Source organism: Saccopteryx bilineata, chromosome 1 (assembly GCF_036850765.1).
Source record: "Saccopteryx bilineata isolate mSacBil1 chromosome 1, mSacBil1_pri_phased_curated, whole genome shotgun sequence".
Classification (NCBI taxonomy): Eukaryota; Metazoa; Chordata; class Mammalia; order Chiroptera; family Emballonuridae; genus Saccopteryx; species Saccopteryx bilineata.
Window position 1 is genome coordinate 257,739,316 of NC_089490.1, and position 229,960 is coordinate 257,969,275.

General features: G+C 38.8%; 1 protein-coding gene, 1 non-coding gene and 1 pseudogene across 2 annotated transcripts; 1 reads left to right on the top strand and 2 right to left on the bottom strand.

Annotated features, from left to right (window-relative positions):
* Positions 1-23,821: 23,821 nt before the first annotated feature.
* Positions 23,822-166,965, bottom strand: FCHO2 (FCH and mu domain containing endocytic adaptor 2). The gene is made up of 26 exons (XM_066241450.1): positions 166,720-166,965; positions 143,625-143,716; positions 124,285-124,359; positions 120,147-120,288; positions 119,902-120,054; positions 108,583-108,687; positions 101,953-102,051; positions 99,813-99,909; positions 75,019-75,063; positions 71,979-72,051; positions 66,929-66,953; positions 59,006-59,066; positions 58,092-58,264; positions 56,231-56,242; positions 55,835-55,859; positions 53,959-54,001; positions 51,268-51,359; positions 46,930-47,033; positions 41,597-41,726; positions 37,899-38,010; positions 34,032-34,187; positions 33,531-33,663; positions 30,572-30,771; positions 29,153-29,217; positions 25,177-25,341; positions 23,822-24,897 (listed from the first exon to the last, which is right to left on the bottom strand). Exons 1-26 carry the CDS (start codon positions 166,948-166,950, stop codon positions 24,875-24,877), a joined length of 2,631 nt encoding a protein of 876 aa, XP_066097547.1. The 5' UTR covers positions 166,951-166,965; the 3' UTR covers positions 23,822-24,874.
* On the top strand, positions 83,489-83,592 carry LOC136321616 (U6 spliceosomal RNA). The gene has a single exon (XR_010728762.1). It is a non-coding gene; the product is annotated as a U6 spliceosomal RNA (small nuclear RNA).
* LOC136321051 (Golgi SNAP receptor complex member 1-like) lies at positions 112,332-118,871 on the bottom strand (annotated as a pseudogene).
* Positions 166,966-229,960: the final 62,995 nt, after the last annotated feature.

Sequence of the window (229,960 nt, forward strand, 5' to 3'; positions counted from 1 at the left end):
GATCAAAACAAGAATTGGGCTCCTCATATTGTGTTTCATAGTTGTCAGGAAATGCTTCGTGACTGGACAAAAGGAAAATGCAAAGGAATGCCTTTTGGTATTCCCATGGTTTGGCGTGAGGACCACAGCAGTGAACTGTTATTTCTATCTGATCCATACAAAGGGCATCAGCAAGAAAAAATGGCATATGATCTCATATCCTAATATTCCTTTAGCAATACGACCTATCCCACACTCTGAGACACTCCCTGTTCGTTTTCAATGGTTTTATTTCTTCTAAGGACGAAGAAAGTGAACATGGTAATCAAGTGTATTTTGATAAGATGCATGAGGAAATTGTTGTAGAATCTGAAGGGTATTCTTCTGATGCCAAGCAGTCATTAACCAATCAGCAGTTTAGCCAACCCGAATTGAATGACTTAGTAAAAATGACATAAAAATTGTCCTCGACTTTCTGAAGTATGAGGAACATAACTGGATCATTTGTATGGATCTTAAAATGGTAAATTTCCTGCTAGGACAACAGAGAGGTTTCACGAAGTATTCTTGCTTTCTGTGTTTGTGGGACAGCCAAGCTCGGGAGAAACACTGAACACAGAAGGAGTGTCCAAAACGTAAAACTCTGGAAGTAGGGATGCAAAATATTGTGAATGAACCTGTAGTTAATCAAGACAGGATCATTTTCCCCTCACTTCACATCAAACTTGGCTTAATGAAGCAGTTTGTTCAGGCTTTGAATAGAGAAAGTGAATGCTTTCAACATATTATTTCTGCTTTTCCTGCCTTATCTTTCAAGAAGATAAAAGCAGGTGTATTCAATGGACCTCAAATTCAAACCCTCATACATGATGAAGAATTTACCAGGAAGATGAATAAGGAGGAGAAAGCAGCATGGCAGTCTTTTGTGGCAGTTACAAAGAACTTCCTTGGCAACAAAAAAGCAGAAAACTATGAACTTCTGGTTCAAAGGATGCTGTTGGCTTTCCACGACATTGAATGTAACATGAGCATAAGATTCATTTCCTGAAAAGTCACCTTGATAAGTTTCCTAAAAATCTTGGAGCTGTTAGTGATGAACAGACTATTGCTGGAGCATCAAATGAGATTGTCCTCAACAAGTACACAAACGCAAGAGGTACAAATGCAAATTTTTGCCTGAATAGAATTTAAGTAAGTTTTGCGCAAATTTTATGATTAAAATAAATGTTTTAATATGTTCTATTTCAAAATTGTAGACAAATTCTCATGCAATCATATCTTTTAGTGTATTAGTGTGTTTACTGCATTATATAAATTATAGTTTTACAAAGATGATGCCCAAGAAGACATTCTACTTCATTATGTTAAACTAAATGTCAAAAATTTTACAAGATGAAAACCTAAAATCTTGAATTGCAAAAAAACTGTAGCTTACAGAGAAAAACTAATGTCAGATTTGAGGTCAGCACACTCAAATTAGGTAAGAACAAGTGCTTTTGTGGATGCAACAAAAATTTTGTTACCCGGTGTTATAATATATTTACCATTTTCAGTGAGTTTTATATTGCCACCTATGTTTTTATGTTAATTAGCATACTTTTATTTCCAGTCAAAGAATTCCTTTTAGCATTTCTTGTAAGGCAGTTCTAGTGGTGATAAATTCCCTCAGGCTGTGTTTGCTCAGGAAAGTGTTCATGACTTCTTCATTTTTTCACTAAGTATAGTCATCTTGGTTGACATTTGTTTTTGTTTTTCAATGTTTTATATATGTCACCACATTCTCTTCTGGACTAAAAAGTTTCTGAGAAACTTTTATACTCTTAAGGGAATTCTCTTGTATATATCTTCTGTCTTTTATCATAGTGCTTTAACATTCTTTTTTGCCTTTGGCTTTTGACAATTTCATTATACTGTGTCCCAGTGTACGACCTATTTGGGGTCCTTTGGGCCTCTTGGATCTGGATGTCTTTCTCTCCCCCAGGACACTTTTCAGTTATTATTTCTTTAAGTGCACTTTCTGTCCCTTTCTCTTTCTTTTCTTCTGGAATTCCCATATGCATACTGCTTATTTTCATTGTGTTCCATAAGTTCCATGGGTTTCTTTGCTCTTTTTCTTTTTGCTCCTCTGACTGGCTAATTTCAATTGTCCTACATTCCAGGCTACTGAGTTTTTCTTCTGTATGGTCAAGTCTGGTTTGGAAGTGTTCTATTGAATTCCTCAGTTCAGTTACTGTATTTTTCAGCTCTATAATTTCTGGGGTTTTTTTTCCCCCCAATGGTTTCTATTTCTTTGTTGGACTTCTTGTTATATGTTGTTTTCCTAATTTTAGTTTTCTGTATGTTCTTTTAGTTCACTAAACCTTAAGAGGATTATTATGAATCATTTGGCAGTTCTTACTAGATCTCCATTTCTTTAAGATCAGTTATTAGAGCTTTATCAGTTTCCTTTGGTAGTGTCATATATACCTGATTTTTCACTATCTTTGATTTCTTATGTTGATATCTGTGAATTTGAGTATGTGATCTCCTCTTCCAAACTTTGCAGGTTCTTTTTGGCAGAGGCAGTTTTTCATCAGTCAGCTCAGTCTGTGTTTCTGGATATGTCTGCTTATAACATCCTTGGGCAAGTGGAGCCTGCTATTAGTCCGTTTTGGGGTGAGGAAACTGTTTGAACTCTGATGTTGGAGGTGGGTATGTGTGTGCCACTGGCTAAGAACAGCTGGACAAAACTGCTGGCTTGATTTCCTGCCCAAGCGAGGCTGTAGGATGGGCTATAGGATGGGCTTGACAGTTACCTGTATTCTCTGATTAGGCTTACTAAACATTTGGGACTGGGTATACTACTCCAGTAGGTGGAGCTGTGAATTAGCTTCCTTGCCTGGCCTGGGCAGCAAGATAAGACCCAGAGACTTCATGGGTTCAGTTAAGTTGTGCTTCGGGGCCTAAATTACACAAGAGTGTGCATTAAATATCCTGTCAGGTGGGGCCACCAGTTTTGCTCTGAAGACATGAAAAGCTGTGGGGTGTGCTTTCTAAGTTCCAAAACTGTAAGCAAGGCTGTTGGATAGACTACACAGTTTCCCATGTGCTCTGGTTCCCTGGTCAGGCAGGCTGAAGGCTGTATTCAGCAATAAAAGGACTATGAATTAGTTTCTCTGCTCACACACAGCAGGGAAAAGCAGCTCAAAGACCACTAATGCTCTGTTTGTAGTTTTGACTCAAGCCAACCTGTGTCCCAAGTTGCCTGGCCAAAAAGGGTTTCTGGCTTTGCTCACGGAGGGGCAATCAGTTCTGTCTGTGTTCCTCTCAGCTGCAGAGCTGCTGGGTTACAAAGCTTCCAGGTGTTTTCACACCAGGTTATATGTCTGGTTCCTGCCTGGCAGGACTGTTTTAGGTAACTCCCACATTTTTCCCCAAACAGGCTTTCTGGTTGGGTGGGGCCAGGATCCACATCTGCAGTGGGTGGCACTATGGCTCAGCTCTTCTTCCTGGGTGTAGATCTGGTAGAATTCCTTATTTGGGGGAGACAAGTTAGACCTACACCCTGCCAAATTCCCCTGTCAGGCTTTGCCACCAACCTGGCTCTGCAGATGAGCAAGCTTTGGGATTTACTACTTGTTTTTCGGTAGGAACTTGGTCTGTCAGGACCAAAGTACTGGTTCTTAGAAGCCTCTCCCCACTTCTCTGTCTCAATTGACTCCCAATGGTTGAGCCCCATATATTACCCTGTGATACCCATGGGGTAAAACCAGAGTAGGGGCTCCCATGAAAAAACCCACAGTGCTGGGTGGGGGCACTGAATGTCACCCCTGAGCTCTCTTTCCACTGGAGGAACCATAAGCCCAGGGGATACCATTCAGAGTGGTGCTGCACCAGCCAGAAGGGGCAGTGCAAGCAGCGTGTAGTTGCTCCTCTCATCCTTCTGAGGCCATCTGTCTTGGTCTCTGTGGTAGAGGGGATGCCTCATCCTTTCTTCTTTGTTCTAGGATTCTCTTAGTGATGCTTAGTCCATTAGTAGTTGTTAGTTGTTCTGGGGAGGAGGAGCAAAGTCAGGAATGACCTGTGTTGCCCTCTTGGTGATGTCACTTCCTTTTTGTTATTTCTTAAATAATCATTCAAGTAAAACCTCTGAAAGTGGCGGGAGGCCTCCTAATAATGCAATAGTGAGAATAAATATACCAATTAAGATGTTTTATTTCATATATAGGAAAAGTATTGTGGTATGTGGATTATATATAATTGTAGCAAGTGTTATGATATAATTTTTATAAATTTATATAGAAAAATTATAATTATTATAGCTGTTATTCAACCTATGTGAGAATTGATGAATAAGCTATCCTTTTTTTATAGCTAAATTTGATTGAGCCCTCCCCATTCTCCTATTATAATAAAATAGCTGTTATCAGTAGCCAATTTTGACTAAGAAATTTGATATATAATTGATAGTGGTACAAGTTTCTGTCATATTGTTTAAATTAAGCTAGATGTTAGTGGAATACCTTGTGTAACTTTGGATATTCAAAGGTAGAATGGGAAAAGTTCAAGTTTTATGATGAGGGCAATTGTCATAAAAATTTTTGTAATTGTTCACTGGCCAGGATATATTAGATTAATAATAATAGCCATTATTAAAAGTATAGATCTGGTGGCTTGTATAAAATAATATACTGCTCAAAAAATTAGGGGATATTTAAAAATAAATATGAAACTATAAAATATCCCCTAGTTTTTGTGAGCAGTATATTTAGTGAATGCTTCCATACTTATAGGTTGAATTCTTTTTAATTAAGCATGGAATAATAGCTAATATATTTATTGCAAAGCTGCTTCAGATTATTAATCACTGTGAGCTTAATATAACAATCATATTTCCTGAAATGATAGTAAAAATAATATTTATTTGTACAGGAAGATAATCCAATATTTTTGGGATATGGGCCTGACAGCTTATTTAATTGACCTTACTATAGAGTAAGGTATAATGTGATACCACAGATTTAAAACAAATTTTAGTAATAGGTTCAATCCCTATAATTCTAGAAATAAGAGGAGGCCCTAGCTGGGTAACTGAGGTGGTTATATCATGGTCCCCATGCACCAAGGTTGTGGGTTCAATCCCGGGTTAGGATACATATAAGAATCAACCAATTGAATGCATAAATAAGTGGAAGAAGTTGATTCTTTCTCGTACTCTCAGAAAAATCAGTAAAAAAATTAGAAATAAGAGTATTTAAACATCTATACTTTCTCTATCAAAGTAACTCTTTTTAGACATATTTTTTATGTCAGTGGTGAGATAACTGGTATAATAAATGATACATGTCATATGCAAAGGGCTAGTGTTAATGGCAAGAAATTTTTTCATAAATTATGTGTAAATTGGTCATATTAGAATCATGGACAAGGGCCTGACTTATGGTGGCACAGTGAATACAATGTTGATCTGGAACATTGAGGTTGCTGGTTCATAACCCTGGGCTTTCCTGGTCAAGGCACATATGGGAGTTGATGTTTCCTGCTCCTCCCCCCTCCTCTCTCTGTCTCTGTCTCTGTCTGTCTCTCTCTCTCTCTCTCTCCTCTCTATAAAATAAATAAATAAAACCTAAAAACATAAAGATAAAAATAAATCATGGTCAGGATGCTTAAATTTATAAGAAAGAGTTTTGGTTATAAAATATAGTTCTAGTGTACAAAGGTTATAAAATGCTCTTAAGAATAAAACTAGTAGTAATAGTAATACTACTACTACTGCTACTAATAAACAGCATATTCTACTAGGGTTAATGGGCCTGCAGCATACACAATGTGGAAGCCACAAATGAGTTCTTATTGGAGCTCAGTTGGTTTCTGCTAAGTTTGAGATAAATCATATTATGGCTAGGGATCAAGATGAAAAAATTAGTCATAAGTATTCCCGAATGGTGGTTAGTGTTGAGAGTATAATGATGCATTTATGAAGAGAATTGATAATAGAATGATTGCTATTATTCACATAAAATTGTGCTACTGCTTGTAGAGCCCCAATTAATGCATATTTTTTTATTCTGACATTAAAAATATTTTTATGTTACAGTTTTTGAGTTATGCTTTTTAGAATTTGTAAAAAAAGAGGGGTTAAAAAATTAAAAAATGACAAAAAAGTTATCTTTTTATATATAAATAGATACATTATTAGTAAGATTTAGTAAATTCAGCAGGTCCTGCTGCAAATGTGTTATGTTTTTTCTTTCTTGTGTTTATGAGAAACATGAGCCTGATGTGTCCTAGTGATTTCTTCAATGTTTGGGCATATATTTGAAAGGCAAACTCTCATTTTCTCATCAATACATTGAAGAATTCCTCTCTTTTTACTCTTGTGTTGAGGGTAGAAAATCCTAATTCACATAAATAGGTAGGATGTTAAAAATGGTAATAAAATGTTCAAAGCTTTTTAGATATTGCCACATATTCTTCTTTTATAGAAATCCAAAAGGCTTCGCCTGAGCAGGCGGTGGCGCAGTGGATAGAGCATCAGACTGGGACATGGAGGAGCCAGGCTCGAAACCCCGAGGTCGCCAGCCTGAGCACAGGCCCCAAGGTCACTGGCCTGAGCAAGGGGCCACTTGGTCTGCTGTAGCCCCATGGTCAAGGCACACATGAGAAAGCAATCAATGAACAACTAAGGTGTCACTATGAAAAACTGATTGATGCTTCTCATCTCTCTCTGTTCCTGTCTGCCTGTCCCCATCTATCCCTCTCTTTGACTCTCTGTCTGTCTCTGAAGAAAGAAAGAAAGAAAGAAAGAAAGAAAGAAAGAAAGAAAGAAAGAAAGAAAGAAAGAAAGAAAGAAAGAAAGAAATCCAAAAGGCTTCAGGAGACAATTCCTTATGTTTAATCATCAATCCAAAACCCTCACCATACATATCATCTTAACTTTACACCAAAGAAAGGGAACATGGGGGGGGGGGGTAGTGTAAACAATCCAGCACCACAACTGAACAGCCTTTTGCAACCTAATCAGACAAGTGAGGTGGGGGGTTGGGCAGACTCAGCTTACAGCCAATTCCCCACACCTCTTTCCCCCCAAAATCTAAACTCCAAAAACCCTGTTGGTTTTTTGGTCCCTAACAGGCACATATTTCTCTGGAATACCATAGGGCACATCTGGAAATCTTCAAGGGCGCACCAGTGCACCCTGGCGCACACTTTGAGAACCACTGAATTAAGTTCTAGTTAACAGGGGTCGGGAACCTATGGCTTGTGAGCCAGATGTGGCTCTTTTGATGGCTGCATCTGGCTCGCAGACAAATCTTGAATAAAAAAAATAACGTTAAAAATATAAAACATTCTCATGTATTACAATCCATTCATTTCCTACCACTCATGTTCATGGTTGTGGGTGGCTGGAGCCAATCACAGCTGTCCTCTGGGACATCACCAAATTTTTATTGGATACAACATACACGGGTTGTTGTATGGCTCTCATGAAATTACATTTTAAAATATGTGGCATTCATGGCTCTCTCAGCCAAAAAGTTTCCTGACCCCTGCTCTAGTATGTCTTTGATTTATGCTGTTACCAAATCAGAGACCTGGGATTCAGTCAAGTCTCTTTTCTTAGCAAGGCAATCTATTGGTCCCCATAGCTTGTCATTTTTACCTTTTCGACATATCTAAAATTGTCTTAGTCTACTCCAATTCCATTGTTACTTAACTAAATGACATTATTTACTGCTTTAGATTATTTAAACAGTCTACTAACTGGTCTTTCCACCTCTTAATTTTAGTGAGTATCTTTAATTTACCCTTCACCCAGAATGATTTTACAGCTCCAATATGATCATGTCATTACCTTATTTAAAACTTTTTTTCTTTTTCTTTTTTTTAAAATTTATTTAGAAAATTAACTTTAACAGGGTGACATTGATCAATAAAGAGTAGATAGGTTTCAGGTGAACATTTCTATAGCATTTGAATGGTTGATTATATTGTATAATCATCACCCAAAGTCAAATCATTTTTCATCAACTTATATTTGTCCCTTGAACCATTTGCCCCATACTCTCCCCCTCCCCATTCACTCAAGACCCCTTCACCCTCCCCCACATTCCCTTCCCCTTGGTAACCACTTCTCTTTTATCTATGTCCATAAGTCTCAGTTTTATATCCCACCTATGTGTGAAATCATACAGTTCCCAGCTTTTTCTGATTTACTGTTTCGGTATAATGTTCTCAAGGTCCATCCATGTTGTCATAAATGATACTATGTCATCATTTCTTATGGCTGGGTAGTATTCCATCACATATATGTACCATATCTTTATCCAATCCTATACTGAGGGACACTTCTGTTGTTTCCATGTCGTGGCCACTGTGAATAATGCTGCAACAAACGTAGGGGTGCATGTGTCTTTACATACCAATGTTTTTCAAGTTTTTGGGTAGATACCAAGTAGAGAGATTGCTGAATTCATATGGTAATTCTATTGTTAATTTTTTGAGGAACCACTATAATTTATTCCATAATGGTTGTCCTAATTTCCATTCCCACCAGCAATGAATGATAGTTCCCTATTCTCCACAGCCTCTCCAACATTTGTTTCCTGTCTTGTTGGTAATAGCCAATCTAACAGGTTTGAGGTGATATCTCATTGTAGCTTTGATTTTTATTTCTTGAATAGCTAGTGAAGATGAGCATCTTTTAATATATCTATTGGCCATTAGTATGTCTTCTTGGGAGAAGTGTCTGTTCAGGTCCTCTCCCCACCTTTTTTATTCATTTTAATGGGGTGACATTGATCAATCAGGGTACATAGGTTCAGAGAAAACATCTCCAGGTTATTTTGACATTTGATTATGTTGCATACCCATTACCCAAAGTCGTATAGTCTTCCGTCACCTACGATCTGGTTTTCTTTGTAACCACCACACTCATCTATTGAAGGGCTTTTTGGTTGTTTCCAAGTCTTGGCCACTGTGAACAATGCTGCAATGAACATGGGGCTGCATGTGTCTTTACATACCCGTGTTTTTGAGTTATGGGAGTATATTCCCGGTAGAGGGATTGCTGAGTCATATGGTAGTTCTATTTTTAATTTTTTGAAGAACCACCATACTTTCTTCCATAGTGGTTGTACTACTTTACAATCCCACCAACAGTGGATGAGGGTTCCTTTTTCTCCACAGCTTCTTCAACATTTGTTATTACCTGTCTTGTTGATAATAGCTAATCTAACAGGTATGAAGTGGTACTCATTGTAGTTTTGATTTGCATTTCTCTAATAGCTAATGAAGAGCATTTTTTCATATATCTGTTGGCCATTTGTATTTCTTCCGGGGAGAAGTGTCTGTTCATGTCCTCATCCCATTTTTTTATTGAATTGTTTGCTTGTTTGTTGTTGAGTTTTATGAGTTCTTTGTATATTTTGGATATTAGGCCCTTATCTGTGCTGTTGTTTGAAAATATCATCTCCCATTTAGTTGGCTGTCTGTTTTGTTGTCAGTTTCTTTTGCTGTGCAAAAGCTTCTTAGTTTGATGTAGTCCATTTATTTATCTTTGCCTTCACTTCCCTTGCCTTTGGAGTCAAATTCATAAAGTACTCTTTGTAACCAAGGTCCATGAGTTTAGTACCTATCTTTTCTTCTATGTAATTTATTGTTTCAGGTCTTATATTTAGGTCTTTGATCCATTTTGAATTAATTTTAGTACAAGGGGACAAACTGTAGTGGAGTTTCATTCTTTTGCATGTGGTTTTCCCAGCACCATTTATTGAAGAGGCTTTCTTTTCTCCATTGTGTGTTGTTGGCCCCTTTATCAAAAATTATTTGACCATATACATATGGTTTTATTTCTGGGCTTTCTATTCTGTTCCATTGGTCTGAGTGTCTATTTTTCTGCCAATACCATGCTGTTTTGATTATTGTGGCTCTAGAATATAATTTGAAATCATGTATTGTAATGCCCCCAGCTTCGTTCTTTTTCCTTAGGATTGCTCTGGCTATTCGGGGCTTTTATAGTTCCATATAAACCTGATGATTTTTTGTTCCATTTCTTTAAAAAAATGACATTGGAATTTTGATGGGAATTGCATTAAATTTGTATATCGCTTTGGGTAATATAGTCATTTTGACTATATTTATTCTTCCTATTTAAGAACAAGGAATATTTTTCCATTTCATTATATCTTTTCCGATTTCCCTTAACAATGCTTTGTAGTTTTCATTATATAGGTCCTTTACATTCTTTGTTATGTTTATTCCTAGGTATTTTTTGTTGTTATTGCAACCATGAAGGGGATTGTTTTTTTGAGCTCGTTTTCTGATGTTTTATTGTTGGCATATAGGAAGGCAATGGACTTCTGTATACTAATTTTGTATCCTGCGACCTTACTGTATTGGTTTATTGTTTCTAGTGGTCCTTTTGTGGAGTCTTTGGGGTTTTCAATGTACAGGATCATATCATCTGCAAAAAGTGAAACCTTTACTTCTTCTTTCCCAATATGAATGCCTTTTATTTCTTTCTCTTGTCTGATTGCTCTGGCTAGAACTTCCAGCACTACGTTGAATAAGAGTGGAGAGAGTGGACAACCTTGTCTTGTTCCTGATTTTAGGGGGAAAGTCCTCAGTTTTATGCCATTTAATATGATGTTAGCTGATGGTTTATCATAGACGGCCTTTATTATGTTGAGATATTTTCCTTCTATACCCATTTTGTTGTGTTTTAAACATAAAATGATGTATTTTATTGAATGCCTTTTCTGCATCTATCGATAAGATCATATGGCTTTTGTTCTTTGTTTTGTTGATATGGTGTATTATGTTAACCGTTTTATGTATGTTGAACCATCCTTGTGATTCTATGATGAATTCCACTTGATTATGATGAGTTATTTTTTTAATGTGTTGTATTCGATTTGCTAGTATTTTGTTTAGTGTTTTAGCATCTATATGCATTAGAGATATTGGTCTGTAGTTTTCTTTTTTGTGTTGTCCTTGCCAGGTTTTGGTATGAGGGTTATGTTGGCCTCATAAAATGTGTTTGGCAGTATTACTTCTTCAATTTTTGGAAGACTTTGAGTAGAATAGGAACCAAATCTTCTTTGAATGTTTGATAGAATTCACTAGTATAGCCATCTGGTCCTGGACTGTTATTTTTTTGGGGATGGGGGGTTAATAGTTTTTTCTATTTCCTCCCTGCTTATGGGTCTGTTTAGGCTTTCTGCTTTTTCATGACTCAGTCTAGGAAGGTTGTATTGTTCTAGGGATTTATCCATTTCTTTATATTGTTAAATTTGGTGGCATATAGTTTTTCATAGTATTCTACAATAATTCTTTGTATATCTATGATATCTGTGGTAATTTCTCCTCTTTCATTTTGGATTTTGTTTATATGAGTCCTTTCTCTTTTTTCCTTGGTGAGTCTTGCTAAGAGTTTGTGAATTTTGTTGATCTTTTCAAAGAATTAGCTCCTTGTTTTATTAATTTTTTCTATAGTTTTTCTGTTTTCTATTTCGTTTATTTCTGCTTTGATTTTTATTATTTCCTTTCTTCTGCTGGTTTTGGGTTGTCTTTGTTCTTTTTCTAGTTCCTTAAAATGTGAAGTTAAGTGGTTTACTTGGGCTCTCTCTTGTTTTTCATATAGGCCTGTAGTGATATGAACTTCCCTCTTATTACTGCTTTTGCTGCATCCCAGAAATTCTGATATGTTGTATTGTTATTTTTGTTTGCCTGTATATATCTTTTGATCTCTGCGCTTATCTCTTCTTTGACCCACTCATTTTTTTAAAAGTATGTTGTTTAGGTTCCACATTTTTGTGAGTTTACCTTTTTTGCAGTTGAATTCTAGTTCCAAGGCTTTATGACCAGAAAATATGCTTGGTATAATTTCAATCTTTCTGAATTTATTTTTGTGGCCCAACATATGGTCAATTCTTGAGAATGTTCCATGTACACTAGAGAAAAATGTATACTCTGGCACTTTGGGATAGATGTCTATCATATCCAGTTGTTCTAGTGATTCATTTAAGGCCAATATTTCTTTATTGATTTCTGTTTGGATGAACAATCTAGAGCTGTTAGCGGTGTATTGAGGTCTCCAAGTATGATTGTATTTTTGTTGGTTTTTATTTTTAGGTCAGTCAGTAGCTGTCTTATATCTATATTTTGGTGCTCCTTGGTTTGGTGCATATATATTAAGAAGTTTTATGTCTTCTTGATTCAATGTTCCTTTTATCATTATGAAATGACCATTTTTGTCTCTGATTACCTTTGCTGTCTTGTAGTTCGCATTGTTAAATATGAGTATTGCTACACCTGCTTTTTTTTGGATGTTATTTGCTTGGAGTATTGTTTTCCAACCTTTCACTTTGAATTTGTTTTTATCCTTGTAGCTTAGATGTGCTTCTTGTAGGTAGCATACAGTTGGATTTTCTTTTTTAATCCATTCTGCTACTGTGTCTTTTTATTGGTGAATTCAATCAACTTACGTTTAATGTAATTATTGATATTTGAGGGTTTCCTATTGCCATTTTATATATTGCTTTCTGATAGTTTTGTATCTTGTTTGGTTCTTCTCTTTTATTTCCCTATCATTTGTTTTTGTTTGGTTGTAATCCATACTTTTTTTCTCTATAACTTCTTTTTTCAAGCCATGTGCTTCTGTGTTGGATTTTCAGGGGTGGTTACCATTAAGTAATGGAAAGTATACCTATCATGTTCATTGTAGTACATTATCTCATGAATGCTTCTGCATTCCATCTTCCTTTGCTACTGTTAATCTTTGTCTCTCCCCTTTTGTTTCTTTGTCACAGATTGATCTTTTTATTGCAATCTTGATGGAGCTCTTACTTGTTTTGTTTTGTTCTTTGTGTCTCGTCGGAAAACCCCCTTTAGTATTTCCTGAAGTGGGGTTTTTCTGGTGATAAATTCCCTCATCTTTTCTGTGAATGTTTTTATTTCTCTGTTGTATTTTAAGGATAGTTTTGATGGATATAGTATTCTTGGCTGGAAGTTTCTCTCAGAACTTTAAATATTGGGTTCCACTCTCTTCTAGCTTGTAGAGTTTCTGCTGAGAAATCTGTTGATAATCTAATGGGCCTTCCTTTATATGTTGTATTCTTCTTTTCCCTGGCTGCCTTGAGAATTTTTTCTTTGTCATTGGTTTGTGCCAATTTCATTATATGCCTTGGAGTAGGTTTGTTAGGGTTAAGATAACTCGGTGTTCTGTTTGCTTCTTGAATTCGAGGCTTTTGTTCTTTCCACAAGCTTGGGAAGTTCTGATCTATTATTTGTTTGAATATGTTCTCCATTCCATTTTCTCTCTCTTCTCCTGATATACCCATTATTCTTATGTTGCTCTTTCTGATGGAGTCAGACAATTCCTGTAGGGCTATCTCATTTTTAAATTCATGAGTCTCTCTCCTCTTCTCTCTATAGTACCCCTAGTTGCCTGTGTTCTATGTCACTAATTCTCTCCTCTATCTGACCTTTTCTATTGGCTAAGCTTGTTACCTCATTTTTCAGTTCATGAATTGAATCTTTCATCTCTGATTTGTTTTTATAGTTTCAGTTTCCTTGGTGAAGTACTCTTTCTGTTCATTACATTGTTTTTTGAGCTCCCTAAATTGCCTTTCTGTGCTTTCTTGTATATCCCTGAGTATTTTTAGGACTTCAATTTTAAATTCTGTCATTTAACTCCAGGGTTTCTAAGCTACTGAAATTTTTTTCTATAGATTTTTCCTCATCTATCTGAGCTACATCACTGTCTTTTGTATCCATGATATTCGATTTCTTTTTCTTTAATGGCATTTCAGAGTGATGTTGTTAATAACACTAATAAGAATTGATAAAAAAGGTTTTTTTGAGAAAATGCAGTGAAAAACTGAAAATTCTATTGTTAAGTGGAAAAAAATATGTAGAACGAAGGGCCTGTGTTGGGGGAGAGTGACAAAGAGGCAAAATGCGAGGCAAGAAGCCACAAAATGCCACAAGCAAAAAATATGGATCAAGAATAAAATAATTTGTTTATAAATGATGGTCAAATGAGAGAAAGTGTAAGAGAAAAGAAAAACAATACAGTGAAAAATTAAAATTCTATTGTATTAAATGGCACAAAAACTATAGAATGGAGAGCCGGAGTTGGGGGAAATGCTAGAGATAAAAAGCAAAGTAAAAAGCACACAAAATGCCACAAAGAAAAAAATTTGAATCCAGAATAAAATAATTTGTGGGTGAGATTCAAATGAGAGAAAAAGTGAAAGAGAAAAGAAGAAACAGAAAAAGAGAGAAAAAAATTGAGTTAAGTTTTTTGGAATGTAACACTCAGGAAAAAAAAAGAATGGAAAATGTAACACCTATGGGTAATAACGTTCAAAATGAAAAGAAAAGAATAAAATGGAAAGAGGATAAAATGACCAAGGTGTAAGGAAAAATAAATAAAAGTTACAAGAAAAAATGGAAAAAGTTATAGACTGTGGATTTTTCCTGGTGTTGAGAAGTTATCTTCTTCCTTTTTCTTTCTTCTCTTTTTGGCCGGTGGCACTGTACCCCAGGTTCTGCTCCTGTGGCACTCTTAGGCAGAGATTTGTTGTTGTGTCACTATGGTGATGACATAAACTAGGCCTCAGTCCCATTGGTAGGCGGGGCTTGTTAGCATTTGCAGTCTCCAACAATGGGAGAGTCCATTTTCCCAGAGCTTCTCCCCAACTCTCTCCTTCCTGAACCAGCTGTCGGGGACCCAGCTGTGAAGTTGCCCCAGCCACTGCCTGGAGAGCAAGAGACTCTAAGAGCTGCCCCCTTTTATCCCCACTCAACACAGCATTCTGGGTAAGGCTTTGCCAGCCAGAGCTGCCAGTGTAATCAGGCAAGGCTGGGAGCAGACTGCCTTTCAGGAGTCTTTCTTTTTTTTTTTTAATATTTTTTTTATTTATTCATTTTAGAGAGGAGAGAGAGAGAGAGGGAGGAAGGGGGAGGAGCAGGAAGCATCAACTCCCATATGTGCCTTGACCAGGCAAGCCCAGGGATTCAAACTGGCGACCTCAGTGTTTCCAGATCGATGCTTTATCCACTGAGCCACCACAGGTCAGGCAGGACCTTTCTATTGGCCTCTGGGCATGTCTACTATGCCTCAGCACTCCACAGGTCTGCTCTCTAAAGGCTGTCTGCAAGCTGCCAGCGCGCCCTTCTCCCCCACCACTTCAGCAGTTCTCTTCCCCAGGAGTGTGCTTTTTTTTCTTTTTTAAATTATTTTTATTTATTCATTCATTTTAGAGGAGACAGAGAGAGAGAGAGAGAGAGAGAGAGAGAGAGAGAGAGAAGGGGGGAAGGAGCAGGAAGCATCAACTCCCATATGTGCCTTGACCAGGCAAGCCCAGGATCCTGAACCGGCAACCTCAGCATTCCAGATCGAAGCTTGATCCACTGCACCACCACAGGTCAGGCAGGAGTGTGCTTTGTTAGCCTGTATGGCTGGCGGAAGTGCCGCACCCAGACAGGTCCGGGTGTAGGGAAGTCGGCTTTCGTGCACTTCCTGTGCGCTTTGTTTAGAAAGCTAGGATTATTCAGAAACTCTAGTCATAGCCCACGCAGAGGGTCACTACTGACAGTCTCCAACCCAGCCCTTCCATCCGGGAATGTGGGCACCCATGCCTGAAGCGCCAGGTGGATCCACTCACACACTGCCCACGCTCCCCAACTGGGATACCAGGAGTAAACAAGGCAACTGCTCACCCACTTCTGTCGGGGTCTGCCGCTGGCGTTAGCTCCACATGGGTAGAGCCGCAGGCATACTCTGTCCTAGGCTTGAAAGTCTCTGCCCTAGCCCAGCTTTTTCCATGCCCCCAGTCCTCACTTTCTCAGGTCAGTGAGAAAAGCAGAATACTCCATTCTCCATCTTATTTCCTTCAGAGTGGGTTATATATTCAGCCACCTTTTTGCCCAATTGTATCTTTGTTTGACGTGTCTTTCAGATGCTCCTGAGATTGTTTTTCTGTCTCTAGTTGTTGAATTTGTTGAAGTTTCGGGGAGAGGTATCAGGAGCACTCCTACGGTGCCATTTCTCTGACGTCACTCAGTGCATATTTTGAAGACTCAATTTTACCAAAAACATAGTACACCTGGCTTTATGCTTGACTAATGGATATGGTATGAGTAATGGAATTCATAGTTAGGGCCAAAATGAGGGCTAGGCTTGGTTCAATAATATGTATATTTGATGTTAATGGTTGCAATGGGTTTTTAAACGGCATCAACAGTAAGTAGGAGCAGGCCATGAGGTCCAACAATGTTTGGTCCTTAATGAAGGTGAATATACCCTAGTATACTTTTCATTTGATTAGTGTAAGGAATGCTTCAATAAGTAAAATGGGAGTAATTAATAAAAGGTTAATTATAAACATACTGTTGAGAAGGTGAACTTCCAATTATAAAAGCTTAAGTTTGATGCTATTACCAAGCTCTGATACCCTAACAAATCCTGTTCAGAATTGACATAGGTAAATTCCATTAAGATTGTATCATCTATTAATTTGAAGGTGCTTTTGTAAAGTACCCTATTTCTCTTGTTCTTTCATATTAGGAGAAATAGGAAATAGGAACTGACCGGGATACTATAGTCTCAATTCAGATCTTATAGGACTTTAAACATTGAACAAATGAACCATTAATAAAGTTACACCACTTGGGGTGTCCTGATCCAACATCAAGGTCATAAACTCTTGTTGTTGATATGAACTCTAGAATAGGATTGCTCTGTTATCCCTAGGGTATCTTATTAGGCTTTGTTGAAGAGGATGGTAGAAAGGCTGTATTAACAAGGACTGGTGAGGTTTATTGGGGTTTATCCATGATAGAACAGGCTCCTTTAGGGGTATATAAAGCACCATCAAGCCCTTGGAGTTTCAGATATTTGCTAGTAGTACTCTGGTGAATAATTTTGCTATATTATTTGGATTTAGGACTAAGCATAGTTGGGTATCTAACCCTAGTTGGAGTCTTAGCTCATGTAAGCAGGTATAAGAGTGACTTTCATAATTTATTATTTTTAGCTGTAGCTTTTTAAAGCTTAATTAAAACTTTGTTTAAAAAATATCTTTAACATACTATGCCAAAAGTCTTAATTGATTAATCATATGCCTGTGATGCTGGCACAAAGTATTTCAACCCAATGAAGTTTAGTCAAACTTTAGTTCATGGCTTAATTTTTGTCACTGCTGTTCTGGTAGAAGTGTGGTTAAGCAAGGCATTATGAGCTACTTGTTAGCGTGCTTGATGCCTGTTCCTTTTAATCATTGATCTAGAGGCCATTCCCATTGGGATACAGATGTGTAACTTTATTAAGAATTAACAGAAGGGTTGGACCAAACCTGTGTTTATGGAATTAGTAAACTCATTTAGGCATTTCAGTGTCTTGCTTTATTTTAGAATAGTCTAAGGGGCTCCTTGTCCACTAAAGTATTTTGAATTTAACTAGCATGCTAGTATTAGTGGAAATATTTTCAACTACTGGGGAGTAAGTTTTCCTAGTCCATAGATTAGAAACTTAAAGAGTTTTGGCATTTGAAATTTTTATTTAGTAAAGGATATTTGTTGAAATATGCCTTAGTTTAATTCATGATTTAGACATTACAGAATGCAGTAAGTAGGCTTTTATGTACTGTTATATTTTAATCTTGTTTTGGAGATTTGCCAAGATTGTTAATGAATACATACAGTTTTAAGGTCCACAGGAATTTTGCTGTTAATTTTTATTTGATAAACATGTGTAGTGTACAGTAGTCCCCCTTATCTGTGACTTTGCTTTCCATGGTTTATTACCTGTGGTCAACTGGTCTGAAAATATTAATGGAAAGTTACAGAAATAAATAATTTTTAAGTTTTACACTGTGCACCATTCTGAGTAGCATGACGAAATCTTGCATGATCCCACTCCATCCCATCCAGGACATGAATCATCTCTTTGTTCAGCATAGCCAGCCACATGATATAAACTACTCACCTTTAGTCACAGTAGCCATCTCAATGATCAGATCAACTGTAACAGTATCATAGTGCTTTGTTTGGTATTTTAATAAGGGTTCCAAAGCCATTCAATAACCTTTTTTTTACAGTATAGTTATAATTGTTGTTAATCTCTTGCAGTGCCTAATTTATAAACTTTATCATGGGTATAAATGTACAGGAAAAAACATAGTTTATATAGAGTTCAGTACTATCTGATTTTTAGGTGTCCACTGGGGCTCTTGGGCCATATCCCCCACAGATAAGGGGGGACTACTATACATGCAAAATTCTTATATATCCTATAAGCATTGACTAAATAACACCCTTTGGTTACTGTTGGTAAATTGTGTTCAATATAAGCCCAACTAAGAGGTTGCCTGTGTTAAGGTCTCAGATGGCTATAGCTGAGTCATAGCTTCTCCCCAATTTAAAAATAACAAATGTATGACAGTTCAGCTATATGTGAGCATGGGCTGATTTGTCTATCAAGATGTCTTATCTACAAGAAAAGCGTGGGTGATTTTAGGTGAGATGGTCCTGAAGTAAGAACCAGATGACTGATATAGTTCAGTTCTAGAAAAATCCCGTACTATGGGTCTGGAGTGAGAATAGGGGCAGATTTGTAGATGTGTTGCTGGTTTTCCATAGCTTGGTGATTAAGGACAGTTGTCAGTTGTGATAAGCATAGTGACTAGTGCTGATATGACTTAGTAGAATATAATAATATTATAATCAGTAATATTATGTCCTATGTAAGGGGATCAAATATATGTATGATGAAAGGAGACTAAACTTAGGGTGATGAGTATATAATGCAATATACAGATATATTGTACATTTGAAACGTATATAATCTTAACCAATGTCACTCCAAATAAATTTATTTACTTATTTATTTTAGAGAGGTGGGGGAGAAAGAGAAAGAGAAAGGCAGGGGGGAGGAGCAAGAAGCATCATCTCCCATATGTGCCTTGACCAGGCAAGCCCAGGGTTTCGAACCAGCGACTTCAATGTTACAGGTTGATGCTTTATCCACTGCATCATCACAGATCAGGCTATCACCCCACTAAATTTTTAAACATACTGACCCATAGAATTGTGAGAAAATAAGTAGTTGTTAAGCCACACAAAAACAATGTCTTATGTAAAATCAATTATATCTATTAGTTTATGAATGTGTAAGAGAATTCTGTGTACAATAACATTATAATGTGCTATTGTTTGATGTGCTTGCTTAAATGCATGGGGTAGTTAATATATGGTTACATATAATATGTCTTGTACAATCAAACATGTAGGTACCAAAATTGTAAGGGATAGGTAATTTAATGCATGAAGTACATAGCAATAGAATAGTCTAGAATTTGTTTTTAATACTGAAATAGCATGTGACCAAGTTTCACTGTTCATGTGTAACTTTCAGGGAAGAGCTGAAAGTAGAATTGCAGCTTTGATTGCTGATGGTGGCTAGAGCTTCTTCCTTGATGACCTAGGGAGGTTTTATACCTTTTATGGTTTATAAGACCAGAGTAATAAATATACTGTTAAGATTCTTCATTTTAGAAGATTGTTTTCAATTAAGCTTGTGTCATTAGTACAAGAAGAAAATATAAGACTGATGCTAGTTAGCCAATGATGATAAAAGGATGTTCAACTGGTTGTCCTCCAACTCAGGTTAATGTCAGTAGGTCTGCTACTAGTAGGCAGAATAAGCATTAGATGAGGGTAAGAATATTACACTTTGCAGTTTTGATGTAAAAGATACTGCAATAATTGCTAGAATTAAAATAGAGCTAATAAGCTACTTAATTTGGGGGGGGGATAGATATGATTGCATATGCAAATAGGAAGTAACATTCTGGCTTAATGGGTGGAAGAGTATTAAGAGGTTTGCTGTGTGCAACTGTCTGGATCTCCTTGAGAATAAGATTAGTCTAGTCTAGCTAGGACTAGAATTAAAAATAAAAGTCCTAAAATATTGATTGTATAGAAGGGGTGAAACGGAATTTTGTCTGTTAGATGAAATTCCTGATGGGTTGATTGTATTTTTATAAAGAAATAGGTGAATAACTAGGGCTGAAATAACAAATGGGAGGATGAAATGAAGGTGAAGAATCAGGTGAGTATAGCTTTGTCAAGTGAGAATCCTCAGATCCAAAGACAAGTGTCAATGTAGAGAATGGCTGAGAGATTTGTGATAACTGTTGCTCCTCAGAAAAGCCTATAAATGCTATCGCTATTACTGTAAGATGATTCCAAGGCTTCATGTTTCTAGAGAGGTATAAGACCCATAATATAGGCATAGTCCTAAGTGAATGAATAAGGACTATAAATGCTTCATTGATGTGTAGGTATCAAATAATTCATTTGTATTGTAGTTCATGTCTCAGCAGTTGTGGGTCATGAAGGAAGTGTTTATTGCATCTGATGTATAAATGTATTTGTACAATCAAGAATTTTTTTTTTTTTTTTTTTTTTTTGTATTTTTCTGAAGCTGGAAACGGGGAGAGACAGACAGACTCCCACATGCGCCCGACCGGGATCCACCCGGCATGCCCACCAGGGGCCACGCTCTGCCCACCAGGGGGCGATTCTCTGCCCCTCCAGGGCATTGCTCTGTTGCTACCAGAGCCACTCTAGCACCTGGGGCAGAGGCCAAGGTGCCATCCCCAGCGCCCGGGCCATCTTTCCTCCAATGGAGCCTCAGCTGAGGGAGGGGAAGAGAGAGACAGAGAGGAAGGAGAGGGGAAGGGGTTGAGAAGCAGATGGGCGCTTCTCCTGTGTGCCCTGGCCGGGAATCGAACCCGGGACTTCTGCACGCCAGGCCGACGCTCTACCACTGAGCCAACCGGCCAGGGCCTCAAGAAGATTCTTAAAAGGGAACCAAAGTTTCATCATGATGAAATATTTAATGGGGCTGGTAATCAATGAATGAGTTATTAACAATGCTAATTAGTGGGTGGGATTTACAGATGTCGGTCAATATTCTTATAGTTGAAATACAATTCTTTTTTATGTCATAATTAGTTATGGTTAAATTCCATGTGAGAATGATGGCATATATTGTATTTAACTATGTAGTTAAGCTTTGTAGGTTTTCTTCATGACCTTCATTTATGTATTTATAGTGTAAGTTTAGGGTTGGCTTAAGAATTGGTTGAGGTATTATAGTCAATTTTGGTAGATCTTTTTTTAGGTTTAATAGGTTTTAAATTTATGTGGGGGGGAATGTTGGTAGTTTTTGGTTATACAACAACTATGACTACTGAGGATTATCCTAAATTTTGAGTTTCTAATATAACTGTCTTTGGACTATTTTGTTCAGGGTTGTTGATTGAGGCTATGGTAGTTTTATACATATTGAAGCATGATGAGGTGAAGACTTTATTTATTTATTTATTTATTTATTATTTTTTTTTTGCATTTTTCTGAAGCTGGAAACAGGGAGAGATAGACAGACTCCCGCATGCGCCCGACTGGGATCCGCCCGACTGGGATCCACCCGGCACGCCCACCAGGGGGCGAATCTCTGCCCACCAGGGGGCGATGCTCTGCCCATCCTGGGCGTCGCCATGTTGCGACCCTCCTGGGTGTCGCCATGTTGCCACCAGAGCCACTCTAGCGCCTGGGGCAGAGGCCACAGAGCCATCCCTAGCGCCCAGGCCATCTTTGCTCCAATAGAGCCTTGGCTGCGGGAGGGGAAGAGAGAGACAGAGAGGAAGGCGCGGCGGAGGGGTGGAGAAGCAAATGGGCCCTGGCCGGGAATCGAACCCGGTAGGTGAAGACTTTAAATGTAATGGATTAAGCTGAGTGATTTATGACACTGGAGATTCTGGCACTGTTACTGAGGAGGCTACAGGGGGAGCTGCATTATTTTACTACAGAATGCAACTGATGGCAGTCACTAGATTGATCATTGCTTATTGGTATCCTGGTTGTATGAGAAGTTACTTGTGGAAATTAAATAAGAATAGGCTTAAGGCTAATGAAACAAAGAAAAAAATATAGTTAGGTCTCTGGGTCAGATTAGTGTTGAGATTTTTTGTTTGAAAATGGGAAATGGATTTTGATAATACATTTCCTACTCAAATTAAGTCTAATAATAATGATGCTCATTTTTGGCTTGCTAAAAAGTTAACAAATGGTGCAGGCTACTGTATAATATTTTGTGTAATATGGTTAAGTGCAAGGGCCAGAATAAAACCTGAAACAGTTGTAGCAAGGGCTGCTAATTTTAGGTAATAAGCATAGATCTGAATACCCATCCACATGGTGATAAAGTTCAAAACCACTACTCCTTCCTTACCTCGCTTTCATTGTCCTAACATCTATGACATGGCTATTACTATCAATAGGAATACAAAATCAAAGATAAATTATATATTACATGTTTATTAATGGGACAATTTTTATGTAAAATTTACATTTTATGAAAAAATTAAAAATATTTACAAAATTTTGTAAGATAGATTTGTATTGTTCTAATTACAACTCAAAGTAGTAAATAACAATTCTTAAAAACTCACATTTGTTAGAGTTCTGTGTTTACAAATTCTTGGTTAAAGAGATAGCTACCAAGTTTATCACTATACATAAGCAAGAACCAGCTTGCTAAACATCTCCTGTTGAAAATCTACTGGTGTTTTTCACACCATTAGTGGGGTTTTGAATGAAAAACAAAACAAAACAAAAAAAAACTATATAAACTCATATGGCTTCAAAATTGTAACCTGCACCCAATACAAATTTATGTATTAGGTGCAGAAGTTTAACCATTTCACTAATTTGTACATTTTTAGGTAATACTTGATTTAAAACAAACATTGTAAGTATAATGGTGTCTGAATTCCAATAATAAAATATTTACTGCTCAATAAAAGCAGTTTGACTGCAAAGCAGTTACAGTTAAGATTCCATTAAGTGACTGCAAAACTGGCATTTAAAAGAGCACAATATGAGTTAGAATTTCTAATTTTGTTCACTGTTAAGATGAACATTTTAGCAAATTGTCTTTTAGCACTGTCTTATGTATTACTTTAGTCAAATCTAAATTTAGAAATGGGCTAACACTGAATATATTAAAAAGCACATACTGTGTTATATATACTGCTCACAAAAATTAGGGGATATTTCAAAATGAATATGAAGTGATAAAAATAAGCATTTGATTGTTTTTTTATTAAACAAGAACATCAGAAAAGCAAATGACAAGTTAAAGAGTTGTTCAATTATGCAAATGAGATGCAACTTTTCTTTCATTGGTGAAAATGCACTATACAAAAGACTGAAAGTATTGGAGTGTCAGCACTTTCCCTGATCCCCTAATTTTTGTGAGCAGTGTATATTGCTGAGTAGATTGTCTGCTGTATTTAGTATAGCCAAGATGTTTCATAGATGTCTAGTAGTAGGAGTTTTATTTTCTGTAAAGCTTAACAGAATAATTAGTGGTTTTATATAAATTATATATAACACAATTTATTTCTATGCAAAATGCAAGACACTGGTATTTATCTTTATAAATAAAATTTCCATTTGTAAATTATGAAACTTTGTCCAAAATATTTAATTCCTTCAATTAATCAGGATTTACTATAAAGTTAGGTTATTAGTAGTTTATTTAAGAAATGCTTAACCCAATCCATCACCATAAATTGGTAATCTTTCCAATCGTTGAAATGAAAAAAATGGCAGATTTCTCTAAAGCCAAAACTAATATATTCTAAAATGTATTCCTCACAAAATACTACAAAATTCATGCTCACAACTCATTCAGTAAATAAATGTATAAATTTCCAAGTGGAAGGAAATATTAAATTTGAGTTAAAATACCAGTTACCAATTCACCATTACAGTTTTTCAGAAGTTGTTTTAAGATTTACATACTTTTGAGGAGGCTAAGGTAGAATATCTGAAGGTACTTTTCCCCCTGTAAACATAAGCCATTAGGTAGCTATTTCTCCTTCTAGTGGCTACAGTGTTTTAGTAAAGTAAGCCAGGGTTCTTAAGTGGAAATTATCCTTTAGTTATTCTAAACTCCCGTCCCAATCCCAGCCAAATTTATCTACAAAAATTGCAATTAACTTGTAAAAATGCTTGACCACTGTAAGATTCTGAACAGAAGATCCAGATCGTGGGGGGAAAAAAAAGTGAGGCACGTTTATGAGCACAAAGTGGATAGGCACATTTCTGGTTTTTGTTATTGTTTTAAAAGGCACACATTATGCAATCCATATAAAAATAAATTAAATCTACAGCATTAATTCATCAAAACAATTACAACTTCTATAAAGTTAACTAACTGCAGAAGTAAACTTCTCTGCTGTCTTTTGCAAGCTTATTTTAAAACACATTGCACTTGAGGATTAAAAAAATCATATAAAACACCATTTACAATTACATGTTTATAAAAATCATATGATAAATTTTTTGCATACAACTCGGACTCTGGTCTGATTACTTTATGGCACAAAACTCAATCTGATTGAGTGTTCTAAATTAACATTATCCAAAATGTAGAATTCACCTTATGTTTATAACCTTTCAATATCAAACTTAAAAAATTTCAAAACTATATGAGACTCTAAAAATTTATGGAAAGCTAAATTACTTTGTGCTTGCTCTCCTGAAATTTTAGGCCTGATATTACACTATACCTCCCCTTTTATTTTCAATATAGACACTGAATCAATGTGCTTCCTGAATATTGCAGTTTATCATTTACAGCATTGAAAATCATTTTGGCGCTATTTCTTTTGATGACTCACTTCAAAGGTGCAATTTAATATTTACAGTCAGCTCTCACATATGTCTAAGTTTTAAAAACATAATACAAGTTAGAATGATGTTTGGAAAGAACAGATAATGCAGAATGGCAGGTATGTACTACTCCCTTGAGCCAACCACTTTGTTAGGTCCATCAACAATCTGCCAGGTATCGTCCTGAAAAACAGCAAGTAGAACTTTGCAATTATAATTTCCAATGAACTTAAACATTTTCACTGTGGTAACAGATACAGAACCCCAGTTCCCATCTGCCATTTACAATACATTAGAATCAGATCACAGCTGTTGAGCTATATTGACCATGGGTATTCTTTCCCAGGTATATCTCTACCTGGCACCTTATACCAAATGTCAAAGAAAAAACTTCCATGCCTTTAGATTAGAATACAAATGTTTCCCCATGTGCATGAAAAAACTTGACATCTCCCAACTTACCAGTGGCAAACCGCTTCTTTACCAAAGAAAGCCTATAGCCAGTGCCTACAAGTTCAATATCCATTCCTGAGAGGGTACTTCCCTCGCTGAGGAATTGCACTGCAAGTGTTGTGGGTTTACTGGGTCCTTCTGAAAGATCAAATTTTGCTCTGAGGGACCCAGAACCTACAAAGAAAAGAATAAAGAATTTACACAGGGTAACATACATTACATACCAAAAAAATCAAATGAGCACAAGAGCTAACAATCCTCTGTCAAATTCATGACATGTACAATAAACGAATCACAGTCCTGTCTCCAAGTCAGACTTTATTCAGTAAATAATCTTAATCCATGCTTCTCTTCGACTTAATACAAATATCAGAGATGTTTACTGCTGAGATTCTTAATGCTATATGCATGCTGAAGTGAGTCAGAAGAGAAGGAAGTCAGTGAGGCAGTTGAGAGGGAAGCCCTAGGCCCTGGCCGGTTGGCTCAGAGGTAAAGCATTGGCCTAGCGTGTGGAAGTCCTGGGTTAGATTCCTGGTCAGGGTACACAGGAGAAGCAACCACCTGTTTCTCCACCACTCCTTTTCCTCCTTCTCCCCCCCCCCCCACAGCCATGGCTCATTCAAGTAAGTTGGCCCCAGGCACTAAGCATGGCAGCATGGCATTGCCTCAGGCGCTAAAATAGCTCAGTTGCCAGCAACTGAGCAAAGGCCACATATGGATAGAGCATTGCCTCATGGGGTGCTTGCTGGGTGGATCCCAGTCGAGGCGCATGCTGAGTCTTTCTCTCTGTCTCCCCACTTCTCAATAATAAAACATAAAAAAAATTAGAGAGGGGAGTGAGTGAGAGAGAGGGAAGAGGAATGAGTAGAAATGAAGTCAAAAGAAATGACTCTCTGGCCGGTTGGCTCAGTGGTAGAGTGTCGGCCTGGTGTGCAGGAGTCCTGGGTTCGATTCCCGGCCAGGGCACACAGGAGAGGCGCCCATCTGCTTCTCCACCACTCCCCCTCTCCTTCTTCTCTATCTCTCTCTTCCCCTCCCTCAGCCAAGGCTCCATTGGAGCAAAGTTGGCCCGGGCACTGAGGATGGCTCTGTGGCCTCTGCCTCAGGCGCTAGAATGGCTCTGGTTGCAACAGAGCAACGCCCCAGATGGGCAGAGCATTGCCCCCTGGTAGGCATGCCAGGTGGATCCTGGTCGGGTGCATGTGGGAATCTGTCTGACTGCCTCCCCGTTTCCAACTTCAGAAAAATACAAAAAAGGAAAATGACTGCTGTGTATCATCATATCATGGGGTGGGAGTGAGAACAAAGTAAAAACAGCGAGAGAGCTCTAGCAACACTACTATTTTCTATTCACCTCTCTTCTTAAAATTTAACTGGTCTAAGATCATGCAAATTAGATATTTTAAGGTGTTTTATTCTAGATATAACCATTTTTTCAACATACTTCATGCCTAACAACATGGCAGAAACAGTATACCAAATAATTATGTTGAATACAATAAATCCTGTAAAAGAGCTCTCAGGAGCCATGGGACACAAAAGTACCTAAAATGGTAGTGGGGAAGAACATGTGTATTTCAGGCAGAGGGAACTACAGTGACAGAGATGGGAGAGCAGAAAGAGCATGATGTATTTAAGGAAACTACTTCTATACCAGAAGAGTGGAAGAACAGGAGGGGAATGGAAGATGAGACTAGAACGGTAGCAAGGAACAAGCTCTAAATATCTTTACATAAGAAATAACCACGAGGAGTCACCAAGGTAAGGAAGACAAAATCATTTCAAATTAATGTTTTAGAAGGGGAGAGAGGAGCAAGATGCAAAGTAAGGAAGCCAAATGAAAGTCAGTAAAGTAGTCTAGGACTCTAGGTGAAAGAAAAAGGGGATCTGAACTAGGCTAAGGGAAAGGAAAGAAAGGAATGCATTTGAAAGATATTTAGGAGCTGGAAACAAGAGGTAACAAAGGAGTTTACTGGGAGGTTACCAGGTTTCTGGTTGGGGAAAGTGAGCAGAATTGATAGGTAACAGGAGTGATAATTTCTGATTCCTTGCACAGAAACTGAAAATTACAGAGAAAAATCTTGAAGAAGATACTGTAACACTGACCTACCCTATACTATTGTTGTCAATAGGGGAGACGACTTGCTGCCTCATTGAAATTTCTTTTTCCCATTGTTTGGGGCGGGGAGAGTGAGCATCAACTCATTGTTTCATTTAGTTCCATCTAGTTGTGCACTCATTGCTGCTCCTACGTGTGCTGATCAGGGATCAAACCCATGACCCTGGTGCACATGAACGACATTTTTCCCCTGCACCACCCAGCCAGGGCCTGCTGCCTAATTCTTAACCACTGTCCAAGACCTCCTTAAACTTTTAAAATTCTTGATTTGTACTTCAATTCTGTGAAAGTTCCACCACAGGCCAAGAGCAGCTACCTTGGCAATAAACTTGAGTATTATTTCCTGTTCCTCTTCTGGGCATAAAGCCAGAATAAACACAGATTTCTATTTTATGGTATTCTAATTTGGATATTTCTTTTTAAAGGCTGAATAACCAAATCAAAACCACATTTATAAAGTTTTTCTATTTCCTCACGTAGACACCCTGATACCTGAATAATAGAGGGAAACTGTATGGCCAGTAGCCGCGGCTGACATGGCCATTCACATGCAGGTTCTCCTTGAACTGGTGTGCCATTCCTTTATTAAAATGTCGCACCAGCTGAAGAGCAAACACACAGAGAAAACACTTCCCCTTCACTCATTCAGAGCTCCCAAAGCCCTGACACATTCTCTGGTTTCACAACCAGGAGAATCTTCTCCGGTTTCTCCTAGAATCAAAGGTCCCACCCCTCTGGTGTGTATATAATATATATATATACACACACACACACCACATCATCTTTATCCACTGAAGGATACTTAGAGTTTGTTTACATGCCTTAGGTACTAAAAATAATGCTGAAGTGAACATAGAGTACACACATATATCTTTACAAATAAATGCTTTCAAGTTTTTGAGGTAAATACCTAGAAGAGGGATTGCTGGGTCATATGGTAGCTCTGTTAATGTAAGGAACCTCCATACTGTTTTCCACAATGGCTGCACCAGTTTACATTCCTACCAGCAGTATATGAAGGTTCCTTTTTCTCCACAACCTCTCTAACACTTACAATTTCTTGTCTTATTGATATTAGCCACTCTAATAGGTGGGAGGTAGTATTTCATTGTGGTTTTGATTTGAATTCTCCTTATAGCTATGAAGGTGAGCATCTTTTCATACATCTGTTGGCCACTTGCATTCTTCTTTGGAAAAGTGTTCAGGTCCTCTGCCTATATTTTAATTGGAATGCTTGTTCTTTGTTGTTGTCGCTCAATTGTGTGAGTTTTTGGATATTAGCCAATTATGAGAGGTACTGTCTGCAAATATCATCTCCCATTCAGCTGGCTGCCTTTCTGTTTTGTTGATGGTTTCTTTTGCAGTGCAGAAACTTTTTAGTTTGATATAATCCCATTCCTTTATTTTTGCTTTTACTTTGCAAGGGGGCTTTTTAAAGCCTGAAAGCTTTTACATGAATTCCTGGGAGGCCAGGAGGACTCCATTAACAGTGAGCAAAAGAATGTGTTATATCATTAGTTACCGAGTTACTTAGCGGGTAACTTCTTCAAATTGACTTTATTAAGTATTTTCTCTTAATGTTACCATGTGAACATAAGAAGCATTTACTTAATATTTATGAAGTTACAAAACAAATTTTATTTCTTACAGAGAAAGCATATTCAACCTAAAAGGGAAAGAATGCATTCTGAATCTCAACTGGTTATTTAAGATACTAACTTCCACCTAGTGGTCAATTCTAGAACTGACGGCATGCAATTTCAGGGGCAAACTTTCCATAAACATGCCTTAAAACATCCATTTTCAGTGACCTCACATTTAATAATAATAATTTTTAAAAAGCAAGCAAAGAAAGCATACACTTACCTCCATTTTCTGATTTTTCTGAAATACCAGACAGTTTCCAAAAGGCCTTCATCTGGTCCGCATTCCTATAATAAAAAATACCTTCAGATTAAGTAGCTAGTATTAAGCCTTATACATGGAGAGCACTCAATAAATAAATGTATTTTAAATATCTCACTAAAACAACTACAGTACTAAATTTACTTTCAATAGTCTCAGCTGGTGAAAATATTTGATATGATGTTACAGTCTTCTCTAGCCACATCGCAGTTCACTTCTCGCGGTCTCACTGTATCGTGGATTTTTAAATTGTATATATCTAATTTTGTATTGTGGACTTTTGCTGTATCGCAGGATTTTGCAGTATATAGGTTTTTGGAGTTTTTTATTTTATTGTTTTAGTTTTTTATTTAAATTCATTGTGTTTACAAATGTATCACCCCTCCCCTGTGTTCCCCTCAACATCCCCTTGCCCCACTCCCCATAACTCCCTCCCCCTTCCCTCCAGGATTTTCTTTTCTGTTCTCTATAATGCTGTTACCAGTATATAGGTATTTTTATATATTTATTATTTTAATTATTTTTGCAGTAAAATAAGCAAAACAAGTGTGTGAAAGGTTAATAACAGTGGGAAAGGTTTATAAGAGTGTGAGGAGGGTTTATAAAGCCTTAAAATATATATAAATAATAAAATAAATATAAGGTCACTACTTCATGGATTATCACCTATCGCTGTGGGTTATCCCCACGACAGACGAGGGACCACTGTATATCTTTCTCAATTAATGGAATTTTTACCAAATTCTGTAATTCTTCTCATTTCTACTAGTCAGAGAAAGAAAAACTGAATGTGTAGGTGGTCCAGTTTCTTCATACTCAAGAAAAACATATTTCAACCTGAAACCTATGTAATTTTATTATCCACTGTCACCCCACTAAATTCAATTAAAAATAATAAAATAAAAATTAAGAAAAACATACTTTTATTAAATAGTGTGGCAAACATAAAGCATAAAGTCTATAGTAATAAGAATGGAGGACAGGAGGTAGTTAAAAGATGAGAGTAATTAATACTACTAACCACTAATCATATGTCCCTATAGAGATTTCAGATGCTATATTTAACCTTGTAAAATACTATAATTATGATGATCTTTATTTTTTAAATAAAAACAAATAAGTTTAAAGAGGGTAAGCAATCTGCCTAAGGGTAAAGTTGTCTCAAATCATTAAAGTCTGGGTGGTGACAGCAAAACTAGCTTTGTTTATTTCGGGTTGAGGCTAGCATGGCTTGACTAGTAAAATGAACATCATTTTTATAGCACTATTTCTATGGGAAAATTCACTAGAGCTTTCAAACATATAACTTTCATAACTTAGGTTCTAGAAGTTGGAGGTTAAAATCAATTTAGCAGGAATTCAGAAATTTACTTAATTTACCATATTGCAGGAGGAAGGGACTGCATGTTTGTGACTCCTCCATCTACTGGTACCACCACTTGTATGTTGGAAAGCACACTTGGTGCCACCATAGCTTCTGGGTTATATTTATAATCCACTCTAAGATCTGTGGTGCCAGCACTACATTTCCAATATGTTGCGAGATTTAGAGGAGTGGACTGAATACCATTTGATGACACCTTTAAAGAGAAAACAATTATTTGGCTTAAAACGTAAACAAATCATATTAATGACATGTAAGGTTGAACACAGGAGTTCACAGAATCAAAAACAAATGAGGGAGCCATCCGTTGCTAGAGAAAGCAGAAATAAGAGTCACTCTCAGAATCTGAACCTGGAATCATCTACATCAAAATTTCCTTGGTGCTTGCTTAAAATGCACAGTCCCCTGACTCCAAATGCAAAAAATCTGATTTAACAGTTTAGGTACAGAGCCCAGAAAACAGCCATGTTATCAAGTGATTCTTATCTAATATTTGAATACCTTTCAACATTTAACAGAATTCTAAGATTCTTTATGAATTATAAGAATTTAGATTTAAAATAGAAGAATAGATCACTATAAAGTTCTGGCAAGCCTGGAATTAGAAGACCTCCAACTTCAAATGTCTAATTTTAATCCCATGACCCACAATAAATGGTACCTTTTTTTTTTTTTTTTTTTTTTTAATATTTTTCTGAAGTTGGAAACGGGGAGCAGTCAGACAGACTCCCGCATGCACCCGACCAGGATCCAGCCGGCATGCCCACCAGGGGGCGATGCTCTGCCCATCTGGGGCGTTGCTCTGTTGCAACCAGGGCCATTCTAGCGCCTGAGGCAGAGGCCATGGAGCCATCCTCAGTACCCGGGCCAACTTTGCTCCAATGGAGCTTTGGCTGCAGGAGGGGGAGAGACAGAGAGGAAGGAGAGGGGGAGGGGTGGAGAAGCAGATGGGCGCCTCTCCTGTGTGCCCTGGCTGGGAATCGAACCCGGGACTCCTGCAGGCCAGGCCGATGCTCTACCACTGAGCAAACTGGCCAGGGCCCAATTCTAATTCTTTAGTTCTTTGAAATGACTCCCTTTCAAGGATACTTTGATCACCCTGTTTGAATTTACATTGAAAATGCAACTTTCCATATCTTACTCTGCACAAGTTTTTCTTTTTTCATACCACTTATTTTCTAACACACAATATTATTTACTTATTATTTTATGTCTATCTCCTCTTTCAACTCCCAGCAATCAGCAATCACAGAATAAAAATGTCTATTGAATGAATGATAAATGAATATTTGGTATAAACTTTAAGCCAACTTAAATGGCTGCAGAACTTGGCAGCAACACTTTTTTACTCTTTAGGTATTTATTTCCTAGAAACATAAACCATTTTAATAAAATTACCCTATTAAAAATTCAAACAATACAAAAGTACTATATATGCAATTCGAAACTTAACCCTTAGCATTCTTACTCCTGTTAGCATTTAAATATTGATTCTGTTAAGGGTTTACTTTAAATATTTTATATACAATTTTATTTTTGTGTCAAATATCTCACTCTCTTCTTGCATGGCTTCTGGATTTTGTGCCATTCTTAAAAAGATCTTCCACACTTCAAGATTAAAAATGGTAATAAATAGATATTATACATGTACCCACAAATACACATATATTCACCCACCCAGAATTTATTTTAGTATCTTGAGGATTTCATTTATCATTAAACTTTTGATTCTTATAGATTTTATTTTGGTTAAAAGTTAGAAACTTAATTTTTACCCAACTCTGGACTGCTGCCTCAATACCATTTATAGAAAAATTCATCATTTCCACGTTGCCTTGAAATGCTACTTTGTCATATAAACAATCTGCCCTTTACTCTTAGATCTATTTCTGGGTACTCTAATTTGTTCAATTCATCGGCCACTACTGTTATTCCCGCTGCAAACTTTTATAATGTCACCTTATAATAATGTCCTCCTTAAAACTAAAACATTACTCCACGTTACTGTTTGAACCAATGCTTTTCAACCACTGGTCCACCAGAAATTTCATGCAAGTCCATGAAAGTGTTAACCTTGTTGGACTGCAGGATAAATGTCAACCGCAGAGCAGCAGTTGAAAACCACTGGTTGAAAACATTTCTTACACCTTACTCTTCTAAACATTATTCTTCCAGAGAACTTGAAAATGATTGTCAAGTCTCCCAACACAGATACATAAAAAGCTCTACTGGGATTCTGATCAGGATAATACTAAATTTCTAAGTTAATTTAGAAAGTTAAACTTTTTTACAACATGAGTATTCCTATAAGTGAATAAAGCATTCCTTCCTAACTACACTAAAGCCAGTAGAGACTGTATTATGTTTAGCCCTGATTGGTTATTTTTATTGTGAATATTTTGATCTATTAGTTTTCCTGATTGCTTTGAAAACTATTAATTTTTATATTAATAGTTTCACTAAATTCTCCTACATCAGATAGTTTTTCAGTTGATTTGCTTGAATTTTCCAGGAATATAATGGTATCTGTAAGTACTAATAATTTTGGTTCCTCCTTTTCAATATTTATTACCATTTATTTTATTCTCTTGGCTAATTATACTAACACATCCAGGAAAATCTTGTATGTTAAAAGAAAAAATGGTTGTCTTTGCCATTCCTGACTTTGATTGATTTAAGTGTTTTAAATCAAGACTGATGCTGCTGGTCTTTCCAAGTTAAGGATGCATCCATGTATTTATATTTATCCAATATTTTAATCAGAAATAGATGGTGAATTTGATCAAACTGGTCAAAATCTCCATAGGCTTAGATAACAGATTTTCGGATTCGGAAACATCTTTGCATTCCTGGAATGAATTTCATTTGGCCATGACATATTATTCATTTAATGATCTGCAATATTCTGTTTTTCAGTAGTTTAAATTTAGGAATTTTCAATGAAGGGACACTCACCTGATACTTTAATACATCTACATTATAATACGAAGAAGCTGGATTTTGCTCTGATAGTTTCTTGAGGTAGACAGTAACAGCTTGCATGTTCATCCAAAAATCTTTTGTGTTAGAATCACACTGCGATGGATCACTGCATGTATAAGAAATATTTTTATTATTTTATTTGAGTTATCTTTTATCTTTAATAATAATTTGAGTAATAATTTGGAGACTTGGGAAAAGCTAGTAGGAAGGAACCAAAAAGGTAGGATGAGAGAAAGCTAAAGTTAGGGGACAACGAATAAAACATAGCAGAAGCTTGCCTGATGATAAGATGGCCAGTAGAGAAGGATTTAACAATGTAATAACTACCACCACCATCAAAAACAAAAAAAAACAGCAGATGGCTGTTCAATCATTATAATTTAAATCAAAGACAATACCCAAATTATTTATTGCTTCAAGAAGGGAAAAATTTCATATAAAGAAGTTTCACCTTTAAAACAAAAGTACACAAACCTGAACACAAGTTGTGCATTTGGAAGAATTTGCTCTACTCTGTTGATATTTTTCACTCTAAAGCATAGCACAGCTGGAGATGGATTGCTAGTGAAGACTTTAATAATTCCACTTGGAAATGATATTGTCATGTCACCAGTGATCTTCACAATGCATCTGAAATTGGGGATTTTGAAAATTTTAAATAGTTTAAGGTGCTTGAATCTCCACTTAAAAACATATTTGGTTTAAAAAGGACTTTATAAATATTTATTATAATAATAAAATTATTTTTTTCAGTTTATTTAAAAAATGATCCTATATGAAATGGCATACTCAACACAAATTCAGGCACACTGATAACAGTCCTCTACTTGTTTACCAAAACCATCCCCTGGCTGTCTTGGAAGGTAACATTATCCCTCCATTGTAGCTATTTTTTCCCTCCAAACTCCACAAAGCACTGGGCTTCAGGGTGGAAGTCAGTGGTAAATGTCTTCCTTATTCCTAATACCTCTTCCAACTCTATATTCTTCTTCCTTCCTATAAACCACCAGCTTCTTTTGAAACTCATACCACTGAACTATACTACTCACCTCATTCTTTTCAAGTCATCTTTAACACTCCCCTTTCATTTTCTGAAAAATTTTAGCACTTGGCCTATTGTAAGGAGTAATAGTACAGAAACAGACCATAATAATTCTTAGTGACATCAATATCTACACAGATAATCCTTTCAATATTGTAATCATCTAGTTCTTTAGCCCCTCACCTCTAATGACCCTGTCTTTCTGGCCACCTCAACTATGCTGCAGCTACTCCATTATCTCAATTTCAGACTCCCCATTTACCTAATCACCACTTCCTTTGTTTCCAACTCATTCTGTCTAGTACTGCATTTCCAACAATTCTCCAACATCATTAAAACCTCCACAATGTTATTCCTACCACCTTTTTCACTAATTTTCATTCATTCCTTCCCATCTCATTTCCTCACTCCTTATCTTGGAATTTCCTGGTCTATTATTACACACACTTGTATGCATACGTCCTCCCTTGCTTCTTTTTCACTTGAGTTATACACACTGCTTAGCAAAACACAGTCTTGGCTAAATTTGGCTCCTCACCCCTATTTATAGCGCTGAACATGACCGGAGAAAAGGCCTAGGCCCCCTTACTGTTACCTGACAATTCCACTACATTCCCTACCTCTTCTCATACCTTCACCTTTTCCCTCAAATTTGTAATATTTCGTCCCTGTACTCACAGCCATTTTAAATTTTACTGAAAAAATAAAATCAGAAAGGAACCTTCTCATATTCTCACCACAGAATTCCTAATGTACCTAACTGTGTATCCATACCTTCTGCTTCCCCTCCTGTTTCAACTGATGATCAGTCTATGCACCTAAGGCCAATCCTATCACTTCTGCACTGAAGCTGCCTCTTCTCTTACACACCCAAGGGCTTCACTCTTGCATTCATCCCTCTCTTTCCTGACAATTCAGTTTTTCCTATAAATACTGGATCTTTCCCATCACCATACAGGCATGCTAAAGTAAATATAGCCTTAAAAACACTAAAATCAATAGAAATCCTCCTTTTGATTCTACCATCTCTCTTCTGCAACTACTCCATTTTTCTGCTCCACTTAGAGTAAAATATCCTGAAAGAGTTATCTCCTCTTGCTCTCCAACTACAGTGGTCTATTCTTTGCATCATGTCCTGCTCCTGAACTTCCTCCAAGCAGGTTTTCATCTCCACCACTCTGCTGAAATTGTTCTTGTGAAGGTCACCAATGACTTCCAAATTGTCAATGGTCAATGTTTCTTGACCTGTCAGTGGCATCAGATACAGTTTCACGAACCTCCCTTCATGAAAGGGTTTATTCACTTAGTTTCTGGGACACTGGTTCTTTCCTCACCTCTCTTCTTGCATGCTATCTCAAACTCCTTTACTGGATCATTCTTGTCTTTCTGTTTTCTAAACACTGGAGGGGACCAAGATTTCATCAAATATCTTTTCTCCTCTCTAAGGCCCCTGGCTTTAAGTATTATATATAAATTAACGACAACTAGATATTTTATCTCTAACATGAATTCCAGAATCATGCATTCAACTCTCAACTCAGTATCTCCATTAAGCTGTCTTAGTAAGCACTTCTAACTTAACAGTCTACTCACTACTCACTAAATCTTGACAACTCTGTTTCCAAAACCTATTCAGAATCTTATTACTACTCACCATCTTATCTGCTAACACCCATAAAGAAGCCGCCTCCATCTCTCAGACTTCTGTGGTTAACTTTCTCTTTGTATCTACTCTGGCTCCTTCCAGTTTATTCTCTGTATAGCAGCCACACTGCTCCTTCAAAAACATAGGTAACCTATCACTCCTCTGCTCAAAAGCCTCCACTGGCTTTCCTCCTCACTCAAAATAAATTCCAAATTCCTTAAGGTCTATAATGCCCAACTTGAACTGGTCCCTCTATGGATTTATCTTTACTCTCCTCTTTGCTAACTTATACTCACTGACATCCTTCTGTTTCTTAAATATGCCAAGCATACTTCTCCCTCAGTCTCTTACACTCACTAGACTGCTCTTCCCTCAGATATCTGCATGATTTACTCTTCAATGTCTTTCAAACATCTGTTTAAAAGCTTTTCTTTGATCATTCTATCTAAACTAATAGCTCTCTATTGTAATTCTTCTTCACTTTGGTTTATTCTTCTTCATATAGTATATCAATACCCCTAATTTTTCGTGTACAACATTATTCATTTCATATACATTCAGTCATCAAATATTTATTTTTATTTTTTTATTATTATTTTTTTTGTATTTTTCTGAAGCCGGAAACGGGGAGAGACAGTCAGACAGACTCCCGCATGCGCCTGACCGGGATCCACCCGGCACGCCCACCAGGGGCGACGCTCTGCCCACCAGGGGGCGATGCTCTGCCCCTCCGGGGCGTCGCTCTGCCGCGACCAGAGCCACTCTAGCGCCTGGGGCAGAGGCCAAGGAGCCATCCCCAGCGCCCGGGCCATCTTTGCTCCAATGGAGCCTTGGCTGCGGGAGGGGAAGAGAGAGAGAGAGAGGAAGGCGCGGCGGGGGGTGGAGAAGCAAATGGGCGCTTCTCCTGTGTGCCCTGGCCGGGAATCGAACCCGGGTCCTCCGCACGCTAGGCCGACGCTCTACTGCTGAGCCAACCGGCCAGGGCCCAGTCATCAAATATTTAAGTGCTTACTATGTGTAAGACTGTTTATAAGTGCTGAGGATATTTTAGTAAACAGAGTTCTTCTCTTGTGAGCTTGCATTATTGTGACAGGAAACTAATAATCAAAGAAACTGTTTCTCTCATAATGTAGACTTAGAATAGTCTTACACATAGTAGGCACTCAAATATTTGATGAATAAATGTATGGTGAATGAATAATATTGCATAAAACGTAGGGGTGGTCATTCATCTAAGTATCATTTTCTTAAAAGAAGGTTACACCAATCCTGCAAGAGGTTCGGATGTTAAATATACATTCTAGGTCTCTTTTGCAAATGTCAGACTTTCACAAAAGATATACATTAGGCCAAGGTTCAGAGTTCTATCCCCATCTAAAACAACATCCTGCTCTACAGATATATTACACAACAGATGTGCTATATTGGTCATAAAGCCTGGACAAAAATGTAAATAAAATGGAAAAAAACATCACTACTGCTGATTAGTGATTTCTGAATTTGAAAAACAATCTTTAAATGACTATATTTGATAGCAAAAAACAGATAAACAAATAGAAAACCCTAAATTATACAGAAACAAATATAATTTTTAAGATTTACCGCCAAGCCCCTCCACCCCCAACAAACACGTTTGTAGCTTTTTAAAACTAACTTGGTGGGATCTGCTCCTTTAAAGTAGGCATTAACAGATTCTGTAAGGGCGACTGCCACAGGTAAGGTGTCCTGATTTCCAAGGCTGACAGGACTGGGACCTCGTGACACACCTAGAATACAATTCATTTGTTAAATCCTACCAAAAAACATTTATTAAATACCAGGACAAGTATATTCATAATGTTAACCTGTCACAAATGGCTCTATTACTGGTTTCAATGATGTCGTAAGTAACATCTGGAGGTTAAAAATATAGCATAAAATAATACAAAGGACAACAAATTCCGGAAAACATGTCACAATGAATTTTTTTTTAATATAATGACAGAAGGACTGGGTTAAGAAATGTCAGAAGGAAAAGGCCCTTCACCTTAAGACCTAAAGTTACTAAAATACGGCTTCAAAATCATTCAGATACTTAATTCTTTCAGGTTCTATCAATCACATAGCTCATGGCATTAAAGTGAATTTCCATATTTATTATATTATTTTACTTCTTCTTTCTCTAATAGTTGTATTACATTTCCATATTGCCTTGTCTCAATTAATGTAATATTGTTTTAGAACATTCCTGACATAAAGTTCATTCAGATACTTTTAGAGTAAAGTCATAATAAAGCATAGTGTTTTAAAAGCATACTAAAATGTAGACAAAGTTAAATCTGCATTTTTTTTTAATGTAAACTAAGTATCTGGTTTACCTTCACAACAGAAAAATCCCTCACAATAGTGAATTCCTTTTTTTCACAGATGTCCTCTTCCCATTCATGCCTTCATTTAATATGTAATATATGATGTAATTGTAAAAATAAGTCAATAGAATAATTATTCATTCTTATTTAAAACATGAATAACCTAGGCCAACATATAGCTGTGAAACTTGAATGTATGCTTTAGTTATATAAATGTTGCACCATACTCACAGCCATCAGTTATTTTCTTTCCAGAGGGGATTACCTACACTGAGTTACTTTTGATAAACCTCAAGGATTAATTAATTTGATAAAAATCAGTACTGGCTTTATCTGTCTCACAACTAAACCTGAGATGCTACAAATAGTAAGAAAGATCTTTTCTTTTCTTAGCTTTACAGGACAGGAAGATTTTGTGGTATCTGAGAATTTGAAGAAATTTTGACTTAGTTCTTCATAGTTAGAAAAATAGCTGAGTGATTAAAAATACATGGAAATAGGTACTGCTGCTTCTACACCATTAGGAAAAGTAAACCCCCACCAAAACAAGACAACTTAAAATTTCAGATAAAATTAAAAGCCCAATAATATAAAAATTTATTCACAAAATTACAACAGCTCTTTTACTGGCTACTAATACATGCCAAACACTGCTGAGGAGGCATGACAGATTGGTACCTTAACTGACATATTTTTCTGCTTCTTTCATAATCACTTTCTCTGGCTTTAGAGTTATATTTGGGGATTTGGTATCAATGGATCCTGTATAGCAACTGGACATAATTAGTACAAAATTGAGATATATAGTTAAACATCAGAGTTATTCTTGACTTCTTAGATGCCATACATTGCTGGAAAAGGAAAATTTAGATAACAAAGAATTTTAGATACACTTTAGGATCATTTGTTAACACATACATTTGCTTTTGATACAATACCTTGTGTAGTCTCACAGTGCTTTTCAATTTCAGACAGTGTCCCAATCAAATTATCATCTTCTATCATATTTAAATAAAACAAAATATTGCAGGAAAAAATACTTTCAAGAAACAATAAGAATCATAAATTGACAATGAAACAAAGAGCTGAGCAGGCATCATAATAAAGAAGCAGAATTTATTTAAAGAAATTTTGCTGTATAAAATCCACACAGATCCTGCCTGCACTATCAGCTCCTGTGGTTCTATTGCCCACACTGGCTCAAACTAAAAACTTATATCCCAACTCAATCAAAAAGTTTCCATCCCAAACAAAAAACCTTCTGAATAATCTAGAGATAACAGAAAAGAACTGTAGCTAATTTTAGTTTAGCTCACCTGCCTGATTTCTAATAGGACCCATCTATGTATTTTATAACTAAAATGTAGATTCTACAGAAATAAATTAACAAAATAATATATACAAAAAAAAATAAGAATTGCTGTTATTGCAAGCAAAGAGACAAACTTATCAGATATACTGTGTTTACATAAAGTTAAAAGATGAGAAAATGCTATGTGTACAAAGGTATATAAAGTACGATGGTACTATCATATTCGTACATGTAAAAATCCAATCATTTTCTATCTCATTTTCACCTATATTACTTATGCCATTTTACAATGGCCAGAGACACGACATGCATTCCTCCTGTGTGAGTTTTGACAAATCAAATTAGATATAATTAAATCAGCTTAATTAGGACTGTGATTCTCAAACTCAGCATGCATCAGAATTACATGGAAGACCTATTCAAGGACTGCTAGCCCCACTCTCAGCATTTTGGATTTAAAAGGTAATAATAGTTCTAAGTTTCCAGGTGATGCAAACAGATGCTGCAGGTCCAAAGACCACATTTTGAGAATGAGAATTATGTCCCGTTATTACAAATCAGTGATGTACATTATCAAGGATAAATCCATTATTACTTAGAAGCAGCAGCAACGGGACAGTTATAATTTTGATGAGAAGTTGTTGCTCCCAAAACCCAGCTGCCTTATTTAAGTGGCTTTGTGATTTGTTTATTGTAGTGACAGTGAGAAAGGTAGTAAGAATTCGCAGAAATATACGGATAAAGGTGATGACAGAAAAAATTCTTGAGCAAAAATCTAAATGTAATACTGAAATATAATACTGAATTTGTTCAGTAAGGTTTAGGTTTATATAGCTTTGCCCTAATAACTTTTAAATCTTCATAATTTTAATTCTTGTAGAAAATAATCCATTGCAAGAATAAAACCCCTTTTGGGACCCGGGTTTGATTCCCGGCCAGGGCACATAGGAGAAGCGCCCATTTGCTTCTCCACCCTCCCCTCCTTCCTCTCTGTCTCTCTCTACCCCTCCCGCAGCCAAGGCTCTATTGGAGCAAAGATGGCCCGGGCGCTGGGGATGGCTCCTTGGCCTCTGCCCCAGGCGCTAGAGTGGCTCTGGTCGCAGCAGAGCGACGCCTGGAGGGGGAGAGCATCGCCCCCTGGTGGGCAGAGCTTCACCCCTGGTGGGTGTGCCGGGTGAATCCCGGTCAGGCGCATGCGGGAGTCTGTCTGACTGTCCCTGTTTCCAGCTTCAGAAAAATACAAAAAAAAAAAAAAAAAAAAGAATAAAACCCCTTTTATCGTTGAATAGTTTTTAAAAGACAAACTTAAGAATGCAAATATCAGTTCACAGTAGTTGCCTTCAACTACATATTCATATTGGTCAGTAGTTTATAAATTTGATGCATTCTTTCTTTTCAGTTTATATTCAATGTTATGTTGTATTAGTTTCAGATAAATTTGATGCATTTTTAACAGTGCTGACTGTGGTTAAAATTCTCCTATTTAGATAATATAAACTGAGAATAAGAAAAATGTGGAAAAAGAAAAATATGGCTCGTTTGATAATGCCAAGTGTGTTTCCAGAAAATATAAATTTCTAATGTTAAATTTGTCACCAGCCCATTAAACAAACAAACGAATAAAAAAAAACCCTTCAGCCTGATCACACTTTGGATGCTAACTTTCATATGTAATCAATTATAATTCCTCACCTATTGTTGGAGTATTGGCAGCACTTAACGAAGCAGAAGATGAGATAGAAGAAGAACTTTCCGCCCGGGCTAAAGGAGCAGCAGGAGGCGGGCTGGTATTGGAAGTTGCAGGTGGGCTGAATGGCCTGGGCTTAAAAACAAAAAGTTATTTATCAAAATGTCAAAGCAATTCCTCCATTATCAGAAAAAATTATTATTATTAGATATCAGAGAAGTTTCATTTTAATATATTAAACCAAATTTATTATGTATTTCTTATAACTCAAAATTAGAGATACCATAGATCAAATAATTTTTGAGAATAAAAGCTGAAAAGGCTATTTTAAAATAATGCTGTCAAGAGAATCTTTGTACATAAAACATATTCCGTATTTCAAAAAGTATGCTTAAGATAGATTCTCAGAAGTTAAATGATTAATTTAAACTATGAAGTCTTTTCACACTGCCAAACTGCTTCCCAAGAGTTGACTTTACCCTATTGCTTATAAATACAAGAAAATATTTCCCTGCACTCTTGTCAGCAATGAATGGATTGGCCTTAGAAGAAGGAAAATATAATTTTAGTTTTAGCTAATTTTATAGATAACAATAAAATTGGCATGTTCCCTTTTACGAGCTGTATGCATTAGCTTTCAGATTTAGTTTTGGGAGGACTTAGTATGATCTGAGCTTTCACTAACCATTTATTTTATTTGCTGCAAATATTTTCTCCCTAAATATTGGTTGCCCTTTACTTGTGGTTTTACAAATCTTCACATTTTCTTTTATAATTTGTTTTAATGCTTTCTCATTGAGAAAGTTAATGCCATATAGCGGCTTGAGAAAATCTTAATTCTACTATGTTCCCACTTTTCTAGTTTAACATAAAAACAAATATAAAAAATAATTCCAATTCATTTCTCTTTTACCTTGGTGAATGAATTTTTTCCTTCCAAATTCCTAATTGTTCCAACAATACATTAGCAATACTTCCTGAGGTGTTTCACTTTGTAAAATAAGGCATACTAGCCTAATTAAAAATAACCTTTTCCTGGCTGACCAGGTGGTGGTGCAGTGGATAGAACATCGGACTGGGATGCAAAGGACCCAGGTTCGAGACCCCGAGGTCGCCAGCTTGAGCGCGAGCTCATCTGGTTTGAGCAAGGCGCACCAGCTTGGACCCAAGGTCGCTGGCTCAAGCAAGGGGTTACTCGGTCTGCTGTAGCCCCACAGTCAAGGCACATATGACAGGGCAATCAATGAACAACTAAGGTGTGGCAACAAAGGGATAATGATTGATGCTTCTCATCTCTCCGTTCCTGTCTGTCCCTATCTATCCTTCTCTCTGACTCTCTCTCTCTGTCTCTGTAAAAACAACAACAACAAAAAAAACCCTTTTCCTGTTAATAAAAGAATTAAACAAATACAATATTGATTTAATGCCTACTATGTGTCAGGCCCATGGGTTAGGTCAGTGGTCGGCAAACCACAGCTCGCAAGCCACATGTGGCTCTTTGGCCCCTTGAGTGTGGCTCTTCCACAAAACACCACATGCAGGCTGCTACCTGGATAAGGAATATACCTACCTATATAGTTTAAGTTTAAAAAATCTGGCTCTCAAAAGAAATTTCAATCATTGTACTGTTGATATCTGGCTCTGTTGACTAATGAGTTTGCTGATTACTGGGTTAGGTAAACATTCATACACTAAAATTAGTCAACTCTTCATTGCATAAATATAAAGATATAAACTTTTATGGAAACTTGAAAGTACTGTCCCAAAGTGTTTTACAATTACTAACCCCCCCCCTCCCATTTAACTATTTTTAAACTGTTAATTCCAGAGAATGGCTTTTTGATGACTCATTATTACAAAAAAATAGGTTGAAAACTAGAGCAAGAGTAAAAAATGTGTACGTATTCAGATAGGGGCAGTGCAAGATATGAGGCCAAGCAAATATTAAATTCAACAGCTAATTTGAAACTAACAAACTTGGAAAATCTTGAAATCAACTATTATGGAGACATTTCTCCCATGGCCTTACGACCAATATAATGGGGCTGCTTTTTTACAGTCTACAATTTAGAATGAGTCTTTTACAATTTTTTAGGAAAATGCAAAAATAGCTCTTTTCTCAAGTGGTTTACTCTTGTTATAGAAAGCCACTGTCTAATACAGTAGCTACTAGCATTGGAAATGTGGCAAGTATTAACTTGAGATGAGTTGTAACTATTAAACAGTGGATTTTGAAAATTTTACACACAAAAAATGTAAGCTCAATAGTTTTTATGTTGATTACATGTTAAACTGATATTTTTTATATATAAAAATAAATTGTACTTCATTGTGTTATTACTTTTTTATGTGGCTACTAGAACATTTAAAATTATATACATCACTTGTATTATATTTCTACTGGACATCACAAAATAGTGGTTCTCAAACACTAGCATGCATCAGAATCACTTCAAGGGCTCGTTAAAACACAGGTGCCGTGCCACTCCCCAGAGTTTCTGATTTGTCTGGGGTGAAGCAAGAGAATGGAATTTCCACCAAGTTCTCAAGAGATGCTAATGCTGCTGGTCTTGCAACCATACTTTGAGAACCACTGCTCTAGATCAACGAGGGGTTCTCTGAAGAGGTGCGGGGAAGGTGTAGTTATAGACCTTCTGACAAAAGTGCACATACAAGCATGCAAGAAACAGGGCACTCCAATGTACAGCTGAAGAGAATTCAAATCAGCATAACCTTTCTGGTGAACAAGAGAAAAATAATCATCAAGAGTCTTAGAAATGCTCATATCATTTAGTTCATGGATTTCAATTTTAAAATTTTTACTAGGGAAATAATGTCTGCAAAGAAGTAAACATAAGAATATACATTAAGACATTGTTTATAACGGAAACTTGGAAATAAACTAAATGTCAAATAAAGATTTCTACACATTTTTGCAAATTTAGTGTTGGCAATAGTGCAAAAGATAGAGCATTTATTCTATGCACTAATTCAAATGGTTTCCCTTAAAAAGTAGTGTTTAGAAAGCACTAAAGGCAAGAGCAGCGAGTGAAGGGTGATGTGAAGGATTCACTATAAAAGTCCCACTTTTACTTATTTAAAGACTTAAAAACAAGCTTATTTGACAAAGAATTCTACCACTTTAAAGAAGTTTGAAAACTATGGAATAATTCATGATATAGAAAGACATTCCCAAAATATATTCAAGAATAAAAAATATATAAGACCTTATATTTAAAAAATATACATATACCATTTCATAGTAACTAAGTTATTGAGCAATTACTTGCACTTAAAAATATTCTAATTTAAGTATCAAAACAAGCTATTATCATTATACCCATTTTACCCCTAAAAAAACTGAGATTTCATATAAATACCCTACTTATTGTTGCTCAGATAATTTGTGGCTAATAAACTTGTGCTTTTAACAACTGTATTTTACTACTTCTGAATAAATAAGTATTTATGCATTCAAATAATAACGAAAGGATCCCTGGATGGTTGGCTCAGTGATAGACCATCAGCCCAGTGTGTGGATGTTCTGGGTTCGATTTCTGGTCAGGGCATACAGGAAAAGCGCCCGTCTGTTACTCTACCCTTCCCCCTCTTGCTTCTCTCTCTTCTCCCCTCCTGCAGCCATAGCTCAATTGGAGTGAGTTGGCCCTAGGTGCTAAGGATGGCTCCCCTCCACCTCAGGCACTTAAAAAAAAAAAAAAAAATGGCTCTCACTGCAACGGAGCAAGGGCCCCATATGGGCAGAGCATCACCCCTTTGTGGGCTTGCTGGGTGGATCCGGTCAGGGCACATGGTCAGGGTCTGTATCTGCCTCCTCTCCCCTCACAAAAGAATGTAAAAGAAAGAAAAAGGAAGGAAAGAAGGAAAGAAGGAAGGCAAGGAGGCAGGCAGGGAGGGAGGGAGGGAGGAAGAAAATATATAAAATCTCAACTGCTTAATCTTTGATAAAATACAGAAGGAATTTTTATGGTCTGTGTTTTATCTATTTCCCAAATTTTATAACATGATCATATACTGCTTTTGTAATCAGGAAAATATCCATGTTATTAAGATGTAATAATTTTTATATTACTTAAATAATAACCATTTCCTTAGCAGCTGGTATAACTTCTAATTCTGTTCATTGGGATGGAGGTGAAAGAAAGATGTCACCATTTCAACATTTAGTGCTCAAGCCTTTTCATTTGGTAAGGAAACATTTTCTCACTTGTTTCACTTGACCAGTATTATGCACAGTATTAAGAATATGAAATCGGCTATGACATAGTCATAAAGTACACAGAGTAAATATGGCTGGTGAGGGGGAAGGGCGAATACAATGTGATTTGTGCACTAAGAGAAATAAAAGCAATGTATATAGGAATGGGAAAGAGAATCATTAAATCCTCTGGGAGAGGAGTAGGGATCAAAGATGCTTTACCTAGGTGGTGATATTTAACAAAGTCTTAAAGAAAACTGAGGGGCATTTCAGATAGAGGGGGCATAATTAGACATGAGTGTATAAACAAGCAAATGTCTGGGGAACAGTGGAAGTTTCAAGTGGCTGAAACCCAGGCTACAAAGAGGAGAAAGCTGGAGAGTTGGTCTGATAATGCAGCTAAAACATTCAGTCACGTGAATTATTGGCGAACCACAAGATATGCATTATCAGAGGGAAAAGATTAAGCTTGACTTTCAGAAATTCAATTCTCGCAATTAAACTGGCAATTAGTGTAAAAGATAAAAACAAAGCAGAATAGATCAGAGGTAAAAAAGAAAAACCGGTTTGAGAGAGCCTCACTCTGAATAGAACCCCTAAAATTATTTTCATTATTTGACAACTTTTGAAGACCAATGCTTTTTTCTTTTGTACAGCAATATGTACTTAATACGTACAAGTTAATGAAGTGATGTGAATTAAGTTTCCTTATACACAAAATAAAGAAAGCTGAACTGGATGCCCTCTAGGGCTCTCCCGGTGGTATACTTCTAAGGCCTAAGAAGGATTTCTTCCTTAATATTTGACTTTAAGCAGAATTATATAAAAGTTGCTTCTCAACTGTGAAACAATGGGTACCAAACAGTATTTTTATAATGTCCCAACTTTCTCAGGAAATCTTTTTCCTCCTGAACAACGTCTTGTTCCACAGGTGTGATAATGAAGTACAATGGAAGAGTGAAGGAAGTGTTATTTGAGGAAAGCTTTTCTATACTTAGAAGCCTGAGTAGATAATTCCAAGCATTTGACTGTAAAGGTGCATATAGAAAGATATCATTTGCATGTTAAGTCAAGACAGTTTTAATTTTAAAAAAGAAAGAAAAGAAACAGCTGAGTACATACTATTTCATTAATCCCACTGAGTTTGCCTGAAGTGAGCTTTGGTCTGGAAGCGGGCCTGGGAGGCGGGACGATGGTGCCCACAGAGAGAGGAGTCGCAGGCCTGGCTGGTGGGGGAAAAAGATAATTTGAAGAAAATCATTGGTATGTAGCAATCCTACATAAAGACATTGTTATAGAGGAACTGTCAGAATTCACAGTTCATTTTTTAAGAATTTAAAAAATATATAATTACAGATATTTGGTGAAATACTGGGACCCTATCAATCAAATATGCCTTTTTTTGAGGCTACCAATATTATTCCTGGAAAGTCATTAAATTTTCAATAAAACTGACACATGTAAATTGTATTACTGTTTCAATTATTTATACATTTCATTTATAAAATTAAAGCTGATAAATTAAATCTGGCTGTTGTAAACAAAATATTTAGGGCCTAAGGTCTCCAGTTTTTTGACCATACACCTACTTTACAGACAGCAGTGCAAGATCAAGCCTTTGAAACACTTTCAAAATAGAAACATGAACTCTAAATGAAACTTACCTTAATTAAAACTGTAATTTGACTTTTAAATTGAACTACACCGTAACATTTTTTGTGATAGAAGTATTAAAATTATCTTTACTAAAAAAATTTCCATAAATCACTAATTTATTTTTTGGTAAGTGTTGGAAAGAAATCACTTAACTTTCCCTAAATCCTATATAAATTTAGTGTTCACTGTTATTCAATGTCAGTTGCAGATTTTGCCATTTTATAAATCAGAAGTGCTAACCTTAGTATTTTTAATTAAAAATAACTTATCATGGTAGATATTAATGAGTGGACTTCAAGTGTACATCATCAAAAGTCACATAATTCAGAGACTGAAGAATATTACTATGGATGGGAAAAATATATTTCAGTAACTTTAATAAGTTTACAGATGTGTAAAGATAAAATATATAAATGGGCCGAAGTATATGCAAGGGGAAACAAAACATAAGGCTGAGGACCCTTGGTCAGCGATGGAGGAATGAAGGCATAAAAAGGAAGTCACACAAGAGTGAAAGTAAATGTCACGGGGGTTATGAATGAAGGGATAAAAGAGGTAAGCATCTTTTAGATTGCTTGAAGAAAGTAGTAGAAAGCTGGTAAGAAACAGAGTTTTGTTTTGAAGGCTGCTGCCTTTTTCCAGTCAGCAGTTCCTTCATGCTGCACTCCTCCTGTAAGCTATACACAAGAAATGTGCACCAACCTGAGGACCATCTCTTCTCCCTGTGCGTTTACTTTACAGATGTTTATTATCATGAAACAAGCGCTGACCAACACTCAAATTATTTCAAACTTGTGAGAGCCTAACATAATAGACATTTACACCTGAAACTTCATTATTAATCAATCTAGTGGCCTGTCCAAATGGCATTTAGACTAACTCAAAACCAAGCCTACTTAGAAGTGTTAAGTTCAGCTCCTTCAAATAATTGAGAAACTGCTAATTGAGGAAAGATAATAAAACTTATTAATACAACTGTTTATAAATGAATCTACTAATTATAAATTAACAATAAATTTATATATCTATACCAATTAAGCACTGCTTTAAGATTATAATTATTTATAAGATAACTGTCTTAATTGTGGGTTTTTTTGGTAATAGTGTGGTGATGTTGATGGTGGAGCTCACTTATAAGAATTGTCCATTAGATGTAGTTTATGAAGAAATAAGAAGTGGCCTGTAAACTATAAAAACATAGGAGACAAGAGCTAATCCACACCTGTCCTCTGACAATGCCTAAGGAAAATAGGGCATGTTTCCCACGCCATTTTTTTTTTTTTAGCGACAGCGACAGAGGGTCAGATAGTGACAGACAGACAGAAAGGGAGAGAAATGAGAAGCATCAAGTCTTCATTGCAGCACCTTAGTTGTTCATTGATTGCTTTCTCATATGTGCCTTGACTGGGGACTACAGCAGACCGAGTGACCCTTGCTCAAGCCAGCGACCATGGGCTCAAGCCAGCAACCATGGGGTCATGTCTATGATCCCCCACTCAAGTCAGTGCCCCCATGCTCAAGCTGGTGAGCCTGTGCTCAAGCCAGATGAGCCCGTGCTCAAGCTGGCAACCTCAGAGTTTTGAACCTGGGTCCTCTGCATTCCAGGCCAACACTCTATATACTGCACCACCACCTGTTCGAGCTCCCATACCATTTTTTATCTGAACAAAGAAAGATACTATTCTAGATTCAAGAAGCAATAATGACAATGCAGAAGAAAAATTTTGTCAGTAATTTTTCAGGGCATATGATATTATGGCAAAGGTCATTTTGTCCTCAAAGAAGCAGCTGTTGGAAGATCTCTCATTTAAACATCAAGAAACCCAAAGGTACTTTCAGCTTTCCAATGCAATCTCTAGAATGCTGTCTGAACTCCACTGAGATATGAATTTCATCAATAAAGAAAATCCACTGACTGTAACCATGAAGCGAAAGGAAATTTATTTGTGCTTTCTGGTGGTGCTATTAATTACTGTGTAACAATAATGATCTCTTTCAACATCGCTAATATTCTTTGAAGGGCAAAATAATTTATGACATTTTTCAGATTATATAAGAAGGTTAAAAATGCATACCACAGTGAATTTTAAAACTAGTGAAAGGTTAATAAATGTTTTACCATGTTCTACTTACTAAACACCAAATGACCACTGAATGAAAATACATAACTTTTTACCTGAAATTAGAAGTGATATAGGCAAAACATTCTTTAGACAGGTAGCAAGAGAAAAGAGAGCATTTTTTAAAATAAAGAGACTGTGCTGAAGAAAATAGTGAGAAGCAAAGGACAGTTACAAATATAACTAAAAACTCTGCAATACCAATGTGAAAATTTTTTATGAAAGACTTGAAAAAATAATTCATAAAAGAATATTAACAAAATTGAAAGACACTGCTTAGGACTCTCTTTATTCTAAATAAAAAACACCCTTCTGACACTCTTATTAAACAAACAAAAAGACCTAACAATAACTTAGGTTTTTCCTGTACAATTTTACTTTCCTTACACAACCTATTATTAAGGTTATTTTTATAAAACTAATTAGTAGTAAACACCCATTGAAAAAGGCTATAATAATATTTCAGAATATGTTCAATTATCCATTGACTATTTCTTGCTATTTTACAAGTATTAGGTACAGATCACTTTCCCTTCTAAATTATAAGTTGTTTCAGGTTAAGGTTGCCTAAAATACAATTAAAATTTCTTTTAAAAATATTAGTTTGTAAACAATCCAATTTTACATACTTTTATTTTATTATTTATAGTAAAATGTTTCAATAAGGCTTACTGTTCTGTTAATATGCTAGAGTACAAAAGATTTTAGAATAAGATGCACGTTTATTTCTATGCGTCATCATTTCCCAGTTATATGATCTTAGAGAAGTTCCTGATCATTGCTGAGGTTTGCATTTTTCATTTATAAAATTGGGATAATAAAAAGAGCTTCCAGCAGCAGTTAATAAGGATAAATTTAATAATGGGCATAGCTCCTAGCAGAGTGACATAGCAGGAACTTGATCAAGTTCTTGCTCCACCTTTCTAGCACTCCCTTCATCTCCAATACTGTAAGTATGGCATTTCTAAAATACAAGAGATAGCCGAAGATCTACTTAAAGTGATTTTATTTTCTTGCTTTAAACAAGCAGCAGTTTTATTAAATGTTTAAACAAGCATGCATTTTTGATGCCTGCTTGGCAAATGAAATTTTAGATTTTGAGGGGAAAAAAACAACATATTCTTGCCAAAACAAAAAGTACTCAAGTCCATTCAGACATTGCTTGGGAAGTGCTAAAACCTTTCTGGAAAGTAGTTTGGCAATAAGTATCAATGAGAGTATCTTGTGACTCATAAATCTTATATTAATCAATTAGTATAAGGGCATTATGAGACAACTGCACAAAATTTGTTATATTCATAAATGTTCATAATATTGGAAAACTGAATGCAACTTCGGTGTCCATCAAGAAAACACTGGTTACATTAATGCACACCTATACAGTTGAATTTTCTCTAAAAACAGTAAGATTATTTGAGCATCAATACAGGAGTGATGCCTAGAAATATATAATGAAAAAGAAAACTTGTTGAGGTTTGATAAATTTTTATTGTTTAAGTCAGAGGGTCTTTAAGTTAACAAAGCCATTATAAAATCACTTTTATCTGGTAATATGATCAGAGGACAAGTTAAATTTTCTAATCATTAAGTATAACAAGAAGTAATGAATAAATCAATTAGGAAAAATAACTACTGAATTCTTCATTTTAAAATATATAAATATATGCATGTTACATATATTTACCTGATGATGATGATGAAGTTAATGAAGCTGAAGATGAATCAAGAGATGGTCCAAACAGAGGGTCCCAAGCAAGTAAATCACTGGTCCCTTTCCTATTATATTTTAAAAATAAAGATTTTAATAAAGGAATATTTTATTAGTATAAAATCTAGTTACTTATTATTTCACAAAATTATAATAGCTCAACATTTATATAAAAAAAATTGGATGTTCTGCCAATGGAATATGTGAAGAAACTTAACAAATTTAATAAACCAATATCTGTTAACTTTTATAAGCAGAATTTACAATAACACTGTGTGAAGGAGGTGGGGAGAGTATTAGGAGATTAATCCCCATTGGTCACACTTTGTTATACTCTTAACAATCTCAGGGTCTGTCAGAATGGAAATGATTTAAACTTTACAAATGTGAAAATGCAGTACAGAGTTTCGAAATGAGCTGCCTAAGGACACACAGCTATTTAATTCTACAACATCAGGTCTTAAGTGACATGAAATCAAATAGAAATTTTATAAAGTCATACTTATTTTCAAAGAAAAAGGGTAAAAGATTTTTTAAAAAGTACTTAAATGTACACAGGTAAGCCTAACAACTTGATATAAACTTCAAAGATCTGATCACTGCAGTAGATCATGTAAGGGCAGGGGGTTTCTCCCTGGGGAATCCACCGCTTGGGCCACTAAGCCAGTCTGGTGAAACATCTGTCACACATGCCTTTTTATGAGACATACCCAAGACTACGGACAAAAATCATTAAGGGGATCAATATTCTGATTTCACAACAACAACAACAAAAAACCCCTCAACATGTCGCATAACCAAAAATTTTCCTCCACTGACCCCTTGGAATCCACTGTACTGATTACTCTCTGGATTCAACTCCTGGCTCTTTAATAGAAACTTTTATATGAATATAAAATCTAGACTACTGAAGTACCTGATCTTAGCTACCAACTCTTTAAGTTATTTTTTCCAGCTTTATTGAGGTATTATTGATAATTAAAAAGTATATGTATTTAAGGTATAAAAAAGAGATTAATACCCATTAAAACAATATTTTAATGTCTCCAAGTGCTATTATTTTTAAAAATATACTTTTTCAAAATATTAGAACACGGGTCCATGATATAGCCTTGTAAAAAATGTTACAATGATCTATAGGCACATATCTAGTATCTCAATATGCACCTACATGGACACATACTGCATCTTGCATGATAAAGCCTAGAATCACTACTGCAAAACTGATTCCTAAAGACAAAGTTTTAAAACACTATAAAACTTATCTTTAGATTTGATAAATCAATTAAATACGAACACTAAGCTCAATCAGTGCCTAGCTTAAAAAGCATCAAATAATTTTAAACTATCCATTTATTATTTAATTATCCATTAATTAAACCTACTTTTACTCATTAAAACACTACTCAGAAAACATTAAAATAAAATATTCTTATTGATAGACACAGAGAAAACGGAACCATGCAACACTGACTTAAAATATTTAACAGCTGGCAGCATGCCTTCTAGACCTCTCCTTTTTTAAGTTGAGACACTTCCTTATTTTGAAGCTCATGTAATATATAATCTATTTTACAAGGTCACAGCCAAAATTGAAGGGAAAAAGTGAGAAAATTTCCACAAGAATAACATGTCTATGTATAAACTTGGCATATTATCATTCATTTAGAAACAGCAAGGCCATCAAGGCCAAATAAAGTTGAATGAATTTTTTAAAAATACTATCATAAAAATATTGTCAAATGAGAAATAATTTAAAAAAACTTCACATGGCACCTGACAGTTTAAGAAACATAGGATAATTCACACCTTACTGGAAATGAAACTGCAGAGATAATATTGATAAATTTCTAGAAACCAAGACAAGGGATACTTAAAATTTAAAGGTAGTAGGGAGGGAAGAATAAAAAGGTAGACAAAAAAGGATTTTTAGGGCAAACTACTCTATATAATATCATAACAATAAACATATTATTAATCCATTTGTCAAAATTCACAGGATATATAATACCAAGACTAAGCCCTGGTGTAAACCACGGACTCTGAGTGATAATGACATGTCAATTATCACACATATGTAGGTTCATCAATTATAACAATGGAGCTACTCTGGTGGGGAAGGCTGAGCATATGTGGGGGCCGGGGTATATACAAAAACTCTGTACCTTAAGCCCTGGCCGGTTGGCTCAGCGGTAGAGCTTCGGCCTGGCGTGCGGGGGACCTGGGTTCGATTCCCGGCCAGGGCACATGGGAGAAGCGCCCATTTGCTTCTCCACCCCCCACCCCCTCCTTCCTCTCTGTCTCTCTCTTCCCCTCCCGCAGCCAAGGCTCCACTGGAGCAAAGATGGCCCAGGCACTGGGGATGGCTCCTTGGCCTCTGCCCCAGGCACTAGAGTGGCTCTGGTCGCGGCAGAGCGATGCCCCGGAGGGGCAGAGCATCGCCCCCTGGTGGGCAGAGCTCGCCCCTGGTGGGCGTGCCGGGTGGATCCCGGTCGGGCGCATGCGGGAGTCTGTCTCTCCCCGTTTCCAGCTTCAGAAAAATACAAAAAAAAACAAAAAAAAACAAAAAACAAACAAACAAAAACTCTGTACCTTCCACTCAATTTTGCTGTGAACTTAGACTTGCTCCAGAAATAATTTTTAAAGAAATTTAAACATGGGACTTACTCATTGGATACAGCAGATGGTTTCGATTTTGTTAACTCTTCACCTAATTAAAAATTATCTCATTACTGTAAACAACTTAAAAATTCTGGAACTAATAACAAATATAAACAGTTGTGAAGGAAAATAGGTCTTTAATGTTTTCTATTGTGAAGAATATTAAAATAATAGCTGAATTTCTGCTACATCTTTATTTCTTCAATCAAGTTTGGTGAGAAATGACAAATCAACTAACCTCTCATTTATTAAAATAAAATGGCTGTTCAAAAAAGAAAAATATGAGCTGCAAATTTACAAATTGAAACAAATGCCTAAATACTTATGTAAATATAACTCAAAAATTTTAGTTGATGAATCATAAAAGCTTTTTTCAAATTCTAAGAATATTATCAGTCATTATATTGATCAAAAGTAGTTACCAACTCTTGAAGGACACCCTATTTTAAAAAACTGAAATTTGTATTACAACCTAGAGCAATAGTCCCTGTAAGATAGTCTGTTTTGCTACCTTTACATTTGTAAGATGCATCATTTCATAAGCAACTAGTAAACAGAGGAAAGGCAACAGTAATGCAAAAGTCATGCTGGTTCATAAGCAATTTTCCCTGCACCTCATCAATATTTTGCATGAACAAACAATAGCTAAGGAATACAAAACACATCAACATGGGTAACTACAACAAACTAAAGGAACACCACATTACATATGATGCTCGTTCATATCACATTCTCCCATTTGGCTTCAGCATTTGTTTCCCTCAAAGTTCTTATTGTGCTGTTCTTCATCTTTCTGCATTTTGTCCTGTCTCCATAAGTTGATATCCCTCTGTTATCATTTTATGCATATCCCCTATTGTAGAGCTAGTCACCATTTCTTTTTTTAAAGTAAAATCCTACTTTTTACTTGGTATTTATTATAAATTTAATAGGTCTTTTTAACAGAGCTAGAATTTTTATTAGGATTAATGCTGAAGTCTTTAAGCATCATATTTATAGAATTGTGTAGCTTTTGAGTGGAGGGCCTCAGTTCTTTTCCTCACAACCTGTTACTTTTATGCATACTTCTGCACAAGAATTAGCACCCCCAAAATGTTTTAATATAATCAAATTGCTATATTAAAAATCATATAATATGACTTAACAATGGATAAAATTAAAGACTAATCATCTTATAAATGCCTTCCAACTAATTAGGCAGTTATGCCAATTAAACAGTTTAACATTGTTTTTAAAAAATGTGTTAAATGATTTGTGAAAGAGAAGAAGTGGGTCATGAGAGAGTGGGAGGGAGGAGAAAGGGGTAGGGTAAGAGAGGGAGAGAGAGAGGGAGAGTGAAGAATTGAGGAAGAGAAAGAATGAAGGGAGAGGGAGAGAAGCACCAGCTCATATACTGCACACAAAAATTAGGGGATATTTCAAAAATGAATATGAAGCTATAAAATATCCCCTAATTTTTGTGTGCAGTGTAGTTTCATTTAGTTGTTCCATTTAGTGGTGCATTTATTGATTGCTTCTTGTATGTGCCCTGATCAGGGGTCGAACCTACAACCTCCAGTGTGCTGGGTTGATGCTTTTATCCACTGAGCAACCCAGCCAGGGCATCAGTTTAACAATTTTAATCAAAAGCTATTCTTTGCTTTGCTGATTTCTAAACCATGTTATAGTCAGGTATTAAAGTTTAGGCATGTCTCAAAGGTAAAAAAAAAATAATATAAATGATTTGTCTTCTGTTATAAAATAGTAAGTATCCTTTTAGTCTGTTGTTAAGGCTCATGATGAGAAAAACTTTCTATAACTACATATTTAAGACTGTAAGCTCATCGAGTTGCCTGATAAATTTTAATAGAAATAAAACAACAAACTTAATTGTTAAACTTACTAGACAAATTCTGATTCATCTGCACCTAAAACAGAAATGCAAAAACTAAGTGCCATTAAATAAATAATTTAATTTGGTAATGAAATATTTTGTAAAATGTTAATACTGGAAACCTAAATCTTAAGTTTTTAGTATATCTGCTCAATTGTAAACTGTAGTTACATAAAAAGATATACAGAAAAAACTTTCAGTAGTTTTTGTTTTATAGTAAAAATACATGTACTTTAAAAATTCAATAAAATTTTAAAATATTAAACTATTAAATATCAAAAGCAACTTACTATGACTTGCTAATTTTAAAAACACAAATATTTTGAAAATCAATGTTCAAGCATTACAATTCTTTTTTTAAGTCAATAGATATCAATAGATACAAATATAAAATCTTGCACTTACTGGGCTGTGTCTCTAGTAGTACATGGAAAGAAAAAAAAAACGACATGTTTATTTTAGAATTTAAAATATCATATTTTCCAGCTCTAATAATGCCTATTCCTTTCTGAACCATACCTAAAATCTATGTACCATAAAACACATACACTGCTGGGAGGGTGAGGGTCAGAGAATACTTAAGTTGGATAAGCAAATTAGGCAACAAACTATACTCACAATATCCTCTTTTCTTACCCAATATCAACAATTAAAAATTTCATAATTATTTATTTTGAGAATGAAATTGATACATGTTCACTGTTTTTTTAAATGAAGTATGAAAGAGAAAATTTAAAACCACCCAGAGATAGACAATAAACATTTTGATGTGTATTCTTCTTTAAGGCTTTTATTTACTTACATATATATTTTTTAAATTAGTTCTGCTTAGACAATAAAAATGTTTAATGGTTTCACAACTTTCTACTTCATATATATATAATTTAATGTTAGCATTAGTCTTAATTTTTACTAGTAATGGTAGAATAAAACCTCACTTCAGAAATCTTTTTGGTAGAAAAAAATAGTTCTAAAATTGAATTCTAAAAGTGAGTGACTGTGACAAAAAACTTTTACCCAAACAAATACAATATAGACTAGTGATTTTTAACCACTGATACATGGACTGGTCTACCAGAAATTTCATGTGGGTCTGCGAAAGAGTTAACCATCCTGATGCTGTATGAAGACTACAGACCCAATGATCTTAGTCAAATTTGCTTATGCTAAGGGTGATCTGTGCCTTAGGAGTCCTCGAAATAATTCTATTTTCACTGGTCCCCAAGTATAAAAAGGTTGAAAACCACAGATATAGACTACAGATATAGAATACGTAATTACTTAACAATACGAAGTGGTAAGAACTTTTATTCTCTATTATCAAGGAGAATGGGTTTAATATCAGTTATAAACATGTACAAATATACTACACATCATTCTAAGACATGCTCTTTACCCATAGTTAAACAGTTTTGAATTTAGAGTATGACATCAATGGAAAGATGTATTATAATTTTTTTCTCCTCCGAAAAGTATTAAATATGGTATCTTAGAACTGAAAAATTAATCACTATAACAAAGAAGTCTTAATTTTTCTTTACTTCTATGAAAAATATAGAAAAACAAATGTTATAGTAATAGACAAAAAATGCAAAGACATCATTAACTCTTTAAATTCATTTTTGTAGAATTCCATTCTACATCAAGTTCACAAAACATGGACAAGAAAATGTTTAAAATTCGATGAGAAAAAGATTAATACTGTCAGTTCATAAAATTCTGCCTGATCCATACAGCACTATTTATAAAATACAACAAATGCAGAAATAGTGTATTTTCTCCATTTTTGCTTCCTTTGTATTAACTTTCTTTCTTTTTTCTTTTCTTTTATTTTTTTTTAAGATTTTATTTATTTATTATAGAGAAGGGAGGTGGGGGAGGAGCAGGAAGCATCAACTCCCATATGTGCCTTGACCAGGCAAGCCCAGGGTTTTGAACCGGCGACCTCAGCGTTTCCAGGTTGATGCTTTATCCACTGCGCCACCACAGGTCAGGCTGTATTAACTTTCAAAAGAAAGCAAAACTAAGCCAAACTATCAAGTTCATCTGACTGTATAAAAATTATAAACTATATACCTCAATAAAGCTGAATAAAAAAATATATATATAAATTAAATATTTCCTTACCCAACATAATTAACTATTGCTAAGTAATGTTTTACTTTCTATTATTCTTAAAATTAAACAGATGTAGGTAGACGAGGTATTTAAAAAAAAGACTTCTATATAAGAAGTACAATATAAGCTTATTCATTTTCTTACTTACAGATATTGCTGGAGAGAGCGTTATATTTCCTATAGATACTTTTAATTCATCCAAGGAAGCCATTGCATGATGTGAGTTATTTGGATGCATAGGTTTGATTTCTATTCGATACTTCTTTGGTTCTTCATCTTCAGAATCAGAATCACTAGACGAGTAGAAATGATTCTCTTTGGTATGTGAGTTACCAGTTAAAAAAAAAATTGTAATTGCCTTAATGCATAACCAGTTTTTCAGGCATTTATAAAAAGTAACAAAAACATTTAAGAAATAAGATGTACTTTAACAGAAACATAACTGCTGAATTTTGTTAACAAAAACATGTCAAATAAAGACTATAGAGTCATTTTATTATAATTAATTAAAAAATTTGAAACATAATTTTACTAACCAATATCACCTCAATAAATTCAATATAAATTTTTAAATGTGGAAACAAGTAACATTATTTAACAGTGTTTACATGCCAACACAATCCATAAGAATATTCAGGCCCTGATGGGTTGGCTCAGTGGAAAATGTGTTGACCTGACATGCAGATGTCCCTGGTTCGATCCTCAGTCAAGTCACACAGAAGAAGCGATCATTCGCTTCTCTTCCCCTCCCTCTCCCCTCCTCTCTCTCTTCCCCTCTTGCAGCCAGTGGCACGACTGGTTTGAGCATCAGCCCTGGGCACTGAGCTCAACTGGTGCAAGCATCAGCTTCAGGTGCTGAGGACAGCTCAGTTGATTTGAGCATCGCCCCCAGACGGTCCCTGTCAAGGTTCACATGGGAGTCTGTTTCTTTATCTCCTTTCACAGGACGGACGGAAGGAAGGAAGGAAGGGAGGGAGGGAGGGAGGGAGGGAGGGAAAGAAAAGAAAAGAAAAAAAAAGAGAAAAGAAAAGAAAGGAAAAGAACCTCCAGATAATAAAAGGATATCATTCTGATTTGCTTCTGGTTTTATACTATAGCCTTCTTCATCTACGTCAGGAATGTTCTATGGAAGAAGAAAAAAAAATTTACTGTCATTATGGCTCCAACTATAAAAATATTATTAGAGATTAACAAATAGCCTCAACTATTAACTGAGGGGCTATATGTATATCAATACAATTTATCAAATGTGAACAGGTTAACCAAATTCTTATATTGTGAAGAATTTATATATTTTAGTTAATTAGCCTCAAATGTCGGAATTAGCAAAGCAATGCAAAATGAAACATGAGGAATGCCAAAAGGAATAGAATTGGTGTTCTGGTAAAAATGCCAGCTGTTCCATCGATAACCAAATTTTTGCCCCAATTTTCTAAGAAATAAAGGCATAAAAACACAAGACTGTGTTTCTGGGGGAAGTAAGGTGAAATCAGAGGACTGATAGTTTAAGTAAATATATATATGACAGAAATAAAAAAACTACCAAGAATATTGAAACTATACTAAAATACTAATCTCTTACTCATGAGACTAGTAACATTCAAAAGCCTGAAAATACCCTCTGTGGCAAAGCTGAGGAAATTCCTCTTATGCTCCACTGGTATAAATACAAAATACTGCAGGTTCTCAAATAGGTAGTTTTGTTATAACATTTACTAGATGTCATAGGAACTTAACTCTTCTTTATATAAATTAGCTTATGATAAAGTTGGTTTAGTTATACATAGTTTCACTTAAAAATCCTAGAACCGATCAAGAATGTTGAGTAGTACACCTACAGAGAGAAAACTTAACAATATCTAACAAAAATACATGTTCACTTCTCCACCCAGAAATTCTACTTCAAGGAATTTACCCCAAAGATACATCACCAGCAATTTAAAAATATATTATATCCACACAACAAAATTACTTATCAAGGATGATCTAAAACTCACATATACAAAACAGAGTAGTATACAGCTATTTAAAAAAGAAAAAGAGGAAGGTTTCTATGATCTGGTATGAACTGACTTCCAGGAAATACTGCTAACTAAAGAAAAAAAGTACAAAAGAACATAAATAGTATAATATCTTTTATGTAAGAAAAAAAAGTTAACAATGTGTATCTGCTTATCTATGAAAAAAACAACACTGGAAGGAGTAATCAAAACACAAAGTTGGCCATCTACAATGCACAGCAATGGGGTAGAAGAAATACAGAAGGGAGGGAGAAACACTTCTATAAGTATGCTCTTGTAATTAGGTAAGAGAATATTTCTACTTTCAGAAAAATATATTCACATCCATGAACTCATGCAGAAATGTAGGCAGAATGCAAATATTAAAACAAATGTAGTAAAAAGTTAAGGATATAAAGTGGTTTTTGCTCTATTTTAGTCTTGTATTTTTTGTAAATTAGAAGCCATTTCAAAATAAATTTTTAAACTGAAAAAAAAGAAAAAAAAAAAAAAAAGAAAATGATTGCCAAAAATAGCCAGACTATCAGTTGTACTGTAATAGGCAGTCAATATCCTTATACAGGTAAAGTTTTCCATTCATCCTCCAATCACTTGCTGAAGCTCAGCAAGAGGAATATAAAGGCCTGCTAATCTCAGTTAGGCACAGCTCAAGGTCAAGGAGAACTAAAAGTAGAATTTACAGCACTATAGCTTCTAAGCTGAATAAATATTCTGATGTAGCCAGGCTGAATTAAGAGCCTAGAAGTAAAAACTCAAATATAGGGTAAAGGGCAGATTACATAGATAAAAATATGACTAGTGATATATTAGAACCCTAGAAATAGAACACGTTTTTTGACTCCTACATATTGCTTGCTAATATGCAAATAACACTTTAAAATAACTTTTAAAATAAACTTTGCCAAATATGGAATTATTAGAAATCAGAATAGGCATTGGCCAGTTGGCTCATAAATAGTGTTGGCCAGCCTGCAGGTGTCCCAGGTTTGAACCAAGGTAAGGGCACACATGAGAAGCAACCATCTGCTTCTCTCCCCCTCCCTCTCCTGCTCTCTCAATTGTGGCTCGATTGGTCCAAGCATCAGCCCTGGTTGCTGCAGATAGCTCGGTTGGTCCAAGCACTGGCCTCAGGTGCTGAGAACAGCTCAGCTGATTCGAGCATCAGCCCCAGACGGAGGTTGCCATGTGGATCCCAGTCAGTCTATCTCTCCTCCTCTCACTTAAAAAAAAATCAGAATAAAACTTTTTTTTCAAAATACTTTATTCCTATTCCCAGTACCGTAGAAACATACTAGATATTTAATTTCCTAGAGATTGTACCTGGGATTTTCTGACACTATTTTCAAGTTTGTTTAAAATACGCTATTATGGTATGATGTCACATTAAAAAAAAATACTGAGCTGCTTTCTCTAGGACTGAGTAAGCTGCTTTTGGATCAACTTCCTGCAGATTACAGGTATAAAATCTGGTTAAAATATATAAATAATTACATAAAGGTACTAGAGAGTGACCAAGACTAACCCTTTAAAAAGCTCTACAAAGTGATATGGCCTGATCAAGCAGTAGCACAGTAGATAGAGCGTTGGCTTAGGACACTGAGGACCCAGGTTCAAAACCCCAAGGTCACTAGCTTGAGCACGGGCTAATCTGGTTTGAGCACAGAATCACTGACATGACCCCATGGTCACTGGCTTGAGCAAGGGGTCACTAGCTCAGCTGAAGACCCCCTCCCCCAGTCAAGGCACATAAGAGAAAACAACCAATGAATAACCTAGGTGTCACAACTATGAGTCGATGCTTCTCATCTCCTTCCTTCACACCCTGCTAGAAAAAAAGTTAAAAAAGCTATACAAAGCAATATGCTCAAAAACTATAAATAGATCAAAGTGAAATTTTAAAAAGGTTCAAATAAACCACAGGAAGGAAGGAAAAAGAAAACAAAATGGAAATGAACAAACAGAAAATAAAAAACAACAGGCTTAAATCCTGACATATCAATCAATAATCACATTAAATATAAATAATCCAAATATAACAAAAGACAGAGACTAGGAGAATGGATTAAACACATGACCCAACTATATGCTATCTATAAGAAACTCACTTCAAGCCCTGGCCGGTTGGCTCAGTGGTAGAGCGTCGGCCTGGTGTGAGAGAGTCCCAGGTTTGATTCCCGGCCAGGGCACACAGGAGAAGAGCCCATCTGCTTCTCCACCCCTCCCCTTCTCCTTCCTCTCTGTCTCTCTCTTCCCCTCCAGCAGCCAAGGCTCCACTGGAGCAAGGTTGGCCTGGGCACTGAGGATGGCTCTGTAGCCTCTGCCTCAGGCGCTAGAATGGCTCTGGTTGCAGCAGAGCAAAGCCCCAGATGGGCAGAGCATCACCCCTTGGTGGGCATGCCCGGTGGATCCCAGTCGGGCGCATGTGGGAGTCTGTCTGACTGCCTCCCTGTTTCCAACTTCAGAAAAATACAAAAAATACAAAAAAAAACAACTCACTTCAAATATAATAATATAGGTAGGTTGAAAGTAAAAGAATGAAAAAATATACCATGCAAACAGTAATTAAGAAAAAAGAGTGTTTTGCTATTAAGCAAAACAGACTTCAGAAAGAAAATTATCAGGATCAGAGAGGTACATTATATCCACACAAAAACCTACATATGTCCGTTCAAAGCATCTTATTTCGAATAGCCAAAAATTGTAAACAATTAAATGTCCCACAATAGGTCAATGGTTAAACTTTGGTATATATCTATACCACAGTGTACTATTCAGCAATAAAAAGGAATGAACTATTCAAACACACAATCTGGATTAATCTCCAGAGACTTGTGCTGAGTGAAAAAGAAATCTCAAAAGGTTACATGATAATTCCACTTAAATAACATGTATAACTTTCATAACATTTTGTAACTTTCAAATGACGTAATTATAAAAATGGAGAACAGATCTGTGGTTGCCAGAGGTTAAGGAAAAGGTGAGGATGGAGGGAAAGTGGCTGTAATAGGGCAATCAACATGAAAGATCCTGTAGATAACGGAATGTTCTGTTTTGCTATATTAGTGTCAATATCCTAGTTGCGACACTGTACTGTAGTTTTGTAAGATGTTACCATCAGGAGAAGCACGGTGAAAGGTACACAGGACTGCTCTGTACTTATTATCTTTGCAATTTTCTGTAAATTAATAATTCAAAATAAAAAGGTTTCTTGGAAAAAAGCAATGATTCCCAGTGTACTAGGTTTTCAATGCTAGAACTATTCATAGAAACTTAATAAAAACTTAACCTGTTACACCTTGGTCCATTCAACCCATAATTTCTATATTAAGCAAAGCACTAAGTAGTCAAAAACAGTATGAAGAACAGTTTGTTTCACCTATCAGTCTAAAAGGCAGTTTTGGTGGATTCTGGAAAGCAGTAGTGATTCAAAAAAAAATTTACTGCTCACAAAAATTAGGGGATATTTCAAAATGAAAACTAAGCGATAAAATATCCCCTAATTTTTGTGAGCAGTGTATATTAGGACACAATTCACAAGTCAATTGAATATTTCTCAGTATCTCTGTCTGGAATGGGAGAATTAGCCAAAACCAAAAGAAAAGAGCAATTCACACTTCCTTGGGAAACTTTCAAACTACAGAGGACCTCTAAATAAAATTTTAAATTAAATAGACATTAAAAGAAAGAAAAAACTTCCCTACCAAGGTTGCCTATTGATATTTTTATAAGTAATCAGTAAGACTAGCCATAAATAAAAGGAACCAACAAAAAATGAAAGCCTTTTTTCCCTGCTTATCTCCACTGTAACCCTTCTCCCCACAACTAAGTGTCTTGTAACTCATTCTCTGTTAAAAAGAGAACACATGTACAGTAGTCCGCACCCATCCTTGGGGGATACATTCCAAGGCCCCCAGTGCGTGCCTTAAACCAGTGGTCCCCAACCCCCGGGCCATGGACTAGCACCGGTCCGTGGGCCATTTGGTACCAGTCCGCAGAGAAAGAATAAATAACTTACATTATTTCCGTTTTATTTATATTTAAGTCTGAATGATGTTTTATTTTTTTAAAATGACCAGATTCCCTCTGTTACATCTGTCCAAGACTCACTCTTGATGCTTGTCTCAGTCACGTGATACATTTATCCGTCCCACCCTAAAGGCCGGTCCGTGAAAATATTTTCTGACATTAAACCAGTCCGTGGCCCCAAAAAAGGTGGGGACCACTGCCTTAAACCGCAGATAGTACTAAGCACTATATATACACATATCTATGATAAAGTCAAATTTATAAATCAGGCAAAGTAAGAGAGCAACAACAATAACAGAACAATTATACCAATATACTCCAATAAAAGTTATGTGAATGTGGCATTAAGTAAATAAGTATTACCTGAACACAAGCACACCAATACCATGAGAGTCAAACTGATAAACAAGATGGCTACAAACTGATTACAACCAAGACTGTAGGATGGGCAGTGTATACAACACGGATATGCTTGACAAAGGGATGATTCGCATCCTGAGTGAAAAGGGGGCAGGACAGTGTGAGATTTCATCACACTACTCAGAATGGTATACAATTTTAAAACTTATTGTTTATTTCTGGAACTTTCCATTAGTTTCTGACTGCAATTGACCACATTAACTGAAACAGCAGAAAGCAAAACCATGGATGGGGAGGAACAACTGTACCCACACATCTCTATTTTTAAAATTGCAATTACTTAGAAGTTCATATTTGCTTTTATTTACTAAGCTCTTTCCATGTCAGCAGACACAGAGCAACGTAACTAATATCAGTTACTTCATCAAGTGAATGTTTATAATTTATTTAACCAACTGCATCTTGACAGATGCTTTAGTGTTTCCAGTTTTTTCTAATATAAACAATCTTTACCTCTCTCTCCTCCCCTCCCTCTATATATGCATGTATCTTGATGTATCACATATAAATTTGTGAAAGTCGTAACAGTAAACCCCTGGCATAGGATTGCAATGTCAAAATGAATATGCATTTCTTATTTGGAAAGATACTGTCAAACTATCCACAAGACAGACTGTACCAATTTATATTCAGTATGAAACTAATATTTTGAACATTTCTTACATTTATTCACCATTTTTATTTCTTCATATTTAATTCCATTTTCCTACAAGGTACTTGCTTACCTTTTATGCTGATCTATATAAAAACTGTACAATGGAGATTAATTAGTCCCTTGTTACATGTCTTGCAAATATACTCTGCCAATTTACCTTTAGTTATTCAAATCCTTCTATAGTGTATTTTTTCTAATTTTATAAGTTTTTTATTTCTACATAGACAAATTTATAAATCATTTTTATATGGCAGAAGAATTTTGTGTCTTCTTTAAAAGCCCTTTTATAATTCCAGATAATTACTGACTAAAGTTCAAAATTGATTAATTTGATCATTACAGAACAGTTATCAATGAGCTGAGAGAGTTAAAAATGTTTTATTTTTAAGCCTGACCAGCAGTGGTGCAGTGGAAAAAGCACTGACCCAGAACGCTGAGGTCACTGGTTCGAAACCCTTATGTCACTGGCTCTGACCATGGGCTCATCATAGTAGAGTCACTGGCTTAAGCAAAGGAATCGTCTATATAATCCCAAAGCTCACCAGCTTGAGCCCAAAGGTCTCTGGCATGAAAAGCCCAAGGTTGCTGGCTTGAGCTAAAGGCAGTGCACTGGCACCGCCACAGTCAAGACACGTACAAGAAGCTCAATGTACAACTAAAGGGAAAGCAACTATGAGATAAGGCTTCTCACTCTCTCTCCCTTCCTGTCTCTCTTGCTCACTTTCTCAAAATAATAAAAAACTTTTTAAAATAATAAATGGAGATATATAAAATATAAATATTAAAGGATTTTATGCAATGTTGCAATAAAACAAATGTTATATATAATTTAGAAATAAGATGCACGAGTACCAAAAATAAATGTGAAACACATCTGCTGCGTCCATTCATCAATAAACCAAGGGATCAAAACAGGCAAGAGATAAGGTAGATGTTTTTAATCCAATAAAACACTCTGATGCTTCCTAGAGCTCATTAAGAGTCTATTTCATTATTTTCACTATAAAATGATTAACATCATTGTTTTCGTTTAAAGCTGAAATATGAAACAAAAAATTAGTTTTATCTTAAGTAATTCAAAACACAATGAATGTTTCACAAAATATCTAGTTCTTTCTTTTGGTACACCAATATGCTGTAAAAAATCAAAATTTTTTGGGCCAAAAGAACAGTTATGCAAGCAAAAACAACAAGCAAAGGAGATGGACAGCCTGACTCGACTCTACTTATCAACCTGACCAGTGTTGAAGGAGAAATTTGAAAAATGTGTCTGTTTATATACTACGTATATGCCATTTGATAAATTCTCTCTTCTACTGTAACCACAGGCAGCTCCATTTGATACTGTCTTTAATTATATATAAAGAAATACATTTAATTAAGAAATAAAACAAATTTTCTTTACAACAAAATAAAAGGCACAGAAAAGTACTAACTACGATTATTTTTTCTAAAATGACAAGCTCTTAAATAAAACTTAAATACATGAACAGATAAAGTATTACTTTTAATAGATCTAAGAATCAATCAGTAAGAGCACCACATTTTAAAATAAAGTATGCAGATTTGAGATCTGACATATTACCCAAGAAAAAGTATGCTATGGCACCATTCCAATTTTACAAGTAAAATGTCCACTTTTCCTATTAAATACAAGTTAGTTAAAAACACCTTCTATTTAATAGACGAGTATCTGCTAATATAAAGCTAAAAATGCATCTGTAAATAATTTTAACTGTGAATTTATAATAAGATTAGTATTTTTCTTAGAAAGATTATAAACTACTCAACCTAAATCTGCTCAGTATTTCCTAATTAAAACAGCTAATTTAAATTGTTTATATCAAAGTAAAATCTACTTACAAGTGAATCTGCATCCGGGCATTCCCTATTAAAACAAACAAAGTATTAGAAATAGTTAACTATTAGAACTGTCTGATATAATACTATATTGAATGTATTTACCCTGATATTTAAACATAACTTTTAAACTCTACAAAAATACTTAGAGAAATCATTTCATAAAGATTAAAATATAGCAAATGATTTTAAAATCCAAAACAAGGCATTCCTATGCCCATAACACATAACAAAATAAAACAAGTAATTTTAAAACTACTTTCAAAAGTAGTTATTTTCAGCCCTGGCTGGTTGGCTCAGTGGATAGAGATGTTGGCCCAGCATGCAGGAGGTCCGGGGTTTGATCCCTGGTCAGGGAATACATGAGAAGCGACCATCTGCTTGTGTTCCCCTCCCATCTCCCCATTCTCCCTCTTTTCCCCTCTCGCAGCCGATGGCGTGACTAGCCTGAGCATAGGCCCAATACAGGGTTGCCAGGTAGATCCCAGTCTGGGAGCATGTGGGAGTCTATTTTAATTTCCCCTCCTCTCACTTAAAAAAAGAAAAAAAGAAGTACTTCTTTTCCATGAACATACACATGGGTCATATCAAGGAAGCTATCAGTCCTACAGGGATTCCTAGTGACTTTTAATTCTCCAGGAAGAAAAAGTGTTAAAAAAAAAAAGTTTTCTTCAAAGAATAAAGCCTAACTTTTAAAAAGTCTGTATTTATCTTTATGGATAAATAATGGTAAATAAACATCATTTTAAAATAAATTTTAAAACTTTGTCTAAAGTCTATACTTTCAAAATTGAAGTTTTAAAGTACAGTACTTCCTATAACTAGTTTATATAAAAGTGAAAACTACTTTTCTCCAAATTTGTTAAATGAGTAGTTAGACTTTCACTTCAAATAGCTTTCCAATCTAATGTAGTATGTAGTTCAGACCTGGTATTTTATCATTTAACTGATAAACATTTTATAATTCAATCGATAATTTTGGATATAAATTAATAAAAACTATTATTTTAAATGTAAAACCAAAATATAAAAACCCACCCTTTCAATTAACCAAAAATGTAAAGTTAAAGACTTTGATACCCTGAGGAATAAAGTTAGAAGAACTGTGTTTATATTTTAAAACAAATTCACAAACAAAAATTAAAGTATATATTTAAAAGGCAGTTGGATGAACTGAATATTCGTTGGCTTGAGACAGATAATGCACATAATATCAAAATGTGCTACTTTAACAAACTGAAAATACAGGCATTGCATATACCTTAAGAGCCAAAAGAACAATAAAAGCATTAAATTAATATATAGGATAAATGAGTAATCTCTACTTGAAGACTAAATACAAACCAGAAAAATCTACAATCTGAATTTTGTAACAGGTAGATAAAATGAAATAGACTAAATAAAAAAAGAGAGAAATGACCCTTATCTTAATCCAGTTGAAGCACCAGAGACAGGGAAACGCAAATCCCACGTCTTTATATCTACTTTAAAATTATAAATTTTGAAAAACAGCTTTGTTATTGTTGGTAGATGAGGAAAACCTATGTAAACTCTGAGAAAATGTTCCACTAGAAAAGGCACTGTAATAATAAATTTAATCCCTCTATCAAATCAATTAAGGTGTTAGTACTTTTCAACTTTCTACCTTTTTTTATTTAAAACATACAGTTTAAATATACTGCTCACAAAAATTAGGGGATATTTCAAAATGAATATAAAGCAATAAAAAAAGAAGCATTTGATTTTTATTTATTAAACAAGAACATCAGAAAAGCAAACAAGTAAAAGAAAGTTGTGCAATTATGCAAATAAGATGCAAAACCAACTTTTATTTCATTGGTGAAAATGCACTATACAAAAGGCTGAAAGTACTGGAGTATCTTTCCCTAATCCCCTAATTTTTGTGAGCAGTGTATAAAAGCAAAGGTAAAAATTCTAAACAGTTTATTCTCTGGCTTTAAGCCAGAACTCTTTAGTCTCGGTTACAGCACTCATCTGCTTGCCTTCATAGTGGACTCAGACTTGCAGATGAAGCCCCAGGAAGAGCATACTCCGTGCAGGATCCCTCTTCCACAATTACTGGCATTTCAAAAGCCTTCAGGCTATGAACAAAAGTTTGCCAAGAGCCTTGGAAATTTTAAGCAAAGTGAATTCTAACTTTTTTTCTCCCAGGAAGGATTGAAAGAAGGCAATCATGGTGCAATGGTTAAAGAATAATTTTCTGCCCTACCATTCTAATTGATAAAAAATACTCCAATATCCAAATGGCCTAATGATCATATTGGAAAATTACTCATCATGAAATATTATTTAAAAACACAGATATACAAAAATATTATAAGCTCCCTGAATGAACTGCTGTGAAAACATTTAATTTATGGCCATTACTTTTTAAAATATAGTCACTAACAAATGAACTACCTGCATTAAAAATTTACTTATAAATCAATTGTTTAGACTTCAAAATGTATATTTAATGTTATACAGAGATTAGGTTCCATCCCCTTAGCAAAATACACCTTTCATAAATGTTCAAAAAAGAAGAGATGGTAACTATAGATAAAAATTACTTCACAACTGGCCTTAATTTGTTAACCAAATACCAATTGGGGAGGGAGAAAGAAACTGACATTTAGAATGGTAGAAATTCTGAGACACTCAGATAAGAAGAATATAACTAGGAAATAGGCAAAAGCAGCCAGAGCACAAATTGTTTTCTTGTTTACAAATAAGAGTGCCCATCAAAACATTACATTTCATAAGAACTCAGATTGTTAGAGAAGTAAGGATTTTAAATTTTCAGCCAATGTTACAGAGTCAACAAATCACTTAAGGCTTTTAATTAGTGTCTCTTTGATCTAAATGGGTTGAGTAATTACAAAAAGATTTCTTTAATTCCAGTTTGTCTCTGGTTAATCATAGCTCAATGTTTCTCAACCCCAGATGCATATTAGCAACCTCAGATGTATATAAGTACATAGGTTGCTTAAAACCAAACAAAATGAAACAAAAACTATGCTGGGCCCTCTTGCCCAAGAATCTGGTTTAATTACTCTGAGATGAGGCCTAACATAGATCTACTTAATTTCCCAGGGAATTCTAATATATAATCAAAGTAGAAAACTTCACTTAGCTAACACTAGTTGACTTTTTTTTTTTTTGTATTTTTCTGAAGTTGGAAATGGGGAGCAGTCAGACAGACTCCCGCATGCACCCAACCGGGATCCACCTGGCATGCCCACCAGGGGGTGATGCTCTGCCCATCTGGGGCGTTGCTCTGTTGCAACCAGAGCCATTCTAGTGCCTGAGGCAGAGGCCATAGAGCCATCCTCAGCACCCGGGCCAACTTTGCTTCAGTGGAGCCCTGGCTGCGGGAGGGGAAGAGAGAGACAGAGAGGAAGGAGAGGGGGAGGGGTGGAGAAGCAGATGGGCGCTTCTCCTGTGTGCCCTGGTCAGGAATCGAACCCAGGACTCCTGGACGCCAGGCCGACGCTCTACCACTGAGCCAAACGGCCAGGGCCACTAGTTGAAATTCTTTCTTTTTTTTTTTTTTAATTTTATTTATTCATTTTAGAGAGGAGAGAGAGAAGGAGAGAGAGAGAGAGAGAGAGAGACAGGGGGAGGAGCAGGAAGCATCAACTCCCATATGTGCCTTGACCAGGCAAACCCAGGGTTTCGAACCAGCGACCTCAGCATTTCCAGGTCGACGCTTTATCCACTGCTCCACCACAGGTCAGGCCTGAAATTCTTATATGCTAAATTATATGTTCTTTGCATACTAATTTCTTATTTTTAAAATAGGTAAACAGAAAAAATGATGACTAGTTTAAAACATGCTAGGGGCTTTTTCCCCCTCCCAAATTTAACATTTTCTATTTATGCATACAGATGGTCCCCACTTACAATGGTCTGACTTAATGATACTCTTCAACTGATAATACTACAGTGTACAGATGCTCCTTGATTCACAATGAGGTTATATCTTAACAAATCCACTGTAAGTTAAAATTTTGTAAATTAAAAATGTATTTAATACAAGAGCCTGTAGAACATCATAGCTTCTTTGGCCTAGCTTACTTTAAATGTGCTTAGAACAATTACATCAGCTTATAGTTGGGCAATTATCTTGAGTTTTATCTCAAGAGTATCTGCCCTCCTCTTCTCACCAGGAGACACAGATGGGCTTTTTGTAGATATGATGGGATGCAAAAAACACAAAACACAATATCCAAAAATACTAGCAACAGTCCACTGTAGAATATTAGCTGTTTAACCTTATCCTTGCAGGGCTGACTGGGAGCTACAGCTGGGCTGCCAGTGCCAAAAGTCATACGAGAGTATCATACGGCACATCCCTAGCTAGGGAAAAAATCAAAATTCAAAACTCAAAGTACAGTTTCTACTGAATGCATATCACTTTCACATCATTGTAAAGTTGAAAAATCTTAAGTTGAACGATTGTTAAGTCAGGGACCATCTGTACTGTGTTGTCAGTATTTTTGGATATTGTGTTCTGAGCACATTTAAAGTAGCATGATTAAGCCTAAGTTACGACATTTGGTAGGTGTATTAAAAGCATCTTTGACTCAGGAGATTTTCAGTTACAACAGGATTATCAGGGTGTAACCCCATTATAAATTGATTAGCATCTGTACATATCATGACTGCCTTGTCCCTATATGCTTAGAATTGTCTAGAAGGATTTACATCACACTGTTGGCTGTGGGTTTTTCTTAGGCCTCAAGACTTGAAAGAATTTTTCATTTTCTCTGCATTTTAATTTTTTTTAAATATACCCATAATTTTATAAAATAAGAGCATCTTTAAAGTTTCAATTTTAAGATACTAAAGTTTTCATCTTGAAATTTTAAAATAATAAAAGTGAATACTTTTAACTAAAATCAGAGGAGCTGGCACATGTATTTTAAAAAGTTCTATTTTTCACCCCTAAGACATATAATTTGACTTGTTTCTGAAAGACTTTCAAGTTCAAAACAATAAGCTTACTTATTTATAACAACAAAAGGATTTTGATAATATTTAATATACTTACACAGACTCTGCATCCTTTTCCTTTTTAATTATTCCTGGCAAACCAAAAGTCTTTCTTTTCCTTGGTTTTATACCTTAAAGAAATGTATATTAAAAATTGCATATTGTTATAGAAACATAATTGTTCTTGATATATTAAATTTATGAATACATCTTGTATCTTGACACATAATTTGCTCATAACTGTCAGTACTAAATTTGGATGAAGGATATGTTTCTATTGCTAAACCCAAATATTTAAAACAAGGTTATAGTCTATTTAGACTTATGTTAATATAATATAGCCTATTATTCACCAAAAGGTTATAGAACAGTCACTTGATCAATGAAATTCTCTTTTCAAAGTATTTCCTAAGTCACATCAGGCAAAATAAGCATTTTCAGATATCTTAAAATTTTCAAGAAAGTACATTATTCACTATATTAAATTTTATTATAAATACAAGTGAAATCATGTTTGTTTTTACAGTGTCACAAAATATAAATGTGTTGTTTAAATTTAAAAAATTCATTAATACTTTAACTGGAAAGCTTTTTTTTTTTTTTCATTTTTCTTAAGCTGGAAACAGGGAGAGACAGACTCCCGCATGCGCCCGACCGGGATCCACCCGGCACGCCCACCATGGGGCCACGCTCTGCCCACCAGGGGGCGATGCTCTGCCCATCCTGGGCGTCGCCATGTTGCGACCAGAGCCACTCTAGCGCCTGAGGCAGAGGCCACAGAGCCATCCCCAGCGCCCGGGCCATCCTTGCTCCAATGGAGCCTTGGCTGCGGGAGGGGAAGAGAGAGACAGAGAGGAAAGCGCGGCGGAGGGGTGGAGAAGCAAATGGGCGCTTCTCCTGTGTGCCCTGGCAGGGAATCGAACCCGGGTCCTCCGCACGCTAGGCCGAAGCTCTACCGCTGAGCCAACCGGCCAGGGCCTTAACTGGAAAACTTTTAATATGGCGTCCATTTATCTCTAACATAAACAATGTTATAAGTGGATACTACCGTAAATTAAGAACAAATATTTTTGTTTTGCCTAATATGGCAGTTATTCCTCTTCTTGCGTGACAAATTAATTTTGAAAAGTCAGTCATGCTTTTAAATTGTTGATGAAATTCAGCACTTAAAGCTTAGCTGCTTATTACTCTTTGAGATCTACAGCACTCCTAAGCTAACTTTTCATCTTATAGATGAAGAAACTCAACGGTATTTTTTGTTCTTGTTTTTTTTTTTAAGTCAGTGTTATATCGCTAGTAAACACTATAGCCAGGATTAGAATTCAGGTCTTAGAATAATGTACTTGCTTTCAAGCAAAACAAACTCCCTAAACCATACATTTGTATAGTGTGTTATATTTTAAAAATCAAATACAGTTTTATCTTCATAGACTATTATTTACTATCCACATTTTAGAATAAAGAAAGCTGAAGTACAAATAATTTATTTTATTTTTTTTTTTAATAAATTTTTATTAATGGTAATGGGATGACATTAATAAATCAGGGTACATATATTCAAAGAAAACATGTCTAGGTTATTTTGTCATCAAATTATGTTGCAAACCCCTCGCCCAAAGTCAGATTGTCCTCCGTCACCCTCTATCTAGTTCTCTGTGCCCCTCCCCCTCCCCCTAACTCTCTCCCTCCCTCCCTCCCATGTCCTCCCTCCCCCCCCACCCTTGGTAACCACCACACTCTTGTCCATGTCTCTTAGTCTCATTTTTAAAAGTACAAATAATTTAAATAATTATTGCTCTCAAACAGCTAGTAATTATAAGCAGTCTAGGTCCCGGAGCTCCTGAATGCTCCAAAATAATGACTTTACCATTGACAGCAAACCATTTCTCCAAATTCTTATACAGGTTTTAGAAAAAATGGAACTTTGCTTTCAAATTATTTCTAGTAGCTCACAAAGTAAGTTATATAAAAAACATGACAAGAATAGCAGGCATTCTTTTGGGTTTCATTCTATGAAAAACATCAATTTAAATAAATAAGAGTATAAACCCTTTCTCAAGTCAAATTATCACCCATTCTGAATTATAATAATATTAACATTAATGTGCTCTGACTGGTAGTGGCACAGTGGACAGAGCATCAAACTGGGATGCTGAGGTACCAGGTTCTCTTATGGCCTGAGTGCAGGCGCAACAGCTTGAGCATAGGACCAACATGATACCATAGTCACTGGCTTGAGACCAAAGGTCATGCCTTGAGTGAGGGGTCACTGGCTCACTGGCTCAGCTTGAGCCAATCATCCCCACACCCTGATCAAGGCACATATGAGAAGCAACCAATGAACAACTAAAAGTGATGCAAGGAGTTGATGTTTCTCATCTCTCTCCCTTCCTGTCTCCCTCACCCTGTTTTGCTTTCTAAAAAATCAGAACAAAAAAAACATTAATGCATAATCTCATTAATTACCAAAACATTACCTACTACAGAACAAGCACTATACAGTACATTAATGTGCAGTGATGAGTTTCATATTTATGACATTAGAATGTTTAAAAATGGATGTCAATGTAGAATGCAGGCTGACATTGGCTGGAGGTTTAGGGGGGATTAAGCAAAAGAGAAAAAAAGAAAGAAAACTCACAGACATGAACAACAGTGTGGTGACAATCAGGGGTAGGAGGTGCAGGGTGGTGGCAGGGGGTATAGGGGGATAAATGGTAATGGATGGAGACTTGGCTTGGTGTACAGATGATATGTTGTAGAACTGTGCACCTGAAACCTATATAATTGTGTCATCCCAATAAATACAATACTTTTTTTAAATAGGTGTCAATGGAGAAAATTTCAATGTATATTTGAAAGCAAATATATGTGATATTTAATCTTATAATATATATATTCTAACTACGAATAATCCTTTCAGCTAACCTACTGTTTATTACGTAAAGATTAGTATCTGCAGGCCTTCAAATCACATTCAGATTTTTTATATCCTTCCACAGACATGCTGACACTAATGCATAGCAGCTCCTCATCATGTCTCCAACAAACAGAAGATATTAGATAGTTTCCACATATATTAGAACTAGTGAACTTACCTTCAACTGCACTAGCAGGGTCACATTCTTCAAATTCAATAAGGCCTAAAAAATATATATGTATAAATATATATAAACAACTGCTAGTTAAAAATGAAACTAATAGAAAACAATCAGCTCAAATTCCATTACAGTAAAGTTGGCTATCAAACAACATGAGTTTAAACTGTAGGTCCACTTACATGAGGATTTTCTTCTTCAATAAATACTTGTATGTTTTTGATCCACAGGTGGGAATTCAGATACTGAGGACCAAATTATTGCATTGATCTACACCATTTTATATAGGGGACTTGAGCATCTGTAGATTTTGGTTTCCTGTGGGTCTAGTAACCAATCCCTCCATGGATATCAAGAGACAACTTAAGTTTCTAGATAGTCAAGTTATATACAGATCTTCAATTGTGTGAGGGTCAGAACTCCTAACTCCCACATTGTTCAAAGGTCAACTGTACCTTTTTAAATGTTCTGAAATATATTCTAGTGTTATCTGATAGTTATTAAAAAATCAGGAATAACTTTAAAAAACGGAGACCAGCCTATTATTATGATCACAACATTTATATGATACTATAGAATTGGAGACAGAAAAACCTAACATGTAGTTTTTGCTTTCAAGAAGCTTGCAGTATAGTTGACAGAAAACAAACATAGTAATAGGCAATTGCTGAATCCTTGGTTGTGCTCACGGGAAAGACAAGAGGCCAAGATAGTAAAAACTACTAGAATGTAAGCTTGGGACCATGTCTGTCTCCCTCTCACCACTGGGAGATGGAAAATAATAGGTTTTCTATATATATTTACTAAACAAATTAATTACATATTAACTAAGTGGTCATGCTGTGATTACAACCCAAATCTCTAACTCAAATATTGTCAACCAGTGAGCCGCAACATACTGGTGTGCACAAGAATTTTTAAACATTGTAACACCTGACTATTTAGTCAGAGGCACTGACCTCTTTTTCCTTAGATTGTCAAATAAAAAAATGACAACAGCCAACACAACAACAGCTGTCCAGTGTGAATGAATCAAAATTATACCGACTTTTTTGTTAGACTGGCAAAAAATATCTTTTTTGGTGTGCTGCAAAATGTAATAATTAGTTTATTGTGTCAAGAGATGGAAAAGGTTTGAAAATCACTATTCCAACTGTACAACAGGTCAAGGAATTAATTAAACTATTGTTTGCAGGCAATGGGAAGAGTTTTCACATGAGAATGTGATACACACACATCCCTGCAAAGTGCTTTTATAAGAAAATTAATATAGCACTTGCACAAGGAATAAATTGTAGAAAGGAAGATGATAAAATAAAACTCAGGAAAAAACTAAAATAACCCTGAAATAACAGGTCTGCTGAGACTATCCTTAAATGCCATAAAATATGGTGTCTTTCATGTATGTAAAAACACCTAATTATCTGAGTAGTAAAGAAAAGTAGCAAAACCATGACTTATTCTATTGAACTATGCCTGGCCGTGATGATTGGATCAATGGTAGAGCGTTGGTCTGGCATATGGATATGCTAGGTTCGATTTACAGTCAGGGCACACAGGATAAGCAACCATCTACTTCTCCACCCTTGCCCCACTCCTTCTCTCACTCTCTCTTTCTCTCTCCCTCCCACAGCTGTGGCTCAACCGGTTAGAGCGAGTTGGCCTTGTGAACTGAGGAAAGTTCCATGGCCTCCACCTCAGGTGCTAAAAAGACGGCTGGGTTACTGAGTAACAGAGCAATGGCCCCAGATGGGCAGAGCATCACCCCCTAGTGGGCTTGCTGGGTGGATCCTGGTTGGGACATATATAGGAGTTTGTCTTTCTGCCTCCCCTCCTGTCAGTAAAAAAAAGAAAAAGAAAAAAAAGAAATATACCCAAAGCTATATAATAGACTAAAAAATGTATCTTCCATTAAATTACCATTTTAGCTATTTTATAATATATATAGTTATACAAGTCCAGCATTGTTATGAAACAATTTTTAATTTATTAATGGTAATCAGTACAACCTGGCATATCAAGAAATTTAAAAATGGAGCTTGGGCTTCCAGTCAAGATGGCACTTAGGTAAATGTGCTACTTGAATCCTCCCACAACATCAAAATTACAACTAAACTACAGAACAACCATCATTCAGAACCACTTAAAATCTAGCTGAATAAAGGAAAGCCACATACAGAATGGTAGGGTAGGAGGGACAAAGACAGGGACTGGGCTGGTTCCACACCAACAAACGTGGTAGATAAAAATTGTGAGAAATATCTCAGATGCAGAGGCCTGAGGGATCCCAGCCCCACCACAGGCACCCCAGCCCAGGATTTCAGTGCCAAAAAGAGACGTCCCTATAACTTTTGGCTGTAAAAACCAGCAGAGATTGAGGCTTAGGGAGACAGAGGGCTGCTGCAGTCACAGGCAGTTCCTATAAAAGGCCAGTGCCTGAACTACTCTGACTCACTTCCCTCCGAGTTCCAGCACCAGGGCAGGAACTTGAAAAGAACAAAACTATACAGGGAGGAAATAAATTGCCAGCATCAAGACAAGACCTGGAGGGACTGGAGCGGGAAGGATTAGGGATGCAGCTTTTTCCCCAGACAGAAGCTCTGGCACAAGCCATTATTTCTTTTCTGAGCCCTACCCCCACAGAGCCAGAAGGGGAGACACAGGCACCATATCTTAGTCTCATCCACCTGGCTGATACTGTTAACCCCATCCTGGTGATTCCCTGAGACCTGCCTCACTCAATAGTTTTTTTCAGTGGCTTTTTTATAGGAATGGCCTGTCCTGGCTCAGGCTTCAGATTTTCCTAAAATCTCTCAAGCAGCATCTGGCCTCGGCCTGCCTCATAGCTCTAAGTGGACCCAGACCTGGTACTAGCAGCAGCCAATCTTGGTTCACAGCTTGGCCTTGCTTGGCACCTGCAAGCCCAGCACAAGTAGCAGCTACCTGCAGTTCACTTTGTACCTCATGCCATCAGAGGTACATCTGATGGCCTCATGTACCATCAGAACATGAGTTGTGACTGATCTGGACCTGCACCTTCTAGGAAGCGCCAGAGCCAGTGTACCCAGTCGACAGCTTCAGAGCAGATCCAAATCACTACCACAAGCAACACACTAAAGGGGTGAACTTGGTGAGCACCAAAGCTCTGCTGAAATAATTCCTGCTCTGTGAAGTAGACCCTGCAGGGTTGGTCCTCCACGGCTGTCAGTGGTTGCAGCCAGTCCTTTCAGCTGATTGGTCAGGGGTAAATCCCTCCTACTGATGTGCCAATAGCAATCAAGGCTCTACTAAAACAGGAGTGTGTACACAGCACACACAGGGGAGAGTGGGGGTGGGGTGCACCTTGACTACCCAGCTTAGATGATCTACAAAGCTGTGCCAATGGACCCTTCAAAACACCTACTAAATTAGGCCATCCTATCAAGCCCGGGAGACATAGTAGCTCTACCTAATATATAGAAACAAACACAGAAGGTTGCCAAACATGTCCTAAACGAAAGAACAGAACAAAAATCCAGGGAAAAAAACTAAACAAAATGGAGACAAGCAATCTACTAGATGCAGAGATCAAAACACTTGTTATAAGGATCTCAATGAACTTAGGAAGAAAATCAACAGCATAAAAAAGGACCAGTCAGAAATGCAGGATACACTAATTGAAATAAAGAATAAATTACAGAGAATCAACAGTAGAGTAGATGAAGCTGAGAATCAAATCAGCAATTTAGAATATAAGGAAGCAAAAAACATCCAATCAGAACAGCAAAATGAAAAAAAAAATCCAAAAAAACTGAGAATAGTGTAGGAGACTCTGTGACAACTTTAAGCATACCAACATTGGCATCATGGCAGTGCAGGAAGAAGAACAGAGAGAGAAAGAAATTGAAAACATATTTGGAAAAATAATGACAGAAAACCTCCCTAACTTGGTGAAGGAAATAGTTATACAGGGCCAGGAAGCACAGACAGTCTCAAACAAGATGAACCCAAAGAGGTTCACATCAAGATAAATCACAGCCTGACCAGGCAGTGGGGTAGTGGATAGAACATCAGACTGGGACACAGAGGAACCAGATTTGAAGCCCCGAGGTTGCTGCCTTGAGCATGGGTTCATCCGGCTTGAGTGCGGGGTCGCTGGTTGAGCATGGGATCATAGACATGACCCCACTGTTGCTGGCTTGAGTCCAACGGTTGTTGGCTTGGAGCCCAAGGTCACTGGCTTGAGCAAGGGGTCACTAGCGCTGCTGTAGCTGCTCCACAGTCAAGGAACATATGAGAAAGCAATCAATGAAAAACTTAAGGAGACTAAGGAGCTGCAATGAAGAATTGATGCTTCTCATCTCTCTCCCTTCCTGTATGTCTATCCCTGTCTGTCCCTCTCCTCTGTCTCTCTCTCTCTGTCTCTGTCTCTGTCACACACAAAAAAGACACATCATAATTAAAATGCAAATAGTGAAAGACAAAGAGAGACTCTTAAAAGCAGCAAGAAAAAGGTAGTTATCTACAAGAAAACTCCCATAAGGTTACCAGCTGATTTCTCAACAGAAACTTTGCAGTCCAGAGGGAGTGGCAAGAAATATTTAGTGTTGAAAAGCAAGGACCTACAACCAAGATTACTCTACCCAGCAAAGCTATCATTTAGATTCAAAGAACAGATAAAGAGCTTCCCAGACAAGAAAAAGCTAAAGGAGTTCACCACCACCAAACCATTATTACATGAAATGTTAAAGGGTTTTCTTTAAGAAAAAGAAAAAATAAAAGATTAAAAATATGAACAACAAAATATGGCAATAAATACATATCTATCAACTGAATCTAAAAAAAAAAAAAGAAAAGCAGAACAGAAACAAGACTCATAGGTACAGAAGAGATACATTTTGATGGTTGCCACTTGGGAGGGGAGTTGGGAAGATGGGTGAAAAAGGTGAAAGGATTAAGAACAAAATTGGGCCAGACCAGGTGGAGGCACAGCAGATAGAGAATCAACTTGGGATGCTGAAGACCCATGTTCAAAACCCCAAGGTTGCTGCCTTGAACATATGAGAAAGCATCCAGTTTGAGCATGAGCTTACCAGCTTAAGTGTGGAATCATTGACATGATCCCATGGTTGCTGGCTTGATTATAAAGGTTGCTCGCTTGCGAAAGGAGAAACTGGCTTAGCTGTAGTCCCCTGGTCAAGGCACTTATGAGAAGCAATCAATAAACAACTAAAGTGATGTAACTAGGAGTTTTTTTTTTATTATTGATTTTAATTTGTTGTGTGTACACAGTTACAAGTGTTCCCCCGAATATATCTCCCTCCCTCCTCTCCCCCACCCTTTGCTCCTTCCCCCCACTGCCTTCCACTCTTCCCTCCATGATTTACTATCCTGCCCTCTATCTCTGTGTGTTATGTGTATATACTTTCACTAATGTCTTTCCTTTCTTTGATCCCCTCCTCTCATCCCCTTTCCCTCTGACCACTCCCCCCCCCACCCCCGGACTCTTTGCCCTCTTCTCTGCCTCTCCTGTTCCTCAGTTCACATTGTTCATTGGATTTCTCAAATGAGTGAGGTCATATGATATTTTTCTTTCTCTGCCTGGCTTATTTCGCTTAGCATAATAGACTCCAACTCCATCCATGTTGTTGCAAAGGGTCAGTTTTCCTTCTTTTTCACAGCCACACAGTATTCCATTGTGTATATGTACCACTGCTTTTTAATCCACTTGTCCACTGACAGACACTTGGCTGTTTCCAGATCTTGGCTATTGTAAACAATGCTGCAATAAACATGGGGGTGCACTTCTTCTTTTGAATCAGTGATTTGTTATTTTTAGGTTATATTCCTACAAGTGGGATAGCTGGGTCAAAGGGCAGTTCCATTTTTAATTTTTTGAAGAATCTCCATACTGCTTTCCAAAGTGGCTGCACCAATCTGCACTCCCAAGAGCAGTGCAGGAGGGTTCCCTTTTCTCCACACCCTCACCAGCACTTATTGTGTGTTGTTAATGAGTGCCATTCTGACAGGTGTGAGGTGGTATCTCATTGTGGTTTTAATTTGCATTTCTCTAATGATTAATGATGTTGAACATTTTTCATATGCCCATTGGCCATCAGTATGTTCTCTTTGGAGAAGTGTTTACTCAGTTCTTTTGCCCAACTTTTGATTGGATTATTTCCCTGGTGTTGAGTTTTACAAGTTCTTTATACATTTTGGTTATTAGCCCCTTACTGGACGTGTTGGCGAATATGTCCTCCCATTGTGTGGCTTGTCTTTTGATTTTGTTCATGTTGTCTTTTGCTGTGCAAAAGCTTTTTATTATGATATAGTCCCATTTGTTCATCTTGTCCTTATTTCACTTACCCTCAGCCTCTGCTGGTTGCTCAGATATTAATTCTCCTTAACAAGTTGGGCTGCTTAAAAGACTTAATTTCCCTGATGAGCCCAGCAGGGAACTTCTGTGTTTAGGACTGGGTAGTGGGCATATCTTGCTCTTTGGCCCCAGTTGAAACTCTATCCAGGCCTTTTTTTTCTTTTCTTTTCTTTTCTTTATCTGTATGGTAAGTCCACAGGAATGCAGTGGGTGTGACCTCTGAGGACCAGAAGATGTGGTCTGCCCAGTTACTCTCCAAGGGGTGGGGCATGTTCTCCATATCAGAAGGGGGAGGTGTAGCTCAGGTGTCCCCAGAAACCTGAGTCACTGCTCCTCCCCTTTACTTCCTCCTTCCTGAATGGCTTTTTATGCTGATAGGAGCTGGAGAGTTTTTGAAGGTGGGTCAACTGGCCTTAAGCTAGGCCTGTGCTGGAGAGAGGGAGTGCCCCTCCCTCTGCATATGGCCACATCACTATTGGAGAATGACTCAGCACAGGTATTCTTCTCCTCGTCGTTTGTGTTCCTGTGCCTCCATCCCCCCACTCTCCTCACGCAAGACCAGTCCTCTCAGGTCTCCTTGTCTCCAGAACCCCAAGTAAGTAGCTGTGAGTGAGCTTTTCTGCGCTGGCCCCTTAAGGCTGCAACTTCTTTGCAAGCTATTGCCCACAGACAGAAATCCCACTCTTCTCCCCAATCAATGCTGTCAGGCTGTCTCCTCCAGTCCCTGGGTCTCTAGGTTGAGGCTCGGGACCTGGAACTGAGAATCCCCGCCTCTCAGGGTCTCTCTCCCCACAATGAGAATCCCTCTGGACCCTCAACAACCCCTTGCTCCTGAAAGCGGGGGAGCCCCCACCACATCCTACCACTCTCAGTGTGGTTTCTTCTGTGCTCCTTGGTTTTCGAGTCCTGTTCTTTTAGTTCAAGTTTGTTTTTTCATGATGATTGTTCTTAAATTAATTTGTAATCCAGTTTAGTCCCAGGAGGTAGCAGTTTGTATGTATGCCTACTCCACTGCCATCTTGAAATCTATACAACTATGAGTTTATGCCTATCTCTCTTCCTTCCTGTCTCTCTCTCTCTCTCTCTCAAAATCTTTCTTTTGAGAGAGAGAGAGAGAAAGAAAGGAAACCATTGACTAATAAGAAAGATTTCTCTATAACTAGGAGCATTTAGAAATATTGGTTAAAATGTCCAATCTATGATTTAATTCTTCAGTTCCAGTTTTAAATAGAGTAGATTAACATTTAGTCATAAGCAGACTAAAACAGTCATAAGAGTTGATAAAGTCCTAGTAAATTAATTAGCAATACCTTCCTTACTAGAGGATCTTATGATATAAATTTGTCAAATCTGTCTGACTGTCTCTCCCTGTTTCCAGCTTCAGAAAAATACAAAAAAAATACAAAAAAAAAAGTTAAATTTGTCAAATCAGAAAATGGCCTAATTAAAATTTTAAGGACTGTAAGTCCACTCTCTGCAAAGCTGGAGGCTAAGATTTCATTAAACAAAGGGGTAATGCACTTGTTCTTAAATTCCTTTAAACGCCTATGTTAATGGTTAACAAACAAATGAGGGACTACATTAAACTAAGAAGTTTCTGCACAGCAAAAGAAATTGTCAACAAAACAAATAGCCAACTAAGTGGGAGATATTTTCAAACAATAGCTCAGATAAGGGGCTAATATCCAAAATATATAAAGAACTCATAAAACTCAGCAACAAACAAACAAACAATCCAATAAAAAAAATGGGAAAAGGACATGAACAGACACTTCTCCCAAGAAGAAATACAAATGGCCAACAGATATATGAAAAAATGCTTATCTTCACGAGCTATTCGAGAAATACAAATAAAAACTACAATGAGATACCATCTCACTTCTGTTAGATTAGCTATTATCAACAAGATAGGTAATAACTAGTACTGGAAAGGCTATGGAGAAAAAAAAAAACCTCATTCACTGTTGGTGGGAATGTAAATTAGTGCAACCATTATAGAAGAAAGTACGATGGTTCCTCAAAAATTTAAGAAAAGAATTAACATATGACACAGCAATTCCTCTACTGGGTATATACCCCCAAAACTCGAAAACATGGATACATAAAGACACATGTGTGCTCACTTCGGCAGCACATATACTAAAATTGGAACGATACAGAGATTAGCATGGCCCCTGCACAAGGATGACACACAAATTCGTGAAGCGTTCCATATTAAAATTAAAAAAAAAAAGACACATGTACCCCCATGATCATTGCAGCATTGTTCACTGTGGCCAAGACATGGAACCAACCAAAATGTCCTTCAATAGAGAATTAGATAAAGATATGATACATATATATGATGGAATACTACTCAGCCATAAGAAATGATGACATAGTACCATTTACGACAACATGGATGGACCTTGGTAACATTATACTGAGAGAAATAAGTAAATCAGAAAAAGCTAAGAACTGTATGATTCTGTACATAGGTAGGATACAAAATTGAGACTCATGGACATAGATAAAAGTGCAGTGGTTACAAGGGGGAAGGGAGGGATAAAAAAAGGATGGGGGGTAGGGTTAAGGGGAGGGGCTTAAAGAGAAACAGAAGGTTTGATTTGACTAGGGTGAGAGAAGATGATTTGACTTTGGGTGATGGGTATACAGCATAATCGATTGTACTGGGGAACAATTTTTTTTTTTTTCATTTTCTGTTGCATAAGGTTTTAGAACTGTTTCTATATATTTCTGTAATTGCTGATTCCAAATCTGAAATCCGTTTTTTGGTGCATATTCTAGTTCTTATGCAATTTTAATTTGTTTTTGTTACAGTTAATGGCATGCATTGGTTTTGACTCTTGGATTGAACATAACCACAAGGCAATTAATGTTTTATAAACATCACTCTTACATAATTGTAGTTGTTTCTAAATGTAAAAAATTATTATCTGATAAAAACACCCTCTTATTTTGTAAACGATTGAATCATGGCTTCTTTGAGTAGGCGTAAATGTAAGAACCTTCTGTTATATATGTGGCTGTTACACACTTCAACATCAAAGGCGCAATATTTCATCATTTGTGATACGTGCATATATTGCCTATTTTCACGTTCCCCTTGGTGATCAAGAGAAGAATTGGGCTCCTCATATTGTGTGTCATAATCGTGAGGAAATGCTTCGTGACCGGACAAAAGGAAAACGCAAAGGAATGCCTTTTGGTATTCTCATGGTTTGGTGTGAACCTAAGGACCACAGCAGTGACTGCTATTTCTGTCTGATCCATACAAAAAGCTTCGGCAAGAAAAAATGGCATATGATCGCATATCCTAATATTCCTTCAGTAATATGACCTATCCCACACTCTGAGACAGTTTTCAATGGTTTTATTTCTTCTAAGAACGAAGAAAATGAACATGGTGATCAAGTGTATTTTGATAAGATGCATGAGGAAATGGTTGTAGAATCTAAAGGGTCTTCTTCTGATGCCAGTCATTAACCCCTCAGCAGTTTAGCCAACCCCAATTGAATGACTTAGTAAGAATGACATAAAAATTGTCCTTGACTTTCTGAAGTATGTATAAGGAGCATAACTGGATCATTTGTGTGGACCTTAAAATGGTAAATTTCCTGCTAGGACTACAGAGAGGTTTCATGAAGTATCCTTGCTTTCTGTGTTTGTGGGATAGCCAAACTCAAGAGAAACATTGGACACTGAAGGAGTGGCCGAAACGTGAAGCTCTGGAAGTAGGGATGCAAAATATTGTGAATGAACCTGTAGTTATTCGAGACAGGATCATTTTTCCTCCACTTCACATCAAACTTGGCTTAATGAAGCAGTTTGTTCAGGCTTTGAATAGAGAAAGTGAATGCTTTCAACATATTATTTCTGCTTCTCCTGCCTTGTCTTTCGAGAAGATAAAAGCAGGTGTATTCGATGGGCCTCAAATTCAAACCCTCATACATAATGAAGAATTTGCCAGGAAGATGAATAAGGAGGAGAAAGCAGCATGGCAGTCTTTTGTGGCAGTTACAAAGAACTTCCTTAGCAACAGAAAAGCAGAAAACTATGAACTTTGGTTCAAAGGATGCTGTTGGCTTTCCGCGACATTGGATGTAACATGAGCATAAGATTCACTTCCTTAACAGTCACCTTGATAAGTTTCCCAAAAATCTTGGAGCTGTTAGTGATGAGCAGACTATTGCTGGAGCATCGAATGAGATTGTCCTCAACAAGTACACAAACGGAAGAGGTACAAACGCAAATTTTTGCCTGAATGGAATTTAAATAAGTTTTGCGCAAATTTTATGATTAAAATAAGTGTTTTAATATGTTCCATTTTGAAATTTTAGACAAAGTCTGATGCAATCATATCTTTTAGTGTATTAGTGTATTTACTGCATTATATATATTATATTTTCACAAAGATGATGCCCAAGACATTCTACTTCATTATGTTAAACTAAATGTTGAAAACTTTACAAGATGAAAATCTAAAATCTTGAATTGCAAAAAACTGTAGCTTACAGAGAAAAACTAATGTCAGATTTGAGATCAGCACACTCAAATTAGAAAAGAACAAGTGCTTTTGTGGACGCAACAAAAATTTTGTTCCCCGGTGTTGTCCAAATGATGTGGAGATGTTTTCTCTAAATCTATGTATTCTGGTTGACCAATGTCACCCTGTTAAATTTAATTGTCTAAATAAATAAATAAACAAACAAATAAACAAATGAGAACAGAAAGACCTATGAAGGTAAAATTTTAGTTGGTGCGTCTAATAATTAGCAACTTTTTACTTGGTGTAAATATTATAAAAAATAAAAATCGATACCTAAATTACCAACAATTTATTATGTATTATGAACTTTATCACTCACTAGTAAAGCTTGAGAAAATATAACCACCTGTCAAGTCTGAGAATTTACCAAAATAGGAAAAATACCCCCCAAAAAACAGAAATGTGTTTAATCAAAACGTCTCCTTTATAATAATAAAGCATATAATTTGTGTCCAGTAACCATTTATAGAATCTCTAATACTTAGGCTATGGGCTTATAATAGAGAGAAAAAGAAAACATGAATGCCAAACAAATTTCATTATTTGCAAATATGTAAAGGATATCTAGAAAGATGTACATTACATTAGCAAATATGGTATATGTTATTTAACATTTTCAGATACCTTCATATATGTGAAAATAGTAAAGACATTCCTTTAACTCTATAAAAATTAACCCCTTTAAACAAAATTCTACGTTTTTTCACAAAACCTTTTTCCTATACCAGACACATCTTGATGGCTTTCCTCTTTATCTTTTCTAAACATCCCTTTAAAATCCATTTGAAATATGAAAATATCTAATAAAAATAAACTATTCAAAATGATATTTTTAAGTATAAAATGCCAAATCCTTCCAAATTGTAAAATACGTTTAAAAATTTTTAAACTACTATCCACACATAAGCATTTCTATAAAAGATCAGAATACTAAGTTTGTGGAATAATAAAACTAAATGTATCATTTAAAAATACAATAGGCCTGACCTGTGGTGGTGCAGTGGATAAAGCATCGACCTGGAAATGCTGAGGTCGCTGGTTCAAAACCCTGGGCTTGCCTGGTCAAAGCACATATGGGAGTTGATGCTTCCAGCTCCTCCCCCCTTCTCTCTCTCTGTTTCTCTCCCTCTCTCTCTCCTCTCTAAAAATGAATAAATAAAATTAAAAAATATATATATCTATAAAAAAGAAGCATCGATTTTAAAAAAATTTAAAAAAAATTAAAAATACAATAAATCATGCTTGAAAAAGATTTTCTTTTCAAATGCATATGCTCCACATACTGCTTCACATGGCAAAGCTTTGCATGCCTGGCTCAGTGCCAGCTGACAGCTCGACTGGAAACCAATGCATACTCTGACCCTCTCTTGCAGCATGTCACTTCTGAACTGTTTCACAAGTAAAAAGTTTATTCAGCATCTCCTCAAATACTCTCAAATACTGCAAATACTGTCTGCTGCCCATCATTCTGCTATTTAATTATCAGACACGTTACTTTTCTTGACAGTACCAAAGCCAGAGTAAGCATCAGAAAGAACAGTTTCCTACAACTGGAATTTCAACTCTTAGGCTCAATTAATTCTGTTGTCAAAATAAGTAACTGCTCTTAACACTTAAGAATTTATGCTAGGCCACCAGGGCAATTTAATTTGTATAAAAGCAAATAAGACCATTTGGGCTCTGTCTTCTGATACTCCATTACACATTATCTAAAAATGACATCATGAGTTCAATTAAAGGCAGAAAAAATTAAAGGCAGACCTCCAAGCAGTCAACGATTTAAGCAAAAATAATTCTTACATATGATGCTTTAATCATCAGGTAGGAATGCATTATTGCCATAAAAAAAAAAGTCAACAACCTAAAAAATTCATCCTAATCTAATTTGAATCAAATCTTTTAAGAAAAGTTATAGGAGGAAAAACTATTTATTTAACAGTAATTTTTAATCAACACAAATATTTTGTGAAATGATGTCAAGTACTAAAAACATGAAATATTTAATTAATAATTCCCATTGTTTTGAAATTAGTTCTAAATCTCAGACCACCAATAGGGCAAATCTGCAGCCTGTCTAGTTAAAAACTAGCCTCAAAGCTCAATAATAAATATGGGCTACACAAATCAAGCATATTCCTGCAAGTGCCCAAATAAAACCACAGAACACTTGGTTCTAATTAGAAGCCAAAGCAAAACATACAAACATGCCCAGGCCTCAAAATCTAACAAAAAAAGAATGATAGTGAAAGGGATAGGGAACGGGGAGGAGGAGGAGGAAAGAAAGGAAAGAAAGATGCATGTGCTCATAGTAATGAGAGTCAATGACAAATTCTCGAGCTTGCTCCCGGGTCTGTGGAACGCAACACAACCACATTCCTACATGCCTAGGATAATGAACCAGGCACACTGACATGGAAAAGAGCATCAAATTCCAGCTTCTGGTGAAATGCAAAGAGCATGGAGGCTCACATGCTTGCTGGCTGATTACCTTTAACTAGTTACCTAATCTTTCAGAACACAAGTAAATCATCATTTTTATAAATTATATGAGGAATAATAATAATAATACCTTTTGCAGTATTTCTTTCTCTCTACACATACCTATACACACACACACACACACACACAGAGTTTTTTCCTTTTTTCTCTTGTCAAATCAATTTACAAGTTTAAACATCAATGCCACTTCACTTCAAGAGTACTTATTTAATAAAAGGGCATGTAGAAAATATGCCTCAATCCAGTGGTTCCAAATCCCAACTCCTAGTTGAAACTTCTAGTGCAATGTCTCACACAACAGAGTCACCAGGAGAGCTTGTTCAACCAAACTGCTGAACTCCACCCCCAGAGTGTCCTATTCAGAAGGTCTCAGTTGGTGTAGAGGAATATATCAATATATTTTTAACAAATTCCCAGGTAATACCCATGGTCCTAGGATCACACTTTGAAAACTACAGACCCTAGGGAACCCCTGGGTTCATTACCAAGACATTCAGTAAGTCTAGATGAGTGCTACTCCAATTTTACTATGCATACAAACTGCCTGAGAATCTTATTAAAATGCAGATTCTGACTCAGTAGGCCTGGGTTAGGGTTTGAGATTCTACATTTATAATAAGCTCCCGGTTCTCAACAATGGCTGTACATTATAAGCAGACGAGGAATTTAAAAATACAGTGGTGCCCTGGCCGGTTGGCTCAGTGGTAGAGCACTGGCCTGGTGTGCTCAAGTCCTGGGTTCGATTCCGGACCAGGGCACACAGGAGAAGCGCCCATCTGCTTCTCCACCCCTCCCCCTCTCCTTCCTCTCTGTCTCTCTCTTCCCCTTCCGCAGCCCAGGCTCCATTGGAGCAAAGTTGGCCCAGGTGCTGAGGACAGCTCCATGGCCTCTGACTCAGGCGCTAGAATGGCTCTGGATGCAACAGAGCGACACCCCAGATGGGCAGAGTATCGCCCCCTGGTGGGCGTGCCAGGTGGATCCCAGTCGGGCGCATGCGGGAGTCTGTCTGACTGCCTCCCCGTTTCCAACTTCAGAAAAATACAAAAAAAAATAAAATAAAAAAATACAGTGGTACCAAGGACCCACCCTAGACAAAAGAAATCTTTATTTCTGAGATACTGCACTGTCTGTACATTTTTTTTTAAAGAAAGGGAAGAGAAATGGAAAGGAAAAAAAAAATCTATAAGTGATTCTCACATGTACCCAAGGCTTGAGAACCAATGATGACGCAAACTTAGAATCCATGGTCTTAAAACAAAGAAAAAGAATTTTAACATGGAATTTCAGTCACTGTAAAACCTTCCAAATTTTCATCTAGTTCTCCAAACACAGAATCTTAGCATTGAAATATAATCTCCCACATCCAAAATCTGACAATGCTTCCAAACCCACAGACTGAGTCATGTTTTCACCCTCTATGATCCTGATAACCCTGGGCAACTATACCCAGCTCACTATAATCTCTTTTCTCTGGTAACTTCCTCCTTCTCCACAAGTAGTGCAGAAGCCATGTTTATTACACTGCATGACCTCGTCAGAACTGACTGGACTAGAAAGATTACTTGACTCGCGACTACACTTGAACGATTTTTTCTCCCAGAAATCTGGAAAGGGACAAAAACCTGGGTTACTTCTGAGCTGTGGCTGCAATTAAGAAAAAGTAAAGCCTGACCAGGCGGTGGCGCAGTGGATAGAGCGTCGGACTGGGATGCGGAGGTACCCAGGTTCGAGACTCCGAGGTCGCGCGCGGGCTCATCTGGCTTGAGCAAGGAGCTCGCCAGCTTGGACCCAAGGTCGCTGGCTCTAGCAGGGGGTTACTCGGTCTGCTGAGGGCCCGCGGTCGAGGCACATGTGAGAGAGCGGTCAATGAACAACTAAGAAGTCGCAGCGCGCAACGAGAAACTGATGGTTGATGCTTCTCATCTCTCTCTGTTCCTGTCTGTCTGTCCCTGTCTATCTCTGCCTCTGTAAAAAAAAAAAAAAAAAAAAAAAAGAAAAAGTAAAGTCCTAGGAAATTATTGGGAGGTCACCTTATGTCATGTGCCTGGGAAAGCAAAAGAAGCCATTCTGCAAAGAAAAAAATTAAGCCATAGGAATGCAGGTATCAAATAAAGGAAAAATTATACCTAATTTGCCTACAGATTTGGGTTTCTTTCTGCGGCCTGGGTACATTCCAGATTTTGGATCCTTGGGATATATCAGTTTCTTTCTAACAAATTTCCTTCTTAGTTCAAATTGGCTTGAGTTAGTTCCTTTTACATACTGCAAAAAGAACTAAAACTCTGTCCTTGTTATTATGCACATGTAAAAATTATAATCAGCTTACTGTACTTTTTTCTATTTTGTTGCCAGTGTTTATACATTTAATATTTTAATGACTATTTCAAAATAGAGTACTAAGCTTTCCTTAAATAAAGCCTGCAAAAAAGTTTACTCTATTTCACAATCTAGGATTATTATTATAAGGATCAGCTACTGTGCTGTGGTATGACTGCAGTATGTAGCTGGTGCAGAATATCATAAGAAATGGTTTCTGAACCCAAGAAGAATACCAGAATCAGCTGTTTAAGAAAGCTTATGGCCTGACCAGGCAGTGGCGCAGTGGATAGAGTGTCGGAATGGGATGTGGAAGACCCAGGTTCGAAACCCCAAGATCGCCAGCTTGAGCACAAGCTCATCTGGTTTGAGCAAGGCTCACCAGCTTGAGTCCAAGGTTGCTGGCTTAAGCAAGGGGTCACTTGGACTGCTGTAGCTCCCCGGTCAAGGCACATATGAGAAATCAATCAATGAACAACTAAGGAACTTGCAACGAAGAATTGATGTTTCTCATTTCTCTCCCTTCCTATCTGTCTGTCCCTATCTGTCCCTCTCTCTGACATTGTCTCTGTCACACACACACACACACACACACACACAAAGATTATGTACTGTTATGAGCTACACAGTTCTACTGTATTTTATCTGCTACTATACTACACAAGAAATGTACTCTCTAACAAGGGGTAGGCAAACATTTCCTGTAAAGAGTCAGATAGTAACTATTCTAGATTCTGTGGGCCATAAGGTCTGTCACAACTACTAACCTCTGCTGTTTTATGTAGTGTGAAAGCAGCCACAGACAATACAGAAACAAGTGTGAAAGTGTACAAAATATCTCTTATGAACATTCAAATCTGATTTTTGTAATTTTCATGTATCACAAAATACTACTCTTCTTTTGATGTTTTCCCCCTACTCATTTAAACATGTAAACCCATTCTTTGTAGATCTCACAATAATAAGCAGAGCTGTATTTGGCTCAATGACCATAGTTTGTCAACTCTTGCTCCAAAAGATGTAAAAGAGAATCATTATCAGATGGCACATACATTCCACTGGGCAGACTTCTATGCCTCTACCCTAGGTGATAAGGATACAATAGATGGAAGTGTCCTATTTCCTTTGAGGGCTCTCTTCTTGCTCGTTTGTGCTAATCTGCATTATTCTCTCCTGTAATCACTATGCATTCTTCTATGCTCTTTCTCTGATCATTGCCTCTTGCTATCTAATACAAAATAAAACAAAACAGCAACAACAACAACAAAAAACCCAACAAGAAATCGCAGCATATCTGGTGTGATGTATGGGTTTTTGGCTCTTCTTAGGTATTTTTTTTTCTTTTGTTTTTTAAAGCTGGAAACGGGGACAGTCAGACAGACTCCCGCATGCCCCTGACCGGGATCCACCCTGCACGCCCACCAGGGGCGAAGCTCTGCCCACCAAGGGGCGATGCTCTGCCCCTGCGGGGCGTCACTCTGCCGCGATCAGAGCCACTCTAGCGCCTGGGGCAGAGGCCAAGGAGCCATCCCCAGTGCCCGGGCCATCTTTGCTCCAATGGAGGCTCAGCTGCGGGAGGGCAAGAGAGAGACAGAGAGGAAGGGGGGGGTGAAGCAAATGGGCGCTTCTCCTGTGTGCCCTGGCCGGGAATCGAACTTGGGTCCCCCGCACACCAGGCTGACACTCTACCACTGAGCAAGCCGGCCAGGGCCTTCTTAGGTATTTTTTATTTTGCTTTTTACACAAGGGTTTCTGCTTCTTTGATTATAAAATAATTTTTTGTGTGTGGGGTTAGTGGTAAGAGGCTCTATTTATAGGTTTGATATTATTCCAAACCCTTGATAGCTCTGAAAAGATGATCATTAGATTTTTTAAAAATTATTTGCTTTACCCTACACTTTAAAATAATATACTTAATATCCAAATATCTAAACTAGTCGATTAGTTTTATGTAAGCAGTCTGACCACAGTAATTTGTTCCCTTTTCCTTTGTGGCTTATTGTTTTTTATAGCTTCCTTTCTCAGGCTTTTCCTATTTGTATGTTAATCTCTGGTTTTCCAAAAATGGAAGCTATGAACCTATATTGCAATATACTGAAATTACAGATAAGCTTTTCAACAATCTTTTGTTTAAACATTATACACTGGCCTTGCAACTTTTCATTTTTTTAGATTACTCATCCTTTTATTTCTTATAAATAAAACTTGCTTAACATTTTAATGAATTATAAACAGCACACAGTATAATTAGCAGAATGACTATAAAACAAGAATGTCCTTTGACAACTAAAATATATGAGAATAGGTAGAAATACTAGGATAATTTTATTAAAACATGAAAAAATATTCAGAATTAGAAAACACCTGTTTATTCATGACCCTTTCAGACCACTGACGCTTTGATATTTCAAGCATCCAATTACAGTGACTCAAATTCCAGAAGAGCCAGCCAGTACTTAAAAAGTAACGTCAAAAACAGTATGAAGATCCTCAAAAATTTTAAAATAGAACCACCATATGACCCAGCAATTCTACTTCTGGGTATTTATATGAAAGTAATGAAATCACTATCTTAAAAAGTTACCGTATTTCCCCATGTAGAAGACGTACTTTTTGAAAAATATAGGGTCTAAAAACTGGGTGCATCTTATACAGTGGTGGTAGTTTTTTTACTTGCATTTCCCGCTTTTTCACACTTGTCTTTGCGCTCATTGTTTCGCACTTGTCACAGGTATATTATGGTAGATTACGTTTTGCCATATTCTGCTCATAAAGATTTTCGAACAGTGCTGAATTCAAGTTAAAAGTGATCTTATTTGCAAAAGTGAGTGGAAATCGTGCTGCTGAACAAAAGTGTGGTCCTCCTCCAACTGAGAAATCAATCCGAGACTGACTATGGGAAGAAGAAACCCTACTGAAAAGGCCACAGCAAAAGAAGGCTGTGAGAGGCAAGTCAGCAAAATGGACTGATTTAGAGAGGGAATTGAAGATATGGATTTAAGAGCGAAGGGCAATTGGAATTTCTGTGTCCAGAAAGATGGTTTAGCATGAGGCAAGAAGAATTGCTGATGAAAAAGAAGTTACTGATTTCAAAGGAGGACACAACTGGTGCTTCAGGTTCATGAAACGGAATGGATGAAGCATACGTACATGCACCAGACTTGCCCAAAAGATGCCTGAAAGCTATGAGCAAAAGGTCCTTGAATTTCACCATTTTGTCATTCAATGTCGGAAGACACATCAGTTTGAGTTGGGACAGACTGTGTATATGGATGAAGTTCCCCTTCAATTTGATGTCCCAAGTAACAGAACTATTGATAAGAAGGAGGTGAAAACTGTAACTGTGACAGAACCAAGCCTCCTATGCTGATTTTCAAATGCAAAACAATGCCTTAAGAAGACATTCCTTGAGGAGTGATTGTCCACATTCATGACAAGGGTTGGATGGGTCAGGATGGGATGAAGATCTGGTTTGAGAATTGGAGAAGACCAGGTGGGCTCTTATGCAAACCTGCCCTATTGGTGCTTGATCAGTTTAGGGCACACATAACAAAAAACACAAAGAAGATTGCTGCAGAGCAGAAAACAAAATTGCTGTCATACGTGGAGGCTTGACATCCCAGCTCCAACCACTTGATGTCAGCATTAACAAACCTTTCAAAGTTACCATGAGAGAAGAATGGAACCAATGGATGAAGTCTTCTGGGGACAATTTGACACCAGCAGGAAGAGTGAAAAAACTAACTATAGAAGAAGTTTGTACCTAGGTGAAAAGATCCTGGGATAATATCAAGATTGTTGTCAAATCATTTAAGAAGTGTGGCATTTCAAATGCCATAGATGGAGCTGAGAACAAGGCAATATATGAAGACAGTGATTCATCATCAGACATAGATAAAGACAAGCTAATGGATGGGAGTTTTGACAGTGATGAGGAGTTGTATGAATTTTATGAATAAAATTTGAGTTCAATAACTTTATGCAATACATTTTTCCCCCAAATTTCAGGCCCCAAAATTAAGGTGCATCTCACATATGGGAGCATCTTATACTTGGGGAAATACAGTATCTGCACTCCTATGTTCACTGAAGAACTTTTTACAATAGCCAAAACATAGAAACAATCTAAGTATCCAAAGACAGAAAAATGGATAAAGAAAATGTGATGTATACATATACAATGGAATATTACTCAGCCATAATAAAGAAGGAAACTACCATTTATGACAATGTGGATGAAACTTGACAGCACTATGCTAGGCAAATAAGCCAGAGACAAATACTATATGGTCTTATTTATATGTGGAATCTAAAAAATAGTAACAATAATAATTAACTCAGAGATACAGAGAACAGGTTGGTGGTTGCCAGAGGTAGAGAGTAGGCAGTGAACAAAACGGGTAAAGATGGTCAAAAGGTACAAAATTCCAATTATAAGGTTAAAAAGTCCTGAAGACATACGTAATACACAGTATGGTGACTACACTTGAAAATATTGTACTGTATATGTGAGAGTTAACTAAAAACAAAGTTCCTAAAAGTTCTTATCATAAAAAAAAAATGTTGTAACTATGTGTGGGGATGGAAAATAACTAAACTTATTTTGGTAATCATTCTGCAATATGTATATATATCAAATCATAAACTAGCCTAGCCTGTGGTGGCACAGTGGATAGAGCATCAACTTGGAACACTGAAGTCATTAGTTAGAAACCTTGGGCTTGCCTAGTCAAAGCACATATGACAAGCAATCAATAACTAAAGTAAAGCAACTATGAGTTGATACTTCTCACTCCCACCCATCTCTCTGTAAAATCAATACATTTTTTTAAATCATAAACTAGTACAATATTATATGTCAATTATATCTCAATAAAAAATAACAAAAATCTCAGTGCAATAGTATAAAATAGTCTCAATGAATTGGAAAAAAATTTTAATGCACTGAATAATTGGAGATAAAGTTAAGGGTTATATCTTTGCACAGATAATTAACTTAAAAATAGTCATTATTCAGCACAAGAGAAATAGATTAACTTTTAGGCTTACAAAATTTTTAAAGAACTGGGCCTCTTTTTAAAATGTGTATTTTAAAAAGGATAGGACTAATACTAATTTAAGAAAGGAATTGATCCACTAGAGGGGGCCCTTACAAAACAGGAGAAATAAAATGTTAACAGCAATCAGTAGTATACAAATTGAGGGTTAGAATACATCTTACAAAGCAAAATCCTGTAAGTCTATGAATTCCATACAACCACATGTAAAATTTTGATTGTTGTTTTTCTGAGAAACAGAATTTTCATCACTGCAATGGGCTCTAAGACTCATTTGTTCATGTGTCTATAAGATGAATAAATATATATAAAACACCTGTAACTTAGTCACCCATAGCAAGTCAACTAGAAAAGAAATATTTATCTTTCTAATCAATCACACACAATCCCTCTTTTTTTTAGTTCTAGGACCTACACTTCCTTTTGAAAGTCAATCACAATGCCAACAGTCATCCAGAGATAGTCACCTAATTCTGGGTGCAGTGATTCTAGGAAAATCCATGTCATCACCATTCTTGCACTCCCTCTCATCATTTCACTACAGAAATTTTCTACCTGTCTTAGTATATTTTGAGGCTAGTAAATTTAAATTTATAATGAAACAATATCTAGTATCAGCTACCTTTAACTGGGAATGTATCAATTTTTAAAAATAAGTTATTAAGTACTCATATGTAACATTATCTTATGTAAACCTCACAAGCCCATTAGGTAGGTACTATTATTATCCCCACTTTACAGATGAGGGCGTTAAGGATTAAAGGTCTTAATACTAGTAAAGCTTGGACTACAAACCATATATAGGGCTAAGTACTGTGCTGTACCACAAATAAGAAACTTGAAATTTTTATTGAGGTAAAGGTAGATTCACATATAGTTGATAAAAAAAAAAAGAATACATGCAGATCCCTTGTACACTTTTCCTGGTTTCCTACAATATTTTGCAAAATTACAATATAATGTTGAAAACAGGCCCTGGCCAGTTGGCTCAGAAGGTTCGAGTGTCGTCCCAAAACACCAAAGTTTCAGGTTCAATTCCCTGGTCAGGGCACATACAGGAAACAACCAGTGAATGCACTACTAAACAGAACAACAAAGGAATACTTTTTTCTCACTCTCTCTAAAATCAGTCAGCAAAAATAACAACAACAACAATAATAATACAACCCATCAATCTGTGTAAGGCAATTTTAAACAGCTTTTGCCTTTAGTCTATGAACACTTATAAATGCTCTATATAAAATTCTAGTTGTTCCCCAATTGTTTTACCTCTCCTAACTGGTCTTTAGTTATAATTTATCTTTTCAAGGAATATCAGGATTTCTCACTATTTTATAATTATGTTTCTCAACATCCTATTTTCTCTATTATATGTAAACTCCTTAGTTCTATCCTAATTGCTCCAAAACATAGGCTTGGGGTCAAGAATCCTGGCATTTAATCCCTGCTCTGTCATGTACTAGTTTAGGCAAAACCTCTCAACATTTCCCTCATCTGAAAAATGGGAATAATAGTACCTACCTTCAAAGAGCTGTTGAAGATCAAAGTTTGCCTGCAAAGTGTTAGCACAGTACATGACACAAAGTTAAGTGCTCACTAAACTTGAACCATAATTTACTATTCCTTCACCAAAGACCTTTTAAACAGCAAATTCATCCATTCCAACTACCTTAATATGCCAACCTTACCATTATATGCCCATTTGTTCATTCATTCAACAAAAATGTACTGTTTACACATATAAAAGATAAACAGATGAAATAAAATATGTAACTTTTCTTCACAAGTTCGCAATTATTAAAATTTAAGGTAGACAGAAACAATGCCAATAAATAAATAAGTACTGTTACAGTTTTCTGGTACATATGACAGAGGAAGTAACACATGATTTGACTCTTTTTAAGAATTTACTCATTAGACAAATAAAGAGGAAGACATGCAGTAGAAAAGGAGTCAGATATAACATTTACTAGATAGAGTAAGAACATAAGGGTAACAGAGGTACCAAGAGGAAACGAGGGGCTTCTACAGGAAACAGGAAACAGTTCAGCCTGGCTGAACTGAAGGGTACCTGTAAAAGGAATAAAGGAAATAACACTAAAGACTGGTCAAGACCTGATCCTGAAAGGCTTTGAACCCTAGTCCAGAGTCCAAATTTCATTCTGTCTATAGTGAAAAGTCAAAGGTTTATGAGAAGTGCAATTATGAGTTCATAATTGTATAGTTGAAACATAAATGTGCTATAACGTGTAAAGTTAATTGCTGTGCTAGTATTCAGAAACCTGCTGCTGCAATTAATCAGATAGGCAGAAAGAGCATGAAAAGAAGATCTGATGGGAAAAACTACTAACAAAACCGAATTACTATGATTTGAAACTTAATGAAATGTGAGAAGTTAAAATGATTTAGGTTTAAAGCCCTAGTTCTGTGAACTGCACTGAAGAAAAATGGTTCCTGGATTTCTCTACAAATCATTTATCTATTTTCCTGAATTCCAAACCATAATTAACTTTTCTACTTACTGATTTATTTTTACCTGTAAACCAATATCTTGCAAGGACATGGCAGATTAAAGAAATCTGGGAAGATTATAAGTACGATGAGCAGGGGACGGGAATGAGCTACTTATTACATTTGATATATTATAACATGCCTATTAAAAGTAAGATTCAGGACACCTATAAACTATCTGTTCATAAAATAGAAACCAAAATTCCTGTATTCATTTGTTCACTGGTGTATCCCCAGTGTATGAAACAGTGTCAGGAATACTATTAACATTCAATCAATATATTTGTTGAATACATATATGAATGAGGAAGGAAAAACATTAAATTTTTTTTTTTTTTTTTTTTTTTGTATCTTTCTGAAGCTGGAAACGGGGAGAGACAGTCAGACAGACTTCTGCATGCGCCCGACCGGGATTCACCTGGCACGCCCACCAGGGGCGACTCTCTGCCCCTCCAGGGCGCTGCTCTGCCATGACCAGAGCCACTCTAGCGCCTGGGGCAGAGGCCAAGGAGCCATCCCCAGCGCCCGGGCCATCTTTGCTCCAATGGAGCCTTGGCTGCGGGAGGGGAAGAGAGAGACAGAGAGGAAGGAGGGGGTGGGGGTGGAGAAGCAAATGGGCGCTTCTCCTATGTGCCCTGGCCAGAAATCGAACCCGGGTCCCCCGCACGCCAGGCCGACGCTCTACCACTGAGCCAACCGGCCAGGGCCGAAAAACATTAAATTTTAAGAAAGGTTCTTCACTGGCCTCAATGCTCTGAGCACTCAATATTCTCTTCTATTCCTTCTTTTATTAAAATGGTCTTCTGTTGCCAACTTACTTTAAAAAATATAAATCTTGCCTGACCAGGCGGTGGCGCAGTGGATAGAGCGTCGGACTGGGACGCGGAGGACCTGAGTTCAAGACCCTGAGGTTGCCAGCTTGAGCCCAAGGTCGCTGGCTCGAGCAAGGGGTCACTCGGTCTGCTGTAGCCCCCTGGTCAAGGCACATATGAGAAATCAATCAGTGGACAACTAAGGAACCACAACAAAGAACTGATGTTTCTCATCTCTCCCTTCCTGTCTGTCCCTATCTGTCCCTCTCTCTGTCTCTGCCACAAAAAAAAAAATTTTTATATAAAATAATTTATATATATATAATTTATATATTTATAAATATTCATATTATATATAAATTTTATATATATATAAATTAATATTATATATAAATTAAATATTTATATTATATATAAATTTTATATATATATAATTTTTTATATATTATATATATATATATACCTTAATATATTAATTTAGTAAAAGTTACAACAACCTTTTTATAAACTACTAAAGGTTAAAACAAAAATCTTAATTACCATGCCATTGGACACAAAGTAAATGGTACCTAAAATTTTAAACAAATTTTTAAGTATCTCCTAAGTTCCATGTTACAGTTTTGGAATTTAAAGGCAAATACATTTCTTGCTGGATGGGAAATGTAAACATATTTCCTTGCAGTTTATCATCTTACCTGGTCTTTCCTTCCCAGTACCTTTTGTGTCAGCAAATTTTTGTATTAAGCTTTCAACTGTAGTGTTAGCCATGTTATTTATAAATTCTTCATGGACCTATTAAAATAATAAAGATAAATTTTCTATAAATATTCTTACTGTATATCAGACAAAACTTCCAAAAAGCAATTTGTTGGGCAAATAAGTTTGTAAAATTTGTTAAAAAAGTGGTGCTGGGCAGTGCCAGGTATGTGATCTGTGAAGTTGCAAATTACCTTCCTGCTTGGGAAAGGCCATTGTCTTGCTAATGTTTGCTGAGGGAGAAAAGAAGCCATGTTTTTGCAGTTTATGCAGAGAGAAGGGAGAAGGTGTGCAGATGGGGAACCAGAGGTGAGGGGCTTTTGAGAGCTCTGCTGAGATTGGTGGGACCTTTGATTCTAGAAGAAATCAGAGAAGATTCTACTGGTTGTGGAACAGGAGAATGTGTCAGTGGCTTTGGGAGCCCTGTGCGTGTGCTCGTCAGCTGGTGCAAGAGTTTAATAAAGGAATAGCCCACCATTTTTTGGCTCCATCTGCCAGAATCTAATGGGAACCTGCATGTGCGTGGCCACAACAGCTGCAACTACTAGCCCTACACAACAAAAATTCATTACACCGCCTGACCAGGCGGTGGCGCAGTGGATAGACCGTCAGACTGGGATGCAGGGACCCAGGTTCAAGACCCCAAGGTCACCAGCAGAGATCGGGAACCTATAGCTTGCGAGTCAGATGTGGCTCCTTTGATGGCTGCATCTGGCTCGCAGACAAATCTTTAATAAAAATAATAACGTTAAAATATAAAACATTCTTATGTATTACAATCCATTCATTTCCTACCGCTCATATTCATAGTTGCAGGTGGCTGGAGCCAATCACAGCTGCCCTCCAGGACAACACCAAATTTTTATTGGATAATGTGTAACATACACGGGTCATTGTATGGCTCTCACTGAATTACATTTTTAAATATGTGGCATTCATGGCTCTCTCAGCCAAAAAGGTTCCCGACCCCTGGTCACCAGCTTGAGCATGGGCTCATCTGGTTTGAGCAAAGCTCACCAGCTTAGCCCCACGGTAAAGGCACATATGAGAAAGCAATCAATGAACAACTAAGGTGTCGCAACGAAAAACTAATGATTGATGCTTCTCATCTCTCTCCGTTCCTGTCTGTCCCTATCTATTCCTCTCTCTGACACTCTCTCTGTCTCTGTAAAAAAATAATAATAATAAAATAAAATAAAGTAAAATAAAATTCATTACACCAAAATATGTATTTTTTGACTGAGAGCCTTTGAGAACTTTCATTAATTAATATGCTCTGTTACCTAGTTTACTGAGTTTGTAAATCTGTGGGTACCAACCACTGTTTACATGAACCCCTTAAGATATAGTTGTACAACCTTATAAGTTAATGCAGTTTCCTGTTTCCCTCTTGGAATGCTTTAGAACATAATTCTTATAATAAGTAAAAATTACATGAAATAGTTTTAGATCTTTAAGAATAAAAAACTTCATCTTTCTCTACTGTATTTCAACGCACCCCAAATTGTCTTCATTAAACATCTTTTATATTTTTTGGAAATTTTTCAGTACAAGTTCTATAACTTATTGAAGCTGCTGTTCTAACTTCTAAAATAATAAAACTAAAAAAATATTTAAAAATTGGTAACTTCAGCATTTTAATGTACAGAGAACTGAACATAGTTAACTTAAAAAATTAATCTTAATTATCGTCCTTGGTGGCCAAATAATTAAAAATTCAATTTATTTTACATTTAACATGTAAATACATATTTTTTATCTGAAACAATTCAGTATCATGCTATGAGTTTTGGATTTATTTATTTATTTACTGATTTTAGCAAGAGGAAGGGCCAGGGAGGAGAGAGAGGGAGATGGAGAGGGAGAGGGGGAGAAAGAGAGAGAGAGAGAAAGAGAAAGAGAAGAACATCAATCTGCTCCTGTATGTGCCCTGATTAGGGATGGAACTAGCAACCTCTGTGCTTTGGGATGATGCTCTAACTAACTGAGCTATCCAGCCAGGGCAAGTTTTGGATTTTTAAAGAGTTATAAATGAACATAAAATTTTTGTGAATCAGTTCAAGAGAAGTAAAAACTTACCTGGCCTATTTGTGAATGAATTTCCTTTATAGCATTTAACAAGGATCCTATAATTTCCTTTATGTGAACAAGATGAGTTTCTTCAATATCTTGAAATTTCTAAGTAGCAAAAAGTTATAGATATAAAATATATACATACACACACATACATATATGTGCTGAAATCAAAAGACCTTTTAAAGTTTTCCCAATACAGCTAACCAAATTTAGCAAGTTGTTCATTAGTATGTAATGTTTAGCAAAGCTTCTTGACAAATACATTTAGTAAACATACTAAAATATAGTTAACTTTTTGTTATGCCATTCCTCAGGCAAACAGGAACTTTTTCAGAATTTAAAGATAACACAAATTAAGACCTATAATCATGGTCATAAAATAAGACCCAGAAGATACACTTTTTTGTCACAAAAGCCAAGGGGAAGTGTTTCAGAAATTGAAAAACTATTAGTGGGCAGAGTGAAAACTGCAGTTTACTTCTGAAGACTTTCCAGTCTAGCCCATAGACTCTCAAAGTGTCTTTCTAATCTTTGAAATGTTAATATGTAGTCTTCAAGAGAGATTCTGTGGCCCAATAATTTTGGGAAGCCTGTAAATATCTTAGCAATTCTCAACTGAAGGTGGAAATGCATCAGATCACCTGGGGAATGTTTTCAAACTACAAAACACAATGATCCTCCACTACTGCCTGGGGGTGAGGGTGAAAAGAGGTGAGAATGTTGTTTGGAAATAATTACCAGGTTATTCTGGTATTTATTCCCCAGTAAGAAAACCACTGCTAGACTTGGCTTCTCAATAAACATTAAAAATTCTGAAAACTACTGAAATAACAAAACTTGTTTCACAGTGCTTAACCTAGTGTTCCCCAAAATTCTTTGACAAACAACTCTATTTGCTTTTTTCATCTCTGAATATCTATTAATATCTCAAAGAACAATATTCTTCAAAACAGGATTTGGAAAATGCTGAACTAACTATTTTCAAACAAAATATACTTGTCACTTCCATTGCACAAGCCTGATTACCCTGCCCCCCACCCTTTTGGCTAAATTAAACCAGTTCTAAGGAGTAGGCCTAAATGCCATTATTTTTCTCTAGTACGTTTATCAAATTGAATTCCCTCACCCCATATTTAAAGTCCAGTTTTCTTCAGCACTGAGTTGCATGGTCAAAAATCACTAAGCAAATGATCATGTCCATATTGATGTTAAGTCTCTGAACATTTTTTTTTTAAATGATGCAATTATAGTTTTGGTAATAATGCAACAATAATCCAAACACTTTAATCAGTTTTATTCATGAGGAATGACAGTTAAAATAGAGTGCTTGTCTTAATAATTTTGACCAAGTAAATGAGAAAACCAACACTGCAAGATCCTGAATTAGTCTTAAGAACTGAAGAATATTCAGCAGGAACATGAGTCTATTTTATGTTCATATTATAAGAAGTCACCTTCAGCTTAAAATTCTGTAACATAATGAACAAGAAAGATTGTCTCATAAACAAGTAGACCCAAATCCAGGAGAGCTTGGTCAAAATGTCACTAATTGCATAGGGGTAACGCCTAATTCCAAGAAAACTGTGCTGCCTTCTCATTCTCTTTTAAAACAGCTACGGTGAATAAAGTAGATCCTTAATTATTTAGAAAAATCTTGAGCATGAAGCCACACACAAATTCAATGATGACTCAGTTACAATTGAGCTGACTTTTCTTAGGGGGAGGGGGCGAGGAAAATACTGGAATACTAAACATCACAATTCCTCAAAACTAGTGACTGCTAAACCAAGAGCAATTCAGCAATGAAAATATACTCTCAAATGTTTGAATATAAATAACTAAACTCTCTTGAACAAATGAGATAGATTCTTTCTCTGCAATTTCAAATCAGTTTGTATGTATTGTTACATAAGCATATAAAAAAGTACAATTCTTTCTGCCACTAGAGAATATATATAAAAGCACTCTAATCCTAAATCCCTAATCTGGGGGCGTTGCTTAAACAAATCTCGATCTCCTTGAACTAGCTACCACTGTTTAAAGAAAACAAAATTTCCACATTGTTTCAAGTTTTTCAAGTGTCATGAACTGACAGTGGTAAAAAGCATAAACACAAAGAAAAGTCACAATTTTAATCATGCTTATTATCAACCCCAAATGAAAAAAAATTTAAATCACCAACTCTTCAAGTACATCCTAACCTCTTTCACCGCAGAGACTCAGTCTCCTTTCCTACTAGTACAGGGGTCCCCAAACTGCGGCCCCCTGAGGCCATTTATCCGGCCCCCACCGTACTTCCAGAAGGGGCACCTCTTTCATTGGTGGTCAGTGAGAGGAGCATAGTTCCCATTGAAATACTGGTCAGTTTGTTGATTTAAATTTACTTGTTCTTTATTTTAAATATTGTATTTGTTCCCGTTTTGTTTTTTTACTTTAAAATATGTGCAGTGTGCATAGGAATTTGTTCATAGTTTTTTTATAGTCCGGCCCTCCAGTGGTCTGAGGGACAGTGAACTGGCCCCCTGTGTAAAAAGTTTGGGAACCCCTGCACTAGTATGTGTGTAGGTCCTGCCTCCCAAATTTGATTCTCATTAGGCCGACAGGCCCTTTCCTACTGATATCAGGTCAACCTGCTTAGCCTGGAACATGTACGATAAATCTTTCCTCTTCTCAATAAGCCAAATTAAAGTCTACAGTCTATTAACAAACAATAGTTAATCTGTACTGTGGGTGTACAAGGAAGAGAGAGAGAGAGAGAGAGAGAGAGAGAGAGAGAGAGAGAGAGAGATTGAGACAGAAAAGGCAAACATATTAGCACAGTATACCATCATCTTTATTTAAAAACATCATGGTCATTTCTATGTCTGCTCAAATAAACTAATGTTCCCATCTTGGAAACAGCAGGATAAACAATTAAAACACCAAATTGAAAAAAAAAAGTGTAATGAGGAAGCAGAAGAGAAAAGATAAGGAGAAGAAAAGATGAATGCTGAAAATTCTTGAATACTTTTATAAAGTACCATATTTCCCCATGTATAACACACTTTTTTCTGAAAAATTGGGGGTCTAATAAAACGGGGTGCGTCTTATACGGTGGTTGCAGATGTTTTTACTTGCATTTCCCGCTTTTCTGTGCTTGTTTTTGCGCTCACTGTTGAAGACAGTGATTCATCATCAGACACAGATTAGGACAAGCTAATGGATGGGAGTTTTAACAGTGATGAAGAGTTGTATGAATTTTATGATGAATAAAACTTGTTATGATAAAATAAAGTTATGATCAATAACTTCATGTAATACTTTTTTTTTTCAAATTTCAGGCCCCAAAATTAAGATGCGTCTAATACATGGGGGATCATCTTAAACATGGGGAAATACAGTAGTATAAACAAAAACCTTAACTCTTTAATTCTAATTGCCTTTCAAATTAAATAGTTGATAGGAAACATTTTCATTGATAGTAAATAGTCATTCTGATGCAAAATTAACAAGTCAACAGTAACTGCCTGATTAAGTGTTCTAATAATGATTTAGAAGACAAAAGGGCACTTGCTGAAGTCTAAGATTCAATGTTGTAGCCGCTATAGAAATGGAAACTTTTTATCTCACTGGAGTTGGAGTGTCAATTTAACACAACTAACTATAAACCCTTCTTGAAACATTATCATTTCCCAACTGCCATGATATTACACTTCCCAGTTTTCTCCCTTCTCTGGCTTCTCCTATTTGGGTTTCAAGATCCCTTCCTCTATCAAATTGTCAGTGATGAATCTCTCAGAGGGTATCCCCTTTTCCCCCATACTCTGTCCAAAGGTGATGTCATTACAGCTTTGTGTGGTGGCAAGCCTCTATTTTATACAGGTTCATGATCCTTTTACTCAAAACCTTTGAGGCTAGATGTTTGGGAATTCAGTATTTTGAATTTTTAAAATGAAGATAATATGGTGTTACCACCATGTATTTCATAATACTACCAGCAGCAACTGCAGTGGCATCTGTTTATCAAAAACATTAATATTTCTAAAGGAAAGTATGTTTATTTAGTCTAAGTAACATAAATAAAGGCCATAAATAGACTCACAGCAGTTAAGTCAAGTTTTGCTGGGAAATGAGTTAGAGGGGAAAAAAAGTTTGTAAAGCCCCACCCAGGTAGCTCAGTTGGTTAGAGCACCATCCCAATATGCCACACTTGCGAGTTTAATCCCCAGTCAGGGGATATACAAGAATCAACCAATGAGAGTGCACAAATAAGTGAAATGACAAATCGATGTTTCTCTGTCTTCCCCTTCCTCTCTCCCTCTAAAATCAATAAGTAAAAATTTAAAAAAAAATAAAAAGCTTTCAGTTTCCAGAGTTTTTGAAATCCAGAATTGTAGATAAGGGGCTATAGATATTATGTCCAGCCCAACTTACTTAGATTTTTTAAAACTGTCTACCTGTTGTCTCCACTTAGGAAGAGGTCGTTCAAAATTGAGTATCTCTGGCCCTCTTCCAATTCCTCAAACTAACAGTTCTTCATCTAGTCTTTCCCATTTGTCTCTATCCATATAGACTTAAAAGCCAAAACCTAGAAGAGATCTTGATCTCTCCCTAGAACTTCCATCCACCCCATTCCTGCTGTCTCCAAACGCATTCAGTTCTGCCTGACCTGTGGTGGCGCAGTGGATAAAGCGTCAACCTGGAAACACTGAGGTTGCTGGTTCAAAACCCTGGCTTGCCTGGTCAAGGCACATATGGGAGTTAAATAAACAAATGCATTCAGTTCTATTTCCAAGGCTGCCAACACTGGTCCTTATCCTTCTCATCTCACTAACTGCCTTCCATACTGGACTCCTGATTCCCTTTGGCCTCACTATAATCTATTCTTCACAAAACTTCCAGAATTATCTTTTAAAATGCAGACCAAGATCACGTCACATCCTTACATATAACCCTCCAGTGTCTTCAAACTATTGTTAGAAGAAAACCTAAAGCCTGGCCTATCTTCTCTTTAACTTCATGCCTCACCATCATCTCTACTTACTCAGTCTTAGTAAGCATTTTTTTTTACTTTCTTTAATGTGACAGCTCTTTTACATTTCTAGGTCTTCATAACTAAAATCCCCAATGCACTGAACATTCTGACCAAGAATGGGTCTCTTACCTATTCTTCAAATTTCAGTTTAAAATGTCACTTCTCCAAAAATGCCTTTCCTAACTCCCTAATCTAAATTAGGTCACTGCAATTATTCTATCTCATGGAAACATATTCTTTTCCCTTGTAGCACTGTAATAATTTATAACTTTATATTTAGGCATGCATTTCATGTCTGACTCCTTACTTTATACTTTTAGAAAAGGGAGATATTTATTTACTAGATACAGTATACACCAAGCATCTAGCACAGTGCCTACAACATGGTAAGTAAAGATGAATGCGTGTATACACATATACATACGCATACAAGTCTTTTGGTTTCTGAGATGTAAATCCTTCACCACCCCAGGAAGAAAACTCCTTAAGAGTCGAAAAAGTCTGAGTCATAGTCCTTCTTTCACACTTATTAAGTGCCTACTATCAGATGAACTGTCAGTCCCTGCTCTCATAAAACTTACATTTTTTTTGTGGGGGAAGACAGACAAAATATATGGGTAGAAGAGCCAGTGTGCTTCACCATGTTTCTAGCCTCTTATACATAATGACTAAGAATAATGTTCTAAGAAGAGGTTTCTCCACCAGCCTCAGTACCAGAGTGAGGATGATTCAGCTGACTTATGATGAACAAGTAGCATAACAAATAAACCCTTGCTTCTGTAAGCCACTGGGTTTGGGGGGGGGGGGGTTGTCACGTCAGCATGCCCGGTCTATCCTGACAAAATAAATAAAATTCATGGTATGTTAGGTAATAAAAGGTGCTGGAGGGGGAGACAAGAGGGTAAGAGGGTGAGTGTGGAAGTTTTCGGAATAATTTATAAAAGGTACCCACCTTAAACTAGGCCTTTAATTAAGGCTCTAAGAACATCAAATCAAACATAATTATTTCAAGATTATAGAAGACAGGGTTTTTTTATTGTCTGTCTTCACTCACTAAAATGGAAGTTCTATGAAACCAAGGAGTTTTAACTGTTCTGTTAACTGTTATACTCTCAGTATTGAGTTTTCTTCTTAAGTCAATTTTAAAATCCATGTATAAGGCCCACAGTCAGCACTGTCTTCATCATTACCAACGTCCTCATCTTCCTCAACTCTTTAAATAGTCTCTTCTGATCTATCTGAATAACCTCTTATATTATAATTATTGCATCTTGGTCCTCAATCTCTAAAACATAATATGTATTTTTAAAGTATCATTATTAAAACATTGAGAGTGTGCATTTTAACATTTCTAATAAAAAAAATATATGACAGAAAAATTATATTTAACCAGTGAAGATAAATATCCTGTTTCAGATTTAATCCTTAAACACACAGTCTGACCTATGGTGTCGCAGTGGATAAAGCTTTGACCTGGAATGCTGATGTCACTGGTTTGAAACCCAGGCTTGCCAGGTCAAAGCACATAAGAGAAGATTCCTGCTGCCCTCCCACCGTCGTCTCTTAAAAAAAAAATCAGTAAACAAATCTTTTTTTTTTAAAGCCTTTAAAATACCAACCTGAGCTGTTTCTGTCATTTTCTGTTCAAAATCAGCTTTTGCTAATGCATATTTTTCCACATAGAGTTTATAGGTATCTGTAGCTTTCTTTGATTTAACAGCTGCCTGTAACAAAAAAACATTTTCCACTATAAGTCACCTTTCTTCTTTCTTAAGTTAATATAATAAATAACAATTTAATGCATTTTAAGGGATGAGGCCTATGCTGAATTCAATATGATATAAAATTAATATATTTTTTCAAGTCCTCCTTAGTAATATTTTGTCATAGCCACACAATAACACAAAAGGAATATGCTTTGAAAAGTTAAAATACTTTCATTTCATAACCCAGAGTAGGATCATATAAACACATTATAATGATACACTGTTATGAAAACGTCAATGAACAAGAATGTGACAACACTGTCAGAATAATTTGACACTCTTTTCTATACTTGTGAGTCTTCCTCCTGCCCCCACATCCACATAATCCACTGAATATCTGATTAATGACTATAAAGCTAGCTCAAAAGTTGAGCATATCAGTTTTCCCCTGATGTCTGTTTCCATTATGCTCTAGCAAATCTGTAAATTTGTTTTTAATCACTATTTTTTCAAGATTTCTATTTTATTTTAAATTGTTATTTTATCATTACAGTTCTAGTTTTATCAGTTAGTTATTCAATAAAAACTTAACATATTAAATATTGGGCAGTGAAGAATAGGAAGATAAATTACATAGTAATCTTTTTCTCAGTGACTTCACGAAAGAATAATAACTTCTACGTAGACTGCTAGAAATTGGTAAAAAGTAACGAAGGCACATAAGTAAAGATAAATTCTGTGGAAGATAGACATTCAGGAAGAGGAAAAACTATGTATAACTTATAAACTTGAGCAGACACATGGCTATCAAGAAACTTGACTATTCTCTCCAGACCAGGTGGTAACACAGTGGACAGAGAGCATCAGACTGGGATGACGAAGGACCCAGGCTTGAGACCCCGAGGTTGCCAGCTTGAGTGCGGGCTCATCTGGTTTGAGCAAAAAGCTCACCAGCTTGGACCCAAGGTTGCTGGCTCAAGCAAGGGGTTACTTGGTCTGCTGAAGGCCCGTGGTCAAGGCACATATGAGAAGGTAATCAATGAACAACTAAGGTGTCACAACAAAAAACAATGATTGATGCTTCTCATCTCTCTCTGTTCCTGTCTGTCTGTCCCTATTTATCCCTCTCTCTGACTCTCTCTTTGTCCCTGTAAAAAAAAAAAAAAAAAAAAGAAAGAAAGAAAGAAAAAGAAACTTGACTATTCTCAAAGGACTGGTCAATCTGGACAAAGGAATTCTGAAGAGGGAGAGATGTTGAATTAAGAGTTTAAAGAAGATTTTAAAGAGAGAGAAGCTATAGGATTTCAAGATTCTGTACAAAGATCTTCATTTTCTTGATGAGGTAAGAGGTAGTCTGCTAAGAATAAAGAAGAGCAGGGTAGGTTTGGGAGCAAGTTTCAAATCATGATTGCAGAGGATGCAATAACTAGATGAGTAAAAGTACTGCTAAAAACCACAGAAGATTAAGTAAAGCTGGAAAAGATGAAATTTGTATAGAGGCAATCAGAATCAAAATATAATTATTTTCATAATCTAAGAATAAGAATTAAAAAGTTAGGTTTACCTGTAAATTCGGGATTGGCAAGAGTGCATACAATCCTATTCTCTAAAAAGGTAACTAACTGCATATATTATATTGAGCACATATGATCTATGCTTTCCTGCCTTTCTGAATAAAGAATACAGAATGCCACTTTAACATGTAAAGAAAACTGGTTTTTGGACCTAGAAGAAATAGGATTCAAATTCTGGCTCTATCATTTATTATCCATTTGACTTTGTCTTTGAACTTTATATACATAGTTCTCTTTCATTCCTAAAATGGGACACTACCACCTATTTTTAGAGCTTTGGTAATGATTAAATGTACATCTGGTAAAATGCTTGTGACAGGGTTCTGCATACAGTTTAACCTACAAAAAATAAATGGTATCAGCTATTATTATAGTTTCTAAAAGGAATATAATCAGGAACATATAACATTACATTTGCTATTATATCTAAGGCTCTGTACCCCTAAAGTAAGTGGCTATAATGATTTTCTAGTTTGCTCCTATGGCTCTTTTTTTTTTACTCTTTCTCCAATTTCACATTATTTTATACTATTGTTACTATACCTTTCTCTAATAACCTGGCCTGGTTCACATAACAATTAAATGAGATAAATATTTAACATTTACTTATAAGTACCTTCACAAGAAACCCAGACAGCCAAGTTTGCTAGTATTTTACAAACATATTTAATGTCATGGTTATCAAGGTTTACTTTGGATTTTTTTTTGCCAAGACTTTAGTTTCTTCTTTCAACCACCTAAATTTTCAGACTGTGCAGCCTACAGTTCACAAAGTGATTTTTTAATGACACAATCTGGCAAAATGATGCAGTCCCACTGGTGGCTCTTTCTTTTCCAGTTTCTCATCCTAATACTTACTCTTTTTCCCTGGTGCCTAATAATCTGTGTGTCAGCAATTGATAAAGACATGATCTGAAATCATTCCTAGTGATATTTGCAATTTGAAAGGAAATTCATAAAAACAGAAAATTCCCCATAAACATAACAATAATGATGGTGTAAATACTTTTTTTTTTTTTTTTTTTTTTTTTCCATTTTTCTGAAGCTGGAAACAGGGAGAGACAGTCAGACAGACTCCCGCATGCGCCCGACCGGGATCCACCCGGCACGCCCACCAGGGGCAACGCTCTGCCCACCAGGGGGCGATGCTCTGCCCATCCTGGGCGTCGCCATGTTGCGACCAGAGCCACTCTAGCGCCTGGGGCAGAGGCCACAGAGCCATCCCCAGCACCCGGGCCATCTCTGCTCCAATGGAGCCTTGGCTGCGGGAGGGGACGAGAGAGACAGAGAGGAAAGTGCGGCGGAGGGGTGGAGAAGCAAATGGGCGCTTCTCCCGTGTGCCCTGGCCGGGAATCGAACCCGGGTCCTCCGCACGCTAGGCCGACGCTCTACCGCTGAGCCAACCGGCCAGGGCTAATACTTTTTAAAAGTAATTTATTTCTTGGACTCTGTCCTGTTTTCTTTTATAGGTTCTATACAAAATATCTCCCCCTCTAACCTACATTAAAATATCTCTCTAACCTGTTGTTCTACACTATTCAATCTGTCCTGGCTCCCCCAAAAGAAGAAAGCTTCCTGAAAACAGAAGGAAATACTATGTATTTAGCCTTTAATAACCTTCATAACATCTAGCACATGGCAGGTACATGGTGGGAAAGAAAATACTTATTTACTATTACAGGCAAATTATAACTTCATAATCTAACAATCAATCAGAAAAATATTTGAACAAACTATTAAAAAAGGTAAGAAACTAGTCTACAACTTATATCTAAAATAAACACTTAATTTTAATTTTACTTATAAACAGGAAAATTCAAATGATATTTTGCTATAATGATTATTTTTCTAAGTAAACAGATTTGCTGTGTTGTGGACAATACAATTATGGTTTCTCACTCATATGGAATGTATAATCTAATAAAAATAAAAGATGACTGGAGAAACATTACTTCTTATAGGAGATCTATAACAGTGTTTTACAACCTCCAGTCTGTGGACCACTTACAGCCAGAAATTTCAGGCTGGTCCTTGAAAGAGTTAATCATTCTTATGTTTGTATGAAGATCACAGACCCAATCAGTGATTTTAGTCAAATTCGCTTATGCTTATGGTGATTTCTGCCTTAGTAGTCCCCAAAATAATTCTATTTTCACCAGTTCCCAAGTGTAAAAACGTTGAAAACCACAGATCTAAAGTATATCTCTAGAATGTAAACAAAGTAATTATTTCACATTATTCACTACAAATAAAATTACAGGATTTTAAGAGATGGGAGGAAGTTCCTAAAACATCATTCTCTCCTCCTCTACTCAAATAGTCTCTAATATTCTAATTCTGGTACTCAAATCTTTACTAATTTAAGAGGGATAAAAATATTAATTAAAACTTTTTAAAGCACCGCATTTTTATAACTTTCTTCCCTTACAATATTCTCATCATAAATCTTGGTCTAGACACTCACTTTGGCATACAAACTTATTTGTTCACTACTTCTGACCATGAAATTACTGTCTTGGCTCTGGACGGTTGGCTCAGTGGTAAAGCATCAGCCTGGTATATGGATGTCCCAGGTTCGATTCCCAGGCAGGGCACACAGGAGAAACAACCATCTGCTTCTCTACTCCTACCCCTCCCTTTTCTTCCCCCCCCCCCCCCCCCCCCCCCCCCCCCCCCCCCCCCCGCCTTCTCACAGCCACAGCGCCATTGGTTAGAGCACATCAGCCCAAGAGCCCAAGGCACTGAGGATGGCTCCCTGGAGTCTCTGCCTCAAGTGCTAAAAATAGCTTGGCTGGGAGGATGGTCCCAGATGGGCAGAGCATAGGCCCCAGAGAGGGGTGGCTGGGTAGATCCAGTTAGGGTGCATGCAGGAGTCTCTCTACTTCTCTTCCTCCTTCCTCTCACTTGGAAAAAAAAGAAGAAGAAAATAAAAATGAAATTACTGTCTTCATCTCAAAGATTGACAGCTAGATCTAACCAGAATTTTGAACAATTAGTCTTTTGGAACATACTTTCTGGTAACAGGGAACTGTAAATTTTTATTTATCTTATCTGGAAGCATGAAGAAAGAAAGATACCCTTTGTAAGTTCTAACATTTTTATATCAGCTGTTGGAAATCCCGGGTTCGATTCCCGGCCAGGGCACACAAGAGAAGCACCCATCTGCTTCTCCACCCCTCCCCCTCTCCTTCCTCTCTGTCTCTCTCTTCCCCTCCTGCAGCCAGGGCTCCATTGGAGCAAAGATGGCCCAGGCGCTGGGGATGGTTCCATGGCCTCTGCCTCAGGCGCTAGAATGGCTCTGGTTGCAACAGAGCGACGCCCCGGATGGGCAGAGCATCACCCCCTGGTGGGGTGCCGGGTGGATCCTGGTCAGGCGCATGTGGGAGTCGGACTGCCTCCCTGTTTCCAACTTCAGGAAAAAAAAAAAATTAAAAAAAAAAAAATTCCAGAACCAACTTAAAAAAACATCTTGAAAAACTGAACAAAAAAAGTACTTGGTAATAAAACAATTTTGTTGACTCACAGGTATTTTAAATAATGATAACAAATTTAAAGAAAATGTACGGTCATATTAAAGGAAGTAGAAGCAAGTTTAGAAGGTAACTGAATTGGGAACATCTACATTTTTTTAAAGCAAGAAACATCTCTCATTGGAATCAACTATACAGTAATACTATATTAAGCAAAATAACTTTCTAAATAGTACATATGCTCAGTAATACCATAAATTCTTAGAATTTTAGAAATGAAATGTTCTAGTAGTAAAAAACCACTTTTGTAAAGTCATTACTAAAAGGGAAGTTGGAGCATTTGTTTTTAAATGAGGAAATTATGGTTTAAAAGTAATAGCTACATTCCTTCTCAGAAATAAAAGATGGGTTTTTAACAGATTACCAATTGATAAGTCTTCCATCTTATTTATTAGACCATTACAAATAAATTTACTGATATACTCCTAGAAATGTTTCTGTTTAAATGCCTATAATTATTTTTTTTTTGTATTTTTCTGAAATGAGAAGCTGGGAGGCAGACAGACTCCTGCATGCTCCAGACTGGGATCCAACCGGCAAGTTTACTAGGGGGTGATGCTCTGCCCATCGGGGGCACTGCTCCAATGCGACTAGAGCCATTCTAGTGCTAAGGGGGAGGCCAGGAAGCCATCCTCAGCACTGGGCCAACTTTGCTCCAATGGAGCCTTAGCTGCGGGAGGAGAAGAGAGAGATAGAGAGAAAAGAGAGGGGGAAGGGTGGAGAAGCAGATGGGTGCTTCTCCTGTGTGCCCTGGCTGGGAATCTGAACCCGGGACTTCCACACGCCAGGCCGACGCTCTACCGCTGAGCAAACCGGCCAGGGCCAAAGAGCCTATAATTTTTACAATAAAGTCCTCTGAAGCAAATATAGACATATAAAATAAGTACTTCGTCAGAGTCCACAAACATGAGTGCCTTGTAAATGGTGTTTTATAAAGAGAAAGATCTGTGCCTGACCTTTGATGGTACAGTGGATAAAGCATTGACTTGGAACGCTGAGGTCACCAGTTCAAAACCCCGGGATTACCCAGTCAAGACACATACGAGAAACAACTACTATGAATTGATGCTTCCTGCTCCTCTACTCCCTCTTTCTCTTTTTCTCTCCTCTCTCTAAAACTCAATAAATAGATCTTTTAAAAAAAGGGGGTCTGTGAGAGAGGGTAAGACATATATTACATCATCATAATAAGTATTTGTTTTTAAATTTACCAAAGGAAAAATGGTTCAAAGATCTATGCAGACTTTTTAAAAATCTACATTCATATTAATAAAAAGCTTATTACAGGCCAAAATAAATTATTTACTTAGGACTTGGATTTAAATATATCTGAATCAGAGACCCACTAACTGTCTAGTATGACATCACCTCTGAGCAGAACAGTAAGAAAAAAGGCACCCTTGCCTGACCAGTGTGTGGTGGCACAGTAGCTAGAGTGTTAATCTTTTACTTTTGTAACAGAAATCTTAGAGTACACACACAAAAAGGTAATAAATCCCATGAACCTAGCTTCAAGATTCCATCCAGTCCTCCACCTCCAGTATTTTTTTTCGCGTTTTACCCTTTTATTTATTTTAACCATTTATTTAAGCTGCTGAATAGTCTCATTATACGAAACATTCTCCTCTTGCCAAAAAAGTAAAGTTGTTTTATAAGATTTCCCCCCAAATTTGACAACCAAATTTATAATTACAGCCTGACCAGGTGGTGGCACAATGGATAGACCGTTGGACTGGGATATGGAGGACCCAGGTTCGGGACCCTGAGGTTGCCAGCTTCAGTGTGGGTTCATCTGGTTTGAGCAAGGCTCACCAGCTTGAGCCCAGGGTCGCTGGCTCGAGCAAGGGGTCATTCGGTCTGCTGTAGCCCCACGGTCAAGGCGCATGTGAGGAAGCAATCAATGAACTGGGGAACCGCAACAAAGAATTGATGTTTCTCATCTCCCTCCCTTCCTGTCTGTCTGTCCCTATCTGTCTCTTTCTCTGACTCTCTCTGTGTCTCTGACACACACACACACACACACACACACACACATAAAATTACAAGTCTTATTTATTTATGTTATAGTTACTGGTGTATTTAGACTTATTTTGACTTGTTCTGAGTTTTCTGTGTACTCTTACTTTGCTCTATTTGCTTCTTTCTTCTTAATGATAAATTTTAATATCCTCTTCTTTTTGCTAATTTAGGAAATTTATTACTCTACTTCTTTTAGTAGTTATGCCTAATGTACATATTTGGCTACTACTAGATCTAATACACCATTAATGGTAAAGCACATCATTATTGTGTGTACCACTAAAATGAAAATGCTGTCAACTAAACCATGAAATAAGGCTTTCTTATAACTTAAATTTTTTTTATTTTATAGTTATTAAAAGAGCTCTTTTAGACTTCCTCAGAGGTAAATTTTATTCTATATCACTCCTATGTGATACAGAATAAGAAGGAAAGGAAAATAAATGGTTAGAGGTACTCCTAAATCTTCATATTCTGATTCTGGCTCTTTTCAATTACTTTCCAATTCAGGGATCACTGAAGTTGGTTTTTTCCTACACATATACATATTATTCTCAATGTCATCAAGAGCATTATTGACAGCGTTTCTTAAGTGTTCTACTATTATCTCCAGATTTTCTTCCAAACATGGAGCATACATTTTCTTGATCTTGCCAAAAGATCTCAACAAAAGGTTTCCAGACAACAATAGGAACTATTCCTTCCTCAACTGGTCTTAAAATGATCCATTAACTGAAGCATCAAAGTATTGGAGTTGTCCAATCATGCCACCTGGTAGAACAACTAAGTTTGCTTGAGCAATGAAACCACACCGCAAAACATTACCTTAACAACAGTGATTTTATGATACCATTTAACTGAAGACACATTTTGATTTCAGAGATGTGAGGGGAAAAAAATACTAGTAGCTTTTAATAATCTCTTTACCTTTGGTATCTGGGTCTGATTTTATCTTTATTTAACATGCTTAATGGCAAGACTGTACTGAAAATTGGAGGACTCTTCAATTTCTTCAATTCTGAAAAATTCTCAACTGTTAAATTCAAATACTACCTGCCCACCATTCTCTCCACTTTTTCCTTCTGAAATTTATATTAGATGAATGTTAGTAATCTTTATTTCTTTGCTTTATATTCTGGCGTGTTCTATCTTCCAGATTATCTCTTTGACTATATCAAGTCCCATGTTTGTCTTCTCTATTCCTTTCTTTTTTTTTTAATTAAGTGAGGTAGGGAGAGAAACAGACTCCCACATGCACCCGAACTAGGATCCACCTCATAAGCCCCCTACCAGCCAATGCTCTGTCATCTGGGCCACTGTTCCGTCGTTGCTTGGCAACCGAGCTATTTTTGTACTGCAGGCAAGGCTATGGAGCCATACTCAGCACCCCAGGCCAACTTTTTGCTCAGGCAATTCAAGCCATGGCTATGGGAGGGAAAGAGAGAGAGAAAAATATGGGGGTGGGGGAGAGAAGCTGATGGTTGCTTCTCCTGTGTGCCCTGACCGGAAATCAAACCTGTCACTTCCAAATGCCAGGCTGACACTCTACCACTGAGCTAACATGTCTTCTATTTCTTTTTTTAAATTTTATTTCAAAAACCATATTTTCAGTTCCAACTTTTCTAATTAATGAGTATCTCTACTCCCTAAAGTGGACTCCCTGAATCAGGCTGTTCATAGCAAGGAAAATGATTGGTCCAAGTGTTCATTTTGTACTGAATCGCCTTTAACATTCTTCTCTGTAAAGTCAAATTCTCTTTTGTTGCCACAGCAGTACTTACTGTCTCTTCTATCTGATGATCTGAGTTTCAAAGGTATTTCATGCTCTTTCAAAAATAGTTCAGTTCTTCTGTTGTTTACTCCAGGCCACTTTTATGTGACTCAGTATCCTTTTGTACAGATCCCATGTGATTCTCCCTTTCCCATAATGCCATAAATTTTGCTTTGGTTTTATGTAATTCATGTGAATAATCCTGCAATATATGTCTCTATGACACTGTAGTGTATGTATCAGCACTGCATTCAAGGAAAGGACAGCCGCACTGTTGGTATAGTCTGTCATCTTATCATTTACTCCTGTAAGCCTTGACAAAAGCTGTTCAATCTCATATACCATGTTTCAAACATTCTCTCTTGGCTTGACCAATTTAAAAGGGGTGTTGGTCAGAGCTATACCTATCACGTGTTCTATCTTGGGCACTGCTGTGACTATAACTTGTACATAGTTTACCGAAGGAAACTAGTTTTAGGTCAAGTTCATTTTCCACCTGTTGAGCTTGTTTCCTGAGATCCTCCTAGTCATTGCTGGTCAATGTGATTATCTTACGTATGGAACATTCAGTCCCCTTTACCACACAAAAGCCAAAATTCACTGCCTAAATTAGGACTTTGAGTCCAACAAACCTGTGTAATCAATCTCTACATACCACTTCAGGTTTCTATTCTATTTCTGATTCACAGGTAGTATTCTTTTTGGACCCTGCTATTTATTTTGTTTTCTCTTTTTATATTTTATTCATAATTGCTATTTCTGGAATGGAGGATATTTTAAAACTGAGAACTTACTATGCCTCGTCTTTCTCCACCTCCCAATTTTTATTTATTAAATAAAAAATATTACAGGTCCTGGCAGGTTGGCTCAGTGGTAGAGTGTTGGCCCAGCATGTGGATGTCTCAGGTTTGATTCCTGGTCAGGGCACACAGGAGAAGTGACCATTTGCTTCTCTACCCCACCCTTTCCCCCTTCTCTCTCTTTCTTTCTCTTCTCCTCCCAAAGCCATGGCTCAATTGGTTCGAGTACATTGGATCCAGGCACTGAGGATGGCTCTATGGAGCTTCTGCCTCAGGCACTAAAAATAGTTCAATTGTGAACATTGCCCCAGATGGGCAGACCACCAGCACCAGATAGGGGTTGTCAGGTGGATCCCAGTGGGGTGCAGGAGTCTATCTGTCTCCCCACCTCTCATTTGGAAAAGAAGATAAAAAAAAGAGGAGAAAAAAAAAGAAAGAAATATATTACCCAGAATTCCATCAACTGTTTCGATTTTTCTATAGTATCTTCCAGTTTCTGCCCATGCATACAAACTTTTATAATTATTTTAATTGTAATATGGTCACTGTTTTTTTTTAAACTAGATATTTCAAGTACTTTACAAAGCTTTCAAAATTATCAGTTCTTATGGCTCATTCCTAATAGAAACTATACCACATCAAACAAATGAATGGTTAAACTGTTTTGAAGGGGGGGGGGACCTACTTTCAATTAAAACATGCGTGGGGAAAAGGTTGTGGTTTACCACAATACTACATAAATGTGTTCAAAGTCAGCAACAAATTGACCACAGCCTATATTTAAAGCTTATCTTCAAGTTCTACATCTTTCTAAACATACCAAAGTCTTCCTTCAAAAAAATGTTTACCTCACTGTTAAATCTTAAACCAAGCAGTATTTCATCAATTATCTTATCATAAATACATCCTGTAAAGTGTCAGTGGCTAAAAGAAATCATTCTTTTTAATGTTTGTACTAATCTATTTACCATACACAACATATTTTGCAAACCTACTTCTGTTTCACAGAGGTATATCACTAATATTCAGAGGGAGAGGGACAGTGTCTTCATCTTAAATACGAGCTCAGCCTGACCAGGCAGTGGCGCAGTGGGTAGAGCATCGGACTGGGATGCAGAGGACCCAGGTTCGAGACCCTGAGGTCGCCAGCTTGAGTGCGGGCTCATCTGGTTTGAGCAAAAAGCCCACCAGCTTGAACCCAAGGTCGCTGGCTCCAGCAAGGAATTACTTGGTCTGCTGAAGGCCCATGGTCAAGGCATATATGAGAAAGCAATCAATGAACAACTAAGGTGTTGCAACATGCAATGAAAAACTAATGATCGATGCTTCTCATCTCTCTCCGTTCTTGTCTGCCTGTCCCTGTCTATCCCTCTCTCTGACTCACTCTCGGTCTCTGTAAAATAAATAAATAAATAAATAAATAAAAATTTAAAAAAATAAATAAATACAAGATCATTCTTGAGTGTTTGGAGATTTAAATGCATTTTGTATATGACTGCTTTGAAACCACAGAAAAATTATTTTTTTATTATAATTACCTTTTCTATTTCTCTTTGTGTAGCTCCTTCCTTTTTCAAACGTTCCTGTTCTACACACTTGGCATTATAATTTTCCTTGGATTTTTGGAGGGCCTGAGTTATATTCTGAATGGTTTGAACCGCTTCCAGAGTTCCTGCAACTTCTTCTTTAGTCTGTTTGGTATGAAATGATTCATCAAAAACAATCAAACTGTAAAGCACTCAATATCTGACCAATCAATTCTTTAGCAAGAAAATATTGGTACCTTTTTATGAGACTTTACTTGTTCTTCTCCATACTTCTGAACTTCCTTTATTAATTCTTGTAATTTTCTAACAAGATCCAAGTGACAATTAGCTAATTTCTCTGTAGATGTTTTGAACACATCCCACATTGGTGAAAATGTTCTAAGAAAAACAAAACATGGAAATAATTTACTGAAAGAAAAAAAGTTTAAGGCTTCAAAATAGATCTAGTAGAATTAAATACAGTAATATATCAGAAATTTTAATTAGGCAAAATTAAAATAAATTAAAAATTAAATGACTGAAAAACTGACTTTACTTTTTAAATTTAGTTGATTAAATAATTAAATAAATTAAATAATTAAAATATTTCTGGACCTCAGGTATATAGAAATGGGTTAACTACTTACCATATATCTGGCCCTGTCCTTCACTTAATTATATTGTATTATTTTCTGAGCTGATCTGGCTATTTAGACTTGTATCAGAATCATTTTTAATCACTGCCTAGTATTAAAAACTAACTTATTATCGAATTTTAATTTAGACTATTTAGTGCTCCATTTAAAACGCTTCATCAGCCTGACCAGGTGGTGGCGCAGTGGATAGAGCATCGGACTGGGATGCAGAGGACCCAGGTTCGAGACCCCGAGGTCGCCAGCTTGAGCACGGGCTCATCTGGCTTGAGCAAAGCTCACCAGCTTAAACCCAAGGTCGCTGGCTCCAGCAAGGGGCTGCTCGGTCTGCTGAAGGCCCGTGGTCAAGGCACATATGAGAAAGCAATCAATGAACAACTAAGGTGTCGTAACGAAAAACTGATGATTGATGCTTCTCATCACTTTCCGTTCCTGTCTGTCTGTCCCTGTCTATCCCTCTCTCTGACTCTTTCTCTGTCTCTGTAAAAAAATAAATAAAACAAAAACAAACAAAAAAAACCACTTCATCAAAAATAAAAGTTCCTTTGAATTTAAACATGCAAAAGTTAACGCACATGATTTTTTAACGTCTTTTTAGTATCATTAAAAATTATATACGAATTATTTCTAAACTATTATCTGAAATTTGGGGAAGACATTATAATTTTATCTATCTGTGTACTTCAACAAATACTAAGAGAGTTCCATTTCACCACATGGTTCAGATGCATGACATACTTTCTTACCACCTTTCCTCAATATTGATGATTTAATATTTTCAGCAGGTTCAAGTTCTTCCAAGAATTACTTAGTATGTTATCATAGCTTAGATAGTAAGTTTGGGTGTCAATGGTTAGTTTAAACTAATCTGATCAAAAGAGAATGACCTAAGAATAATTTTACCCTATGCTTTCCTCAGGTAGTTCCTAAGTTATTTTCAACAGCACTTGTTTTGTTCTATGACAAAACTAACAGAAAACAAAACAAATAGCAGCAGTGAGCACTAAGTCAATAGGATAGAAAAAGAAATTACTTATCCTAATATGTACTCTGTGCCAATAATATATTTCCTACCCATTAGAAAAGCTAACTATGCTCGTTTTGAGCAATAGTAAAGAAGTTCAGAGGATTATTAAAATATTTAGGATTGTTCTGATTAAATCTTACTTCAGACTTTAAAAATCTCATCAGAACTAAATCTGGCAAGTAGTTAGATGGAAATTTTCACAAGAAGAAAAAGATACCTGAAATGTATCCACTCACTACAGCATCAAAAGACTTGTATATCACTTCTTGTAAACCTGATACATGGTAATCTAGACTTCACAAAGCAGGTAAAACAAGGGTGTCCCTTTACTTTACACCAAAGATTCTTTATAGTGAAAAACAAGTCAACAGCAGATTTCTATAAATATCGGGTTCTTTAAGGAATTTCAAATATTCTACTTACAAAAGTTTGATATATACAACTTTTCTGTGGTCAAGTGATAGATATAAATGTATAAAGAACACTAAGAAAGAAAACTGACAAATCTAAAATATGTGTAAATGCAACTAAATACAGAAAGGTAAAATTCGATTTCTTGCCTAAATAGATTACACATCAGTAAACAAAAGCATTAATATTTTAAATCTTGCCTGACCTGTGGTGGCGCAGTGGATAAACTGTCGACCTGGAACGCTGAGGTCGCCGGTTCAAAACCCTGGGCTTGCCTGGTCAAGGCACATATGGGAGTTGATGCTTCCTGCTCCTCCCCCTGTTCTCTCTCTATCTCTCCCTCTCTCTCTCTCCCCTCTCTCTCTAATAAAAATGAATAAAAAAAAAAATCTAAAAAAGTAAATAAGTAAAAAAAAAAAAAAATTAAAAAAAAAAATATTTTATATCTTTATGCTCCTGAGATGACATTAACAAAAAATAAGATATCCCCTATTATTTATGAGAAGCACACATTGCAAAGACAGAAATATTGTCAGTAACTTCATTATCAGGAAACACAGCTGAAATCAGTCCATGTTTTGTATATCTCCCACCTAGTGATTAAAAATAAGTTAGAATTTCCTATAATTAAACCATGCCAATTGGGTAAAGCTAGCTTCTGTTATTTTAGTTACTTTCGGACCCTTCTACTGTGGTGAATAAAAAAGAAATAATGCATTAGAAGAAGCCTGTTTAAATGAAGGCTCTAGAAATAGGAGGCTACCAGAAAAGAGAGGAGATGGGAAAAAGGAGGAATAATGAGGTTATATCAAGGGAGTAGAGGGGAAAGAATTGGAGAACTGGGAGGAAAAAAACCAAAGTAACCAACTACCAGTCCCTGCTCTCTTCTAGATGAAAAAGGTGATAGCTCCCCATCCTTCCCAGCCAGTGTACATAGCTACAAAAGGTCCTCTCAGCTGTGGCTGTCAGCATTTATATAATGGACAAGTGTCACTTACCTGTGGATGAAGAGTCTAATTCCTCTTGATTCAGGCCACAAAGTAGGGAGATTTTTTATTGAAACTCACTTAATGACACTAGAGAATATTTTCATAACATAGTCATTCTTAATCAGTTTTTTGAATCACTAAGACATATGTCAACTTTATAACTGGTCTAGACCCTCTTCATCAGAAATATGAGTTAATAATACTTACACAAAATTTTACCTAAAATTTCAGGGGAGTCACAGATTCATCAGAAACCCATATACAGAGTGATCTTTTTCTAAATATCACTATAAAAACCTTTATAAATGTTAAGACAAATTATTTTCCCATCTGAGCTAAAATACAACCTCTCTCCAAATTTAGGTAATTAATCAGATTAAGTGTCCTTCCAGAGTTGTCATGGTTCAAATTATACAACCATTCTTCCCAGAGTTATTATGACTATGAGTACATCTCATTTTAAATATATTCTTATTATTAGTATTCATTTTTCAAATAATACATTTCTTCAACACAAATTCTTAAAAGATTTCATGATAGTCCATAAAAATCATAAAAGCCTTGGCCGGTTGGCTCAGTGGTAGAGTGTGGGCCTGGTGTGTGGAAGTCCTAGGTTTGATTCCCAGACAGGGAATCAGGGCACACAGAAGAAGCGTCCATCTGCTTCTCCACCTCTCCTCCTCTTCTTTCTATCTCTCTTTTCTCCTCCCACAGCCAAAGCTCCACTGGAGCAAAGTTGGCCCGGGCACTGAGGATGACTCCATGGCCTTGGCCTCAGGCACTAGAATGGCTCCAGCCACAATGGGGCAAGACCCCAAATGGGCAGAGCATTGCCCTCTGGTGGGCATGCCGGGTGGATCCCAGTCGGGCGCATGCGGGAATCTGACTGCCTCCCCACTTCTAACTTCGGAAAAATACAAAGAATAAAAACAACAAAAATCATGAGGCATTTTAATACATTTTAACATTTCAATAGTGTAAATGAGTTTTTAAAAATCACTCAGCAGAATTTAAATGAACCTATAGAAAAGCAGAAAAGCATGCATTACATACAACATTTATAACCACCAAATTACATTCTTAAATGACTACATTGTTTAATAAAGAGGAAAAAAATGTTTCACATACTTTGTATTAATTCAGCAAGTTCAATTATATTTTCAATCAAGTCTATAATATATTGACATATACATTTTAAATAAACACATTATATATTTTAATTTACGAATTATTATATCCTCAATGAAACCTAATATTCTGAAGAACTTTGCCTAAATCAACAATGAAAAAGAGTTATCCAAAGAAATTAACTCACCCAAGTTGTGAATAATTGCTTGCAGATTTTGCTAGTTTTGTCATCGACCTGGAGTACGCCTCTTCTATTGTAGCTCTGTTAAATCAAATTTTCATTACAATATCTCTTATTTAATATTATTAGCAAAGTTATCAAACTACAATTAAAACTGTAGAAACAAAAAGATAAATCCAGTTATACAGTATATCCTATATGAATGCCTTATACAGATTCATAAAACTACCAGAGACATAAGGAGACAAGACAAGATGAACAAAAAACCAACTGGAACAAACTAACAATGTTGTAAAAGTTGAGATTATAAAACTTAGACTTATAGTAGATTAAATCAAAGATTTCCATAGAGAACTAGAAATAATTTTTAAAAAATGGAAGAAAACAGCAAACTTTTAAAAATACAAATTCTATACTTAAAAAATACAAAACTTAGTATTCTCAATGGATGAGGTTTAATAGCAATACACTGCAGTGAGAATCAGTAAAAAAGAATCTCCTGGAATAAGCTCAGAGAGACAAAAGAATGTAAAACAGAGCAGAAAAATAAAGGACAAAGCAAAAAAAAGTCTATCAGGTATAAAAAAAGAAAGAATGAGTCAGAAAAATATCCACAGAGATAAAAATGGAGTATTTTCTAAAACTGACAAAAGATACCAAACCACAACTCCAAGTAGCCCAACAAACCTTAAGAGCATAAATAGATACTTACACCTACTCACATCATAGTAAAACTGCTGAAAATCAAAGACAAAAAAGTAAACTGCAAAACTATAAAACTCTTATTAGATAATACAGGGGAAAACTTAGCTGACCTTGGGTATAGTGATGCTTTTTAGATATAACACCAAGGACATGATCCATGAAAGAAATCATTCTTAAGTTGGACTTGATTAAAATGTAAACTTCTACTCTGTGAAAGACATTATCAAGAAAATGAGAAGACAAGTCAAACTGGAAGAACTATTAGTAAAAGATACCTGAAAAGAAACATTATCTCAAATATAGAACTCTCGACATTCAACAATAAGAAAAAGCTTAATTTAAAAAATGGGTCAAAGACCTTAACAGACACCTCTCCAAAAGAGATTGTGCCTGACCAGTGGTGGCACAGTGGATAGTGTGTCAACCTGGGATGCTGAGGTCCAGGTTCGAAACCTCAAGGTCACCAGCTTGAGCGTGAGATCATCAACAGGATCCCATGGCCACTGACTTGAGCCCAAGGTCGCTGGCTTGAGTAAGGGGTCTCTGGCTCACCTGGAGCCCCAATTAAGGCATGTATGAGAAGTAATCAACAAACAACTAAAGTGCTACAACTATGAGTTGATGTGTCTCAACTCTCTCCTTTCCTATTTGTCTCTCTCCTGCTAAAAATAAATAAAATAAAAACATTATTTTAAAAAAAGGAAAGAATAAGCCTGACCTGTGGTGGCGCAGTGGGATAAAGCGTCAACCTGGAAATGCTGAGGTCGCCGGTTTGAAACCCTGGCTTCCCTGGTCAAGGCACATATGGGAGTTGATGCTTCCAGCTCCTCCCCCCTTCTCTCTCTCTGTCTCTCCTCTCTCTCTCTCTCCCTCTCCTCTCTCAAATGAATAAAGTAAAAAAAAAAAAAAAAAAAAAAAAAAGGAAAGAATAAAAGACATGCAGATGCCAAATAAACAAATGAAAAGATGCTCCACAGCATATGTCATCCGGAAAATGCAAATTAAAATAAGATACCTCTACATACCTATTAAAATGGCCAGAGTCTGGAACCCTGACAACAAATACTGGCAAGGATGTGGAACAAAAGGAACTCTCATTGCTGGTGGACATTCAAAATGATTCAGCCATTTTGGAAGACTGCTTGGCAGTTTCTTACAATATTTTATCCTACAATCCAGAAATTGTTTCTTGCTATCTACCCAAAGGAGCTAAAAACTCTACACAAAAATCTATACATGAATGTTTATAGTAGCTTTTTCCATAATTGTAAAAATTTGGAAGCAACCTCATCCTTCATTAGCTGAAGGAAGGACAAGAAATAAACTGCTAAATCCAGATAGTAGAGTATTATTCAGCATTAAAAAGAAATGAGCTTACAAGTGTAGGAACCTTAAATGCATATTACTAAATGAAAGAAGCCAATCTGAAAATATGTCATTCTGAAAAGGTAACACTATGGAGACAACAAAACAGAGCACAGAGGATTCTTCAAGCAGTGAAAATACTCTGCATGACATTATAATGATATAATCGTGTCATTACACATTTGTCCAACTCACAGAATGTACAATACTAAGAGTGAACCCCAAGGTAAGCTATGTTCTTTTGGTAATTAAGATATGTCAATGCAGATTCATCCTTGATTAAAAAAAAAAAGTAGCATTCTAGTGTGTGATGTTGATAATGGAGGAAGCTATGCATGTATAGGTGGAGAGGGCATATGGGAAATCTCTGTATCTTCCTCTCAGTTTTGTTATAAACTTAAAACTCCTTTTAAAAATCATTTGTTATAGAAGGTGACAGAGGACAATCTGACTTTGGGTGATGGGTATGCAACATAATTGAACGACAAGATAACCTGGACATGTTATCTTTGAATATATGTATCCTGATTTATTGATGTCACCCCATTAAAAAAATAAAATTATTAAAAAAAATCATTTGTTTTTTAAATCTACCAACCAGAACTTTATACCCAGAAAAAATACACTGCTCACAAAAATTAGGGGATATTTCAAAATGAATATGAAGTGATAAAAAAAAGCATTTGATTTTTTTTATTAAACAAGAACATCAGAAAAGCAAATGACAAGTCAAAGAAAGTTGTTTGATTATGGAAATGAGATGCAAAACCAACTTTTATTTTATTGGTGAAAATGCACTCACTATACAAAAGGCTGAAAGTACTGGAGTATCTACATGTTCCCTGATCCCCTAATTTTTGTGAGCAGTATATAAATGAATGTAAGATCCCTAATGAAATAATGGATTTAATCAATGGCTATTACCACAAAAAAGATACAACCAGATATTATATGCCTACTGTGAAATTATATACCACCACCTATTAAGTATTCTTGTCTAAATATAAAACTAAATTTGATCAAGTTGGTTGATTTAAATGACAATTTATGAGAAATACAGGGGTAAAGAAAAATGTTGAATAAAAACATAAATATTTAATTAGCATATTCCAGGATGTGCAACCCTCTATAGAACAAATAATCTGGTTTCTTCAACAAAAACAAAAGTTAAAGATTGGGTAGGGAGATCTATAGAATAAGAGGTTTTAAAAATACTAAGAAATTAATATAATATTTTTAGAGAAGATAACATGTTGTGGTAATTTTTTATAAAGCCCATATCTTCTACAGATACATTTGAAATGCTAGAGGATAAAATGTAATGTTTCTGAATTTAAGATTTGCTTCATAACCATTCAATAATACTGATATGGGATAGACAGAATAAGATTGTCCATGATTTGATACTGCTGAATCTCAGTGGCTGCAACTTGGGAGTTCATCATATTAAATTCATAACTCTTATATATAAGTTTTAATTTGAAATTGTCTATAATAAAAGCATAATAAAAAGTTTTTCAAATAAAAATATGATCAGACTAACAATAATGGACAATTCTTCACCATCAAATTCACACTAAAGAGAATATTAAAAAAATGTTTTTAAAACAAAATGAAAATGATCCAGGATAAAATACTAGGAAAAAAGTAAATAGTTTTCATAAGTCTAAACAATGACTATACAAAAATACTAAGAATATAGAAGAATACATAACAACCTAAAAAGAAATCAGCTAGGTTCAATATTAGAATATATTTTTTAAATTAGATAATTTTTTATATATTATTCTTTAAATTTTTAGCTATTAGAGATATATACATAAATACTAGTGTATGTAATAATTTAATGCCAGAGAACTTCTTTAAACAAGACTGGAAAATAATAATTGTTGAAACTATAGTTCTTTACTTAATTTATAATATTTTCTCTATTTTTGACTAAATTTGAAATTTTCTATAATAAAAGTTAAAAACTACAAAACAAAAATTGTATGCATACAAGTATATATTTCCACAATAAAAAGTTGTTTTAAAGTGGAAAACTTTTAATTATCATATTAAAAGTTATACACCTAATATACATTGTATGTATATAAGGCATATGTTAGGAGGTGGTAGTGTTGTAACCTTCCTGCATTTTCAGGAAGAGGATAAAAGTAACAATTATTATTGGATGTTAATAGGTCAAGGAAATATGTTATAATCTCTAGGACAACCACTAAAATAGTAAATAAGGGTATTACCTCTAAGCTAATAGAAGAAAATATACTTTAAAAAACATAGGCCAGTCTGACCAGTCGGTGGCACAGTCAGACTGGGATGCGGAGGACCCAGGTTCGAAACCCCAAGGTCACCAGCTTGAGTGCAGGCTCATCTGGTTTGAGCACAACTCACCAGTCTGAACCCAAGGTTGCTGGCTTGAGCAAGAGTTAACTTGGTCTGCTTAGCCCCCAGGTCAAGGCACATATGAGAAAGCAATCAATGAACAACTTAGGAGCCTCAATGAAGAATTGATGCTTCTCATCTCTCTCCCTTCCTGTCTGTCTGTCCCTGTATGTCCCTCTCTCTGTCTGTCACACACATACACATACAAAAAAAAATACACCAAAAGGCAACAAAGAGGAGGGAAAAATATAAAAGAAGTTAAATAAATAAAAACAAATATTAAAACAGTATAGTATCTGGCAAACTATAGCACCATCAACCAGGACACAGCAATGAGAAAAATAAATGTACTATGCAAACAACTAACCAAAAGCAAACTGGAGACTTTATAAGAACAAAAATGCTGGCCCTGGCCAGTTGGCTCAGTGGTAGAGCATCGGCCTGGCGTGCAGGAGTCCTGGGTTCGATTCCCGGCCAGGGCACACAGGAGAAGCACCCATCAGCTTCTCTACCCCTCTCCCTCTCCTTTCTCTTTGTCTCTCTCTTCCCCTCCCGCAGCCAAGGCTCCATTGGAGCAAAGTTGGCCTGGGCGCTGAGGATGGCTCCTTGGCCTCTGCCTCAGGCGCTAGAATGGCTCTGGTTGCAACAGAGAGACGCCCCAGATGGGCAGAGCATCACCCCCTGGTGGGCATGCCGGGTGGACCCCGGTCGGGCGCATGCGGGAGTCTATCTGCCTCCCTGTTTCTGACTTCAGAAAAATAAAAAATAAAAATAAAAAAAGAACAAAAATGTAGAATTCCAGGCAAAAAAACACTGCAACAGATATAAAAGGATACTACATAATGATAAAAATTCCACTTCACCAGAGGGTGTAATAGTTTTAAATTTACATCTACCTACTAACATGACTTCATGTATACAGGGTTGGGCAAAAGTATGTTTACAGTTGTGAGTATACAAAACAGTTCACTTTTGTATTTTTATTATTGTATTTTATTATTCCATACAAACAACTGTAAACCTACTTTAGCCCAACCCTGTATAAAGCAAAAACTGACAGGACTATGTGAATAAATAAGACAAAAATCAATCAAAATGAGAGGTTTTAAACACATCTCTCTTATGAACTGATAAAATAAGCAGGATAAAAAGAAAAAACACCAGTGAGGATATACTAGTAATGAACAACAGAATTCACAAACTTACCATAATAAGTATATATAGCACCCTATATCCAACAAATGCAAAATATAATTTATAAGATATATGCAGATATTTATCAAAAGTGACTCTATCTTAGTCCATAAACCAAGTGTCAACGAATTTCAAAATACTAAAATCATACTGATTATGTTCTCCAATCACAATGCAATTATTTTATTTACTGATTATTTTAGAGAGAAACATTGATCCGCTACCCCACCCATCCATCCATTAGTTGATTCCTGTACGTGCCATGACCAAGGGATCCAACTGCAAAACCCCAGTGCAGCAGGAAGATGTTACACTCAACTGAGCCACCTAGCCAGAAACAATCATATACGGTGTATCCGTAAAGTCATGGTGCACTTTTAACCGGACACAGGAAAGCAACAAAAGACGACAGAAATGTGAAATCTGCACCAAATAAAAGGAAAACCCTCCCAGTTTCTGTAGGATGATGTGGCAGCATGTGCGCATGTGCAGATGATGATGTAACACCATGTATACAGTGGAGCAGCCCACGGCCATGCCAGTCGAGATGTGGACGATACAGAGGAAAGTTCAGTGTGTTCTGTGGCTTGCTAAATTCGAATCCGTGCCCAAAGTGCAAGGTGAATATCGGCGCGTTTATAATGAAGCGCCACCACATAGGAATAACATTACTTGGTGGGATAAGCAGTTGAAGAAAACCAGCAATTTGGTGGAGAAACCCTGTTCTGGTAGGCCATCAGTCAGTGACGAGTCTATAGAGGCTATATGGGATAGCTACCTAAGGAGCCCTAACAAATCTGTGCACAAGCCCACATTGAACTGCACTGAATAGGTATGAAACTGAGAGTTTTCCTTTTATTTGGTGCAGATTTCACATTTCTATTGTCTTTTGTTGCTTTCCTGTGACCGGTCAAAAGTGCATCATGACTTTACAGACACACTGTATTTCCAATTAAGCTTGTAAATATTGGCAAAAATATACCTTTTGAAAATTAATATATATTTGGAAATTAAGGAATACACTTCTAAATTACCCAGGAGGCAAGGAAGAAAGTACAATGAAATAAAATCCATTAAAACAATATAATAAAAATTCTATTTCTCAAACTAGGGTGTACAACAAAAGCAGTTTTTAAGGGATATTTATAGACTTAAACATATTGTAAAAGGATGGAAAAGTATTAAGTTAAGCACCCAGCCCAAAATGTTAGAAAAAGAACCATACCCTGGCCAGTTGGCTCAGTGGTAGAGCATCAGCCTGCCGTGTGGATGTACCTAGTTCGATTCCTGGTCAGGGCACACTGGAGAAGCAATCATGTGCTTCTCCACTCCTCCCCTTCTCTCTTTCTCTCTTCCAATTAATGGCTAGATGGATTAGAGTGCATTGGCCCCAGACACTGAAGATGGTTCCCCAGAGCCTCTATCTCAAGTGCTAAAAATAGCTCGGTTGCAAGCATGGCCCTAGATGGGCAGAGCATCGACCCCAGATGGGGGTTGCAGGTAGATCCCAGTCAGGGAGCATGTGGAAGTCTGTCTCTCTGTCTCCTCTCCTTTAGCTTGAAAAATAAGATAAAAAACTTAAAAAAATAAATAAAAGAAAAAGAACAGCAGCCTGACCAGGTGGTGGTGCAGTGAATAGAATGTGGGAGTGGAACAAAGAGGACCCAGGTTTGAAGCCCCAAGGTCACCATCTTGAGCATGAGCTCACCAGCTTAAGAGCTGGTTCGCTGGATTGTGCATGGGATCATAGACATGACCTCATGGTTGCTGGCTTGAGCCCAAAGGTCGCTGGCTTGAAGCTCAAGGTTGCTGGCTTAAGCAAGGGGTCACTTGCTCTGCTGTGGCCTCCCCCGCCTCCCCGGGTCAAGGCACATATGAGAAAGCAATCAGCGAACAACTAAGGAGCTGCAATGAAGAATTGATGCTTCTCATCTCTCTTCCTTCCTGTCTGTCTGTCCCTATCTGTCCCTCTCTGTGTCTCTGTCACACACACACACACACACACACACACACACACAAAATAATAGCAAATTGAACACAAAGTCAAAAGGTTAATGAAATAGCCTGACCAGGAGGTGGCCCAGTAGATAGAGCATCAAACTGGGATGCAGAGGACCTAGGTTCAAAATTCCAAGGTCCCTGGCTTGAGTGTGGGCTCATCTGGTTCTACCACAGCTCACCAGCTTGGACCCCAGATCACTCACTGGATTGAGCAATGGGTCACTTGGTCTGCTGTAGTCTCCCCTCCTCCCATCAAGGCACATTTGAGAAGGCAGTCAATGAACAACTAATAAGGTGCTTCAATGAAGAACTGATGCTTCTGTTCTCAGTCCCTATCTGTCCCTCTTTCTGTCTCTGTCACACACACACACAAAAGAAAAAAGTTAATTAAATAGAAAATACACAAAAAAAGAATCAACAAATTCAAAAGTTAGTTGTTTATAAAAACTATTAAAATCAAGAAATGCTAAATGAGACTGGTAATGGAAAAAAAGAAGGTACAAATAAGCACCATAGGAATGAAAAATGGGTTATCAGTACAGATCATGCAGACATTTAAAAAGTTCATAAGAGGATATTAAGAATAACCTTTTGCCAATAAATTTGAAAATTTGGATGAAATGGAAAAATTTCTTAATAATGTATCTTATCAGACTTACAGAACTGGAATAGGTCCAAAACTATGTATTAAAGAAATTAAATATGTAATTTAACACCTTCCTACAATTCTAAACACAGCTGGCTTTATCAGCATACTTGAAACATAAGAAACTATAACCTTCCACAACATTTTCCAGAAAATACAAAAATAAGGCATATTCCCCAACTCATTTTATAAGATCAACAAACCTTGATACCAAAACCTAACAATAACATTCAGAAAAAGGAAATTTCCCAGCCAATCTCACTAAAAAAATATACATACAAAAGTCCTGAATAAAACAGCAGCAAATCAATCAATATATTAAAAGAATAACATATCTCCACCAAGTCAGTTTTATACCAGAAATGGAAAAGTAATTTAACATTCAAAATTCAATGAAATTCAGATTAATAAGGGGTTAACAAAAGAGAGTAAAAACATATCATCTTAATAGATGCAGAAAATATATTGACAAAATTCAGAATCAATACATGATTAAAAAGAAAATGAAACGCTGGCCAGTTGGCTCAGTGGTAGAGATTGGCCTGGCTTCAATTCCCAGTCACGGCACACAGGAGAAGCAACCATCTGCTTCTTCAACTTTCCTCTCTCTTTCTCTCTCTCCCCCTCCTGCAGCCATGGCTCAAATTGTTCGAGCAAAGTTAGCCCTGAGTGCTGAGGATGGCTCCATAGCTTCACCTCAGGCACTAAAATAGCTGGGTTGCAGAGCAACAACCCCAGGTGGGCAGAGCATCGTCCTAGCAGGGGGTTGGCCAGGTGGATCCTGGTCAGGGAGTATGCGGGAGTCTGTCTCCCTGCCTCCCCACCTCAAAAAAGAAAGGAAAGAAGAAAGAGAGAGAGAGAAAGGGAGGGAACGAAGGGGGAACGGGAGGGGAAGGGAGGTAAGTGAGGAAAGGGAGGAGAGGGGAGGAGAGGGGAGGGGAGGAAAAAACAAAATCCTTACCATAAATAGTATAAAAAAAAAGAAATGCCATAATTTTATAAATAGTAGGAAAAATATAAATATATCATATTTAGGAGTGAAATGTGAGACTGGGAACAAGACAAGAATGCCTGCTATCACCATTTCTGTTAGTATTGCACTAAAGATTTTAGCTAATATAGTAATTCAGAAAAAAGAAATAAAAAGTATAAAGACTGGAAAGGAAGAGATAGAACTGTCATTTGCTCAACACAATTGTATACACACAAAATCCAAAAGAATCTAAATTATCAAAGCAAACAATAACTGTTAGGTTACTAAACATAAAACCAATATACTTTAAAATCAAGTAAATTTATATAAGACTTGACTTGGGGTGGTGAACACACAATGCAATATACAGATGATGTACTATAGAACTGTATACCTGAAACCTGTATAATTTTATAAACCAATATCACCTGAATAAATTCAATACAAAAATTTAAGTAAATAAATAAAGAATTGCTTTCATTTATTTTTTAAAGGAGGGGACTCAGAAAAATAGGCAAGAGATAAACAGGTAACTTCATGAAAGAGAAAATACAAATGGCCAGCAAATATATGAAAAGATGCTCAGCCTTGCCACTCATAGGGAACTTATAGCAAGTTGAAGCATATAATAATAATTACTTACCAAGTACTTTATGTCAGATTTTCGCTTAAGTTTGGCAGAATAAATCTTTATAAAATTACTTACTATAGTTAAATCTATCTTTTTATTTATACTTTGGTTGCTCCGCTACCGCCCACCATGAAAGCTGGAACGCCCACTAGTGGGCAGTAGGGACCAGGTTGACTACCATTGCATTAATACCACAATAGATATTACTACTTATCAGAATGACTCAAATTTAAAGACTGCCAATGTCAAGTGTTGATGAAGACACAGAACATCTGAAACTCTGAAACAAGGCTACTGGTAGTATAAACTCGTTCAGTCACCTTGGAAAATTCTTTGGCTTTATCTACTCGAGTTGAGCATACACATACTCTATGACCTGGGAATTCTACTCCAGGGTACATACCTAATATAAATATAAATGTGTACACGTGCACAAAGGCACATGTACAAGAATATTCAAAGCAGTATTTACCTGCAATAGCACAAAAACTAGAAACAACACAAATGTCTGTAAAGAGTAGTAAATAAATTTTATATATTTATATAATTTAATATTAAATAGTATAAACAAATTATACTAAACTCAATGCAAATAAATCTCACAAACAGTGCTGAGTACAGGACTCAGACAAAAAATACCTATATTATGATTAATATACTTAATAAAAGTTCAAAAAATAGGTACAACTTCCTTTGACAGATGGACAAAAAAGAATGCATTATTAACACATACAACACAAATCAATCTCAAAATAATTATACTGAGTGTAAGTACCAGACAACAAAAAACATCTGTATGATTCAAGTTATATTGAAAATGCAAACCAACAAGTATCTGAAGCATTACGTGTGGTTTAAAAAAAAAGGAAATGAGTGGTTGCTTAGTGATGGTGGGAAAGGACAGGAGGGAGGGATTACAAAGATGATGATGAATATGTTCACTGTCTTGATTATGGTGGTCTCATGTGCATGTCAAAATGTATCAAATTATATACTTTAAATAATTACAGCATATTGTATGCCAATTATACCTCAACAAAGCCATTGAAAGGAAGAAAGAAGGCGAGAGTAAAGGAGAAAGAAGAAAGTCTGAATGACTGACTTAGGAAATTATTCAACCTTTTTGGGTCCCCATTTGCTTATCTGTAAAATGGGACTTAGGATTTTCATAGTTAAGTGAGATAATGTATGAAAAATCCTTAGTGCTCAGTATATGTTTTTGTGTCCATCTTTTCTTCGTTTCTTCCTCATTTACTATTTCAAGAGATATGAGTATCTAGTTGTGCCAACGGCTGTGGCAACAAAGAACATTGTATTCTGTTCCCATTACAGGGGAACATAAAAATAACAAAAATGAATAATTATAAAATTTATAAATATTAAAAAGAGCCATATGATATTGAAAGAGATTATAATAAGTATTTTTGACCTAGGCAAAGACATTAAGAAAAGCATTCCTGAAGAAATGACCACGTTGCTGAGCTCTAAAGGATAAGTGAAAACAGGAATAAGCATGTACAAAACCTAAACTAGAAAAAGCCTATCGATAGTATGGTCAATGTCTCTGGAGAAGAAAGAATAAAGAGTGGCGTTACCTAAAGTCTGAAATGCAGTTTGAGGTCAGACGATGCAGGCCTACCTTAAGAGCAATGGGAAGCCTTTGAAATGGTTTTTTGTTGTTGTTTTTTTTATTTTATTTATTGATTTTACAGAGAGAGGAGGGGAGAGAACAAGAAGTATCAAGTTGGCCCTGGACGGTTGGCTCAGCGGTAGAGCGTCGGCCTGGCGTGCGGGGGACCCGGGTTCGATTCCCGGCCAGGGCACATAGGAGAAGCGCCCATTTGCTTCTCCACCCCCCCTTCCTCTCTGTCTCTTTCTTCCCCTCCCGCAGCCAAGGCTCCACTGGAGCAAAGATGGCCCGGGTGCTGGGGATGACTCCTTGGCCTCTGCCCCAGGCGCTAGAGTGGCTCTGGTTGCGGCAGAGCGACGCCCCGGAGGGGCAGAGCATCGCCCCCTGGTGGGCGTGCCGGGTGGATCCTGGTCGGGTGCATGTGGGAGTCTGTCTAACTGCCTCTCCCCGTTTCCAGCTTCAGGAAAAAAAAAAAAAAGTATCAAGTCATAGTTGCTTCACTATAGTTGTTCATTGATTGCTTATTGTATGTGCCTTGAGGGGGGGGGGGCAAGCCCAGGGTTTCAAACCAGCGACCTCAGCATTCCAAGTCAATGCTTTATCCACCGCGCCACCACAGGTCAGGCTGAAATGGTTTTAAAAGAAGTAACAAACTGATCTTTATTTTAAAAAGCACTCCAATTACAGTGCTGAGAATAAAATGTAGAACAAGAATGAATGTGCATGGATCAGTTAGGAACTATCACTATAGTTCAAGCAATAGTAATAAATCGCCTTAGAGTAATATCTTGGATTAGGATAGTGATGTTCAAGACTCATGCTTTCAAAAATCCTTTACTGGACCTCTAGTCAAGATGACAACCTAGGTAAATCCAGTACAAGTCTCACCTTCTCCCACAAGCACATCAAAATTACAACGAAACTATAGAATGACCATCAGTCACAAACAATTGAAATCTGGCTGAATGGAAGTCCTACAACTAGGGAATAAAAGAAGTCACTCTGAGACTGGTAGAAGGGGCAGAGACATGAAATGGCCTGGTCCCACACCCATGTGGGAATAGGGAGGAATATCTATCTCAGATGCAAAGGTTCCCCCTGAGAAGCAAGGGATCCCAGCCCCACACCAGGCCTCCCAGACCAAGATGCCAGTGCCAGGAGAAGTCCCCATAACTTCTGGCTGTAAAAACCAGCAGAGACTGAGGCTGAGGGAAATGGAGCTACAGGAGTCTCAGGCAATTCCTCTTAAATGGCCAACACACTGAATTACTTGACTCACTCCCTCTTAGATCCCGCACTGGGGCAGCAACTTGAAAAGCACCAGAGACATATGAGGAGGAATTGATTGTCTGGCATCAAGACAAGAAATGGGAGGCAGCTTTCTTCCAAACAGAAGTGCTTGCAGAAGCCACTGTCCTTTGATGAGACCCTGCCCCCAAAAGCCAGCAGGCAGATGTCATATCTGAAATTTCACCAAGGTTGGTTCACACTGTTGTTGGCTCCATCCTGGTGATTCCCTGAGACATGACCCATCCAACTTTCAGGTACACCTTAAGCTGTCTGCAGATTTTTCATACAAACGGACTATCTTGGCTCATGATTCAGATTTCCAAAGACCTATTAAATAAGCAGCATCTGGCCTTGGTGTGTCCCATACTCCTCCACAGTGGCCGCAGACCCAGCACCAGCAGCAGCCAGCCTTGGTTCACAGCTTGGCCTAAAAGGGGCATCTCCAAGCACAGCAAAACTAGCAGCTACCTACAGATTGCTTCCTATCATGCCAAGTGGCCCTAGGCAGATCACAGGCAGTGGCTGACCATGGCCTGCACCTCCTAGTGGCCCCAGAGCCAGCGTACTCACTAGATAGCTTAAGACCATGTCCAAGCATCACCATCCAAACACCTCTACACTCAAGGGGCCAGCTCAGTGGGAACTAGAGTCCCCACTCCAGTCCTGCTCTGTGGGGTGGGCTTCTACACAGCTGATCCTCCATGGTGGTCAGTAGTTTGTGGTTGCAGCCAGTCCTTGCAGCTGACTGGCCTAGAGATAAATCCCTCCCATTGACAGGTCAATAGCAATAAAGACTTAACTATAACAGAAGGGTGTACACAGCACACACAAGGGCACACCCGGAGTGTAGTTTCAGTAAATGGGGAAGTTGTGACACTGGACTGTACAGACCATATACTACATGAGGCCATCCTATCAAGCCTGGGAGCCCTAGCACTCTACCTAATACATAGAAACAAACACAAGGAGGCTGGCTCAAAATGAGGAGATAAAGAAACATGCCTCAGGCCATGGCCGGTTGGCTCAGTGGTAGAGCGTTTGCCTGGCGTGGGGAAGTCCTGGGTTCAATTCCTGGTCAGGGCACACAGGAGATGTGACCATTCTGCTTCTCCACCCTTCCTTCTCCCCTTCTCCCACTGTCTCTTTCTCTCTCTCCTCCTCCTGCAGCCATGGCTTAAATCAGTGGTAGTCAACCTGGTCCCTACTGCCCACTAGTGGGCGTTTCAGCTTTCATGGTGGGTGGTAGCGGAGCAACGAAAGTATAAATAAAAAGATTTAATTATAGTAAGTTGTTTTATAAAGATTTATCCTGCCAAACTTAGCGAAAATCCGACATAAAGAACTTGGTAAGTAATTATTATTATATGCTTTAATTTGTTGTAACTCTGCTTTATAAATTTTATAAAGTTACTTCTCTACTTTATAAATCACCATTACTGTGGAACCAGTGGGTGGCTAGAAAATTTTACTACTAACAGAGATACAAAAGTGGGCTGGAGATATAAAAACGTTGACTATCCCTGGCTTAAATGATTCACACAAAGTTAGCCTCAGGCGCTGAGAATGGCGCTCACCTCAGGTACTAAAATAGCCCAATTGCCGAGCAACAGAGCACTGGCCCCAGATGCGCAGAGCATCACCCCATAGGGTGCTTGCCAGTTGGATCCCGGTTGGGGCGCATGCAGGAGTCTGTCTCTCAGCCTCCCAACCTCTCACTTAGAAAAAAATAAAAAAGAAAGAAACCTATCCCAAATGAAAAAACAGAACAAAACTTCAAAAAATAAACTAAACAAAATGGAGACAAGCAATCTACTAGATGCAGAGTTCAAAACACTGGTTATAAGGATCTCAATGAACTAAGGGAGAAAGTCAACAACATAAAAAAGGAATAATCAAAAATGCAAGATACACTAACTAAAATAAAGAATAATTTACAAGGAATCAACAGTAGAGTAGATGAAGCTAGAATCAAATCAGCTGTTTGGAATATAAGGAAGCAAAAACACCCAATCAGAACAGCAAAATGAAAGAAGAAATGAGGATAGTGTAAGGAGCAAGTGTAGCAACATTCATATCATGGGGGTGCCAGAAGGAGAAGAGAGAGAGCAAGACATTGAAAACCTATAGGAGAAACTGAGGGAAAACTTCCCTAACCTGGAGAAGGAAATAGAAATATCAATATGAGTCCAGGAATCACAGAGAGTCCCAAACAAGATGAACCCAAAGAGGCCCATACCAAGATATATCATAATTAAAATGCAAAAGGTTCAAGACAAAAGAAGAATTTTAAAAGCAGCAAGAGAAAAAAAACAGTTTCCTAAAAAAGAGCTTCCATAACACTGATTCCATGGCAGCTGATTTATCAACAGAAATTTTGTAGTCCAGAAGAGAATGGCAGAAAACATTCAAAGTGTTGAAAAGCAAGGACCTACAACTAAGATTACTCAGAAAAGTGATTATATAGAATCAAACGACATATAAAGAGTTTCCCACACTAAAAAAGCTATAAAAGTTCATCCCTACCAAACCAGTATTATATGAAATATTAAAAAGTCATCTTCAAGAAGCAGCAGCAGCAGCCCTGGCCAGTTAGCTCAGTGGTAGAGAATCAGCCCAGTGCGTGGAAGTCCCGGGTTTGATTCCCTGCCAGGGCACACAGGAGAAGCACCCATCTGTTTTTCCAACCTTCCCCCTCTCCTTTCTCTCTATCTCTCTCTTCCCCTCCCACAGCCAAGGCTCCACTGGAGCAAAGTTGGCCCAGGCGCTGAGGACAGCTCCATGGCCTCCACCTCAGGTGCTAGAATGGCTCTGGTCACAATGGAGCAACGCCCTTGATGGGCAGAGCATCGCCCCCTTGTGGGTATGATGGGTAGATCCCAGTCAGGCACATCCCAGTCAGAGTCTGTCTCTCCTCACTTCAGAAAAATACAAAAAAAAAAGCATCAGCATCAGAAGAAAAAAGATAAAAAATACAAATTAAATGGCAATAAATACATATCTATCTACTGAGTCTAAAAAAACAAATAAGCAGAACAGAAACAGACTCACAGATACAGAGAACATTTTGACAGTTGCCAAATAAGAGGGAGGTTGAAGGGATAGCTGGTTAAAAAGTAGTCTTGGGGATGTAAAGCACAGCATAGGGCAGTGGTAGTCAACCTGGTCCCTACTGCCCATTAGTGGGAGTTCTAGCTTTCATGGTGGGTGGTACCAAAGCAACCAAAGTATAAATAAAAAGATAGATTTAACTATAGTAAGTTATTTTATAAAGATTTATTCTGCCAAACTTAAGCGAAAATCTGACATAAAGTAGTTGGTAAGTAATTATTATTATATGCTTTAACCTGCTGTAATTCTGCTTTATAAATTTTATAAAGTAAAGTTACTTCCCTACTTTATAAATCACCATTACTGTGGAACCGGTGGGCAGTTAGAAAATTTTACTACTAACAGATACAAAAGTGGGCGGTAGATATAAAAAGGTAGACTACCCCTGGCATAGGGGATATAATAAATAATATTCTAATAACTATGAATGGTATCAGATGGGTGAAAGATTTATTAGGATTATCACTTAGTGAATTATATAATGTCTAATCTCTGCAGGATACACCTGAAACTAATATGATAATGTATGTCAACTGTAATTAAAAAATAAAAGTGATTTAGCCTGACCAGGCAGTGGCGCAGTGGATAGGGCGTCGTACTGGGATGCAGAGGACCCAGGTTCGAGACCTCGAGGTCACCAGCTTGAGCAAGGAGTTACTCGGTCTGCCGAAGGCCCACGGTCAAGGCACATATGAGAAGGCAATCAATGAACAACTAAGGTGTTGCAACAAAAAGCTGATGATTGATGCTTCTCATTTCTCTCTGTTCCTGTCTGTCTGTCCCTACCTATCCCTCTCTCTGACTCTTTGTCTCTGTAAAAAAAAAATAATAATAAATAAATAAATAAAGTGATTTAGAAAAGAAATATTTACTGAGGGCCTACTAAAGGGAGCAAACACTCTCCAAGTGCAGAAAATAAAGTAATAAGCAAAAACAACACACACACACACACAAAATCCGTGTTCCTATGAGGTTTATATTCTAAGATAAACAAGTTAAACATCAGTTATAACAGATGGTTTAAGTTTTATAAAAAATAAATCAGGAAAGAGACGTGAGAGTAGGAGTTGTCTCACAGCTCACAGAGTCAAAAAAAAGGTTGGATTCTAGGCAAAGAAGAGATGGTGTGGGAGGCCTGGACTTCTTATAGTGACTGATATAAACAGGGCTAAAAGGCATGACAACTGCCTTGATGGTCTCAAGGTAGTTAGTAATAGTACTGATGCAAGTGTTGGGGAAGGCAGGCAGGCTAGGGCATGCAGAGATGCAGAGTTCTGGGGCCTCTCTTTTACACCTGCCAATGATGACATAGAAGACAAGAGAGGAACAGCTTTATCCATAATACTTAGAGCTTTTGGACTCCCTCTTAACTCCAATAGAAGTGGAAGCCATAAGAGCATCGGTGTTACATGAAAAGTTTGTTCTCCAATTTCTACCAGTCAGTTAACTCTATGAATGCAGAAGTTGTATCTTTACTACTATATGCCAGAATTCAGACAAGTACCTGGCACACAACAGACACTAGACATATATTGTTGAAAGAATAAATGAATGAAATATTATATCTAAAGGCAAAATATCCCTATATTATCAAGGTAAAGATTTTAACTGTGTTCATATAAAAATTACCCCCTGGCCGGTTGGCTCAGCGGTAGAGCGTCGGCCTAGCGTGCGGAGGACCCGGGTTCGATTCCCGGCCAGGGCACACAGGAGAGGCGCCCATTTGCTTCTCCACCCCTCCGCCGCGCCTTCCTCTCTGTCTCTCTCTTCCCCTCCCACAGCCAAGGCTCCATTGGAGCAAAGATGGCCCGGGCGCTGGAGATGGCTCTGTGGCCTCTGCCTCAGGCGCTAGAGTGGCTCTGGTCGCAACATGGCGACGCCCAGGATGGGCAGAGCATCGCCCCTGGTGGGCAGAGCGTCGCCCATGGTGGGCGTGCCGGGTGGATCCCGGTCAGGTGCATGCGGGAGTCTGTCTGACTGTCTCTCCCCGTTTCCAGCTTCAGAAAAAAACAAACAAACAAACAAACAAAATTACCAACTGAAGCCCTGGCCAGTTGGCTCAGTGGTAGAGCATCAGTCCGGCATGTGGAAGTCCTGGGTTCGATTCCAAGCCAGGGAACACAGGAGAAGAGCCCATCTGCTTCTCCACCCTTCCCCCTCTCCTTTCTTTCTATCACTCTCTTCCCCTCCCACAGCAAGGCTCCACTGGAGCAAAGTCGGCCTGGGCGCTGAGGATGGCTCCATGGCCTCTGCCTCAGGCGCTAGAATGGCTCTGGTTGCAATGGAACAATGCCCTTGATGGGCAGAGCATCGCACCCTAGTGGGCATGCTAGGTGGATATCTGTCGGGCGCATGCAGGAGTCGGTCTCTCTGCCTCCCCTCTTCTCAATTCAGAACAATACAAATAATAATAATAATAATAATAATAAACAAAAAAAATTACCAACTGAGGCCAGCCACAAAACAGCTTTTTTTTTTTTTTTTTGTATTTTTTTCCGAAGCTGGAAACGGGGAGAGAAAGTCAGACAGACTCTCACATGCGCCTGACCGGGATCCACCCGGCACACCCACCAGGGGCGACGCTCTGCCCACCAGGGGCGACGCTCTGCCCACCAGGGGGCGATGCTCTGCCGTGACCAGAGCCACTCTAGTGCCTGGGGCAGAGGCCAAGGAGCCATCCCCAGTGCCCGGGCCATCTTTGCTCCAATGGAGCCTTGGCTGCGGGAGGGGAAGAGAGAGACAGAGGAAAGGGGGGAGTGGAGAAGCAAATGGGCGCTTCTCCTATGTGCCCTGGCTGGGAATCGAACCCGGGTCCCCCGCACGCCAGGCCGACGCTCTACCGCGGAGCCAAACGGCCAGGGCCAAAACAGCTTTAATCAAATTGAATTATAATGATTTTTAAGTTTCTAAATTAACTATTATAGTCTTAAAAACAATCACATTTTGTAAACTTGCAGAATTTAATAATACATTCTGAAGAATTTTTTTAAACAAAAGTTATAATAAATTTCATAATTAAACTACAAGTTCAGAAAATTTAGTCTTTTCAAGTTGTTTCAGTATATTTTGTTTACTGACATGTTTATTTAAAGAACCAGTAGTATTTTATCCTTCAAAGTTTCTCAATTTTTCTATTGTATCTCTAGGTTAGCACATTCAATGAAAAATGTGTAGATAATACTTTCAAGCACTGGTATGTAAATCAGTTTCACAATGTCACTTGGAGCCACTACCACTATTTAGCTCTCGGTGTATACAGATCACAGATAACCACTAATATATATATTGTATATATATAGTTAGTAACTATAGTATACTTTTAACACATGTACTTGATTGCAACCAAAATTTTCTGAATTATTGATATCTAAAGTTTAACTTGTAATGAATTGTTAAACAACATTTAAAAAATACATACCTTTCTCTTACAAAATCTGCTAATTCTTTTGTCGATATCTGTCCATGTTTCATATTATGGTAAAGGACATCAAATCCACTATTCTTTTCCCCCTACAATTTAAAAACATTTTTAGTTTAACAAAAAGAAAAAGAGAGAGGGAGATCAAATGACTTTAAGAATAACACTACATTAACTAATATGGAATATGCAATTCTGATGTCCAAGTGAGCTGTCTTTCCTAAATCTAACCACTTTTGTTCATTGTAAGATTTTAAACTGTATCAAAGGAATACTGTACAGTTTCATAAAGTTTATAATTTATTATATAGTGTACAAGCACATACATATGCATACTCTATAATCACTCATAAGTGATTATAAATGAATATTAACATAAGTCTAAAATTTTAAGGAATAATATACAGCACAATTCAGAAAAGATAAACATGGATCTCTAAAATACACTACCAAATATCAATTCAATTCCCTGAGCATGCATTAAGGATTCCAGATTATTTAACTCAGCGATTTTCAACTGGTATGCCACAAGAATTTTTAAAACATGCAGTGCCTATTTAGTCAGGGGCACTGACCTCTTTTCCCTTAGATTGCAAATAAAAAATGACAGTAGCCAACACAAGAATTGCCATTTGGTGTGAATGAGTCAAAGTTATACCTATTTTTTGGTCAAATCAGCATAAAATATCTTTTTGGTGCGCTGCCAAAATTTGGTAATTAGGATCCAAAATCACCGATTTAACTCATAATTCTGGGTTTTTTTAAATTTTTTTATTTATTCATTCATTTTTAGAGAAACAGGAGAGAGAGCGAGAGTGAGAGCGAGAGAGAGAGAGAGAGAGAGAGAGAGAGAGAGAGAGAGAAAGGGGGGAGGAGCAGGAAGCACCAACTCCCATGTGTGCCTCGACCAGGCAAGCCTAGGGTTTCGAACCAGCGATCTCAGTGTTCCAGGTCAACGCTTTATCCACTGCACCACCACAGGTCAGGCCTAATTCTGTGTTTTAAAATGACTAAATCTTAACTTCTGAGTTAAGACAGCATATTACTAATCATATAAGCATTGAATATCAGAAGATACTTTATCATTCATTGCTAATATAAGTCTTTCAGTAAACTTAAGCAATTGGAGAAGTGAGAAAATATTTAAAATTTTAAGAAAAGAGCAGTAACAGTCTACTGGCTAATCCTCAACTAATGAGAAATTACCAACATCAGGCCACTACAAAATCCTACAAAACATTTCCTGTTATTTAATCCAATAAATGCTAAATTAACTAGCCACAGCAAAGAAAATATTAGAAATATCAATGTTATAGTTGAAAGAAAAGACTATTGATAAACCAAGCTCAACAACTCTCTTTACAGTTAGCAGTTTTATTTTTCTTCAGTGAAAATAATGAAAAACTGAATATACTTACTGGAAATAAAAAACAATACTGTAAACAGTTATGCAATCTGAAACCTAATTTTTCCAAAGTTTGCTGAAAACAGGAAACTTAGGATCTTCCAGTTATGTTGAAGCAATCCCTAACAAACTTGTCAGCCAATATACCAAGTAATTAGTTTGCCATACATACAACAAAGTAAGGTGTCATATTCATAAGGAGATAATATAAATAATATACGTAGCATTTTGAACATCCATTTCCATTTTTCAGGAAGAATTTAACATAAAACTACCATCTCTTACCAGATGGTAAAACTAAATATACTACCATCTCTTACCATCTCAAATACAACCATTTGGCTTCTACAATATTTCATGTTTAAGATAAAAAAAAGATATTATCTCACTTTAGTTTTTACTTTACCTGGGTTTTTCACGCAAATTTATTCCAAGCAAAATAAGAATATTTTTTGAGATAACCATTATCATGAATCTACAGAAGGCAAAATTAACATCATGCAGATTAGTAAATAAAATTAGTGACAAATAATGACAGCCTTGAAACCTGTGAGGCTTTCATTCCATTCCTTAAATATATATATGGAAACTACAAATGATTAGGTGATCCACCAATTCCCATCATATGAACTGTGAAAAAAAACATTGAAATATAAAATCTTAAAATCCAAAGTCTGAGCTCTCATGCCCCAAAGTTCTCACCTAACGCGCCTAATAGTTCTCATTTGTGCATAATTCTAACACGTCCAGGTTACCTGGGTTCCCAATATGTATTATGCATATTTAAAGGGAAACTGGAAAAGAGCTGGGAGTGAAGGGCTATTCAAACCAGCACAAAGACCATTAGAAGAAATAATATTTACCAGACTTACAAGGAAAAGAACAACAAAAAAATTTTTTTTAAGAAACAAGAACATAGAGACCATCTTGTAAGTGGGGCAACAAGGTCCTGAGAATTCTGTGTCACTGTCTAAGGTGACCAATTTTCCCCCTTTAAGGAGGACAGTCCTGCTTTTCTAAGTTCCATCCTCCCTTGAAAAGTGTCCTCCTACATGTCCTCCTTTTTGATATATGAAAACTAATATGTAAATGTCCGTATTCGATCGATGCAAAGTCAATCCATGCGTGTGTTGTGACGTACTGTATTTGTTTTGTTTGTTGTTGTTTTTTACAGAGACAGAGAGAGAGTCAGAGAAAGGGATGGACAGGGACAGACAGACAGGAATGGAGAGATGAGAAGCATCAATCATTAGTTCACAATCATTTTCATTGCACATTGCGACACCTTAGTTGTTCATTGATTGCTTTCTCATATGTGCCTTGACCGCGGGCCTTCAGCAGACCGAATAACCCCTTTTTGGAGCCAGCGACTTTGGGTCCAAGCTGGTGAGCTTTTTGCTCAAACCAGATGAGCCCGTGCTCAAGCTGGCGACCTCAGGGACTCGAACCAGGGTCCTCGGCATCCCAGTCCGATGCCTCTATCCACTGCGACACCGCCTGGTCAGGCTGTGTTTTTGATATGATGATTCACTAAGGATCAGTACAGTGCCGCGAGCTGCGATTATGACACACATGTGCTCCACATGGGAGACCTTGAGAGAGCGCACAATATACTGAGTGCGCAAATGGCTTTGTGTACTTCTTACTGAAACACGACCCGGCACATACGACATTGTAGGCTCATGATTATTTCTCTCAGTGAATATTCAATCATAGACAGGTAAGCACAATTCATGTTTTATTAATTCATTACCTATTTAATAATTTCTAAATATGTATAATTTTATTTACAAGTATTTTCCTGAAATTCGAGTTTTAAAGTGGAAATCTAACCTCAAACTATATCTATTAATAATACATTTTTATTAAATAGTTGCCTAAAACAGACTTTTGTTTTGTGTGTATGTGTATTTTTCTGAAGTTGGAAACAGGGAGGCTGACAGACTCCTGCATGTGCCCGACCAGGATCCACCCAGCATGCCCACCAGGGGGCGATGCTCCACCCATCCGGGGCTCTGCTCTGCTGTAACCAGAGCCATTCTAGCACCTGAGGCAGAGGCCACGGGGAGCCCTGCGTCCCCAGCACCCGGGGCCAACTTTGCTCCAGTGGAGCCTCCGTGGGAGGTGAAGAGAGAGACAGAGAGGAAGGAGAGGGGAAGGGGTGGAGAAGCAGATGGGCACTTCTCCTGTGTGCCCTGGCCAGGAATCGAACCCGGGACTCCTGCACGCCAGGCCAATGCTCTACCACTGAGCCAACCAGCCAGGGCCAACAGACGTTTTTTAATTAGAAAATGATACACCCAAATAGCACTCCAAATTAGTGGTTTTGTTTGATATTTATTTAGTTTTACTAAGTACTTCTTACAATTATTATTAAAAATTAATAGGCATGTAAGCATAATTACAATATAAAATATGTTTATATTATGCATTTATCATATTGTAGTGCATTACTGTTGCAATGAATAAAATGTTTCTTTTATTTACGATATTGTTTTCTTCAATTTATTTTTGTCCTTTTCATTGTAAAAAAGTTGGTCACTTTACTGTTACAGTACTTCAAACATTAAGCAGTCAAGAAAAGGTTAAATTATACACAGAAGTCTTGGTTCTTATTAAGAAGTCTTAGCCTGATCAGGCAGTGGCGCAGTAACCTGGGATGCTGAGGACCCAGGTTCAAAACCCCAAGGTCACACAAGCTTGAGCACAGGCTCATCTGACTTGAACATGGGCTGACCAGCTTGAGAGCAGGGTGACCAGCTTGAGTGTGAGATCATAAACATGACCCCATGGTCGCTGGCTTAAACCTTAAGGTGGCTGGCTTAAAGCCCAAGGTTGCTGGCTTGAGAAAGGGGTGACTGGTTTGGCTGGAGCCCCACCCCCACCCCGCCAGTCAAGGCACATATGAGAAGCAATCAACGAACCACTAAAGTGTTGCAACTATGAGTTTCTCATCTGTCCTGTCTCTTTTAAAAATAAAAAAATTCAAAGTCAAGGTTTCTAACAAAGAACCCAGGTTTTACTGTCACCTTATCGAAAATTTACTTATAGCCTTGATGACAGCATGTTCAATATACACATATTTCATATATATGTGGAAAGAAATACAGAAGACAAGAGCACTTGTAGCTCAGGTTTAAACCTATTTGGTTTCAGCGTCTTCACTTGCACAAAATATTGAAAATTCCAGGAAAATAGGAAAGAAGAGACCATTCTTGAAACTGACAATTGTAATTCATAATTCTGCCACCATCTGAGATTACCCAGTGTGTGTGTGTGTGTATTTTTTTTTATTTTTATTTTTTTTTACAGAGACAGAGAGAGTCAGAGAGAGGGATAGACAGGGACAGACAGGCAGGAACGGAGAGAGATGAGAAGCATCAATCATTAGTTTTTCGTTGAGCATTGCAACACCTTAGTTGTTCATTGATTGCTTTCTCATATGTGCCTTGACCGCGGGCCTTCAGCAGACCGAGTAACCCCTTGCTTGAGCCAGTGACATTGGGTTGAAGCTGGTGAGCTTTTTGCTCAAACCAGATGAGCCCACGCTCAAGCTGGTGACCTCTGGGTCTTGAACCTGGGTCCTCTGCATCCCAGTCCGACGCTTTCTCCACTGCACCACCACCTGGTCAGGCTACTCAGTATATTTTTAACTAAAAGTTCTCCCATGCATGCTCTATACTTTTACAGTAGCCCCTAACATTTTTAGTAGATGGTTCTAATACAAAGAAAGTAAAATAACAAGAAATATTTCTCAATTGCATATTCATTTTGTCATGTTAGACTTTGAAGTTGATATGTTCCTATTATTTTCAACACAAAACATTTTAACATATTTATTTTTTTATTTTTTATGACAGAGACAGAGAGAGGGACAGATAGGAACAGACAGACAGGAAGGAAGAGAGATGAGAAGCATCAATTCTTTGTTGCAGCACCTTAATTGTTCATTGATTGTTTTCCTATATGTGCCTTGATGGGGGGAGGGGACTACAGATGACCAAGTGACCCTTGCTCAAGCCAGTGACCTTGGGCTCAAGCTGATGAGCCAGCGCTCAAGCTGGCGATTTTGGGGTTTCAAACCTGGGTCCTCTGCGTCCCAATCCGAGGCTCTACCCACTGCACCACCGCCTGGTCAGGCAACATATTTATTAACTCAAGCCAGCAGAACTTCTTTTTCTTGGCTAACTAAAAATACAGTAATGTACAAATAACATGACAACAGACCTTTGTTATCAACTAGAATCATGACTAAAGATATCTTCTGGTCTTCAATATTTTACTAAAACTGTAAATATTCATGCCTTCTGATTCAGAAATTCCACTTTTAGAGCTCTATCACAATAAAACACACATACAAAAACTGTGGAAGAATATTCAGTGCAGTGCTATTCATAATAGTAAAAATTAAGAAACAATTCAAAAACATCCACTAGCACTACTGGTTAAATAAATTACAATATATCCTACAATGTTTTTTACAAGACAATGGCAAGAAAAAATATTGCAGATTTTAAGTATTAATTTTAAAAATTTGCCCAGCTATACTGTTAGTGGAAAGAAAGCAAGATATAATTATTAATAATAGCTCAAAAAAAAATAGCCTGACCACATGGTGGCGCAGTGGATAGAGCGTCGGACAGGGATGCAGAAGGACCCAGGTTCGAGACCCCGAGGTCACCAGCTTGAGCGCGGGCTCATCTGGTTTGAGCAAAGCTCACCAGCTTGGACCCAAGGTCGCTGGCTCCAGCAAGGGGTTACTCGGTCTGCTGAAGGCCCGCGGTCAAGGCACATATGAGAAAGCAATCAATGAACAACTAAGAAGTTGCAATGCGCAACGAAAAACTAATGATTGATGCTTCTCATTTCTCTCCATTCCTGTCTGTCTGTCCCTGTCTATCTCTGCCTCTGTAAAAAAAAAAAAAAAGCCAAAAATAACCTAATGTTGGGAACAACCTAAATGTTCATCACCTGGCAAACAAACAAAATGAGGTGTTATCCATAAAATGCAATATAATTCAGCAATAAAAAGGAACAAACACTAACACATACTTTATGAACCGTATAAACAATTTTACTAAGTGAAAGAGGTCAGACATATGAGACCACATATTGCATGATTATATGAAATGTCCAGAAAAGTGAAATCTATAGAGAAGAAGAGTGTATCAGTGGCTGCCTAGAACCCTAGAACTGAGGGTGGAAAAAAAGCAGTCATTGTATATGAACATGAGGGATATAAATTTTGGGAGAATGAAAAAATTCTAAAACTGATTTATGGTGATGGTTGCACCACTCCGTAAAGTTACTAAAAACCAGTAAGTTATACACTTAAAAATGGGTACATTTATGGTAGATAAAAATATGCTTCAACAAGAAAAGATAAGAAAAAAGAAAAGAAAGAGAACTTAGGAGAACCCCTTTTTCTTTTTTCTTTTTTTTTTTTTTTTTGTATTTTTCTGAAGCCAGAAACGGGGAGAGATAGTCAGATAGACTCCCGCATGCGCCCCACCAGGATCCACCCAGCACGCCCACCAGGGGAAACGCCCTGCCCACCAGGGGGCGATGCTCTGCCCCTTCCGGGGCGTCGCTCCGCTGCGACCAGAGCCACTCTAGCGCCTGGGGCAGAGGCCAAGGAGCCATCCCCAGCGCCCAGGCCATCTTTGCTCCAATGGAGCCTCGCTGTGGGAGGGGAAGAGAGAGACAGAGAGGAAGGAGAGGGGGAGGGGTGGAGAAGCAGATGGGCGCCTCTCCTGTGTGCCCTGGCCAGGAATCGAACCCGGGACTTCTGCACGCCAGGCCGACACTCTACCACTGAGCCAACCGGCCAGGGCCGAGAATCCCTTTTTCTCTTGGAGAGCAGTTTTGCTTGGTTTTGTCTTAACAAATTGACTCTTCTACCCTCAATTTCTAAAGTTTGGTATCATCCAAATAAGAGCAATATGTTTTAAAGTTTTTATTTTGAAATAATTGTAGGTTTATAGGGAATTGCTGAAAAAATGTACAAGGAGGTTCCATAACAAGCAAGGTATTTTTTACTTGCATGATTAAATCTTATTTACTTAGATTAGTCCTCCTTAACAGCTGGATGTGGTTGCTATTTATGTTCAATGGTAACAGATGACTACAGAATTCATATTGGCCCATCTTCTATGGAAGCCTGATATTGACTTTTCTTTTAGGTAAAAAAAATTAAATTGAATTAAATTAAAAAGGTGCAAAACAGTATACCTAGCAGGATTTTGTTTTCATTGAAAAAAAAAAGTTTCATATATAAGTAAGTTCACCAAGTCACTGAAAATGTTCAATTTTTTTTCTAGCCTAATATAATCTACAAATAAGACATCCTTGAAATTTCAAATTAAAAAATTTAAATAAATCACCAAACCTATTTTCAAAATCTAAATATTACAGGAGAGGCAATGAGACCTAGATTCTTGCCTCCTTGAGAGAAAGAATTCAATCAGGACACAAAATGGACTAAGTAAAGAAAGAAGTTAATTGGCCATGAAGGAAAAAGTTAGAAAGGGGACCTTGGAGACAGATTTAGGGGGTTGGCCCAGGAGCAGGACAAGCTGCCACAGCCTACTTCTCCGATGGTTGCAAGTCTTCCAGGGTTCCACACAGTTTAGGAGAGAGAGGCAAGGAATACACTCCTGGGAGGGAGAAGAGGAGGAGGAGAAAGGGAAAGGTGCAGGAGTGATCCTAGAAGAGAGTGTTAGAACTTCTGTCTTGAAGGATTTTAACGGTGGGGGTTTTAGCGGCAGTCCCAGGAGAGGATCCAAATAGAATATTCATAATCTTTCCAGGTGTGTTCTTTCAGGGTCCTGTTCTCTACTGACTGATCGGCATCAAGGGGTCATTAGTCAATGTAGCTGGTCCTGAGGTCAGCCTTGGCTCTTTGTCTGGTTTTGCTGCTTTTCTGGGCCTGGAGGTGAAACACATCTGAAGCCTAAATGTTATTTCTAGGGCTTAATGCAGTCTTCTCTGGTGTTCTTGTTTGTTCTTCCTCTAAAGGGGCCTAAAACCACATAACTGTTGATATGCCAAAGGAGGAAAGGTCAAGGGAGAATCCAAATTCCATGACCACCAATATGAAATCAGGGGGTCTAAACTGCACAATCAGCTAAGGAAGGAAAAGTCATGGGGGGGGGGGTCCTTGTTTTCCCAGTTTTGCCCACTACTAGGCACCTGGGGCTTTTTGCCCTAGTGACTTTCTGTACCTGGCCTACAGTCCTTGCTCTGTTCATGTCTATCTGCCTATCACACAAAGTCATCTTTTTCTGGTTGATTTTATAACTTTATACTTAAAATTGTTTTAAAAGATTATAAAATACAACTTCACATATTTCTACTTGAAAAAAATGCATATCTCTACTTAAAAAGCTATTTTAAGTAAAATGGAACTCACATAACTAGGTTTTAAGAACCACAAAAAGTAGTAGTAGAAAAACACAAAGTTGCTGTGGGGCAAGCTGTGCTAGGCTTACTGGCCAGGTTACCAGCTGCAAGCACTTTCCCTGATTAGTGCGTGGGTGCAGAGCAGTGCCCACATGTGTATGGCCTATGTAAGGTTATGGGTGCTTGAACTGAAGAGAGACAATGTATTGCAGATGGTGGGTTGCCTGCCTGCCACTGTGAGGGGCCATTTTGCTGTTTGTTTGCCTGAGAGGCAGTTTCCCCTGCTTGTGTGCTTGTCCATTGTTGTGAGACTTTATTAAACGAATGGCTCAATCCTTTCTGGCTCCACAGTTTTCCTGCCCAAATCCAATGTGAACCTGCCTGGCCTCTGCCACTGGCATTACATCTGGCATAGCGGGCAGGGTTCAGAGCAGATAGGTATGGAGCCACAGCCACCCTTGAGGGACGGGGTAGAGGACTAGTCATTGTTATGGCTCCCCACAGCTGTCCTCTTGGGGACCGTGGGCTGGTGGTTTTTTACAGACCTAAGCGAGGAAACCCAGAGCTCTGTGCAAGAGGCAGCCCGAGGTCAAGAGCTCCAAATGAGTTGCGGACCCAGTCGCAGCGACTTGCACTAGAGTGAGCACTGGAGGTGGCTGAACGGGTTCGTGAGTTGCAGTTTGCCCTGGAGGTTGAACGTTGGCAGCAGCAGTTGTTGTAGGAACAACTGCAGGTTCAGCTTTAGGCCGAGAGCCGGCAGCCACAGAAGCTGGAAACGGACCTGTGCCAGCAGGCTGTCTGAGTCGATGGGAGCAGGCATTTCCATCTCCTCTTCTGAGGATGAGGAGACTTGGGCTGAAACTGCTGTCTGCACACTCAGAGCTTGGCCAGTGGTCGTCCAGAAGTTAAAAACCCAGCAGCAAAGAGTAGCTACTGAGCCCGTGGCAGGTTTACTGATTGTAGGGCTTAGGGATGGATGGCATCATGCTCTCTGGAGCAGAGGTAGAGAGGCTGGCCACTGTTGCAACACACTCTTCCTTGGGTCAGTCAGCGCCTTCAGGGCGGCCTGGACAGAAGGGATGGTGGAGGGGGGGAGGCCTGAAGCCCCATGTGAACCTAGTTGCTTAAAATGAACTTTTACCTTGGTGACTTGCACAGACAGCTGGGCTGTCTATCGTGGACTGACTCTTGGACTGCAACCAGGGGGGGCACCGGCTCACTTGTTGGATGGACACGCCACCTTTGGACAGTATGAGAGACCCTGATGGGGGGGTGGCAGCTCCAGTGGATGCCCTCCTGCACTGGGAAGCTGCTCTCACCCAGTTGCAGAGATGCACCAAAAACATTTTTGGTTTCAATGGACATGGCCCTGTACTGCACAGGCCCCCCACCTATGATGGGTGGCCTTGCTGGCACCGTGGGGTGGGGAGTTGGAGGTGGGCCTACAGTTAACTCCCTGGGCAGAGTGCTCAGGGAGACATTGTGAAGGGCACCTTTGTAATCATCACTTTTTGGAATGTATGTAGTGTACCTATTGTGAGGCGAGCAACCCTAAAGGGGTGGAATGTGGGGCCACTGTGTTAGGTTTGCTCACGGGGTTACCAGCTTCAAGCACTTTGCCTGATTGGTGCATGTGTCCATAGCAGCACCATGTGTGCATAGCCTATACAGTGGTACTATACAGTGGAATTTAATTCATTCTGTAACCGAGCTTGTAAGTCAGTCAACTCATATATCAAACTGCCGATACTGGACCCATGCGCCAACGCGCCAACTTCCTGAATCACGACTCATATCTCGGAATTTCGGTCGGATCTCAAACAAAAATACGGACTGAGTCGCAGCTCGTATCTTTAAAAAAAAAAAAAATTTTTGTTTGTTGGTCTGTTCGTATCTCAAGGTACCAGTGTATAAGGCTATGAGTGCTTGCACTCAAAAGAGATAGGAGATCGCAGATGTGCAGATTTCCTGCCCACCACTGTGAGGGACCATTTTGCTGTTTGTTTGCCTGAGAGGCGGTTTCCCCTGACTGTGTGCTTGTCTGCCATTGTGAGACTTTATTAAACGAAACGGCCCAACCCTTTCTGACTCCGCAGTTTTTCTACCGCCTGCCCGAATCTACTGTGGACCTGCCTGGCCTTGGCCACTGGCATTACATTGGCTCTGACCATTTGGCTCAGAGGTAGAGCACTAGCCCAGCATTTAGATGTCCCGAGTTCAATTTCCAGTCAGGGCACACAGGAGAAGCAACCACCTGCTTCTCCAACCCTCCCCCATTCCTCCCTATCTCTCTCTTCTCCTCCTGCAGCCATGACTCAGTTGGAGCAAGTTGGCCCCAGGCACTGAGGATGGCTCCAAGGCCTCACATCAGGCACGAAAGTAGCTCAGTTGCCAAGCAATGGCCCTAGATGGGCAGAGCATTGCCCCATAGGGGCCTCGCCAGGTGGATCCTGATATCGAGTTACATATGGGAGTCTGTCTCTTTTCCTCCCCACTTCTCACTTAAAAAAAAGAAGAAAAGGAAAAAAAGAAAAACACAAAGTTATAAACCTCACAATTTTTAATCATTTGAAACTTCTCCTTCAAATAAACTTTTCTTTTAAAATGAGAGGAGGAAATGCAGAGATAGACTCCCTCATGTGCCCTAACACCCAGCAAGCCCACTAGTTAGTGATGCTCCGCCCGTCTGGGGCACTGCTCCACTGCAACTGGGGCCATTTTTTTAGAGCCTGAGGTGAGACCATGGAGCACCTGGGCCAACTTGCTCGAGCCAATCAAGCCATGGCTGCAGGAGAAGAAGAGGTAGAGAGAGAGAAAAAGAGAGAAAGAAAAGAGGGAGCAGTGGAGAAGGAGATGGTTGCTTCCCCTGTGTGCCCTGACTGGGAATCAAACTCAGGACATCCACAGCCAGGCCCACACTCTACCACTGAGCCAACTGGCCAGGGCCTCAAATAAACTTTTAAGGGCAACAGTAAATTAAACACTTCCATTTTGACGAGTCCAAGAGCTAAATAAATAGGAGTAAGATATCAAGTGTAACTGTATGAATTAAAAAGTTGATTCTACCTGCTTTCCTTTTCAATTAAAAAAAATATTTTTGGTGGGGGAAGAGAAAGGTCAGGAGGTGCTGTTGTGTGAACAAATAACATGCCTAACTTTCCTCTGAATTCCAGACCACTGCAGAAATAATAAATATCACTTCCTACCTCTCTGTATTCTCCTTTTACTCCATCTCTTACTAACATTTATTAGATAACCTTAAACAAGCCACTACAAAGTATAACATTAATACATGTCTGATGTAGTTTCACTTTATCTGCGTTCTCTGAAAAACACAATAAACTTTTTTTCTTTTTATTGATTTTTAGAGAAAGAGGAAGTTAGAGAGAAAAAGCGATTTGTTGTTCCACTTATAGTTATGCTTTTTTTTTTTTTCTATTTTTTCTGAAGCTGGAAATGGGGAGGCAGTCAGACAGACTCCCGCATGCACCCGACCGGGATCCACCCGGCACACCCACCAGGGGGCGATGCTCTGTCGCGACCAGAGCCACTCCAGCGCCTGGGGCAGAGGCCAAGGAGCCATCCCCAGCACCCAGGCCATCTTTTGCTCCAATGGAGCCTCGGCTGGCTGCGGGAGGGGAAGAGAAAGACAGAGAGGAAGGAGAGGGGGAAGGGTGGAGAAGCAGATGGGCGCCTCTCCTCTGTGCCCTGGCCGGGAATCAAACCTGGGACTTCCGCACGCCAGGTCAACGCTCTACCACTGAGTCAACCGGCCAGGGCCTAGTTATGCAACTTTGACACTGACCAACTGAGCTCCCTGGCCAGGGGTCATTTAACTAATTCTGAAGACACTTTTTTTTTCCTTTGACGAATGGTCTCTCCAGTGAAGAATCTTCTAGACATTTTTGATGGAAATTCAGCAAATATGAAATGACAGGTCTTCATATTTGCCCTGAAAACTGCTAGGAAAAATGGGTAAAGTACATGCAAGTAGTTTTTCACACATTATCACTAAAACTATTCTGCAGAACTATTGATAAGACATTGCTAAAGCATAAAAACAGTGATTAAAATATTTAGAATGACCACAGCTCAGCAGTCAAAATTATTCAGTGCAGGTACAACAGTCACTCAAACACATTCGTTGGTTGACTGAGGGAAATCTTATCACATTAAAAATATTTTTTTTCTCACCCTTCAGATGCTAACCACTCCCTAATCTTTTTAATTGTAACTCACCTCTTCCTAGTCAATTAAATGATTAAGTCCATTTAAACAGATATTACATATGGATTTAACAAAAATAGTTAATGCAAACAGTTGAAACAATTTTTTTCACTTTTTCTTTTAAAGTTGCTGTAAAAACCTGTAAATGAATTTAATTTTCATTACTTTGAAAATGAGTAATGCCTTGGTCGGTTGGCTCAGTGGTAGAGCGTCGGCCTGGCATGCAGGAGTCCTGGGTTCGATTCCCAGCCAGGGCACACAGGAGAAGCGCCCATCTGCTTCTCCACCCCTCCCCCTCTCCTTCCTCTCTGTCTCTCTCTTCCCCTCCCGCAGCCAGCCGAGGCTCCACTGGAGCAAAGTTGGCCCGGGTGCTGAGGATGGCTCCATGGCCTCTGCCTCAGGCGCTAGAATGGCTCTGGTTGCAACAGAGCAATGCCCCAGATGGGCAGAGCATCGCCCCCTGGTGGGCATGCCGGGTGGATCCTGGTCGGGTGCATGCAGGAGTCTGTCTGACTGCTTCCCCATTTCCAATTTCAGAAAAATACAAAAAAAAAAAGAAAAAAAGAAAATGAGTAATAAAAGTTCATTTCAGTTTTCTCAAAAATATGCTAACAAAGTATGCTAACAAAGACACAAAAGACTATCTCTTAAACTGGCATCTTGTATACATTAATACTTAAATCTCTAGCCCTCATAATTCATAAATGGAAAAAACAAAATTAAAAGTAACCTAGATGTCCAAAGGGACAGAGGTTAAAAACATTATAGCCTCTCTATTCCATGGAAACCTATGCAGTCACTGAAAATATTTTCCAAGAATACTTAATCACATAAGAAAAATGCTTGATGATAATATTATTTGAAAATTGTAAGATACAAAACTATATAGTAGAACCCATTCTAAACATTGTATTTCTAAGGATCTTAAAGGATAGAGAAAAAGGCTCTATGTAATTTTTACTTTCTTCTGTATTCTTCTGTGTTTCACCTATTATACCATAGTATATACAGTGTGTCCATAAAGTCATGGTGCACTTTTGACCAGTCACGGAAAAGCAACAAAAGACGATAGAAATGTGAAATCTGCACCAAATAAAAGGAAAACCCTCCCAGTTTCTGTAGGATGATGTGGCAGCATGTGCGCATGCGCAGATGATGACGTAACACCGTGTATACAGCAGAGCAGCCCACAGCCATGCCAGTCGAGATGTGGACGATACAGAGGAAAGTTCAGTGTGTTATGTGGCTCGCTAAATTCGAATCCGTGACCAGAGTGCAACGTGAATATTGGCGCATTTATAACAAAGCGCCACCACATAGGAATAACATTACTTGGTGGGATAAGCAGTTGAAGGAAACCAGCAGTTTGGTGGAGAAACCCTCTTCTGGTAGGCCATTAGTCAGTGACGAATCTGTAGAGCAGGGATCCCCAAACTATGGGCCCGCGGGCCGCATGCGGCCCCCTGAGGCCATTTATCCGGCCCCCGCCGCACTTCCAGAAGGGGCACCTCTTTCATTGGTGGTCAGTGAGAGGAGCATAGTTTCCACTGAAATACTGGTCAGTTTGTTGATTTAAATTTACTTGTTCTTTATTTTAAATATTGTATTTGTTCCCGTTTTGTTTTTTTACTTTAAAATAAGATATGTGCAGTGTGCACAGGGATTTGTTCATAGTTGTTTTTTTTTATAGTCCGGCCCTCCAACGGTCTGAGGGACAGTGAACTGGCCCCGTGTGTAAAAAGTTTGGGGACCCCTGCTGTAGAGGCTATACAGGATAGCTACCTAAGGAGCCCTAAAGAATCTGTGTGTGAGCCCACATCGAACAGCACTGAATAGGTATGAAACTGGGAGAGTTTACCTTTTATTTGGTGCAGATTTCACATTTCTATTGTCTTTTGTTGCTTTCCTGTGACCGTCAAAAGTGCACCATGACTTGACGGACACACTGTAGTTACAATTAAAAGGGAAAACCGCCTGACCAGGCAGTGGATAGAGCGTCAGACTGGGATGCGGAAGACCCAGGTTCAAGACCCCGAGGTCGCCAGCTTGAGCGCAGGTTCATCTGGCTTGAGCAAAAAAAAGAAAAGCTCACCAGCTTGGACTCAAGGTCACTGGCTGGAGCAAGGGGTTACTCGGTCTGCTGAAGGCCCACAGTCAAGGCACATATGAGAAAGCAATCAATGAACTAAGGTGTCGCAACGAAAAACTGATGATTGATGCTTCTCATCTCTCTCCGTTCCAGTCTGTCTGACCCTATCTATCCCTCTCTCTAAATCTCTCTCTGTCCCTGTAAAAAAAAAAAAAAAGGGAAAACCATCCTCTCTGGCTGTTGTTTCACCCAACAAAAAATACTTGTTAGTTTTAAGACACCAGCACTACCAATTTGCTTTACTTATTTTTTACCTTCCTATCTTTTCTCTAAAGTCAAGCAAAGATGCTTGTCAGTATCTTCCACAATTTTTATTCCTTCAGTTTCACCAAGAAACTTGTATGTGCCTGATGGAACTATGTCCCTCATCTTCATCACAGTTCACTAATCACTTCTCAATTTATTCCTCTCTGACTCTGGTCATTCAACATTTTCTAGCATCTTCATTAATAATGTAACTATACATCTCAGTTGCTGTTAATACTATTTTTGTTTCTCCCCACATCTAATCAATTTATACTAAACTCTGTGGACCCAATTGTTATTAAAATTCTTCTAACTGGCTCTGGCCAGTTGGCTCAGTGGATAGAGCATCGGTCCAGCGTGCAGACATCCTGGGTTCAATTCCTGGACAGGGCACACATGAGAAACGACCTGTTTCTTCTCCCCTCTCGCAGTTACTGGTTCGAGTGTTGCCCTGGATCGACTTGTTCAAGTGTTGGCCCTTGGCAGTGAGGGCAGCTCAGTTGATTTGAGCATCGGCCCCAGTCAGAGGTTGCAGATGGATCCCGGTTGGTGTGCACGCCGCAGTCTGTCTATCTCCCCTCCCCTCACTTAAAATTCCTCTACCTCTAATATTCTCTAATTTTTCCACATTAGGTAAATTGAAAGCTAAACCCCTATATGGGTTTCTTAGGATTAATTGTTCTAGCATTATGATATCAGGGTGGATAATCTGAAAAGATACCCCATGACTCAAAAAAACTACTTCCAAAGGACTTATGCTAGCCAAATATGCAGGATGATACAAAGCATACCTGTTCTCCCATGCCTTTGCCTAGATAATATAAGTAGTTCTGAAAGGATTAGAGAGCATTCAGGATTTACTGTGCAGAGCTAGAAAAGTACCCAGACAGCAAATTTTTATCCTTCCCATATGAATGTTCTAAAACCCTTCCCCTGAACCAAATTTATGCAGACTAAATCACTATCCATTTCTCATTTTCGAATTCCTCCTAGATTAAGGCAAAAATACAAAACAACCACCCCTTCACCCCCACCAAAAAATCCAAAGGTCTCACAATAAAATTTAGTGCCATCTCAAATACTATAATTTTATGTCTACCTGTCAAGTCTACCCTGAACCTAGTTAGATAAATCAGTAGTTTGCATTTTCATAGTCTGCTGTATTTGAAAACAATTTGGGCATGGCTAACTGGCTAACAGTTATCCAATAACACGTTTTAACTTAGTAGATGTTAGCTGCTGTATACACTTAGGTTATTTCTGGAAAGTACATAAGAAATTGGTAACACTGATTGCCTTTGGAGAGACCTTGATGGTTGGAGAAAAGGAAGAAGATTTTATACTGTATTTATTCCCTATTGTACCTTTTGAACATTGTACCATGTAAATTTCACAAATCTGTTAATGTATATATGTAAATATACATACACATATACTTTTTAAATTTTACCATGTGAGCTGATAAGATCATATCCTTAGCAAGTACCCCAAACTACAATATTTGGAAATTTCAAGTAATAGAAAGTCTATATTCTGGGTTTCTATAGTCACCTCCACTAATTTTCTAAACATATTTTTAAATTATCATATGGATAAATAACCCCAAAGAATGTATGTGTGTGTGTGTGTATGTGTGTGTGTGGTTATTATTCTCTACCTAAGATACTAAATTTAGATTAAATAAATCAAGTAAAAATGTAATGCTTTGCATTCCAATGTCCCATTAATAGCAATTCCAGGTTTTTAAAAAACATTTTAATCTTTCCAGTTCCCATACAATCACAGATCAAATTTTGGATAAATAACCAAGTGCTTCAATTGTATTTAAAATTTACGTATGGCACAGTGGATAAAGCGTTGACCTGGAATGCTGAGGTCACTGGTTTGAAACCTTGGGTTTGCCAGGTCAAGGCATATACGACAGGCAATCAATGAACCACTAAAGTGAAACAACTATGAGTTGATACGTCTCACTCCCCTCCACCACTCCCTAAAAATCAATAAATATAATTTTTTCTAAAAATTAAAATAATAAATAAATAAAACTTAAGTATGAAAATACCAGTGAAATCCACATGCTATTGGTTAATCAGTAAAAGAAATAAGGAAAAGTAATAAGGAAAAACTTCAGGATAAAAATACCTAAGATAATTGTGGCTTATTCTTGATGTCTAACTGGAGATAATCTTTGGAAAAAGTTACCTAATTAAAAATGGCAGTTTATCACAGTGTGACATATGCTAAAAATTACTTAGTGTATTTCAGAAAATGCTTCATAACTTACATAGATTAGGTTTACCATGTAAAATGACATTTATAAGGTATTTAATCAAGTATTTTGTGCTTATTTTTACCCTTCAAAAATTATCACCTATGAAATCCATCCCCCCAAAATTTTTAACTGCTGAATTTAATAATCTGGACTTATACAAAAACATAAAGCCATTTTATTAAATATAGTGCAATCGCCTGACCTGTGGTGGCGCAGTGGATAAAACGTCGACCTGGAACGCTGAGGTCGCCGGTTCAAAACCCTGGGCTTGCCTGGTCAAGGCACATATGGGAGTTGATGCTTCCTGCTCCTCCCTCCCCCTTTTCTTTCTCTCTCTCTTTCTCTCTCTCTCTCATTCTCTCCTCTCTAAAAATTAATAAAAGAAAAATTAAAAATAAAATATATATAGTGCAACCAACGTTGACATACAGAATCTCAAAGGTATTATAAACTACTACGTATTTGATTTTTGGAAAATAAAGCAGTATACAGAGACACTTCCTTACTATAATAATTATTTATACCTTTTTAAAGTCATATAATCTTTTGGTGGGCTAATAGCTGTTTATATATATATATTTTTTAAAGGCAATGGTGTATTACCCAGTATTAAGATTTTTACTGTTCAATTTTAATAGAAAAGAAAAGCATTTTCAGCTTGATATCAATGGCACTATACTTTGTGGCAGAAACTGACTTATCAGCAACAAAACACCTGTTGTGTAGGAAGTTCAAATACATTTTTCTCTTCAAAGTATAGTATTTGTAACATAGCATGCTATAATTAAATATAGTTAAGAAAAACTGTACTTTAAAAAGGCAGGATGTGCTGCTTTCAAAAGAGCTTGAAGAGAGCTTAAATGATTCAAACTTTCCCCTAGAAAAATGCCACAACAAAAAGTTTGTCTTTTTACATGTAGGGAAAAAAATAATTAACAGGTTATTTGGTTACAAACCTAAAACTTTAAAGGTTCCTATTATCTCACTCTGATAAGTTTTGTTTTGACAGTGCCACTTTATTTTTCAACTCTTTGATGAATTCCCATTATTCTTTTTTTATGTTCATTTTATTGATTTTAGGGAGCAAGGGAGAGGGGAAGGAAGAGGGAGAGGGAGAGACAGAGACAGGAACGTAGATCTGTTCCTGTATGTGCCCTGACCAGTGCCACTTTAAACACTCGAGGAGAAAAGTGAAATTGTTATGTTCTCTATATTAAGAAATTATTTTATAAATAATCTTAAAAATGTAAATTAAGTTGTTTTAAACAGACAACTATCAAATTCTCAGAAGTTACTTAATTCCTAGACTTTCCTAATTCATTTAACCCTCCTTCGCAACTTCACAACTTTTTAAGCTCTAATTTAGAGTTTCAGCCCCAATTCGTGTCTTGGAAGGAAAATAAAATACAGCCTATTTTAACTATTTGTACTCAACAGTGAAGTGAATGCAAAGACTAAAACAAAAATCAGAGTTGGGATTCAGAGTAGATTTCAGATGGCCAATTTTATTCCTCTTTTAAGAGGGACAAAATAGGGAGCATACACCAAACTTGTACAAAAATGTTTATAGAAGCATTATTCATAATAGCCAAAAACATCAAACAAGGCTATGTCCAAAGCTCAGTTAACAGAAAACAAAAGATAACTTTAAAATCTTAATATACAATTTGGAATTAAGTTAAACTTCTGAAACACATTTATGCATAAAAAAATGCAAAACATTATAAGAATGTCATTTTTAAATGATTCTTTTAAAAGTTTTATTAACTGCCATTGTAAAACCTAAAGTCTGAAATTGATATGATAAACAAAAATTAATATGGAAATGCAAGGGACCCAAAACAGCCAACATAATGTTGAAAAAAGAACCAATTTGGAGAACATACTCCTGATTCTAAACTTACTACAAAGCTACAGTAAGCAAAACAATTTGCCACTAGCATAAAGACAGATAATGCAATACAACTAAAAATCCTGAAATAGACTGACCAGGTGGTGGAACAGTAGATAGAGTGTTGGACCTGGACGCAGAGGACCCAGGTTTGAAACCCTGAGTCGTCAGTTTGAGCACAGGCTCACCAGCTTGAGCACAGGGTCACTGGCTTGAGCATAAGATCACAGACATGACCCCATGGTCGTTGGCTTGTGCCCAAAGGTCGATGGCTTGAGGAAGGGGTCACTCACTCTGCTGGAGCCCCTCTCCCCAGGTCAAGGCACATATGAGAAAGCAATAAATGAGCAGCAAAGGAGCTGCAACAAAGAATTGCTTCTCAACTCTCTCCATTCCTGTCTGTCTGTCCCTATCTGTCCCTCTCTCTGCCTCTTTGTCACACACACAAAAAAATCCTAAAATAAACCCATACATTTATGACCAACTGATTTCAACAAGAATGACAAGATTATTCAATGAAGAAAGAAGAGCCTTTCCAACAAAAATTGGTGAGACAACTAAATGTTCACACGCTTAAGAATAAAAGTGTACCTCTTCCAGGCACCACACACAAAAATTAACTTCAAAAAGATCATTGCCTAAGTGTAAGAGCTAAAGTTATAAAATCCACAGAAAAAAATAGGAGTAAAACTCTGTGACCTACGTTGGGGGGGCATTTGAGATCCTGCTCCTCAGCATATGTTGTCAGTTTGCCTGAAATTAACTTTTTTTTGGGGGGGGGGGTGACAGAGGGAGACAGAGAGGGACAGATAGGAACAGACAGATGAGAAGGGAGAGAGATGAGAGATGAGGAGCATAATTCTTCATTGCAGCACCTTAGTTGCTCACTGATTGCTTTTTCATATTTGCCTTGATGTGAGCCTTGCTCAAACCAGATGAGCCGGTGCTCCAGCTGGCAACCTCGGGGTTGCAAACGTGGGTCCTCCGCGTCCTACTCCGATGCTCTATCCACTGCGCCACCGCCTGGTCAGGCTGAAATAAATTCTCATATATATCCCCCTCCCAACCAAATCTGTGACCCTGATCTAGGAAAAACTCCTTAGATAAACAAAAGTGTAAGTGGTAACAGAAAAATTAGATAAACTGAACTTCCAACAAGACTTCATCAAAACTAAAAATGTCTGTGCTTCAGAGTACAACATAAGGAAAATGAAAAAGACAACCAACAGAATGGGAGAAAATATTTACAAAGTCTGATAAGAGACATGTACCCAGAATATAAAAAGAACTCACAAAGCAATAATAAAAAGACAAATCAATCTAAAAATAGGCAATGAATCTAAACATTTTGTCAAAAAAAAACACAAGCGGTCAATAAGCACATGAAAAGAGGCAATAAGCACATGAAAAGATGTTCAACATCATCAGCCACCAGACATGTGCAAATCAAAACCACCCACTGAAACAAAAAGGACAAATAACAAGTGTTGTCCAGCATGTGGGAAAATTGAAGCCCTCAGACATTGATAGCAGAATTACCAAATGGTGCTGCCACTCTAGAAAATTTTGGTGGTTCCTTGAAATGTTAAACAGAGAATTACCATATAAACCAGCAATGCCATTCCCAAAAGGAATGAAGACATGTATACACAAAAACTTGTACAAAAATATTCATGGCCCTGGCAGGATCGTTCAGTGGTAAAGCATCCACTGGGCATGTGAATGTCCAGGGTTCAATTCCAGGTCAGGGCTCACAGGAGAAGTACCCATCTGCTTCTCCACCTTCCCCCTCTCCCTTCTCTCTCTCTCTCTCTCTTTCCCTCCTGCAGCCATGGCTTGACTGGAGCAACCTTCAGATGGGCAGAGGATTGCCCCCTAGTGGGCCTGACAAGTGGATCCCAGTTCAGGGTTTGCAGGAGTCTGTTTTCTCTGCCTCCCATCCTCTCACTGAATAAAAAAAAGTCTATATGCATAGCAGCATTATTCATAATAGACTAAAAGTGGAGACAACTAAATATGTCTGTCACTGGTGATAGATAAATAATATTCATTCTCTACACACAACGGAATACTTAGCCATAAAATGGAATTAAGTACCAACCATGCATGTTCCATCATTGATGAACCTTGGAAACATGCTAAGTGAAAGAAGCCAGTCACAAAGAACCAAATATATGATCCCATTTAATATGTTCAGAATAGATAAATCCACAAAGGCTGAAATCCATAGATTAGGTGCCTTGGACTGAGGTAGAAGGGAAATGGGAAGTGACTTATAATGGATACAGGGATTCTTTCAGAGGTGACAAAACTGTTCTAAAATTGTGGGATGCTGCACAACTCTATGAATGTACAAAAAAAAAATCCTTAAATTGTACACTTACTTACATAGGTGTATTCTATGGTGTGTGAACTGTACCTCAGTGAAGCTGGTTAAAAATAAAACTAATGTCTAGTATTTTTGTTGCTTGTGGAAAACAAGGAACATACAAAACACATAACTATGAACTGATTTGGTTACTAAGCAAGTTCATGCCTGAGACACTCAGAAGTAAGAATTTAAGGCATAACCCTCATTCACTGAAAGGTTACTCTTTCAAGTATTTCTAAATCTTAAAATGGATTTGTAGTACTTGCAACTGTCAGGGCATAAAATCAGATTCACCCAATATACCTGAGTAAACGTGTTATTCTCCTGTACATGGCTGAACTGTACTTCCCATGACAACAAACAATAACTGCAGCAAAACACTCCACAGGGAGGCTAAGAGTCATTCTCCAAGAAGAATCTAATACTAATACTGAGTTAAGAGCAGGGGTGTGGAAAGAATGAGGAAGGGGAAGCAGCACGGGGACAAGGGGAAGTCTCGGCGCACTTAAGCCCCAGGAATCCAGTTACATTAAATCCAACTTTTATACGCTTTGTGAACAGGCCCAGAGGCAAAGTCCTGGGCGCAGACCAACGAGCCAAACTGCGAAGGCGAGAGGAAGTGCTGATCCCGCCCCAGCCCGCACGGGATTGCTCGTGGAAACGGCGGGGCGGCTGCAGTACGGGAAGGGGGCGAGCCTCTGCGCCGGCTGGGGCCCGCGCTCTCCCGCAGCAAGGGGTGACCGCGCCGCGGGCCCGTCGTGTGAGTCCGAGCCGCGCAGCGCGCCCGGCGCCCCGAGCCTCTGGCGGGGCCGGTCGCGTCTCCCGCCCCATCCGGCGCTTTGTCCCAGCGCGGGCGGGGGGCGGCTCCTCGGCGTCCCGCCGCGGGCTGAGGGGCTGCGCTGACAGCTCCCGGCCGCCGCGAGGGCTGCGAACCTGCGAGTCGAAGCAGCCGCCGACCCGTCGCCCGCCGGGATATAGCCAGGCGGGACCCAGCAGGCGGCGGTCCCAGGACGCTCGCCCTGCCCTCGGAGCCGCCGCCGCCGCCACGGCCCAAAGCGCACACACAGGCCGACGACAAGCGCAAAAAGCCTTAGACTCCGCGACCCACACAATTTCCAACATCCTTCTCTTACCCAAAAATTGTCGACGAAATGCGCCATGACCATCGTGCCGCCGCCGCGCTGGGTTCTGCGTCCGCGCCCGCCCGCCGCTGTGTAAACACCGGCCCGGCCCCCACGGCGCCCCCGCCCTTCACCGCCACCGCCTTCTTCTAGAGACCGGCCCGCACCCTCTAGGGCGCATGCGCCACCTAGCGGCTGCCGCCGCGGGGCGAGCACTTGGACAACACCGCCTGGTGCACGCATGCGCCCCGGGTCCCATTCCCGGTTTTAGTCTCCTTCCTCTCTCCCTAATGCGGGCGGGGCTAGGTTGAGTATTCTCTTGGGAATGGCGGAGAACCGGGTCCCTAAGGAGTCACCGGAGAGACTGTCCGTACCGTTTGCGGTGCGATAGGTACTGGCCCAGTGAATGAGCTAAGAGAGGGGCCAGCCAGTGGAGCCGGTAGCCTGGCTGCCTGCTCGGGACTGCCCTCCTCACGAGACTCCCCTCCCCCTACTCAGCCACCCCCGCCTTGGAAGATCCAGATGGATCCCAAGTCTGGACAAGCTGGGGTGGGGGAAACTTGGCCTCTAGCCACCTGGAAGAGACTCTCAGAAACCTTTGGTCAACAGGGTGCCTTTCGTTGACAGGGAGCTAAGAACCAAAACAAAACCTTCCCGAAGCCGGAAAAGGAGGAAACGCCCAGTGTCGCCAGAGTGCCACTGGAGCTGCGCGAGACTCGGGCACCAAGAGCTGACCTCTAGCACAGCCCAGCAAACCAGCCGGGATGGCCGACAGCAGGAACAGGACCTGAAGCGAACGGCTTACCCTGACTGACCTAGTTAGTTCTTTTTGTTGTTGTTTTGTTAAGTCTCTTAAGGACTTAAAGACATATAAGACCGTGGCTCTTTAGCAACTTGTACCTTTTGGGAAAAGAAACAAGTTTGAACACGCCTCACCATAACAGCAAAACTAAATCCCCTTCCCACTCCTTGCTTTGCAAAGGTTAAGGGAAGAAAAATCAGCCGTTGTAGAGAGGTCTCAAGTTCACTGTCACCAGGTCTGCAGCTCTTGAAGCCAAGCCCCACAGATAGATTTAGTGTAGCTTTAACTGTACAAACACATCACACCTCCTCAGATCTTGCGGTATCAAATATATTGAACACAACTCTGTTTCTTCACTGAGGAAATTATTTTTATTCTCAGAAGTAAAAACCACATGGTACCTTTCACGTGGATGAAATTATAAAGTGTTTGTTGAATTAGGAACAATTGGATAATGTTATTGTTATATCTTTTTATGAATATCTTGTAGAAATATATAGGCTATAATTATAAGACTTCTAGAATTTGTTTAAAAATTCATTGAGGGTGGAGGGATGAATAGGACATGTGTTGTCAATTGTGGGAGCCAGGTAATGAAAATTTGGCAGTTCACTATACTATTTTCTTTTTGTATATGTTTACTATTTCCTTCCTTTAGAAAGTCTTCATAACATTGTCACTGACACCTAGTTTTTAGTAAAGTCACATTTAGGAACATGCTACAATTCTCTCAGCCATTAGTCTAGCACTATCTTTCATGATACTGAAGAAATTTAGAAAAAATACAGCCATCTAGATATCCATGCAAATGAGGTTAGCATTAAATTCCCAGTACCCCCTGACTAGGCAGTGGCACAGTGGATAGAGCGTCAGACTGGGATGCAGAGGACCCAGGTTCAAGACCCGAGGTCGCCAACTTGAGCGCAGGCTCATCTGGTTTGAGCAAAAGCTCACCCTTAGACCCACAGTCGCTGGCTCCAGCAAGGGGTTACTCGGTCTGCTGAAGGACCGCGGTCAAGGCACATATGAGAAAGCAATCAATGAACAACTAAGGTGTTGCAACGCGCAATGAAAAACTAATGATTGATATTTCTCATCTCTCTCAGTTCCTGTCTGTCTGTCCCTGTCTATCCCTCTCTCTGACTCTCTCTGTCTCTGTAAAAAAAAAAAAAAAAAAAAAAAAAAAAATTCCCAGTATCACTAAGCAGTCAGTAATGCTCTTAGAGGCAGGCAGGAGATTCTCCTGTCCTGGACCCCATGCTTTTAAAGACGTTACATTTCACAAACACACATATTAATTTATTTTTAAAATACACGGGTGCCTCTGCCACTCCTGATCTAATTTGAACACTGGCCTACAACCATAACACCCTTTCCCATGACCAACACTATTTGGCCCCAGGGAAAAACATCTCTTGCCTTGTGTCTTCAAAATTTAATGGACTAGAAATGCAGTGAAAATTTGTGGGTGGTATAGCTGCCCATTTCAGAGATAAACTGGTATGGAGTTCAGGCAGAATTTTAGTAGCAGGAATACATAGGTTAAAAAAAATAAAAGGACAAGTAGTTAACTTGTGGAATCCTACCTCTCAGCTTGAGTGCAATAGATTCTCACCTAGAAAAGTATTGTTTTGCATAACAAAATGGTGTCAAGCACAAATTTTCCATCTGTTAGTGTTCCTATGTGTGCTTCCAACACTGATAATTTACCATGTTACATATTCAAACAGTGGCACATAGTATGCTGGCCTCCATTTGTACTCTTACCTTTGATCCCATAAATATTATAGACAGGCCTGTCAGGAAGATAAAGATGCTGTATGTTTTGGTTATTTACAAGGTTTATTAGGGCCAAAACACCATATGCTATAATTGTCTGGTATTTAAATTGCTGGACTTTATAGTAAATAATGATTAAGGTTACTAAATTTCAGGCAGGATAGTGTAGTAGAAGAAGAATGTGGGTGGTATCAGCCACCTTCTGTCCTCTTAAGTGAGGTTTCCAGAGATGCACACATACTCTGGCAGAGCATAGATAAGGTCCTGAGTGCACAGCTCACTCATATGCATTTTAATATTTGTGCTACACACACACACCCTTGCTTATTCAAACAGATTCTGAAATTATTAAAAACTGACATAGATGGCATCAGTGTTCCACTCACTGCATTTAATACCTGGCACTTAATAGTCACTCAGTAAATGTTCAGTGAAAGAATGAACGATTGAGCCTATTATAGAAATGTCCAGGTGCATGAGACTTTGGATGTGCAATAAATCTATTCTTTTTTTACTCAGACTCTTAATTGGTGCTAGATCTCAGAACCTCTAAAACATGTCATTATGGCCGTGGCCGGTGGCAAAGTGGATAAGAGTCATCCAGGGGTAGCTGGCTTGGATCCTAGGGATGTCAGCTCAATCCTGGAGGTGCCAGCAGGATCCTGATGTAAGAGGTGTCAGCCCCTGTCAGGGCTCCACCCAAGGATACCAGCTTAATCTTGAGGGCACCTGCTTGACCCCCGAGGTTGCAAGTTCCAGCACATACGAGAAGCAATCAATGGCACAACTAAATGGAACAATGAGTTGATGCTTCTCTCCCCTCTCTTCCTCCCTTCCTTCCTCCCTCCATCTCCCTCCTTCCTTCTCTCTTTCTCTTTCTCTCTCCCTTTTCCTCAAAAAAAAAAGAAGTCATTATTTAAGTTCTACTTGATTTAATTTTATTACATTACTTTAAATATTTTCAAAAGTGTTCTTCTGGGATTAAGTATACTTCGTAATGGATAAGTTACCTTTTGTAATAAAAATTAAATTAAATTAAAATGATATTCAAGATTGGCTCCTGTAGATCTTCTATTGGGAGGGATCCCTAAACAATTTAGCCTTCAAATTTTGGGTGCCTCCACTATCAGACTCATCTTCCTCTTAGGATCTCTCCCTAATTATACCTGCCATCAACATGCTGGCTTCCAGAGAATGCTGTTGGTCCCTATTAAACTATGGTCCAAGTATGCATCTTATAGCCCAAAACATACTCGTACTGCTCAAACATAACTTGATAAGTGGCAGCAAATAAGGAGAAGAAATTAACACTAATTAACCTAAACCTAAATTCTCTAGTTTACAAAACATGGCTTGTCTCCAAAATTTGAGGGCAAGGCACCTGGAGAATTTACCCTTTTTCGTTCCTTAGTTTGATCTCCATTTCCAATCCTGAGTTTAGAGCTCATAATACATTAATGAACATTTAATTACAAAAGTCATTTCCTCACTACTTCATTTTAAACTAGTTCTATTCTGGAAGAGTGAGCAATAAACTAAAACTCATTTTCCCATGTATTTTCAATATAATTTTGCAGATATACTTCTGCTTGTTTCCAAGATGAGCATGGCAGAGGAGAGCTCTTATAAACCTCTTCTCTTCCCTCCTAATTTCTTCAAGGGGCAGCATCCTCTGTCAGATGCAGTAGTCCTTCTCTGTACTTACCAAGCACTTGACAAGAACAGCAGCAAAAGAGCTAAGCTCCATTGAAAGGCAGAAGAGAAACAGGCAGATGCCTGAAATCTGGTATTCTCTTATTTTTCCCTATTCAGTAGCAGCATATAGAAAGTAAAAGCTTTATGTAAAATAAAAAGAACAGCAAAAGTTTAGCAGATGGTATCCAGGCAAGCAAGGAGATAGGAACAAATTAATCAAACTGCAGAATGGAGCTAAAATATCACACACTCTTCTCATTCAGAACAGCTTAATAGGCACACCTTTTTTCTCTCCTAAGTGCACCTGGGACTGACTGTGCGTTCCCTGATGTGGCATCGTTTCTTCCTCCAGAATATGATGTACTTTACCAGGGACTCCCTTGCCTTTTTTTCTCTCTGTGGAAGAAGCACAAAAGCGTCGACAAATGTTCAGGGGTTTACACTGCTAGTGACCACAGGGAACCCAACAGGGGTTTCAAAAATAAGAAGAGAAATGACTAAATTACGGAAAGTCATAAAGGTGATGAAATGCAAAAACATACAAAAACGCATAATGGAATACTATGTGGCCATAAAAAATAAGGAAATCTTACCTTCTGCAACTGCATAGATGGGCCTGGAGATTATTATGCTAAGTGAAATAAGCCAGGCAGAGAAAGACAAGTACCATATGATTTCACTCATGTGTGGAATCTAATGAACAGAATGAACTAATAAGCAAAATAGAAACAGACTCATAGAGAGCGTACTGACAGCTGTTGGGGGTATGGGGAATGTTGGGTAAGGGAGGTGGAGGGATAGAAAAGAAAGGACAAAGAAAAAGAAGAAGAGTCTCATGTACACATACAACAGTGTGGTGATTGTGGGGGAGTGGGGTTGGCGAGGTAGAAGAGAGTATGGGGAGATAAATGGTCATGGACATAGACTTGACTTGAGGAGGTGAACTCACACTACAGTGTACAAAGACGTGTTATAGAATTGAGCACCTGAAACCTGTATAATTATGTTAATCAGTGTCATCTCAATAAATTCCATTAAAAATAAATAAAATTGAGAATTTACAATGCTAAGAAATACAAAAATGTCTGCCATTACTATTAAGTGGAAAGAAAGAAGATGACATGGAAGATACATTAAAATTATATATATGTAAAAATATGCCTGTTAATAGAAAAAAATTAAATAAACATGGAAAACTATATGTGCTAGGGTGGTGAGATTATGATAATTATTTAACATTTTAAATTTATTTTAATGTAATAACATAGTAATATTTAAAGTACAACCACTGTTCTTTGTTTCTGTTTAAATATAAATGTAACTAAGGCAAATCTTCCTTAAGATTTTCATTAACTCCTGATCAGGAGGTGGTGCAGTAGATAGAGTGTCAGACTGGGACGCGGAGGACCCAGGTTTGAAACTCCAAGTTCACTGGCTTGCGCGCAGGCTCATCTGGTTTGAGCACAGCTCACCAGCTTGAGCGTGAGGTGGCTGGCTTGAGCATGGGGTCATAGCCATGACCACGTGGTTGCTGGCTTGAGCCCAAAGGTCCCTGGCTTGAAGCCCAAGGTTGCTGGCTTAAGCAAGGGGTCATTTGCTCTGCTGGAGCCCCCTGGGTCAAGGCACATATGAGAAAGCAATCAATGAACAAATAAGGTGCTGCAACAAAAAATTAATGCTTCTTATCTCTCTCTCTCTCTCTCTCTCTCTCTCTGTGTCACAAAAAAAATTTATTAACTACCATATTTCCTCTGTTTCATTTATTCAGGCAACAGGCAATATTTGAGGCTTTAATACAATAAAAACACTGTCTCTACTGTTAAGAAATTAAAACTCTAACATAGACCCCTAGTGAAGAAGACAATAGAGATGATAATAACAAAACAATGTGCCTACAAGAATACCTGGCATAGCCTGACCAGGCAGTGGCGCAGTGGATAGAGCGTCGAACTGGGATGCAGAGGACCCAGGTTCGAGAGCCCGAGGTCGCCAGCTTGAGCGCGGGCTTATCTGGTTTGAGCAAAAGCCCACCAGCTTGAACCCAAGGTCGCTGGCTCCAGCAAGGGGTTACTCAGTTTACTGAAGGCCTGCGGTCAAGGCACATATGAGAAAGCAATCAATGAACAACTAAGGTGTTGCAACGCGCAATGAAAAACTAATGATTGATGCTTCTCATCTCTCTCCATTTCTGTCTGTCTGTCCCTGTCTATCCCTCTCTCTGACTCACTCTCTGTCTCTGTAAACAATAAATTAAAAAAAAAAAAGAATACCTGGCATATATAGTTAGTGACCAATACACATTTATTAAATGAAAAAGTGAATGAATCACTGTTTGATTTGAAGACTAACCTCAAAGAAATTCAATTTGTGTTCTTTTCTTTCTTTTTCTTTTTCTTTTTTTTTTTTGTGTGTGTGCGACAAAGATAGAGAGACAGAGAGAGGGACAGATAGGGACAGACAGACAGGAAGAGAGATGAGAAGCATCAATTCTTCGTAACGGCTCCTTAGTTGTTCATTGATTGCTTTCTCATATGTGCCTTGACGGGGGGGGGGGGGGGGGGGGGCTCCAGCAGAGCAAGTGACCCATTGCTCAAGCCAGTGACCTTGGGCTCAAGCCCACAACTTGAGCTTCAAGCCTGTGACCTTGAGCTTCAAGCCAGCGACCTTGAGCTTCAAACCAGTAACCATTAGGTCATGTCTATGATTCCACGCTCAAGCCAGCAACACCACACTCAAGCTGGCGACCTTGGGGTTCTGAACCTGGGTCCTCTGTGTCTCAATCCGACACTCTATCCACAGCGCCACCACCTGTTCAGGCTATTTTCTTTTTTTTTTTACCAGGAAGTTTCCCTGGATTCACTGGGAGTTTCTTCCATTAGTTCAGTGATTTGGGAGTCCTTGAGGTGTAGTGAAGTCCAGAGCACTTTCTAAAACTTGGTGCTTCCAGGACCAGCTAACTTCCTAGGGTAATAATTTAATTGGGGGAAAAATAACTATACTTGAATGCATAATTTCAGTTCTGCATGGTAAAAACACCTTTTATGTATTATCTCACTAAATCCTCATAACAGCCCTATGAGGTTACTACTATCATTATCCCAATTTTTACAGATGAAAACATATGTTCCAGGAGATTAAATAAATTGCCAAGTTCATTCACATAACTAGTTATTGGTAAACTATTGTTAACTTGTGGTAAACATTAACAGTGTAAAACAACTGTTAAGAAAGGCACAAAGGAAATGTTACAAAGGAAGGTGAGGCCTCAGCAAGAGAACAAGTCAGAAGAAAATGAGGATTAGGGGTAAAAGTTAGACTCATCCACCCAGAGGTCTTATTTATATATATATTTATTTATTTTCTTTCATTCATGGTCTGGTGTTCATCAGTTGCCACATTCTTTCCATAAAGAAGTCCCTTCCTTGATTATTATCTCTCTAAGCCAAGTGCTATAAATGGTTATGAATGCTAATTAATAAGGATCCCATAAAAATTTCAAGACAATTTATTTGTTATTGTTTTAAAAAGTCTTTTCTCTCCTCGCTATCAGTTCTGAAACGCACTAGAAATATGATTGTCCAAAAACTCAAATTCTAATCAAAATCTAGGGCTGTCCCACCCTAAACAGGACATCTGGTCATTGTCTTAAAAACCAGTCCCTTTTTACAGGCAGAAGGAAACAGACAATCAAATCAGCCTGTAGACATGACTTTAATGTTCTCTATTAAAATTCTTAAGAAAGACTACTAAATCTTGATGAACTATTTGCTAGGAGTCAACTGGGTTGGGCCAAACTGGTAGGTTAAAAAATAAAGTGGAGTTTACAACTCCACTGTATGACAGCTGTCTTGATACAACTTTTAAAAGTAGTGTTTCAAGAACAAACTATCACCAGTTAGCTATGTTTTTCATTTAGGTCCAAAAAAGTGTATGTTATTTTTTTCTCCTCACCTCCCTCATGCCAATTAAAACTACTTCTTTCCCTTACTCAAAGCTGTCTTCAAATATATCTCCCCCAAATGTTGCCAAACCATTACTTTCCATATAATCTCACTTATATTTCTTTTTTCCTCCAATTCACTGATATGTCCTTTAGGTTAAGTCTGTATCTTGTCATAAAAAGCTATATAGACTATTCTTAGTAGCATCTTGTTGTTGTTTTTTTTTCTTTTTCTGCTTCTGTATGTGTTTGTATTGATGGTTGGGCTGGAATTCATACTTTTTGTACACTTGAAAACACATCATCTTCTACCTATTTTTCACTTTATCTCTGAGCTTCCATGTTGGAAATAAATTCTTTGTTGCGGCACCTTAGATATCTATATAGATATAGATACAGATATAGATATAGATATAGATATAGATATCTATATACATATACATATAGATATTTACAGATGCATATCCCTTTCACTCATTCAACAATTGTGTGTTGTGTATTATGTGACAACACTGTTTTAGATGTATGATATAGAGCAATGAAGAAAACAAGTAAGTATTGCCCTCAGAAATCTCACAACCCAGTAGGAATAATAGGCAGAAATAAAACACTGTAAAATAAATAAGTAGATATATAGTATAATGTCTGATACTTGTCAGTAGACATATAGTATAGTAGGAAATACTATATTAAAAATATAAATCAAGGCAAGGGCAGTATAATATTGTATTTAAAAATAGCAGGTGACAAATTATATAGAATATGACTCTGGTATTAAACTGCCTGCATTTTGCCTGACCAGGCAGTAGCGCAGTGGTTAGAGTGTTGGACTGGGATGCAGAGGACCCAGGTTCGAAAACCCGAGGTCGCCAGCTTGAGCGTGGGCACATCTGGTTTGAGCAAGGCTCACCAGCTGGAGCCCAAGGTCATTGGCTTGGACAAGGGGTCACTCGGTTTGCTATAGCCCCCAGCCAAGGCATATAAGAGAAATCAATCAATGAACAACTAAGGTGCCACAACAAAGAATTGATGCTTCTCATCTTTCTCTCTTCCTGTCTGTCTGTCCCTATCTGTCCCTCTCTATCTCTGTCTCTGTCACAAAACAAAACAAACAAACAAAAAAAAACTGCCTGCATTTTAATCCTGGATCTGATACTTATGAACTCTGTGATGTTAGGGAATTTAGTTAATGATTTGTCTTACTCAATTTTTACATCTGGGTCCTGGCTGCTGGCTCAATGGATAGAGAGTCGGCCTGGTGTACAGACGTCCCAGGGTTGATTCCTAGTCAGGGTACACAGGAGAAGCAACCATCTACTTCTTTCCCCTTCTTTCTCCCTTTCTCTCCCTCTCTCCCTCCCCCAGCCAGTGGCTTGATTGGTTTGAGCATGTCCCTGGGAGCTGGGGATAGCTCTGTTGGGGAGCATCAGCCTTAGGCGCTGAGAATAGTTCAGTACTCAAGCATTGGCCCCAGATGGAGTTGCCAGGTGGAGCCTAGGCAGGGTACATGCAGGAGTCTGCTTCACTGTCTCCCCTCCTCTCACCTAAAGAAAAAAAAAAAGAGAGAGAGATTGTACATCTATAAAGTGGGGATAATAATAGCACCTACCTTAAAGGGTTGTTGTAAGGATTAACTGATTTAAAATAAAGAAAGCACTTAGAATATAGTAAATTCAATAAATGTAAGCTATTAATGTTATTAAGAGGAACAGGGAGTGACTGGTGGGTGAGGAGATACTGTACAGAGAATGTTCAAAGAAGGCCTATCCGAGGAGGCGAATGAAGTGAAGGAGAAAATCATGTGATGTCTGGAGGAAGAACTACCAGGCAGCAATGAAGTTGGCATAGCAGGAGTAGAACAAATGAGTAAGAGTTGTAAGAATTAAAGTAAAAGTCAGGGGCCAGATCAGCCACTGCCATATAAGCCATAGAAAAACTTTAGGTGTTGTTCTAAGAGTGGTAAGGGGCCTTCAGAGGGCTCTGAGCAGAGGAGTGTCATACCTAATATTTAGAAGGACTGTTCTAGCTTCTATGTGGAAAAGAAATTACAGAGAAGCAAGATAACCAGTTGTTAAACATTTACAAGCACACTACTGCCTAGTATTCAAGACATATTAATAAGTAGAAAAAAGCAGATCCAAGATGGCTGCAGAGTAGGTAGAAGCTATATATACCTACTCCCAGCGCCAAACTGGATTTACAGCTAAATTATAGAGCAATCAACCTGAAGGACAGCTGAACAAAAGTATTACATCCAAAGATTTGTAGAAGAAGCTCTACAGAAACTGGTAATAAAGGCGGAGACACAGAGAAGGCTGGTCCCTACACCCAGGAGCAGTGGCTAAGAAGCCTAGGGAATATTTTGGTGGCAAAGGTCCCCCCTGAGGAGTGTGGGGTCTTCACCCTAGAACGGGATCCCCAGACCAGAGAACCAGGGCAGGGAAGAAGAACCTGCAGAGCACTTGTCAGTCAAAATCAGCAGGGACTTTTTCCACTAGAAAGAAGAGGGAGTCTGCTAGAATCTAGGTGCTATCCTAAAGGACCAATGCACAGGAGCTTGCTCTTGAACACTCACACAGGGCGCTGGTAGCGGGGAGGCACCTCAGGGCACATGGAACCCTTAAAAAGAAGATCTGGATGGCATCACTCCAGAGAGAGATCTGGAAGGTTGGCTACTATGGTCTTGGTATTGAATCATCATCCCACACTGCCCTCAGGTACCATCTCCCAGGGTTGGGGACTTCTATTCTTATATCACCAGCTGGGGAAGTGTATGAACCCAGTCCTCCAAATACTAGTGACACCATCCTGCCAAGCTCAAGTAAGTCTGGCAGAATGGACTGTTGGCTGCACCCAACAGGGACCTGTGTTGCACTCTTTTACTGGAGAAACTGTAGGCAGACCCTTGGACAGTCATGTACTGTGTGGCTTTGGAGTTGGGGCCAATATTTCCCCCCTCCCATGGGTTCAGCAGCTGTCACTCCCAATAGAAGACTCCCTGGTCAGTGTCTCTGGTGGCATGGCTGCAACGCTTGGGAGGAGGTGCAGCTTGCTTCCCTCCTACAAGCCGCACCACACCCAATGGAGGGCTGTCTTGATCTGTTTTCCCAAGTCCTGTAAGCCCTGTCCTGCAGAGTTCAGTTCTTCGGGGGAAAGGGAAACCAACTCAGAGCTGGGACCTTCAGTGTGACTCTCTCTGAGTCTTTCATCAGGATCTATAACTGGTGTAGCTGTGGAGCTGGGGGGGAAAGATGCAGCTTGTTCCTTTCCCACAATCCAGCATCACCCCCAAAGGAAGATTGCCTTGATCTGTTTTTCTAAGTCTCACTGGTCCTGTCCTGCTGGGCTCAGTTCCATGAGAAGAAGGTAACTCCACTCAGAGCTGGGACATTTGAGTGTGTATCCATCAGAGGCTCCAGTCCAGAGCTCAAGCAGGCATAGTTACAGAACTAAGGAGAAGAATGCCGCTTGATTCCTCCCATTGACCATTAGTGCCACCCCCAGCAGAAGGCTTTCTTGATCTCTTTGCCCATGTCCCAGTGGCTCTGCCCAGCTGAGCTTGCTTCTGCCATGGAGACAGCTGACTGTACCTAATCTGAGCCTGTGGTACACTCCTCTTGGGGGAGCTAGAGTTGGAGACTCTACCAGAGACTGAGTGGTATGGCTCTGGAGTAGGGGCCACATTCTCCTTATTGAGTGCCTGATCATCCTGCCCCCCAAGTGGTGGATCCACTAGCCCCATATCCCTAACCCAATTGCCCCACCCTACAGAGCTTGAGCCATGTGGAAGGTTTAGGAGTGGCCAGCTTGGGTTCACTATACAGTTTTTCTTCATGAGACACTGGAGGAAGTCCAGGCAATCTCAAGAAGAAGCAGAGTAACTGACAGGTGGATGCCAACTTCAGGGAGCCATGGACTTTTATTGATCTGCCCCCAGCTATAACTTGTAGGAAGCTGATCTTGTTACAGATCCTGGCCTTTACTACACACACCCAGGCCCTGTAGACATAGCCACAAACAGCGAATTGCATGGTAACTCCAGATGGGAGTTATACACAGTATCTAAGGCCAGTTATATACAGTATCTGACATTAACCTGCAAAGGAACCACAACCAAGGGGACCCAGAACCAACACAACTAGTGGTGAGCTTCAAACCACACCAGAACTCAAACCAACTAGCCACACAAATGGCATAACCAAAGGGGCTTCAAGAGGCACCGGGAATAATTCTGCCTTAGGGGGAAGCCCCTGAGCAGTGACTTATATATGGTGAACAAGTCTATTCTTATAGTCAGCCAGCCTGAAGGTTAGCCTATCCACGAATGGGTAGGCTACTATTCAAGAATTAACTACAACAGGAGAGGGTACATAACCCACGTGAGAAACATTTCTGGAGCACATAGGAGATTGCATCACTAAAACCCACACAGTACCTATATCAGAAAGACATTATAACAAGCTTGAGAATCACAGCAGAGATACCTAATACACAGAGACAAACTCAAAAAGGCAGACAATATAGGGAGAAATACACCCCAGCCTGACCAGGCGGTGGCGCAATGGATGGAGTGTTGGACTGGGATGCGGAGGACCCAGATTCGAGACCCCGAGGTCTCCAGCTTGAGTGCAGGCTCATCTGGTTTGAGCAAAGCTCACCAGCTTGGACCCAAGGTCACTGGCTTGAGAAAGGGGTTACTTGCTCTGCTGTAGCCCCACGGTCAAGGCACATATGAGAAAGCAATCAATGAACAACTAAGGTGTCACAAGGAGGGACTGATGATTGATGCTTCTCATCTCTCTCCCTTCCTGTCTGTCTTGTCTGTCCCTGTCTATCCTTCTCTCTGAATCTCTCTCTGTCTCTGTAAAAAAAAAAAGAAAAAAAGAAAAAAAAAGAAATACACCCCAAATGAAAGAAAAAGAGAAATCCCCAGGAAAAGAATGAAATGAAATGGAAGCAACCAAGATACCAGACACAGAGTTTAAAACAATGATTATAAGGATGCTCAAGGATTTAGGGTAAGAATGAATGCTCTCAGTGAGAATGTAAACAAAGAGATAGTAAGCATTAAAAAGGATGCAGAAACTGTAAAATAGAACCAGACAGAAATGAAGAATATGGCCCTGGTCAATGGTTCAGTGGATAGAGCATCAGCTCAATGTATGGATGTCCCAGTTTCCATCCCTGGTCAGGGCACACAGGAGAAGCGATCATCTGCTTCTCTTCCCTTTCTCTCTCCCTTCCCCTCCCACAGCCAGTGTTTTGATTGGTTCGAGCATGGCTCTAGTAGCTGAGGATAGCTCAGTTGGTCAGAGTGTCAGCATTAGGCACTAAAAATAGCTTGGTGTCAAGCATCGGTTGTAGATGGAGTTTTTGGGTAGATCCCAGCAGAAGTCTGTCTCTCTATCTCCTTTCCTCTCTCTTAAAAAAAAAAAAGCCTGACCTGTGGTAACGCAGTGGATAAAGTGTCAACCTGGAACACTGAGGTTGCTGGTTCAAAACTCTAAGCTTGCCTGTTCAAGGCACATATGGGAGTTGATGCTTCCTGCTCCTCCCCCTTCTCTCTCTCTCCTCTCTAAAATAAAATCTTTAAAAAAAAAGAAGAATACAGTATCTGAAATTAAAATACACTAGAAGGAGTCAGCAGCAGGTCAGATAAAGAAGAGAATTGAATCAGAGATTTAGAAGACAAAATAACAGTAAGCACTCAAGCAGAACAACAAAAAAAGAAAAGATAATTTTTTAAAATGAGGAAAGTCTAAGGAACTTCTGGGACAACATCAAGCATAATAACGTTTGCATTATAGTGATACCAGAAGGAGAGAAGAGTAAGAAAAGGATCAAGAACCGGTATGGCCCTGGCTGGTTGACTCAGTGGTAGAGCATCGGCTTGGCGTGTGGAAGTCCCAGGTTTGATTCCTAGTCAAGGCATGCAGGAGAAGCAACCATCTGTTTGTCTACTTCCCCCCCCCTCCCCTTCTCTTTGTTTCTCTTTTCCCCTCCCACAGTCATGGCTCAGTCGGTTTGAGCAAAGTTGGCCCTGGGCATTGAGAATGGCTCCATGGCCTCTCCTCAAGTGCTACAATAGCTGGTTATGAACATGGCCTCAGAAGGACAGAGCATCAGCCCAAGACAGGGGTTGCTAGGTAGATCCTGGTTGGAGTGCATGTGGTGGGAGTCTGTCTCTCTGCCTCCTCACCTCTCATTTAATTTTTTTTAATTTTATTTTATTTATTCATTTTTAGAGAGGAGAGAGAGACAGAGAGGGAGAGAGAGAAGAAAGAGACAGAGAGAGAGAAGGGGGTAGGAGCTGGAAGCATCAACTCCCACATGTGCCTTGACCAGGCAAGCCCAGGGTTTCGAACCGGCGACCTCAGCATTTCCAGGTCGACGCTTTATCCACTGCACCACCACAGGTCAGGCTCATTTAATTTTGAAGAAGAAGAAGAAGAAGGAGGAGGAGGAGGAGAAGAAGAAGAAGAAGAAGAAGAAGAAGAAGAAGAAGAACCTGATTGAAGAAATAATAGCTGAAAACTTCTCTAACCTGCTGAAGGAAAAGGTCACACAAGTTCAGGAAGTTCACAGAGTTCCAAACAAGATAAACCCATAGAGGCCTACACCAAGATACATCATTATTAAATTGGCAAGGTTTAAACATTTTTAAAATTTATTTATTGGTTTTTAGAGAAAGAGGAGAAAAGAGAGAGAATGTGAAAGAGAGAGAGAGTGAGAGAGAAACATCGATTTGTTGTTCTACTCATTCATTCTATCATTGGTTGATTCTTGTTTGTGCCCTGACCAGAGATAAAAACCCACAACCTCAGCATGTCTAGACAATGCTCTAACCAACTGAGCTATCTGGCCAGGACCAAGTTAAAAACAGAGAGAATCTTAAAAAAACAAACAAACAAAAAACCAGAGAGAATTTTAAAAGCAGCAAGAGAGAGACAATTAGTTATCTACACGGGAGCTCCCATAAAGCTATCAGCTGATTTCTCAACAGAGATACTTCAGGCCAGAAAGTTAAAGAAGTCCATCACCACCAAACGAGTATTGCAAGAAATATTAAAAGACCTGCTTTAAGAAGAAAGGGAAAAAAATAGAGAAAAGAATTTAGGTATAAAGAATACAATGGCGCCTGACCAGGCGGTGGCGCAGTGGATAGAGCGTCGGACTAGGATGCAGAGGACCCGGGTTCAAGACCCCAAGGTCGCCAGCTTGAGTGCAGGCTCATCTGGTTTGAGCAAAAAAAAAAAAAAAAGCTCACCAGCTTGAACCCAAGGTCGCTGGCTCCAGCAAGGGGTTACTCGGTCTGCTGAAGGCCCGCGGTCAAGGCACATATGAGAAGGCAATCAATGAACAACTAAGGTGTTGCAACGCGCAATGAAAAACTAATGATTGATGCTTCTCATCTCTCTCCGTTCCTGTCTGTCTGTCCTTGTCTATCCCTCTCTCTGACTCACTCTCTGTCTCTGTAAAAAAATAAAAAAAATAAAAAAATAAAAAAATAAAAATAAAAAAAAGAATACAATGGCGCCTCTGGCCAGTTGGCTCAGTGGTAAAGCAATGACCCAGTGTGTGGAAGTCCTGAGTTTGATTCCCGGCCAGGGCACACAGCAGAAGCATCCATCGACTTCTCCACCCTTTCCCCTCTCCTTTCTCTCTATCTCTCTCTTCCCCTCTAGCAGCCAAGTCTCCATTGGAGCGAAGTTGACCTGGGCATGGAGGATGGCTCCAGTTGCAACAGAGCAATGCCCCAGATGGGCAGAGCATTGCCCCTAGTGGGCTTGCCAGGCGGATCCCAGTCAGGTGCATGTGGGAGTCTGTCTCTCTGCCTCCCTGCTTCTCACTTCAGAAAAAAAAAAAAAGAATACAATGGCAATAAATAACTTTAAATGTAAACAAATTAAATGCTCCAATCAAAAGACATAAGGTAGGTAAATAGATAAGAAAATATGATCTAGCCTTAGCCAGATAGCTCAGGTGGTTAGAGTGTTGTCCTAATACTCCAAGGTTGTGGGTTGAATCCCCAGTCAGAATCAATCAATGAATGCATAGGTGGGTGAAACAACAAATCAATGTTTCTTTCTCTGTCCTTTCCTATCTCTAAAATCAATAAATAAACTCATTAAAATATTTTTAAAGAAAAAAGCACAAGACCTATATATATGCTGTTTTCAAGAGGTCAACTTCAGAACAAAAGATGCACACAGATTGAAAGTGAAAAGATGGGAAAAAAATATTCCATATGAGTGGAAATGAAAATGAAGCTGGGGTAGGAATACTAATAACAGACAAAACAGACTTCAAACAAAACATAGCAAGAGACAAAGACAAACATTATGTAATGATAAAGGAAGTAATCCAGCAAGAAGTAATAACCCGTGTAAATTTATGCACCCAATATAGGAGCACCTAAATACATAAAGCAAATCCTGATGACATAAAGGGAGAGATCAACAGTAATACAGTCACAGTAAGGGATTTTAACACCCCATTGACATCAATGATTAGATCCTCTAGCTAGAAAATCAACAAGGACATAGTAGCTATAAATGACACACTAGATCAGATGGATTTAATTTATATCTTCAGAGCATTTCACCCAAAGCAGCAAAATATGAGTTCTTTTCAAGTTCACATAGAACATTTTCTAGGATCGACCATATGTTAGGACACAAAATGAGTCTCAATAAATATGTCTATTAAAAGAACATTAAGCAAACAGATACATGTGAAAAATTGAAAGTAGACCACCAACTTACACTGTATACAAAAATAAACACAAAATGAATAGAAGAATTAAATATAAGTCACAAAACCATCCTAGAAGAAAACAGACAGTAAAATCTCAGACATCTCTCATAGCAATTTTGCTGATACATCTCCTCGAGCAAGGGACACAAAGAAAAAAATAAACAAATGGTGGGTACTACAACAAACTAAAAACCTTTTGCACAGAAAAACAAACCATCAACAAAATGAAAAGGCAACCACTGCATGGGACAACATATTTGTCAATGATACATCTGATAAAAAGTAATTTTCAAAATATATAAAAACTTATACAACTCAACAGCAAGGAGACAAACAACCCAATTAAAAAATGGGAAAAAGATCTAAATAGGCCCTGGCCGGTTGGCTCAGCGGTAGAGCGTCGGCCTAGCGTGCGGAGGACCCGGGTTCGATTCCCGGCCAGGGCACATAGGAGAAGCGCCCATTTGCTTCTCCACCCCTCTGCCGCGCCTTCCTCTCTGTCTCTCTCTTCCCCTCCCGCAGCCAAGGCTCCATTGGAGCAAAGATGGCCCGGGCGCTGGGGATGGCTCTGTGGCCTCTGCCCCAGGCGCTAGAGTGGCTCTGGTCGCAACATGGCGACTCCCAGGATGGGCAGAGCATCGCCCCCTGGTGGGCGTGCCGGGTGGATCCCGGTCGGGCGCATGCGGGAGTCTGTCTGACTGCCTCTCCCTGTTTCCAGCTTCAGAAAAATGCAAAAAAAAAAATTAAAAAAAAAAAAAGATCTAAATAGACACTTTTCTAAATTGAACATTCAGATAGCCAATAGACATGAAATATGCTCAATGTCGCTAATCATCAGAGAGGTGCAAATTAAAACCACAATGAGATAACACCTAATGCCTGTCAGAATGGCTATCACCAATAAATCAACAAACAACAAGTGTTGACAAGGATGTTAAGAAAAGGGTACCTTTGTGCACTGTTGGTGGGAACGCAGATTGGTGCAGCCACTGTGGAAAGCAGTATGGAGTTTACTCAAAAAATTAAAACTGGAACTACCTTTTGACCCAGTGATCCCACTTCTGGGACTATATCCAAAGAAACACAAAGTACTAATTTGAAAGAATATATGCACTCCTACATTTAGTGCAGCGTTATTTACAACAGCCAAGATGTGGAAACAGCCCAAGTTCTCATTAGAAAAGGAGTGGATAAAAAAGCTGTGGTGCATTTATGCAATGAAATACTACTTGCCCATAAAAAAGAAAAAGAAAAACATCTTTTGCGACAGCATGGATGAACCTGGAGATTATTATGCTGAGTGAAATAAACCAGTCAAAGAAAGACAAATACCATATAATTTCACTTCTATGTGGAATCTAATCAATAAAATAATTTAACAAACAAAATAGAAACAGAAACATAAATACATAGAACAGATTGACAGCTGTCAGAGGAGAGCAGGGTTGGGGGGCTGGGTGAAAAAAAGTCAAGGGGCCTGACCAGGCGGTGGCACAGTGAATAGAGCGTCGCACTAGGATGCGGAAGACCCAGGTTCAAGACCCCAAGATCGCCAGCTTGAGCGCAGGCTCATCTGGTTTGAGCAAAAGCTCACCAGCTTGAGTCTAAGGCTGGTGGCTCAAGCAAGGGGTTACTCGGTCTGCTGAAGGCCCACAGTCAAGGCACATATGAGAAAGCAATAAATGAACAACTAAGATGTCGCAACAAAAAACTGATCATTGAAGCTTCTCATTTCTCTGTTCCTGTCTGTCTGTCCCTGTCTCTCTCTATAAAAAAAAAAAAAGTCAAGGGATTGAGGAAAAAAATATATATATGACACATAGACGTAGACATGGACAACAGTATGGTGATAGCTAGAAGGAAGGGGGGCAGGAAGGTGGAAGTGGGAAAGGGGGAATAATTAGGGATAGAAAGAGTCTTGACTTTGGGTGGTGAGCACACGAAGCAGCATGCAGATGATGTTTTATTGAGATGTACACTTGAAATTTCTATGGTTTTTATTAACCAATGTCATTCCAATAAATTCAATAAAAAAGCAAGGTGTAGGACAGACTGTATGGTGTATTTCATTTGCATAAAAAACTATTTATGGCCTGATCAGGCGGTGGCGCAGTGGATAGAGCATTGGACTGGGATGCAGAAGACCCAGGTTCCAGACCCCGAGGTCGCCTGCTTGAGCGCGGGCTCATCTGGTTTGAGCAAAAGCTCACCAGCTTGAGCCCAAGGTCGCTGGCTCGAGCAAGGGGTTACTCAGTCTGCTGAAGGCCTGCGGTCAAGGCACATATGAGAAAGCAATCAATGAACAACTAAGGTGTCATAATGAAAAACTGATGAGTGATGCTTCTTATCTCTCTCCGTTCCCGTCTGTCTGTCCCTATCTATTCCTCTCTCTGACTCTCTCTCTGTCTCTGAAAAAACAAAACAAAAAACTATTTATGTGTGTCTGTTAATATATACATACATATGTATACACAAAAAGTTTACATAAATACAGAAGCATTTTTATACATATATACAATCTAGGTATATTATATGTTTATTATGTGTGCATATGCTATCTTGGGAAAGATATGTAAGAAACTAGTACGTATGATGGCCTTTGCACTTGATCTTAGTCAAAAGGTTGAGAAGCTAGTGTGATTGCCTTTGAAGAAGGGAATTAGGTAACAGAAATAAAAAGGAGACTAGCTTTACCATCTTTCGAATTTTCTTCCCTGTGAATGTACTGCCTATTTAAAATGGGATAAATAAACTTAAACTTTTTATTTTTGACAGAGACGGAGAAAGAATCATAAAGACAGACAGATAGGGACACACAGACTGAGGGAGGGAGAGATGAGAAGCATCAATTCTTCATTGCGGCATCTTAGTTGTTCGTTGATTGCGTGTTCATTCATTGTTCTCTCATAAGAGCCTTGACGGGGTGGGGTGGGGGTGGAGGGGCTACAGCAGACTGAGTGACCCCTGGCTCAAGCCAGCGACCCCGCACTCATGCCAGTGACCTTGGGGTTTCCACCCTGGGTCCTCTGCATCCTGGTCCAATGCCCTATCCACTACGCCACCGCCTGGTCAGGCAATAAACTTAAACATTAAAAGGAAAAAAAACAAATCAGAATTTTACCCAGACATTACAAAATGGTGAGGGAACTACGGTTGGGAGATAGCACAGTAACCAAACATACTGAAGTGAATTGGATACTTGGTAGGAAAAAACACAAGTGTGGCCTGACCTGTGGTGGCACAATGTATGAAGAGTCAACATGGAACGCTGAGGTCACTGGTTTGAAATCCTGGACTTGCCAGGTAAAGACACATATGGGAGTTGATGCTTCCAGCTCCTCCTGCTTCTCTTTCTCTCTCTCTCTCCTCTCTAAAACAAATAAATAATGTGTTAGAAAAAAAGAAGATAAAACACAAGTGTTACCACCAAAGATACTAGAGTATGTGTATACTCAAAACAAAACAAAATAAAATGTTTTTCTGTTGCCTTTTTTACTTCAATAACTGTTTGACTAGTATGAATTGTATGTAATTATTGTCATACTTTAGTTCTTTGATTGTAGAACTATTCTACTGCCTCCTAGCAGTAAATAGCTTAAGACTTCTAAACTGACCTGACCAGGTGGTGGCGCAGTGGATAGATCGCTGGACTGGGATGCAGAGGACCCAGGTTCGAGACCCCAAGGTCTCCAGCTTGAGCATGGGCTCATCTGGTTTGAGCGTAGCTCACCAGCTTGGACCCAAAGTCGCTGGCTCAAGCAAGGGGTTACTTGGTCGGCTGAAGGCCCGCGATCAAGGCACAAATGAGAAAGCAATCAATGAACAACTAAGTTGTAGCAACAAAAAAAGAAACTGATGATTGATGCTTCTCATCTCTCTTCGTTCCTGTCTGTCTGTCCCTGTCTATCCCTCTCTCTGACTCTTCCTCTGTCCCTGTAAAAAAAAAAAAAAAAGAAAAAAAAAGACTTCTAAACTGTTTTTGCTTTTTTACATCATTTTTTCAACCTGCCCGTCCAAAAAGTTATTTATTTTTCTTTGAAGTCAAATAAATTTATGACAATACATCTTGTTATAGATGTTTCACATTGTGGGAAAATGGCTGTGTTAGGCTTCCGCCTAGGTTTACTGGCTGCAAGCCCTCTGTGCAAATAGTGCAGGAGCACGTGACTGCACTATTGTAAGGATGTAAATACTTCTCTTTAGAGGGTATAAGGGAGATGCTGCCCACTGAGAGGTGCTGTTGTGTTTCTTTTTACCCTCCTTGATCCCTTGCCCTCCCCTGCAAAAAGCAAGTTTCTCCTTTATCCTTGGTTTTCTTTTGGCTTGCCTGTCTTGGCGATCCTTCAATAAATTGGAATGGCCCACCATCTTCTGACTCTGCTGTTCCTTTACCATCTGCCCAAATCCAATGAGAACCAGCATGGCCACGATGGCACTGGCCACTGGCCATACATCTGGCACAGCTGGCAGGATTCAGATCAGATTGGTATGGAACCAATACCACCCTTAAGGAGTGGGGTACAGCAGGGGTCCCCAACCCCCGGGCCGCGAACCGGTACCAGTCCGTGGGCCATTTGGTACCATTCCACAAAGAATAAATAACTTACATTATTTCCGTTTTATTTATATTTAAGCCTGAATGATGTTTTAATTTTTAAAAATGTTTAAAAATGACCAGATTCCCTCTGTCACAACCATCTAAGACTCACTCTTGACGCTTATCTCGGTCACGTGATACATTTATCTGTCCCACCCTAAAGGCCGGTCCATGAAAATATTTTCTGACATTAAACTGGTCCATGGCCCAAAAAAGGTTGGGGACCACTGGGGTAGAGGACTGATCATTGCCTCCCAGTGTATGATTCCACATGACACTCCTCTTAGGGGCCGAGGACTGGGTGTTTTTAATATTCTGCAAAAGGAAACCAGGAGTTCTGTGTGAGATGCCGCCCAAGGTTGAAAGCTCCAGGATGAGTTGCAAACCAAGCAGCAACAACAGCTTGAACTGGAGCAAGTGCTGGAGAAGAGAGCCTGACCAGGTCTGAGAACTGCAGTATGAGAGGCAAGCTGAGCATCAACGGTGCCTGGAACTGGAGCAAGCTCTGGAGAAGGAGGTTGACTGGGTTCAAGCACTGCAATGTGATATGCAAGCTGAGCACCAACAGTGACTGAAACTAGATTAAGCTCTGAAGAAGGAATTACAGGTTCGCGAGTTAGTTTGCCCTGGAAGCTGAATGTTGGCACCAGCAGTTGTTGGAGAAACAACTGCGGGTCTTAGAGTTCGAGTTTCAGCTTCTAGGCCAAAAGCCAACAGCCACAGGAGCCAAAATGGTCACCAAAGGAGCAGCAGCATCCATGCTGGCAGAGTGGCATTGAGTTGGGGGAGCAGGGGTTTCCAACTCCTCTTCTGAGGATGAGGAGGCTCAGGCTGAAGCTGACATATGAACACTCAGAGCCCAACCAGTGGTCGCCAAGAAGGTAAAAACCTAGCAGCGAAGAGTCCCTCTTCCCCAGGTAATGGAGCACTCTGTGGTCTGGCCCTGTACCCAGGCAGAGGTGATGGAGTTGGGGGCACAATTTGGGCAGAAACCTACTGAATCCCTGGTAATCTGGTTACTACAATTATGGATCATATGGGTGGATGGCTTCATGCTCTCTGGAACAGAGATGGAGAAATTGGCCGCTGTTGGGCAGATAAAATATATTATGCTCACTTTGTTAAAGACGGCGCTGCCCACGAGGAGGCCGTCACCCAGGTGATATTAATGTGTGTCTCTGTGGGCAGGTAGAATCCTTGTAGCCTGGGGCTTGGTTTTGAGATTAAGCCTTTCCCACCCTTTTTGATGTAGGGTGGTACAATCAAATCATGCCTCAGAGAAGTGACTTTGTATTAGAGACTTCCCTATTTTGTATATTGGATTAGAGGTTGTGAAGCTACAATATAAAATGGGGGCAGAACTAGAGTTTGCTCTCTTGGTTCCTGCGATGATTAGCATGAGAGAGCAGAGGGAGCAGAGCAGAGAGCAGTAAGAGGCCATGTGGCCAGGAGAAGCAGCCAAGATGGCGGAGTGCTGAGTGAGATGCCAGTTTGTGTAGAGTTTGTATCTGGGATAAGGAAGGAGATGCGGAACTGAGGAGAATAAGGCTGGTGAGCTAGAAACCTTCGATTCTAGGAAACTCGGATAAGTCAGTGGCTTTGTGAGCACTGAATGTGAGTGGGTTTTGGAGACCAGTGTGTGTTTTTGCTTGCCCGCCGAGTGCAAGCTAGAATGAAAGAAAATGGCCTATCAGTTTTTGGCTCCATTGTTCCTTTACCGACTGTCCGAATCCAATGTGAACCTGCATGGGCCAGGCTGCTTTGATAATGGCAGCCATGGCTCCTGGCCTTACAGCCGCCATTACCACACACTCTTTGAGGCAGCATCTTCAGAACTGCCATGACAACCCAGGAAACCATAACCTATTAGAATGGGTGATAGTTGTCATTCATATTGTCTGGCAGAATGCTGGGGACTTGCAGGGGCAGTGAGTCTGTGGCAGTGCTGTAGTTAGTTAGTAAAGGTCCTGCGGTAACTAGGTATGAAGAATGCTGCTTTCCACTCGGGGTCCTGTGCATCAGACGAGGAAGTGTTTACAGCAAAAATGAGGGACTTTATCCTTGGTAGTGCCCCATCAGCCCTTTTTGGATCACTAGTAGCTATCTTGGGCCCCTATGTGGGGCAGCCCATCAATGTGGTTACACAGATGGTAGCAGATTTGGGAGAACTGGAGGCCGCTTGGGATCATAAAGCAGTGAGGGCTGCTGCCTATGTTGCCCACCTGTTGTAAGGTACCAAAAGCTGAAAATTGATATTGATATTCAGGGAGAAAAGGTCAGGCTTTCCTATTAGGTTTTCCTGTCCTGTCCCTCCTTTAGAAAGGGGAGGGAGAAGAATGTAGAAGTTTCTGGCTTGCAAGAACAATCGGTAATTCAGTTTTAAATCTAAAATAAAGGTTAACCTAGAAACTTCTTCTCTTTCAATAGGAGGCAGAATTTACATACCACCTTGCATTGATTGTAGTTCTTCCCCCTTCCTGGAATCTTGAGGGTAAAATAATACCTCTAGGCTAGTGAGGAAAGTTGAACCCTGAAAGATTTGTAAACATCTTTGATTGTGTTACCTTGAAAGTCTTAATGTTTCCGTGTATCCCCTAAACCAGGGGTAGTCAACCTTTTATACTTATTGCCCCCTTTTGTATCTCTGTTTGTAGTAAAATTTTCTAACTGCCCACTGGTTCCACAGTAATGGTGGTTTATAAAGTAGGGAAGTAACTTTATATCATAAAATTTATAAAGCAGAGTTACAGCAAGTTAAAGCATACAATAATAATTACTTACCAAGTACTTTATGTTGGATTTTCGTTAAGTTTGGCAGAATAAATCTTTCTTTCTTTTTTTTTTTTTTTTACAGAGACAGAGAGAGTCAGAGAGAGGGATAGACAGGGACAGACAGAAAGGAATGGAGAGAGATGAGAAGCATCAATCATCAGCCCTTCGTTGCAACACCTTAGTTGTTCATTGATTGTTTTCTCATATGTGCCTTGACCATGGGCCTTCAGCAGTCCGAGTAACCCCTTGCTCGAGCCAGAGACCTTGGGTCCAAGCTGGTGAGCTTTGCCCAAACCAGATGAGCCCGCACTCAAGCTGGCGACCTTGGGGTCTCGAACCTGGGTCCTCTGCATCCCAGTCTGATGCTCTATCCACTGCGCCACCGCCTGGTCAGGCAGAATAAATCTTTATAAAACAACTTACTATAGTTAAATCTATCTTTTATTTATACTTTGGTTGTTCCACTACCACCCACCATGAAAGCTGAAACGCCCACTAGTGGGCGGTAGGCACCAGGTTGACTACCACTGCTGCAGAGAGTCAAGACCAATTTGCCTTCAGTTGGGAAGGGAGACAATGGACCTTTACAGTGTTACTCCAGGGCTATTTGCATGTCTCCACCTTGTGCCATGGGCTGGTAGCTGCTGACCTGGCTAAATGGAAACAGCCAGAGGCAGGTTGTATGTACCATTATATTTATAATATCATGCTAACTAGTGATTCTCTTCCAGAATTGGAACAAACAGTTCCTACCCTGCTATCCCATTTGAAATCATGTGGCTGGGCAGTCAATGAGAGCAAATTAAAAGGAACTGGAATATCTGTTAAGTTCTTGGAAGTTGTCTGGTCCGGTAAGAAAAAAGTTATCCCTAATGCAGTTATAAATAAGATCCAAGCATACCCCGTGCACATTACTATAAAACAGTTACAGGAATTCTTAGGTTTGTTGGGGTATTGGCGAGCATTTATGCCCCATTTGGCTCAGTTACTGAGCCCCTTATATAACTTTATGCAGAAGGGGGTTCACTGGTATTGGATTGAGCGGGCTCAAAGTTCATTTGCAGCAGCTAAGAGAGCTGTCAAGGTGGCACAGACCATGAACGTGTTTGATCCTGCCAGGCCCTGTGAGCTTGATGTCCATGTAACCTCGGAGGGGTTTGGATGGACTTGTGGTAACAGAGTGCCTACGGCAACCTATTGGGTTTTGGTCCCAATTATGGAAAGGTGCTGAAGTCTGTTACTCATTAGTAGAGAAACAATTGACAGCTGTGTATGCTGCCCCCCTAGCCACGGAGAGTATTACAATCACAACTCCAGTTACAGTCAAGACAACATATCCTATTGCAGGATGGGTGAGAGATTGGGTGACCAAACCACATAGTGGTAATGGCCCAAACCTCCACCCTGGCCAAGAGGGGTGCATATTTGCAACAATGCTCTGCTGAAGGCAGAACTGCAGAAAGTCTTGGGTCCAGTCACCTATGTGATCTTAAGAGTCAGTTGTAGCTGGGGCTCGAGAGGCAGAATCTGAAGTCAGTCCTTACCAGGAGGGGCAGACACCCATCCCTGAGGATGCCTGGTATACTGATGGTTCCAGCAGGGACCAACATACCAAATAGATAGCCATAGCCTTCCATCTGGCCACTGAGATTATTTGGATGGACACAGGTACAGGCCGGAGCAGCCAATGGTAAGAATTAAGAGCCGTATGGCTACTTGCCCATAATGAACCTTCACCTCTGGTGATCTGCACTGACAGCTGGGCTGTCTATTGTGGACTGACCCTTTGGATTGCTACTCGGCACATTAACCAGTGGATGGTAAAGCACCATCCGCTATAGCAGAGGTCAGGAATCTTTTTGGCTGAGAGAGCCATGAACGCCACATATTTAAAAATGTAATTCTGTGAGAGCCATACAAGGACCTGTGTACATTATGCATTATCCAATAAAAATTTGGTGTTGTCCCAGAGGACAGCTGTGATTGGCTCCAGCCACCTGCAACCATGAACATGAGCAGTAGGAAATGAGTGGATTGTAATACATGAGAATGTTTTATATTTTTACTGTTATTATTATTTTTATTAAAGATTTGTCTGTGAGCCAGATGCAGCCATCAAAAGAGCCACATCTGGCTCGTGAGCCATAGGTTCCCGACCCCTGCGCTATGGGGTCAGGCCATGTGGCAAGACTTATGAGAAATTGGACACCAGAAACAGTTGACAGTATACCATGTCACAGGGCATGCACCTCTAGCCCATCCTGGGAACAATGAGGCAGACACTTTGGCGAGGGTGCAAAGGTTGGAGACTGTGCCTGCAGGTTACGTGGCACAGTGGCTCTCCCAGCGCCTGCTCCATGAGGGACACGGCTATGGTAAAGGCAAGGAACTTGCCTGTGTCCTATGCAGAGGTACTTTCAGCCTATGAGCAATGTACAGTGTGTTCCAAGGAGCACCCTTGAAGACAACTGGTGTCACCTGAACAGATCCAGAGAGGTCGTGTTCCAATGAACGGTGGCAGATAGACATCAATGGACCCTTACCAAAGTCAGAAGGGTACCAGTATGCAGTCACCTGTGCAGATACTGCCACCGGTCTGCTTGCTGCTTATTCCGCCCATAACCCTGACCAGAGGGCAGTCATACAGGCTCTGGACCGCCTGAGTGCTGCGTATGGGCAGCCACTGGTCCTTGAAAGTAACAATGATACCCATTTCACGGGTTCTATCGTGAGGCAATGGGCTCAAGACCTAGGAGTGGGCTGGAAGTACCATGTTCCCTATCACCTACAGGCTGCTGGTATCACTGAGCGGTATAATGGACTCTTAAAGCAGGGACTGTGACAGGAGGGGGACACTGGCTCCCTTACTGGATGGACAAGCTGCTTATGGACAGTACTACGGATTTTGAATGAGAGACCTCGACGAGGTAGCCCAGCTCCAGTGGAGGCCCTCCTGCATCGGACAGCTGCCCCCATTCAGTTGCAGATATGCACCAAAGACATTTTACTCAAGCCAGGTTTTGGACAGCAGGGCAATGTGCTTTTTTGCCTGCTCCAACAGCCCTCTTTAAAGGCCAATGGCTTCAATGGACACGGCCCTGGACTATACAGGCCCCCTACCTATGATGGATGGCCTTGTTGGCACTGTGGGGAAAGGGGCTAGAAATGGACCCCCAGTTAACTCCTTGGGAAACCAGCATCTGGCCACCTAAGGTAGAAGTGTATTATCCCTTGAGTGCTCAAGGAGACAGCATTATGAAGAGCACCTTTGTAATTTCTTTATCACCAATAATGAGTTCTCCCATTTTACTATACATAGAACCAGCAGATCCTGGTGTACTGGCCAATAATGTTTGGTATGTCTGCTCAGGGCAGCTTCTGGTATCTGCTACTATGCTGTCTGCAGACAAAACTCTGGCCTGTTTTCTGCCAGATGGGAAAGATTTGCCTCTCTTGGTGCCACTGGCAACTCTCTTAATTCTCCCATAGCTTATGATTTAGTAATTCTGTTGCTGTAGTTTGTAGTTTCTGTTTATGCAATGTACCTCATTCTTTGCACAAGGACCATCATGAAAGATACCTGTCATGTAGATTGTGATGTGAGCAACCCTACAGGGGTGGAATGTGGGGAAAATGGCTGTGTTAGGGTTCTTCATAAGTTTACTGGCTGCAAGCCCTCTGTGCAAATAGTGCAGGAGCACGTGACCGCACTATTGTAAGGATGTAAATATTTCCCCTCAGAGGAGATAAGGGAGATCCTGCTCCACCACTGAGAGGTGTGGTTCGGTTTTTTTTTCCTCTCCCTGATTCCTTACCCTCCACTGCTAAAAGCAGCTTTCTCTTTTATCCTTGGTTTTCTTTTAGCTTGCATGTCTTGGTGAACCTCCAATACATTGGAATGGCCCACCATCCTCTGGCTCTTCTGGGGTTTTTTTGTTTGTTTGTTGTTGTGGTTTTTTTTTTACAGAGACAGAGAGAGAGGGATAGATAGGGACAGACAGACAGGAGCGGAGAGAGATGAGAAGCATCAATCATCAGTTTTTTGTTGCGACACCTTAGTGGCTCATTGATTGCTTTCTCATATGTGCCTTGACCATGGGCCTTCAGCAGACCGAGTAACCCCTTGCTCAAGCCAGCGACCTTGGGTCCAAGCTTTGCTCAAACCAGATGAGCCCGTGCTCAAGCTGGCGACCTTGGGGTCTCGAACCTGGGTCCTCCACATCCCAGTCCGACGTTCTATCCACTGCGCCACCACCTGGTCAGGCTCTTCTGTTTTTTTACCATCTGCCCGAATCTAATGAGAACCTACATGGCCATGACAGTGGGGGCCACTGGCCATACACATATCCATCATTTTTTCTGGGACCCTGTTTGGATAGTGTTGGGCAGATAAAATATATTATGCTCACTTTGTTAAAGATGGTGCTGCCCATGTGGAAGCCTGTCACCCAAGTGATAATCTTAGTTGTCCTTCTTGCTTGGGATGGGCGTGGTTATGTTAATATGTGTTGGGGGAGGCCTTTAGCACCAAAAGGTTTTAAAAGGAAGAGAGATCACATTGTTCCAGGGAAAGAGTGATTATGTTCTAGGAGGAGCCCATGCTGTAGGAGAGCAGAGAAAGGCCATGTGGAGGAAAGGAGAAGTAGCCAAGATGGTGGAGTGCTGAAGGAGAAGCCAGTTTGTGTAGAGTTTGTGCAGAGAGAAGGAGATGAAAAACAGAGGTGAATAAGGCTGGTGAGGTAGATACCTTTGATTCTAGGAAACTTGGATAAGTCAGTGGCTTTGGGAGCACTGAATGGAAAGGGAAGTGTTTTCCCATTGTGTATATTTCTTGCCTGCCGGGTGCAAGCTAGGATTAAAGGTGATGGCTCACCAGTTCTTGGCTTCATTGTTTCATTACCGTCTGTCCGAATCTAATGAGAACCTGCATGGGCCAGGCGGCTGTGATGGTGGCTGTGGCTACTGGCTTTACAGATAGGCTAACCTATTATAATAGATCCCAAATGAAATGGTCTTAATAAGCAGAAGTGTACTTCTCTTTAGGGTAACAACAGTCTATAACAGATTGGCAATGCTTTTTCACATAGCCTATGCTCACCTGTTTGGAAGAAAAGGAGAACAGATTTTGGCATGGGACAAGCCGATTTTGCCAATGATTTTTAGTGTTTAGAAAGATACCAATCATATATAAATAGTTTCAAATTTTTTTGTCTTCCAAAATCATAATTTTCTCTCTGATCCTCTTTAGCTTTGAAACATTTTTGTTTTGTTCTGTTTTTTTCTTTCAGTCACCTACCTTGTGTGTACCTACCTCACTGTTTTCAGCAATGCCTATTTTCTTTGTGCTATTTATTGTCTTTTTACTTCACCATGGGCCTTACTGTCTCAAGTTTTATGAGCATTGTAAAGCCAGTAGGCAGGGCCAGAGCCACTATCACAGCAGCCTTCTGGCCCATGCAGGTTCGCATTGGATTCGGACAGTCGGTAAAGAAACAGCGGAGCCACAAACTGGTGGGCCATAGCCTTTAATCCTAGCTTGCACCTGGCGGGCAAGTAAAAATACACACTGGGCTCCAAAACCCAGTCACACTCAGTGCTCACAAAGCCACTGACTTATCCGAGTTTCCTAGAATCAAAGGTTTCTAGCTCACCAGACTTATTCTCCTCAATTCCCCATCTCCTTCCTTATCCCAGATACAAACTCTACACAAACTGGCATCTCACTCAGCACTCCGCCATCTTGGCTGCTTCTCCTGGCCTCCTCCACGTGGCCTCCTTCTGCTGCTGGCTCTACTCTCTCTTCTAATCATCCCAGGAACCAAGAGGGCAAGCTCCTGTTCTACCCCTATTTTATATTGTAGCTTCACAACCTTTAATCCAATATACAAAATAGGGAAGTCTCTACTACAAAGTCACTTCTCTGAGGCATGATTGGATTGTACCACCACACATCAAAAAGGGTGGGAAAAGCTTAATCCCAAAACTAAGCCCCAGGCTACAAGGATTCTTAACACACATTAATATCACCTGGGCGACGGCCTCACGTGGGCAGCGGAGCCATCTTTTTTTTTTTTTTTTTCATTTTTTCATTTTTCTGAAGCTGGAAACGGGGAGAGACAGTCAGACAGACTCCCGCATGCGCCCGACCGGGATCCACCCGGCACGCCCACCAGGGGCGACGCTCTGCCCACCAGGGGGCGATGCTCTGCCCATCCTGGGCGTCGCCATATTGCGACCAGAGCCACTCTAGCGCCTGAGGCAGAGGCCACAGAGCCATCCCCAGCGCCCGGGCCATCTTTGCTCCTATGGAGCCTTGGCTGCGGGAGGGGAAGAGAGAGACAGAGAGGAAAGCGTGGTGGAGGGGTGGAGAAGCAAATGGGCGCTTCTCCTATGTGCCCTGGCCGGGAATCGAACCCAGGTCCTCCGCACGCTAGGCCGACGCTCTACCGCTGAGCCAACCGGCCAGGGCCCGGAACCATCTTTAACAAAGTGAGCATAATACATTTTATCTGCCCAACAAGCATGAAGAAAAACATTCCTTCATGTTTTTATCTTATTGTCCCAGAACCCTTATATTTCTGCTTTGTGCTTGTAAAGCCAGTAGCCACAGCCACCATCACAGCTGCCTGGCCCATGCGGGTTTGCATTAGATTTGGACAGATGGTAATGAGACAATGGAGCCAAGAACTGGTGGGCCATTAGCTTTAATCCTAGCTTGCACCCGGCAGGCAAGAAATACACACAGTGGGAAAACACTTCCCTTTCCATTCAGGGCTCTCAAAGCCACTGACTTCAATGAGTTTCCTAGAATCAAAGGTTCCTACCTCACGAGCCTTATTCACCTCTGTTCCCCATCTCCTTCTCTCTGCACAAGCTGCACAAACTGGCTTCTCCTTCAGCACTCTGCCATCTTGTCTACTTCTATTTTTCCTCCATGTGGCCTATCTCTGCTCATTTTATAGCAGGGGTTGGGAAACTTTTTGGCTGAGAGAGCCATGAACACCACATATTTTAAAATATAATTTCGTGAGAGCCATACAACGACCCGTGTATGTTACACATTATCCAATAAAAATTTGGTGTTGTCCTGGAGGACAGCTGTAATTGGCTCCAGCCACCTGCAACCATGAACATGAGCAGTAGGAAATGAATGGATTGTAATACATGAAAATGTTTTATATTTTTAACATTATTATTATTTTTATTAAAGATTTATCTGTGAGCCAGATGCAGCCATCAAAAGAGCCACATCTGGTTGGTGAGCCATAGGTTCCCGACCCTTGTTTCATAGTGTAGAAATCAAAACCTTTAATCCAATATACAAACAAGGAAGTCTCTGATACAAAGTCACTTATCTGCCTGACCAGGTGGTGGCGCAGTGGATAGAGCGTCGGACTGGGATGTGGAAGGACCCAGGTTCGAGACCCCGAGGTCGCCAGCTTGAGCGCGGGCTCATCTGGCTTGAGCAAAGAGCTCACCAGCTTGGACCCAAGGTCGCTGGCTCCAGCAGGGGGTTACTGGGTCTGCTGAAGGCCCATGGTCAAGGCACATGTGAGAAAGCAATCAATAAACAACTAAGAAGTCGCAACGCGCAACGAGAAACTGATGATTGATGCTTCTCATCTCTCTCCGTTCCTGTCTGTCTGTCCCTGTCTATCTCTGCCTCTGTAAAAAACAAAAACAAAAACAAAAACAAACAAACAAAAAAAAAAACAAAAAAAAAAAAACAAAGTCACTTATCTGAGGCATAAATGGGATTCCTCATGAGAGTGCACCACCCCACATCATGCAACAGTCAAGGGTGTGGGGAAAAGCTTAGTTTTGAAAAGATCTTAGTATTAAAAGGGTGGGAAAGGCTTAGTCTTAAAACTAAGCCTTAGGCTATAAGGACCCTGCCTGCTTACAGCCTGTCGCCCACACCCAATGCAAATTATAAGCAAGCAAATATATATATTTACAAACTTATTTGACCAAGAGTGCTCTTATTTAAACTGATGAATTTTAAAAAGATAAATCTGTAAAACTTAATTAATGGCAGTTGGCTTGTTCTCAATTTTTGTCTGCTCCATGGTGAGAATTTACATCCCTCATATGTTCTTTGTTCTGCCTGTTTTATCCCCCTCTCATTGTTTCTTGTCTCTTTTTTTTTTTTTTTTCAGGTCTTATGCTAGCTCTTTTAAATTTACTTATCAACTTTAAATAAGATGCATTCCCCCAGACTAGTTATTTACTGAAGTTTGTATGAGAGAGGTCAGGACTGTAATCATGGTCAGCAGGAACTGTCCTAATACTGGCTTCTATGGGTGTGTCAGTTCCTTTAGGTTTTCCTTTTCTGCAGCCTGCCTGAGGGACAGCACCAAAGGGATGTCACAATGAAGTCTCTCTCCCTCTCCTTCCTCCCTCACCAACAAACTGCTTCCTGAAAAATATGATTAGTCTATGATATTTCTTGCTAAAATCTACTTCCTCAGTTTTTTCTCAGTTTCAAACTAGGTTCAGAAAAGTTCCACCACCAGAACCTCATTCCATTGTTGCAAAAGAGAGATTATTGATTTCCGCCTTAAACTCCACACTTTAACGCCAGGGGTTTGGCTGGCTTTTCTTCAGATCTACAGCCCTGGGCTCCATGCTTGCCTGCATCTCTGACATTGTTGGTCTTTCTTTCTATTTTAGCTTCAGATGCCTTCTGATTCATCAGATATAAAGCTGGCATTGCTGTTTCCCAGTCTTAATTTTTATAAGTGATTTCTAAAAGAAGAGACATGGCCCTGGCCGGTTGGCTCGGTGGTAGAGCGTCGGCCTGGCGTGCGGAAGTCCCGGGTTCGATTCCTGGCCAGGGCACACAGGAGAGGCACCCATCTGCTTCTCCACCCCTCCCCCTCTCCTTCCTCTCTGTCTCTTCCCCTCCCGCAGCCAAGGCTCCATTGGAGCAAAAGATGACCTAGGCGCTGGGGATGGCTCCTTGGCCTCTGCCCCAGGCGCTAGAGTGGCTCTGGTCTCGACAGAGCGACGCCCGGATGGGCAGATCATCCCTCCCTGGTGGGCGTGCCAGGTGGATCCCGGTCGGGGGCCTGCGGGAGTCTGTCTGACTGCCTCCCAGTTTCCAGCTTTAGAAAAATACAAAAAAAAAAAAAAAAAAAAAAAAAAAAGAAGAGGCAGGAAAGACCTAATTTTCTTTGTCATGTTAATACCTATATATCTTCAGGATATAATTTCGCACTAATTTTGCCTGGCATTTAATATGTCCTGTCAGTCCATGTTTCTCTTTAGTTCTGAGAAATGTTCATTTTTTTTATTTCTTTGGTAATTTTCTCCCTTTTATACTCACAGTTCCATACTTAAAATTTTAGTTATATCTATATTTCAGGCCTCTTAAAATTACTTTTCCTTTTTCTCTCTTTTTCCTCTCTCCCTTTCCTTTTATCTTCCTTTTTTGAAAAACCATTTGATAGGTAAAATGGCTACTCAGCCACCATCTTTCTTAGGAACAATGCAGGCATGAAGGAGGAAGAAGGATTTGCCTACTCAGTAACCTGACTCAGACCTCCCTTGTAGCTGGATGCTGATAAGGAACAACTGAATTAGGGTACAGACAATTATGGGGAACTCTGGTGCCACTCCCAACCACAAACAGAAGAAGCTATCTTGCAGCTGCCTTTGCCCAAGGCCCTTTGATGAATCCATATAACCCCTGCCCCATCCCTCCCTCAGGACTGATACCCTTTGCTGGTGTCAGCCTGGCCTGCACCCAGGCGTTTTTAAAATAAAATTTCCTTTTGGAAGATACTAGCTTCATGTTTTTGGTTTGGCCAGTGGTTTCTGCCTTTCACCATTTTGGAAGAATCTCTCAAGTCAGTTTTGCAACTCAATAATTGCATATTCAGCCCAACTGTTCAGTTTAACAATCACATTTAAAATTTTTCATCCAGGCCTGACCTGTGGTGGCGCAGTGGATAAAGTGTCGACCTGGAAATGCAGAGGTCGCTGGTTTGAAACCCTGGGCTTGCCTGGTAAAGGCACATATGGGAGTTGATGCTTCTGGCTCCTTCCCCTTCTCTCTCTCTATCTCTCTCTCCTCTCTCTCCTTCTCTGTCTCTCTCTCCTGTTTAAAAATGAATAAATAAAATAAAAAAATAATAAAAATTTTCATCCATTCTGGTTGTGTTTTATAGTAGCTGTCTCTCTTTTGGATGCAATATGCTTTTTGGGGTTTTTTTGGGGGTTTTTTTTTTCATTTTTCTGAAGCTGGAAACAGGGAGAGACAGTCAGACAGACTCCCGCATGCGCCCGACTGGGATCCACCCAGCACGCCCACCATGGGGCGACGCTCTGCCCATCCTGGGCGTCGCCATGTTGTGACCAGAGCCACTCTAGCGCCTGAGGCAGAGGCCACAGAGCCATCCCCAGCGCCTGGGCCATCCTTGCTCCAATGGAGCCTTGGCTGCGGGAGGGGAAGAGAGAGACAGAGAGGAAGGCGCGGCGGAGGAGTGGAGAAGCAAATGGGCGCTTCTTCTGTGTGCCCTGGCCGGGAATCGAACCCGGGTCCTCCGCACGCTAGGCCTGGATGCAATATGCTTTTAAGTAACTGTAATATATTAAGTAACATAAAGATATTAGCTATGTTGAATCTATTTCTAATAACTATATTTTTTTAGTGTGAGCTAGTTCTGTTTATTGAATTTGGTGCTTCCTTTTATGCTCTTGGCTTCCCCAAAATGTTTGTTGATTCTTAATTTTCTCTTCCTATTTGTAGGTACATGTTGGACTGAACTTCATTTGTATGCATTTCCTCACTTCAAATGAGAAGTCCTGTTGACCTGGCAGTGAATGCATGTTTTGATTACAGGATTCTGCCCCATGGGGTTGGGGAGGGATAGGCCGACTATGTAGGTAACTTCTCTTCTTAAGTTTTCCTGACCCTCCGGGCATTGTCCTTTTTCTCTAATCTTAGCTAATGCCAGAGCAGTGATATGCTGGTAAATATTTAGCAACCAGCTCTGATATGGAGGAAGGAAGCCTTAATTTTCAGCATATTGTTTCCATAGTGTAAAGTTTCCTACCTTAGCCAATTTCAGGCTAGCAACATAACATCACTGAATGGGAATTGAGGAGGGTTGTGCACATAGACTCCCAAAAGCATGGCTTTAGCATACTGCTGCTCTGAATCTGTTGTGATAACTACTTCTTCTTCTTTTTCTTTTTTGGAGATGACAGGGGAGGTAAAGAGGCAAACTCCCACATGTACGCCAACTGGGATCCACCCAGCAATGCCATCTGGGCCTAATGCTCAGTAGCAAGCTATTTTTAGCACCTGGGGATGTCACACACTCCTTTGGAGCTATCCTCAGTGCCCAGGCACTCAAACCAATCGAGCCACTGGTGCAAAAGGGAAAGAGAAAGAGAAGGGGGGGGAGAAGCAGATGGTTGCTTCTCCTGTGTGCCTTGACAGGGAATCAACCTGGGACATCCATATGCCAGGTTGATTCTCTATTCACTGAGCCACCAGACAGGGTGATAACTACTTCAAAAATTGTACCAGTGGTTCTCATCTGAGCCCATATTTTGGAACCAGCTATTTCAGGAGCAGCTCCAGGAGTTGGTGAATTGGTAAGGTTTTAAGGGTATGGCTCAATTATTTCTCCCTTTCATTACCTACTCAAGTACCCTGTTCCCTATAAGGGTTTTGGGTTCTGCTCTGTTAGATTTTTCTGTGGGCAAAGCAGAAGTCCTTCTCCTATTTCATGCCTTGTTTTCATGAGAAGTCACTTCCTCTTTTATCTCTGAGGTTGAAGCTCCTCCTCTGGCCAGTGGTTTTCCTGTATGCTCATTGCTCTGAATGATGGTTTGATTAATCAGGGTCACTGGCTATTGAGAGGTTTCTGGGGATAACTAAGGTGACCAATCATCCTCCTTTAGGGAGGACAGTCCTTCTTTTATAAGTTTCGTCCTCCCTAGAAAAGTGTCTTCCTACATGTCCTCCTTTTTTGCATTCAAAGCCTTTATTACAAGTCATTTATGATTATATATTTAAAGCAGTAAATTTTTTTATTTTTATTTTACTTTATTTTATAATAATTTTATTTTTTTAATGGGGTGACATCAATAAATCAGGATACATATATTCAAAGATAACATGTCCAGGTTATCTTGTCGTTCAATTATGTTGCATACCCATCACCCAAAGTCAGATTGTCCTCAGTCACCTTCTATCTATTAATAGTTTTCTTTGTGCCCCTCCCCCTCCCCCTTCCCTATCCCTCTCCCCCCTACCCCCGTAACCACCACACTCTTATCAATGTCTCTTAGTCTCACTTTTATGTCCCACCTACATATGGAATAATGCAGTTCCTGGTTTTTTCTGATTTACTTATTTCACTCCGTATAATGTTATCAAGATTCCACCATTTTGCTGTAAATGATCTGATGTCATCATTTCTTATGGCTGAGTAGTATTCCATAGTGTATATGTGCCACATCTTCTTTATCCAGTCATCTATTGATGGGCTTTTTGGTTGTTTCCGTGTCCTGGCCACTGTGAACAATGCTGCAATGAACATGGGGCTGCATGTGTCTTTACGTATCAATGTTTCTGAGTTTTGGGGGTATATACCCAGTAGAGGGATTGCTGGGTCATAAGGTAGTTCTATTTTCAGTTTTTTGAGGAACCACCATACTTTCTTCCATAATGGTTGTACTACTTTACATTCCCACCAACAGTGGATGAGGGTTCCTTTTTCTCCACAGCCTCTCCAACATTTGCTATTACCTGTCTTGTTAATAATAGCTCATCTAACAGGTGTGAGGTGGTATCTCATTGCCATTTTGATTTGCATTTCTCTAATAACTAAAGAAGATGAGCATCTTTTCATATATCTGTTGGCCATTTGTATTTCTTCCTGGGAGAGATGTCTGTTCCTGTCCTCTTCCCATTTTTTTATTGGATTGTTTATTTGTTTGTTTGTTGTTGAGTTTTATGAGTTCTTTGTAAATTTTGGATATTAGGCCCTTATCTGAGCTGTTGTTTGTAAATATCATTTCCCATTTAGTTGGCTGTCTGTTTATTTTGTTATTAGTTTCTCTTGCTGAGCAAAAACTTCTTAGTCTGATGTAGTCCCATTCATTAATTTTTGCCTTCACTTCTCTTGCCTTTGGAGTCAAATTCATAAAATGCTCTTTAAAACCCAGGTCCATGAGTTTAGTACCTATGTCTTCTTCTATGTACTTAATTGTTTCAGGTCTTATATTTAGATCTTTGATCCATTTTGAGTTAATTTTAGTATAGGGGGACAAACTATAGTCCAGTTTCATTCTTTTGCATGTGGCTTTCCACTTTTCCCAGCACCATTTATTGAAGAGGCTTTCTTTTCTCCATTGTGTGTTGTTGGCCCCTTTATCAAAAATTATTTGACTATATATGTATGGTTTTATTTCTGGGTTTTCTATTCTGTTCCATTGGTCTGAGTGTCTATTTTTCTGCCAATACCATGCTGTTTTGATTGTCGTGGCCCTATAATATAGTTTGAAGTCAGGTATTGTAATGCCCCCAGCTTCATTCTTTTTCTTTAGGATTGCTTTGGCTATTCGGGGTTTTTTATAGTTCCATATAAATCTGATGATTTTTTGCTCCATTTCTTTAAAAAATGTCATTGGAATTTTGATGGGAATTGCATTAAATTTGTATATTGCTTTGGGTAATATGGCCACCTTGATTATATTTATTCTTCCTAACCAAGAACAAGGAATATTCTTCCATCTCATTATATCTTTTTCGATTTCCCTTAACAATGGTTTATAGTTTTCATTATATAAGTCCTTTACATTCTTTGTTATGTTTATTCCTAGGTATTTTATTTATTTTTTGTTGCAATCGTGAAGGGGATTATTCTTTTGAGTTTCTTCTCAAATGTTTCATTGTTGGCATATAGAAAGGCTATTGACTTCTGTATGTTAATTTTGTATCCTGTGACATTACTCTATTGGCTTATTGTTTCTGGTAGTCTTTTTGTGGATTCTTTGGGGTTTTCGATGTATAGGATCATATCATCTGCAAAAAGTGATACCTTTACTTCTTCTTTTCCGATATGGATGCCTTTTATTTCTTTGTCTTGTCTGATTGCTCTGGCTAGAACCTCTAGTACCACAATAAATAAGAGTGGAGAGAGTGGACAACCCTGTCTTGTTCCTGATTTAAGGGGGAAAGCCTTCAGTTTTGTGCCCATTTAATATGATGTTAGCTGATGGTTTATCATATATGGCCTTTATCATGTTGAGATATTTTCTTTCTATACCCATTTTGTTGAGAGTCTTAAACATAAAATTGTGTTGTATTTTATTGAAAACCTTTTCTGCATCTATTGATAAGATCATGCGGTTTTTGTTTTTTGTTTTGTTGATATGGTGTGTTACTTTAACCGTTTTCCGTATGTTGAACCATCCTTGAGATTCTTGGATGAATCCCACTTGATCATGATGTATTTTTTTTTTCATATGTTGTTGTATTCGATTTGCTAGTATTTTGTTTAGTATTTTAGCATCTGTATTCATTAGAGATATTGGTCTGTAGTTTTCTTTTTTGTGTGCCATCCTTGCCTGGTTTTGGTATGAGGGTTATATTGGCCTCATAAAATGTGTTTGGGCCTGACCTGTGGTGGCGCAGTGGATAAAGCGTCGACCTGGAAATGCTGAAGTCGCCGGTTCGAAACCCTGGGCTTGCCTGGTCAAGGCACATATGGGAGTTGATGCTTCCAGCTCTTCCCTCTTCTCTCTCTCTGTTTCTCTCTCTCCCCCTCTCTCTCCTCTCTAAAAATGAATAAATAAAAAAATTTAAAAAAATAAAAAAAATAAAATAAAATAAAATGTGTTTGGAAGTATTGCTTCTTCTTCAATTTTTTGGAAGATTTTGAGTAGAATAGGAACCAAGTCTTCTTTGAATGTTTGATAAAATTCACTGGTATAGCCATCTGGGCCTGGACTTTTATTTTTGGGGAGGTTTTTAATGGTTTTTTCTATTTCTTCTCTACTAATAGGTCTGTTTAGGCTTTCTGCTTCTTCTTGACTCAGTCTAGGAAGGTTGTATTGTTCTAGGAATTTATCCATTTCTTCTAGGTTGTTGAATTTAGTGGCATAAAGTTTTTCATAGTATTTTACAATAATTCTTTGTATATCTATGGTGTCTGTGGTGATTTCTCCTCTTTCATTTTGGATTTTGTTTATATGAGTTCTTTCTCTTTTTTCCTTGGTAAGTCTTGCCAAGGGTTTGTCAATTTTGTTGATCTTTTCAAAGAACCAGCTCCTTGCCCTGGCCAGTTGGCTCAGCGGTAGAGCGTCGGCCTAGCGTGCGGAGGACCCGGGTTCGATTCCCGGCCAGGGCACACAGGAGAGGCGCCCATTTGCTTCTCCACCCCTCCGCCGCGCCTTCCTCTCTGTCTCTCTCTTCCCCTCCCGCAGCCAAGGCTCCATTGGAGCAAAGATGGCCCGGGCACTGGGGATGGCTCTGTGGCCTCTGCCCCAGGCGCTAGAGTGGCTCTGGTCGCAACATGGCGACACCCAGGAGGGTCGCAACATGGCGACGCCCAGGATGGGCAGAGCATCGCCCCCTGGTGGGCAGAGCGTCGCCCCCTGGTGGGCGTGCCGGGTGGATCCCGGTCGGGCGCATGCGGGAGTCTGTCTGACTGTCTCTTCCTGTTTCCAGCTTCAGAAAAATGCAAAAAAATAAATAAATAAATAAATAAATAAATAAAAAATAATTAAAAAAAAAAGAACCGGCTCCTTGTTCTATTAATTTTTTCTATAGTTTTTCTGTTCCCTATTTCATTTATTCTTTGGCTGGTTTTTTTTTTTATTTTTTTATTTTTCTGAAGCTGAAAACAGGGAGAGACAGTCAGACAGACTCCCGCATGCACCCGACCAGGATGCGCCCGACCGGGATCCACCCGGCGCACCACCAGGGGTGACGCTCTGCCCACCAGGGGGCGATGCTCTGCCCCTCCAGGGCGTCACTCTGCCACGACCAGAGCCACCCTAGCGCCTGGGGCAGAGGCCAAGGAGCCATCCCCAGCGCCCGGGCCATCTTTGCTCCAATGGAGCCTTGGCTGCGGGAGGGGAAGAGAGAGAGAGGAAGGAGGGGGGGTGGGGTGGAGAAGCAAATGGGTGCTTCTCCTATGTGCCCTGGCCGGGAATCGAACCCGGGTCCCCTGCATGCCAGGCCGACGCTCTACCGCTGAACCAACCAGCCAGGGTCTCTTTGGCTGGTTTTGGGTTTTGTTCTTGTTTTCTAGTTCCTTAAGGTGTGAAGTTAAGTGGTTCACTTGGGCTCTCCCTTGTTTGTTCATAGGCCTGAAGTGATATGAACTTCCCTCTTATCACTGCTTTTGCTGCATCCCATAGATTCTGATATGTCGTATTGTCATTTTCATTTGTCTGTATGTATCTTTTGATCTCTGCACTTATTTCTTCTTTGACCCATTCATTTTTTAAAAGTATGTTGTTTAGTTTCCACATTTTTGTGGGATTTTTTTCCTCTTTTTTGCAGGTGAATTCTAGTTTCAAGGCTTTATGATCAGAAAATATGCTTGGTACAACTTCAGTTTTTCTGAATTTGCTGATGTTGTTTTTGTGGCCCAACATATGGTCAATTCTTGAGAATGATCCATGTACACTGGAGAAAAATGTATACTCAGTCACTTTGGGATGAAATGTCCTGTAGATGTCTATCATATCCAGATGCTCTAGTGCTTTGTTTAAGGCCACTATATCTTTGTTGATTCTCTGTTTGGATGACCGATCTAGAGCTATCAGCAGTGTATTGAGGTCTCCAAGTATGATTATATTTTTGTCAGTTTTTGTTTTAAGGTCAATAAGTAGCTGTCTTATATATTTTGGTGCTCCTTGGTTTGGTGCATACATATTAAGAATTGTTATGTCTTCTTGATTCAGTGTCCTCTTAGCCATTATGAAATGGCCATTTTTGTATCTGAGTACTTTTGCTGTCTTGTAATCAGCATTATCAGATATGAGTATTGCTACACCTGCTTTTTTTTGGATGTTATTTGCTTGGAGTATTGTTTTCCAGCCTTTCACTTTGAATTTGTTTTTATCCTTGTTACTTAGATGAGTTTCTTGTAGGCAGCATACAGTTGGATTTTCTTTTTTAATCCATTCTGTTACTCTGTGCCTTTTTATTGGTGAGTTTAATCCATTTACATTTAGTGTAATTATTGACACTTGTGAGTTCCCTATTGCCATTTTATAGATTGCTTTCTGTAAGTTCTGTGTCTTGTTTGATCCTTCTCTTTCATTTTTCTATCTTTTGTTTTTATTTGGTTGTTTTCCATACATTTTTCTTCTGTTGCTATCTTTTTTAAATCATGTGCTTCTGTGGTGGTTTTTTCAATGGTGGTTACCTTTAAGTAATGAAAAGGGTTCCTACGCTGTTCATTGTAGCACACTATTTTGTGAGTACTTTTGCACTCCATCGTCCTTTGCTACTGTTAATCTCCATCCTCTCCCCCTTTTCTTTTTGTTGTTGTCACAGTTTAAATTTGGTTTTATTGTGTTCTTCTTGGAGCTTTTACTTGTGGCTTTATTTATTTATTTTTTTGTTCTTTGTATCTGATTGGAGAACCCCCTTTAGAAATTCCTGGAGTGGGGGTTTTCTGATGATAAATTCCCTCATCTTTTCTGTATCTGTGAATGTTTTTATTTCTCCTTCATATTTGAAGGATAGCTTTGATGGGTATAGTATTCATGGCTGGAAGTTCCTCTCTTTCAGGACTTTAAATATTGGGGTCCACTCTTTTTTAGTTTATAGAGTTTCTGTTGAAAAATCTGATGATAATCTAATGGGCCTTCCTTTATATGTTGTATTCTTCTTTTCCCTGGCTGCCTTGAGAATTTTTTCTTTGCCGTTGGTTTGTGCCAATGAATTTCTTCCTTTCTCTTTTATGTCACCTTTTTAACTCACTAGCAGTGCTCCCATCCCTGGCTCTCCATTTTATCTAGTTCTTGTTCCACTAATACAATAGTAATTTTTTAATTTCTCCCCCCACTTTCCTGTTTCCCTCTTATTCCTCTCATCATAACTCCTATTGGCATAATGAATTGTGCCAATTTCATTATGATGTGCCTTGGAGTAAGTTTTTTGGGGTTAAGAAAAACTCAGGGTTCTGTTTGCTTCTTGAATTTGAGGCTTTAGTTTTTTCCACAGGCTTGGGAAGTTCTCATCTATTATATGTTTGAGTATGTTCTCCATTCCATTTTCTCTCTCTTCTCCCTCTGATATACCTATTATTCTTATGTTATTCTTTTTGATGGAGTCAGATAATTCCTGTAGGGCTATCTTTTTTTTTTTTTTTAAATTTTTGAGTCTCTTTCTTCTTCTCTCTGTTGTGCCTCAAGTTGCTTGTCTTCTATTTCACTAATCCTACTTTCTATCTGGCCTGTTCTATTAGCTAAGCTTGTTACCTCATTTTTCAGCTCATGTATTGAGTTTTTCATCTCTGATTTGTTTTTATAGTTTCAATTTCCTTGGAAATATATTCTTTGTGTTCATTGAGTTGTTTTCTTAGCTCCCTAAATTGCCTTTCTGTGTTTTCTTGTATATCTCTGAGTATTTTTAGGATTTCTATTTTAAATTCTCTGTTGTTTAACTCCAAGGTTTCCAATATATTAAATTTTTTCTTCATAGATTTTTCCTCATCTATCTGTTACCTCTCTTTCTTTTGTATCCATGATATTCGATTTTCTCTTCCTTAATGGCATCTGAGGGTGGTTTTGTTGATAGTATTAATGAGATTTAATAAGGAATAAAAAGTTAAATAAATAAAAATAAAAAAACGAAGTTGTTTTTTTAAAAAATTAATAATTAAATAAAGAAAAATAAAATAAAATAAAAAACAAAAAAAAGAAATTATTCCCCCCCTCCTTTTTTCCTCTTTTCTCCTCTCCCCTCTTTCTTGAGAATATCTTGTGGTGAACTGTGAATTATATTGTACTAAATAGAACAAATAATGCCTGTACTGGAGGGCCTGAATTGGGGAGAAGTAATAAAGGGGCAAAAAAAAACCCAGAAAAAAGGGGGTATGGGCCCACAAAAAGCAAATAAGAAAAATATTTGCATCAAGAATAAAATGATTTGCTTTTAGGTGTTGGTTGTCTAAGAATTATGATGAGAGGAATAAGAGGGAAACAGGAAAGTGGGGGGAGAAATTAAAAAATTACTATTGTATTAGTGGAACAAGAACTAGATAAAATGGAGAGCCAGGGATGGGAGCACTGCTAGTGAGTTAAAAAGGTGAAGTAAAAAAACCCCAAAATGCCACAAACATAAGTTTGAGTCCTGGATAAGGTAATTTGTTCATTATTGAGGTTTGAATGGGAGGAGACATAAAGGAGAAAGGAAGAAACTAATATAGAGGGAGAAAAGAAAGAGAGAGAGAGAAAAAAAGAGGGAACCACTAGAAGCAGAAAAAAGAGGAGAGAGAGAGAGAGAGAGAGTTAAGGATTTTGGATTGCAACCCTCATAGAGAGAAAGGAAGAGGAAAGAAATGATAATGGGAGATGTAACACTTATGGGTAGTGTAATTCAAGGAGAGGAGAGAGTAAGACCGGCAGAGAGTTAAACGACCAAATTGGAGGAGGAACAAAAAAAAAAAAAGAAGAATGAAGATAAGAGAAACAAAAGAACAAATATAATAAAATGGGATAGGTTATAAAGTCTGCAGATTATTCTTGATTTTGAGAGGTTTTCTTCTTGCTTTTTCTTTTCTCTCCCTCTTCCTGGTCGGTGACTCTGTACCCCGGGTTCTGCCCCTTTGGCACGCTCAGATAGAGGTTTGCAGTTGATAAGTCTTAATGGAGATGTCATGTATTGTGCTTCAGTCTCGTTGGCAGTCGAGGCTCATTAGCATTTATAGGCTCTGACAGTGAGAGAGTCTGTGTTCCTGGAGCCTCTCTCCTAGTCTTTCCTTCCTCAATTAGTAGCCTGATAATCCAGCTATGGGGTTGCTGCTGGCTCTGCCTGGATAGTAAGAGGCTCAAAGAGCTGACAACTCCCCACTCTATTCCCACTCAGCACAGGGCTCTGGGTAAGGCTCAGTCAGTCAGAGCTGCTAGCATAAACAGGCAGGGCTTCCGCCCTCTCAAAGACCTCTGGCTCTGCCACTCTGTTCAGTAACACGGGCAGGCACCCACTCCTGGGGTGCTTGGAGGAAACTCTCGCTCACTATCTGTGCACAGACCAGGATAACAGGCTGGAAGTCTCATCCTCTGAGTGAAACCACTGCCCGCACGGAAAAGTTCCAGCGTTGGAATTGGCTCTTTCTTCCTGCCCGTGCGCAGCTTTTTTAGGGCGCTGGGGCGGCCTGGAGATTCTGCTTTTGGCTCACACAAAGGACCCTGACTCTGCTCCTCTGTGGGATAACATGGGCGCTCACTGCCGAGGCACTCAGAGGAATCTCTCGCCCACTATCTGTGAGCGCCGACCAGGAGATCGGGGAAAATGGCTGCCTCACTTGTCTTTCTTTGTCTGAGTTTGGCACGAGTGTTAGCTTGTATTGACTGGGTTGCCACAGGCACAGTTTTTCCTCGGCTTGGATCTCCGTGCCACAGCCTGGTTCGGCCGTTTGTGCTGCAGCCTGGATCTATTCACCCCCTTTGCCCACCTCAGTTTCTATATTCTCAGTTCCCAGTGAAAGCCGCCCTGTTTAAGTTAGTGAGGAAAGCGGAGCATTTCTTACTCCCTATTTCCTTTGGGGTTTGATTATATATTTAGCCAATTTTTTGCTCGACCATACCTTCAAGTGTATTGCAAAACATCTGGAGGCTCCAAAGATAGGTTTTTCTGTTTATGGTTGAAGATCTTGTTCAGTTTATGGGGAGATTTATCGGTATCGCTTCCTACTGCGCCATTACACTGACGTCATCCCATGTCCTCCTTTTTGATATTGAAAGACTAATCTGTAAATGTCCGTATTCGTTCGATGCAGAGTTGACCCATTGCATGTGACTTATTTGTATCTAAATGAGTACTTTTTTCTTATAATTATTATTAAAAATTAATAAGGATGTAAGCATGATTACAATATAAAATATTACAAATGTTTTTATTATGCATTTATCATATTATAGTGTATTATTGTTACAATGAATAAAATGTTTCTTTTATTTATGATATTGTTTCCTTTGATTTAGTTTTGTCCTCCTTTCATTGTAAAAATGTTGGTCACCTTATTAATAAAAATTTTTTAACTGAAATATTCAATGTTAAATGCAAAGCTACAAGAATGTAAATGTCAACCAGAAAACATATAGGATAGAATTTTTTGTAGGAAGTTTGTTTAAGTCATAATAAATGAACTTTATTAACCCAACTCACCCCACCACTATTTAAATTCTGAGTTAATTCTGGTAGACAGAAAACTTTAACAGATTCATCTCCTTTTTAGCAGACTTGCAAATGAGATAAAATGGTAGCTCTAGAAGATTAGGGGGAAAAACAATGTAAAGTAATACTTTCTTCTGATGATATGATGATAGAAATAGCAACTCACCACAGAAACCCAGAGATTGCCAGTGCAGAACCCTGGCTCAGCGAAGGACCGACAAGATAAGAGATGTTCAATAATTCCGTTTAGCTATATGACAAGGGGGCACTCAAGCAGTTCCTGTCTTTATTGATCATCTCTAAATTGAGATCATGACAATTCATTCTTTTGGTTGATAAAAGTATAAGACTTAACTATATTAGATAATGCGGTAAAGACTTGTGACCCCTTGTTCCTTCATGAACTCTGAATAGGTCATAGCTGAATGTCTCTCATTTCTTTCCCATCCCCAATCTGTAAGCCAACTCAAAAAGTAGAGAAATGCTCCTCACACTGGTAGTACGTACGTAGTCTTGACTCCCATCAATGGGACTTTCTGTGTTAGCACAGAATATCCCACAATCTGTCAGGACCAAGCAATGATAAACAACCACAGTAAAACAGACTGTAAAGCCAGTAGCCAGGGCCACCATCACAGCCACCTGGCCCATGCAGGTTTGCATTTGATTTGGACAGACGGTAATGAAACAATGGAGCCAAGAACTGGTGGGCCATTAGCTTTAATCCTAGCTTGCACCTGGTGGGCAAGTAAAAACACACTGGGCTCCAAAACCCACTCATTTAGTGCTCACAAAGCTACTGACTTATCCAAGTTTCCTAGAATCAAAGGTTTCTACCTCACCAGCCTTATTCACCTCTGTTCCTCATCTCCTTCTACCTGCACAAACTAGCTTCTCCTTTAATAGTCCGCCATCTTGGCTGCTTCTCCTGGTCTCCTCCACATGGCCTTTCTCTGCTCTCTCATCTAATGCTAATCTCAGGAATTGAGAGAGGGCAAGCTCCCAATCTGCCCCACTTTATAGTATAGAAACCAAAACCTTTAATCCAATATACAAACAAGGAAGTCTCTGATACAAAGTCACTTATCTGAGGCATAATGGGATTCCTCATGAGAGTGCACCACCCCACATCAAAAAGAATGGGAAAAGCTTAGTCCCAAAACCAAGCCCCAGGCTACAAGGATCCTGCCTGCCCACAGCCCGCCCCCAACACACATTAATATAATCATGCCCATCCCCCAAAATTAAGGCAACCAATACCATCACCTGGATGACAGGCTTCCACATGGGCAACGCCATCTTTAACAAAGTGAGCATAATATATTTTATCTGCCCAACACAGACCTTTAGAATATAAGTGTCTGGCCTGACCTGTGGTGGCACAGTGGATAATGCATCGACCTGGAAATGCTGAGGTCGCTGGTTCGAAACCCTGGGCTTGCCTGGTCAAGGCACATATGGTTGATGCTTCCAGCTCCTCCCCCCTTCTCTCTCTCTGTCTCTCTCTCTCCTATCTAAAAATGAATAAAGAAAAAAAGAAAGAAAAAAAAAGAAAATAAGTGTCTGTATCAGTCTGGGATTTTATTACATTGTTGGTGACAGATTACCTAACAATGAGTGGTGGTATAGTGTTTTGGTTAAAAGCATAAGCCCTGAAAGGTTCTGGTCAAGATGGCATTATCGATAAAGGCATACTCAAATCCTCCTACAACCACATCAAAATTACAACCAACCTATGGAACAACAATCATCTGGAACCGCTTGAAATCTAGTTGAATGGAAGTCCTACAACTAGGGAATTAAAAAGAAGCCACATCCAGACTGGTAGGAGGAGCGGAAAAACACACTGGCTAGTTTCATACTCATATTTGGCAAATAAAAATCAGGAGGGCTATCTCGCCTGTGGAGGTCCCTCTTGAGAAATGAGGGGTCCCAGCCCCACACCAGGCATCCCAGCTCAGGGTTCCAGAGCCAGTAAAAAAGTTCCCATGGCCTGACCTGTAGTGGCACAGTGGATAAAGCGTCGACCTGGAAATGCTGAGGTCGCCGGTTCGAAACCCTGGGCTTGCCTGGTCAAGGCGCATATGGGAGTTGATGCTTCCAGCCCCCCTTCTCTCTCTGTGTCTCTCTCTCTCCTCTCCCTCTCTGTCTCTCTCTCCTCTCTAAAAATGAATTAAAAAAAAATCCCTGTAACTTCTGGCTGTGAAAACCAGCAGGGATTGTAGCTGAGTGAGACAGAGGCTGCTAGAGTCCCAAGCAGTTCCTCTTAAAGGGCCCATGCACAGACTTACTTAGACATACTCCATCTGAGTTCCAGCACTGGGGTAGCAGCTTAAAAGGAACCAGGGACATAAGGGGAGGAACTGAATTGTCTAGCTTCAAAACGACAGCTGGGGTGGCAACTTTCTGTCAGACAGAAGTGCTGGCAGAGATCATTGTTCTTTTTCCCAGCCCACACCACCCTCACATATACACTGTCACCATATCTGAATCTCCATCAACCTGGCTCACACTGTTCACCCCACCCTGGTGATTTCCTGAGACCCTGCCCCACCCAACTTGCAGGCCCAACCAAGCTGTTTCTAGTGGCTTTTCCTTATGAATGACCTGTCTTCACTTCTAAAATCTCTCAAATAAGCAGTATCTGGCTTCCGCGTACCCCGTACCTCTTGCTAAGTGGCCCCAGGCCTGGCAGTTGGCTTGGTTCACACTTTGGTCTCTCCTGGGTACCTTTAAGCCCAGCACAAGTAGCAGCCATTTTCAGATTGCTCTGTAGCTTGTGATGGATGGACCCAGGCAGAGCACTGGTGGTGACTGACCTTGTACCTCCTGGGAGGCGCCAGACTATGCCATCTCCAAGAGTGACACACTCAAGGGGTGGACTCCATGAGCACCAAAGCAAGTTCTGCTCCATAGGGTTGGCTCCTGCACAGCAACCCCTCCCAGTGAGACCAACAGCAACCAAAGCTCCAAAACAACAGGACAATGCACACAGCCCACACAGGGATGCATTTGGAGTGCCCAGCTCAATGGCTGTGCCACTGGGTCCCACAGGACACCTACTACACAAGGCCACTCTACCAAGTCTGGAAGATGTAGCAGCTCTACCTAATACAAAGAAACAAACACAAGGAAATAGCCAAAATGCAGACCAAAAAAAATGGGCTTCAGATGAAAAAACAGGAGAAATTTCCAGAAAAAAAACCGGAATGAAACAGAGGCAAGAGAACTACCAGATACAAAGTCCAAAACAATGGTTATGAGGATGCTCAGTAAACTTAGTAAGAGCTTCAACAGCATAAAAAAGAACAATAGAAACCACAAAAAAGAACCAGTCAGAAGTTAAGGATATACTAACTGAAATGAAGAATAATTTATAGGGAATCAATCAGAGTAGATGAGGCCAAGAATCAAATTAGTGATTTGGAATCTAAGGAAGCAAAACACATGCAATCAGAACAGAAAAAAGAAAAAAGAATCCAAATAAAATGAAGATAGTGCAGGAAGCCTCTGGGACAACTTCAAGCATTCCAGAATTTGCATCATGGGGGTGCAGGAAGCAGAGCAGAGAGAGCAAGAAATTGTAAATCTATTTGAAAAAACGACAGAAAACTTTCCTAACCTGGTGAAGAAAATAGACATAGAAGTCTAGGAAGAGCAGAGAGTGCCAAACAAGATGAACCTAAAGAGGTCCACACCAAGACACATCATAATTGAAATACAAAAGTTTAAGGGGAAAGAAGGGCGAAACGATATATAATGGACAATGTTTTCCTTCGGATGCTAATTGACATACCAAAGAGAAAGTGTGTGAGCACACAAAGAGCTATTCTGGGCTGGATAGGCCAAGTGTGATGTATATATAGTTTAAATGGAGGCATTTCTCACCTGATCTGTGGTGGCGCGGTGGATAAAGCATCAACCTGGAACATTAAGTTTTCTGGTTCAAAACCCTGGGCTTGCCTAGTCAAGGCACATATGGGAGTTGATGCTTCCTGCTCCTCTCCCCCTCATTTCTCTCTCTCTCTCTCTCCTCTCTCTAAAATGAATAAATAAAATTTATATATAAAGAAACAAATGTATGCATTTCTCTACACCTTTGAGTAGAATCCTCCAGGTATCTGTATTTACAAAGTGTTATAAAATTTTAGGTCATTTGGAATTAATAGATTTGGGCTGGGTATTGGCATTATCATAATGAGCAGTATCTTAAACCTTAATTGCTTGGAAACTAGAACTAAAACAAAGGTTTAAGTGCAAACACTTTATTGAGGTGCATAATCCAGGAGGCAGGGAAGAAAAGAGGTAGGAGGTAAAGCAAAGAGCAGGGGTCCCCAAACTACTGCCCGCAGGCCGCATGCCATTTATCTGGCCCCTGCTGCACTTCTGGAAGGGGCACCTCTTTCACTGGTGGTCAGTGAGAAGAGCACATTGACCATCTCATTAGCCAAAAGCAGGCCCATAGTTCCCATTGAAATACTGGTCAGTTTGTTGAGTTTTATTTGTTTGTTTGTTTGTTTTTACAGGGACAGAGAGAGTCAGAGAGAGGGATAGACAGGGACAGACAGATATGAACGGAGAGAGATGAGAAGCATCAATTATCAGTTTTTTGACCTGACCTGTGGTGGTGCAGTGGTTAAAGCGACGACCTGGAATGCTGATGTTGCTGGTTCGAAACCCTGGGCTTGCCTGGTCAAGGCACATATGGAAATTGATGCTTCCTGCTCCTATCCGCTTCTCTCTCTCTCTAAAAGTGAATAAATAAAATCTTAAAAAAAAAAAAAATCATCAGTTTTTCATTGCGAGATCTTAGTTGTTCATTGATTGCTTTCTCATATTTGCCTTGACCACAGGCCTTCAGCAGACGGAGTAATCCCTCACTCGAGCCAGCGACCTTGGGTCCAAGCTGGTGAGTTTTTGCTCAAACCAGATGAGCCCGTGCTCAAGCTGGTGACCTTGAAGTCTTGAACCTGGGTCCTTTGCATCCCAGTCCGACACTCTATCCACTGCGCCACCATCTGGTCAGGTCAGTTTGTTGATTTAAATTTACTTGTTCTTTATTTTAAATATTGTATTTGTTCCTGTTTTGTTTTTTTACTTTAAAATAAGATATGTGCAGTGTGCATAGGGATTTGTTCATAGTTTTTTTTATAGTCCAGCCCTCCAACAGTCTGAGGGACAGTGAACTGGCCCCCTGTGTAAAAAGTTTGGGGACCCCTGGCAAAGATGTATTTTCTATTTAGCCACAGCTCTAGGCAACTGGTTTCTGCACTCTGTGAGGTCTCTTATAGAGGTATATGAAATCTGTCTCAAGACCATCTGTCTGGAGAGGAAACAGAAAAACATTACCCATTTTTCTCTCAAACTTCTTTTTTCAAAAGATTTTCCCACTAGGTTAATTCCCCACACTTCTCAGTAGAACTCTAGAGCACTCAGTAGGTCACCATGACACTACTGTTCAATTGCAATGGAAAAGTCCAGAATAGCAAGTGACAGGCCAGTAGTGTAAGATTTAGCAAAGGAGTTCATATGTCACATGTATAAATAACAACAAAGTGCTTAAACTGGTCTGATTTGTTTGGCTGTTGAATTGAATCAAAACCTCACCCCATCAGGTCTAAACCCATAATTCTCTCTTGTTAGACCAGGCTTGCTGTAATTGCCCTTTTACTGTTATCACTGAGAAAAGAAATCACAAGAGAGGACAATGCTATTTCTTTGGGTTCCACAGTGTTTATCACTGTCCTCTGCATGTTAATCTGGATCAATTACCTACCTACTGTAGCAACCCCTTTGCCTGTAGGCAAAGAAACACAAAGTAATCCGGTGGTAGTTCCAACTTCCAGTTACATGGAATTCTTTCTGCATCCCCTATGGAAGCATTTAAGTTTTAGAAGTCATTATCCCTAATCCAGAAGAACCTGCTATTGTGGGAACGGGCAGCACAAGTGTCTCCAATGGTGAGAGGGGTCAACCCTACTTTAATTCTGTGGTTCTGGAACCTGTGTTTTCTAGATATTTGAGTTTCAGCACCATATTGGCTGTTGGTTCTGTATCTAGTCTGAATTCTGGAGGAACGAGCCTCAAATATAGTGTGGTTTTTTATTTTTCTTTTGTGACAGAATCAGAGAGGATAGATAGTGATAGGCAGGAATGGAGAGAGATGAGAAACATCAATTCTTCATTGTGGCTCCTTTAGTTGTTCATTGATTGCTTTCTCAGTAGAACTCTACTGAGAAAGAGTGCCTTGACTAGGGGGCTATAGCAGAGCAAGCGATCCCTTGCTCAAGCCAGTGACCTTGAGCTTCAAGCCAGCAACCTTTGGGCTCAAGCCAGAGACCATGGGGTCATGTCTATGATCTCATGTTCAAGTCAGCAACCCTGCGCTCAAGCTGGTGAGCCCGTGCTCAAGCCAGTGGCCTTGGGGTTTCGAACCTGGCTCCTCTGTGTCCCAGTTTGACGCTCTATCCACTGTGTCACCACTTCATCAGGCTACAGTGTGGTTTTTTAAAGCTCTACCTTACCTGAGGTATTTACAACTTTTCCACCTTTCTACTGGTGGCTTTTTAGCCCTCACGGCTATGAACTCATTGTTATGCTTCCTTTATTCTAAAATGAATATCTTTCTCTGAGTTAATGTGTATAAAACAATGATTTTTTTTAAAGCATAATGTTTTTGTTCTCCATTACTTGATCCGAGAGTACCTCTCCTGAAATCATTTTAAGCTAAGGCATAGGCATTTGTGCTACAGAGGTACATGGCAAAGCACCAGCACCACTCATACATGTAATTTACTTGCGTTTTCTGGCTCTTTACAGGCCCAGACCCAAATTACCTGTGGCAAGCAGACTCACAGCCTACTATAATACCCATCTCTTGGTGTTCATGCCTTGTATAATTTCCTCCCCTTGATATCAGTGGGACCTGTCACTTGCTTCTAATAAAAGTATTTGGCAACATGATGGGATACATGCTTAGGGCCCCACCAGACTGACTGAATCATAATCTGCATTTAAACAGGATTGTCAGGTGACATGTCCTACAATATACTAATGTTCCAGGATTAAGCTAGGTAAATGGCTCCATCTAGTGGAAATATTTTGATTTATACATTGTTGAGTACAGTTTAAGCTAGTCTAAGAAATGTTTGTAAAATCCTATAGCATACATGGAAAAAAGACGTAGTAACCATCAATTTCTTTCATTTTACACATAAAGAATGTGCTTTTGAACACGTTAAATGGTTTTTGAGAGAGAGAGGAAGGGAGAGAGCGAGAGAAAGTGAGAGAGAGTGAGAGAGAGGAACATCAATTTACTAGTCCACTTAGTCGTACCACTGATTGCTTCTCATATGTGCCCTGAAAGGGGCTCCGGTAACCTTGGGGCCAAGCCAGTGCCCTCGGGATCTAACCAGGGACCATGGCACTCTGGGAGGACACTCTATCCACTGTGCTACCAGCCAGAGCTACACAAGTTAACTTTTGAACATCTCAGTTGTGATAAGTAAATAAGTGTTATGAAGACATCTTTAATATGATTTTGGGGAGAAATTGTGCCTTCAAAGTGAAAATGGAAAAACAAAGTACTTAGAGAAGTTTACCAGCAAAGATGCCAGGAAGGAGAATAAAGCTCCAGTGCTGGGGCAGCAGCTTGAAAGGCACCAGAGAACAAATGAGGAGGAATTGAATTGTCCGGTATCAGAGAGCTGGACGGCAGCTTTCTCCCAGACGGAAGTGCTGGCAGGAGCCATTGTTCCTTTGATGAACTCTTCCCCCATAAAGCCAACAGAAGTGCCACATCTGAGTCTCCATCAACCTGGCTCACACTGTTTGACCAGCTGTGGTGATTCCCTGAAAGCTCACCCACCCAACTATTAATAAGGTGACCAATCATCCTCCTTTAGGGAGGACAGTCCTTCTTTTGTAAGTTCCATCCTCCCTAGAAAAGTGTCCTCCTATATGTCCTCCTTTTTGATATTTGAAAACTAATCTGTGCCCTGGCCGGTTGGCTCAGTGGTAGAGCGTCAGCCTGGCGTGCAGGAGTCCCGGGTTCGATTCCCGGCCAGGGCACATAGGGGAAGCGCCCATCTGCTTCTCCACCCCTCCCCCTCTCTTTCCTCTCTGTCTCTCTCTTCCCCTCCCGCAGCAAGGCTCCATTGGAGGAAAGTTGGCCTGGGCACTGGGGATGGCTCCTTGGCCTCTGGCCCAGGCGTTAGAGTGGCTCTGGTCACAACAGAGCGATGCCCGGGATGGGCAGAGCATCGCCCCCTGGTGGGCGTGCCAGGTGGATCCCGCTTGGGCGCATGCGGGAGTCTGTCTGACTGCCTCCGTTTCCAGCTTCAGAAAAATACCAAAAAATTTTTAAAAAAGAAAACTAATCTGTAAATATCTGTATTCGATTGATGCAGAGTCGATCCATTGCGTGTGATCTGTCAAATTTGTATTTGACATGATTACTCATCAGGATCAGTACAGTGTGGCGAGACATGATTATGAGACACATGCACTCCGCATGGGAGATCTTGAGAGAGCACGATATACTGAGTTCGCAAATGGGTTTGTGTACTTCTTACTGAAACACGATATGGCACATATGACATTGTAGACTCATGATTATTTCTCTCAGTGAATAATCAATCATAGACAGGTAAGCACATTCATGTTTTATTGATTCATTATCTATTTAATAATTTCCAAATACATATAATTTTATTTACAAGTATTTTCCCGAAATTCAAGTTTTAATGTGGAAATCTAAACTCCAGCCATATCTATTAATAACGCATTTTGATTAAATAGTTGCATAAAACAGATGTTTTTAATTAGAATATAATAAATACACCTGAATATCACTCCAAATTAATGGTTTTGTTTGATATTTAGTTTTATTAATTTAGCTTCTGGAAAATTTGCCTATCATGATGTAATGTTTTCAGTTCCTAATGTGCTTGCATCGTTTGTGTAGCTCTATATTTAATTTTTAATTTTTAATTTCATTTAAGGGATGGAAATATTAAAAAAGAGAAAATGCCATTTCAACAATAAATTGAAAAAGTAATTTCCATTTCTCATATCAAAGAAAGATATCATTATTTTCTGCAATATTTGAAGCGGAGAATTTTGTATTGCATTTGGGGGCAGAGCAGCGATAATGAAATACTTGACCACCAACAAACATTAGCAATCATTAGATGCATCAGCTTCCAGTTGTAAAGTAACAAATTTTTTTAAAACTTCAAATTATTCTGAAGATGAAAAACAGTTGGCTGTAATGGAGGGAACATTTGCATTTCATACCATAATTCATGATTAAAGTTTTTGTAGTGTGGATTCTACAACTAAATTATTGAAAAGTTTCACAATGCAAAATTTTCATGTGGGCCCTGGCCAGTTGACTCAGTGGTAGAGCATCAGCCTGGCCTGCAGGAGTCCCAGGTTCGATTCCTGGCCAGGGCACACAGGAGAAGTGCCCATCTGCTTCTCCACCCCCACTCCTTTCTCTCTGTCTCTCTCTTCCCCTCCTGCAGCCAAGGCTCCATTGGAGCAAAGTTGGCCTGGGTGCTGAGGATGGCTCTATGGCCTCTGCCTCAGGCACTAGAATGGCCCTGGTTGCAACAGAGCAACTCCCCAGATGGGCAGAGCATCACCCCCTGGTGGGCATGCCGGGTGGATCCTGGTTGGGCACATGCGGGAGTCTGTCTGACTACCTCCCCATTTCCAACTTCAGAAAAATACAAAAAAAAAAAATAATAATAAAATAAATTTTCCTTAAAAAATTTTCATGTGCCAGGACAAATGCAAGGTTATTTTGAAATTAGTATTTAAAAATTACTGTGACAAAATACTTACAGATGACTTGGAAACTGCAGCATTTGTAACAATTTTATCTGATACATCAAAATCATAATGAAATTAAATTGTATCCATAATAGTAAGATATTTTAATGTTACCAAGGGCATTCACGTAAAAAGTTTAAATTTCGAATCCACTGAGAAAGAAACTTCTGAAATTTTGTCAAACCATCTATACAGAGTAATAAATGAAAACAATTTGAAATCCAAAGTTGTTGCACTAACGGCTGATAATACAAATACAAATTTGGGTGGGCGAAGACGCAAAGGGGTGAATAATGTGTATGTAAAATCACAAGAGTTACTCCAAAAGAAAATACTAGGAATAGGTTGTAATGCACATATTTTGTCAAATGCAATTAACACAGTGCCATGTGCCATGCCAATTGATGTAGAAGTATTAATAACTACGATTTATTTGCATTTTAGTCATTTTACCGTTCATGTTGCTACTTCAAAACAATTTTGTGAAGAAGCAAATGTTGAATACAAAAACTTTGAGGATATTCAAAAGTTAGATGGCTTGCTCTAACACCTGCTATAGAGCGTGTTCTACAATTATTTGAGCCTCTTCGTTCATATATTTTATAAATGTGATTCCTTTTTTTAAAAAAAAGATTTTATTCATTCAATTTAGAGAGGAGAGAGAGAGAGAAGCAGGGGAGGAGCAGGAAGCATCAACTCCCATATGTGTCTTGACCAGGCAAGCCCAGGGTTTTGAACCAGAGACCTCAGTGTTCCAGGTTGCCGCTTTATCCACTGCGCCACCACAGGTCAGGCTCCGTTCATATTTTTTAAGTTTAGACAAATGTCCTAAAATCCTGAAATCATTTTTCAATAATAAAATATCTGAGATATTAATGTATTTTGTACATAATCAAGCATCTATTTTTCACAAAACGATTCAAAAGATTGAAGGTAAACACATTTCAGCTACGGAAGTTAGTCTTATTTTGAATGATTTTATCCTTCAATATAACTCTTGTTTGTTTTTTTTTTCTTTTTTTTTCTTTTTTTTTTTTTTTCATTTTAGAGAGGAGAAAGGGAGAGAGAGAGATAGAGAGAGAGAGGAGAAAGAGACAGAGAGAGAAGGTGGGGAGGAGCTGGAAGCATCAACTCCCATATGTGCCTTGACCAGGCAAGCCCAGGATTTCGAACTGGCGACCTCAGCATTTCCAGGTCGACGCTTTATCCACTGCGCCACCACAGGTCAGGCTAACTCTTGTTTTGAAGAAAAATTTCTTCCTTTAATTATAAAAAGAAAATTGTCAGACTTAGAGAAATCAAATCCAGGCATAACAGAAAAGTTTATCAAAGAAGTGCAGAATTTTTACCAGACATGTTTCCAATATATTGAAGAATGGTCTGAAACAAACATCACAGAAAATAAGTTTTCAATGGTGCTTTTTGACTTCATTGCAAGTATATTGGACAGATATTGAATCTTGCCTTGAGTTTTTATCTAAAGAAATGCCAGACATCAAAATAGACGACAATCGTCTCGTTGAAGAAACTAGAAGACTGAATGTATATTTAAATTATGAAAAATTAATACAATGGGAAAATGAACACATCAAAACTGATAAAAGATGAGGAAATATTCAGCCACTTAAAAAATGAGCATAGCCTGACCAGGCAGTGGTGCAGTGGATAGAGTGTCGGACTGGGATGCAGAGGACCCAGGTTCGAGACCCCGAGGTCGTCAGCTTGAGTGCGGCCTCATCTAGTTTGAGCAAAAAGCCCACCAGCTTGAACCCAAGGTCACTGGCTCCAGCAAGGGGTTACTTGGTCTGCTGAAGGCTCGCGGTCAAGGCACATATGAGAAAGCAATCAATGAACAACTAAGGTGTTGCAACGCCCAACAAAAAACTAATGATTGATGCTTCTCATCTCTCTCCGTTCCTGTCTGTCTGTCCCTGTCTATCCCTCTCTCTGACTCACTGTCTCTGTAAAATATAAATAAATAAATAAAATTAAAAAAAAAAAGAACATATTCCATGTGAAAATATATTTATTCTTGTTCAACTTACATTGTGCTGCCCTGGAACTAATGCAGCAGTTGAAAGAGTTTTTTCAATTGCTAATGATTTTTGGACAAGGTGAGAAATGTAGATTGAATGTTGATAATCTAGCTGCAGCATTTGGCCATAAAATTCAATATGAAGGATATTTCTTGTTCAGATATTTGCAATATATTGTTACAAGATGATACATTGACAAAAAATATTCATTCAATGGAAAAGTAGAATAAATATTATCTAAATGAGTACTTTTTTCTTACAATTACTAAAAATTAATAGGCATGTAAGCATAATTACAATATAAAATATTACAAATGTTTTATTATATATTTATCATATTATAGTGTATTATTGTTGCAATGAATAAGATGTTTCTTTTATTTATGATATTGTTTTTTTCAATTTATTTTTGTCCTTTTCATTGTAAAAAAGTTGGTCACCTTACTATTAAGTCCAACCAAGCTGTCTCCAGTGGTTTTTCCATATGAATGGCCTGTCTTGGCTCATGCTTCATATTTTCCAAAAATCTCTCAAACAAGCAGCATCTGGTCTCAGAGTGCCCCGTACTCCTCCATAAGTGGCCCCAGGCCCAGCAGCAGCAGCAGCTGTCTTAGTTCGCAGCTTGGCCTTGCCTGGGCACCTGCAAGCCCAGCACAAGTAGCAGATCACTTTGTAGCTCATGACAGGTGGCCCTGGATAGAACACAGGAGGTGGCTGACCTAAAACTGTACCTCCTGGGAGACCCTAGAGTCAGCACACTCAGTAGACAGCTTCAGACCACATTCAAGCATCACCATCCAAACACCTCCACAAGAAACATACTCAAGGGGTGGACTCAGGAAGAACTAGGCCCCACTGAAATAAGTCCTGCTCTGTGGGGTGGGCCCTGCACAGCTTATCTTCAACGGAGGTCAGTGGTTGGTGGTCACAGCCAGTCCTTGAAGCTGATTGGCCTGAGGGTAAATCTTTTTCATTGAGCACCAACAGCTATCAAGGCTCAACTAAAGAAGAGTGTGTACACAGCCCACATAAGGGCACATCTTGGAATGCCCAGTTTCAGTGAATGCGGGACCTGTGCCACTGAACTCAACAAAACACCTGCTACGTTAGGCTACTCTACCAAATCTGGGAAATGTAGCAGCTCTACCTAATACATAGAAACAAACATAGGGAAGCTGTCAAACTGAGGAGATATAAAAACATGTCTTAAATGAAAGAACTGAGTAAAACTCCATAAAAAATAGACAAAATGGACACAAGCAATCTGCTACATGCAGAGTTCAAAACATTGGTTATAAGGATGCTCAGTGACCTTAATGAGAACCTCAATAACAAAGAAAAACGACCAGTCAGAAATGAAGAATACACTAACTGAAATGAAGAATAATTTACAGGGACTCAACAGCTAAGTAGATAGATAATCAAATCGGCAATTTGGAATATAAGAAAGCAAAAAACACCCAATCAGAACAGCAATATGAAAAGTGAATCCAAACAAATGAGGAAAGTGTAAGGAGTCTCTGGGACAACTTCAGACTTACCAACATTCACATCATGGAGAACAGAGCAAGCAAGAAATTGAAAACCTATTGGAAAAACTGACAAAAAAGTTCCCTAACCTTGTGAAGGAAAGAGACATACATGTCCAGGAATCACAGAAAGTCCCAAACAAGATGCACCTAAAGAAGCCCACACCAAGACACATCATAATTAAAATGCCAAAGGTTAAAGGCAAATAAAATAAATTTAATTCATTTATTGATTTCAGCCTTTTAAGCTGCTGCCCAGCACTGGAGCTTTATTCACCTTTCTGGCATCTTTGCTGGTAATTTATTTATTGATTTCAGGGAGGGAGAGTAGGAGGGAGGCAGAGAGAGAGAGAGAGAGAGAGAGAGAGAGAGAGAGAGAGAGAGAGAGAAATATATAGAGGAGAGAGGGACGAGCCGCTCCTGCACATGTTCTGATTGGGGATCAAACTGGCAACCTCCACACTCCAGGACGACACTCCAACCAACTGAGCTGCCCAGCCAGGGCAAGACAAAGAAAAATTTAAAAGCAGCAACAGAAAAGCAATTCCCTACAAGAAAGCTCCACTAGATTGTCAGCTGATTTCTCAACAGAAATTTTGCAGTCCAGAGGGAGAGGCAAGAAATATTCAAAGTGACGAAAAGCAAGGGCCTACAACCAAGATTACTCTACCTAGAAAAGCTATTGTTTAGAACTAAAGGACAGATAAAGAACTTCCCAGACAAGAAAAGCTAAAGGAGTTCATCACCACCAAACCAGTATTACACGAGATGTTAAAGGGTATTCTTTAAGAAAAAATAGAAGATAAAAAATATGAACAATAAAATGGCAATAAATACATATCCATCAAAAATTGAATCTAATAAAACAAAAAAACCCAAACAGAATAGAAACAAACTCATAATATGGAGAACATTTTAATAGTTGCCAGATAGGAGAGGGATCGGAGGGATGGGTGAAAAAAGTGAAGGGTTAAGAAATACAAATTTGGTGTTACAGAATAGTCATGGGGATATCAAGTACAGCATAGGGAGTATGTATAGTCAATAATATTCTAATAAATATATGTTGTCAGATAGGTGCTAGATTTATTAGGATGATCACTTAGTAAGTTATGTAATGTCTAATCACTGGGGTGTATACTTGAAACTAATAATATGTCAACTGTAACTGAAAATTAAAAATGAGGGGTGGTGGAGTGATATAAAGAGGGACAAATACATATATTATGGTGATGGAGGATGACTTAACTTTGGGTGACGGGTATACAACATAATAGACTATCCAAATGGTGTGGAGATGTTTGTCCAAAAAAAATCTATGTATAGTAGTACTCTAGTTGATCAATGTCACTCTGTTAAATTTAACCGTCAAAATAAAATTAAACATGATTTTAGCCCTGGCCGGTTGGCTCAGCGGTAGAGCATCGGCCTAGCCTGCGGAGGACCTGGGTTCGATTCCCGGCCAGGGCACACAGGAGAAGCGCCCATTTGCTTCTCCACCCCTCCGCCGCGCCTTCCTCTCTGTCTCTCTCTTCCCCTCCCGCAGCGAGGCTCCATTGGAGCAAAGATGGCCCGGGCGCTGGGGATGGCTCTGTAGCCTCTGCCTCAGGCACTAGAGTGGCTCTGGTCACAACATGGCGACGCCCAGGATGGGCAGAGCATCGCCCCCTGGTGAGCAGAGCATCGCCCCTGGTGGGCGTGCCGGATGGATCCCGGTCGGGCGCATGCGGAAGTCTGTCTGACTGTCTCTCCCTGTTTCCAGCTTCAGAAAAATGCAAAAAAAAAAAACCCAAAAAAACAAAAACCCATGATTTTAACACGGGGGAGGGTAAGTAGGTTTACAATTGTGAATGCGCAAAACAGTTTATTCTTATATTAATAATTTGCATTATAACTGTAAACCTACTTTTGCCCACCCCTCTATTCTTTTAAGTTAGTTATTTTGGGTTTCTTTGGATAAATTCCCAGAAGTGGGATTTCTGGGTTATAAGGCAGGCAGTTAAGTTTCATTTTTAACTTTTTGAGGTGACACCATCCTGCTTTTCACAGTGGCTGCACCACTCTGCATTCCCACCAACAGTGAATGGGGTTCCTCTTTTCTCCATTCCCTAGCAAACACTTGATTTATTGATAAAGGCCATTCTGACAGGTATGAGGTGATAACTCATTGTGGTTTTATTACATACATTTTTAAAGGTTTTATTATTATTTTTTACAGAGTCAGAGAGAGGGATAGATAGGGACAGACAGGAACGGAGATGAGAAGCATCAATCATCAGTTTTTCGTTGCAACACCTTAGTTGTTCATTGATTGCTTTCTCATATGTACCTTGACTGTGGGGCTACAGCAGACCAAGTAACCCCTTGCTCCAGCCAGCGACCTTGGGTCCAAGCTGGTGAGCTTTGCTCAAACCAGATGAGCCCGCACTCATCATTGTGGTTTTAATGTGCATATCTCTTGATTAGCGGCATTGAGCATTTTTTTATATTCCTGTCATCCATTTGCAAGTACTATTTGGAGAAGTGTCTATTCAGGTCCTTTGCCCATTTTTTTGAATTGTATGCTTTAATTTATTGTGTTTACATAGACTCAAGTGTCCCACTGAATACACCCTCCCCACCTCTGCCCATTTTTTGATATTTTTTGTTTTTATAAATTTTGGGCATTGGTAGTTCTGGAGAAATAACTTCTGAATGTCCACGATAGTAAGATGGTTGTGTAAACTGTTCATAGAATATGATGTAGCTACCATGTCAATGTGTATTTATTAACAAATTTAGATACTAAAAACACAAATTCACTAAAAATAGGTCTTTTGCCTTAAATTGTTTAATGAAGTTCATAAAAAAGCAATATAAGCTTGAAAAGGAATATTTTAAGATGTCAATTTTCAGACTAAGAGTGTGCTATTATATGCATAGAAATAAATTTCATTCATGACTGGCACAAACATCTAAACGTTCTTAGTATAACAATATTTACCATATCACTTTTGCCAATGATTTAGAAATTGTGTTTGGTTTGTAAATTGTAATTTGTGTTGAAGTCAACACTGGTGATCTATGTGGATGTTTCAGGGGATTTTTAAAAATTATTTTTATTTATTTATTCATTTTAGAGGAGAGAGAGAAGGGGGGAGGAGCAGGTAGCATCAACTTCCTTATGTGCCTTGACCGGGCAAGCCCAGGGTTTTGAACTGGCGACCACAGCATTTCAAGTCGACGCTTTATCCACTGCGCCACCACAGGTTAGGCCAGGGGATTCTTTTACATCAAGTCAGTATAAGACTTGATGTAAAAGCTTTCAGCAGTTTCTATGTCCAACTGTGTAGTAACAAGGAAGTCCAAAACCACAACTGTGTATTTCAACTGCTACTTTTCCAAACATTCCTAAAGAATCACATGTAATGTCAACTAGTAAAGGCAGGTTGACTATTACTCATTACAATTTAAAAATGCCTGTCCTGTTTAGCTCAGTCTGTTAAAGCACTGTTCTGAAACAAGATTGTGGGTTTGAAACCATCAGGGCACATAAGGAAATGACCAATGAGTGCACAACTAAGTGAAATAACAAATAAATGCTTTCCCCTGCCCATTCCTCTCTCCCTAAAAACTAAATACTAGAAATAAAAAAATAAAAATGCCTGCCAGTTCAAAAACAGGTATAAGCAAAACATCTTAAAGTTTGTACCTGGGTTCAACTAAAACACTAAAGACTTACAAAAGATTTTTAGCTTCAGCTTAATTTAAGATTATAGCAGCAAACCAAAATCTTAAATAATTATTAGGCTGGTTTTGATTATCTTCTCCTACAACCTAAGTCCTAAATTCTGGAACCTTAAACTCTTTCTTGAAGATGTGTTTTAGAACATGATACCAAAATTTCAGTTCTTCCCCCTCTTCAACATTTGAGCTATCGCAAATATTTTCATGTGCAGGCAACTAAGAGAACTGCCCTCCCATCTCACCTATCATTTCCCTTAAAATTTTCTGGGCTAAACTGACTTAATCTCAGATCCTTTCCTTGTTGGAAAATGTAAGTATCAAAAAACCAACTACTTCAGTTATTCACACATCTCCTTTGAACTGTATTAAACACTTAATTTTAATTAGTAACATGCAACTAT

Excerpts from the sequence above, each read along its gene's own strand:
- FCHO2 (XM_066241450.1), bottom strand. The coding sequence starts at position 166,950 with ATGCGTGCACCAGGCGGTGTTGTCCAAGTGCTCGCCCCGCGGCGGCAG. Across the intron at positions 59,067-66,928 it reads GCCCGGATGCAGATTCACTT|AACATTCCTGACGTAGATGA; the intron begins GTAAGTAGATTT and ends CTTCTTCCATAG. Across the intron at positions 38,011-41,596 it reads TGCCAATACTCCAACAATAG|GTGTGTCACGAGGTCCCAGT; the intron begins GTGAGGAATTAT and ends ATTGTATTCTAG.